The sequence below is a fragment of the Pongo abelii genome, chromosome 23 (genome assembly GCF_028885655.2).
Source record: "Pongo abelii isolate AG06213 chromosome 23, NHGRI_mPonAbe1-v2.0_pri, whole genome shotgun sequence".
Classification (NCBI taxonomy): Eukaryota; Metazoa; Chordata; class Mammalia; order Primates; family Hominidae; genus Pongo; species Pongo abelii.
Window position 1 is genome coordinate 28,543,026 of NC_085929.1, and position 277,817 is coordinate 28,820,842.

General features: G+C 46.3%; 6 protein-coding genes and 1 long non-coding RNA gene across 24 annotated transcripts; 4 read left to right on the forward strand and 3 right to left on the reverse strand.

The window, feature by feature from the left end:
* The first annotated feature begins 33,252 nt into the window (after nt 1-33,252).
* Nucleotides 33,253-35,029, forward strand: CLDN5 (claudin 5). The gene has a single exon (XM_002830850.4). It carries the CDS (start codon nt 33,645-33,647, stop codon nt 34,299-34,301), a length of 657 nt encoding a protein of 218 aa, XP_002830896.1. The 5' UTR covers nt 33,253-33,644; the 3' UTR covers nt 34,302-35,029.
* Nucleotides 35,030-37,259: 2,230 nt separating this feature from the next.
* Nucleotides 37,260-79,340, reverse strand: CDC45 (cell division cycle 45). Of its 6 annotated transcripts, none has more exons than XM_009234106.3 (20): nt 79,219-79,340; nt 78,773-78,962; nt 78,574-78,633; nt 77,748-77,840; nt 75,980-76,117; nt 74,785-74,928; nt 63,500-63,555; nt 61,839-61,887; nt 60,406-60,467; nt 58,714-58,764; nt 52,405-52,524; nt 50,358-50,489; nt 50,011-50,109; nt 49,192-49,353; nt 42,976-43,114; nt 42,815-42,898; nt 41,242-41,360; nt 40,994-41,070; nt 38,988-39,053; nt 37,260-37,384 (listed from the first exon to the last, which is right to left on the reverse strand). In XM_009234106.3, the coding sequence occupies exons 2-19, from the start codon at nt 78,821-78,823 to the stop codon at nt 38,989-38,991; spliced, it is 1,701 nt and encodes a 566-aa protein (XP_009232381.1). In that variant the 5' UTR covers nt 78,824-78,962; nt 79,219-79,340; the 3' UTR covers nt 37,260-37,384; nt 38,988. The 6 variants fall into 6 exon arrangements, with proteins under 6 accessions (XP_009232381.1, XP_054399073.1, XP_054399075.1 ...); XM_054543098.1 differs by having other exon boundaries at nt 40,994-41,073; nt 79,219-79,326; XM_054543100.2 differs by lacking the exon at nt 75,980-76,117 and having other exon boundaries at nt 79,219-79,331.
* A 211-nt stretch (nt 79,341-79,551) lies between these two features.
* Nucleotides 79,552-108,234, forward strand: UFD1 (ubiquitin recognition factor in ER associated degradation 1). Of its 4 annotated transcripts, XM_002830847.6 has the most exons (12): nt 79,552-79,699; nt 83,169-83,301; nt 83,671-83,703; nt 86,926-87,047; nt 90,772-90,902; nt 93,505-93,577; nt 100,681-100,749; nt 101,909-101,974; nt 102,193-102,240; nt 103,064-103,152; nt 104,002-104,083; nt 108,111-108,234. In XM_002830847.6, exons 1-12 carry the CDS (start codon nt 79,697-79,699, stop codon nt 108,183-108,185), a joined length of 924 nt encoding a protein of 307 aa, XP_002830893.4. In that variant the 5' UTR covers nt 79,552-79,696; the 3' UTR covers nt 108,186-108,234. The 4 variants fall into 4 exon arrangements, with proteins under 4 accessions (XP_002830893.4, XP_063578839.1, XP_054399076.1 ...); XM_063722769.1 differs by lacking the exon at nt 108,111-108,234 and having other exon boundaries at nt 104,002-107,310; XM_054543101.2 differs by lacking the exon at nt 79,552-79,699 and having other exon boundaries at nt 83,168-83,275.
* A 511-nt stretch (nt 108,235-108,745) lies between these two features.
* On the reverse strand, nt 108,746-111,274 carry LOC129052541 (uncharacterized). Of its 2 annotated transcripts, XR_008517599.2 has the most exons (3): nt 110,964-111,274; nt 110,544-110,766; nt 108,746-110,427 (listed from the first exon to the last, which is right to left on the reverse strand). It is a non-coding gene; the product is annotated as an uncharacterized LOC129052541 (long non-coding RNA). The 2 variants fall into 2 exon arrangements; XR_010139433.1 differs by having other exon boundaries at nt 110,544-111,004.
* C23H22orf39 (chromosome 23 C22orf39 homolog) lies at nt 111,164-115,694 on the forward strand. The gene is given in 3 exon segments (NM_001131460.2): nt 111,164-111,204; nt 111,324-111,491; nt 114,478-115,694. Coding segments are annotated over 3 exon segments (318 nt in total). The 5' UTR covers nt 111,164-111,180; the 3' UTR covers nt 114,604-115,694.
* A 7,100-nt stretch (nt 115,695-122,794) lies between these two features.
* Nucleotides 122,795-126,479, reverse strand: MRPL40 (mitochondrial ribosomal protein L40). Its single transcript, XM_002830845.4, has 4 exons — nt 126,248-126,479; nt 125,506-125,589; nt 123,973-124,131; nt 122,795-123,232 (listed from the first exon to the last, which is right to left on the reverse strand). The coding sequence occupies exons 1-4, from the start codon at nt 126,298-126,300 to the stop codon at nt 122,908-122,910; spliced, it is 621 nt and encodes a 206-aa protein (XP_002830891.2). The 5' UTR covers nt 126,301-126,479; the 3' UTR covers nt 122,795-122,907.
* Nucleotides 126,480-126,974: 495 nt separating this feature from the next.
* Nucleotides 126,975-234,347, forward strand: LOC100450459 (protein HIRA). Of its 9 annotated transcripts, none has more exons than XM_063722766.1 (25): nt 126,975-127,095; nt 148,015-148,077; nt 150,186-150,296; nt 151,505-151,595; nt 152,891-152,985; nt 160,679-160,774; nt 161,819-161,979; nt 164,261-164,428; nt 166,552-166,665; nt 170,233-170,303; nt 170,954-171,059; nt 173,036-173,251; nt 175,070-175,155; nt 180,649-180,846; nt 182,931-183,092; nt 197,239-197,443; nt 197,830-197,934; nt 199,687-199,835; nt 202,065-202,226; nt 202,827-202,885; nt 203,250-203,355; nt 204,976-205,098; nt 205,575-205,738; nt 207,649-207,737; nt 233,491-234,347. In XM_063722766.1, the coding sequence occupies exons 3-25, from the start codon at nt 150,218-150,220 to the stop codon at nt 233,605-233,607; spliced, it is 2,922 nt and encodes a 973-aa protein (XP_063578836.1). In that variant the 5' UTR covers nt 126,975-127,095; nt 148,015-148,077; nt 150,186-150,217; the 3' UTR covers nt 233,608-234,347. The 9 variants fall into 9 exon arrangements, with proteins under 9 accessions (XP_063578836.1, XP_054399072.1, XP_002830889.1 ...); XM_002830843.6 differs by lacking the exon at nt 126,975-127,095 and adding an exon at nt 127,276-127,410; XM_054543097.1 differs by lacking the exon at nt 207,649-207,737.
* The last annotated feature ends 43,470 nt before the right edge of the window (nt 234,348-277,817 follow it).

Consider the following 277,817-nt stretch of genomic DNA (forward strand, 5'->3'; position numbering starts at 1 on the left):
ATTTTTGTTGGGGTGGGGACAGGTTGAGCGATCACACCTCACTGCAACATCTGCCTCCCAGGCTCAAATGATCTTCCCACCTCAGCCTCCAGAGTAGCTGGGACCACAGGTGCACACCACCACGCCCAGCTAATTTTTGTATTTTTTTTTGGTGGAGATGGGGTCTTGCTATGTTGCCCCCACTGGTCTCGAACTCCTGGGCTCAGGCAACCCTTCTGCCTTGGCCTCCCAAAGTGCTGGAATTACAGGCATGAGCCGCCACACATGGCCCAAATGGATTTTTTTTTTTTTTTTTTTTTTTTTAGTGTTCTGAAGTTTAAAAGTTTATAAATTAAGACTCTCTGGCCAGGCACAGTGGTTCACGCCTGTAATCTTAGCACTTTGGGAGGCCAAGGCGGGTGGATCATCTGAGGTCAGGATTTCAAGACCAGCCTGGCCAACATAGTAAAACCCTGTCTCTATTAAAAATACAAAAATTAGCGCGGTGATGCATGCCTGTAATCCCAGCTACTCAGGAGGCTGAGGCAGGAGAATCGCTTGAACCGGGGAGGCGGAGGTAGCAGTGAGCTGAGATGGCACCATTGCACTCTAGCCTAGGCGACAGAGAGAGACTGTCTCAAAAAAATAAAAACAAAATAACACTCTCCAAATTGTGATTCAATTAAGACCACAAATCTAGAACCTGAGAGCATTGTTTCTTGCCCATAATTTTCTGCACCCTCACCTCTTCTTTACTTTGGATTGCATTCTGCACCCTCCACCTTCATCAGGTCAGTCCCTCAGTGCGTTTTCTACTTTGCCCCAGTTGCGATGGAGCACTCATTGTTTCTGTGATCATATTGACATGGAGGTTTCCCAGGCTCTGCCTTCACACTCTCATCACATGCCCTGCCAGGATCACCCTGCACCTTCCCATTGCTATGAAATGCCACCTTTACCACCAGAACTGGGCTTCGTTGTTGTTGTTGTTAGAGACAGCATCTCTCGCTGTTGCCCAGACTAGAGTGTAGTGGCTTGACCATAGCTCACTGCAGCCTCAAATTGCTGGGCTCAAGTGATCCTCCCACCTTGGCCTCCCAAAGCGCTAGGACGTATTGTTTTAAGTTGCTAAATTTATGGTAATTTGTATGTCAGCAATAGAAAACCAGTACACATACTTTTGAGAAGAAGGAGGTGTGCATTTTTGCCCATTCCTTTGGTGCGTCCACACTGTTCTGGAATGTCCTGCCTCTTCATTTTGACCTCCAGTTACTATGATTTGGAGACTAGTAGGTCATACTGACTTGGGTACTTGTCACTATTTGTTTTGTTGGAACTGCTGAGGACATGTGGGTGTCTATTAATTTCGCTCTGTCTCTTGCAGTTATAATGACAGTCTGTTGTAGATACCTGAGGTATGTGGGTACACATTTTCATTCTCTCATTCAGCAAATATGCACTGGAATTAGGAGTCTCGCACTTTGCTGACCCCTGCAGCTGCAGAGATGACTGGTCACATTCTCATGGATGAAGGTAACGGCAGAGTAGCGAGGGGCCGTGACCCCCACTGGAGCTGACTGCCCGCCTAGATCCTGACTCTGCCACTCTCAAGGCCCGTGATGTGTCTCTGTGCCTTCCTTTCCACAGGGTTGCATGGATGGCTGGGGCTGAGGGGTAGCGTTGTGTGTGTGCGTCCCTTGGAACCATGCCTGGCACTCAGCAGGTGCCAGGTGATGGTACCTATTGCTACCATCATTGTGACTTCATTGGCTGGGAACTAACACCAACAATGACAGGAGTTCTTTTTAAAGAGCACAGTGTTCATCTTGTGGACTGGGACCTGGCATGGCCTCCTTGGTGGGGTCAAATCTGGTGTTGCCTGTGGGGTTCCCTGGGCCTCCTAGAGCTGGTTTCAGAAGGCCTGCAGGGCCAGAGGCAAGATGGGCCCAGGTGGGGCATGTCACATCATTACATTTTCTGCCTGTTACAGCAAGGGATATGCCACCACCCTCCTGTGTCTGAAGCTTGCCCAGCCAGCAGGTCCAGCTCCAGTGCCGCATCATCTGAAAGCCTTCCTCACTATCATGGCCTGCCCTGGATTCTCATGGAATTGTGAGAAAACCTCCAAACACTAACTCCCTACCAAGTCAGCCACTCAGCACATCAGAGTAGTGTCACCTCTGGCTGGGACTGTCCAGAACACTGGAGTCCCACAGCCTCACTTCCCACTAACAGCTGCCTCCCTCCTCATCCCTGCCCACATGGATTCCAGGCACCATGGAGTGGAGAAGAACGTCCCATGCTAATGCAGGACGCCTTGAGAGAGAAACATCTCCACAATGGGAGGGACAATGAGTCTCTGGCACTGGGGCTTCGGCCTGAATGGTCTGGATCACCTTCACTCAGAAAACAGCCCTCCAGAGCCCAGGGTTCGGGGGAGCCACGTTCCCCCACAGTTCAGAGGGCACAGCTGTCACATGCCCATCCCTCCCTCAGAATCAGCCATCCCCACTTGGATGTTCCAGACCTCTGTTCCTGCTGGGCAGCCCTTCTGCCCAGACCTCTGAAACAGTTGGCAGATGAATTCATGGTATAAGCTAAGCCTGAGGCCAGCTTCCAAGCGAAGTGTTTTAGATTTATGCTTACTTATTTTATTTTATTTTTTAAAGACGGAGTCTCGCTCTGTCACCCAGGCTGGAGTGCAGTGGCACGATCTCAGCTCACTGCAACCTCCGCCTCCCTGGCTCAAGCAATTCTCCTGCCTCAGCCTCCCGAGTAGCTGGGACTATAGGCACATGCTGCCACGCTGGCTAATTTCTTTTGTACTTTAGTAGAGACGGCATTTCACCGTGTTCCCCAGGCTGGTCTCGAACTCTTGAGCTCAAGCAATCTGCCCGCCTTGGCCTCCCAAAGTGCTGGGATTACAGGCATGAGCCATCCCACCCGGACTATGCTTATGTTTTTAAGCTCCAAAGACTACTGGTTCTGGGAAGGACTGGGTCACTATGTGACCTTGTGTAGGTCTCTTTTGGCCCTGAGTCCAGGAGGGCTCTGTGACTCCAGGTTGTGGCTGCGGCTGGCAGCTAACAATTGTTTAGTTTACAGTGTCCTTCCTTTTCATCTTGTTTGCATTCAGTTGCCCATGCCTGCCTCTGGGGGGAGGTGGGAAGGAATGTGGCTCCTGGGAGGAGCCCAGCTCCATGTGCGATTCCGAGGAGCCAGGCTGCACGCCCCTGGGCCATAGCTGCTGGTGGATGGATGAGTATACTGGCAGAGGCTCTGGGAAGGGAAGACAGAATTGTTGGCCGATAGTCCCCTTTTACTGATTTTCTTGTCATTTTTGTGTTTGTTTTATTATAAAGATAACAGCTGTATTTGAGAAAGAAAGCTCAAACTATAAAGAAAATTTAAAATTGCCCTGTCTTACTCCAGCTCCACTCCCTGAAGGTGGCCTGTCTTAACTATTTTTGTTTCTAGTTCTTACAGTGGTTGCCTTTGTAATTCTAAAGCATACAACCCACATCTTGATGTCTCAACTGTGTAGTTTCTTTTGGCTCTATTGTATGAAATGAATGTGAAGTTAACATATTTAGACAATCTCTCCTCCTCTCAACCTCTCAATTTGTTCATTACTTTTAGATCTTGTAATCCAGTCTTTTCAAAATGCAGGTTCCCAGGCCACAGACAAATTCATTGGAATTTGTGGTGGGACCTAGGAATAAGTATTTATAATAGTCTCCCCTAGTTAATTGTGTTCACTAAAGTTTGAGGACCATCATCCTTATAACTGAATAAGTGTCAGGAGTTGGGGCATTTTTGTCTGCCCTGTCAGAAACTCAGCTAAGGAAGGACATCAATGAAGATGGAGGATGAAGAAATACAAATTTCACCCCTCCACAAAAACAATGAAAAAAGGGAAAAAACTCAAAAATCAACTTTTTTAAAATAGCTCTGGACATTAAAAGGCTTGCAGCAGGCCAGGCATGGTGGCTCATGCCTGTTATCCCAGCACTTTGGGAGGCCGAGTCAGGTGGATCACTTGAGATCAGGAATTCGAGACCAGCCTTATGGTGAAATCCATTATCTACTAAAAATACAAAAAAACAAAACAATCAAACAAAAAAAAACCAAAAAGCAGGCATGGTGGCGCATGCCTGTAACCCCAGCTACTTGGGAAGCTGAGGTAGGAGAATCGCTTGAACCAGGAGGCAGAGGTTGCAGTGAGCTGAGATCATGCCACTGCACTCCAGCCTGGGCAACACAGCAAGACTCTACCTCAAAAAAAAAAAAAAAAAAAAAAGCAAGCAAACAAACAAACAAAAAAAGGCTTGCAGCAACATGAGGAAAACATTCAAGAGAAATGCCTCATTCTTAGTAAGAAATAAAGGCTGAAATCTTCCCAAATTTGAAGAATTTGGAGTTAGTAGTAAAAAAAAAAAAGTTCTGGCAAGAAAAGCCTAGGGTCAGACGGCTTTACTGGCAAATTCCACCAAATGTTTAAAGAGGGGTTAACACCAGTACTTCTCAGATGTGTCCAAAAAACAGAAGAGGAGGGAACACTTACTGACTTATGCTGTGAAGCCCAACAAAGACATCACAATAAAAAATACAGACCAATATCTCTTATAAATTTGGATTCAAAAATCCTTAACAAACAACTAACAAACCAAATTCAGCAACATGTTAAAGGATTGTACACCATGACCAAGTAGGATCTATCCCAGGAATGCAAAGTTGGTTTAAAACACAGAACCTAATCAATGTAATACATCATATTAATAGAATAAAGGGACAGAACCACAAGGTCATCTAAATAGGCACAAAAGAATTTGACAAAGAAACCTTTAACAGGCAGGGCGTGGTGGCTCACACCTGTAATCCCAGCACTTTGAGAGGCCAAGGCGGGTGGATCACCTGAGGTCACAAGTTTGAGACCAGCCTGACCAACATGGTGAAACCCCATCTCTACTAAAAATACAAAAAATTAGCAGGGCATGGTGGCGGGTGCCTGTAATCCCAGCTACTCAAGAGGCTGAGGCAGGAGAATCACTTGAAACGGGGAGGCAGAGGTTGCAGTGAGCCGAGATCACACCATTGCACTCCAGCCTGGGCAACAAGAGTGAAACTCCATCTAAAAAAAAAAAAAAAAATTTAACAAAGTCAGCATACCCTTCAGTGATAAAAATCATGCAACAAACTAGGAATAGGAGGGAACTCTCACAGTCTGATAAAGGGAATCTATGAAAAACCCACAGCTAACATCATATTTAATGGTAAAAAACTGAAAGCTTTCCCCCTGAGATTAGGAACAAGACAAAGATGGCCACTCTTGCCACTTACTTAACATTGTACTAGAAATTCTAGGCAGGGCAACTATACAAGAAAAAATAACAAAAAGCCATCTAGATTGGAGAGAAAGAAGTAAAACTCCATTTGCAGATGGCATGATCTTGTATAAAGAATACCCTAAAGAAGCTGGGCGTGGTGGCTTATGCCTTTAATACCGGCACTTTGGGAGGTTGAGATGGGTGGATTGCTTGAGCCCAGGAGTTCAAGACCAGCCCAGGCAACCTGGCAAAACCCCATCTCTACAAAAAATTAGCTGGGCATGGTGGCACACACCTGTAGTTCTAGCTACTCAGGAGACTGAGGTGGGAGGATCACCTGAGCCTGGAAGATTAAGGCCACAGTGAGCCATGATCATGCCACTGCACTCCAGCCTGGGTGGCAGAGCGAGACCCTGTCAAAACAAAACAAAACAAAACCCTAAAGAATCTGCCCAAAAACTGGTAGAGCTAATCAGTGAGTTTAGTAAAGTTGCAGGATACAAGATTAATATACAAAACCAGTTGCATTTCTATCTACTGGCAATGAACAATTTGAAAATCAAATTCAGAAAATATAGCATGAAAAGAATACTCTTGAAATACTTAGAAATAAATTTAAAGAAGTGCAAGGCTGCTATACAAAAACTACAAGACATTGTTGAAAGAAAATGGAAAGATATTCATGTACTAGAAAACAACATTAAGATCTTCAGATTTAATGCAATACTTATCAAAGTTTCAACTGCTTTTTTTTTTTTCCAGAAATGGACAAGCTGATTCTAAAATTCATATGGAACGGCAAGGGACACAGAAGAACCAAAGCGGTCTTGGACAAGAACAATGTTAGAAGACTCACTTCTCCATTTCAAAACTTACTACAAAACTATAGTAATCGGCCAGGTGTGGTGGCTGACGCCTGTAATGCCAGCATTTTGGGAGGGCAAGGTGGGCAGATCACTTGAGGTCAGGAGTTTGAGACCAGCCTGGCCAACATGGTAAAACCCCATCTCAACTAAAAAGACAAAAAAATTAGCCGGACATGGTGGTGGACACCTATAATCCCAGCTACTCAGGAGGCTGAGGCAGAAGAATGGTGTGAACCCGGGAGGCAGAGGTTGCAGTGAGCCGAGATCACGCCATTGCACTCCAGCCTGGGCAACAGAGCGAGACTCTGTCTCAAAAAAAAAAAAAAAAAGAGTTCGTAACAGCACTATTCACAATAGCCCAAAAATGGAAACAACACAAATGACCACCAACAGATAAATGGATAAACAGAATAAAGGAATATTATTTAGCATCACAGATAATGAGGTGTTGAATGAAGCTACAGCGCGGATGAACCTGGAAACACTGTGCTAAGGGAAAGACCCCCGACACAAAAGCCCACATACTGTGTGATTCCAGTTCTATGAAATGTCCAGAATAGGCAAATCCACGGAGAGAAAGACACCAGACACAAAAGCCCACGTGCTGTGTGATTCCAGTTCTATGAAATGTCCAGAACAGACAAATCCATGGAGAGAAAGACGCCAGACACAAAGCCCACGTGCTGTGTGATTCCAGTTCTATGAAATGTCCAGAACAGGCAAATCCATGAAGACAGAAAGTAGATTGGTGGATACCTAGGGCATGGGGTGGGGAGAAGTGGGGAATAACTGCCAACAGATTTGCGGTTTCTCTTGGGGAAATGGAAATGTTCTGGAATTACATCGTGGCGATGCATATACAGCATAGTGAATATACTAAAGCCACTGAAGTATAAACTTTAAAATGATTAATTTTATGTTATGTGAATTGTATCTCAATAAAAAATGTTTTAAAAAGGAAAGAAACAGCCGGGCATGGTGGCTCATGCCTATATTCCCAGCACTTTGGGAGGCCGAGGTGGGAGGATCACTTGAGGCCAGGAGTTCTAAACTAGCCTGGGTGACCATAGCACGACCTCGTCTCTGCAAAAGAAAAATTTAAAAATTCACCACGTGTGGTGGCACGTGCTTGTAGTCCAAGCTACTCAGGAGGCTGAGAGAGGAGGATCGCTTGAGCCCAGGAGTTTGAGACTGCGGTGAGCTATGATTACACCACTGCACTGCAGCCTGGGTGACAGAGTGACACCCTGTCTGAAAAAAAAAAAAAAAAGGAAAAAAATCCAACTAGAACGGTCTTAATATAGGAATTTATTGGCCCATGCCAGTGGATGTTCAGAGGTAAGACAGGCTCCAGGGCTGTTCAGCTTACGGGCTCTACAGAACCATCATAGAGACTGGGCGCAGTGGCTCATGCCTGTAATTCCAGCACTTTGGAAGGCTGAGGTAGGCAGATCACCTGAGGTCAGGAGTTCAAGACCAGCCTGGCCAACATGGTGAAACCCCATCTCTACTAAAAATATAAAAATTAGCTGGGGCCAGGCGCAGTAGCTCACACCTGTAATCACAGCACTTTGGGAGCCTGAGGCGGGCAGATCACCTGAGGTCAGGAGTTCGAGACCAGCCTGGCCAACATGGTGAAACCCTGTCTCTACTAAAAATACAAAAAATTTAGCTGGGCGTGGTGGTGGGCGCTTGTAATCCCAGCTACTTGGGAGACTGAGGCAGGAGAATCGCTCGAACCCAAGAGGCGGAGCTTGCAGTGAGCCGAGATCGTACCATTGCACTCCAGCCTGGGCTACAAGAGCAAAACTCTGTCTCAAACAAACAAACAAACAAACAAAAACTGTCATAGAGACCTGAGTACCTTCCATTGCTCCACCCCTCAGCTTTATCCTAAGGCTGTTTCCCTTAGTGATGGAAGGATGGCTGCCAAGCAATAGGAGTGCAGAGTTTCCCTCTTTGTGTGTTGCTAGGAGCCATTTTTTCACATGGCTGTATCTTGAAAATAAGGACCCCGGTCCCAGAAGCCCCAGCAATCTTGCACTGGCCAATTGCTGGCCCACATAGGGTCACATACGCATTCTGAGTCCATCTCCAGCACTAAAGGAAATGCATACCCAGTAGGCTGGGGCCTAACCTCTAAACCTATCATTGTCAGAGCAGTGGAGATGCTGTGATTTCAGGGACTAGTGACACCAGTGACTCGGGTCAGTCCAACAAGCCACCTTACATCCACCTAGTGGAGCCTGGACCTGCCCCAGACCTCTATTGCTGTAGATATTTTATGACGGCCCTCACTGTGCAAGATGAAGAAATCTTCCTGCTCTACCTCCCCGTTTCCATCAGCTTTACTATTATTTCACATCATCAAGGTTGCTTACATTTGCCTTTGTTCTCGCATTGCTATCTCCCATCTGGGACTTCCTGGTTGACAGGGTGGCAAGCTTGGTGTTCCTTTATGGTCATTTTTGCCTGCTGACCCTGGGGTCTCTGGCCCTGTGTTTGGAGGTGGCTGTGGGATGTGGGGGGTCCCATCCCAGGGCAGACTTCTTTGTAGGGTGCATGTAGTGGTTGCACTCCAAACACCCCAAACCTCAGTGGCCTGACACAGCAACAGTCATTTCTGTCATCTCTCACGGCTCTGGGGTTGACTGGGCTCACCTGGGTGGTTCTTGCTCAGATAGTCACAGAGGCTGGGGTTGCTTGGAAAACTCTTTTCCTCTATCTGGTAGTTGACGCTGGCTGCCAGCTGGAACATCTACATGTGGCCTCTAAGTCTGGTCTCAGTTGTTCACAACATGGCGACTTGGCCCCAAGAGTGAGCCACTAAAGAGGACGAGGAGCAAGTCGTATCACCTCTTATGATCTAGCCTTGAAGTCACATAGCATCATTTCTGTCACAAGCTTCCCGGGTGCAAGGAGAGGGAATACAGACCCCAGCTTTTGATGGGGAGCACATCAGCATTGTATCATAAGAGCAGCACACGCTTGTACACCCATGTTCATGGCGCCATCATTTGCAACAGCCAGTACAACTGTATTTTTAAAAACATTTTTTGAGGCAGTCTCACTGTCACCCAGACTCAAGCGCAGTGGTGCGATCACTGCTCACGGCAGCCCTCAACTTCCCAGGCTCAAGCGATCCTCCCACTTCAGCCTCCAAAGTAGCTGGGACTACACGCGTGCATCATCATGCCTGGCCAATTTTTTTTGTAGAGATGGGGTCTTGCTATGTTGCCCAGGCTGGTCTTGAATTCCTGGGCTCAAGTGATCCTCCCACCTTGGCCTCTCAGAGTGTTGAGATTACAGGCGCGAGCTACCATCCCTGGCCCCAAGTGGACTTTTGGTCAATGAACGGATAAACAAATGTAATATAACCATATAGGGGAATTTTACTAAGCCTTAAAAAGGAATGAAGGGGCCAGGCGCGGTGGCTCATGACTGTAATTTGGGAGGTTGAGGCGGGTGGATCACCTGAGGTCAGAAGTTCAAGACCAGCCTGGCCAACATGGCGAAACCCCATCTCTACTAAAAATACAAAAACTAGCAGGGCGTGGTGGCGTGCGCCTGTAATCCCAGCTACTCAGGAGGCTGAGGCAGGAGAATCACTTGAACCTTGGGGGCAGAGGTTGCAGTGAGCAGAGATCATGCCACTTCACTTCAGCCTGGGTGTAAGAGCAAAACTCTGTCTCGGAAAAAAAAATGGAACGAAGGGCCAGGCATGGTGTCTCATGCCTGTAATCCCAGCATTCTGGGAAGCAGAGGCAGGTGGATGCTTGAGCCCAGTAGTTTGAGACCAGCCCAGGCAACATGGAAAAAGTTTCTCTACAAAAAATACAAAAAAATTAGCAAGGCATGGTGGCGTGCACCCATAGTCCCAACTACTCGGGAGGCTGAGGTGGGAGGATTGATTGAACCTGGGAGGTTAAGGCTGCAGTGAGCCATGATGAGGCCACTGCACTGCAGCCTGGGTAACAGAGCCAGATCCTGTCTCAACAACAACAACAACAACAACAAAAAGGCTGAGTGTGGTGTCTCACACCTGTATCATCCCAGCACTTTGGGAGGCCAAGGTGGGTGGATCACTCGAGGTCAGGAGTTTGAGACCTGGCCAACATGGAGAAACCCCATCTCAAAAAAAAAAAAAAAAAAAGCCCAGTGTGGTGGCACACACCTGTAGTCCCAGCTACTCGGGAGGCGGAGGCAGAAGAATTGCTGGAACCTGGGAGGTGGGGGTTGTAGTGAGCTGAGACTGCACCACTGCACTCCAGCCTGGGCAACAGAGTGAGACTCTGTCTCAAAAATAAAAAAAAAAAATGCATGAAGTACTGTTACATGCTTCAAAATATATGAACTTTGAACTTTGAGGCCATTATGCTTAGTGAAACAAGTCAGTCACAAAAGGGCAAATACCTCATGTATAATTCCACTTATGTGAAGTACCTAGAGTAGTCAAATTCATAGAGACAGAGAGTAGATATGGTTGCCAGGGACTGGAACAGGAGGGTACTGGGGAGGTGGTGTTTGGCGGGTGTGGAGTATCAGTTTTACAAGATGAAAAGCGTTCTGGAGATGGGCGGTGGTGATGGCTGCACAACAATGTGAATGTACCTATTGCTACTGAACTGCATACTGAAAATGGTTAAGATGAGGCCGGGCGCGATGGCTCACGCCTGTAATCCCAGCACTTTGGGAGGCTGAGGCAGGTGGATCATTTGAGTTCAGGAGTTCAAGACCAGCCTGGTCAGCATGGTGAAATCCTGTCTCTACTAAAAATACAAAATTAGCTGGGTGTGTTAGTGCGCACCTGTAACGCCAGCTACTAGGGCGGCTGAGGCAGGAGAATTGCTTAAACCCGGGAGGTGGAGGCTGTAGTGAACCAAGATCACGCCACTGCACTGCAGCCTGGGCGACAGAGCAAACTCCGTTAAAAAAAAAAAAGTAAAGTGCATGTCATGTATATTTTACCACATTCTTTTTTTAGACACAGGATCTCACTCAGGAGTGCAATGACGCAATCATAGCTCGCTGCAGCCTTGACCTCGTGGCTCAAGTGATCCTCCTGCCTCGACCTCCTGAATACCTGGAACTACAGACATGTGCCACCACACCTGGCTAATGAAAAAAAATGTTTTTTTGTTGTCGTTTTTTGGTAGAGATAGGGTCTTGCTAAATTGTCCAGGCTAGTCTCAAACTCCTGACCTCAAGTGATCCACCTGCCTTGGCCTCCCAAAGTGCTGGGATTACAGGCATGAGCCAACGCGCCTGGCCTCATCTTAACCATTTTCAGTATGCAGTTCAGTAGCAATAGTATATTCACATTGTTGTACAGCCATCACCACCGCCCACAATTTTTAAAAAAGTAAAATGAGAAAGAGAATGTCCAATGGGTGATATATTTGAATGTCTCTACATTTGGTGGCATCTTTGGAAAATACAATCTGCCACAGCATCATACAATAGACAGTTCAGGGGCTTGTGCCTCTCACCTGCTGTTACCTTTATAAAATTCATACAAGCTGTGTGTTGCTCTACATTGCATGTATTCCACTGTGTGAATATACCACAATGCATTCATCCAGCCTATTGTTGATGGACACTTGTGTGCACTCTAGTTAGCACTATTAAGGGATTAAGGGCAATGCTCCCATGGATATTCTCGTACCACTGCTCTGGCACACATGGGTCCTTGTTTTCTGGCTTATGGGCTAGGCACCCGTTCTGCTTTGTGAGATACTGGAGAACTGTTTTCCAAGTGGTTGTGTCACCTCACACTCCCACCAGGTGTGTGGGAGACCTGTTCGTAACCTCCCCCACAACACTCTAGGACCACCAGGAGACCTCCTTTAACTGACTCCGCTTGGTTTCTTTCCTGGCAGAACCTGCCTTTCCGCCCAAAGCTGCACGGCGGAGCCAGTTTGCTGCTTCCGTGGCGTCTGTGGTGGGCCCTCCTGGGAACTGCTCTGCCTGCCTCACAAAGCTGCTCTCAGGGCTGAAGCTGGCAACTGCAGCCATCCCTGCCCTTGCCGGGGGCTCCTTCAGGGCCGTGCCTTCTGCCTGGGTCCCCTTAACTATGCCCTGATCCCATCAGCTTCCTGTCTTCCAAAAAGTCTTCAAACTCTTCCAAAATTTCTGGTCAACTGATGGCAGTCTCGAGTATTTCCCCTCTTACTGTGGGCTTATTAGTTTTCACTGTCTTCACAGTTAGATTAAGTGGGACTGGGAGGGAGGGGAGTGAGTATGCAGGTTCTGTCTGCTCTCCTGGGCTCCCTCCCTGGCCAGTGCCCCGGCCGTCCCCCTGGAGCCCAGCATGTGGCCAAGGATGCTCCCTGCCCCAGCAAAAATACAGGCCTCATGTTTCACTAGTCGTGGCCACCCAGCTAAAACACATTTCACCTTTCCTCCCAGCTAGATGTGGCCGTGTGACTATTGTTTTTTTTTTTGTTTTTTTGTTTTTTTGGTTTTTTTTTTTTTTGAGACAGAGTCTTGCTCTGTTGCCCAGGCTGGAGTGCGGTGGCGCGATCTCGGCTCACTACAAGCTCCACCTCCCGGGTTCACGCCATTCTCCTGCCTCAGCCTCCCAAGTAGTTGGGACTTCAGGCGCCCGCCACCACGCCCGGCTAATGTTTTTGTATTTTTAGTAGAGATGGGGTTTCACCATGTTGACCAGGATGGTCTCGATCTCCTGACCTCGTGATCTGCCCGCCTCGGCCTCCCAAAGTGCTGGGATTACAGGCGTGAGCCATCACGCCTGGCCGTGACTATTGTTGAACAGCCGCTTCTGGGAAACTTTGCAGCAATCTAGGCTCTAGGCTTCAGTCCTGCAAACTCTCTTCCAGGGCACTGGCTGGCCTCCCGGCGCTGCACCCCAACTGACCCTCCCTGGGGTTCCGCTGTTGCCCCCCTCCCCCACGCTGGTACTTTTTCCTGCTTTTAGCCTGGTCTCCCGTTTCCCTTCACCCTGGTGAACTCCTGCTTGTTTGTCTAAACCCACGTAAGAGGCAGCTACTCTTCCCGACCTCTTAGCTTGCCAGGTAGGTGGCTGTGTCCCCTCTGCCCCCAGCCCTTCTCCATCCCCTGTCACTTCAGTCTGTGGGGCCTGTCCCCACCACCCCAGGCTTGGTCCGCCTGCAGGTGGAATGAGAACGGGTGAGCCCACAGTCTGCAGCAGTGCCTTCTGCACTGTGGACGTTCCTTCCACCAGCGTGTGCTACAGGGGCAAGGCCAGCCAAAGCCAGTCACAGGGCAGGACATCCCCACTTGTGCCTTTTCCGTAAAAGTGTGAAGAGAAAGGAGTGTCTGAAGGGGGCCAATGAGGACAGCCAAGGGCTAGATGTGTATGTGCCTGCATGCCCACACACACTCCAGGTCCTGCCAGCCCCGGAGGGGTGCGGGTGGGTAGAGAGGCACTGCAAGTCCTCCAGGGTGCCTGGGCTGCCAAGAGCAGCCCCGAGAAGGGCTGCAGGCCCTGGGAGAGTGTCCCCATGCCCTCTGTGTGGTATGGTCTGGTCCTGGATGTCCAGCTCTGGCTCACTTCTTGTTTGGACAAACGCCCACCCAGATCAGACCTGGGTGCCAAGTCCTGAGGGCTTGACAAAGGCAGGGTGAGAGCCAGATAGGATCTAAGGACTGGCTCCTGGGAACAGTGTGGGTGCCCGCCCTGTGTTTACACCAGCTTCCTGCTCCTGGGCTCTCCGTCTGGCAAGCTGGGTGTGGCCACAGTCTGAGAGGGCAGGGAGGTCGGGGGCCTTCTCCCAGCCCTCCCGTTGGACTCTGCACACCAGTCACACCCAGCACGTGCGCTGGGCAACAATAGCATGTGAACTGGTAGCAGGTGACACATGCTAAGGCTCTGGTATTGGGAGAATACCCATTGGAATGGGAGGAGGGAAAAACACTAACCTCAGACATTAACTTTGGAGGGCATCCATGAAATAGACACAGTAGTTATAAGTGCCAAACAGGCAGAAGGGAAAGCAGGGAATAAAAGACACACACATGGCTGGGCGCGGTGGCTCATGCCTGTAATCCCAACACTTTGGGAGGCCGAGGCGAGCGGATCACTTGAGGTCAGGAGTTCAAGACCAGCTTGGCCAACATGGTGAAACCCTGTCTCTACTAAAAATACAAAAATTAGCCGGGCATGGTGGCATGCGCCTGTAGTCCCAGCTACTCGGGAGGCTGAGGCAGGAGAATTGCTTGAACCCGGGAGGCAGAGGTTGCGGTGAGCCGAAATTTTGCCACTGAACTCCAGCCTAGTGACACAGCAAGACTCCGTCTCAGAAAAAAAAAAAAAAAAAAAAAAAGACACATTCTCTTCTCTCTCTCTCACCCAAAAGATGCAAGAAAGGAGGAATGAGTGCGAGAGTTGAGCATAAAATGTCACAAATAAAGCCAAATGGGCTGGGTGTGGTGGCTCACGCCTGTAATCCCAGCACTTTGGGAGACCAAGGCAGAAGATTGCTTGAGGCAGGAGTTCAAGACCACCCTGGGCAACATGGTGAGACCCTGTCTCTGCAAAAGAAAAAGAAATTTGGTGTGGTGGTGTGCACCTGTGGTCTCGGCTACTTGGGAGGCTGAGTTGGGAGGATCACTTAAGCCCAGAAGTTGGAGGCTGCAGTGAGCTATGATTGCACCACTGCACTCCAGCCTCCGTGACAGAGACCCTGACTCAAAAAAAAAAAAAAAAAAAAAAAACAAAGAAAAAGAAAAATTGAATGTCAAGGGAAAGAAAGATATACTGTGCAAAGACTAACCAAGAGAAAAATTGTTAATTGGGTCAATATCAGATTAAATAAAATTTAAGGCAGCAAAGTCAAACATTGATTTGTTGGAAATACAAATATAAAGCCAAGCTTCTGGAAGTATTAACAAGAAGAAGAGAGGATGCACAAATAAAAAACACCAGGAAAAAACAGATTTAACATAGATGTGTCAGCAAGTATGTGAAAGTATAAGAGGCTCTTATATCAACTTTATGCCAACAAATTTGAAAACAGATGAACTGGATAATTTCTTGGAAAAACACAGGTTTCTTTTAATGGAATAAAAAAGAAATAAACCTCAATTGTCTTAACAACAATTACAGAAATGTAATCAGTAATTTAAAATATTCCCCTCCTCCCCCAAAAATGTTAAAATAACTTTGCAAGCAAATTCTGCCTTTCAAAAAACAGATAATTCCAACCTTGTACAAATTATTTCAGAGAATAGAAAAGTGAGAAACACTTTTACTTCAGTTTTACAAAACTAACAATCTTGACATACAAACTGAACAAGAACAGGACAAAAAAATAAAATTACTGGTAAATTTCACTCATGAACAGAGATGCAAACTGAATCCAATAACGTATAAAAAAGGTAAATCGACCAGGTGCGGTGGCTTGCGCCTGTAATCCCAGCACTTTGGGAGGCCGAGGCAGGCAGATCACCTGAGGTCAGGAGTTCAAGACCAGCCTGGCCAACATGGTAAAATCCCGTCTCTATTAAAAATACAGAAATTGGCTGGGCGCGGTGGCTCACGCCTGTAACCCCAGCACTTTGGGAGGCCGAGGCAGGCGGATCACCTGAGGTCAGGAGTTCAAGACCAGTCTGGCCAACATGGTAAAACCCTGTCTCTATTAAAAATATAGAAATTAGCCGGGCAGAGTGGTGGCGCGCGCCTATAATCCCAGCTACTCGGAGGCTGAGGCAGGAGAATCTCTTGAACCTGAGAGGTGGAGGTTGCAGTGAACCGAGATGGCTCCAGCCTGGGCGACAGAGCGAGACTCCGTCTCAAAAAAAAAAAAAAAAAAAAAAGATAAATCATCATGACTAAGTTGGGTTTATCACAAAAATACAAGGTTGGTATAAAATTACATAGTGTGAATCACGACATTAACAGAATAAAACAACAACAGCAACAAAATTTCAACAGATACAGAAAAGCCCTATTTTGCACTCTGCCCCGCCCCCACCCCGGCAATCCCCATTCCACTTTCTGTCTCCATGAATTTGACTACTCCAGGCCCCTCCCTCACGTCAGTGGAATCATATGGTATTTGTCCTTTTGCATTTGGTTTATTTCACCTGGTATCATGTCTTTAAGGTTCATCTATGTTGTGGCATGTACTGGACTCTTCTTTCTTCATAAGACTGAATAAAGTTCCATTGTATGGATATGCCACTTTTAGGTTTGGTTATTTGTTTATCTTGTCATTCACTGATGGACATTTGGGTTTTTCCACCTTTGGGGTGTTGTGAATGATGCTGCTATGAACATCGAGGTACAAATGTCTGTTTGAGTTCCTGGTTTCAATTCCTTTGTATCATTGAATTGCTTGTACATGTTTGTCAAAAATCAGCCAGCTATACTTGTGTGGGGCTGTTTCTGGGTTCTCCAGGCTGTTTCATTGAACAAATGTATCTATCCCTTCACCAATGCCAAACAGTCTATACAAATCTTGAAATTTGGTAGAGTGACTCTTCCCACTTTATTCTTCTTTTTTGGAATTGTTTTAGCTGTTTTAATTATTTTGCTTTTTCTTATAAATTTTAGAATAATCTTGCCTATATCTATAAGAAATCTTTCTTTTTTTTTTTTTTTTTTTTTTTGAGACGGAGTCTCGCTCTGTTGCCCAGGCTGGAGTGCAGTGACGTGATCTTGGCTCACTGCAACCTCTGCCTCCCAGGTTCAAGTGATTCTCCTGCCTCAGCCTCCCCAATAGCTGGGATTACAGGCACGCACAACCACACCCAGCTGATTTTTCTATTTTTAGTAGAGACGGGGTTTCACCATGTTGGTCAGGCTGGTCTCAAACTCCTGACCTCATGATCCGCCCTCCTCGGCCTCCCAAAGTGCTGGGATTACAGGCATGAGCCATCGTGCCCGGCCAAGAAATCTTTCTAGAATTTTGAAAGGAATCGAACTATTCACATCTTCACCATGTTGAGTTTTCTGGTCCATTAACAGGCCATGCCTCTCTATTTATTTACATTTTCTTTGATTTCTTTCACCAGGGTTTTGTAGTTTTCAGCATACAAGTCCTTATCCATACAAACCCATATTTGGTTAGATTTACACCTAGTTCATTTTTTGAGTGATTGCAAATGATATTATTTTTTATTTTGGTTTTCATGTGCTCATTGCTAGTACATAGAAATAGCAATTGATTTTTGTATGTTGATCTTGAATCCTTGTATCTTGCTAAACTCATTTGTTAGTTCTAAGGTTTTTTAAAAGATTCCATGGAAATTGATTTATGTCATCTGCAAATAGAAACAGCTTTGGTTTTTCCTTTCTGATCTCTATCTCTTTCCTTTTCTCCCCTTTCTGTGATATCTGGAACTTCCAGCACTATACTGAATAAGAGTAGTGAAGGCAGAATTTTTGCCTTGTCCCTAATTTTCACAGAAAAGTATTCAGCTTTCCACTATTAAGTATAATTTTTAGCTGTAGGTTTTTTGTAGACACTGTTTATCAAGTTGAGGAAGTTTCTATTACTGGTTACCAGCAGCTTTTATCATGAACGGGTGTTGAATTTCATCAAATGCTTCTTTTGTGTCAATTAATATAATCGTGTGATTTTTCTTCTTTAGCTTACATTGGTATACATTGATTGATCTTTGGAAGTTGAACCAAGCTTGTATTCTAGGAATAAATCCCACCTGATCATGGTGGATAATTATTTTTATATATGGCTGAATTTATTTTATAAAATGTTGTTAAGAATGTTTGCATCTATATTCATGTGGGATATTGGTCTGCAGTTTCCTCTTTCTTTTTTCTTTCTTCTTCTTTTTTTTTTTTTTTTTTTTTTGCTTTACTTTTGGTATCAAAGTAATATTGGTTTCATAGAATGGATTGAGTTCCCTCTCTCTTTTTTTTCTTTTTCGTAAGAGAGTTTGAGATGGATTGGTGCTAGTTCTTTTTTAAACATTTGATAGGGCCGGGCGCCATGGGTGACGCCTGTACTCCCACCACTTTGGGAGGCCGAGGCGGGTGGATCACATGAAGTCAGGAGTTCGAGACCAGCCTGGCCAACATGGTGAAACCCTGTCTGTACTAAAGATACAAAAATTAGCCAGGCATGGTTGCGGGCACCTGTAATCCCAGCTAGTTGGGAGGCTGAGGCAGGAGAATGGCGTGAACCCGGAAGGTGGAGGTTGCAGTGAGCTGAGATTGTGCCACTGCACTCCAGCCTGGGCAACAGAGCGAGACTCCATCTGAAAAAAAAAAAAAAAAAATTGGTAGAATTTACCAGTGAAGCCATCTGGTCCTAGACTTTTCTTTGTTGGATTTTTTTTCCTTTTTCCTAACTCAATCTGTTTGTTATATTTGCTTGTGTTTTTTGTTGTTGTTTGTTTGCTTGTTTATTTGTTGTTTTTGAGATGGAGTTTCGCTCTTGTTGCCCAGGCTGGAGTGCAATGGTGCGATCTTGACTCACTGGAACCTCCACCTCCTGGGTTCAAGTGATTCTCCTGCCTCAACCTCCCGAGTAGCTGGGATTACAAGTGTCTGCCACCATGCCCGGCTAATTTTTGTATTATGTTTGCTTGTTATAGATCTATTCAGATTTTCTATTTCTTTTTGAGTCAGGTTTGGTAGTCTATGTTTCTAAGAATTGGTCAATTTCATCTAGGTTAACTAATTTGTTGGCATACAACTATTCATAGTATTCCTCTAAAATCACTATTTCGGTCAGGTGTTGTGGCTCACATCTGTAATCCCAGCACTTTGGGAGGCCAAGGCCAGTGGATCACCTGAGGTCAGGAGTTCGAGATCAGCCTGGCCAACATGGTGACACCCCGTGTCTACTAAAAATACAAAAATTAGCCCAGCGTGGTAGCGGGCACCTGTAATCCCAGCTACTCGGGAGGCTGAGGCAGGAGAGTCACCTGAACCCGGGAGGCGAAGGTTGCAGTGAGCTGAGATCACACCACTGCATTCCAGCCTAGGCGACAGAGCGAGACTCCATCTCAAAAAAATAAAATAAAGTAGAATAAATAAATAAAATCACTATTATTTGTGTAAGCCCACAAGTGATATCTCTTCTTTCATTCCGGATTTAGGTAATTTGGGTTTCCTCCCTCTTTTTAGGTCAATCTAGCTAAAGATTTGTCAATTTTGTTGAACTTTTCAAAGAACCAACTTTTGGTTTCATTGATTTTGAGGTTTCTTTATGGCCCAAGATATGGTTGGTTCTGTGGGCACTAGAAAAAAATGTGTATCCACTGCTGTTAGGTAGTGCTCTGTAAATGTTGAGTAAATCCTGTTAGTTGATGGTGTTAAGATTCTGTCTTCTTGTTGATTTTCTGTCTACTTTTTCTATCAATTGTTGAGAGAGAAATGTTGAAGCTTCAACTACAATTGTTCATTTATCTATTTCTCCATTTAGTTTTATCAGTTTTGCTTCACATATTTTGCAGCTCTGTTGTTTGGTGCCTATATATTTAGAATTGCTGTGTCTTCTTGGTGAATTGACCCTTTTATCATTTTGTAATGTCTTTGTTCTAGTAATTATTCCTTCCTTCCTTCCTTCCTTTGTTCCTTCCTTCCTTCCTTTGTTCCTTCCTTCCTTCCCTCCTTCCTCCCTCCCTCCCCCCTCCACCCTCCCTCCCTCCATCTCTCCTTTTTTTCTTCCTTTCTGTCTGCCTGCCTGCCTACTTGCTTGCTCTGTTGCAGGCTGAAGTGCAGTGGTGTGATCTCAGCTCACTGCAACCTCTGCCTCCTGGTCTCCTGGGTTCAAGCGATTCTCATGCCTCAGGCACCCCAGTAGCTGAGATTACAGGTGTGCACCACCATGCCTGGCTAGTTTTTGTATGTTTAGTAGAGATGGGGTTTTGCCATGTTGGCCAGGCTGGTCTCAAACTCCTGGCCTCAAGTAATCTGCCTGCCTCCACCTCCCAAAGTGCTCAGATTACAGGCGTGAACCACCACGCCTGGCCTAAGAGTGCTATTTTATTTTTATTTTTTTGTTTGTTGTGTCTCTTTTTGTTCATTTCTCTTTACTTTTCCCTGCTTTCCTGTGGCTTACTTGAATATTCCTTAAAATTACATTTTGAGGCCGGCCGCGGTGGCTCACGCCTGTAATCCCAGCACTTTGGGAGGCCGAGGCGGGTGGATCACAAGGTCAGGAGATCGAGACCATCTTGGCTAACACAGTGAAACCCCGTTTCTACTAAAAATACAAAGAATTAGCCGGGCGTGGTGGGGGGCGCCTGTAGTCCCAGCTACTTGGGAGGCTGAGGCAGGAGAATGGCATGAACCTGGGAGGCAGAGGTTGCAGTGAGCCGAGGTTGCACCATTGCACTCCAGCCTGGGCGGCAACAGTGTGAGACTCCATCTCAAAAAAATATAAAAAATTACATTTTTGAGTTATCTACAGTGCTTTCGAGTGTGTCTCTTTGTATAGCTTTTCCCCCATGTTCTTCCTTTCTTTTATTTATTTATTCTGAAGGAATTATATATAAGCTACAACTGTTCATTAAAGAAATAATAATTTTGTAGGTAAGATGTAAATACATTTATGTTGTAAAATTTCAAACAATATAGAAAGTCGTGAAATATAGAAAAAGTACAGAATACAAAAAAAGTAAAAAACCCCTGATATCTCCCCCAGTAAATCCCAGAGTCTCCTACACATAGGCAATAATAGATATCAATTTGGCATCTATGCCTTAGACTTTTATCTGTCCATTTGTATTCATAAAAATAAACATAAAAGTACATAGTTGGGGCTGGGCGCGGTGGCTCACGCCTGTAATCCCAGCACTTTGGGAGGCTGAGGTGGGCGGATCACAAGGTCAGGAGTTTAAGACCAGCCTGGCAAACATGGTGAAACCCCATCTCTACTAAAAATACAAAAGTTATCTGGGTGTGGTGGCACACACCTGTAGTCCCAGCTACTCAGGAGGCTGAGGTAGAATCGCTTGAACCCGGGAGGCGGAGCTTGCAGTGAATTGAGATCCTGCCACTGCACTCCAGCCTGGTGACAGAACGAGACTCTGTCTCAAAAAAAAAAAAAAAAAAAATGCATAGTTTTGGCCAGGTGGCTCACACCTGTAATCCCAGCACTTTAGGAGGCCAAAGCAGAGGATTGCTTGAGCCTTAGAGTTTGAGACCAGCCTAGGCAACATGGCAAAACCCCATCTCTACAGAAAAATACAAAAATTAGGCAGGCGTGGTGGTGCACACTTGTGGTCCCAGCTCCTTGTGAGGCTGAAGTGGGAGGATTGCTTGAACCCGGGAAGTCGAGGCTGCAGTGAGCCATGTTCATGCCACTGCACTCCAGCCTGGGTAACAGAGTGAGACTCTGTCTCACTAAAAAACAACAAAACAAAACAAACAAAACAAAAAAAATTACATAATTTCATTTTTGTGGGAATTTAAGTTTACACAGTATCATTGTATATGTAATGTGATAAACTTGAATGATTTTTTTTGCTAAATAAGATCTGTTAGAAATATGTCCAGGTCAGTGCATATAGATCACCTCTTTTTAAATATACTTTTTAATTTTTAATTTTTATTGTTTTTTATTTTTATTATTTATTTTTATTTTTTATTTATCTTTTTTTTATTTGTTTTTTGAGACGGAGTCTCGCTCTGTCACCCAGGCTGGAGTGCAGTGGTGCAATCTCGGCTCACTGCAAGCTCCGCCTCCCGGGTTCGCACCATTCTCCTGCCTCAGCCTCCCGAGTAGCTGGGACTACAGGTGCCTGCCACCACGCCTGACTAATTTTTTTTTTTCTTTTTGTATTTTTAGTAGAGACGGAGTTTCACCGTGTTAGCCAGGATGGTCTCGATCTCCTGACCTCGTGATACACCTGCCTCAGCCTCCCAAAGTGCTGGGATTACAGGCGTGAGCCACCGTGCCCGGCCAAGATCAACTTTTTTAAGCTGCTACATATGAATAAGAACACGTGGTGTTTAACTTTCTGTCTTAGCTGTGTGTGGTGGCTCCTCCCTGAAATCCCAGCACTTTGGGAGGGTGAGGCAGGAGGATCACTTGAACCCAGAAGTTTGAGACCAGCCTGGGCAACATTGTGAGACCCCATCTCTAAAAAATAAAACATCAGCCGGGCACAGTGGCTCACGCCTGTAATCCCAGCACTTTAGGAGGCTGAGGCAGGCAGATCATGAGGTCAGGAGTTTGAGACCAACTGGCTAACACGGTGACACTCCATCGCTACTAAAAATGCAAAAATTAGCCAGGCATGATGGCATGCTCCTGTAATCCCAGCTTCTTGGGAGGCTGAGGTGGGAGAATTGCTTGAACCCAGGAGGCAGAAGTTGCAGTGAGCCAAGATCATGCCATTGCACTCCAGCCTGGGCAACGGAGCAAGACTCTGTCTCAATAAATAAATAAATAAATACATGAAAAATAAATAAATAAATAAATAATCTTTCTGTTCCTGGCTCATTTCACTTAACATATTGTTCTCCAGTTCCATTTATGTTGCTATGAATGACAGGATTTCTTTCTTTTTTTTAATGGCTGAATAGTATTCTGTTGTGTATATGTACCCACTTTATCCATTCCTCTACTGTTGAACACCTAGGTTGATTCCATGTCTTGGCTAGTGAATAGTGCTGCGGTAAACATAAGGGTGCAGATGTGTCTTTGATAAACGGATTTCCTTCCTTTGGATTAATGCTCAGTCATGGAGTTGCTAGATGGTATGGTATTTCTATGTGCAGTTTTTATGAGGACCCTCCGTGATGTTCTCTATTGTGGTTGGGCTAGTTTATGGTACCAGATGGGTGCACTTTCCCACCAAGAGTGTATAAGAGTTCTCTTTTCTCTGCAACCTCACCAGCAATTGTTATTTTTTTTTCTTCTTGGTACCTTTGTATAGCTTTTTAGCGGTTGCTGTAGGATAAATATATATAAAATGTGTATTACATAATCAAAGTCTCCAGGTGTCAACATTTTCCAGTTGGAATGAAGTGTAAAAAACCTTACCTCCCGGCGGGCGGGTGCGGTGGCTCATGCCTGTAATCCCAGCACTTTGGGAGGCCAAGGCGGGTGGATCACGAGGTCAGGAGATCGAGACCATCCTGGCTAACACGGTGAAACCCCATCTCTACTAAAAATACAAAAAAAAAATTAGCCAGGCATGGTGGCGGCCGCCTGTAGTCCCAGCTACTCAGGAGGCTGAGGCAGGAGAATGGCGTGAACCCAGAGGCGGAGCTTGCAGAGAGCCGAGATTGCGCCACTGCACTCCAGCCTGGACAACAAGCAAGACTCCGTCTCAAACACAAACAAACAAACAAACAAAAACCTTACCTCCTAGCTGGGCACGGTGGCTTATGCCTGTAATCCCAGCACTTTGGGAGGCTGAGGCAGGCGGATCACCTGAGGTCAGGAGTTTGAGACCAGCCTGGCCAATGTGGTGAAATCCTGTCTCTACTAAAAATACAAAAATTAGCCGGGCGTGGTGGCGGGCGCCTGTAGTCCCAGCTACTTGGGAGGCTGAGGCAGGAGAATCATTTGAACCCAGGAGGCAGAGGTTGCAGTAAGCCGAGATCACGCCACTGTACTCCAGCCTGGATGACAGAGTCAGACTCTGTCTCAAAAACAAACAAACAAAAAACCTTACCCCTTAATGTCCTGTTACCCTCCCCCATTTATAATATAATTATATGTCTTAGATATTTCCTCTACATACATTGAGAACCACTTAAGGCAGTGTAATAATTTTTTGCTTCAGCCATCAAACATAATTTAGGAAACTCAAGAGGAGGAAGAAAATCTGTTATATTAATATTTACCAGTATTTTGCTTATCATGTTCTTTCTTCCTTCCTGATGTTCCAAGACTCTTATTTTACCATTTCCTTTCTGTTTAAGGAACATCCTTTATCATTCTTTCAGCATATATTGCTGGCAATAAATTCTCTTCATTTTCCTTCACTTGAAAAAAAACTTTCCCCCTTCATTCTTGAATAATATGCTCACTAGACATAGAATTCTGGATTGAGATTTTTTTTTTCTTTCAGCACTTAAAAAATGTTCTACTTTCTTCTGGTCTCCCTGGTTTCTGAAGAGAAATTCTCTGTCATTTGATTCATTTTCTTCCCCGATAGGTGAGGTGTCATTTTTCTGTCTAGCTGCACTGTCTTTAGGTTTCAGAAGTTCAATTAAGATGTTTTGGGCCTGGCGCGGTGGCTGCGGCCTGTAATCCTAGCACTTTGGGAGGCCGAGGAGGCCAGATCACCTGAGCTCAGGAGTTCGAGATCAGCCTGGGCAATACGGTGAAACCCTGTCTCTACTGAAATACAAAAAAAATTAGCTGGGCATGGCAGCATGTGCTTGTAGTCCCAGCTACTCGGGAGGCTGAGGCAGGAGAATCTCTTGAACCCAGGAGGCAGAGGTTGGAGTGAGCCGAGATCATGCCACTGCACTCCAACCTGGGCAATAGAGCAAGAATCTGTCTCCAAAAAAAAGATGTTTTAGTGTGGATTTCTTTGAGTTTATCATGTTTAAGTTTCAATTCAATTTTTCTCCTCTCTCTCTCTCGACAGGGGTCTCACTATGTTGCCCAGGCTGGTCTTGAACTCCTGGGCTCAAGCGGTCCTCCCATCTTGGCCCCCAAAGGTGTGAACCACCGCACCTGGCCTCACTTAACTTCTTGAATCTGTAGTTTTTTCTCTCTCTTTTTCTTTTTGCTAAATTCAGGAAATTTCCAGCTATTATTTTTTGAGTGCTTTGTTAACCCCACTCCCTTCCTCCTCTCCTTTTGGCACTCTCATGACATGGATGTTAGGCCTTTTGTTATGATCTCACATTTTCTGAGCCTTTGTTTATTCTTATTTTTTCAATGATTTTCTCTCTCTTGTTCAGATGGGATAATTGGATTAAAATTTTGTTTTTAATAGAGACAGGTCTCACTGCGTTGGCCAGCTGGTCTTTAACTCTTGGCCTCAAGCAATCCTCCTGCCTCAGCCTCCCAAAGTACTAGGATTACAGGTGTGAGCCACTGTGGCTGGCCCAGATGGGATAATTACACTGTTCTAGCTTCCAATTCACCAGTAGTTTCCTCTGTCCCTTCCATGTTGCTGTCCAGCTGATATCCAATGACCTTTTTATTATTATTATTTTTTGAGACGGAGTCTTGCTCTGTTGCCCAGGCTGGAGTGCAGTGGAGCAATCTCGGCTCACTGCAGGCTCCACCTCCCAGGTTCACGCCATTCTCCTGCCTCAGCCTCCCAAGTAGCTGGGACTACAGGCGCCCTCCACCACCCCCAGCTATTTTTTTTGTATTTTTAGTAGAGATGGGGTTTCACCATGTTAGCCAGGATCCTGACCTTGTGATCCACCCGCCTCAGCTTCCCAAAGTACTGGGATTACAGGCATGAGCCACCGCGCCTGGCCCCAGTAACCTTTTTAAAATTTTGGTTACTGTATTTTAGTTCTAAAATTTTTTTTTTTTTCAGAGACAGAGTCTCGCTGTGTCACCCAGGCTGGAGTACAGTGGCGCGATCTCAGCTCACTGCAATCTCTGCCTCCTGGGTTCTAGAAATTCTCCTCTCTCAGCCTCCTGAGTAGCTGGGATTACAGGTGCACGCCACCACGCCCAGCTAATTTTTTTGTATTTTAGTAGAGACAGGGATTCACCATGTTGCCCAGGCTGGTCTTGAACTCCTGAGCTCAGGCAATGCATCTACCTCGGCCTCCCAAAGTGCTAGGATTACAGGCATAAGCCACCATGGCTGGCCTAGTTCTAAAATTTCTATGTGATTCTTGTTTCTTTGTAAGACTTTCTATATTTTCATTTGTTTCAAGCATATCTGTAATTGCTCACTGAAGCATTTTTATCATGTCTGCTTTGAAATCTGAATTAATTCTCACATCTGTGACATCGCCATCTTTGCTGATGGTCTTTTTTTTTTTTTTTTGAGGCAAGGTCTTGCTCTATTGCCCAGGAGGAGTGTAGTAGCACGATCTCAGCTCACGGCAACCTCCGCCTCCTGGGCTCAAGCAAATCTCATGCCTCAGCCTCTGGAGTAGCTGGGACTACAGGGGTGCACCACCAAGCCTGGCTAATTTTTTGTAGAGACAGGGTTTCACCATGTTGGCCAGGCTGGTCTCGAACACCTGACCTCAAGCAATCTGCCCACCTCAGCCTCCCAAAGTGCTGGGATTACAGGCATGAGCCACCGTACCTGGCCAATTTAGTTTAATATCTTACTGATACTTGGTATGATGACTTTTTTTTTTTGAGACATGGTCTTGATCTGTCACTCACGCTGGAGTGCAGTGGCATGGTCTCGGCTTACTGCAGCCTCTGCCTCCCAGGTTCAAGCAATTCTCCTGCCTCAGCTTCCTGAGTAGCTGGGACTAGAGGCGTGTGCCACCACGCCTGGCTAATTTTTTTGGATTTTTAGTAGAGATGGGGTTTCACCATGTTGGCCAGGATGGTCTCAATCTCCTGACCTCGTGATCTGCCCGCCTCAGCCTCCCAAAGTACTGGGATTACAGGCGTGAGCCACCCCGCCTGGCCTGATGACTTATTTTCAATCAAAACTTGTATAATTTGGTTATTACAAGACTGTAGATCTTATTTAAATCTTGTATTTTAGAAGGCTTCCTCTGACACCATTCTGGCAATGACAGGGGACACTCTACTGCCAGGCGGAAGTGGAAGTCCAGGTTCTCCACTCTACCTCCATTGACACCTGGGGCCACTGGGATCCTTGTGACTGCTGGGTGGGACTGGGAGTTCCTGCTCCCTACTCGGCCTCTTGTGATACCCCAGGCATGGATGGGAGGAATGCCTGCTGCTGATCCCCACGTGGCCTCCACTGGCACCATGTGTGGGCAGGGAGAGCCTCATCACCTCTGGAAAATGATGAACGTCCTTACCCTCTGCTAGGTTCCTCTGACAGTACCATAGTGAGGACCTGGAGGGGGCCCTTATTACCACATTAGGAGTGGAAGTCCAGGCTCCCCATGTGGCCTCCATTGACACTGTAGTCAGGGAGGGGGACCTATTTCCACCCAAGTCCTCCTTGGCCTCCTCTAACACCCAAGTAGGAGGTTGGAGCATCTCATTGTAGCCTGGCAAGGGTAGGAGTCTAAGCTCCCCACTGGTCTTTGCTATTGAGGTCAGGGTTGGGGCCACAATTTTTTTCTGTAGCAGTTTAGCTTGAGTAGAGTGGTTATTGTCTAAAATATTTTTGTCTTGCTAGTCTGTCTTTGTCCTGATCTTTTGGCTAGACAGAACAGGCTTTGCTTGGGACTTATTTTTTGCCTGTACCCATTGGTGTTTCTGGGTGGCCAGCTCCTCTGTATGCAGTCTGGGATACATGAGTCAAAAAGATAACCCAGGAGGCAGGGCATGGTGGCTCATGCCTGTCATCCCAGTGCTTTGGGAGGCTGAGGCAGGAGGATCCCTTGAGACCAGGAGTTACAAGATCAGCCTGAGCAACATAGCAAGACCGTCTCTACAAAAGTTTTTTTAAAGTATTAGCTGGGTGGTGGTGCATACCTGTAGTATGCTACTTGGGAGGCTGAGGTGGGAGAATCACTTGAGCCTAGGAGTTCAAAGTTGCAGCGAGCTATGGCTGTGTCCCTGCACTCCAGCCTGGGTGACAGAATGAGACCTGTTTCTAAAATAAATAAATAAATAAAATAAGGATAAAAAAACAAAAAGGCAACCAGGAGAAACACCACCATTCCGTCCTTGGCTCTAAGTCTCTAGCTTGTCTGCCTTCTTTGTAACACTTAGAATCTTCTTATGTTTGCTTTATTTATAACATTTAGGGTTTTTATTTGTGGAAGGAATAGGGAAACATATGTTTATCTGTCTTCTAGGAAGCAGAAGTCTATTTTGTCTTTATTTTTAAAAAATTTTTTTGGTTTTGTTTTTTGAGATGGAGTCTCGCTCTGTCATGCCAGCTGGAGTGCAGTGGTGCGATCTCAGCTCACTGCAACCTCCGTCTCCTGGGTTCAAGCGATTCTCCTGCCTCAGTCTCTCAAGTAGCTGGAATTACAGGCGCCTGCCACCATACACAGCTAATTTTTGTATTTTTAGTAGAGACAGGGTTTCACCATGTTGGCCTGGTTGGTCTCAAACTCCTGACCTCAGGTGATCCACCTGCCTCAGCCTCCCAAAGTGCTGGCATTACAGGCGTGAGCCACCATACCCAGCTGCCTTCATTTATTTTTTTCAGGCTCATCCATGGACGTGGTATTGCCTTCATTTTTGGAATACATTTTTGGTGAGTGTAGAATTTAGGTTAAGGCTAGGCGTGGTGGCTCACACTGTAATCCCAGCACTGGGATTGGCGAATGGATCCCTTCAGCTCAGGAGTTTGAGACCAGCCTGCACAACATGGTGAAACCGCATCGCTACAAAAAATTTAAAAAATAAAATAAATTAGCCAGGTGTGGTGGCGCACGCCTGTAGTCCTAGCTATTTGGGTGCTTGGGCGGCTGAAGTGGGAGGATCCCTTGAGCCTGGAGGCTGAGGCTGCAGTGAACCATGTTTGTGCCGCTGCACTGCAGCCTCGGTGACAAAGTGAAACCCCGTCTAAAAAAAAAAAGAAAAAGAATTTTAGGTTACAGGGATTTTTTTCTTGCAGTACTTTAAAGATATTGCTACACTATCTTCTTGCCTGCACTGTTTCCAACAAGAAATCTCCTTCTTGATTCCTCTGCACACAATGTGTCTTTTTCCTCTCCATGCTTTGTTTTGTTTTGTTTTTTTAGACGGAGTCTCACTCTGTCGCCCAGGTTGGAGTGCAGTGACACAATCTTGGCTCACTCCAAGCTCCGCCTCCCGGGTTCACGCCATTCTCCTGCCTCAGCCTCCTGAGTAGCTAGGATTACAGGCGCCCGCCATCAAGCCCCCGACTAATTTTTTGTGTTTTTAGTAGAGACGGGGTTTCTCCATGTTGGTCAGGCTGGTCTCAAACTCCTGACCTGAGGTGATCCGCCCGCCTCGGCCTCCCAAAGTGCTGGGATTACAGGCGTGAGCCACTGTGCCCGGCCTTTCCTCTTCATGCTTTTAAGACTTTCTCTTTAGCACCAGTTTTACGAAATTTGGTTTATGATGTACTTTGGTGGACTTTTTTTTTTGAGACAGAGTCTCGCTGTGTTGCCCAGGGTGGAGTGCAATGGCATGATCTCAGCTCACTGCAACCTCTGCCTCCCAGGTTCAAGGGATTCTCCCACCTCAGCTACCCGAGTAACGGATTACCGGTGCGCGCCACCACGCCCAGCTAATTTTAGTATTTTTAGTAGAGACGGGGTTTCACCGTGTTGGCCAGGCTGGTCTCGAACTCCTGACCTCAAGTGATCCGCCCACCTCGGCCTCCTGAATGGAATTACAGGCGTGAGCCACTGCGCTTGGCCTGGCTTGCCATTCTATAGACCCCTTGACCCTTCGTGGATCACACCAGAGCTCCCTGCCCCCCACTCCCTCACCCGCTGGGGAAGTTAAAGCCACAGTGACCTCCAATTCTGACTAACAGCCAGCGATGACTACCCTGAGGGGTGCGGCTGAGGTTGGATGAGCTGTGAAGGCCCAGGGAGCCTGGGTGGATGGCACTCAGGAATGGCAGAAGAGAACCGGGACTGGCATCGGCCTCCCCTGCAGCCTCGCAGCCTCCACCACTGGGGGGCTTCGTTACCAGTGAGGAACTAAGGCAGAGAGGCCACCTCACTAGTCCAGAAAGTTTCTTGCTTGCGGGAACGAATCTGACTCCATGCCTGTGTTTCACCACAAAGAGTAACAACAATGCTAGCGAAACCACCGAGTCTGGCACTGTCCACTCTGGATGCTGCTCACATCGTCACAGCCGCCCAGGGGCCCCACACAGGGTGCCTCGGGCACCTGGTGCAGTGGTCAGGGACGCAGGAGAACCCCAGCTGCTGCTCTCGGCCTGCAGGAGTACTGGCTTGTGTCAAGAAAGGGCACCAGGCCACACTGTGCTTGGAGGCTCTGCAAACATTTGCGGAAATGGAAGGACACATCCTTAACTGTTTCAAAACTGAAAGATAGAAGAAACGCTGTTCTTCACTTCCCCTGGAATCAAATCTGTTAACTAGGAGTTTCCCAAACCCAAATCCCCAGGAATCTTGAGCCTAAATTTAGCTTATCCTTGGAAGGTCACCGGATTACCCTGGGACAGGGTCAGCCAGCAGCTGCTCAAGATAAACTTGGCTTTTCTGCAGACTCAGGCTTTTCTCACACACAATTAATGAGATCCTGCCATACTTCCCCTGGGAAAGCAGAACAATGGCTGGGGGTGAGCAGGTGGCCTTGGCCAGTGCTCTGCCCCAAGGACCCTTCACCAGAGATCAGGGGTTTTTGTCCCTGCCTAACCAGGACACCTCCGATCTCTACCTGCAGGCCCTGGACCACTGTGGCACTGTGGACACAAGGCCGCTTCTGCCCCTTGGACACTGAGCCCCTTCCCACCTCTGGGATCTTGCACTGGTTATTGCTTCTGCTCTGCCTGGAACTTCTTCCCCGGATCCCTGTGAAATGTCACCTCTTCAGAGAGGCCTTCACCACTGTCTTTCCTGCCCAGTTCTTGGTTGATAGGTTCCTGTCAGCTCCTTCTGGGCAGGAGCTTCTTGTGCTGTGTGCTCTGCCTAGAGACAGTGCTTGCCACAAAGTAGGTGGGCAGACCCTCCATGAGTGGCAGGAAAGGTGGGTGCACCCTCATGCCCCTCCGGAGTCTGGCCTGGGCCACTCAGAGGCCAGCCTCCATCTGAGATGGGTTTGTCTGGGGTAGCGTCAGCCCCTGCAGCCCTCTCTGGGCCTCTCTGCATTGGCGTTGTTCCATTGCAGCCTGGGGCCTCGACCAACATAGTGGGGTCAGTGTAGAAATCAGATTGTGAAAGGTGAAGCCTGAGACTCCTCTGCCACGTCCCTGAGATGCTGTGAGGCTGCCGCCAAAGAAACATGAGCTTGCTGGGGCCACCCTAGGATGCCAGCTAGGAGAGGAGAAAAACAGGCAGCCAGGTGAGAAGCGAGAGCCTTGGGCTGACTGCAGCTCCAAGCTGGCTAGAGGGCGACAGGCAGCCTCCTGTGCAGGACAGACGCATGAAGACAGCCGCCCTGTGGAGGTTATTCCTGGATACTGGGTGGGAAAGTCGGCAAGCAAACGGACAGGTCCAGCTCAAGCTTCTAAAAGCAATGCTGGGGGACAGTGCAGCAAGGTGTTCCTGGAAATGACCTTGGCAACACAACTTAGAAGATGAGCAGGACCCAACCTGACAGACCCACACTGCGGGCAGAAGAGGCCAAGGTAAGAGACGGCCCATGTGTGGCCCATAGGCAGGTAAGTCTGCTGGGGCAGAGTGTGTGCTCAGGGCCACACCAAGCCTGATGGCTGGACCGGCCAGTCCTAGCGCATGCAGGTACACATCAATCCAGCTGCTCCAGGAGTCGGCTCTTTGTCCATGGGCAATGTGAGCCATGGAGGGTCTTAGGTAGGGTGAGGCCCAGGAGAGGGGCCTGGTGGGCAAGGGCAGGTCCCTGATGACCTGAGGAGGCCGCAGCAGTCACCCCAGGAAGATGGTGGCATGGAAGGGCTGGGAGTAGGGGGATCTGGGGAAGGTCCCTGGGCTTGGGTTAGGGGGTAGTAAGAGTGACAGGGTGGGTGGGTCAGCTGTACCCCTGGAGTACACAGAGGAGGAGATGTCCAGGAGGGTCTGTAGAGGAAGGGGTGTGTGGCCCATGGGTCTGCAGCAGGAGGAAGGCAGTGACTAAAGTGATAGCTGGGAGAAGACAGTGGTCCTCAGAGCCATACCTGGTGGGGAGAGGCCACGTGGGGCTGAGCAAAGAGGGTACAATTTCCTTCCAGCCTCAGGGCTGGGCACACTTGCCTTCAGAACCTCCCCACACTAGGTGAGCCAGACGCTGGCCTTATCTCATTTACCATCTCAGAGCCATCTGAAGGGGGAGAAGGGAACCGGGCCCCAAGAGGGAGAAAGTCATCAAAGCTCCCGCATCTGTGACCAGCCTCAGTGCCATACTTTTTCTATGGAGGGCCCTGTCCAATGGAACTGAGCAAAGACCAGATAAAAGAACTGGGCACCCAGTGGCCTCAGTCCAGGGCCTGGAGTTCAAACTTTACTGGAAACAAAGGGGCCGAGAGAGATTGGGGAAAGGACTGCTAGAAAGGAGCTGGTGCCCCCATGGGGCTGTGGGTTTGGGAGCCTGGTGCCCCCACCTGAGCCTCAGGGGGCCCGGAGTGTCCACCCCAGCGGACCTTTCGAGAAATGGCTGGGCCATTGTGCAGAAGAATGCCCGGAAATCCCGCGCCTCCCTCCTCCAGCAAGGATGGGGGCTCTTCCTCCTGGCCAGGAAGCTCCAAGTTGGCTTCCGGAGGGTGGCCTGGGGGCTGGGGTGCCAGGGACACCATCGCCACTGGTGGGAGGGCAGGGCACAGCCCCTCCGTGTCCCTTTGTCTCTCCTGTCTGAAGGCCAGAGCAGGCTGCTAGGCCTGGGGCCACCACTGCCCCTGGGTGTACACCCAGTGTGCTGGGTCACTGGGAACTTCCTGAAGTGGTGTCACCTGAGCTGGACCCCCAAGGATGGGGTGCGGGCAGTACCGCAGGAAGAGGAGCAGCCCCTGTGAAGATTGAGAGGTCTGAGAAGCCCCTGCGGCTTGGGAGAGTGGAGGTCGCCAGGCAGGGGGAAAGCCCCTGTGCCACCGCTTTGTGCCAGAGACTCAGGCTCCAGAGAGGCAGTGAGTGGCATGGGGGGTGAGGCTGGGGCCCTGGGCCTGACCTCCACACACCTGCCTGGCCTCTCCTTTTGCCATGGGATGAGAGAGACAGTGCCGGGACTCAGAGCGGGGCTGGAGAGTGAGATTGCCAGAAAGGGCCTGGGTGGGGCTTGGACTGAGGGGCGGGCTTTCTGGAGAGCCCCCCTACGAGGGCCTCTACGGCTTCTGCAAACCTTGGTCAGAGAAGTGGAGCTGGCTCGGGTGGAAGAGACCACCCGGCTCAGTCGGGGATGTGGGAATGGACGGGGTGGTGCAGGCTGGGGGGTCGAGCGCCTTCTGAAGTGACGGGGCCGGGACACGCAGGGAGGCGGCCCAAGAAGCACGCCCTAGGCCAGCCCAGAATGCGCTCCGCCGCGACTAGGACAACGGCGGGTGGGGCTGGGGGCGGCGGCCGGGCGGGGAGCGGTCCCACGCCCTCAGCTACCCCTCAAGAGCCGTTGTTTCCCTAACTTCAGCTGCCAGAGGCTCTGTGATTGGCTGCGGGACGACGGCCCGCGCACGGATTGGCTGCTTCAGGCCGGGGGGCCGGGCCCGGGGGACAGAATCCGCCCCCGAACCTTCAAAGAGGGTACCCCCCGGCAGGAGCTGGCAGACCTAGGAGGTGCGACAGACCCGCGGGGCAAACGGACTGGGGCCAAGAGCCGGGAGCGCGGGCACAAAGGCACCAGGGCCCACCCAGGGCGCCGCGCAGCACGGCCTTGGGGGTTCTGCGGGCCTTCGGGTGCGCGTCTCGCCTCTAGCCATGGGGTCCGCAGCGCTGGAGATCCTGGGCCTGGTGCTGTGCCTGGTGGGCTGGGGGGGTCTGATCCTGGCGTGCGGGCTGCCCATGTGGCAGGTGACCGCCTTCCTGGACCACAATATCGTGACGGCGCAGACCACCTGGAAGGGGCTGTGGATGTCGTGCGTGGTACAGAGCACGGGGCACATGCAGTGCAAGGTGTACGACTCGGTGCTGGCTCTGAGCACCGAGGTGCAGGCGGCGCGGGCGCTCACTGTGAGCGCCGTGTTGCTGGCGTTCGTTGCGCTCTTCGTGACCCTGGCGGGCGCGCAGTGCACCACCTGCGTAGCCCCGGGCCCGGCCAAGGCGCGCGTGGCCCTCACGGGAGGCGTGCTCTACCTGCTTTGCGGGCTGCTGGCGCTCGTGCCACTCTGCTGGTTCGCCAACATTGTCGTCCGCGAGTTCTACGACCCGTCTGTGCCCGTGTCGCAGAAGTACGAGCTGGGCGCAGCGCTGTACATCGGCTGGGCGGCCACCGCGCTGCTCCTGGTAGGCGGCTGCCTCTTGTGCTGCGGTGCCTGGGTCTGCACCGGCCGTCCCGACCTCAGCTTCCCCGTGAAGTACTCAGCGCCGCGGCGGCCCACGGCCACCGGCGACTACGACAAGAAGAATTACGTCTGAGGGCGCTGGGCACGGCGGGGCCCCTCCTGCCAGCCACGCCTGCGAGGCGTTGGATAAGCCTGGGGGACCCCGCATGGACCGCGGCTTCCGCCGGGTAGCGCGGCGCGCAGGCTCCGCGGAACGTCCGGCTCTGCGCGGCTCCTGCCTGCGCCCGCAGCTGGCTTTCTCCTGCCACCAGCCGGGCCCTGCCCTTAACAGACGGACTGAACAGTTTCCTTTTCTGTGCGCGGCGGTTTCCATAGGCAGAGCGGGTGTCTGACTGAGGATTTCGCTTCCCCTCCAAGACGCTGGGGGTCTTGGCTGCTGCCTTACTTCCCAGAGGCTCCTGCTGACTTCGGAGGGGCGGATGGAGAGCCCAGGGCCCCCACCGGAGAGATGTGTACAGCTGGTCTTTACTCCATCGGCAGGGCCCAAGCCCAGGGACCAGTGACTTGGCCTGGACCTCCCGGTCTCACTCCAGCATCTCCCCAGGCAAGGCTTGTTGGCACCAGAGCTTGAGAGCGGGCGGGAGTGGGAAGGCCAAGAATCTGCTTAGTAAATGGTTTGAACTCTCTCCCACCTGTGTCCTGTTCTCTGTCCAGCCATCTTCCATGTCCAGCAGCCCCATTCATCACCCACCAGCCCCGCCCTCCCAAGGACTCCTGTGGAGATCTCCTTCCAGGGCTGGAGGCTGGGGCCCTTTTCCCCATCCTCCCTGCCACCTTCCCACCAGGTGGGAGACACAGCCACCACTTACTACAGCCCAGAAAGGCGGGATCTGCAGTCAGAAGAGCTGCTGCGTCATGGGGCCCTGGGGCCCGGGATGGGACAGGGGCGGGGACAGCGGCAGACCCCAGCAGAAGATGCGGGGTGAAGCGCCCTCAACACAGGCTGGTGAGTGGGGGTCCTGCGATGTGGGAAGTGCTAGGGGTGAGCAGCCAGGCCGCTGGCTTCTCCCAGAAAGGGCCAAGCCCCACACAGCACAGGGCGAGGTTTTCCACTGCCCTCTCAGGGCTTGCCTAGTCCCAAGTCCCATGAAGTGGCCACAGAGGTTTGTAGAATCCCCGACCAGGCCCTTTCTAATGGTGGGTGGGGCAGGAACAGGGGTGAATGCAGGACGCGCCAGTCAACAGTAGGGTTGCCATGGGAGGAGGTGCTGGCAGCTGGTTGCCCAGAGTACTGCAGCTTGGCTCTAGCCCCTCGTTCTGGCTCCTCTGCCAGTCCCAGCGTAGCTCCCTACAGAGCCTGTGCCCACCCTGCTGGCCTGGCAGCCTGCCCAGAATGGTGCTCACAACCAGCACCTGTGCCAGCCCCTGCTGGGGGCACTCTGGGTAACCTTCCTCCTCCAGGGGCTGTGTGGCCTGGGAGTCAGTGCTGGCCCCTGCCAGGCACCTCAGAATGGAGGGGTTCAGAGCCATCTCACATAGCCACTGAGAGCTCATTGTTTTTAGCCTTGTTCTAGGCACTTTGAATTAACACATTTTTAACTTTTGACATAAAGCTAGAAGCAGAAGAGAGCAGCTGATGAAGGGGGCATGCTGCAGGGAAGAGCTCTAAGCCCAGCCGGAAGGGAGACTTGGCATCTGCCCCAAACTGGCCTTGGGGGCCCTGCCCAGAAATGTCTGGGCCACATCCAGTGACAGGGAGTCTCCTAGGTCTGGCCAGGCTACCATCATGGAGCAGTGGGAGAACCCCAAGAATGCAGGCTCAGAGTGGCTTAGGGCAGCTGCTGGAATGTGTGGCAGCTTCCTGGGAGCTGCTGTGGAACCAGCTGGTGGGATGAGTTACAGGGAGAGGGGTCCCACGGTGCAGAGGTCCTCAGCAGGCCTGACCTGTGCCCCACCTGGGCCTGTACAACAGGGACCAAGAATAGTCCCCAAGCTTGGGAGTGTGTGATCCCAGAGCTGTGGCCCTGGGCACAGCCGAAAACAATGGTCCTTACACTCTTGCACTTGGCCACTGGGGCTGGGTAGTACCAGGTCTGGTGTGTTTGCTCAGAAGCCGAGGCCCACGGCTGCCTGGGAGGGCTTTCCTAAGAAAGGAAAGGCACGGGGCTGGGCACGGTAGCTCACGCCTGTAATCCCAGCACTTTGGGAGGCCGAGGTGGGCGGATCACAAGGTCAAGACATCAAGACCATCCTGGCCAACATGGTGACACCCGTCTCTAATAAAAATACAAAAATTAGCTGGGTGTGGTGGCGCGTGCCTGTAATCCCAGCTACTCGGGAGGCTGAGACAGGAGAACCACTTGAACTCGGGAGGCAGAGGTTGCAGTGTGCCGAGATCACACCAACTGCACTCCAGTCTGGTGACAGAGCGAGACTCTGTCTCAAAAAAAGGAAAGAAAGGGCATGGAAAGGCAGCTGCACAGCCTTTGAACTTTCCCAAATGGCCAGGGTGGGCAGCTCAAGGGCCCCAGGAAGCTGTGCAAACCACCAGAGGTGAGGGGAGGGGCCCAGCCTCCAGTCCAGCTCTTACCCTTTTGTGCACACTGCCCTTTGCCAAGGGCTGCACCAAGACCAGCCCTACCTACCTGTGTGCTCTTTTCCAGGCCACTCTTTCTGAGCTTTTCCCCACTGACTTAAAACCTACCCAAATCACTCCTGCCTTCAAAGACCTGGAAAAGAGTGCTGGATGGTGAAACCCACGGGTGGAGGGATGGCTGAGAGGGTGGACTTGCTATGTGGCTGAGGCCAGGTGGACCGGAGGAAGTGGTAGGTGGACAGAACCAGGTGCTGGCTGGCACCACCAGGCAATGGCCGGTGCAGGTGCTATGAGGAGGTGGGGATGCCGAGGGGTCCTGACCTCTGTCCCCTGCCACCCAGAGGGCCTGGAGGACAGAGTGAGGAGATCTTGTCCTTGGGGCCAATCCCCATGCTAATTTCCTGCCAGGCGCTGAGGGCTCCTGGGGCCCAGGACCCACAGAAGGCTCAGGGCACACTCAAGCACTGGCCTCGAGACCAGAGCCACAATGGGGACGGAGCCTAAAATAAGCATTTTATTTAATAAAAAATGGCTCCTACATCTCAAATCATGTCCATAACTTACAATCTAAATGAAAGCCAGTTACATAAATAAGAAGGTCATTCCGGAAGAATCAAATTCTAGAAAAGAAAACAAGAAAAAACAAGTTTCAAACAATGTTGATGTGCCACCAAATTAAACAAACTGCCCAGGCGTTCCCTCTGGGTAGTGCTGCTGAGTAGCCAGGACTGCTTGTGGGGGTGAGGCCACCCCAGACTCGGAGGCCCCTGCTGTCCTCATAGCACCCCTTGTCTGGGCTGAGCTGTCCTACATCAGAGCTCCTGCCCGCTAGCCCGGGCACCTTCTCATCTCACGGACCCTACCCAGCTGCTCAGCCAGCCCCCTGGCACCCTCCCATGGGGTCTCTCCCTCCATCCCTCGGCACTCGGCTGCTCAGCCCTCCTGGCCCAGGCCACCTGTGCCGCTGCCTCAGTGGAAGGACACACAGCAGCATAACATCATCACCAAGCAGGCTGCAGGGGAGGGGTTTGCCTCTAGCACCCACTCCACTGCCGGAGAGCCCCACCTCTGCCTCCGCCCCACCTCTGCCTCCGCCCCACCTCTGCCTCCGCCCCACCCTATGCAGTCCTGTGATGCTCACACACTCATCATCTAAGGAGAGAGTGGGCCCCATTTTTGGATAGGAAACAGGCTGAGCCTGATTAGGTGGCTGGCCCAAGGTCACTGCTGATGAGCCTACAGAACTTGCCAAAAACCCCAAGGGTCTGACTCAGAGCCCCTCCCCCCAAATGGGCCCCATGTAGCCCAGGCCACCCTGAGAGGAACTGTGGGGTCCCTGAGGCCCCCTATGCTGTTGTCAGCAGAAACCCCCACTCCAGCCCCAACAGGAGAACAGGTGCTTGCCCCTGGAGGGATGGACAGATGGATGGACGGACGGATGGGAGAGTGGGGAGGACCCCAGGCCTGGCCCAAGGGACCTCCTGCAACAGAGTCTTGGCAGGGCCCATCTGCCACAGCCGCAGCCTCCAGGCTAGGGCTCCGGGAGATGCAGGGCTGGATGTGGCATTCCCTGTGGGGAACCTGGGCTGAGAGATAGTCACAAAGATACAAGGCAGGCCTATTTCCTGGGAACCCTTAAGAAAAACGTAGCACATGGGGCAGTGGGAGGTGTCCCGGGACAGTGACCTGCCAGGGAATCCCAATGGGGCCTTCAGGACAGCTGTGTGCTGGTGAAGGCCCCAGCAGAACCGGCGCTTTGGAATTCCCAGCTAAGTGGCTGCCAACAGCTTTGCTTTCTCATGAGCCAAGCACACAAAAGCCCGGATGGCTGCTCTGCAGGCTCTTGCCCAGTGCCTGACACGAAGGCTGTGGGACAGGAGGCTCCAGGTGGCCTTCGAGGGCAGCACCAGGGAGTCTGTGTGTGACATGTTGTCACACGTGATGCCCAGCCCGAGTGTGGTCAGCAGAGGGTGAATACCAGCTCTTTCTGAAGGGATCGCAGGGGCTTAATGAAATTAGCTGCCTCAAAATGCCCCATTGTGGCCCTGCTGGCAGCCTAAGGACAGATGTGTTTGGGAAAAATGTGTTGGCTCCAATCTCAAGAACCCTGCTTCGGTCTGAAACCCAAGTAAAAGCCTCCGTTGAGGGAGGACAGAGCAGGGCATCAGGGTCGGGCTCTGAGGGGGCAGCTGCAGCCGCCCCTGCAGAACCCCTGTAACTCACCCTAGGACAGGAGGGAGATGAGTGCGTCCAGAAACTTGCTCCGATCCTCAGCTTTCAGTTCAATTACTGAAGTAATGAAAGAAAAACAGCCGTGAGAAGGGAGTAGTGGGAACACAAGGCAGGGCACAGAACTCCCCTCCGCTGCCTGCCCTCCACCCGCATTCCAAAGTGCGCGGCTCCTCCCGGCCTGTGGTATTCTGCACTCAGTGGTTGTGTCTGTCTCACTGTACTTCATCTTCACAACTGCTGTCTGCACTGCTAGAGAGGTCAGGGCTGGGGCCTGCAGGGAGAACTCCACCCCGGGAAGACAATAGAGGGGACACAGGGAGGGGCCCTACAGACCTGGACAAAGACGGGCCTGCCCACCCCAGCTGGCATGAACCCCCATCCCCAGAGTGGGTTGTGGAAGTCCTTGGGTGGGGCAGGCCACTTTTGGCCGCACTCTGGCCAATTCCTCGGCTTCAGTGTTCTCTTCTGCACAAGGGGACATGGTGCAAACTGCCCATATCTCACAGGGCCCTCAGGCTCAGCTGAGCACCCAGACCCTCACCATAAAGCAAAACCAGGCCCCAGGATGGGGCTGGCCTGGCCCTGGGAGCCATCTATGCTGCCAGCCACAGCCCCGAGAGCCCCAGACCCAGCCCACGCAGGTGGGCACTAGACATGGCCCACTCTGCACCCTCACCCCTGGCTCTCCACCCTCAGGGAAACCAAGCAGTTCCCAGCCCAAATCCTCCCTGTATATTGAAGGCCAGATATTCTGCAGGCCAGTGGGTGTCCATCCACCTCTCCCACATCACAGGCACGAAAGAGTTAGCAGGGGCTGCTGTGCGGGGTGAACCAATGCCACACAGTGCCACAGCCATGGCTGGGTCTGGCTCAAGGAAGGCAGCTCTGAGATGGCTGAGGCCACTTCAACAAAGTCTGGATCTCCCATGACAGTGTCTATCATTGTTGAGGAATCCGTGGCGATGAGGCAAGAAAATGTCCTTTCTCAGAGGTGCGGGAAGTACTGAGGGCGTTATGAGCTGAACGGTCTCCCCCACATCTCTATGTTGAAGGCCTTACCCCCAGGACCTTAGAATGTGACTGCGGTAATTAAGTTCAAATGGGGTTGTTAGGGTGGGCTCTAATCCAATCTGTCTGGTGTCCTTGGAAGATGAAGCGGTTTGGACACAGACACCAGGAAGGTATGCAGAGGAAAGACCATGTGAGGACACAGTAAGAAGGTGGGCATCTGTGTGAGCCAAGGAGAGAGGCCTGAGGAGAAGCCAGCCCTGCCCCGCCTTGACCTGGGCCTTCTCTCCTCTAGGACTGGGAGGAGACACGTGGTTGAAGCCACCCTGTCTGTGGCACTTTGTTATGGCAGCTTTAGCAAACTAACCCGGGGTGAAATATCAATAAGTCTGTTTTACTTTAAAACCTGTCAACAATAATTAGAATGCCAACACAGCCGAATGTGAACCATGTTCCGTGCTGGTGCTGGGGAAGCAGCGGGCGGGCAGGCCCATCCATTCTGGGCTCATCTGACACACAGGTGGGGCTGGTGTCCCAGCCGTCTCACAGGTAGCACCTATCACGACACACACCCCGGCCTGTGGAGAGGTGGCTGGCGCAGCACGGGTTGGTGTCCTGGGTCATCATGGGCCCTGCTGTTCCCTCACCCCATGAAACAGAAACAACCCAACCCTGACAGGTGAGATCGGGGCCCAGGGGCCCTGGTGGCCAGTCCCCTAGGCTTGCTGGGAAAGTGATCCTTAGCACTAGCTGTAAGGCCACAGCCAGGCCAGTCATTCTCTGGGAAACACTTTTTCCCCCTAAGGGGCCTGAGGTTCACCAGAGCTCCCTAAGCCACCAGGAGTAGCCTGTCCCAGGGCCAGATCTGGAAGGTCAAGAGGGCTGCTGGCCAGGCTCCTCCAGCCATGCCAACTTGCTTAGTTCCAGGGCCTGCAGTAGCCTCAAAGGGTCAGGTGGGAAAGTGTGGCAGAGTGGCAGGAGACTCTCACCTGAGAGGTCAAAATGGTTGTGCAGCATCCGGGAGCTGGTGCTTTCCGCTGCCTTCTCAAACGCCCTCCCAAAAAAGCTGCTGACACACAAGACATGTCGGGGGCCAGGCTGCCTGCAATGGACCCTTCCCACCCCCCACCCCAGGACAGACACTAGAGGCAAATACCACTCTACTCAGCAGGGCTAATAAGCTGACAACCCCAACACCCCCGACCCTCCAGTCCCAGGACAAGTGGAAGCTGCTCACTTCTTCCTGTCCGAGCTGTCGGTCTCCGGGGGGATGCCCACCACGGTCACTGTGCCATGCTCCACGCTCAGGGGGGCAGCCATCACCAGGGGCAGCAGCTTGCAGCGCCGGTTCTTTGTCTATGGAGTCGGAGAGCACCCTACGTCAGGGTATGGTGGGCCCCAGCTCAACACTCAGAGCCCAGAGCCCGACAGCGCCCAGTCGCTCCACTCCCCAAAGCCTCCAGGAACGCTGTCACCAGGAGACGCCTTGGTCCCCACCCAACCACCCCAAGTTAGATGCCCAAGGCCAGCGTCTAACTCCCAGTCCAGGGAGCTCTCCAAGCACCTGCCCTCCCGTACCCACAGCATGGTACTGTGGCTGTGATGCTGTGTCCCCGAGCCTCCTTGTCTACCAGCCTAGCCCCACTGCCCCTTGGCTGTTTGTTGCAGGAGGCCTGCCCCGCTATCCTCTCCCTCACCTCCTTCAGGTCCTGCGGCAGCTGCCACCTTCTCCAGGAGGCCCCAGCCCACCCTGCCTCGTCCTGCTCCATCCCCTGGCAGCACATCCCCTCATCTTAACCACAGCTGCCACTCCTCGTCCCCCCTCGCCAGCACGCTCCTTCAGGATAAAGGTTTAGGGTTTCCTTCTCTGCTGTGTCTGCTGCACCCACACCCTACAGCCCAGGTGACCAGTATTCCTGGTGTGTCTAGGACTGAGGGGTGTCCCAGGATGTGCACCAGGATGGGCAGTCACTCCACAACAGGGCTGGGCAGGTGGTGGATGTTCAATACATGTCTCGTAAACGAATGGATCCTGTAAAGTGGGTATGTGTTCACCCATTTCACGGATGAGGAAACTGAGGCTCAGGTCAGATCATCTACTTCACGTCACACAACTGGCAAATGAGGAGGCTGATCTTTGAACACAGCCTAGAGGACGTCAAGGCCCATGCTCTGTCCCTAGTTTATCTTTGACATTACCTGGTTGATAGAACACATGTCATCTGTCATCATTTTACTGGTTAGTTCAGCAGCAAAAGAAAAGTTCAACTTCCTGTTAGCACATTTTGTTTGAAATAGCCCCCAGCATAAACTCTTAATTATTGAAATGTCACATCTGGGAGGAGCCCCATGTTGGCTAGGTGAGGACCCCTGTCCTAAAGCCAGCCAAGTTAGGAGTGTGTTCCATGCCAACGCAAAGAGGGGTTAGGCCACACAGAAGACAAAGCCAGGCACAGGAAATCAGCCTAGTGGACAAGCTGTTGCTGGGAAGCCAGTCGGTGCTACAACCATCCCGCTTTCCCTGACCTGCAACAATAGGACACAAGCCCCAGCCCTGTTCACTCTGCAAGGGCCCCTCCCTACTTGTCTGAGTGACTTAGACAGCCAGTGATGAATCAGAGCTTGAGAGAACTGGAAGGTTCCTAGGGGTCAGCTGAGAAAAAGACAGCTCAGAAAAAGTAATGGATGTGCCTAGACCTTGCAGCTGGTCAACAGCCACAGGCACGCCAAGGCCAGCATCTAACTCCCTGTCCAGGGAGCTCTCCAAGCACCTGCCCTCCTGTACCCACAGCACCCGCCTGGCCCCTCACCGAACACACAAAGGACTTGAGCAGGTGTTTGCTGAGCAGGCTTAGGGATGCCGGCCTAGAGAACAGCATGACATCTGGAGTGCCCTGCGGAGGCGAGACAGATGGTCAGACGAAGCCACTGGTGCTGTGACCAGGCGCCCGTGCTCTGTGGGAAGCCTGACCTCCATGAGAGAGCAGTACAGGAAAGGCCCCTGGGAGATGACGAGGTTGGTGCAAAGGCAGCTGGCAATGGTCTGCTGGGTGGCTCGCAGCTGCTTCTTGGCGAGTTCCAGGCCATGGTACAGCTTGTCCAGGTTACTCCTGTAACAGGGCAGACACATGGCTTTGGTGGTGCTTGTCAGGAACTCTTGGTAAAATACCAAAGTCACAAATAGATTGCTTGGTTCCTGGTTCAGGAAGAAGTTTGGGGATAAGAATTTATCTTCTCTCCCTCCTGAGTTCTCTTTCACATGAAAGGAAAGAATTTTTTAAAATGTATAAACCCACAGCAATGCAAATGAGAGGTGGAGGGGGTGCAAGTATCAGAAGACAGGAGACTAAAAGCCAACAGAGGGAAGATCCTGAAGGCCCAGGAGGACTCTGACACAGGGGAAGCTTGAGCAAGGGCTGGAGGTTGGACAAGGGATCCCCTCAAACCCAACAGATAGATTTTTACTCTTCCTCACAAAAAGGGAGGCTCCCCTCTGAGTACATGAAACGTGCCGTCTGTGGATAAGTAGAATCCTCAAGCAAAGCCTCTGGGCCCTACAGTGGGGAGTCCCAAAGTGTCACAGTTGGCTCCTGCCTGCTAAGGTGAAACGATGTCTTATGACCAGCAAGCTGTGCCCAGATACCCATGGCTGAGCCAAGGGTCCACGATCCCCTTCTTGAATATGAAAGACATCAGACCATTTGAGAAATGCCTATGGCCTGAAAAAATAACCCTGAAGGAAACAGATAATTTGGAGAACAAAAGAAAGTTAAAATGAACTCTAATTAGTATCTTCAGAGAGATGTGCGCAACTCTTACATTCCTAAACCAAGAACAGGATGCTATGAAAAAGGAAGAGTTAAAAACTAGGAAATGTTGATGGAAATTAAAACAGCTGCAAAAGATAAAACATCCACTCCAAGTCTGGAGGATAAGTCAAGAAAAATTTCCTCAACATAGATAACAAGACAAAGCTATGGAAAATGTAAGGCAAAAAAAATGACAGAGCATCATCATTCCAGGAAGCCTGAAAAGCAAGAATAAAAAACACGGATGTTTTCTGTGGGGGGAATAGTAAAGAAATAGTAAAATAAAGATATTGTCAGATATATAAGAACTCAGAAAGTTTATCTCACATGCGCCCTTTCTTTGAATGTTACTTAAGAACTGTGCTCTAATTTAATGAGGGAGTAAATGAAACAAAGATGAAGATCCCAAGAAACATTGGACCAAACTAAGAGGCACAGCCAAGATTTGGACATCCATGGGGACAGTGGAAAGAAGGCCTAGAGAGCTGTAGGTCCAGGCTGTGGTGGGAAGACAGAACCCCAGACTCTCCAGCAAAAAGGGGCTCAGAGAAAAACAGCTGGAAGGAGTTTGGAGGAGAAAAAAAATGGATGTGATAAAGGAGGCAATTAAAAACAGCAGGAAAAACAAAGAGCTGTGCCAGATAGTCATCTATTACTACACATGACTGTCTCTGGAATAGTTTATTAGCACAATAAAGTAAAACTATTTGTTTACTTTCAACTTTTAAAATCAACCTATAACCAAAGATAAGACAATTTATATCTTTTTCTCTAACCCAAAATTGTTATCAGTCTTGAAAATGTAAAAGCACAAATTTCAGAAAGTACCGAGCAGCGCTGAAGAGCAAAGTAAGGCTGTTTCTACAGCTTGGATATTTGTCCCCTCAAAACCTCATGTTGAAATCTGATCCAAGATCTTAGAGGTGGGGTCTAGTGGGAAGTGTTGGGTCATGGGTGCAGACCCCTCATGAATAGATGAATGCTCTCCCTGGGGCTAGGGGGTGTAAGTGAGTTCTTACTCTATTAGTTCCCGTGACAGCTGGTTGTTAAAAAGAGCCTAGTACCTTCCTCCTCTCTCTTCCTTCCTCCATTACCACATGGTCTCTGCACACACCAGCTCCCCTTCTGCCATGAGTGGAAGCAGTCTGAGGCCCTCACCAGATGCAGATGCCCAATCTTGAGCGTGCCAGCCATCAGAATTATGAGCCAAATAAACCTTTTCTCTTCATAAATTACCCAGCCTCAGGTATTCCTTTATAGCAACACAAAATGGACTAAGAGTGTTTTAAATATCCTTTTCTTACAAAGTAGGGAGACGAGACACTAGTGATGAAAGAAGACATAAATATGTTAAAGTTGCAAAGAAGTTAAAAATAGTGGCAAAACTGTACCAACAGGAGGGAAGGTGGACAAGAGTGGGATAAATCCTCCTGTCATAGCAGGAAGTTGGTAGACAATGTCTAAAGCCTACCCATCAATGCTGGGATGATGGCAGCAACAGTGGTAAAATAGTTTTTGGATTTTCCCAAATTTCTAGATAAAAGTAGAGCAACTAGATTGCAAAACCAAAAACCTAGGACCCACATTTGTAACAAATTAAGAGAACAAGGGAACACTTCAAACTCCAAAGTGTAAGCAGGTAAAAAGAGACCATGAACAGCCAGACAGGTATACTATCTACATCAGTGCGAGAGAAAGCCGAGAGGTAGTGAGACCTAAGAAGACTTAAAACTCCAGGCAACTGGAGAGCAGCGGCCCAAACTGAGAGTTTTGCCCCATGCAAGAGCAGGTGAGTGCAGTGGGCCAAGGGAAAGTTTAAGGAGCCTCCCTAGAGTGCAAGGAGTCCTGGTAATGAGCAAGGGGTCCTGTTAAACAGCAAGGGAGCCTGGTAAAGTATAAGGGGGCATGGTAAAGAGCAAGGGGCCTTGCTGAAGTGTAAGGAGACTATAGTAAAGAGTAAGGGGCCCAGCCTGACCAACATGTCTCTACAAAAAATACAAAAATTAGCCAGGTGCAGTGGCACATGCCTGTAGTCCCAGCTACCTGGGAGGCAGAGGTTGCAGTGAGTGGAAATCGTGCCACTGCACGCCAGCTTAAGTGACAGAGTAAGACCCTGTCTAAAAAAAAAAAAAAAAAAAAAAAACAAACAAAAAAAAAAACTCCAGTGAATCATACTCCTAATGTAAGGGCTAAAACTATAAAAGTGTTAGTAGAAAAAATAATGTGAAATCTTCATGACCTCGGGTTAGGCAATGGTTTCTTAAATATGACACCAAAAGCACAAGAAACAAAGGAAAAAGTAGGTAACTTGTCATCAAAATTAACAAATCTTATACTTCACAGGACACTGCCAAAGTGAAAAGTCAGCCTACAGAATGGGAGAAAATACTTGCAAATTACTTATCTGATAAGGGATTTGTATGTAGAATATATAAAATTTTAGGCTGGGCACGGTGGTTCATACCTATAATCCCAGTGCTTTGGGAGGCCAAGGCTGGAAGACTGCTTGAGCCCAGGAGTTTGAGACCAGCCTGAGCAACATGGTAAGACCTCATCTCTACTAAAAATTTAAAAATTAGCAGGTGTGGTAGCTCATGCCTGTAATCCCACCTACTCAGGAGGCTGAGGTGGGAGGATGGCTTGAGCCAAGGAGTTTGAGGCTGCAGTGAGCCATGACTGCACCACTGCACTCCAGCTTGAGCAACAGAGTGACACCCTGTCTCAAAAAAAAAAAAAAAAAAAAAGACAAAGGACTTGAATAGACAATTCTCCTAACAAGATACACAAATGACTAATAAGCACATGAGAAGATGCTCAACACTATTAGTCATCAGTAAAATGCAAATCAAAACCATAACGAGATACCACTTCATACTCACTAGGATGGCTGTAATCCAAAAGATGGACAATAACAAGTGTCGGTGAGGATGTGAAGAAATTGAAACCCTCCCTCCTCGTGGGAATGTAAAATGGTGCAGCTGCTGTGGAAAAGTCTGGCAGTTCCTCAAAAATCTGGCAGTTCCTCAAAACCTAGTGTTACCATGTCACCCAGCATTTCCACATGTTGGTATATAACCAAAAGAAACAAAGACATGACTACACAAAAACTTGTACATGCAGGTTCACAGCAGCATTAGTCATAATTGTCAACAGGTGGAAACAAACCACATGCCCATCAACTTATGAATGGATAAATGAAATAGAATATATCCATCCAATGGAACATTATTTACAATAAAAAGACATTGGCCGGGCATGGTGGCTGATGCCTGTAATCCCAGCACTTTGGGAGGCTGAGGCAGGCGGATCACGAGGTCAGGAGTTCAAGACCAGCCTGAACAACATGGTGAAACCCCATCTCTATTAAAACTACAAAAATTAGCCGGGCTTGGTGGCATGCGCTTGTAATCCCAGCTACTAGGGAGGCTGAGGCAGGAGAATTGCTTGAACCCAGGAGGCGGAGGTTGCAGTGAGCCGAGAGCGTGCCACTGGACTACAGCCTGGGTGAGAGTGAGACTCTGTCTCAGGTGGCGGACAGGGGAAAAGACATATAATCCCCATATATCCTACAATATAGATGAGCCTTGCAAATATGATGCTAAGTGAAGAACCCAGTCACAAAAAACCATTATCTTATATGATCCCATTTGTATGAAATGCTCAGAACAGCCAATTCATAAAGACAAAAGGGAGATTGGTGGTTGCCAGAGGCTGGGAGGATCTCTCTGGGGCAATGAAAATGCTCTAAAATTAGATAGTGGTGATTACTGCACAACCTTGCAAAACCTAACTGCAACCTACTAAAAGTCATTGCAGGCTGGGCACAGTGGCTCATGCCTGCTCCTCCCAGCACTTTGGGAGGCTGAGGTGAAAGGATTGCTTGAGCCTAGGAATTTGAGACCAGTGTGGTCCACATAGTGATACCACATCTTTACAAAAATTTTAAAAATTAGCAAGGCGTGGTGGCATGCACCTGTCGTCCCAGCTACTCAAGAGGCTGAGGTAGGAAGATTGCTTGAGACTGGGAGGTCAAGGCTGCTGTGAGCTATGATGCCACTGCATTCCAGCCTGGGCAACAGAGCGAGACCCTGTCTCTAAAAAAATAAAAATAAAATAAATAAAAGCCATCACATTGTACACTTTAAATGGGTGATTTGTATGGCATGCAAATTGTATCTCAATAAAGCGGTGGAAAAAAAGTGTGTTTGGGAGCAGAACCAGGAAATCCCAGAAAGCAGGCCCCCATATATACATATGCATCTTTACCACTGCACAAAAGCAACAGAAGTGGCAGCTCTGTGAAGCCAGAAAAGCTGTCCGAATCATGCCTCCTCCTCCTAAAAAGTCAGGGAAATGAAATTTATAAAGAGCACGAGAGAAGTAGCAAAGTCAAATCCCCTCAAAGTCACTATTAGAAAAAAAGAGAATAAGGGACACAATAACACCTCTCTGGACAATGAAAGTACACTAATGTGAAAGTTGCAGATCCCAGGATGAAATCACTTTTTGTCAGGCCCAAACAAATTAAAGCTGGGAAAGCACCAAGGAGAGCTCCTGCTTGCATGTCTGGAATAAAGACTCAAAGACTTTCTAAATAACCCCACAAGAAATCCCTTCTTTAGGACTGCAACAATTCAGATAAGATGCTCTTAAAATATAACACTTGCCCAGTAATGCATCTTCACCAATGAACTGACGCCAACTCTGGCTTTGAGTCTCTGAAACCAATGAATTGTTTCCAAGCTAGCTTACGTGAACTTCTCCTTTTGCCAATAAAAGCTTCCCCTTAGCCTCCTCTCTTTGGATGCATATTTGGCTTGCCATAGCTGTGCATCGCAGACACTATAATCCTCTTTTCTAATTCCCAAATAAATTCAACGCATTTGGAGATATTTTTCTCTGATGTCTTTAGTCTGACACTAGACAGACATGCTAAAAAAAAGACACAAATTGTCACATTCCATTTCAAAACAAGCAAAAAGACATGGAAAAATATAGGACATCTCAGGAAGTGAGATAAGAAAGAATTGGAAAATTAAAAAATTGAGAAATGACAACTATAAGATTAAACACAAGAACGAATATACATAACAAATAATGCCTTTTGTTAACAGATACAAAAGGTAAAAAAAGAGAAAATTTTAAAAATCAAAAAGAAAAAAAAGCCAAAAAAGACTCAAGAGAAAGTGACAAATACTGAAGTGGGGCAGGTAATGTGTCAGGTGCATGCCACACTGGCACTGTGATTCCAGTTCATCCAAGCAGTTTCTGCAGGACACAGTCACTCCCACAGCCCTGGGGTCCCCGTAACTGACCTCCCTGGGCAGTGTGAGAAACAGTGGTGGCCCCATGAGGCAAACCCACAGCCCTCCTGCTACCTGGAGAGGCTGTCCAGAGCCTGGATGAAGTGATCTGTCCCTGAGCCATCCTTCTCAGGGCTCTCCATCAAAGACATGGTGGCAAAGACCACGTCGCTGGCCAGGAACTTGTGCTTGAACCCAAAATGAATGCTGAAAGTCTGCACGCGCATGTCCTTCATCCTGTCATGGGAGCAAACACAACTGTCACCCTCAAATTGTGGGCAAGCTCTCACTGCCAGGCAGGCCAACAGATGTGCTAATGTCCCTCACAGGCCCAAGCCAATGCTTCCAGAACAGCCATGCTGCTCAGAGGATAAGGCAGGTCAGAACGTCCAGACATACCAGCCCTGCAGCCCAGAGTGGCCGGGTGCCTTCTTGTCAACAGCTTTATGGCTGGCTTAGGGGGTGTGTGGGGTCCTCTCCCACACCTTAGCATGCCAGCTGACTGGGGTGGGAGAAGCCAGGGGCCTCCAGGAGTGCCCATGGACTTGGTCGGGCAGAGTTCATCTGAACCTGGCCCTGTGGCCCATTTGCTGTCTCCAGTGAAACAGACTGGGGTCGACCTCACAGGTCCCACAGCAGCCCTAGGATCCAAGGATCCTAGGATCCTCACAAGCTTGAAGAAGTCCTATTTTTAACCCAAAAAGAACTCAAGACTTCAGGAATGGCCAGACTCAGACAACACTCATTTGTACATTCTTGGGTTGTTGTTTTTTTTGCATTATTTTAGGAGCACATTGTTTTTTTTTGCATTATTTTAGGAGCACAGTTAAAGTAGAACCCTTCACTTTAATGAATCTGGATGTAATGAAGCTAAATTCAGAAAAATATGTTTACCCAAATTTATTTGCAGACTCTTCAATCATTTCCCGCAAATTCTCCTTCAAGGAGATGTCCATGGCCTGGAACTTCTGCTTCACCTGCTTCAGGGGAAGACTGGAAAGAGCAAGCCCAAGCTACATGAGTGAGGTCACCACGCACCGACAGGGTGGAAAGAAACCCAAACCAAGGGCAAGCAAGGATGTCCGCGCACCAGCATTCGGAGGATATTCTGGGATCTAGGGCAAGGAGCTTATGGCAGAACAGGCTGCATTTTATAACTAAGTTGGTCACAACAAAGCAGAGGGGCTTTTCCCTTGGGGGTGGCCAGGGCTGGCGCTGCAGAGGCCCAGGCAGTCACTCACCCCATGTCTGCAAGGAACTCCTGGAGCCGCTTCTGTCCGTGCACAGACCACAGCTTGAACCTGGCTGCAGTATAGCTGGTGTTGCACAGGCTGTCATGGAGGGACCAGTGCTGGTAGAGCGCCAGGCGGAGGCTGGGCCTGCAGTCAAGGAGCATGCAAGCACCCACTGGCCGCCCTGAGCACACAGCCCAACTCTCGTAACTCCAGCAGGTGGACCACTCTGATGGCAGGGCCCTTCCTCACCAGGCCTGCCTGCAAAACCAGGTATCCCAAGGGTGACCTGGAGCCCTTTGACCTTCTTAGCTTAAGCTGACCCATACAGAGCCTGTGAAGTGACAGGCATAGACCGCCATCCCTGTCTGACAGGCAGAGAATCTGGAGCATAGGGGTCTGCAGAGTCCAGGTGCTGTGGTCACATGCAGCAGTCATGGCCACACATGACGTAGGACGCTGGGCATCACCAGCTTGTTGTCCTGCACCTCCTGCTCCACCTAGCCCAGCCCTCCCTACAACCCATTCCTCTGGAGAGCCCTCCATTGGGACCCCATCCACAAAGCGCCCCCATCCTCAGCCCTTTTTTTTTGAGACGGAGTCTCGCTCTGTCGCCCAGGCTGGAGTGCAGTGGCGCGATCTTGGCTCGCTGCAAGCTCCACCTTCTGGGTTCACGCCATTCTCCTGCCTCAGCCTGCCGAATAGCTGGGACTATAGGCGCCCGCCACCACACCTGGCTAATTTTTTGTATTTTTCCTAGAGACGAGGTTTCACCGTGTTAGCCAGGCTGGTCTCGATCTCCTGACCTCGTGATCCACTCGCCTTGGCCTCCCACAGTGCTGGGATTACAGGCATGAGCCACTGCGCCCGACCTCCTCAGCCCTTTTCTTAAACATATCCATCACTGCCCCTGGCACCGTGAGCGCAGCTGTGAGTGTGGACTGTCCCCCACGGTGGATTTCCCCTCTACAAGATGAGAGCCTAGTCCTGCCTGCTTCCTCGGCATGCTCAGTTCCCACCACTGCCCCTCCCAACTCCTGGGGACTCCCAGGCCTTCAGACCACCATGCTCCATGCCAACACTCCAGCAGCTTCCTCAAGCCCCGGCGTCCTCAGCTCCCTGACTCCCTCCTTCCTGTCTCAGTCACACACTCCCATGGTCCCTGGGTAAGTGAGCCCACCCTGCCATGCACATGATGGGACCGGCTCCTGTGCACAGCGGCTCCCCTCCCCAGGAGTTCAGCCAGCTCCACCCCGCTCCCCAGGCTCTGATGGCCACCTGACTACTGACGTGTCCACACTCACTCTTCCTCCTTCCCAGCCATCACAGTGCAGAGACAGGGCAGCTCCATCCCTGACATCATGCTATCTGACTGCTCACAGCCACTGCTGCAGTCTGGGCCGAGCCACTATTGTGTGGCCTTGGAAAGCAGTGACCATCTCCTTGCCCCCAACCTACCTCTACTGGGCAGCCAAGGGACGTTTTAAAAACCCTGACTCAAACTCTGGTCACTCCACAGCCTCCCGCTGCCCTTGGCTCACAAGGCTTGCTCTGGCCTCCTGACACCTGACCCCAGCCAGTCCCCCAGCCCCTCCGTGCTCAGTACAGCAGCTGCCACACTGAGTGTGGCTGAGACTGTGTGAGATGTGGTCTCCCCATCATCTTTCCTGAGCACTCCACCAATGTCCCATGTGCTTCTCAAAGACACATCACCCTGTGTGATCACATGGCAGCTCCCTTCTTTCCTGACTGCAAGAACCACTGCCAGCATTGCTACCATGTCCAGAGCCAGGCCCACAATAAGCACTTTACAGGGATGTGCTGGAGAAGCGTGATACTTCCAAACTCAGCTCTGGCATTTAGAAGCCAAAGCCACACAGATGAGCTGGGGTAGCACACCACAGCCCCTTCCCCCAAAACTTCCTGCCCCACCTGCTTTCCCTCCTGGGGATGTGGCCAGAACCCACAGAGGGTGACAAAGCAAACAAGGCCCGCTGAGCAGAACCCTGGAGGTGGGGGTGCTGCCTGTGCCCCTCAGGCTGGGCCACAAGGATACTCATACTCAAAGGAGATCCGTGTGCAGTCCACGGAGAGGGTGTTCTCCTCATCCTCATTCCGGTGGTTGTGGCGGGAAACGTGGCGCTGCAGGACACCAACATCAGTCACGTATTTCATTCTGGAAAAAAAAGCAGCACAAGCCTCGGCTGGTTCCCTCCAGCTCTTACCAGGCAGCCTGAGCCTAGGCTCCATTCCCGCTCAAGGCCTTCCTCAGGGGCCTGCTCACCACAGGAGCTGTTCCCATGCAGGCACTAAGGACATGCAGCCTGCATAGAAACCAAGCGCCCAGGAAAACATGATTGGATGGAGCAGGGGGGTGTGGTCTCTAGCCTTGCCCACCTCCGGTCCTCATGGGTCTCACATCTCCTGAGAATGGGCACCGCAGAGGCCACAGCCCACACAGCCAAGATGAAAGACTCCGTAAGTGACAGGGATCCACAGCAGAGTGGGTGAAATGTTCCCTATAAACTTTACAAAATTAATGAGGGCAGGGGGAGGAAAGAAATGAAAATGAGCCCCGCTCGCAGCACATCAGCATCGGTCACTAGGTCGGTGTGCTCTCTGACTGTTTCCTCATAGCTGCGTGGTGTCTATTGCCTCCGAAACATGTAGACCCTGTCACAAGATTGTAGTTCCCCTAACTGCTCCGTAGATCACAACTTGAACCTTAGGAAATGCTGTTTTCCCTTTGAGATATTCCTTTGGGTCCTGTATACTGATGGAGCTACTGACTCAGATGCTCCGAAGGACCCCACGAGGAGCTGACTAAACCAAGAGTGCAGTTTGTACACCCTGATGATTTCATCCCCCTTGCCCCACCAATCAACTATCCCAATTTTCCAGCCCCTCACCCTCCAGTCCCCTTAAAGGCCCCAGCCCAGGCTGGGCACAGTGGCTCATACCTGTAATCCCAGCACTTTGGGAGGCCGAGGTGGGCAGATCACCTGAGGGCAGGAATTTGAGACCAGCCTGACCAACATGGAGAAACCCCGTCTCTACTACAAATACAAAATTAGCCGGGCGTGGTGGTGCATACTGGTAATCCTAGCTACTTGGGAGGGTGAGGCAGGAGAATCACTTGAATCTGGGAGGCGGAGGTTGCAATGAGCCGAGATAGCGCCATTGCACTGCAGCTTGGGCAACAAGAGCAAAACTCCGTCTCAAAAACAAACAAACAAACAAAACAAAAAAAGCCCAGGCCAGAACTCCTCAAGGAGATGGATTTGAGGGTCTCCTCCCATCTTCTCACTCGGTGCCCTGCAATCATGAAACTCTGCAATCATGAAACTCTGCTGTCTCAGTGTAACAAGTCTGTTACTACACAGCAGGCATACAAACCTGCTGGTCCTATAACACATTATGGTGAGTCTAGCCTCGAGCCTTTTGTGGGCATTTGCTTGCCAGTGGCTTGGTGCGCCTTTGCTGTTCAGTGGGAAGGACCCAGAGACAAGCCCAAAGCCCAAGCGGCCACTGGATTCCATTGAACTATGGGCTGCCCCCCGTGCCCTGCTTGTTGACAGGGCAATGTCAACCTCTGGTGCATAGACTGCTTGCAGCAAAGCAAGTTTCTGGTTTTGAAAGGCATCTTAGGTAAGTTTTCTCCATGCAACCAGCACCCCTTTTTCCTCTGATTTGCTGGCCTCTTTGGAGGTCCTGTGGCCTCTTCTGAGGTCTTGTCGACCCTCCCTAGTAATAGGAAGGGCTTCATTTGAGGGGACTTCCTCTGCATTGGAAGGAGACCAAAGAGCACTGCTTGGGAGAAATCCTCTTGACTTCTGAAATTTGGAACTTGATTTCAGAAGGCCTTTGGTTTGTCTTTGTCTTGTTATGTATGTTTATGTTTGTGAAAGGGATCCCTGAAGGAATTGCTAGCAGCAGCTCAGCAGGCCTAACTCAGGTTGACAATATACTTTTTCATGTTGCCCAGAGACCACCCGCTGAACTCCTGGTTGGAGGTAATTCCTCCCAACTTTGAGTAGATCAAAGGTGCTGGGGGCTGACAGGGGCAAGTGTGAGCCTCGCCACGTCAAATCTGGGCGCGGAGTGGAATGATTAGTGTCTGCATTTTTGTTGTGTGTATATCGTCTCAGCTGGAATAAGAAATATTGATTTGGTTACTCCAAGCTGGGCACTGGGCTGCATCTTGTGAAACTGGGAAGACAAGAGACGTACATCTTCATCAGGTTAGTGCAGTGGGTAACTTACCCACTAAAAGAAGAAATTCCTGTGGAAAAACTATGAGAAAGTTTCTGCCTGCTTTCTTTTTTTAAAACAGGGTCTCACTCTGTTGCCCAGGCTGGAGGATAGTGGCACAATCATAGCTCACTGCAGCTTTGAACTCCCGGGTTCAAGTAATCTTCCCACTTCAGCCTCCCAAGTAGCTGGGACCACAGGCATGCACCACCATGCCCAGCTGATTAGCTGATTTTTTTTTCTTTTTATAGAGAGGGGTTCTATGTTACCTAGGTTGGATTCCTGCAATCCTCCCACACCCTACAAAGTGCTGGGATTACAGGCATGAGCCATCACCCCTGTCTCTTTTCTGTCTGCTTTGAACCTGGTATTATTAAGCTACTGGTATTGAGATAAGACTCATTGTTTATGGTATCACTCATTCAGAGCTACTTGGAGATTTTGTTTTGCTTATACAGCTCAGCCAGTTATAGCTAAAATGTAATCATTGAAAACTTGAAACTGGAGAAAAAAAGAAAGGGTAAGTTTCTAAAATCAAACTGCTATAGAAACTGCTTTATTCAAAATTTTAGTTCACAGCCTTCACTGAATTACCTATTGGGATAAACAAAGTTTATTTATGTGAATGGTTCCAATTTTGTCAGAAATAATTTGGATCCAGCCCTCTTTTATAAACTGGTGAGTTTGTACTGCTGTCTCATGGGTAGAGTTCTGCAGTAAAAGCTGTACCTTTGTATGTGTGTGTATGTGGGTTAGAATAAATTTAGATGTATGTACGTGTTGTGTTATATGTTGTGTCTACATGGTACCAAATTGGCTTATAAATAAATGAGTGCTCATAAACAAAGTAAATAAGTTCAAATATTTTTCAACTTCATGTGACTTAAATGATCTCTAGTAAATAAGCTGGCTTTAAAATTATTGGTAAAATAAAAATAGAAACGTCTTCAAAACAATCAGCATACATCTTTTTTCTGAGTTTACTGACTGAACGATTTTATATTTGTCTCTACTGGATATTTAGGGTGTCAAGACTTTGCATAAAAGGTTTTAAGACTATAAAACTAACCAAAACCAGAATGATCTTTGTATGATTTTTTGACAAATAAGATGAATATTGTTGGTTTAATGATAACAGCTGAATCTTCTGAGTTGTCAGCAAAAATACACATGCATTTAACTCTAAGGTTCTTAGGTGAACATCTGATGGTCCCAGGCTATAAAAATGATTAAGAAGGCCAGGCGTGGCAGTGGCAACTCACATCTGTAATCCCAGCACTTTGGGAAGCTGAGGAGGGAGGACTGCTTGAGCCTAGGAGTTTGAGACCAGCCTGGGCAACAAAGTAAGACCCCATCTCTACAAAAAAATCAAAAAAATTAGCCAGGTATGGTGACACACGCCTGTAGTCCCAGCTACATGGGAGGCTAAGGTGGTAGGATTGCTTGATCCCAGGAGGTCAAAACTGCAGTGAGTTACATTCATGCCAACGCACACCAGCCTGTAAGACAGAGCAAGACCCCATTTCAAAAAAAAAAAGGTTAACAATAAAATAATTTGAAATGATGACTAGTTTTGTCTAATATTTCAGTTTTCATAAGTAATCCAGGCAAACTTAAAAAATGCATGAAATGTAAATTGTATGAATGCTTGTAGGCAAACGTTCTATGTAGCTTAAAATCCTAAAATTATTTTAGATGCTTGTTGGGTGTCTGGGTCATTCCCAGTTAAGAAAGGGTTATAATATGCCACAAGATTCTGAGGAGGCCACAAGACCTCCAAGGAGGCCAGCAAATCAGAAGAGAAAGGGGTGCCGGTTGCATGGAGAAAACTTTCCTAATGCCTTTCAAAACCAGAAACTGTCTTTGCTGCGAGCAGTTCATGCACCGAAGGCTGACACTGCTCCGTCAACAGGCAGGGCACCAGCAACAGCCCATATTTCAATGGAGCCCAGTGGCCACTTGGGCTTGTCTCTGGGTCCTGCCCACCGAACAGCGAAGGGGCACCTAGCCGCAGGCAAATAACCATAAGGGGCTTCAGGTAGGCTCGCCATAATTTTTTGTTTGTTTTGGTTTGGTTTTTTTTGAGACGGAGTCTTGTTCTGTTGCCCAAACTGGAATGCAGTGGCACAATCTCGGCTCGCTGCAGCCTCTGCCTCCTGGGTTCAAGCGATTCTTCTGTCTCACCCTCCCAAGTAGCTGGGACTACAGTACAGGTGTGTGCCATCATGCTTAGCTAATTTTTCTATTTTTAGTAGAGACGGTGTTTCACCATATTGGCCAGGCTGGTCTTGAACTCCTGACCTCAGGTGATCCACTCACCTCTGCCTCCCAAAGTGCTGGGATTACAGGGGTGAGCCATCACGCCCGGCCTCCAAAATGTTATAGGACCAGGAGGTCCATATGTCTGCTGTGCAGTAACAGACTTGTTACACTGAGACAGCAGAGTTTGCAGCAGAGGAAGAGTTTCATGATGGCAGGGCACCGAGTAAGGAGATGGGAGGAGACCTTCAATCCATCTCCCTAAGGAGTTCTGGGCTGGGGCTTTTAGGGAGACTGTGGAGGGCTGGAAAATTGGGATAGTTGACTGGTGGGGCAAGGGGGATGAAGTCATCAGGGTGTACAAACTGCACTCTTGGTTTAGTCAGCTCCTCGTGGGGTCCTTCGGAGCAGCTAAGTCAGTAGCTCCAACAGTATGTGGGACCCAAAGAAATACCTCAAAGGGAAAACAGCGTTTCCTAAGGTTCAAGTTGTGATCTACGGAGCAGTTAGGGGAACTACAATCTTGTGACAGGGTCTACATGTTTCGGAGGCAATAAGACACCAAGCAGCTATGAGGAAGCAGTCAGAGAGCACGCCGACCTAGTGACTGATGCTGATGTGCTGCGAGCTGGGTTCATTTTCATTTCTCCCCTCCCCCTGCCCTCATTAATTTTGTAAAGTTTATAGGGACAGTTTCAGGTACAGATCCTGTACAGGAAGTGCCACTGAGCACAATGAGAGCAGGAAGACCCCACTCTGGGTTCCAAAGGGCCACCAACCAGGACAGTGACCATGGGGGCCTCACCTGAGAGACTGCTACAGACCAGGAACAGTGCCTATCAGTGCATGCACCATGGTGTTTCTAGCCCCCACATTATCTGTGCACAAATTCCATGCTACTCTTAACACAGGAAAGGACTCAGGCCCAACAGGGCAGTGGGCTGTGCCAAGGTGACCTGTCCAGGCAGTAGCTCCAGGCCTGAAACTTGGGCTTCTCCTGCCTTGTGGGCCTTATTGCAGGATCCAGACAGGGGCAGGGCTGGGGAGGCAGGAAATAGTGGCATGGGGCCTATTCAAACTGCATGAGGAGACCAGCACCCAATTGGAGGCTGTGCCTAGGGCTGTGCCAGGTGACAGCTTGGGGACATCTACATGGGTCCCCTAGAAGAGGACCAGCATGTTGGGGTCTAGGTCCATGCCAATCCCTAAGAGATTCTGCCTGATGGCCACTAGAGAAGGATGGGCCACTTCGTGCATTAGCAGGAATGAAAGAAGAAGCCAACCCCTACTTCGCCCTGCAGCATCTGCATTCTGAGGCAGCCTTGCAGCTCACCGTCAGTCTATCAGATGGGGAGCCCACCACTGAGGGCAAAAGGGGTTCTGCTTCACACCAGACCCCTTAAAATCCTCTGGAGCCTTCCCCTTACCTTTGGGGTCAAACCCCTACTGCTTGGTAAGATACTCAGGGTCCTCACTAGGGGCTCTCATCCTGCCCCCAACCTGCTCCTGTGTTGTCTTCCCCCAGCCCCCCACCTACTGCAAGGGCCACACCTCAGCACCTGCCTCTAAGCCTGGCCCTGCCGGTAGCACCCAGCACAAGCAGGGCACTGGGAGAGAACTGGGGAGGCTGGCTCTACCTGCCAGATGAAGAGGCCACACAAGGCCACAGTCACTCGGCGGGTACTCAGTTAGCCCTTCCTCAGTGACAAATGCGTGGGCCCAAGGAGGAGGGCCAGCCCTCATTTCTCAATAGGACCCTACAGGGACCCTGCTAAAAACTTAGTCGCTATGGTCAGGCTGTGCACCTGGCCACAGCACAGGGCTGACCCTGAAAGGCAAGGGAGTGTGTCCTTACTGAGTGATCTTGTCTTGCACCCACTGGTCCGTCAGTCCAACGATGGCCCACCTGGAGGAAGAGAAGGCAGTGAAGCCGGCCTATAGCCCACCTGGGCTCAATGAGGCCTGGGGGATGGAGTGAGATGATGGAACGGGCCCAAGCTCAGCACTCTGGGGAATGTCTTACCAGTGGGGCCAGACCCTGGCTTGCCTCAGTCAGGTGGCCTCTCTTCTTGAGGTGGAGAGGTTAGAAGAGTAACTGGGGCCTCACAGTGCAGTGTCTGCCACTGTGGGAGCTTTAGGTACTCAGAGGAGGAAAACCTCCCAGGACAGCCATGGTAGCTATAACAGGAGCCAGCACTCCTGCCCACTCCCAGGCCACGCTCTGCTCTTGTCCTGCACTCCTGACCCCAACACTCGGAGTGGAGTTGATGCAGTATCATGGCAGAGGCCTGTGCTGAGCTGTTGGTGACCCTGGCATCACTTCGTCTCTCTGAGCCCCTCATGTCACATGCCCCCAGCACAGGGGGCCCTAGTTGTGTTCACATCTACTCATCCTGCAGCTTAAAGTAGCAGGATGTAGAGTAGCAGTGTTTAGGCCTCTGGTGAGCCTTCAAGGCTCCCATCTTCAGGCTCATCTTTTACCTGAAACCCAGGCAAGGCCTGGCTTCCCCAGCATGATGGCCAGCCCACGGCAAGAGTGAGCCCACTATGCTGTCATGCCAGGTGCAGCCCGCACAGCAGACTCAGAGGAGGGATGGTTCTTCCTACACGGATGGTTTTGTCACCGTGTGCCAGGACTGCAAGGATGCCTAGCAAGAGCTGCCTCCTTTTCTGCAGACACATCTCGCTCTGTCACCCAGGCTGGAGTACGATGGCACAATTGTAGCTCATTGCAGCCCTGAACTTCTGGGTTCAGGAAATCTTCCTACCTCAGCCTCCTGAGTAGCTTGGACTACAGGTACACACTACGACACTTGGCTAATTCTTGAGACAGAGTTTCATTCTTGTCGCCCAAGCTGGAGTGGAATGGCGCAGTCTCGGCTCACTATCTCTGCCTTCCGGATTCAAGAGATTCTCCTACCTCAGCCTCCTGAGTAGCTAGGATTATGGGCACCCACCACCACACCCGGCTAATTTTTTTTTTCTATTTTTGGTAGAGACAGGGTTTTACCATGTTGGCCAGGCTGGTCTCGAATTCCTGACCTTCCAAAAGTGCTGGGATTACAGGGGTGAGCCACCATGCCCAGCCAATTTTTTTTTTGAGACCGGGTTTCACTTCATTGCCCAGGCTACTCTCAAACTCCTGCACTCAAGTGATGCTCCTGTCTTGGCCTCCCAAAGTACTGGGATTATGGACGTAGGATTAAGGATGTGAGCCACTGCAAGGGCTGCCTCCTTCAAACCTCACACTCCTCCTGTCACTTGAATTTACTGAGTACAGGCTGAGCAGCAGGAGTGGGGAGGGTGAAGCTGTACTGTATTCTCTTCCTCTGCATTCTCCGACACTCCAAGTCCCATGTTTGTGTGAAGCTCCCAGAGCTTCAGTTAGGAAAAAGACCAAAATCACACACATTCCCAGAAAGGGGCTGCATCTGACACTCCTGGTGGGGACAAGGGAAGCGCCCTCCCTGTGGGAGGACAGAGCTGCTTATGTGGCACTGACCAAGACAACAAACACTCCCACACAGCTGCCGCACGGGCTACGTACCACAGCATGTCATTCAGGTCCTTGGACAGCATCCAAGCCAGCTCAAACATCACCATGGCTGACTGTAAGGAAGCAGAGAAGTCTAAGGCTCATGGGAGGGGCACGTGCTGGGGCTGGGCCATGCAGCCAGACTGGACTTGAGCCAGAAAGGCCCTGGCAAACCCCTGCGGATGGAGGGTCTGCCTGGCCAGGGCATGTGGGTGGATTCCAGCCCGACATGTGGGATGAGTACACGCTGAACTGAGAAGAGGAGGACTGAAAGTAACTCCTTTGCTAGCTAAAATCATTACTGTCTGTATACTTTATCCTGTAGCAAGGGAAGAATTCACTTGGTAGGGGTAGCCCAGGTGCAGCACTGGCTGGGGCCTCTTTGCATCTCCCTGTGTTCCTCAGTGATGCCCAAGGCAGGCACTGAATCCCGAAGGCCAGGAGACCCCATCATTTGCCTGGCTCTGCATCCACACACTCCTCCTGCTTGGCTGGCGTCCTCAAACACATTCCCAGGAAGGCCAGGTGAGGCAGAGCCCTGGGTCCAATTATTTGAATATTAAAGAGGGAGAGGCCTCAGCACCTCTTGTGAGGAGGGTCTTTCCAACAGGGCTGTCCACATCGGAGCATTTAACTCCCGTAAGCAGAGGGTCTCTATTTGGTAAAAGACCTTGAGGAAGACTGGTGTCTGACCAGAAGACCCTAAGATCCCCTTTGCCTTGAGATGCGGGCTTCCTCCAGGGAGAGAATTTCCAAGGGAACTGGCCCCATATATCCGGAGAGAGGTATCTTCTCTAAGCGAGCATCAGCACCCTCCCCACCAACTGCTTAGAATTTTCCATTTGCAAGGACTGAGCAGAGACAGCAAAAGGATGATCCTTCAAAGGACAATGGAACCTTGACAATAAAAGGGACACTGGAAATACAGTGCTTAGAGTTCAAGGTCCCAGTATTAAATTCTAAGACTAAATACAGGATGTTTCATTGAAACTTATTTTCTAGGGCTCCTTAAGGCCTTGAGCTCTGCTCAACACTATCGACATAGTAGGTTTTCTACACTAAATTCTGTTTTGTAAAAGACACACACTGATGGGCCACTGTAAGTCTATAGCGTTTTATCTTCTCGCACAGAGACTGGTACAAACTCATTCTGTATTTTTGATGATGAACAAAAATAAACGCTGCTCTTCTTTGATCACCTATTGGGTGCAAACGACCATCTTAATAATTACCTCTGAAATGAGGATTATTCTCTTTACAGAGGAGGAGGTGTTTGAGGCTCAGAGAGCTTACAATACCTGTCCAAGGTCACACAGGGGGAAGACATGGAGCTCAGATTCAAACCAGGCTTTTGTGGCTCTAAAATCTATGTTTCTTCTTCACATTTGAGGACAGTGACCCCTGGAGTCAGAACTTTATAGTGAGTTCCACCTATTCATACTTACCGATGTCCCATGATATTCATACTGCTCGTAGTCAAAGAGGATGTCTCTTCTGTAATGACATAAAATGCAGGTCTTCAACAGGAAGTAGCAGTACAGGAAGCCAAATATTTTGGAAAAATGCTAAACTTGACAGTATTCAGTGAAATGCAAATTAAATCATGGTACTATTTGTTTTCACATATTGACTCTTGGTTTTTTCTTTTTTGTTGAGACAGGTTCTTGCTCTGTCTCCCAGGCTGAAGTGCAGTGGTGTGATCACAGCTCACAGCAGCCTTGACATCCTGGGCTCAAGTGATCCTCCTAACTCAGCCTCCTAAGTAGATGGGGCTACAGGCATGTGCCACTACACCCAGCTAATTAAAAAAAAAAATTTTAATAGAGACAAAGTCTCACTATGTTGTCCAGGTTGGTCTCAAACTCCTGGGCTCAAGCAATCCTTCCACCTTGGCTTCCCAAAGTATTGGGATTATAGGCATGAGCCACAACACCCAGCCACTTATTGACTCTTTAGCAGAATGTATATGTATAACGTTGGGAAATTAAAACAAACTGCCAGTGGCAATGTATGATGTAAAGTGGTATAGTTCAGAATTCCAATTCAGAGAAATTGTCCCATAATTACAATTCAAAGGAAAAAGCAAGACAAAAGTTGCTGTGTGCACAAAGTAATTCACTGAAGTCTTATTTATAATGGCAAAATACTGGAAGTAACCTACATTTCAAAAAGAAGGGAAATTGCCAATTAAGTACTAGGCTGTTTAGAAAGCCTGTTCAGAACTATTTTAAATGGTTATATTAAGTAGAAAGATGCAAAATCAGATGTATATCATGTAAAATATGCACAAGTATGTATAACCCAGGAATAGAAATCCAAACCCAGAATCTCTTTGAATTAGGCAGTGTGATTATGGATTATCTTCACTTTCCTTTCCTTATGCTTCCTAAAATCGTTTTATATTATCCTTTTTTGGTTTGTTTTTAGAGACAAGGCTGTCTGTCTCTAGGATCTCTGTCACCCAGGCTGGAATGCAATGGCACAATCCTAGTTCACTGCAGCCTTGAACTCTCCTGGATTCTCCTGCCTGAGCCTCCCAAAGTGTTGGGAATACAGGCATGAGCCACCACACCTGTCTTACATTGTCCTTATCCGATGGGGCAGCCTTCCTCCTGTGGCAGTGGCAGGAGTGCATGCCCTCAGCTGAAACAGAGGGAACATCAGCTGGATGGCCTGGGAGACATTCCATGACAGATCCAGCAAGGGCTTCCCCCGGGACCCACCTCAAGGGCACTGCTGCATGCTCACTTCAAGCTAGAATAACCTTTCCAATATTTTCATTTTAGAGCACTTCTTACAAATAATTTGTAAATCAAAGTATCTACATTGGAAAAACTTGATAAAAATAAAGAGCCAGGGCCATGGTCTCTAATGGATGGCATGCACCTGGGAGACCTTGGGGCTGTCCTGTCACTCATGGGACCGGGGAACAACCTGGAGCTCTTCTCCAATGCAGCGGCCACAGGTTCACTCCCAGAGCCACTGGCCCAAAGGTTCTAAACTCAATGAATTATCCTGAGACAAAAAGTCAGAGGTATGGGTGGCACTACAGACCTCCAGGCAAGTGGGCTCCTGGTGCTGGGAGCAGCTGGAAGCACAGACTCACCTCCGGGCCTCCCACTCTCGCCGCTGCCTCCTCCGCATGGTTCGCTCCACTATCTCCTGATACAGGGACAAAGAGAACAAAAGGTGGAGCAAATGCACCAGGAATTTATCCCCACAGCCCAAGAAGGTTCCAGTTTGGCAGAAGTCAGTAGGCCCAGACACCTGACAGAACACGGTCACAGCAGTGCCCCGAGCGCAGTCTGTTCCTATGGAAGAGAAGCATGGAGGCAAGGGATGGCCGCGACCCCTTCTGGCTCCCAGCTCTCCAGACACCATGGGCAGAAAGAGTAGGGGCTTCCCAAGCATCTGCTCCAGGCAAAACTATGTTCATCCACCCTAGTTGCTGTCACCCACAGCACTATGGGATCCAAGGTAAGCTCACGCCCACTTTGTACCAGCTTCCACATCAGGATGGATGAGACCTAACATTTCTTATATTCTACCATGTGTTAGGAAGTATTCTAATGTTACAGGCACAACCTCATTTAATCTTCACAACAAAGACATGGAATAATGTGGTAGGTTTAGAAATCCATGGTCCCGAGACTCCTGCTTCTGGGAAAATGGAGTAGATATGTTTTTCCCCATACATTCATTAAATATACCGAAAACTCTTCAACATCGTAGATCAAATAAACAAAGTAAGGCTGGGCACAGGGGCTCACACCTGTAATCCCAGCACTTTGGGAGACAGAGGCGGGCGGATCACATGAGGTCAGGAGTTAAAGACCAGCCTGGCCAACATGGTAAAACCCCGTCTCTACTTAAAATACAAAAATTAGCCGGGTGTGGTGGCACATGCCTGTAATCCCAGCTAGTTGGGAGGCTGAGGAGGAGAACTGCCTGAACCCAGGAGGTGGAGGTAGTACTGAGCCAAGATTGTGCCACTGCACTCCAGCCTGGGTAACAGAGCAAGACTCTGCCTCAGAAACATACAAACAACAACAAAAAAACACAAAGTAAGACTCTGAAAGGTAGAGGTGAAGGCAGAGCAGTTAGGGACTCTGGGACATGAGGAACAACACAGTGTTCCTTGAGTTTTCCTTCTGGCTCATATACGCCAGACTTGGAGCTGAAAAGCCAGCAACCTAGAAATACCAACAGGTGCAGACGAGAAAACAAAACAAAACAAAAAACCCCACAAAAGCTGCTCTGTCTAGTCAATGGACTGGGAAGGAGCAGCCTCCCAAGACAGAAAGCTTTTAGGCAATAGCCAACACCACCAAGAACATCCATATCCACCCCAGCAAAGGCCCAGTGGGAGCCTAGGTTCCCATCCATGCGAAGCTGTAGCCCTCTGTCTGGTGGTATCAGAGAGGCCAAGGAGAGAACTGAGACTGCAACCCCTGCTGGCTAGTGACAAGTCCATACCCCACCTCTGGGTGGGAGAACCAATGGTGGGAGAACCCAGACTTCCACCCCCACCTTCCAGTAATGAGAAATTCCTCCCCTCCCTGCTAGGAGGGTATCAGAGGCAGCAAAGTGGGAAGCCTGGACCTTCACTGCCCCAGGTGATAGACATCAGGTGGGGAACCTGATCTTTTACCTCTACCTGGCATCACTTACTCTCCTTGCCGGAGCCGTGTCAGAGAAAGCCAACTAAAACAGAGGACTTAAAGAAGACACGAAATCTCATCACATTATACAAAAATCTCCTGGTTTCATTTGAAAATCACTCATCATACCAAGAACTAGGATGATCTCAAAATGAATGAAAAAAGACAACCCATCGATGCCAACACCAACATGACAGAGTTGTTAGAATTATCTGCCCAAGATTTTAAAGCAGCCATCATAAAAATGCTTCAACGAGCAATGACAAACGACTGAAACAAATGAAAGCCAGGAAGCCTCAGCAAAGAAATAAGAGATCTAAAGAGACAAGTGTTCTAAACAAAGTTTAAGAAAGAAAGAAAGAAAGAAAAAATATATATATATATAAAGAAAGTTTAGAACTGAAAAATACAACTGGAATATTAACTCAGCAAATAGGCTCGAGAGCAGAATGAAGGGGACAGAGGGAAGAATTAGTGAACTGGCAGAAAGACAGAAATTACCCAGTCTGAACAACCAAGAAAAAATAGACCAAAAAAACTAGAACCTCTGGGACTTGTGGGGCTACAACAAAAGAGCTAACATTCACGTCATCAGTGCCCTGGAGGAGGAGAAAGAGGGTGCACTGAAAACACACTTGAAGAAATAATGGCTGAAAATTTGGCAAAAGACATAAACCTGCTGGCTGGGTGTAGTGGTTCACACCTGTAATCCCAACACTTTGGGAGGCCGAGGCAGGCAGATTGCTTGAGGCCAGGAGTTTGAGACCAGCCTGGCCAACATGGAAAAACCTCATCTCTACTAAAAATACAAAAAAAGTAGCCAGGCATGGTGGCACATGCCTATAATCCCAACTACTCAGGAGGCTGAGGCAGAATTGCTTGAATCCGGGAGGCAGAGGTTGCAGGTCCTCCAGCCTGGGCGACAGAGTGAGATGCTGCCTCAAAAAAAAAAAAAGACATAAACCTGCAGATTCAAGAAGCTGGGTAATGGGAGGTGGAGGTTACAGTGAGCTGAGATCATGCCACTGCATTCCAGCCTGGGCGACAGGGCAAGACTCTGTCTCAAAAAAATAAGAGAAACAAATAGGATAGACACAAATCCACACCAAGACACATCCTAACATCCTAATTAAACTTCTGAACACTCAAACAAAACCAAAACATCTCAAAAACAGCCAAAGAAAAATGTGACTTTCATGATAGGGAAAAAGCTTGAATGACAGAGGATTTCTCATGAGAAATCACGGCAGCCAGAGTAAGTGGCACAGTATTTTCCAAATGCTGAAAGAAAATAAGTATTAACCCAGAATTCTACATCCAGTAAAAGTATCTTTTAGGAATAAAAAAAAAAAAAATCAAGAAATTCTCAAAGATGGAAAACTAAGGGAATTTATCTCCAGCAGCTCTCCCCCAAAGGAACGGTTAAAGGAGACTCTTAAATAGAAAGGAAATGGAAAAGAAACCTTAGAATACTGGAAAGGAAGAAACAAATACAACAAGCAAAAATGAGGTAAATACAATAGGCTTTCCTTACTTATCCTCTTGAGTTTGTAATTATGCTTAATTACTGAAGCAAAAATTATAACACTGTATATGTGGAGGAAATATTTAAGAAAATTATATTATAAATGGGGCAGAGTAAAAGACATTAAGAGAAGACAAGGCCAGGCACAGTGGCTCATGCTTGTAATTCCAGCACTTTGGGAGGCTGAGGCAGGTGGATCACGTGAGGTCAGGAGTTTGAGACGAACCTGGCCAACATAGTGAAATCCATCTCTACTAAAAATACGAAAATTAGCCAGGCATAGTGGCACACACCTGGGGTCCCAGCTATTCGGGAGGCTGAGGCAGGAGTACTGCTTGAACCCGAGAGGTGGAGGTTGTAGTAAACTGAGATTGTGCCACTGCACACCAGCTTAGGTGACAGAGTGAGACTCCACCTCAAAAAAAAAGAAAAAAAAAAAAAAAGGTAAGGTTTCTACGTGTGACTCAACTGGGGTAAAATGATGATACCAGTAGACTGTGATAATGATAAGTTATGGATATGTAACGTAATCACCTGAAACAACCACTAAAAAATCTGTACAGGGAGATAGACTCACAAATAATAGAGGAAAGAAAAAGAAAGAAAACAGTCTGGACGCAGTGGCTGTAATCCCAGCACTTTGGGAGGCTGAGGTGGGCAGATCACCTGAGGTCAGGAGTTTGAGGCCAGCCTGCCCAACAAGGTGAAACCCCATCTCTACTAAAAATACAAAAAATTAGCCAGGCGTGGTGGCACATGCCTGTAGTCCCAGCTACTTGGGAGGCTGAGGCAGGAGTATCGCTTGAACCTGGGAGGCAGAGGTCGCAGTGAGCCAAGATGGTGCCACTGCATTCCAGCCTGGGCAACAAGAGCGAAACTGCAGCTCAAAATAAAGAAAGAAAGAAAGAAAAAAGAAAAAGAAAGAAAATAGAATTAAAAAAACAAGACACCAGGAAACAGAAAATAAAATGTCAGACTTAAGCCCTAACATGTCAATAACTAAAATAAATGTAAGTGAGCTAAGTTTATCAATTAAGAGATAGAGAATGGCTTTAAAAAATGATTTAAAAATATGACCCAACTGTATGCTGTTTTAAAAAATTTACTGCAAATGTAACAATATAGGCAGAATGAAACTAAAGAATGTGAAAAGATATATCATGCAAACATTAATCAAAGGAAAGCAGGAGTGGCAGTATTAATATCAGATAAAACACACTTCAGAGCAAAGCAAATTACCAGAGACAGAGTGGGACACTACGTGAATACAAGGGTCAATCCACCAAAAGGACACCACAATCCTAAATGTGTGTGCACAAGAGAGCTATAAATACGTGAAGTAAAAAGTGATAGAACTGAAAGGAGAAACAAACAAATCTATAATCAGAGTTGGGGTCTTCAATGTCCCTTTCTGAAGAGTTGAAAGTATTACTAGCCAGAAAAGCAGCAAGCAAACAGAACGCCACCACCAACTCTCAGTATGTAAGTGACATTTCTAAAACACTCTACCCAACAACAGCAGACTATGCATTTTTTTGACTGACTGTAAATGATATTGTATTTTAAATTTTGGTGTCCATGTATTTATGGCTAGGACGCAGAAATAATAAAAATTGTTTGTTTTTATGTAGGTATAAATCTAACAAAAACAGAAAATTTATACACTGAAAACTGCACAATGCTGATGGACGAAAAAAGGAATGAGCTATTGATACAAGCAAACGTGGATGAATCTCCAAGAATTATGCAGAGCGAAAAAAAGCCAATCCCAAAAGGCTAAATACTGTATAATTCCATTTCCATTTCCATAATATTGTTGAAATGAAATTACAGAAATGGAGCTCTCTAGTGGTTATCAGGCAGCAGACAAGTGGGTGTGGCTATAAAAGGGCAACAGAGGGATCCTTACAGCGATGGAAATGTTCTGTATCTTTTTTTTTTTTTTTAAAGCAATACCCATGGGTTATTTTGGCAGTTTCTGAATGCATAAATGGAATAGACATATTCAATTTCTGGCAGAACTTTCACAGTAATTTCTAACCTTTAGAGTGCCAACTGAAAAATCACATGATTTATAAATTTAGAAAGGAGACTTTCTTTTCTTTTTTTTTTTTTTAGCTTGTTTCAACAACAATCTTATATTTTTTAAAGTACAAAAAATTTATTCAGTTTCTACATGTATGGTTTGTATCATCAAACTTACAAACCATACATGTTTTGAGGAAGCTTATAACATAATAGAAAAATAAGGGAATTGTTCAAGAGATTTTAGTTCTGGTTCCTCTCAGCATCAGTTTTCTTATTAATAAAATCAAAATAAGGTCTGTCCCTCACAGTTTCGTGAAATTTAGACAATAATACAGGGTTTTCAAGGATGATCTTTAGAATTACATAGACCTAAATTAGATATTCTGTTTTTTACTTGCAAGGACTTACTTGCTCTCGGGCCCTTAGCATGTAGTTCAGTCTCAGTCTCATTTTCCTCATTTTTTTTTTTTTTTTTTCTGTAATGCTGAATGTTTCCATTATTATTATTATTTTTTTATTATTAAATATTTATTGATCATTCTTGGGTGTTTCTCGGAGAGGGGGATATGGCAGGGTCATAGGACAATAGTGGAGAGAAGTTCAGGAGATAAACACATGAACAAAGGTCTCTGGTTTTCCTAGGCAGAGGTCCCTGAGGCCTTCTGCAGTGTTTGTGTCCCTGGGTACTTGAGATTAGGGAGTGGTGATGACTCTTAAAGAGCATCTGTTTAACAAAGCACATCTTGCACCGCCCTTAATCCATTTAACCCTGAGTTGACACAGCACATGTTTCAGAGAGCAGGGGGCTGGGGGAAAGGCCATAGATCAACAGCATCCCAAGGCAGAAGAATTTCTCCTAGTCAGACCAAGATGGAGTCTCCTATGCCCACCTCTTTCTACACAGACACAGCAACAATCTGATCTCTCCTTCCTTTCCCCACACTTCCCCCGCTTCTCTTCAACAAAACCGCCATCGTCCTCATGGCCCGCTCCCGATGGTCGCTGGGAGACTTTCTTTTCTTTAGAGATAGTCTCACACTGTTGCCCAGGCTGGAATGCAGTTGTGTGCTCACAGCTCACTGCAGCCTCGACTTACTGGGCTCAGGTGATTCTCCCACCTCAGCCTCCCGAGTAGCTGGGACCATAGGTGTAAACCACCACACCTGGCTAATTTTTGTAGTTTTTGTAGAGACAGGGTTTTGCCATGTTTCCCAGACTGGTCTCCAACTCCTGGGCTCAAGCAATCTGCCCGCCTCAGCCTCCCATCCTGACCGTGATATTATACTACAGGATTTTACCATTGGGGGAAGCTGGGCAAAGTATAAAAGTGGTCTCTATATTACTTCTTACAACTACATGTGAATCTACAATTATCTCAAAAGAAAAACTTTAATTTAAAAAAAGCCATGGTCCTGGTGAGGAAACTTTTTGCGGGTAATGGAATTGTTCTCTATCATGGTGGGATGGTGGTTGCATCTTTATACATTTGTTAAATCTCATTGATTGTACCACCTAGTGAATTATGTAGACATTATGCCTCAATAAAGTAACAAAATTCCCACAGCCTGAGATTTATTTGACCCTGCCACAATGCATGGTGGGGTCCTGTCCCCTCCCTTGTGGCTACAGGATGCTGAGGTACTCCAAGGCTGGTTGGGAGAGCCATGCAGTGGCTACGCGGGTGACTGGAATATTCATGCTGGAAGTCTGAGCAGTCATGTTGTAAGGAAGTCACATTCAACGGAGAGACCCTGCAGATGTTTGGCTCAGTAGTCCTGGTTTGGAGCATTCCCAGCAGGTGTCTGAGCCATGCCTCCAATTCTTAGCCATTGAGTCCCCACCTGAGGGCCCAGATATCACAGAGCAAAAAGATGTCATCCTCGCTGGGCTCTGCCCAAATTCCTAACCTACAGAATCCATGAGCATAAGGAAAAGGTTGTTTTAAGCTGCTAGGTTCTGGAGTAATTTGTTAAACATCAGTAGGAACCAAAACAATTAAGTCTAGTTATTCTCCTTATTTTACAATGGCACACAGAAGTTAAGTCACTTGCCTACAGTCACAAAGCTGGTATAGCAGATACAAAATTTGAAACCCATGACCTGAGCCATGATATTATAGCACCTGTAGAACCTGTAGATTAAGTATAATTATGGTTATTTTTATAGCAGAATCTCATCTTTGCTGGGGTCCAGCTCTAACATCCAACCTTTAAAAGACAAGCAAAAATGATTCTTGACCCCATGTCTCCTCTTCTCCTCTTTTCTTTTTCTTTATAGCAGAACTCTTTTTTTTTTTTGTCTTGCTCTGTTGCCCAGGCTGGAGTGCAGTGGTGGATCTCAGCTCACTGCAAGCTCTGCTCCCTGGATTCACACCATCCTCCTGCCTCAGCCTCCTGAGTAGCTGGGACTACAGGCGCCTGCCACCATGCCCGGGAAATTTTTTTTATTTTTAGTAGAGATGGGGTTTCACCGTGTTAGCAGGATGGTCTCAATCTCCTGACCTCGTGATCCACCCGCCTCGGCCTCCCAAAGCACTGGGATTACAGGCATGAGCCACCACGCCCAGCCTATAGCAGAACTCTTTAAAACAATTATTTATAACCTATTGTCTCTAAACCTCTTTGAATGTGCACCCCTATTAATAAAAATATTTCATTCTTTTCTTTTCAAGAGATGAGGTCCTGCTCTGTTGCCCAGGCTGGAGTGCAGTGATGTGATCATGGATCACTGCAGCCTCAACCAACCTCCTGGTCTCAAGGCATCCTCCCACTCTAGCCTCCCAAGTAGCTGGGCCTATGGGACCATGCCACCATGCCTGGCTAATTTTTATTTTATTTTTTTGTAGAGAAAGTGTCTTGCTATGTTGTCCAGTCTGGTATAAATATTTCTTTCTTTTTTTTTTTTGAGACAGAGTATTGCTCTGTCACCCAGGCTGGAGTGCAGTGGCATGATCTTGGCTCACTGCAAACTCCGCCTCCCAGGTTCAAGCAATTCTCCTGCCTCAGCCTCTCGAGTAGCTGGGATTACTGGCATCTGCCATTGCTCCTGGCTAATTTTTGTATTTAGTAGAGACAGGGTTTCTCCATGTTGGTCAGGCTGGTCTCAAACTCCTGACCTCAGGTGATCTGCCCGCCTCGGCCTCCCAAAGTGCTGGGATTACAGGCTTGAGCCACCACACCAGGCTGGTAAAAATATTTCTAAGAATATACCTCTAAAAAGCGGCCAGGTGCGGTGGCTCACGTCTGTAATCACAGCACTTTGGGAGGCCGAGGCGGGAGGATCACGAGGTCAGGAGATCGAGACCATCCTGGCTAACACAGTGAAACCCCGTCTCTACTAAAAATACAAAAAATTAGCCGGGTGTGGTGGCAGGCACCTGTAGTCCCAGCTACTTGGGAGTCTGAGGCAGGAGAATGGCATGAACCCGGGAGCTTGCAGTGAGCCGAGATCGTTACCACTACACTCCAGCCTGGGCGACGGAGCGAGACTCCGTCTCAAAAAATATATATATACCTCTAATATACACATAATTAGTTATAAATCATGCACAGGTTTTACTTATATAAAAAGTATTCTTCTCAAGAATGCTTAATGTTATTAAAATCAACACTCTAGACCTAATTTACAGACCATAGAAAATGCAGGGATAGAGAAGCAAGTTAAAGTACTCCATGAAGAAACAAGTAGAAGTAAATATTAGAAAAGAGGACTGGCCTCCAATGTCATTAAAAACAAAACAAAAGAAAAAAAGAGGTAAGGTATGGTTCTAGGTTAAGACAGTAAAGGGAAATAGCTAAATGTGTTAACCTTGATTGGAGAATAGTTCAGAAATAAAAATAGCTGCAAAATATATTTTGAGGACAGTTAAAGAGACCTGAATATGGGCTGAATATTACATGATATTAGGATATTATTCATTTCTTATGTATGACAATGGCATTGTGTTTATTGGGAAGAATGTCCTTATTCTTAGGAGCTGCTTATGAAAGAATGTGTAGAATATCATGGTTTCTGGCTCGGTGTGGCAGTGCATGTCTGTAATCCTAGCTACTTGGGAGGCTGAGGCAGGAGAATCGCTTGAACCCAGAAGACAGAGGTTGAAGGGAGCTGAGATCGTGCCACTGCACCCCAGCCTCAGTGACAGAGTGAGACTCCATTTTAAGAAAAAATAAAATAAAAAATAAAAAGAATATCACAGTTTCTGCAACCTATTCTCAAATGATACAGAAAAAAGAATACATAGAGAGAAAGCAAATGTGGCAAATGTGAAAAACTGTTTTTGTTTTTTTTGAGACAGGGTCTCTTCATGTTGCCCAGGCTGTTCTCGAATTCCTGGGCTTCATCAATCCTCCTGCCTTGGCCTCCCAAGTAGCTGAGACCACCTACAGTCATGATCCACTGTTGACTCTAGATTGAAGGTATATGGATATTCACTGTACTATCCTTTCAACCACGGTATACATTTCAAAAAATTTCAAAATAAAAAGTTGGTGAGAAATTATGCCTATTATATTCCATGAATATTATGTTAAACATTTACAAACACAAATTCCAAATTGATGTGTTATGTAAAAGGAAATGCTGATATTTTCCTGTATCTCATCAAGACAACCTACCTTCTCTTTGGTGCCAAACCCACTGGTCTTTTCTCATTTGCCTGTTCCTTTGGCACTGCTGGCCAAGCCTTTCTTGAAACTTTCCTTCCCACCTCAGAGCCGCAGTGTCTATGGATGCTCTGCCCAGGAATCCTCCTGGCTCCATTCCCCGCTAACTCATGTTTGGTAACTGAAAGCTTTCCCTAATTGTGCTCATTTACATGATCAGTATCTGTCTCCCCCAATGGAAAGCTTTGCAAAGGCAGGACTTTGCTCTCATCCCCACACCCCAGGGCCTAACTGGTACCTGACACATATTAAGTGCTTAAAAAATATTTGTTTATTAGTCAGAGTGGAAAATTCCAAGACTTATCTGTAGAACATGAATGTTTCCTGGGAAATCCCATTGGATACTGACATTTGGGAACCAATGAAATGCAGCTCATCAATTGTTAAAAGAATGCTATATAAAAAAACATTCAGAGAACAAAAAGGACTCCTCACAAATCAAAGATTAGAAGATAAAGACCAAGCTGAGTGTAGTGGCATGTGCTTAGTCTCAGCTACTAGGGAGGCTGAAGTGGGAAGATCGAGTGAGCCCAGAAGTTTGAGGCCAGCCTGGGAAACAGAGAGAGACCCTGTCTGGGGAAAAAACAAAAAAAACAAAAAACAAAGTCTTCCAAAAAATAGAACAAAGAGCTGGGCAAGAGGTAAGAAAATATAACCAAGAGGTTCCCTATGAGACACCCAAACCTAGTGAAAGGGGTGACAAAGGTGAGAAAGAAGAGTGAAGCATGCCTCAGTTTGAAGGGCATTGCCCCTTCCCCAAATGGAGAATGTCTTGAACATCTCAAATATGGCTCAAAAAGGCTTCCCAAAAGCACATTACTGGGAAATGTCAGGCTGAGGATGAAGGGAAGACCCTAGAACATTTTGGGGGCAAATTCTAGGTCACACACCAAGATCAGGAGCCAGAGGTCATCTTCAAAAGCATCACATGGCCCTCTGTGCTATGGGAACAACCACCTTCTGCCTGTCATTTGACATCTTGCAGAAGCCGTAGTGTTGGGTAGGCCACTGGGCCCAGCCCCAGATCACTAAGCAGCTCAGACCCAAGGTCCACACGGTGAAAACCATTCGTATCTTCACATACAAGATACCTCCCCTGGAGTAACTGTCTGGGACTGGGCCTGGCCAAGGGATGCAGATCCACATTGCTCCTCTGCAGTGACTGCACAGTAAGTGATGCTAGAAGACAGTAGAAAAGGAAGGGGTGGGGGTTGCACTATTTATTGCTTCTCTACATTATTTTTTTGCTATCTAGCCACAGAGCTGAGCTGTCCTAAATTTCATTTCTTCTGACAGGATCCTATTGGACAGATAGCCCACTATTTAGGAAAGTCCAGTAACCTGCCTGAGGCCACATAACCAGGGGACAGCAGAGCCCAGGGTCAGCATCCATGCCTGCTAACTTCTCCACTTCCCACTGTCCTCAGTTACACCTTGGCCTGGCAGGCTTCAGGATGACCGACCTCTGGGAGTGCAAGTTCCTCTGGGATGGCTGTGAGAGACCCAAACTCACCTCTTCTAATCGTGTGCGCTTCTCAGAAGGCTCTGACCCATCGCTGTCATTTCCTAAATGCTCTTCATCCTCCTCTTCATCCCTGAAGATGTCTTCATAGGCGGGAACTTCAAGGTCATCATCTTGTTTAATGAGTAATTTGATCTAAGTTCAAAGAAAAAAGGAATTAAGCCTCTCCTCTTTCTACGGAAAACTATACAATATGTTCTTCTGCAGAATCTTATCATTTCCTAATAAGCTGACTCAGTTTCCTGTTCATACAAATAGCTACCTATTTAACAAGAGTTCCAGGCTTCTAAGGATTTTCTTGTTTTCATTACCAGTGAGGCACCAGAGTTACACCATACGTGGTATGCAGAAATTAGGAAAATCTGAAAACAATTCTTTGAGAACCATCTAGTCTATTTAAGTCTGGAAACACAGCATCCTCTTACGTCATACACCAATAAAATTTACGCCCCACAACTCGGCCTCTGATACAGGACATGAAGATGTGTAATCCCTAAGTGACTAAAACTCCTGTCTAAAAGCATGTCTAAAAGCAACTCCAGGCTGATCTTTCTTTTCTTTTTTTTTTTGGAGATGGAGTCTCGCTCTGTCACCCAGGCTGGAGTGCAGTGGCATGATCTCAGCTCACTGCAAGCTCCGCCTCCCGGGTTCATGCCATTCTCCTGCCTCAGCCTCCTGAGTAGCTGGGTAGCTGGGGACTACAGGCGCCCGCCACTATGCCCGGCTAATTTTTTGTATTTTTAGTAGAGATGGGGTTTCACCATGTTAGCCAGGATGGTCTCAATCTTCTGACCTCGTAATCTGCCCGCCTCGGCCTCCCAAAGTGCTGGGATTACAGGTGTGAGCCACCATGCCCGGCCAAGACTCCATTTCAACAAAAATGAAAACAACTATTTGCTGGGCATGGTGGCATGTGCCTGTAGTCCTACCTACTAAGGAGGCTGAGGCAGGAAGGGTCAGTTGAACCCAGGAGTTTGAGGCTGCAGTGAGCCATGATTGTGCCAGTGTGTACTCCAGCCTATCTCTTAAAAAAAAAAAAAAAAGATGACAAAGACCAAGTTCTCGTGTTCAGGCTGTTCCCAGTCCCACAGGGTAGTCAGACACACACCTTACCAAGAACACCAGGTGAGACATTGTACATGGCATAAAAAGTACAGACAGTTTGAGGGCATAGCACAAAAAGTACCTGGGTATCGTTGTATACATTGACGACATTGACTGGCCTATGGGTGTCACACACAAAGAATATAGTGTCTTCATCAGGTTGAAGAATATCCAATAGGTCTACATTAGCTCCACAGTTTATGAGAATAAAATAATGAAACTGAAAAAAAGGAAGATATTGTAAAGTAGCTATATCGAGGAGGCCCCTTTTCCTTCATCACTAAGCCTCTGAGTTGTTCTGCTTAAACTCACTAAGTCCCTGACATGTGGCGAGGCCCATGTGGCAAGGGACTCCAAAAAATGGCCAGGCTGGCATGCTAAGTGCTTTAGCATGGTGACACAGCAGGGTGGGCCCTGGGGCTCCCAGTTTTCCCCAGGAGCACGCTGAGACTCAGCAAGCCCAAGTCTCATGGACAGGCTCAAGAAACTAATGAGGAGCAGACCAAGACTTCAAGCACGTGATTGTGTCTCTCCAGACCTCACAGTACTATGCTTCGTGCCTCTCCAGGCTAATGGCATCATACAGGTTTAAGTTTTTAGCATATACTTTATGGGTACTTAAATATTAAGTCCTTTATCACACTCTATCACTATAACATGTTATTTCCTTATAAATACCAAACTGGTGTGGGTCCTCGACATAATAACAGGAATACCAGGAGAGGATTTGTCTCTGCCAAAACAATCCTAGATATGGCTGGGGACTCCAGGGACCCTCTTCCATGTCCCATCCCCTCTCTGTGGGGTGTACAATGTCCCACCTCTCATTTGGCCCCATGCAGAGGTGGGAGGAATCCTGGCATCTATTGTTTAAATTTATTCCTGGATTTTAAGTTGGAAACCAGGATGCATTTTCTCAGAGAAATAATATAAAATAGTAGTGTATTCTAAAATAATTTTAACTAATTCCAGCACTTTGGGAGGCTGAGGCAGGCGGATCACTTGAGGTCAGGAGTTCGAGACCAGCCTGGCCAATGTGGAGAAACCCCGTCTCTACTAGAAATACAAAAATTAGCCAGGCGTGGTGGTGGGCACTTGTAATCCCAGCTAGTTAGGAGGCTGAGGCAGGAGAATCGCTTGAACCCAGAAGGCGGAGGTTGCAGTGAGCCAAGATTGCATCATGACACTCCAGCCTGGGTGACAGAGCGAGATTCCGTCTCAAAAATAAATAAATAAAGGCTGCGCATGGCGGCTCATGCCTGTAATCCCAGCACTTTCGGAGGTGGGCAGATCACGAGGTCAGGAGATCGAGACCATCCTGGCTAACATGGTGAAACTTCGTCTCTACTGAAAATACAAAAACATTAGCCGGGTGTGGTGGCGGGCACCTGTAGTCCCAGCTACTCTGGAGGCTGAGGCAGAAGAACGGCATGAACCCAGAAGACGGAGCTTGCAGTGAGCCAAGATCGTGCCACTGCACTCCAGCCTGGGCGACAGAGCGAGACTCCATTTCAAAAAATAATAATAATAATAAATAAACCAAAATAAAATAAAATAATTTTAACTAGACCATATTAAAAACTGCTAGATTCTAAGCACCTTATAATCAAATTTCTGCAAAAAAAGTTCAAAGGTGGGGCTATCCACATTCATTATCTTTTTTTGCTGTCAATTTTGCTTCTACAACTTGGGCGTAAGTCACCAGTATATACAGCATGTTTTTCTCTTCCATATTGCCTAATGTAGCTGATACTTAAATACACACTTAATCTATCGTGGAAATAGAATGCTGTGTCAAGAAATTACAATTGAGTAAAAAGCCATGTTATTCTAAAATGCATCTTCAATACCTGTTCTTTATGCTCAAGAAATGCAGTTTCAAGTTCTTGCCACCCAGAAACTGGAACCAGCGTATATTGCACGTGGTCACATTGGAACAAGGCCTGGAAAGAGAGTGTTTTCAAAGCCTATCTTATTTAGGACGTTAGCAATTTACCTTGAAAAGAAACTGAGGAAGATTAGACGGGTTGAGAGACAAAAGACATGGGATAACATTAAAGTTAGTGAAATGCTTACGGGAAAAGCTAGGTGCTAGGGATATGAGCGTTTACCATACCATTCTGTGAATTTTGCAAATTACCAAAGTAAAACATCGGGGAGAAATGCCGATTTAACTTCCAGGCCTTCTGAAAAGTTCCTGATCCAAGGGCCTGACCAAAACAACGTAAATACTATGCCCTATTCAAAACCAAACTAACGATCTTCCCTAATAGACTAGGGGCTCCCATATTCCCAGCAACACCTATGACACGACTATACCCACAGTTGTCACAGATTCCTCTCTCTCAAATCCCCCATTTGAGAGCCCACTATAGATCCAAAGTTTCCCCCAAATGCAACTGCTTTGTTCACCTATTAATATTAACAGCTTATTGCAAAAATACAAACTAGTCTCTTTATTTTTTACTTAAACCTCTATCCCACCCCACACCGTTGGGACAGGGAGGCAACCTCTCCTCCGAGTCTCTCTCCTCTGACTTGCTGCTCACCTCCTGCCCTGCTCCGTCCCACCCTAAGCCCTTAGCACCCATCCTGACACTCTGCCCGCCCTGCGCCCCCACGCAGCACCCTCACCTCTCGCGCCGGCCCCGCCCTCCTAGGGTCCGCAGAACTCACCTGAAGGATCTTGCACGCACACAGAGCATCCACGTCCGAGGCCACGAAGAGAAGGACCCTCTATCGGGGGAAGAGCAGACCGGCTGAACGCGGCGACCCGAACCCCGGCCCTCCCCTGCCTCCCGGTCACCCACGGCCGCTCCCCCTCATCCCTTCCCCACCAGCAAGGCCTCGGCGGGGGTCCCGGACTGGGCGTCACCTGGCTGTGGACCACCTCGTAGAACTCTTTGCGGAAATCGGACACGAACATAGCCACGGCGGCCGGACGCCCGGCGCTCGCGCTGAGGTACCAAGAGCCCGGCGGCGGTCAAGACTCCCGCCAAATCACTGCTCCTCCGATTGGTCCAGGGATCACCAACCAATAGCTTCTTAGTTCCCAGCCTTCCTTTCTGATTGGGCCACATTGGAGGCGGCCATTAGCGCTCTGCCATTCACGGCCAGAAAATTCCAGCCCGCCCCCAAAGAAGCGTCACCTCTGAGGCCGAACGCAAACACTGTTGCCCCCGCTTCAACGCTGACTCGCTTTTACCCAGAAATGCGACTCTCGGCGGACATCTTTACTTTGGGAAGAGAAGCCTACTGCCTCCCACTGGGAACCCTGAAGGAAAGTATACTTCTAGCCATACATTAAACTCAGTCACATACCCAATGGGGCAGCATTTACGTTTGCAATAGGTTTTTGGTGTGGTTTGAAGAAGGATTTGTAGCTTAGTTCCGCCCGAGTCCTCGATGGCTGAAGCAGAGGCATTCTGGGTAGTGCATTGTGGGTAGTGTAGTCGTAAGGACAATGGGCCCTACTAAATTCGTCTGGAGGGGAATACTATCAACACGTAATTTAAAATAACTTTTAAAATACCTATAAATGGGGAAATAAATCACGAAACGGTATTTTAGTGCTTCTACTGAGGGTGTTTTAGAGCCTAGCGTCTTCGCCTGGCCTTTTCTCTTTTGCAGCCGACGCTTTGTCCCGGGCACCCCCCTCCGGGTCTCGGATTCGGCACTTCCGGTGAGCCTCTGGGGCGTACCGGCTTGGCGCGGCGGCAGCGGCGGCTAGGAGAGCGGTCGACGGGGTTCCTTCGTTGCATTGCCCGAGAGAAGCAGAGTCTGCGAGGTGGTGTCCATCATGGTAAGCGCTGACGGGCAGCGGGCGGGGGCTGGGGCCTTGGCCTGGGGCCTGAGGTAGGGCCCGACGGGGCGGGACGGGGCGGGAAGGCGGCAGAGGTGCCGAGTCACCCGGGCCTGAGTCCGGCCTGCCGGCTCATCGGCCGCACCGGGCACACGCAGGACCCTTGACCACTAACCGCCTGTGGTCGCGTCCGCCGGTCCTGAACGTGGCTCGCATTCCGTCTCAGCCGGACTTGCCCTCCTTGACGAAAGAAAGGAAGGTTTGTGTCCATTCACGGGTTTCCCAAGTGCTGGACGCTCAACAGGTTTCCATAAACCCAAAGTTAGTTGCAAGGTTGCTGGGGATGGGAACAGAATCAGGCGCTCCCCAGAGAGAATCCGTAGCGGGCATCCCCGCTCTTGGGGGACACCCAGCTCTTGCCCCAGTTCCGTGAGCTCCGTGCCTACGGGTTCGTGCCTTCGAATCTGTACAGCGGTGTTGTGTTCGGTAATGATAACGGTGGAAGCTAATACCTGCTGGTACATTTCCTGTTACACAGCTTTTAACACCTGTACTCCCTCATCACACCTTATTTCTTTTAATCCCAACAATCCCTTTGGAAACAAGGATGATGATGATTTTAAACATGAGAAAACTAAGGTTTACAGAGGTACTTTATTCGAGTCACAGAAGTAGGGAGTGGAGAGTTGAAGCCAAGTCTGTCTGGCTGCAAAGCACTCTACGGTATTGTCTTCCTGTCACCTGTTTATTTTAGTAAAGACAAGGAATGATTGTTAGATTTTATCCCAAGTGTGTCACTGTCAAACCCTGGCTTATTTCTATTCTTGAGTTCATCCACTCAAGAATACCTGATATGTTCCAGGCAATGTGCTAGGTCTCGGGATTGAAAAGGAAAGTGAGAGATGGGATCGGGAGCAGCAAAGAAGGGGCAGAAGGTCGGGTTCATGGGTAAACTGCAGGCAGGTTGTTAAGTATGTTGCCTCTTTGTGCGGATTTACCTTTTATATTCAAAGAGAAGAAATGGCTTACATAGGTTGGCTAGTGAGAAGCACTCAAGGGAAGCAAGCCCCTACCCTGTTCTGGCCTTGTTCACCCAGAAATGCTATTTCGTGTGTTATGGTTCTGGCCAAGATTTAGTTGAACAGTTATCCTGCTTAAAAGAAGAAAGACAAAAGATTGGAAATTACTGTGTTAGAGTGCCAGGGAGTAAAGAACCATCCCAGATTTTAGGCGGGAGCATGCTATGTTTGCATTTTGGGAGATGGCTAATTCAGCTTGCTAATTTTGCAGTTGCTAGTAAACTGCTTTGTCAGTAGGTGGCATTCCTTCTACTAAATATATATTTGGAATCAAGTCAAGAAATTTTCTCTAATAGAGATTTTTTTTTTTAGTTGTAGTTAAAAAAACCAAATTTTTATTATCTTAACCGTTTTTAAGTCTATAGTTCAATAGTGTCGAGTACATTCACGAGCAACAGATTTTCAGAACTTTTTCATCTTGCAAAAGTGAAGCTCTACTCACATTAAACAATAGCTCTCCATTTCCTGCTCCTCACAGCCCCTGTCAATCTCTATTCCACTTTGTCTCCATGAATTTGCCTACTCTAGGTACCTCCTAGAAGCGGACTCATAAAATATAAGTCCTTTTATGACTGACTTATTTCACTTGGCATGATATCCTCAAGGTTCATCCATGTGACAGGATTTCTTTCCTTTTAAAAGCTGAATAATATTTCATTGTATGTATATACCATACCACAATTTGTTTATTCACTCATCTGTCATTGGACACTTGAGTTACTTCCACCTTTTAGCTATTATGAATAATTGTGCTATGAATACAGGGTGTACAAAAATCTCTTCTTGATTCTGCCTCCAATTCTTTTGAATATATATCCTACTGTGAGATTTTAGGTGGTTTCAGTTACCTGAGGTCAACCATGGTCCAAAAATGTTAAAATAGAGACCACATTCACATAACTTTTATTACAGTATATTGTTGTAATTGTTTTATTATTAATTGTTAATCTCTTACTGTGCCTAATTTATAAATTAAACTTTTTTTTTTTTGAGACAGAGTCTTGCTCTGTTGCCCAGGCTGGAGTGCAGTGGCACGATCTCGGCTCACTGCAACCTCCGCCTCCTGGGTTCAAGCGATTCTTCTGCCTCAGCCTCCTGAGTAGCTGGGATTACAGGCGTGTAGCACCACGCCCGGCTAATTTTTCTATTTTTAGTAGAGGGGGGGTTTCACTATGTTGGCCAGGCTGGTCTCAAACTCCTGACCTCAGGTAATCCACCTGCCTCTGCCTCCCAAAGTGCTGGGATTATAGGCGTGAGCCACCGCACCCAGCCTATAAATTAAACTTTATTGTAGATCTGTATAAGAAAATTGTAGATATGTATAAGAAAAAAACATAGTATATATAGATTTCGGTATTATCTGTGGTTTCAGGCGTCCACTGGGGATGTTGGAATGTATCCCTTGTGGATATGGGGGGGTGGTGGGAGGAATACTGTACTTTGAGAAAACCTTCAAATTGATACATGTTTGCTAAGCCTCATCTTAGTCTACAGTTTAAGATCTAGGATCTTATCTTTTTAATGGCATCATGTTTTAGCTTTGCTTGTTGCTGTAAGAAAGCATCACAACATAGTGTGACGTGTACCTATTTTGTGCTGTGAGAGCACGCTGGAGAGGCACTAGACCTGACCCTCAGCAGAGCAAGAGAGGCTTCCTGGGGAAAGGAAAGGATGGTAATTGGAACCCAGGGGAAGGGGTGCAACCACTGGGTACCTGTTCTTTCTGCTGCCTGGAATGTCTTTCCCTATTTTTTGCCTGGCTCCCTCTCATAGCATTCAGGTCTTTGTGCAGAGTCCCTTCCTAACCACCTATTTAAAATAGCATTCCCAGGAGCCCTGTGTCTACTTACCCTGCTGCTTGTCTTCAGAACTGCCAGACACACGTGTGTATGTCCCTTGCTTTGAGTGTATATTTCTCTTGCTTTGAGTGTCATTTTCACCAGGACAGGGGTAGTATCTATTTTGTTAGTGGACAGACATCACTGGAGTGGTGCTTCCCTTGTGCTCATGTCAGAGCCTGGCAGACAGTAGGCACTCAATAAAGAGATGTTTCAATTAACAAATATTGTTTAGATTAATGATAATAGGAAGAGTGTTCAAGGTAGAGAACTAGCCCAGGCAGGAGTCTGTGGGGCTGTCAATACAAGTCTCTGAGGTATGCAAGAGGTTGGGCCTTGATCCTGAGGATGAAGATGGGAGCACAGCCCTGAAAAAGGTTCAGGACAGGCTTGGCATGGCCTGTTTTGTATTTAGTAAGATTACATTGAAGATTTCAGTACATTGTGTTCTCTGACAATGTTTAGTAGCATTAATTACTTTGACATGTTTTGGCTTTTGACATGAAGAAATGTACCTTTGTTTTAATACTTGTTTCTCTTTCCTCCTTCTAGTTCTCTTTCAACATGTTCGACCACCCGATTCCCAGGGTCTTCCAAAACCGCTTCTCCACACAGTACCGCTGCTTCTCTGTGTCCATGCTAGCAGGGCCTAATGACAGGTCAGATGTGGAGAAAGGAGGGAAGAGTATGTGCTTGTTTTTATTTGAATAGTAACTTTTCCTGCCCTAAGTCTGCAATGCTGTAGCCTTCAACAGTACTTACTTTGCATGTGGGAGTCAGAAGCTAGTGTTACTGTGAAAATGGTGCTGGGGTTTATTCCCGACTTGCTCTATTGGGGTGGGGTGCTAATTATGGTTAGGTTTATGGCTGATAACCATTCAGTTCCCAAAATAAATTACATCAAGTAAGATTCTTTATGAAAGATCACTGGCACATTCTGGCTACCCTAAAAACAGTTTAAGGCTTTTTGTTAGATATAAAGAAACTGCATCTTGCCTTTGGTCTGTCCTTTTTATTTTTATTTTTTAATATTTCTTAACTGTTCTTTCCACAGTAATTATGCCGCCCTCAGCCCTAGACCAACTCAGTAAGTATCTTCTGAGTGACTTAAGGACTTAGATAATGTAAATATGGACACCAAGAGTCAGCATGGGCTCCTCAGTACATCCAGACACCAGTGCCCTTTGTCAACATCTGGTTGTGAATTGTCCCTGGAGGGCATGCGCTGGGCTGGGAGAACCTGGGTCACAGGTACCTAGGGCGAGGCCACGGCCCCCTGAACCTCAGCTTCATCACTGCCCTGGGTGCTTCAGGTTCCTCCTCTCTGAAGGGGGTTCCCTTCCACTTCCTGATCACCACCTCCACCCATTCCCCAACTTTTCTCAGTGTTCTGTCAGGATTAAATGAAGGTACAAGTATCAAGTGCTTTGCACAGTGCCAGGGCAGCTGATGCCATTGGCTGGGCTCACTAGATTTTTTTCCTAAAGGAAGAATTGGTCAGCTCACAAGAGGGCGCTGTGAGCAGGTTCCTCATCCCCTCACCAAACATCTTTCCTGAGCTCCAGACCCCCATTTCTTTTCTTTTCTTTCTTTCTTTCTTTATTTTTTGAGACAGAGTTTTGCCCTTACCACCCAGGCTGGAGTGCAGTGGCGCAATCTCGGCTCACTGCAACCTCTGCCTCCCAGGTTCGAAGTGATCCTGCTGCCTCAGCCTCCTGAGTAGCTGGGATCACAGGCACCTGCCACCACGCCCGGCTAATTTTTTGTATTTTTAGTAGAGACGGGGTTTCGCCATGTTGGGCAGGCTGGTCTTGAACTCCTGACCTCAGGTAATCTGCCTGCCTCAGCCTCCCAAAGTGCTGGGATTATATGTGTGAACCACCATGCCCGGCCCAGACCCCCATTTCTAATCTCCAGTGCACCAGTGCATCCTCAGCATGTCAAAAACTGAGCTATTGTCTTCCATCCAGAAGCCACTCCTCTTGCTGGGCTCCTGCCTCTTACCAGGAGTGAGATAGGCCCACAGGGGTTGTAAGAGTGGCCACATTCTTCCTCCCTTTTCTCTGACCCCTTATCCCACAAGAGCAACCTGGAAACCCATGCCCTAGCCCCATACTACACAGGCACAGAAAATCCCAATCATGGATAACCCAATCAAGGATGCAGTCATTGCCTTCCAGACTTAAGAGTGTTTCTGGTGTGAATTCTTCCTGTGTGAGGCAGGAGACTGGGGCTGGCCAGGAGCACAGGTTCATGCTTGGTGTTGGGGGCCTCTGGTGGCAGCAAGCAGAGAACAGGTGCTGGCTGTGGTGTGACTCACCTCGGGCTCTTTGCCCAGCCTGACTCCAGAGTAGCAACTTGACCTCTCTGAACCTCAATGTCCTCTTCTTTAACTGGGGATATCTACAGTGTCTGTGCATCAGAAGTACTGTAGTGTCTGTGACAACCTAAGCTATCCGATTCCAACCACAAGGTGGAGGTAGCCCCTGAGCCAGCACCAGCTGTGGCTATACCCAGTGGAGGCCTCAGCTCAACCAGTAGGTCAACAAAGCTATGGAGTTCACAGATCTCATGAAGACCCTGTCATTACAGAGGAGAGAACAGGCTCCCTAAAAAGGTCTTCCTTTCAAGTCATGCTGACCCAGGAGCCAGACACCAGGTGTGACCCTTGGCACAGGTGTCCACAAGAGACTCAGGGGCTGGGTCATTGCAAATCTTTTAAGTGATGGGAGAAACTCTTTCTGTCTAAATCCTATAGGAAGGCCTCTAATTCATAAAATGAGGTTCTCTGCTTTTTTTGGAGGAAGTGAGGGGGTACAGAGGGACTGGGAGCCTCAGGGCACTGGGAGCCTCTAAGTCACAAAATACAGTTTGAGAGTCAGTGGACTGAGGGACATTGGAGTCTTTTTCACTTGCAACAATCTCAGACCCTTGGCTGGGCCCAGTCCAGTTTACTGTGGACCAGCTGTATGTCGGCTCCATGGCTCTGCAGCTGAGAGGTGGACCGGGACAGAGGTCCTGGCCCCTTTACTGCCAGTGTGAGAGTCACCTTTGGTGATAGGAGGGAGTGCCCACCCCTACTGTACCTCCATGCTACTCCCAGAGGTTCTCTGTAGCTTCCTGCCCAAGCTTTTAACTTGATTTGCTTTATTAGAATTTTTAGGGAGATCTCAAATGGAATCTGCGTTACTTCCTAACACTAAGTGTGATTTTTGTTGGAATATTTGCCTAAACAAACAAGCTAAATTCTGCTTTGATGGTTGAATCCCTGGACTTAAGCCAGCAGCCTTGGTTTGAATCCTGGCATCACCACTTGTGTGCTGTGAGGTCTTGGGCGTGTTACTTAACCTGTGGGCCTTAGTTTCCCCATAGATAAAAGGGGATAATGATAGTACCTACCTGACTGTTCTGGGAAGACTGAACAAGGGCCTTACACATGGCAAATACCATCACTACCATCAGTTCCTTCTCGGTCCTCTCCCCCGGGGCCCTGTGTCTCCTGGGTTTTCCTGCCTCTTTTTGCCAGCCCCTCCTTTATGTGCCTGTGCACCTCTTGGGTCAGCACGTCACCAGTCCAGCTTACTTGCCTCTGGCCCTGCTTTCAGCCCATACCTCAAGGTCCACCAGAGAGAAGGGGCGTCCTATGTCATGACCCTGCTGAGAGCCCACACTGCCCGCTGGGCCCAGGCCCTAGGTTCTACCCCATGTGGTGCCCCTCCCCTTCCCAACCACTTGCACACCTATCCCCGGCCTGTCTTGCCTAATTGTCCACCATTTCTGAACTGCCTGGGCTCCTCTTCCCTTCCACGCCTTTGCTCAGGCTGCCACCTCTGCCTGGATTTCCTCCCAGGTCTGCCTGCCCAGTGCCCAGCCTAAAGAACTCGGCCTCCAGGAGCCTAGCCCAGTAGTTCTGCCTCCTCCTGCCAGCTCTTCCCACAGCACCTGCAGCATCTGGTTGTGGTTGTTTTCTTTGTTGGAAGGTTTCTACCTTCAAACTAGAAACCTTTGAAGGTCGGGATTTTGTCCAGGGCATGGTGGGCACTGAAATTATTTATGAATAAATGAATGAACACATCACTTTTTAAAATGTTGACTTCAGAAAATCACAAGTCTATGCCAGTGCTATGTTACCAAGTTGCCAGGTTCCTCCTTGAGCCATGCACTGCGCTCTCACAGAGGGGGATTCATCTACCAGAGGAGTGTGGGGTTGAGGGCAGGGTTGTGGGGAGGCCCCTTCTATGGGAAGGCATGGGCCGAACAGGTGTCCCTTCATAGGAGTTGTGCCTCATAGTCTCTCTCTTATTTTCAGGCCGACTTAACATTACCTATCCCATGCTGTTCAAACTGACCAATAAGAATTCGGACCGCATGACGCATTGTGGCGTGCTGGAGTTTGTGGCTGATGAGGGCATCTGCTACCTCCCACACTGGGTGAGTGGGGCTGCCAGGGTCTCTAGAGAGCAGCCACTTAGGCAGAGACATCCCCTGCACTCGAGAGTCCTGGCCCTGGAGCAGGTGGCCCAGCCTACTCCTCCTGCTCAGCATCTTAGCCTGAGCTGACCCAGCGAGAGAGAAGGGATCCAGCGCAGTGCACTGTGCCTTACGCGGGCTGGTGGGCTCTGGACGCACCTGGTGGGCTCTGGACGTACCTGTGGCCCACTGTGCTGTGGGAGTGGCCTTTTCTTTGATAGCTGCGCAGCTGTTTGTCCAGAAACCACAGCTGAACTGTTCATCTGTGATTTCCTGGGTGAGGCTTTTTTAAAAATAATGGAGCAACAGTATTTTTTAGGTGGTCTAGTAAGTAGGGTGTTTGAGGTTTTTATGCTTTTCCCCTACTTTTAGTAGTCTGTCACAGCATACATGTTTTCAGTTACCTCTGACTTAGTCTCCCAAATCTCTCAACTGAGCTGCCATAGGAGTGACGTCTTTTTCCTTACAAGCAGGCTCTCTTTGGAATGTTGACTTGAAGGATGTCATTGCAGATCTGGGCTGGGATATCCAGGGCGTGTGAGCCACTAGAGCCTGCCCTCGAGGCTGTACCCCTCAGAGAAATGAGCAGAACTGTGCCAGTGCTGTAGGGAGGAGTCTGCAGCAGTGAGAGTTCCACACAGGTAGCTGTGGCCCACTTGGCTCCTCCTTCTCCTCACTCCTCTCCCCAGCTCTGGCACATTAGGGAAGTTCACAAAGGGACCTGCTTGTCCTTCTCTTTGTGCTTGGATTACATCAGGCATACTGAGAGACCCCGCAGTGAGCTGTGGGCTGGAAACTCTCAGGAGTGCTTGCTTGGCTGCCACCAGGGAGGTGGTTTGAAGCACAGCCCACCTCTCCTGCTGATGCCCTATTACGGTGGCCGCCAGACGTTCAGAAGGGATGGCCTTAACAAGTATTTTCTGAGATTAAATATGAATTGAAATTCTGGCCAGGTACGGTGGCTCACGCCTCTAATCCCAGCACTTCGGAAGGCCAAAGTGGGCAGATCACTTGAGGTCAGGAGTTGGAGACTAGCCTGGCCAACATGGTGAAACCCCGTCTCTACTAAAAATACAAAGACTAGCCGGGTGTGGTGGCACATGCCTGTAGTCCTAGCTACTTGGGAGACTGAGGCAAGAGAATGGCTTAAACCCAGGAGGCTTAGGTTGCAGTGAGCCGAGATCACGCCATTGCACTCCAGCCTGGGCGACAGAGCGAGATTCCATCTCAAAAAAAAAAAAAAGAATATGAATCAAAATTCTGAAGGTCCCTTTCCTGCTGTAGTAGGTGACCTTGTCCATGCTGCCATGGTAGTGGCGTCCTCTTCAGCCTGGGTCCCAGGGTCCTTCCCAAGGTCCGGGCCTGGCCAGTGTCTCCCCGACAAGAGCCCTGCACTCCCATTGCACCTCCTAGTGCCTGGCCTTCTCATGCTGCCTCCTCACCTCAGCTGACCAGGCCTGCCCACCCTGGCCTGCGGGGGGCTTTTATGCCTCAAAGCCCAGATTGGCTCACCTGCCCTCCCCAGTATTTGCTGCTCAGCCCCTTGCTATTCTTGTGTTTGTCTGCAGGTGCCCCCAAGGGCCTGAGGCCACGTTCTGCTCATCCGGTAGAACACCTGGTCACTGAAGCCACTCTAGGTAACTGAAGTGTCAGGCAGTGACTACTTCCCCAGTCCCTTCTGTGGCTCACCTATAAGAGGAGGTGGTGATGCTGGGGATACACTGTACCTCGAAGGTTCTCCTTTAACCCATAGACTTGAAGTTTGGGTGGCCTCTTGTCCAAGCTGTTGGACTGCTTTAGACCAGGAAATTAATTGAACCCTTTCTCCCCTGGAAAGCTTCTTTAGGTAGCCTGGAGCTGGTTTGGGGTGTGAAGCCATCAGGCCACCTCTTCCCCTGAACTGGCCTTCCAGCTCCTGGCATGGGCAGGCGGGTGACAGGTATCCTCTCTGTGCTGTCTCGGAGGGCGTGTGAGCCAGTGCTTTTTCTGGGCTGGCCGGTGGACTCCATCCCACCCATGCTCCCAAGCTTCTTCAGGGTGAGCCAGCCTGGAATAGGTACTGGCCTTTTTCCTTGTAGCCAAGGCTTTGTCTGCTGACCTAGATCCGAGCCCTGGACTAGCTGTTTGTGACATGTGGGTACTCAGCTGCCCGTTGTGCTGTATGCTCTAAAATGCTGCATGGGGAGGGCCAGGCATCAGCCCCTCCTGCCTGCTTAGTGCTCTCAGGCCTCTTCCAGCAGCCTATTTCTCACCTCAAGCCCTAGTCTGACCTCTTTGCCTCTCCTCCTCACATCACCTATGGCAGCGTCCTGCCTCTGGCTGAGGAAGCCACCCCCCATCCCTGGCCAGACTTCCCTCAGGCTTGCGATTGCAGCCCAGTATCCTTCCCCTCGCTGACAAATTTCCCACAAAAATCTACCCAGGGACAGTGCGCCTGGCCTGCAGCTGGCTAACTCTGAGCCTTAGAATACGTCCTGTTAGAACATCACTCCTGGGGATGCCAGACCCCAGTTACCAAAGCCAGTCACCTCTGCATCCTTCTGTGCCTGCCTGTGGCGTCTGGTGGAGTGACCACCCTCTATTTCTGCCCTTACTAGCCTGACAAGCAGCTGTCAGCATGAGTGCATGGGATCCTCTGCAAGTCTGTCCATGGGGCCCACCACTCAGGCTTCACTCATGGCCTAGGCACGGCCTCCCAGGCACAGCCTCGGCCTCAGCATGCCTCTCCCTCCTCATGAGCTCCCTCTCATTTGTGACACAGCCCTCAGCCCCCTTTTCCCTTGGCTGTTAAAGTCACCTTCTCACTGCCACTCCCGATGAAACATTTTTGAAGGGATGTGATACCTGGGATTTGCTTCAGGGCATCTAGTGTGGCTTGGGACTGGGTGTGAAGTAGTGCTGATCGATGGACTGAGCCACGACATGAGCACTGTCCAACCGTCAGGGCTGGGTGCGTGGGAGCTCTCTTCTATGGCTCTTTCTATTCGTGTATATGTCTGACACCCCTTTTAAGACGGTTTCAAATAAGACAAGCAAAATTTCATTGCAAGAGACATAGAGCCTCTGACCTGAGTTTGGACTCCCTGCACACCCAGTACTCATGGGCATTGTTTATCTCTTTCCATCTCACTTCTCAGCCGTCGTCTACCTGGCTGGGTTGTTGAATAGAGACATGTGGAGGCTTTGTCAGATTTTTATAACCTCCATAGCAGAGACCTCTGGGGTCTTGTCACCATCTTGCAGCCTCAGCTGTGGTGGGCCATTCCATTGCCAGGTCAGCCTTGCCTTGTGCTGCTTTTGTCCTACCTCAGGTGCAGCCCTACTTGCCACAGGGCCTTATAATTTGCTTGTGGGACAGCTTGGAAGTACGGTGAGTGACCATTCCAGGAAAATGCTCTGCCCCTGGGAAGCCTGGAGCTAGTGAGTAATCCGGGCAGCCCTGCAGAGATGCGTTCACACTGTGCGCTGTACAGCTTCAGTAGCACCCCTTTATTGGCCTTCTTCCTTCCACATCACTTGATTTTTCCCTCCTTCCTGACATAGTATCACGAATTACTTGTCTTGCCTCTTCCATGTTCCTCTTCCAAGGACCCAAGTAAGATGGGCCTGCCCAGTGTATAGGGAGCAGTGGTTGTGGAGGCTACTTCATCTCTAGGAGTCTCATGTAACCTCTTCTTTCTTTCAGATGATGCAGAACTTACTCTTGGAAGAAGGCGGCCTGGTCCAGGTGGAGAGTGTCAACCTTCAAGTGGCCACCTACTCCAAATTCCAACCTCAGAGCCCTGACTTCCTGGACATCACCAACCCCAAAGCCGTGTATCTTTTTCAAATAAGCAGAGTTCTTCTAGACAAAGGAGAGTGTGCTGGCGGTTGTTAAACATCATGTACTGTATTGAATCTGTGCCTGCTTTGGGGATCACACATTTGTGATTCAAGTTGTGATTTGAGAATAATGGGGTTCAGCTAGCACATCTGCATGGCCCTGTCCAAGTGCACTGGCTGCTGTCTGGGCCACCTCTGTCACTTTCTAGACACTTCCTGGAGACCACAATGAAGCCCTTCTTTCAGTTGGTCTGTGTCACCTAGCACAAAGCCAGGATGCACAGTATGTCCAGTGGAAGGAGGGAGCAGCTCATCTGCCTTCAGCTCCAGCCCCTTCTGTGGCTCCCTAGTACCTCCGCCCAGCCGTGCACTGGCCCGTCAACCTCACTGCATGCCAGCCTGAGAGCTGATTCACTCCAGGCCAATAGGTAGCAATGACTGCAGTTTCTGTGTCACCAAGCAGAAGGCAAAGGTGTCAGGTTCTAGTGGATTCCTCATGTTCACCTCTGAACTTAAGCCAGATGTATGTGTTGACAGCATCAGGAAGTAGGCAGTGCAGGTACAGGATGGTGCTGTGTGCAGCAATCAAGATCTCTAGCTCCATGGCCCTGATTTTTCCTGTTAAGATCATGGCATAAGAGTGGCCACTCCATTCTACTTCTTTTTTTTAATTTTTTTTTTTAATGCATACTTGAAAAAAAAAAACAGTTGAACAACACAGACAGAAAATTAAGAAAAGCTGCCTCCCTTCCCAGTAGCCCTCTCTCCACATGTTTTCTTAGGAGCAAGGCACTGCTGGTTGTACTCTGGATGCATATGGGCCATGTATATTCTTTGCTGCCCATGTTCTGGACATGATGGCCTTGTTGAGCCTCCTGTCCCACAGGCAGAGGGATGTCCTATGGGAAGAGCTAGTTAACTTGTCCTTCAGAGCTCTGACCTAGACGTGCTTGTTTGGCTGTCAGTGACCAGGAATGGGCCATGCCCATTTTCTCAGGGTTTTTACATGTGTTGCAATGCAGACTTTTTTTTGAGATGGAGTCTCACTCTGCTGCTCAGGTTGGAGTGCAGTGGCATGGTCTCAGCTCACTGCAAACTCTGCCTCCCAGATTCAAGTGATTCTCCTGCCTCAGCCTCCTGAGTAGCTGGGATTACAGGTGTGCACCACTATGCCCGGCTAATTTTTGTATTTTTAGTAGAGACGGAGTTTCAGCATGTTGCCTAAGCTGGTCTCGAACTCCTGACCTCAGGTGCTCCACCTGCCTCAGCCTCCCAAAGTGCTGGGATTACGTGCATGAGCCACCGCGCCCTGCCCCAGTGCAGACTTACCAGGTTGATCTCAGATGCTGTTTTTGTCAGCACAATTAACTTGTTAGTGTGTGGAGAAAGGGCGTCACTTCCATCAGTTGAGAGCCTGGTGTTTTCTGGTCTGGCTGAGGTCTGGATGAAAGCAGTCTTGGCGCCGAGCAGAGAAAGTGGGAAGCTGGTGCTGCAGCAGGTGCCAGAGTATACAGAGGCCATATGGGGAGCCAGCCCTGCCTGCAGAGGCCTCGTGTTCTCAGCCTGAGGGCTCTGGCTCTTCTCCTCCAGCTGCTGCAGTGGAAGTCAGAGACGATGCCCTGGCAGGGTCACTAGAGGAGTGGAGGGAAGGGCACTCTGTACCGTGGCACTTCATGTTTGGGAGGAAAGAAAGCATCCACCACATAAGGTACTTTTCACAAAGTTGCTCTGGTTCTGGAAAGCTGTTTGACCAAGCAAGGTGAATCTAGATAGCCTCACCCTTTCACCCTCAAGTTAGACTCTCACAGTGGCAGGCTCTGGAGACACATTTCATGTGACCTTTTTATGTAAAGTCCTTCAGCAAATTGATGAGGAAGACATGGTAAAATATTCCACATGAATAGACATTTCCTTGTGTGGGCATTTGGGTTCTACAGTTTTACTGTTATAAAAAGTATTTGCTGGTTTCTTTATTTTAATTTTTATTAACTAAAGTTATCAGCTTAAAAGATAGAAACAACAAAAGTATAAATGAAAGCATCTTTGATTTTGAGGAACTTTTGAGAGGACCTATCTGACTCATTAAATCTTTTTTGTTCTTTTGTACTCCCATAGGATTTTTTTAAATCCCATGGTATAATTTGTATACAATAAAATGCACACAGTTCAGCCAGTTTGAAAATGTATACACCCATGTAACCAGAACATTTCCATGTCCCCAAAAGGTCCTTTCCTGTCAGTCCCTACCTGATCCCCTGGCCCAGAAACCTCTCAGCTACCTCCTATCCTCATAGATCTGTCTTTCTCAGGGTTCTATGTGGATGGAATCTCACTGCCCTTTTGTGGTTGGTTATTTCCCCTTCCCTCAGCTTGGCATTTGTTCCCCCAGCTTGGCATTTCATCCATATTATTGCATATTAGGAGTTCCATCCTTCTTTATTGCCAAGCAGTACTTCATGGTATTAAAAAGCTTCGTGTTTCAAGTACCATCATGGTACAGTCTCTACCTACCAGTAATCATCTAACCCCTCATGGAAACTTGTTTCAGATTAAGGTATCCATCTTGCCATGTTGCCTTGACAGAATGTGTCTGCAGATTAGAAAACGCACTTAGGAACTTTGCCTGTCTGACCACCGGGGATGTGATTGCCATCAACTATAATGAAAAGGTGAGCCCAGTTCATGCAGGTCATGCCTGACAAGAGCCACCTGCAATGTCCATTCTAATGTTTGAATGGGGCTTCTTTTTAAGCAGCATATGCCTGGATCTTATCACCTAATTACTGCCTGCTGGTTGGTTATTAAGTTTTCCCAGGTTCATATTTAGAGCTCTAATTCATTTGGTAACTCTGTTTTGAGGATAGATTGCATTTACAGGGGAACATTGATAGACTTATTAGTCATACCTCTGTGTACCTTGGTGGCAAGGCTGCTGGTTCTGTCTTGGTTTGAAAGGTCCTCACTGCACCTCTAATCTGAGCTAAGCCGTTTGCGGGGCTGTGGAGACACAATAACAACCCTGCTGGGTCCTTGTCCTTGGGATCCTTGCCCCACGGAAGCTGACAGGCCCTTCAGTGGGGCCAAGTGCTGTGTGGCATCTGAGAAGCAGAGCCTGGCTCTGCCTTAGGGCAACACCTCCTAGGCTCACTTCTCCTCCTGGGAGCCCACATCCTCCTCCACCTCCTCCTGTTTTCTTCAACTTCCGTTTTCACTTAGCAGCTTCTCTAGGCTTGACCTTTCTGACACAAGTCTCTCAGGTCTAAATGCCTCTGTTTTCATCCCTGATTTTATGCTGTTTAGGTGTCTGGATCTAGACAATTTAACTATAAAGTGAAATGACAGGACTTAACTCCAAAATTCAAGAAAGCATTCACTTTCCTATTACCTATGGGAATATGCCTGCAGGAGGATGTAATAGTTGGCAATCCTGCCATCAGGCTGTCCCACCACAAGCATGGAGCACAGTAATATGGGTGCCCCTGTTCACTGTGACTGTTGACAATTGACCCTCCTACAGAGCTGTTGCCAGGGCTAGCCTTAGTGTTCAGGAGTGACCACAGCCTGGCTTGGCTGGGCTTTCCCTGAAGCTAGCACTTAGCTCCTTCACAGCACTCTCTGGTCCCCTCAGGGACTGGGCCTTCACAGCTATGTCACAGCTGCCTGTGGTTTAGCCAGTTACTCCCTTGGTGTCAGTGCAGGGATCCAGCTTATTCTCTGGCAGTTTCCTTGTATTTGAGGCATCTGACCTTATTTTTCAGTTTTGTGGGTTTTGAATCACACTTTCTTTTTTCCTTTTAATAAACTAAGAAATAATCTTGTTCCCTTTAGCTTTCTGGAGAACATTTTCGGTATCGTTTACCTTAACTGAGTACTCTAAGCTTTTATAATTAATTACAGGCAGTTTAATGTTATTGTTTTTAATGTTAAGGTAGTGATACTAAATATAACTCCTAAACTGATGATAAAGGATAGTACTGATACTTTGCACTGTAAGGGAGGGTACATTATATAGAGTATATGTAAAATTGAAACACAGGTTTGAACTTCCACTTTTAGAGGTAGGGAAAACTAGATACTCTAATAGGCCCTTCTGATTAATGTACTGTTGTGCTTATAGAGAATTTTAAAGACTCTAAGCTGGGTTTCCCTGAGGGCAGATGGCCATATCAGTGCTCTAGTGGGAGATCTGAATCAGAGATCAAGATTGAACTGGAACCCTTAAAAGCAGTAAAATAGACACAGAGGTAGGTGTTGTCATTGTCTCAGGAGACATAAACACAGATCGTCTCTGGAAAAAGCACTCCAGTTTAGTTAAGTCTTTGGGATTGCTGTCAATTGAACAAGCAAAGAACGCATAATTAAACTACACCAAAGCAGAGACAATAAAAATTAGATCCCTAAGGAAATCAGCATTAGAATTTCTAGATACAAATGTAAAATAATTAGATATAAAATGTTCAAAGATATTTTTAAAAATGGAATTATAATAGCGAGCAACAAAAGGCTATCAAAAATAACCAGAAAGATTTGAAAAACAAAACGTTAAACAACAGCTATAAAAGAGTTAATGAAAGATGAATCTGAAGAAATAACGGAATTTCACACAGAGGAGCAAGGGGATGGAACATACGAGAGCTTGAGATGTTGAAGACACTGAGAAAGTCAAACATGCCCATTGCAATCCCAGTATGAAAGAATGGAGGAATTGAAATAATCTGAAGAGATGGTAACTGAAATTGATTTAGAATTGGTGGTCAGCCCATCACTATAGGAAATTTATAATGTATAACAAACAGAATAAGCTACAGGTAGAAAATACCAAATACAGAGAGGTAAGCAGGGAGAAAACACAGTACCTTCAGAAGAACAGCAAGTAGCAGGTCTTTGAATAGCAACAGTTACAGCCAGTATCAAGTAACTATCATCAAAACCTTCCTTAAAGAATAAGGGCAAAGTGAAAATATTTTCAGATGAACCAAATCTGAGAGAGGTTATTTACCAATGGAATTTTAAAAGCATGTACTTTAGGAATAAGCATTATCCTAGAAGGAAAGCAAGAAGGAATAGGGAATAAATAAATTGGCAAATATGAATCCAGAGTAAATGTTGCCATATAAAGCAGTAATAATGTTTAATGTATGAAGCTTAAAAAATGACATATAAAACGTTGGAAAAGAGTAAGTCTTTAGACTTACTCTCTTTTTTTTTTTTTGAGAGAGTCTCTCTTTGTCTCACCCTGGCTGGAGTGCAGTGGCACAATCTTGGTTCACTGCAGCTACCACCTCCTGGGTTCGAGCAATTCTCTGTCTCATCTCAGCCACCTGAGTAGCTGGGACTATAGGCGTGTGCCACCACTTGCGACTAATTTTGTATTTTTAGTAGAGACGAGGTTTCACCATGTTGGCCAGGCTGGTCTCGAACTCCTGACCTCAGGTGATCCATCAGCCTCAGCCTCCCAAAGTGCTGGGATTACAGGCGGGAGCCACCGCGCCCGGCCTGGACTTAACTCTCTTGAGAGAGTTGTTTAGAATTAAAGTGTTCTCTGTTTACAATTCAATAAAGTTAATAAAAAAGATAGCTGAAGCTGGGTGTGGTAGCTCACACCTGTAATCCCAGCAATTTGGGAGGCTGAGGTGGGCGGATCGCTGAAGTCCAGGAGTTTGAGACCAGACTGGGCAACATGGCAAAACCCCATCTCAACAAAAAATACAAAAATTAGCTGGGCATGGTGGCATGCACCTGTAGTCCCAGCTACCCGGGAGGCTGAAGTGGGAGGATCATTTGAGTCCAGGAGGCAGAAGTTGCAGTGAACAGTGACCATGCCACTGCACTAGGTGATAAAGCGAGACCTTGCCTCAAACAAAAAAAAATGCAAACCCTAAAAAGTCTACATACATATTGAATGTTTAAAAACATATAAAATGACTTAGATAAAGCAAAATATCTTGAAAGATAAAACTGCGAAAAATTTTATACTAAGAAATGAGCCAACTTATTTGACATTGATAAATTATTTCCTAGAGAAAAGTGTAATTGAAGTTTGACTAAAGAAAAAAAACAGCCTAAATAATTGTATAGCCAGTCAAGTAATTCAATCAGAAAAATCTTAATCCAGGAAACCCAGGCCCAGATGGTTATATATGCAGGTTCTTCCTCACACTCAAGCAATGAATTGCTCTTGGATATTCTAAAAATAGAGAAAGAAAATATCCCCCGACTCATTCTCTGAGGTCGGTATAACCTTGATCACCAAAACCACACAAGGATAGGAGAAAGGTAAACTACAGATCATTGTCACTTGATACAGATACATAGATTGTAGATAAAATATTGACAAAAGAATCTGGTCATATATAAGGAAGATTCTATATGGCAGCTGAGTGTACTAAAGCTCCAGTAGTTAAGATGCCATATGGCATTGGTTCTGGAGTAGACAAGTAGGCCAGTGGAACAAAGCTTTATATACAAAGAATCTTGGTCCACCACTCAGGCAGCATTGATGTCACCAGGCAAAGGAGATACTGGGGTTGGGGAATCTGGGATATTGACTATTCCTAAGATCAAAAAACAATTGAGTTCCTAACTCACACCATAGTCAAAAATAAATTGCAGATGAATGGGTAAATAATATGTGGTATACACATACAATGTAATATTATTCAACATTAAAAAGGAAGGGAATTCTGACACATGCTACCACATGGATGAACATTCTGCTCAGTGAAATAAACCAGATGCAGACAGACAAATACTACATTCCGCTTACATGAGTACTTAGAGTAGTGAAATTCATGGGAGACAGAAAGTAGAATCACCTGGACACCGTGGCTCACACCTGGCATCCCAGCACTTTGGGAGACCAAGGTTGGAGGATTGTTTGAGCCTGGGAGTTTGAGAGTAGCCTGGGTAACATAGTGTGATCCTGTCACTACAAAAAATTAATGAAAAACTTTTAAAATTAGCTGGGCGTGGTGGCATGTGCCTAGTTACAGCTATTCAGGAGGCTGAGGCAGGAGGATCAGTTAAGTCTGCAGTGAGCCAGGGTCATGGCACTGCACTCCAGCCTGGGGTACTGAGCAAGACCCTGCCTCAAGGAAAAAAAAAAAAAAAGAAAGAATGGTGGTTGCCAGGGCCTCGAGGAAGCAGGAATCAAAAGTGAATGTTTAGAAATGTATAGTAATTTGGCATTGTCATAACCTCCACACACATGGCCACAGAACCAGTACTTGTCCTGGTGAGCTCTAGGCATCTGGTGTGTGTTGTGTCTTGCTTCTGTGCAGGAGGACCACATGGCAGTCCAGCAGACTGCACATTTTTAAAAACTAGGTCTTCCCAGGTAGTTTGAGGAGCACCAACCTAGAAAATAGGTCCCATAGTTTAAAAAAAAAGTGTTTAATATTATGCCAATACATAAAAGTAAATGGAAAATGTCACAGGAATATTTATCCTTACTAAATGCAATACATTCTGGTACTTCTAGGGTACTGTCTTCCAATTCTTTCCTTTTCAGTTCTGCTTGCAGCCCTGTCGGTTTTATGACCCACTGATTGGTTGTGGCCTGCAATTTGAAAACATGAAAACGGTAGAGAAGCATGAGCCAAGCCCTAGGAGACATGTTTTAATGTTTATAGTAGTGTCATTAACATAGCAAAATGATTGGAAACAGGCCGGATGCTCAGTGGATAAATGGTAGTATATCCACACAATGACAGATCCTTTTTTTTTTTATTCCCTGTCTATTCAATAATTATGACACTTTTAAAAGTAGATTTGGCCCTGCTTAAGTTTTTTTTTTTAAATGGTGGGACTATCCAGACTTTTTAAAATGGTTGTAAAAGCAAGACATACTGGCCGGGCGTGGTGGCTCATGCCTGTAATCCCAGCACTTTGGGAGGCTGAGGCGGGCGGATCACAATGTCAGGAGTTCAAGGCCAGCCTGGCCAACATAGTGAAACCCCATCTCTACTAAAAACACAAAAATTAGCGGGGTGTGGTGGCATGCACCTGTAGTCCCAATTACTTGGGAGGCTGAGGCAAGAGAATCGCTTGAACCCGGGAGGCGGAGGTTGCAGTGAGCCGAGACCATACCATTGCACTCCAGCTTGGGTGCCAGAGCGAGCCTCCATCTCTAAAAAAAAAAAAAAAAAAGCAAGACAGACTTTAGATAAAAAAAAAAGCAAGACAGACTTTAGATAAAAGCAAAGAACCTGAAATGATGCGGGAAAAAGTAGATAGGGCCACTTTTAATTTCTATGCTTCTGGAGTTTGTTTGTTTTTTTGTTTTTTTGGTTTTTTTTGAGACAGAGTCTCGCTCTATTGCCCAGGCTGGAGTGCAGTGGCGCGATCTCGGCTTACTGCAAGCTCCACCTCCTGGGTTCACAGCATTCTCCTGCCTCAGCCTCCCGAATAGCTGGGAATACAGGCACCTGCCACCACTCCCAGCTAATTTTTTGTATTTTTTAGTAGAGACAGGGTTTCACCATGTTAGCCAGGATGGTCTCATTCGCCTGACCTCGTGATCTGCCCTCCTCGGCCTCCCAAAGTGCTGGGATTACAGATGTGAGCCACCACGCACGGCCCTGCTTCTGGACATTTTTTATGTGCCTTTTTTACATACGTGAGGTCATCTTAGACACAAGCAACATGACTGGTTTTAAAATTATTTTCCTGTTGGCTGCATAGCATGCCATTGTATAACTGTAAATTTACATATGAAGAAATATAATTCAGCTGCATTTTGAGTATACAGACAGTCCCTGACCGTGGTTCTACCTAGAACTTTTCAACTTTATTATGATGCAAACATGATACACATTCAGTAAAAACCATACTTTGAATACCTATACAACCATTCTGTTTTTGATCTTCAGTACAGTATTCAATAAATTGCATGAGTTATTCAACATTTTATTATAAAATAAGCTTTATAGTAGATGATTTTGCCCAACTGTAGGCTAATGTATGTGTTCTGAGAATGGTTAAGGCAGGCTGCACTATGATGTTTGGTAGGTTAGGAGTATTAATACATTTTTAACTTATAAGTTTATGGGACTTGGTTCCATCGTAAGTCAAGGAGCATCTGTACAGTGGTATTAGTGACGTTGGTATGAGCATTCTTAGAATTTTCTCACTGGGTATAGCTAGTTATTTACTTAGAATAAATTTCGAAGGCCGAGTGCGGTGGCTTACGTCTGTAATCCCAGTACTTTGTGTGGCCGAGGTGGGCGGATCACCTGAGGTCAGGAGTTCGAGACCAGCCTGGCCAACATGGTGAAACCCCGTCTCTACAACAATACAAAAATTAGCCAGGTGTGGTGGCGCATGCCTATAGTCCCAGCTACTAGGGAGGCTGAGGCAGGAGAAGTGCTTGAACTCTGGAGGCGGAGGTTGCAGTGAGCCGAGATTGCACCACTGCACTCCAGCCTGGGCGATAGAGTGAGATTCTGTCTAAAAATAAATAAATAAAGTAAATAGTAAAGTTCCAGAAGTGAACTTTCTGGGTTAAAGGTTGTTAGTGTCTTTTGCAGTTAGCTGTATAACTACCTTGTCTAATTTGAACCATATCTGGGGAACAGCATCTCTTCAGCGATGGGCACAGGGCAGCCTGTCCCTTATGGCAGTGTTGTCACAGCAAGAAGTGCAGCTGTAGGTTGTGTCATGGGCATGAATGCTGTGTCATTTGCAGGAGCCAGTAGAGCCACAGTAACATGGACAGCGACAGCTCCAGTGCTGCCAGGAAACCATCCAACTGATTTCTGTGTTTGCCCCACAGATCTACGAACTGCGTGTGATGGAGACCAAACCCGACAAGGCAGTGTCCATCATTGAGTGTGACATGAACGTGAGTGGCTCTGTCCAGTTACAGTGAGCCTGGGCCCTGGGAGGATGGGCAGTTGGTGACCACTGCAGGCCAGGGTATCAGGAGGGCATCAAACAGCCCCTGGGACTCTGGGTAAAGAGGAGGAAGATGCTGTCAGAACATCATGAGGAGACTGTGACCTTGTGATCTATCTCAGGGCCAGTTGGGGCAACAGAGTTTGCTGCCAGTGCTGCCATGGTTAGCTCTGAACCGTTGAGGAGTGAATATTGTTTTTTTTTTTTTGAGACTTAGTTTCACTCCTGTTGCCCAGGCTGGAGTGCAGTGGTGCGATCTTGGCTCACTACAACCTCCACCTCCCGGGTTCAAGCGATTCTCCTGCCTCAGCCTCCCAAGTTGCTGGGATTACAGGCATGTGCCACCACGCCCGGCTAGTTTTGTATTTTAGTAGAGACGGGGTTTTACCATGTTGGCCAAGCTGGTCTCAAACTCCTGACCTCAGGTTATCCACCCGCCTCGGCCTCCCAAAGTGCTGAGATTACAGGTGTGGGCCACCGCGCCTGGCCGAGGAGTGAATGTGCTTAAGAGCTAAGGAAGCGTACTGAACCTTCTGAGTAGGAATGAAGTGCTGATGCACACAGCATCCTGGTTGTATTACTAGGGAATACTGCTGAGCAAGAAAAGCCAATCCCAAAAAGTTACTTCATTATATAACATCCTCAAAGTGACAGAACTTTAGACATGGAAGACAGACTAGTGGTTGTCAGGGCTTAGGACTGGTGGAGGGGGCTGGGAGACAGCTGGGTATGGTTATAAAAAGACAACATGGGCAATCCTAGTGGTGGTGAAACTGTTCTGCATCTCAACTGTGGTGGATACATGCCCTACACAGTGATTACATTGTGTAGAACTAAAGATACGCATGAACAAAAACATGTAAAACTGGGGAAATCTGAATAAGAGCAGTGGGTTGTGCCAGTGTTGATATCCTGGCAGCAATACTTTACTGTAATTTTGTAAGATGCTACCGTTGGGAAAACTGGGCAAGTGTACAAGGCATCTTTCGTATTATTTCTTAAAACTGCATGCGAATCTACAGTTGTCTCAATTAAAAACAAAAAAGATAAGGAAGCCAAGGGTGGTCATGTCTCAATATTTTACTTCTAAAATCCTGGAAACACAGGTGGACTTTGATGCTCCCCTGGGCTACAAAGAACCCGAAAGACAAGTCCAGCATGAGGAGTCGACAGTAAGTGTTATCCCCAGTGTCCTTTGCTGTCCTGCTGCATGCTGCTTTTGAGTTCCTGGCAGTGGCTCATGGGTGGCCTCTGCTGGTGTTGGTATAGTCATATCCTCTGCGTCCCTTCCAGCCATGCTTCCGGGGGACATCCTAGCCGGGGGTGGGGGTGAGAGGGAAGCTGGGTGTCCCCGCTGAGGAGCTCACCTGTTTTTCTTTTTCCCTGTCAGGAAGGTGAAGCCGACCACAGTGGCTATGCTGGAGAGCTGGGCTTCCGCGTGAGTACCAGACCACTTGACTTATATTGCTGTGCCCTCTGCTCCTTGAAATTAGAGCACTCACTCAAGGTGTTCTCCATGATGCTCGATGGACATCAGCAGGGGCTAGGCCTCTGGGTACCTGTGCACATGCAAATCTGCCAGTCGCTCAGTTACCAAACCCTTTTGTATCCACTCTCTCCTGGAATCTTCCCAACAGCCCCATAAGGCAGCCCAGATTTTTAAGAATTTCTAACCTACCGAAGAGTTTAAATAGTACAGTAGACATATACTCTTCCCTTAGGTTCACCAAAAGTTACCACATTTGCTTTCTCTCTCTTGTAAATCATGTTTCCTTTTTTCTTTGCCTGTACCATGTAGGTTGCAAACATGACCCTTAGCATAATCACTGGCAAGGCTCCATGGGAAACAGGTGGAGGTGGTTCATGCGTGGGCACTGAGGTGGCAGGAGGTGCCAGGAAGCAGCAGAGAGGGCAGAATGATGGGAAGCTGAGCTATGGGGCAGTCACAACAGTAGCCTTAGCCCACCCATACAGCTTGAACTGGGTGGCCCTGCAAAGGCAGGGATCAGGCCTTTTAACCCAACACCGACTGCTGGCTGCCCTTGGCCAAGTGGCTCTCTTCAGCTCATGGCCACCCCCTGAGGAACTGGGCAGAGTTCTTAGCTGCCAGCACCCCAGCAGTTGAGAAGTCAGGGCTTCAGTCCTGAAGAGGTCCGCACAGCACCCCCAGCTCACATCCCTGCAGTGATCTCCAAGCAAAGGACACTTGCTTACCTCATGACACTTGGGCTTATTATATGACTCACCTACTTCCTGTCTAGGCTTTCTCTGGATCTGGCAATAGACTGGATGGAAAGAAGAAAGGGGTAGAGCCCAGCCCCTCCCCAATCAAGCCTGGAGATATTAAAAGGTAAGTCTGTTCTGGCTCTCCTCCAGGACAGGAGGAGGATCTGTGCCAGCCCACTGGGGTCGGGCAGCCTCACCCCATTTCTGGAGACAAAGCCTGGGTCAGTGGTCTCCCAAGGGACTAAAACCCTTAGCTGCTCTCCTTGGTGGGGTGGAGCACAACATGTCCCTCCTTCCACAGTGCCACCCCCAGTACTACTGTGGCCCAGCCTCTCTCCATACCTCTCCATACCCCCAATTCAGCCTCTTCTTGCCCCCACTGGCTTTCCTAAGATGCGCATCTGATCAGATCTGTCTCTTACTCAAAATCTTTCTGGTCCCTATTTGGTGATCTGCCTATTTTCCTGTTTTGTGACTTTGAATTATTAATCAGGTCACATTATCTCAGTTCCCCTGAAAGTTCCCTGAGGAGCTATCTCAGATGTGCTTCTGTTGCTGGGTCCAGGGACCCACAGCAGACCCTTCCTCTGGTGGCCATCATGGCAGGGGCAGGGCTGAGGTGTGTCAGTTGTCTGTTGTGTGTGTGAAATCAGAATACTGGAGTGAGTCTAGCCACCTCAGGGGGTTCTGTGAAGCTCAGGACAGTGACAGTGAGGACTTTCCAGTCCTTCAGATGACCCCTCTCCATAGACAGGTACAGAGCCTAAAGCCCCTGGCCCTATACCCAATATTGATACCAAACCAAGAAGTCAGTTACTTTCTGCTTCCCTCCTGGGAGGATGCCAGGAAGCACCAAAGGGCCCAGGTGGGGTGCAGCAGCATCTTTTCTGCATTCCTCTTGACTGTCAAAAATGAATTTTAGTCCTTTTTTCCTGGAAATAACATTTCTCTGTCTCTCTGTCTCTTCTTACAGAGGAATTCCCAATTATGAATTTAAACTTGGTAAGATAACTTTCATCAGAAATTCACGTCCCCTTGTCAAAAAGGTTGAAGAGGTGAGTGTATTTCATTGTATTTCCTTGGTTGGTAATGAGGAGATTTATTTGCTAGTGATGACTGAAGTTCTTGGCATTCTGAGTAGGGGTGTGCATTAGTCTGTTTCCAAGCTGCTGGTAAAGACATACCCGAGACTGGGCAATTTACAAAAGAAAGAGGTTTAATGGACTTACAGTTCACATGGCTGGGGAGGCCTCACAATCATGGCAGAAGTTAAGGAGGAGCAAGTCACATCTTATATGAATGGTAGCAGGCAGAGAAAAAGCTGGTGCAGGGAAACACCTCCTTATAAAACCATCAGATCTCATGAGACTTATTCACTATCACAATAACAGCACGGAAAAGACCCGCCCTCATGACTCAGTTACCTCCCACCGACTCAGTTACCTCCCACCTGGTCCCTCCCACAACACATGGGAATTCAAGATGAGATTTGGGTGGGGCGCAGCCAAACCACATCAGGGTGTCTGTCATGTTTTCCCTTTCCTAGGGTCCCTCTGCTCCCTGATATCCTGTTTTTTTTCTGTAGAGCTGGTGTGGGGTGTGTGAAACAGAAGACTTGCAGCATGGGGGTTAGGAGCTCTGTCTTGCTCTAGAGCTGACTCCAGGCTCTGTTATCACGGAACTGTGTGCCCTGGGTGGGCTTCGTCTTCCAACAGAGACCTTGAACTTCAAATATAGGCAGCACCTTCTAGCTGAGCAGGGTGGTGGTGGGACAGAGGAAGGCAAGGGCTGAGCATCCTGTAGACATGGGCACTTTGTGGGAGTGTGGCCAGGCCCGGCAGCAACTGGAACGCAGTCACCTCTGTGTGATGAGGATTTCTACAATACCAGCGCTTCAGACCCATCGCTCTCCTGGTTCCTTTTCTCAAAGGATTGGACCCTTGAGGATCCAGGAGTAGGGCAGAGGGCAGATGTACTGAGCCACCCATTCAGGACCAGCTGCTACATGGGACCCATCCTGATTACTGAACTTTTCTCTCTAGCACTTGGGGTGGTTGGGGACAGAGACCACTGTGAAGTTTGCACACCTGGTCCTACTTACAACCACTTCTGGGCTCAATGTTCAAGTTGAAACAGCATTGGGCATTGGGACCTTTCAGGCTCAGAGGAGCAAACATAGTGGCCAGTCAGACCTCACCCTCCAGCTCCTCCTTCAGGCACCGTCCAGGTTTCACCAGCTACAGGCTGCCTTTCTCACTAAAAGCCAGTGCCTGACTCAGACCTAAGACCTCAGCATGGGATGTCCCCCAGGCTGACTGTGACCTGACTGTTGCAAATTTACAGAAGGCAGGGGAGGCCAGTGGGCACAGCAGGCCTGTTTGACCATAAATATGTATTTAAGAAGTATATGTTTAAAGATGGGATTGAAGACATATTTAGCTCTACTCCATCCTGCAGCCCCACTAAGGCTGTGGCTAAAGGTCATGAGGTAAGAAAGACAGTGGAAGAGGAGGCAACTACAAGGCTTTGGAAGCCCCAGGTATCTTAGTAGACCATAGAAAGCCTAGAAGCAGTTATGTGTAGATTGTAGAATTCTCAAAAGGCACCTCTAGAAATGAGGGACTAAAGACAGAATTCTGTTACTAAGCAGTTAGAGCTGCATTACCCTCCCTCCCCGACCCCAGAAGGCTGGAGGCTCGACTCCAGTAGGTCTCTAGACTACTACCTCTGAAGTGAAGGCCACAGTCAGAAAGCTTCCCATTCCAACATCTAAATAATAGAGGATTTGTGGGAAGAACAGCCACAGAAACCAAAGGAGCAGAAATCATCAGGGAAGTAGTTTCCGCAAAGATGGGCACAAGTTTGCAGATTTGAAGGGCTCACTGAGTTCCAGCAAAATGAATGAAAATAGCCCCACTTTGAGGCAAAGAAAGATCCTAAAGCTTCTGGAGAGAGCACAGAGGTATCATCATGCATCAAGGACATCATCAGCCAAGCGCCATGGCTCACACCTGTAATCCCAACACTTTGGGAGGCTGATGGGGGAAGATCATCTGAGTCCAGGAGTTTGAGACCAGCCTGGGCAATATAGGGAGACCCTGTCTCTACAGAAAATTTTAAAAATTAGCCAAGCATGGCGGCACGCACCTGTAGTCCCAGCTACTTTGATGCTGAGTTGGGAGCATCACTTGAGCCTGGGAGGTGGAGGCTGCTGTGAGCTGACATCACACCACTGCACCCCAGCCTGGGTAACAGTAAGACCCTGTCTCCCAAAAAAAGGGACATCATCTTAGCAGGACACAGAGGAAACTAGAAGATAGTGGAGCAATATACTGAAAATTCTGAGGGGAAATTTTTTCCAATCTAAAATTCTGTACCAACTCTTATAAGCTGGATTGTGTCCCTCCATTGTTTCTATGTTGAAGCCCTAACCCCCAGTAACTCAGATAGGGCCATTTAAAGAAGCAATTAAGTTAAAATAAGACCATTAGAGTTGGCCCTAATTCAATCTGGTGTCCTTTTAAGAAGAGGAAATTTGGACATAGGGCCATGTGAGGACACAGCAAGAAGGCAGCCATCTGCAAGCCAAGGAAAAGGGTGTCAGAGGAAACCAAACTTGCTGACACCTTGATCCTGCACTTCTAGCCTCCAAAACTATGAAGAATAAATTTCTGTTGTTTGAGCCACCCTATCTTTGGCATTTTATATGGCAGCCCTAGCAGACTAATATACCAACCAGCCTATCAATGGAATATGAGAGTAGAAAAAAGGAACTCACAAGAAGATAATCGTCATGCATCTTTTCTCAGGAAGCTCCTAGAAGGTGTCCCATACTAAAATGAAGGAATAAGGTAGAAATAAGAAAGTCATAGAATCCAGGAAATAAGGAGCCCCCACTAACATGTACGGCACCTAGAGAAAGGCCAGTCCAGGTACGGCAAGGCGAAGGCCCAGGAGACACAGGTTTGTCAAAACAGATGAACTCCATGCAATGCAGGCTGTGACTGAATATATAGAGAAAGAAGCCAAACACAGCTATTGACACCAGGATAAATGGAAGGCTGTGTGGCAAAGGAAGACTAAATGCAGCTGTGACTCAAATTTACATGAATGTGACCACATAAATACTAAACGGTGCTCTATTGCAGGTATGACATGCTACAGTTAGTGGGGAGCCAGGTGCAGGGATGTGTGTTGAACATTCCAGAATCCTCTTCTTCCTAGGGAAAAGCTGAGATAATGCCTCAGACTGACTAGCAATAAAAGCATGTGAAAAAAAAATATGTGCAGTTTTCAAAGGCTTGGGAAAAAACAATCCCTCTTTCTGCTGATGGAAGGATAGCTTAGTGGAATGTTTCTGAGGGCTGGTTGGTCTCTATATGTTAAAAGCATTAAAAGTGTGTACACACTTTGACCCAGGAATTTGAGCTCTAAAAAAATATCAGAGCTGTGTGCAAATACATTAAGCTGCTTACCACAGCAATGTCCACTGGTAGAAAACTGGCCTTCCTACATGATGGAATTCTTTTTTACAGAATTCAGTTCTGTAGCCTTGGGAGTATACTAAGTTTATTGGCATGAGACTTCAGAATTAAGTGGGAAAACAGTTCTTTAAGCATGTACAGAAAAGTGACCTGAAATGTTGTTTTTGGGTGCTGAACTTACAGATTTTTTTTTTTTTTTTTTTTTTTTTTTTTTTTTTTTTTGAGGCAGGGTCTTGCTCTATTGCTCTGCCATCCAGGCTGGAGCAGTGGCACAATCATAGCTCACTATGGCCCTGGCTCAAACCATCCTCCCGTCTCAGCCTCCCAAGTAGCTGGGACCATAGGCACATACCACACCGAGCTATTTTTGGTAGAGATGGGATCTCACTATGTTGCCCAGCCTGGTCTTGAACTCCTGGGCTCAAGTGATCCTCCCACCTAGGCCTCCCAAAGTGCTGGGATTACAGGTGTCAGCTATCGTGTCCAGCCTGAGATACTTCTTATGAGTAATGTGGATGGTACGTGAGTCCATAGAGTAAGGCATTTATTGTAAACCTCCAGGGAGTTTCTGAAAATAGTATCTTCTCTTCACACCTAGGATGAAGCTGGAGGCAGATTCGTCGCTTTCTCTGGAGAAGGACAGTCGTTGCGTAAAAAGGGAAGAAAGCCCTAAGTGAGGACTGTTGGCTGATTGGAAAATAATAAAAGAATCATTTGCAACATCTTGGCTTTTAGTTACTGGCACTGACAGGGACGAGCCTCATCAGAGAATACTCTGTTACTTAAGATTTATTTAGAGTTACCTAAGAATTACCAAGTTTGACTTGGAAGTGGACAGCAGGACTTTGTAGTTGTATGCTTGATTTGGGGAAAGACAAAGAGCTGTCCCTGAGGGCCTGTAGGTAGCTGCCTCCTCACCTCTTCACGCTTTCAGCTTGAGGGGGGCTCCCATTGCCTCAGCAGGAGCAATTCTGCATCCCTAATTCTGTCAAAACGTATGAAGGTGACTAAATTGTCTAACATGAAGTGTTCTTTCTTTTTCTTCATTTATCCTTTCTTTTCCTAGGTCAATTGCATAGGTGTCAGTCTTTGACCTAAAAAAAGGGTTTAAATAGACATGTGTTCTATAAATAGTGGCTGTCCCACTACTGTGGCTGCAATTTAAGTATTTGACAAAGAATGTTTCTATTTTTATTTTACATATTTTTTTCAAAAACACCACTCAGAAGAACCTGATCTGAATGAGTTTGCACTTTTATTCTCATTTCATATGGACATAACTGGCTCCTTAGTGAACCTGTTCATAGTAAAACAACTCCATGGAGAAGCAAACATGTGAACATTAGAATGAACAAATGCTAAAGAGATGTTCCTCTCTTTCCTTCTTCCCTACTCCCCCACTCCCAATTTTAATTTATTAAATCATCCAAGCTTCTGCTGGCCTGTATTTTTTATCAGTATTTATTTGGTCTTAGATCTTCACTTTCTATAACGTGAGATCTTTTGACGTGCTAATCTGATTATTTTAAATTTGTTCCCATGAGCCACTGTGCCTGGCCCCATTGGGAATAATTCTAAGCCAAGAATTTCAAGTAAAAACAGGCAATAACTAAAGCCTAAATCTAAATGTTTGATTAGGTACTAACACAGACTGGTGGTTGGGCCTCTGACCATAACTGAAGGAAGGCCTGTTGGCAGGTGCTCCGTGTTCCATCTCACCATTAGAAAAGTGTCCCTCTGGGGCTTCTCCTGGAGAAAGTAGGGAAGAAACAAGGCTGCCTGATCCCTAGGTGGCAATGGCTAAGCCCAGCAGGGTCCCCCATGAGCCAGGGCTAACCCTGCTTCCAGGCATGGGGGTCCTGCCCTGGTCAGGGCCCCTCCAACACTCCAGAGAGGAGAGAATGGTGGCCCCAGGGTCTATCCACATGTCTTCAGTGAAGAGCGTCTATGAGTGTCATGATGTTCAGTACTTGGCCTGTGGCACAAACCATCATCACTGGAAATGGGCATGGTTTTGGAAGGTGTGAGCACTGTGGGGACTTACCTGACCCTCCACTGACAAAGTCTCAGTTTTACTAGCAGAGGGAGAAACCCTCCTTGGTGGGTAGACAGCTTTCATTTGCAGGATCACATCAGCTAACAGATTGTCACTTTATGCATAATGAAGAATGTTACAGTACCTCTGGCTCTGGGTTTTTGTCTTCACTAAGCAACACCTGCTGTGTATGCAGTGAAATGCCTGGTCCTTTGCTGGAGGCACACTCCCCTGCCTGGACCAGGATGGATTCCATTGCAGAGCCTTTTAATGACACAGTGGGGCCAGTTGGAGCACTGATCCTGGTCATTACTCCTGCACCCTGGCCTGCAGCCTTCCTCTCAGTGTTTTATTTGGGCTTGGTCCTTCAGTCAGCTGCCTCAACAGCAAGACCCCTGGTAAAACTGCAGCTTTCTGATCCACCTCCAGGGAGTCTGTCCCAGTGTCATTCCTGGGACTGGCCCAGCAGTCCCAGGATTTGTATCAGTGGATACTGAGGATTTGTTATCAGTGAAGTGGGAGAACCGCAGCATAGGTACTGCAGGGCGTTTCTGCAAGCCCACCAGCCTCCTCTTTACTTGCCTTTGTTGCCTCTTGTGCATTGCTCCTTTTTATAAACGTTCCAGCCAGGCATTGGCGCTCAGCCTATAATCCTAGCACTTTGGGAGGCCAAAGTTGAGAGGGTCGCTTGAGGCCAAACTAGCCTGGGTAACTTAGCAAGACCCCAACTTTACCAAAAAAAAAAAAAAAAATTAAAAATTAGCCTGGTGAGGCGGTGCATGCTTGTGGTCCCAGCTGTTTGGAGTCCAGGAGTTTGAGGCTGCAGTGAGCCATGAACACGCCACGCCACTGCACTAAGCCTGGGTGACACAGCAAGACCCTGTCTCGAAAAATGAATAAGGTAAATGTTACATGTCTCCCGCACCCTTAGAATAGAACTACAGACATCCAAGCCACTCCTACCCCGCTCACCCCTGCTACACACCGCCTCCATACCTTTGACCGGCCTATGGCTGTACTCGGATTGCATTCTCAGCCTCCACTTCAAGCCTGCGTTCCCTGGGGAGGTCATTCAACCCTAGATCCACCACATGTCATGCCCAACCAATCTCAGTTACTTTGCGAGTTCACCTCCATCCTGAGTGGACGCTCAAGCAAGACCGCCGGAGCTGCAGATCTGGGAGGTTCGCTGCACCACCTTGATGCTCAGTATGTACTTCTGAAAATAAACCGGATTGTTGAGATTTGAGAAAATCTCATAAAGCCGCTGAAAAGAACTGGCCAGAGCCGTGTGATTTTAGAGGCGCCTGACGTAAGGTAGCTGCACGGCCCAGGATGCCCGCCTGGCCCGGGGTGAACGGCGCTGTCGTCGCGGTAGCGGCGTAGGCTCCGCGCCAGGCCTCGCCCCGGACTTACCCTGCGACCCCGGCCCTCCGCGCGCGCCGCAGCCGCCCTCGGTTGCTATTGGTTGCTCGTCCTGTTTGTCGGCGCCTCTCGAAGAAGGGGGCGAAGACGTAATTGAATGTATCGGTGCTCATTAGTTCTTCTGTCAGTCGATCACGAGGTGCCGTTTTCTTCATTCTTCATTGGCTGGCGGGCTGAGGGGCGGGCTTAGCGCGCCGGTCGCCCAGACATGGCAGACGGCAGCGGCTGGCAGGTGAGCGTGCTCGGTCGGAGCCGGGAACCACCGGGGTTTTCCGGAGGGAGGGAACGGGACAGGCTCGGGGCGTGGGGCGCGGCCGCCGGGCCCCGCTCAGGCGCCGCCTCTCGCCGCAGCCGCCGCGCCCTTGCGAGTCCTACCGCGCCGAGTGGAAGCTCTGCCGCAGCGCCAGGCACTTCGTACACCACTACTACGTCCACGGCGAGCGGCCGGCCTGCGAACAATGGCAGCGCGACCTGGCCAGCTGCCGCGACTGGGAAGAGCGCCGGAGCGCCGAGGCCCAGGTGCGCCGGGAGGGAACGGGGCGGCGCTTCGGAGCGCCTTGCAGGGCCCAGCTTTCCCCACCCCTCCACGCCCCAGGCCCCGCGACCCAGCCGGGGACTGTCGGGGTCACCACACTCCTCACGCTTGCTTTCTTTTGAGAGATTGTGTAAATTAGCATATCAACAGGACTTTCAGAGGGCGTGAAAGACAACGAAGGAGACCAGCGAGGAGGGTGTAGAGTGGTTTAGAGAGAGAAGAGGGCAGCCGTCCAGTGTTAGGGTCATCAGCTGGCCTACGCAGGAGGTGATGTTGCTGAGTCCTGAGTGACCAGGAGCAAGCCTTCATCCAGCCCCGGTGGACACCGCTGAGAAACAGATAAGGCCTGGGTTCCTGAAGCAGAGGGTAGGTGGATGGTTGGAGAGCGGTATACCAGGGACCTGGCGGGCCTTGATACGGAGTTTAGAGTTTAGTCTAAAGTGTGCTGGGAAGCATAATTCGATTTATATCTTTAAAAGATCAGTCTGTTAGCAAAGTATGGTGGCGTGCACCTGTGGTCCCAGCTACTTGGGAGGGTGAGGCGGGAGGATCGCCTAAGACCAGGAGTTCAAAGCTGCAGTGAGCTATGGTCACACCACTGCACACCAGCCTGGGCAACAGAGGGAGACTTGTCTCAGGAAAAAAAAAAAAAAAAAAGGGTAAAAAAGTTCAATCTGTTTGCTAGGGTGTAGAGAATATATTACAGGAGCAGAGAGACCGATAACGAGGTGGTTCTAGTTGTTTTTTCGTCCAGCAAATATGTACCACATTGGGTGCTCTTGGGGATGCACGAGTGATAAGAAGAGTCTCTGCCCTCCTGGCACCTACACTGTAGTGTAGAATACAGTGCTACGGTGGACCCCTTGTGGGAGAGGAGATGGAGAGAAGCCAGCCGAAAGGTGCGAGGCTCATGGGGAGTGCCAAGGAATGAGAATCAATGGGACTGATCAACACTTCAACATTGTTAAGTGTATACAGTGATCTGAAAGAGATGAACTGATGTGGAAACCAGACTGCTGTATAAAAGAAAATGATGACTATTCCATAATACGTGAAAGTCAAAAAAATGTAAGAAAGCTGACAGCTTATATAGCAAGAGATTGATAACTTTAATGTATATATATGTGCGTGTGTGTGTATAAAGAGCTGTTATATATATATCAATAAGAAATATAGGGATTATTTCAGAATGGAAAAATGGCCAAAGGACACAAAGAAGCAATTCATTAAAAAAGAAAGCCAGCTGGGCATGGTGGTGGGCACCTGTAATCTCAGCACTTTGGGAGGCCAAGGCAAGGGGATCACATGAGCCCAGGAGCTTGAGACCAGCCATGGGCAACATGGTGAGACTCCATCTTTATGAAAATAATAAAAAAGGAAAAAAGCCTGGGCATGGTGGCTCACGCCTGTAATCCTAGCACTTTGGGAGGCCGAGGTGGGCAGATCACCTGAGGTCAGGAGTTCGAGACCAGCCTGGCAACGTGGCGAAACCCCATCTCTACTAAAAATACGAAAATTAGCCACGCATGGTGGCACACACCTGTAATCTCAGCTACTCGGGAGGCTGAAATAGGAGAATTGCTTGAACCTGGGAGGCGGAGGTTGCAATGAGCCGAGGTCGTGTCACTGCACTCCAGCCTGGGCAACAGAGTAAGACTCCCTCTCAAGAAAAAAAAAGAAAAAACCAAATGGCCAGGTGTCAGGTATATAAGTCTAAATGACAGTAACAGCAGAAAGTGGTAAGTGTTGATAGAGGTTTGAAGAATTCTGGGTAGTTGTGCAGTGTTGGTGGGGGTGTCGGGTGTTCTGATTATGTAAATGTCAGATACATACCTTTTGACCTTAAGTTTTACTTCTGGAACTTTATCCTAGGGAAGTAATTGGATAACAGTGTACAGTTAAAAGTTAAGAATGCTAATTATGTTTTTGGTACTGCAAAAGCTGAAAACAACCTAAATTTCACTAATAGACATTTGACCAAATAGCTTTTTCCACAAAGTGAAATACCAGATAGCCTTTGAAAAGAATGGTCAGTCATCTACCTGGGTATGGAAAAGTGCCTACAGTGTATTGTTTAGTGAAAAGAAAGCAGGAAGTAGACTAGCCAGCAGAAGATTATCCCATCTTTAGGGAAACATATGTTAGCTCTAAAATTTGGACCAAAAAAAGGTATCAGGGAAGCTGTTAACTGCCGCACTGGGAATGGACATTTGAGAATCTTTAATATTCTGTACTATGTTTCTGATAGCTTTTTAAACACGATCAAAATATTTTATTTGAGGCAATAGAGCTTGAACAAAGACAGACATGTAGACAGGTTAAATTATCTGTGTAAAGAGGCTCACATAGCACCTGATACCTACCAAGGGCCCACAGCAAAGGTCACCCATGTTGTGATACACTGACTTGTGTCTGTATTGGGAGACAGTAGCCAAGAGAAGCTGATGGGTTAAGTGGCACTTGTGGCACCACTCAGGCGTGTGGTCTGTCCTCTGGACTCTTCCCACCCTTCCAGGATACCCAGGACATGTATTTCTTCCCCGTCTTCCTCCCTTCTCCCTAACACTCCTCCCTGCAGCTCCCCACAGCTGCTCTGCCAGACTCTTCTCTCCTCTCCACTCAGCACCCCCAGGCTCACTCTCAGCAGGTGAATATGTCCCAGACTCAAGGTCAACCAGAGCCATTGAGCCCTGAGGTCCAGGAGAAGATATTTAAAAATTCCTCAAATTATTATGACCTATTCAGTAGTTTTTCACAGTAGCTTGTGAGAAAAAAATGATCTCCATGTCTGTGCGCTAATATGGAAGAATCGCTAAGGTATAGTAGGTGGAAGCAGCTGTGCTGCAGAGTGGTGTGTACCATAGGCCCTGCCTGTCCATCTGTGTTTCAGAGGGTGATGAGAGGGGGGGAGGTACAGGGGTCTTGAGGGTGCTCAGAGCCTGGGGAGTGACTAGAGTCTCATTTGCACAGCAATCCCTCTGTGAGAGTGAGCGGGCACGAGTCCGGGCTGCACGGAAGCACATCCTGGTGTGGGCCCCGAGGCAGAGCCCCCCTCCAGATTGGCATCTCCCTCTGCCGCAGGAGAAGGACGAGTGACAAGCACCCCTGCCATTGGCCTGTGCAGCTTCCTCAGTCTGTTTCAAGTTGCTGTTGCACAGCCCTGGGGACTGTGACCAGCCTACACACTCTCTTGCTCACAGGAACATGGAGCAGGACGTTGCTAGCCCTACTTGCCCATCCCTCAGCTGCATGCAGGACACCCTGACACTGCGATGTTCTGCAGGACAATTGCACCGCTTTAGAGCTTCCAGGAGGCCAAGCATTATGGCAGGTACTTGTGAGCAGCCAGGTCAGGCTGGGCACAGTAGCATAGGAGATGGCAGTCCTGAGATCTAGGCTTCTCAGGTAAACTGAAGGGTAGCCCTGACCTGTGTGGACACACAGGTGGGTCATAATGAGGTAGCTAAACAGTTGTGCCACTGTGAATGTCTTTCCTAGTCCTTGGGAAACTACCTGCCACGTCCCAGGTTTGGTGAACATTGTGAGTGCTCACACTCTGCTCCACTCGCTCAGTTCCACTGCACATGCAGGCAGGTGTGCCGAGCAGGCAGGGCTTGCTGGCCTCTCTGCACCAGCAGGCTTCACTTCTTAGGCTCCCAGGTTGGCCCCTGGAGACTCTGGTTTTTAAGAAATGCACACAGCTACAGAACACACAACCTTGCATAAAGAGGATTTGTGGACTCAGCTGAAGAAATCCAAGTCCAAGACATACAGAATTAAGGACTCCTTCCCTCAAAATTTCCCCTGGTGGTTAATGTATCAAAAGCCATTTCATCTGATTTCAAATAGAAGCTGAAAATTAAGTTCACGTTTGTTAGATTTTGTGTGTAACATTGTTGTACCTGGACAGTTTTAGAAATTTGTATGCTTATTCTCTTGTGTTTTAAAATGTATGAACCACCAAAAACACTATTTCTTGAAGAGGTCTGTTTATTACTAAAGAATGGTTTCTCATCTTCTGGTGGCCCTGTTGTGTGATGCTGAGGGCTAGGCTGGGTCTGTGCCCAGCACCCTCCCTGCTCTCTTCCTGGACACAGGCAGCAAGTTGAATATCTTTTAATTTGTTCTTTGGGGCAGAATAATCTATCACTTCAGAAGGGTGTCCATTAAAGAACAGTATTTCCCTGCTTGAGTGTGTTTTCTCCTGTGCTCCCTAAGAGCCCCTGTCTGTGTCTGTGAACAGTGGGGCTGGGGGTGGGGGTTGTGCTCACGGGATCCCAAGAGCAGGAGCATCTAAAGAGGAGCCAGCGTTCCCGCATCATCAGGGAAGTATTGATGTGTCTAAGGCAACCAGGGTGCCTCCAGCATGGCTGTGGCTGGTTTAATAATGAGCATTTCCACCCAGTGAGGGAAGAGAGGAAGACTGCTAGAGATCTACAAGGTTTTTCTTACTCTTAAACACAGGGATGGGGCATCTGAATTTGCAGCCTGCTATAATCCCAGCACTTTGGGAGGCCAAGGCGGGTGGATCACTTGAGGTCAGGAGTTTGAGACCAGCCTGGCCAGCATGGTGAAACCCCATCTCTATTAAAAATACAAAAATTAGCTGGGCATGGTGGCACATGCCTGTGATCCCAGCTACTTGGGAAGCTGAGACAGGAGAATCGCTTGAACCCCAGAGGCAGAGGTTGCAGTGAGCTGAGATCGTGCCACTGTACTCCAGCCTGGGCGACGGAGTGAGACTGTCTCAAAAATAAAATAATAAAATGAATTTGCAGCCTGCATGTGATACCTGGGATTGCAGCAGCTGCCTTCAGGTTCCTGGGGCGGAGCTGGAGAGTGCAGCAAAAGCCAGGGCATGCCAGCCAGCACCCCAGTCCATGAGGGGCCTCCCCTCAGTGCAGCCACGCTCCCTGCCACCTGCTTGTTTAGCAAGGTATGCAGTGTGCGGCTGCATGCTCTGTTAGGAAGCATTAAGTCCTGCCTCTGTAGTGTGACTATCATATTTTGCCTCCTTCACTACTCAAGTTCCACATCAACAGATAATCTCTCTGGACAGGATGTTCCTGCATTTGTTTCTGTAGTCAGTTCCTTCACAACATCTGAGTGTCCACATGTTGGACAGGGTTTGAGGCTTATAAGACCACAGTTTTGAAACAGACAAGTTGTCTTCAAAGAGTTTCTGTTGTAGTTTGGGTAAAAGACAGACATTAAACATCAATAGATAGGAATTTAAAATGGTGGCTGGATGTGGTGGCTCACAGCTGTTATCCCAGCACTTTGGGAGGCTGAGGTGGGAGGATTGCTTGAGCCCAGGAGTTCGAGACCAGCCTGGGCAATGTAACAAGACCCCATCTCTACAAAAAATAAATGAGCTATGCATGGTGGCGTGCATTTGTAGTTCCAGCTACTTGGGAGGCTGAGATAGGAGGATCGTTTGAGCCCAGGAGTTTGAGGCTGCAGTGAGCCATGATTGTGCCCCAGTGCACTTCAACCCGGGTGACAGCGATATCCTGTCTCAAAATAAATATAAAATGGTGGTAATTTCTGAAGCAGTTTGGTTAATTTTTTTTTATGGTGGTGGTATGAAGAAAACAAATACTGTAATAAGAGCAATATCTTTCAAACTTTTTGGACAGGTGCTAGATGTGGTGGCTCACACCTGTAATCTCAGCTACTTGGGATGCTGAGGCAGAAGAATCACTTGAGGATAGGAGTTGGAGGTTGCAGTCAGCTATGATCGTGCCACTGCACTCCAGCCTGGGCAATAGAGCAAGACCCCGTCTCTAAATACATATTTTAAAAATAAAAATAAATGTTTTGGATAAAACCCCATATTAATAAGTATTTTACATTATTATCTGGCATAGACATATATAGCATATTATTGTTGAAATACAAAACTATGTATCCGTACTGTATGTGATATAGTGCCATTTTCACTAACTGCTGTACACACAGCAACTCAGATGAAACTCGAGGAAATTCTTCAGAGCAAAAACAGCCAATCTTGAAAACATACATGTAGCAGGATTCCATTTATGTAACATTGGTGAAATAATGTAATTATACAGATGGGAAACAGATTAAAGGTTACCAGGGGTTAGGTTAGGGATGGTGAGGGGGTGGTTCATACAAGGGAGTCCTGTGGTGTTGAAAACCATCTGTCAGCCTGACTGGTGGTTACACAGGGCTATACATGAAGATAAAATTGTGTAGAGTTAGGTACACAAAGGAGTACAGATGTAACTGGGGAAACTGAGTATGTTCTGTAGACTGTACCAATGTCAATTTCTGGGTCCTGATGCTGTGTTGTAGTGTATAAGGTGTTAACATTGGGGGAGGCTGGGGCAAGGGTGCCCAGGACCTCCCTAGACAACCTCCTATGCAACCTCCTGTGAATCTATAATTACTTCAAAATAAAAAGTTGAAAATAAACTGTCGGCCATGACCTACTGAACTGATTTTACAACCTAACGGATGAAACCTACTGTTTTAAAAAGGCACTGCTATCAAGCACCTGTGCTGGATACTTACCTTGGGCGGGGAGGTGGGGAAGGCCTCAGTGTCTGAGCCCAGACCTGGATGAAGAGGCTCAACTCCTATCAGGCAGAGAAAGAGACCCACAAAGGCAGAGGGACCTGACACCCTGTGTTGACCGGAGCGGGTGCTGTGAGTGGTGATCAGGAATCTGGGTATGAGATTCTCTGGGTGGCAGGTAGCCAAAGACCTGACCTGACCTGGTTCTAGAGACCTCTGGCTGCTGTACAGAGAAGGGGTGGGGTGGTGAGATCGGTTGGCCACTGCAATAGAACAGGCAAAAACTGACGATGACGTGGACCTCAGAGGCAGCAGTGGAGGCCACGAAAAGTCGTTCCATTCAGCATTTGTATCAGGTGGGGCCAAAGGACTTAGAATCCTTAGGCAACATTTTTATCCAGGACTGATAAGAGTTTTAAAACGAAGTTTTTTTTTTTTTAAAAAAGCAGTAGTCCCAGCTACTTGGAAGGCTGAGGTAAGAGGATCGCCCAGGCTATGGAAAGGACAGTCTTTTCAACAAATGGTTGATGCCTGGAAACTGGATATCCAAGAGTGAAGTTGGACCCTTACCAAACGTCATATACAAAAGTTAACTCAAAATTGACCGAAATTCTAAGAGCTTAAAATTAAATATAGGGAGTATCTTCACAACGTTGGATTTGGTAGTAGTTTCTTGGATATGACACCAAAGTCATCAACATTAAAAAGAAAAAATAGATAAATTGGACTTCATGAAAATTAAAGGCACTAAATTTCACATCAAAAGACTATTGGCCAGGCATGGTGGCTCACTCCTGTACTCCCAGCACTATTGGAGGACGAGGTGGAAGGATCACTTGAGCCCAGGAGTTCAAGACCAGCCTGGGCAACATAGTAAAACCCTGCCTCCATTCCTTCTAGAAAAAAATTTTTTAAAAAACACACTATCAGGCCAGGCACCGTGGATCATGTCTGTAATCCCAGCATTTCGGGAGGCTGACATAAGGGGATTGCTTGAGGCCAGGAGTTCAAGACCAGCTTGGACAATATAGCAAGACCCCATCTCTACAAATTAAAAAAAAAAAAAAAAAGGTAGCTGGGCGTGGTGGTGTCTGTCTGTAGTCCTAGCTACTCAGGAGGCTGAGGTAGGAGAATTGCTTGAGCCCAGGAGTTTGAGGTTACAGTGAGCTATGATTGCACTACTGCACTCTAGCCTGGGTGACAGAGCAAGACCCTATTTCTTAAAAAAAAAAAAAAAAAAAAGACACATTGGCAGAATAAAAAGGCAATCCACAGAATGGGAGGAAATATTTGCAAATCGTATCTCTAATAAGATTAATAGAATTATAGAGAACTCCTAAAACTCAATGAGAAAAAAAGTTCAAAAATGGGCAAGGGGCGGGGCACTGTGGCTTAGGCCTGTAATCCCAGCACTTTGGGAGGCTGAGGCGGGTGGATCACCTGAGGTCAGCAGTTCGAGACCAGCCTGGCCAACATGGTGAAACCCTGTCTCTACTAAAAATATAAAAATTAGCCAGGTGTGGTGGCATGCACCTGTAATCCCAGCTACCTGGGAGACTGAGGCAGGAGATTTGTTTGAACCCGGGAGGCAGAGGTTGCAGTGAGCCAAGATTACGCCACTGTACTCCAGCCTGAGTAACAACAGGGTGAGACTGTTTCAAAAAAAAAAAAAAAAGGCAAGGACTTGAATAGACATACAAATGGCCAAAAAGCACATAAAAAGATGCTCAACATCACTGACCATTAGGGAAATGCAAGTCAAAACCACAGTGAGATACCACCTCACACCCATTAGGATGGCTACTATTTAAAAAAAAAAAAAAGTGTGGTAAGGATGTAGAAAAATTGGAACCTTGGCTGGGTGTGGTAGCTCACATATGTAATCCCAGCACTTTGGGAGGCCAAGGCGGGCAGATCACCTGAGGTGAGGAATTCAAGACCAGCCTGGCCAACATGGTGAAACCCCATCTTTACTAAAAATACAAAAAAAAAAATTAGCTGGGCGTGGTAGCACACGCCTGTAGTCCCAGCTCGGCAGGCTGAGGCAGGAGAATTGCTTGAACTCGGGAGGTGGTGGTTGCAGTGAGCCAAGATCATGCCACTGCATTCCAGCCGAGGTGACAGAGTGAGACTCTGACTCCAAAAAAAAAAAAAAAAAGAAAAGAAAAGAAAAATTGGAATCCTTGGGCACTATTGGTGGGAATATATAATGTTACAGCAGCCATGGAAAGCCATGTGGCACTTCCTCAAAAAATTAAAAATAGAGTCACCATATGATCCAGCAGTTCCACTTCTGGGTGTATATCTAAAAGAAAGCACACTCTTGAGATACTTGTACTCCTGTGTTCATAGCAGCATTATTCACAATAGTAAAGATAGTAAAATGCGGAAGGTAACCCAAGTGTCCATCAACAGATGGATAAGGAAAATGTGGTGTACACATACAATGGAACACTAATTCAGCCATGAAAAGGAAATTTGACACGTGCTATATATAACACGGATGAACCTTGAGGATTATGCTCAGTGAAATAAGCCAGTTACAAAAAGACAAACACTATGATTCCACTTCTGTGAGGTACTTAAGAATAGTTAACATCACAGAAAAGGTTGAATGGTGGTTGCCAGGGGTTGGGGGAAGAGGGGAACAGGGGATTATGGTTTAATGGATAGAGTTGTTTTGCAATGAAGAGCTCTGGAGATGGACGGATGGTGGTAATGTTGTCTGATGGTATGAATGTCCTCAATACCACTGAGCCATACAGTTAGAAATGATGAAGATAGTAAAGTTTATGTGTATTTTACCACAATTTTTTTTTTTTTTTTTTTTTTTGAGGGGGAGTTTCACTCTTCTTGTCCAGGCTGGAGTGCAGTGGCATGATCTCGGCTCACTACCTCCACTTCCCGGATTCAAGCAATTCTCCTTTCTCAGCCTCCCGAGTAGCTGGGATTACAGGCATGTGCCACTACACCTAGCTAATTTTCTATTTTTAGTAGAGACGGGGTTTCACCATGTTGGTCAGGCTGGTCTCGAACTCCTGACCTCAGATGATCTGCCCACCTAGGCCTCCCAAAGTGCTGGGATTACAGGCGTGAGCCACGGTGCCTGGCCACCACAATTTTTTAAAAAGGGAAAAAAGTGAACCACACGCTAGGAAGACAACCTAACTTCTTATTCCAATGAAATGTTTCCCTGGTTTACCTGCACTAAGGTGGTAAAAAAAACACAAAAATCCTTTCTGAGGTTGTGATCCAAGCCACTGGGGAAAATGGCTCTATTCGTACACTGGGCCTGTACTGTGACAGGCTGAATTGTGTCCCCTACAGTTCCTATGTTGAAGTCCTACCCATACGACCCTCCCACTCCCCCCAACCCCATACTTCAGAATGTGACTGTATTTGGAGGTATTTGGAGGTAGCATCGTTAAAGAGATAATTAAAAGTTATAATGAGGTCATTAGGTGGACCCTATTCCAGTATAACTGGTGTCTATAAAAAATTAGGAAACAGATTGGGACGACCATGTGAGGGAAAAGGCGGCCATCTGCAAGCTAAGGAGAAAGACTCAGAAAACAAGCCTGCTGGTACCTTGATCTCAGGAGTTCTAGCCCCCAGAATTGTGAGAAAATAAATTTCTGTTGTTTAAGCCACCCAGTCTATGGTAATTTGTAATGGCAGCCTGAGCAGACTAACACATTCACATTCTAGACTAAGCACTTGAGACAGAGTCCGCTGCCCCAGCCGGGCCTCACACCGTCTTGGGGGCCACAGCATCTTTATTAACTAGTATGTCCCTGGCCTGCTCCACGCTCTTCTGCCTCCCCCTAACCCCAGCTGAAAACACAAAGGTGGCTCCTCGGTCTTTCCCATCAGGAAGGCCCTGCTTCTCCGCATGCCTTTCCAGCTGGCAACTTCCTTTCCCACCACTCCTCTGTTACTTTGACTCCTGTTAGTATTTTCACTATACCCTTGGGATCTTCTTTTTACACATTTTTGTTTTCCCATTTGAGGGCAGCAGTTGATGTCTTTGTCATCTTCTTCCCATTACCTGGAGAAGGGCAGCATCTGTCACCTCCATCCATCTTAGGTGAATAAACTTTTTTTTTTTTTCTTTGAGATGTAGTCTCGCTCTTTCACCCAGGCTGGAGTGCAGTGGTGTGATCTCGGCTCACTGCAAGCTTCACCTCCCAGGTTCACACCTTTCTCCTGCCTCAGCCTCTTGAGTAGCTGGGACTACAGGCGCCCGCCACCATGCCCAGCTAATTTTTTTTGTATTTTTAGTAGAGATGGGGTTTCACTGTGTTAGCTAGGATGGTCTCGATCTCCTGACCTCATTTCGTGATCTGCCCGCCTTGGCCTCCCAAAGTACCAGGATTATAGGCGTGAGCCACTGAGCCCGGCCTGGTGAATTAATTTTAATTCTGGCTGGGCGTGGTGGCTGACGCCTATAATCCCAGTGCTTTGGGAGGCCAAGGTAGGCGGATCACTTGAGGTCAGGAGTTCGAGACCAGCCTGGCCAACATGGCAAAACTCTGTCTCCTAAAAATACAAAAATTAGCCATGCGTGGTGGCGCACACTTGTAATCCCAGATACTCAGGAGGCTGACACAGGAGAATCGCCTGAACCAGAGAGACAGAGTTTGCAGTGAGCTGAGACTGCGTCACTGCACTCCAGCCTGGGCAACAGAGGGAGACTCTGTCTCAAAAAAAAAAAAAAAAAAAAATTCTAACACAAGACAAAGGAGCATTTTGATTAAACCAGTATTTATTAACAGTATGCCTGCTTCTGTGGAAAGCAGACTTGAACCTTGGTCATTCCTACTCTCAGGGGCAGCATGTTAAGGATAGCAGCCTGCAAGTCTATCTCTTAAACTCCACTTGTGTGTACACCTTGGTGATGTCATTGTACCTGCCTTCAGGGGGCTGGTAGTTAGGAATCGGTGGTGTGTAATGTGGCCCTTCCTTCTCAAAGGGGAACAGGTTAGGATCCCGCTTGATGGCCTCAGCATGGAGTTTCGGGGACTCCAGTCGCAGTTCCTCCAGAGCTTCCTGCTGGGCTTCTAGCATAGCCCTGATGGTGTCCCTCTCCATCTTATGCTCTTGCTGCTTGTACAAAGACCACTTCTTCAGAAGCAGAGCTCTCCTCTCAGTCTCCTCAAAGGTGAGCTCCACCTGAGGCCGCTCTCTGCAAAGAAGCTAAGGGTTACCAACCTCACTGGCATGTAAGTCTGTGACTGCAACTGACACAAGTATTCCCATTGCCAGACAGACAGGACTTAGGAGATAAAACAAGTTTGGGACAAATTAAGAAATGGAATGTTGTATGTGGCTGCAGCTGCAACTGATGCTTGGAACCAAGGTCATTTGCTTTCTGTGAGAAGAACAGATGATCTGAGGAGACTGGTAGCACTTCCTCTGCCCAAGCAAATACTCCCTTGGGTGAGAGATGACTTTAACACCTGCCCTTTTATAGATGGTGCACACTGCTCACAAAACGGCAGCAGGAGCTGTTAACACTGCACACAGTAGAATCCCAACAAATACCAACTAAAGGTATCTGCATGATAAAACAGGAGGCCAAGGGTTTTCTACTGTTAGGATGAGGCAAGGGCTTCAGACTCCAGGCCCAAGGGATCAGAAACAGCCAAGAGTCCTCACGCATGACAGCAACAACATGAACTCCAGAGCAGTGATTAAGCATCTGGATTATTAGACGTCTTAGGTTCTTTCCCACCCAGAGCCATTCGAGAGTACCACCAAAGGATGCTTTCTCCTGCTTCCAAAAGGAGCAAGGACTCATTAGGGCCAAGTCAGCTCAAGCCTACTGACCAATGACTATCACAGGTGTGAACTACAGACACAACTACCTGAAGTTGATATTACACCTTTGTCCTGAGGACTTCATCCCTAGAGAAGGATCCTTACCTTGCTTTATCCAAGAACTTTAGAGGGGTAATAAAATCTTCAATAGGAATTAGCTCTTGAGCAGCCTTTTCCAGTTTTCGGATCTTCCTTTTCAAGCGCTCCTTTGCTTCTTGGTCTTTTTTAGGATCTACCTTCTTCTTCTTTCGAAGAGGTTCTGATCTAATAGATAAAGCAAATATTAAACATTTTCCTCTTTGGTCTCATGAACCTACTGAGAGACAAGATGGTAAGTACCCCATATTGACCTCTCCACTGGGGGAAGGAGCTGTGCATGACTTAACTCATGAGCTCAGCGTGGTGAGGAGGTACTCCACCCCACAGTACTTTTGAGAACTGTGTGGGTGCCATCAATTACAAGAAACAGTACAAAAGCAGCCGGGTGCAGTGGCTCAGGCCTGTAATCCCAGCACTTTGGGAGGCAAAGGCGGGCAGATTGCCCAAGGTCAGGAGTTCGAGACCAGCCTGGCCAACGTGGCGAAACCCTGTCTCTACTAAAAATACAAAAATTAGCCGGGTGTGGTGGTGCGCACCTGTAATCCCAGCTTCTCGGGAAGCTGAGGCAGGAGAATCACTTGAGCCTGGGAGGCAGAGGTTGCAGTGGGACGAGATCGCGCCACTGCGCTCCAGCTTGGGTAACAGAGCGAGACTCTGTCTCAAAAAAAAAAAAAAAAAAAAGTACAAAAGCAACAAGAAGCATCAGGGTATAAAATCAGGGGAAGTGATCCTCTTTACTGCTGGGATTCAGGTGTGCCTTGGGATTACACTCAAAAGTGAAAATACCAAACTGTTAGATTAGAAGCTCATTACTATTAAAATTGATTTGTGGACTGGGTGCGGTGGCTCAGGCCTGTAATCCCAGCACTTTGGGGGGCTGAGGTAGGTGGATCACCTGAGATCAGGAGTTCGAGACCAGCCTGACCAACATGGTGAAACCCAGTCTCTACTAAAAATACAAAAATTAGCTGGGCATGGTGGTGGGCGCCTGTAATCCCAGCTACTTGGGAGGCTGAGGCAGGAGAATTATTAGTTGAACCCAGGAGGCAAAGGCTGCAGTGATCCGAGGTCACACCACTGCACTCCAGCCTGGGTGACACAGTGAGACTCCATCTCAAAAAAAAAAAAGAAAAATCAAATCCTTTACCATCAAGATTGACTGAATCAAGTATCTACAAAGAGTCGAGAGTGCCAGATGGAAATACCTTTAATACTTGCATCTTCTCCACACTCTCCAGGGCCTCAGAATGGGCAGGGAAGAGGAAGGCTCATGGACAAACAGAAACTTAAGCTGTGTCCTTTAAAACACACAGGAATCCCTTCAAGGAGAATACTTAAACTGCTCAAATTTTAAAAATTACAAACATCAATCTATGGTTTGGAAAATGTTGGAAAAACAGAAAAGCATCGGCCTAAATTTAACTGAGAAACTTTGTAGGCTGTTCATTTTGCAAACCACACATCCAGGATTCTTGCTTTGTTCTCTCACATCGACTGACACCTATACCCCCAGAGGTCAGGCCCTCGGTTGAGTTTTACCTCATGGGAATGAGTTCCCAGAAAGACAACAATGACGCTCGCTGGTGAGTCTCTCTAATCTGCGTCTGCCAAGTTCCCAGAAGCCTGAAAGATACAAGAGTATGTATAAATATCTGCTTCTCGAGGCCAGGCGCGGTTGCTCACGTCTGTAATCCCAGCACTTTGGGAGGCTGAGGCGGGTGGATCGCGAGGTCAGGAGTTCAAGACCAGCCTGGCCAACATGGTGAAACCCCCGTCTCTACTAAAAATACAAAAATTAGCCGGGCGTGGTGTTGGGCGCCTGTAATCCGAGCTACTCTGGAGGCCGGGGCAGAACTGCTTGAACCCGGGAGGCAGAGGTTGCAGTAAGCCGAAATCGCGGCACTGCACTCCAGCCTGGGCGACAGAGCGAGACTCTGTCTCAAATAAATAAATAAATATCTGATTCTCTCCCACTTCACAGAAAAATAAAAAATTACAATGCTCCCGAACCCGGGGCACTTCTAACTACTTGATGTGACAGCAAGGTCAACGTGGGAGACTTTGCAAAATCTTTCGTTCACACCACAGAAGACTTGAGCAGGACCCCTGCTCGCCAGGGTGCTCAGATTTTCATGCATAAGAGTCACGATCAGATGGCTCATCCCTGAGCTATTCGTGGACTGGGAGGCGAGCAGGGAGGACAGGCGAGTCCTGGCGGACAGGCGCGAAGACCCCGTACGCGCCCTGGGCACTCCGCTATCCCGCCAGGGTCCACACTCACCCGCTAGTCGAGCGCAGGGATAGCGAGATACCTCGCAGCACGGAGGCCGTCATGGCTACCCTCGCCGCTTCCGGGCGTGCGCCCCTCCGCAGTCCGGCCCGCGGTGCCCCCTGCTGAGGTCCGGCCGACCGGCCGCCCAGCGCTCAGGCGTTCCGGCTGCGGGGGCTGGGAAGCGCCTGTCCCCGCCCCCGACGCAGCCCCGCCTCGGGCGTCAGCTGCGCACACAAGCGCCTTGCGCTTCACGCGGCTCGGGGTCCTCCCTTCCGTCCCCGCCCTGGGCTGCGAGCGCGCCTCTGCAGCGGGCACAGTCCCGCCAGCCAGGTCGTAGCCGGTTGGTCGGTCTGCGCCCTCGCGCGGGCCTCGGCCCCGCAGTGCAGCCGGAGCGGCCGAGGGGGCGTCCCTCTGCTCCTCCGAGTCCAAATGTTCATGTCTAGGCAAACGGCCCCGATCTAATAAACGCGTCCGCCCCAGCCTCCCCCACCAGGGTTGGCTCGTCCCCCGCATTTGTTCGAGTCCGAAGTCCGGATCGCATTCCGGCGCCGGCGCGGAGCCCGGCGCTCGCAAGATGCCCAATAGCGCGTGTTGATGAATGACGGAAGCTAGTTAATAAGTCGGACTCAGACTGGCGAGGCAGAGCTGGTGACGGGCGGTCCACGCCACCTGCGCCCCGCCTGCCTCTGCGGGCGGCCCGGGTTGCAACTCCAGGCCCCGCTCGCTGTCCGCCGTCCAGGCGAACCGCCCCTTCTGGGGCGCCCGCGCCCAGGCCCGACCCGAAGCCCCTGCCAGCGGAGGAGCCGGGGCGGCCCAGTCCGCGTGGGGAGCGGTTTCCCGCCGGGGCGATTTGGCAGGTGCGCGCCGTGACTTCCGGCGTTGCCCGGGAGCCGCCTGAGGAGGAGCGGCGCAGGGGATGCGGCTGTGGTGGCGGCGGCGGCGGCCGAGCGCGGGTGGCGGCTGTGGCGGCGGAGGGGGGCGCGGGCCGGCGATGGCGCGGCGGCCCTGAGGGCGCGGGGCGGGCGGCGGCCGGAGGGCGGGCGGCGCGGGAGGAAGCGGCGGCGGTGGCTCCATGGCCCGGGCGCGCTGAGGGACCCGGCGCTTGCCTCAGCCCGGCGGCGGCGGCGGCCGAACAATGAAGCTCCTGAAGCCGACCTGGGTCAACCACAATGGTGAGTGCGCGCAGGGTCGCGGGAGGCCGAGCCCGGAGTCGGGTCGGGGTCTGGAGTCGAGTCGGGGCGCGCGCAAGTCCTGCCTGTCTCGCCCCTGACGCCCACCCGGTGCCCAAGCCAAGAAGCCGCCGGGAGCGGACTTTGTCCTCAGCGCGGAGAGGCCGGTGAGCCCCAGCACGTGCTCCGGGTTGACCGCAGCGAGGGCCATCTTCGCCCTTGGCCCTTGCTCTGAGTCTTCCGCTGCCCACCTGTGGTCCTTGGAGGGGCCGCGGCCTGGCTCCCAGGAGCGGGCCTTGATGCCAGCCAGTGCCTTCCACTGGTCTGCATCGCCCGAAAAGTGCTCAGACGGTCCTGAAGGTGAAACCGGGATGAAATCTCCTTGTGGCCTTTCAGTGGCAGGATGAAGATCCGAAATCTGCAAGAGGGACTGTTACTGCTCCTCTGGATCTGGTGACAGTGCCCCCATTTGGGGAATTGTGGTCCCTGAATAAGAGGGTTTGGGGGCCCAGGGCCCCCGTAAAGGATCCACGATTAATGCTGAGCTGGGACATCAGGGTGAACTAGGGTTGGGCAGATAGGGCACAGGTGTGTTCTAGGAGAGGGGCTTCCTTAGCTCTGTGGTAGTGGCCCCAAAGCACACCCTTGGGGAACGGACTCATCCACCCCGTATCTTGACTCTGATAGAGAGAGGCTAGTGGTAATCAGTTTCGTCATAGTTCTGCCTTGTTGGCAGAACTGCTGCAGGAGTTGGTGTTTGCTCCCCGGGGAGATGAAAAAAGCGCGCCTCCCCCTCCCCCACCCCACTCTGCTGACAGCACTGTAGCACAGAAATTAACCCAAGGAGACTCCTCCAACCCAGGGAGACTCCTCCAGCCCAGGGCCTGATTCTGGCCTGTCTTGACTGTTGACAGGCAAAGGGTCACCCTGATGCTGTCTTGTTCCTATTTCTACTTTTTAATGCGACTAGAGGGTGCTACCGTTTTCTTTAAGAGCGAGAATAGATATTTTAACATGTGGCTTTTTCGTTTTGAATTTGGTCCCAGGATGCTCTCTACTACCACAACTAAACTGAACTGATAATGTGTGTGTTCTCCTGCCACCTCTCTCTCCTTCCATCTTGTGTGACATCTTTCCCATTTTTCAGGGACTAGGTGAGGTCACGTGTTTCTTTTGAAACTGTTCATCCTGAGTTACCCCGGTAGATATGCTGTATCACTGTGTGTTTTGCCTTGCATGGAAGGTGTGAGGGTACTTTCCATATGCTTCCAGGGTAGGGACTGCCTCAATCCCTTCTGTATCCCCTGCTGCATTGAGCAACCTCTTCCACATGATGGGTATGTGATAAATATTGGCTAAAACAGGTAAGAAAGCTGAGGTTTTCATAATTTATCAAGATGAAGTTGGGTTTACTATGCATGAAAGCAGAAGCCTTGAGTTTTAGTTTCATTTCTCCTGTTGATCTCCAAGAGCATTTCCTGATGTATACTGTGCAGATCTTTCCCTGGAGAACTGGACAAATATTGTAATTATGAATTATGATACTTGTGATTAGGAAAGGAAAAGTGTTATTATGAACTAGTTTACTGTGTGAAGGTCTGATGGAATTTTTATTTTAAAATGCTTTACCTAAATCTGTTTTTGTCAATAGCCTACCCTTCTCCAGCCTCTCTTCTACTGTCATATAACTTGTTCCTTTTTGATAAGCTCTTTTGTAGGCCAAAAGTTTTATGCTATGTAAACGTAAGTAAGTCAAGATGCTTAAGTGATGAACTAGGTACAAATGAATAAGAGACTATACCCAGATCAGCAGCCAAGTGCATCAGCCTGGCGGAGCAAACACAACAGTGGCCCTTATTGCTGAGGGCCTCTCTACAGCCCTAGAATGGAGCATGATAATATCTACTCTAACCACTTCATAGTATGCTTGTGATACTCTGTTGGGAGTGTAGATATAAAAATGCTCCCCAAACTGTAAAGTGCTTTAGAAATCTGAGATAATAAGTAATAATAAAAAGAGGCTGGGCACAGTGGTGCACGCCTGTAATCCCAGCACTTTGGGAGGCTGAGGTGGGCGGATCACGAGGTCAAGAGATCGAGACCATCCTGGCCAACATGGTGAAACCCCGTCTCTACTAAAAATACGAAAATTAGCTGGGTGTGGCGGCGCGCACCTGTAGTCCCAGCTACTCGGGAGGCTGAGGCAGGAGAATCACTTGAACCCCGGAAGTAGAGGTTGCAGTGAGCCGAGATCACGCCACTGCACTCCAGCCTGGTGACAGTGAGACTCCATGTCAAAAAAAAAATGGCAACTGTGGCAGGTGGGATTTAACTTCTTTTAAACTTGTTCTTTGTCAAATTTCCTTTCTTTTAAAATCTCATGGAATGTTCAGAAGGACTGTCAAGAAGTAAATTACCACTGCCCTGGAGGAAATGATGCTGGTCTGAATCACTACCGAGCAGGCCTTTAAATACTATAGGAGTATTGGTGGCTGCTGGGAGCAGAGGCTGCTCAGCCAGAAGCCTGAGGGGTGGGTAGTGGCCAGTAAAATTGTGCTTGCTTTTGGAAAGCACATCATTGCACTTTCTGGCTTCCTTATTCTGTATTCATGTCTCCAATTTTGTGAAGCACAAACATAACTTTTTTTTTTTTTTAATAGAAATGGGATCTTGCAATGTTGCCCAGGCTAGACTCAAATACCTGGGCTCAAGGGATCTTCCTGCCTCAGCATCCTGAGTAGCTGGGACTACAGGCGTGAGCCACTGCACCTAGCATGAACATACTTTTTCTGTTTTTCAAGAGTCTAAAGGGGGAAGTAGCAGAGAGCTCAGCATTTTTCTCTGGTGTGGCAGGGGATCCATTCAAAGTGGAGAGGGTAGCTAGAACAGGAGAAGAAGTATTTATTGAAGTGTAGGTATACTTTGGTCTTCATTTTCTTGGCTGATAATAGAGACACCTCTAAGGTAGGGTTTCCCAACTTCAGCAGGTAGACATTTTGGGCCATAAAATTGTGTGATTGTCATCTATGTTATAGAATGTTTCTAGTATCCTTGGCCTCTACCCACCAGATGCCAGTAGCACTTCACAAACACCTTCTTAGAGAGTAGCACTTCACAAACACCTTCTTAGAACTTAAAGTTTCTAGTTCACAAACTTCTTGATGAATAGAAGTTGTATCAACCAGAAATATCTCCAGTCATTGCCAATGTCCATTGGTAGCCAAAATCACCCCCAATTGAGAAGCACTTGTCTAAGGTTATCAATAAGTTAATCTTGAAGTTGTCATGTTGCAGTGAAATGAGCCTTGAATGTGGAATCAGACTGGGTTCAAAACTGCATCATTTACTAGTTGTAAATTCTTGGACTTATAACTCTACTTCTGGGCCTTGGTAAAATAAGACTTACCTCTTCCATTTTATCCTGTGACCAAATATAAAAGATTGTTAAATTTAGATATATAATAATAGCTATCATTTATATAGAAGTTGTGTGTCAGGTATTGTTCATACATACACATTTTACTTTGTGTTCTTGGATATAGTATTCTCTATATATTTTATTTTAGAATTGACCAAAATAAGCTTTATTTCTAAGTTAGGTTAAGGTCAGAAAGTAAAAACAACTAGGTTTCTGGTTTTAAAGTTTGTAGAAATATGGAGTTTGTATGTTTAGAAAATCTCGTTGAGATTCATGGCTCTTCCCAACTCTGGGCCTTTGCTCCTGAGTTTTTTCTGGAATTCTCATGCCCGGGCAGACAGTGCTCATGCTCAGCTCTTTGGCGAAGCCAGTTCTAACCAAGAGGGCCAGGACTGAAAGAGCTCTTGTCCACCTTTGGCCTTTGATTCACACTTTGATGGCAGTGTTATGAAAAGGGATTTGGGAGATTTTCAAGAATAGGGTCATTTGCTGGTAATCACATGGCCTTCTGGTGTGTGTTTTCTCATGTCCTGCGATTGGATTATTTTTACCCCTACCGTGTGTCATTCTGAAAAGGATTTGAAGCTGTCCTACTGAGACATCAGCATGAAAATTAAATAATTCAGCTTGAAGGGAAAATATAGGCAGAAGCATATAATGATAAAGTCAGGAGTGGGTGGGTAAGGTCCAGCCTGCTGCCGGAGGGCACTGCAGACCTATGTCTGAGAACTGGCAGGGAAAGGATCCTAATGGTGAGGTTATATGATTGCAGTGGTTGAGAGATAAACTTGGCAGTTGCTTTAGATCAGTGGTTCTACAGGGCAATGTCTAGAGACATTTGTGGTTGTCACAACAGGGTTGGGCAGGGTAAGTGCTACTGGCATCAAGTGGGTAGGGGACAAATCTGTTAAACATCGTATAGCATGCAGGACAGCCCACACATGGAGAATTATCTAGCCCCAAATATCAATAGTGCTAAGGGTGAGAAACCCCACTCTGAATAAGTTATTTGCCTTTTGGTGTATTTGTCTTATAGTTCCGACTAGACTGTAAGTTTCTTGAGGACAAGAATTTTGTCTTCTGTTTTTGGAATCAGATATCCTGCTCTGGAGTCTCTGTGCCCTGCTGCTTACTAAATATGTGACATAAAAAGTTTTTCCATCTCTTTTCCTAATCTGTTCATGAAGTCAATAATTCTTGCCTCACCTGCTCCATATGGTAGCTCAGAAAATGCAAATTCTCTCAGCAATTTCTCTCCTGACTTATGCCTGAAGACAGTAGGTTGATTTAGGAAAATAACCGGAGTACATCTGAAGAGTCAGAAGAAAACTAGGTGATATTTTGCTGTGGATTTTTCACTAATTTATGCAACAAACATTGAACCTTTCTGGTAAGAGTTCTGTGGGGATCAGAGGTAAATAAGGCTCTCTCTCTGAACGGAAAGCTGTGTGGAAGATAGATGAGAGAGACTGACATACAAACCATATTCTAGAATGCGGGGCAGGGGAAACAGGAGCTAGAGTAATAAGCGTGATAGCCCAAGGAGGAAGGGCACTTCACCAGCAGAGTCGGGTTTGTGGATGTGTCCTTGGACTGAACCTTGACGTGACTAGAATTGTGATGGCAGAGAAGGCGCTACAGCACATGAGACCATCAGGAGAAAAGGCCCAGAGGGTGAAAGCATTTAGGAAAAGACATAGAACATGTTAGGAGGGAGGCTAAACAGGGCAAGAGGGAGAATGGGGCTGGGAGGCAGAGCCTTGCCAGCAGCTTGAGCTTCCTTCTTGGGGTTAGGGGAGAGAGGAGAGCATTGAGGCTTCTGAGGAAGCTGGATAAAACACCCAACCTGTGTCTTAGGCAGGCCCTAGAGGAGTTAGGAGTTTCCAGTCTTGATGAGATGCTCAGGGAGACAGGGAGGTCACAGGTGGTGGAGGTGAGAAATAGAGAGGCACTAAAGACAGGGTAGAGGTAGAATTAATGGGACTTGGCCATATAGGCAGGTGACTGTAGATTTGGGCCACTCTGAATTTATTTATTTACTTATATATTTTATTTATTTATTTTGAGAAAGAGTCTCGCTCTGTCACCCAGGCTGGAGTGCAGTGGCATGATCTCAGCTCACTGCAACCTCCACCTCCCGCGTTCAAGTGATTCTCCTACCTCAGCCTCCTGAGTAGCTGGGATTACAGGCACATGCCACCATGCCTGGCTAATTTTTGTATTTTTAGTATTTGGTATTTATTATTTTTGTATTTTTAATACACATTTTCGCCACGTTGGCCTGGCTGCTCTCGAACTCCTGATCTCAGGTGATCCACCCGCCTCGGCCTCCCAAAGTGCTAGTATTACAGTTGTGAGCCACCGCGCCCAGCCACTCTCTGAATTTATTTCTTTAATATGCTGCAGAAAGATTATGGATGAAGGCCAGGAAATGGGATTTTCTTACACATTTGTTTTACTCTAAGAAGTGGTTGAAAAGTTATTTTCACTTTATGAGCAGAATCATAGTTACACAGCTGGGAGGGACTTCTGAGGAGCGTCTGGCCTTGACCACTGAAGCCAAGGAGGAGACCTGCTTCCACTGTGCTGATCTTGGGTCCTGTCGGTGACCAGGAAGAGGATGCTCTGTGTCTGGCTTGACCTCTCTCTTTCCCCAGAGGTTGCTAGCATGTTCTGTTCATCTGGGGTGTTTGCCTATGGACTGCAGAAGTGTCTAGCACATGACCAGAGGTATGGAATGAGCCCTGGGGACCAAAAATTTATGCAAAGCACATTTTATCATCCTGCCAGAGTCAGCAACAACACCTAGAAGTGAGTGGGATTGTGAATAGTGTGCATATTGTCAAATAGCACAAAGGGAGTGTTGCAAATATTGTAGGGTTGCCTGCCTTGTTCCTTGTTAGCAGAACCCCAATTTTTTTGGCCTGCCTTCTGCAGGCCAAGCTGCTGATAGCCCTAAGCTAGTGTGTGGGTAAATGCCAAGGATTTGTTGAGGAACAGCCATGTGATGCCATTTTGGCCCTTGAGACTAGGAGGGGACGTCTGCTGGGACCTCTTAGGGAATTAAATAAGAGGAGATGCTTGAAAGGCTAGTCTCTTCTGCTGGACTTTACTAGGTCTGCGTGTAAAAGTTAGCTTGGAACAGGGCCGACACTGATGACAGGAGAGGAAGATGGAGGGACATGTCTCTTTAAGTTGCTAAATTAATGCACCCTGAAGCTGACCTATCTCAGGACTTGTTACATACGATAGAAGATTACCCTTGAAATTCTCTGTGACTTGCAGCATTACAGTTCGCAGATGGAAACTGAGGCTGAGTGAGATGAGGTGACCCCCTGGCACCAAGATTCCACTAGATGTGATGGAGATGTGTTGAGAGTCACACTTAGACTCCAGCCCAAGCCCAGACTTACTCTTTCTAATTTGCTAAGCACTGGTCTCTGTGCTGAGGCTGGCCACTCTGTCCTGGAGAGCTTCAGGCCCATTTCCTCCTCAGAAGGACAGCTTTCAGAAACCACGTGGTATGGCATGGGACCAGGAGTCTGGTCCCTGGAGCTTGTCCTCTGACTGCTTCTGTAGCCATTCTGAGTGCCTTGGGGCTTCTAACCTGGTAGGTTTCTCTTGAAGTGTGCTTGGTGAGCCTTCTCTGGCATTTGGTTTTCAGGAGTTCTCTGGTTGTGGGGTATCAAGACTGTTTTCAGTGAGAAGCAGAACGGAGAGGTCTGTGCCCCAGCCTTGGACTTTGGGTCTTCCCCATTGGCCACCATTGGTCCAACTAGGTCACGTGCCCTCTCTTGCATCAATCATCGTTGCCTACTGGCTTACATAACTGGCAGAGTGGATATCTGAATAAAACTGGAGTTCTATTAGACACCTCCCCGGGGGAACATATGCTCCTGGAAAACAGACTTTGTCTTTGCTTATGCCCTTTTCCTAGGGCCAGGAATGGTACTTGGTACACACCATAGTAGTCACTCAGTAAATGTTGAAGGAGTGCTGAGTGCTGGAAGTTGGTGATGGAAAGTGGCTGATGGATGGGCAGCTAACAGTGTCTGTTGTCCTTGGCTGGTAGAGTTGATGTACTGCAAACAAACTTCTTGTTCATCCTGGCTGGCTGTTTCTGGTGGAATCTGCTGGCAATTCCAATGATGAGGGGAAACACTCTGCCCAAGCCTTACCCAAGGAGTTCATTTACATGATTCTGTCTTCTAGAGCCTTCCATTTTAGGAAAGGAAGTGGATGAAACAGATAGCAAATGGTTTTAAAACACTCCTGGCAAAAAGAAAACCCATTTAGATTAACATTTGTTGCTCCTAAAAGCATTATCTGCCTCGATGCATTAACAAACCTAGGGTAGGCCAATTCCCTGGGAGGCTACCCTGGCAAAAGCCACTGTGGTGAAGACCAGACAGAAAGGACAGCAGGCCTTATTTAAGGTCCAGGGATAGACCTTTGTTGGAGCAGACTCCGGGTCTGCTGCATCCTCTAACAGAAGGTCTCACATGGAAAAAACACTTGATAAATTCACTGCTGTTTTAAGAGCTGAAAATGTGTGTGTGTGTCTGTGTGTGTGTGTGTGTGTGTGTATGCCTGTGTGTGAGTCAGTGTGTGTATGTTTTCAGCTCTTAAAACAGCAGTGAACCAAGCAGCATGCCAGGCTCTTGAGGAGCAGCCTGTTACGCATCCTGGCCAGTGAGACTGGGAGGGGATCTGCTGGGGGTTTCCTGTGTAAGTGGAAAAGAGGAGATGTGGGAGGGGAGCTTCCTGGTGAGACACATAGCAGAATCACAAACAAGATCCTGTGCATTGGAGAAACAGCAGACTTAGAGATGAGGAATGCTGAGGCAGAGTGGGCGGATAGATGGGTTTAAGTGGGACACTTTGGCAAAGCCTGAGTGAAAAGGTAGCATTTGAGCAAAGACCTTGTTGCAGGAGTCAAATTCTGAGCTGCAGATTTTTGCATGCAGGATTACTGGGGAGGGCTCTTGGGATCCACACCATTGAAGGAGTAAAGGAAGCAGGACCAGAGAGAGGGAGAAGGCAAGCTGTGATGTAAGCACAGAGAAAGCCGCAGCCAGCCCTGCTGGGAATTCTGGAGCTGGGGAAGCCCTTCAGAGTTGTCCTGGATTGGGGTGGGAGACCAAGGCCCTTTACTCCCGTGTCCACAGCCTGGATATAGGCTCTTTTGGAAAGGAGACCTGACCCTGCCAAAAGAGTTCTTCCACTGAGGGTAGGTCTGACCTGGGGAAAGACTACAGGCAGCTGTTGGGGCTGCCAACACTCCACAGATAGCTGTGGGAGTGTGCTTTAGTCCCTGGAAGGTAGGAACCTGGGCATGATACCACAGCATTCACTGCAGGCCTGATGGAGATGAGGAAGGTGCCATTTGAGGGAAGAGCATTCCAGGCAGAAAGAAGAGCTGGAACTTGCCTGGAGGGTTTGAGCAGTAGCACAGATGTCATTGTGGTTGGAGCAAGGCAAGGGCTGTGAGAGAGGAGGCCAGAGAGTGAACAGCAGACTGATTGGGAGAGCCTAGTAGGCTACTAGAAGGCCTTGATTCTCACTGCAAGGGGAGCAGAGGACTACTGTGATCTGACGTGGGTTTTAGAGCTCTTTCTGACTGCTACATGGAGACTAGATTGGTTGTGGGGGACCAGAGGGAGGGAGGAGCCAGGAGACCAGTTATAATGCCAACTATTGGTAGTAATCCAAGCAAGAGATGGTCTGGATCAGGATGGTGATGGCTGTGATGGCGAGAAATGGTTGGAGCTGGTGGAGGAGAGTCTGTGTGTGTGTGTGTGATTATGTAATACGTTACATGTATATATGTGTTTATATGTATATGTTATATATAACACATTCTTTTCAGATATAAATAAAATGTCCAGACCTTAAATGTATAATGTGTTGACTTTTGACAAGTTACTGTACTTTGTAACCTGTTCCCTGATAAAGATAAGGAACATTTGCATCTCTTCAGAAAGTTTGGGTTATGGGTATGTTGGGAAGGTAGGGTCAAATATGGGGTATGAGATAGAACAGGCTGGACATGGTGGCTCACACCTGTAATCCCAGCACTTTGGGAGGCTGAGGCAGGCGGATCACTTGAGGTTAGGAGTTCAAGACCAGCCTGGCCAACATAGCAAAAATGCGTCTCTACTAAAAATACAAAAATTAGCCAGGTGTGGTGGCATGTACTTGAAGTCCCAGCAACTCGGGAGGCTGAGGCAGGAGAATTGCTTGAAACCCAGAGGGGGAGGTTGCAGTGAGCTGAGGTCGCATCACTGCAGTCCAGCCTGGGTAACAGAGCAAGACTCCATCTCATACACTCACACACACACAAAAGAGATAAGAGAGAACAGAAGGATGAGTTCCAGTCTAAGGGCAGAGTTGCTATCTACTGAGCTTAGTAAGACTGTGAAAGAAGTTAGGAAAAATTAGAAAATGCACAAAGGAAAACACATTGTTAAAACTTTTAATGTGGTCTTTCAAACCATTTGGAAAAAAACAACTGGGTGATTTTGTGATTTTAGAAGACACATTTAGTGTATGCACATTATACAAGTGTCGGAATTTTTTTAAGACTTTAGCCAAATCCCCATCGGTCACCATAGCAAATCAATGTCTTCGGTGTGTAGCTTCCCTTACAGACCTTGCATTGTACAGATAACTGGCATAGCTAAAATGTTGCTGTGCATTTTTTTTTTTTTGAGACGGAGTTTTGCTTTTGTTGCCCAGGCTGGAGTGCAATGGTGCGACCTCGGCTCACTGCAATCTCTGCCTCCAGGGTTCAAGCGATTCTCCTGCCTCAGCCTTCCAATTAGCTGGGATTACAGGCACGTGCCACCACACTCAACTAATTTTTTGTATTTTTAGTAGAGATGGGGTTTCACCATGTTGGCCAGGCTGGTTTTGAACTCCTGACCTCAGGTGATCCACCTGCCTCGACCTCCTAAAGTGCTGGGATTACAGGCGTGAGCCACTGCGCCCAGCCTGCTGTGCATTTTTCACTTAAATAGTATTGTAGGTTTGTTGTCTTCTTAATTGTGGTTATTGTTGAGCTAGCAGATTTTTCCCCCTATGGAAATGTAGCTTTTAATTTTCTAATGGAAGTAGGTGGAAGGGACTAGATTTATAGGAGTACATTTTGCAGATAACTTTTTGTTGTTAAATTTAAGAGATTTAAGTGCAGTTTTGTTACATGGATATATTGCTTAGTGATGAAGTCTGGGCTTTTAGTGCAACCATCACCTGAATAATATACATTGTACCCTTGCAGATAACTTTTTTTTTTTTAAAAGACAAGGTCTTACTTTGTCGCTCAGAGTGGAGTACAGTGGCATGACCATAGTTCACTGCAGCCTTGAGCTCCTGGGCTCGAGCAATCCTCCTGTGCAGATACTTTTTAGGGAATACCTCTGTTCTGCAAAATGAGAGGGGAAAGAAGTATTAAGAAACAGAAATGCCTTTTATCAAAACTTTTTTGTTTTTTGGGGTTTTGTTTGTTTGTTTTTTGTTTTGTTTTGGTTTTTTTTTTTTTTTTTTTTGAGACAGTTTCTTTTTGTTGCCCAGGCTGGAGTGCGGTGGCGTGATCACGGCTCACTGCAGCTTCGACCTCCCGGGCTCAATAGATCCTCCCACCTCAGCCTCCTGAGTAGCTGAGACTACAGGCTTGCACCACCACTACTGGGTAATTTTTGTTTTTTGTTTTTAATTTGTAGAGATGGGGTTCACCATGTTGCCTAAGGTGGTCTCGAATTCCTCAGAGCAAGTGATCTGCCTTCCTTGGCCTCCCAAAGTGCTGGGATTACGGGAGTGAGCCACTGCACTCAATCTCAGAACTTTGTTGATCATATGTTGGCAGATGCTTCAGGAGAAGTGATTAAGGTCTCCTAAATGATATACCTGTGACATTTTTCCACTTTAGTTTGTGGCACGTGCACACACACACACACAATGGTCATATGGTGCAACAGCTTCCTTCCTGTGCTGTGTTTTCAATCTCTTAGGTATCTGACATCTATGAGATGTCATTGTGTCATGCTTACTGAAGAAGATGGGGATAAGTTTTTGTGGTCGAAAGTGGTAGAGATAACAGCAGCAGATGGCTGTGAACCAGCCAAGGGTGTGCTTCCCACCTGCAGGCAGTTGGCGAAATCTGAGTCCCCACAGCAGGAGATCAGGAGCCTGCCTTCCAAAGATTGTTACACCAGTGATACTGAAGGTGTTTGAATGTAGTGCTTCTGTCATGAGCTTTCTCCAGCCATTCAACAGCAACAAGTTTTTATTGTTGTGCCTGTTATGTGCCAAGCCACAGCTCTGGGTCCTGAGGATGAATTAGTGAATAAAACAGACAAAAGAGCTGATCTACTTACTGGAGTTTGCATTCTAGTGGGCAGAGTAGACAGACATACAATAAAGGAAATTAATATGTAAGAAATTCCCGAGGAAACAAATAGATCAGGACTAAGGGGATTTGTTGTGCCACGTTGGGGAAATAATCCTTTAAATTAAAGTTGTTAGAGTAGGCCTCAATGTGAGGGTGACATTGAGCAAAGACCTGAAGGAGGCAAGGAAGAGTCAGTACAAGGCCCAAGATAGGAGCACACCTGGTACAGTCCAAGAAAAGAGGAAGACCAGTGATGGTGGGGGTTAGTAGGAGATGACGTCAGAAAAGTCGTGGGGGCGGGGTGGCCATTGTGCAAGGATTGTTGGCCTCTCCTCTCAAGGTCTGGCCTTAACTGTGTTGGGGCGGACAGTAGGTAGAGCAGGTTTCTTGGAAAGATCAGACCGTTATAGAGAAGATCAGGGTGAGGTGTTTAGAAGGCAGTCAGCCATAGGAGTTACTTGCATATAGGTCACATTAGTGTGTTTGGCTGATGAGTTTCTCCAGAGGGATTGCTTGTTATAGAGTGTGCATATTGTCACCTGCACATGAAAAGAATCATTTTTATTATGACCTAACCTCTGGTGTTTGGATATTTACCTCTACTGCCTTATATATTAGTACACGCACATATATATCGTTTTTTAAAAACAGGCCTTATGTGTGTGTGTGTGTGTGTGTTTATTTCTTATCGAGATGATTATAGATTCACACCCAATTGTATGAAATACTGAGAAGGTACTTCTGGACTTTGTCCAGTTTCTCCCAATGTTAACATTTTGCAAAACTATAGTTGACATTGACATACGCTACCTATTTTTTTAAAATTTATTTCCCCAGTTTTATTTGTACTTATTTGTGCATGTGTATGTTTAGTTCTATACAATTTTGTCACCTGTGCAGGTTCGTGTATCTACCACTGCAGTCGAGATGCTGAACAGTTCCAACAATTTTTATATTTTTTTTGTTTTTATTTTTTTGAGACAGAGTCTCGCTCTGTTGCCCAGGCTGGAGTGCAGTGGCGCGATCTCGGCTCACTGCAAGCTCCGCCTCCCAGGTTCATGCCATTCTCCTGCCTCAGCCTCCCGAGTAGCTGGGACTACAGGCTCCCGCCGCCACCATGCCCGGCAAATTTTTTTTTTTATATTTTTAGTAGAGACGGGGTTTCACCGTGTTAGCCAGGATGGTCTCAATCTCCTGACCTCATGATCCGCCCGCCTCGGCCTCCCAAGGTGTTGGGATTACAGGCGTGAGCCACCGCACCCCACCAACAATTTTTATAATTACACCCACCTCCCTCCTGCAGTCCTCCATTTTATTTATTTTTATTTTTGGTTTTGTTTGGTTTTTATTAGCGTTTTAAAAATTGTGGTCAGATACTCACAATATAAAATTTACTATCTTAATCATTTTTAAGTATGTAATTCAGTACTGTCACAATTCACATTATTGTGCAGCCAATCTCCAGAACATTTTCATCTTGCAAACCTTTATACCAATTAAGCAACAACTCCCTATTTTCCCCTCAACTCAGACGCAGGCAACCACCATTCTACTTTGTGTTTCTATGAATTTGACTATTCATAGATAGCTCATATAAGTGGAATCTTATGATATTTGTCTTTTTTCACTTACCATAATGTCTTTGAGGTTCATCCACGTTGTAGTGTGCATCAGAACTACTTTCCTTTTTAAGGCTAAATAATATTCCATTGTATGGATATATACCACATTTTGTTCATCCATTCATCGGTCAAGGGACACTTGGGTTGCTTCCACCTCTTGGCTGTAGTGAATAGTACTGCTATGAACATGGGTGTACAAATAGCCCTTCAAGACCCTTTCTTTTGGTTATATACCCAGAAGTATAATTGCCAGGTCATATGGTAATTATATTTTTAACAAGGGTTACAATTTCTGTACACCCTCACCAACACTTATTTCCTGAGGTTTTTTGTTAGTAGCCATCTTTTTTTTTTTTTTTTTTTTTTTGAGACGGAGTCTCACTGTGTCTCCAGGCTGGAGTACAGTGGTGGGATCTTGGCCCACTGCAACCTCCACCTCCCAGGTTCAAGTGATTCTCCTGCCTCAGCCTCCCGAGTAGCTGGGACTACAGGCACACGCCACCATGCCCAGCTAATTTTTGTATTTTTAGTAGAGATGGGGTTTCACCATTTTGGCCAGGGTGGTCTTGATCTCTTGACCTCTTGATCCGCCCACCTTAGCCTCCCAAAGTGCTGGGATTACAGGCATGAGCCACCGCACCCGGCCGTTAGTAGCCATCTTAATGGATGTGAGGTGATATGTAATTGTGGTTTTGACTTGCATTTCTCTATTGGTTACTGACATTGACATCTTTTTATGTGCTTGTTGGTCATTTATGTATCTTTTCTTTGCATTTTTTTTTTTTTTTTTTTGAGACAGAGTCTCACACTGTCGCCCAGGCTGGAGTGCAATGGCACGATCTCAGCTCACTGCAACCTCTGCCCCCTGGGTTCAAGCGATTCTCCTGCTTCAGCCTCCAGAGTAGATGGGACTACAGGCACCCACCACCACGCTTGGCTAATTTTTGTAGTTTTAGAAGAGACAGGGTTTCACCATGTTGGCCAGGCTGGTCTTGAATTCCTTACCTCAGGTGATCCACCCACCTCAGCCTCCCAAAGTGCTGGGATTACAGATGTGAGCCATTGCACCATGCCTCATTTGTATATCTTCTTTGGAGAAATGCCTGTTCAAGTTATTTGCCCAATTTTGAGTCATGTTGTTGAGTTTTAGGATTTCTGTATATATTCTGGACATTAATCCCTTATCAGATATGTAATTTGCAGATATTTCTCCCATTCTATGGGTTGCCTTTTTATTCTGTTGATATTTTCCTTTGATGCACAAAAGTTTTTAATTTTGATGAAGTTCAGTTTATTTTTCTTTTATTGTCTGTGCCTTTGGTATCATATCTAAGAAATTGTTGTCAAATCCATGGTCAGATGCAGTGGTGCACACCTATAATCCTAGCACTTTGGGACGTAAAGGTAGCAGATCGCTTGAGCTCAGGAGTTTGAGACCAGTCTGGGCAACATGGTGAAACCCCATCTCTACAAGAAATACAAAAATTAGCCAGGCATGGTGGTGCACTCAGTCCCCAACTACTCAGGAGACTGAGATGGGAGGGTTTCTTGAGCCTGGAAGGTTGAGGCTGCAGTAGGCCAAGATCATACCACGGCACTCCAGCCTGGGCAACAGAATGAGGTGCTGTCTCAAAAAAAAAGAAAAGAAAGAAAAAAGAAAAAGAAATTACTGCCAAATCCAATCTTGTGAAGCTTTTCCCCTGTGTTTCCTTCTAAGATATATATGCAGGTCTTTGATCCATTTTGAGTTAATTGTATATGGTATGAGATAGGGATCCAACTTCATTCTTTTGCATGTGCGGTTTTCGCAGCACCATTTGTAAAAGAGACTGTTCTTTCCCCATTGAATGGTCTTGGCCCCTTGTCAAAATCATTTGACCATATACACAATAGTTTATTTCTGGGCTCTGTATTCTGTTGTTCTAGGTGTCTGTCTATGCCTGTACTTCACTGGTCTGATCACTGTAGCTTTGTAGTAAGTTTTGAAATAAGGAAGTGCGAGATCCTCAACTTTGTACTTTTTGAAGATTCTTTTGACTGTTCAGGGTCCCTTAAAGATTCCATGTGAATTTTGGGATCAATTTTTTTTTTTAAATTTCTGCAGAAAGTACCATTGGGATTTTCATAGGGATTCCATTAAGCCTACAAATCACTTTTAGGAGTTTTGACATCTTTTTTTTTTGAGACAGAGTTTCGCTCTTGTTGCCCAGGCTGGAGTGCAATGGCACAAAATTGGCGCACTGCAACCTCCACCTCCCGGGTTCAAGCAGTTCTCCTGCCTCAGCCTCCCAAGTAGCTGGGATTACAGGCATATGCCACCATGCCCGGCTAATTTTTGTATTTTTAGTAGAGACAGGGTTTCTCCATGTTGGTCAGGCTGGTCTCGGATTCCCAACCTCATGTGATCCACCCGCCTCAGCCTCCCAAAGTGCTGGGATTACAGGCATGAGCCACTGTGCCCAGCCTAACATCTTAAAGTTATTAAATCTTCTAGTCCATGAGCACATACATAATGTTTTTTCATTTATTTGTGTCTTTGATCTCCTTCAACAATGTTTTATAGTTTCAGTGTACAAGTCTTTCGCCTCCTTGGCTAAGTTTATTCCTACAAATTTTATTCATTTTGATTCTGTTGTAAATTGAACTGTTTTCTTAATTTCCCTTTCAGATTGTTCATTGTTGGTGTATAGAAATGCAGATGACTTTTGTTTGTTGATTTTGTATCCTGCAACTTTGCTGAATTCATTATTAGCACTAATAGTTTTTCTGTGGAATCTTTAAGGTTTTCTACATTTAAGATTATGTTGTTTGCGGCTGGGCAGGGTGGCTCAAGCCTGTAATTCCAGCACTTTTTAGCCAGGCATGGTGGCAAACACCTATAGTCCCAGCTACTCGGGAGGCTGAGGCAGGAGAATCGCTTGAACTTGGGAGGTAGAGGTTGCAGTGAGCTGAGATTGCGCTACTGCACTCCAACCTGGGTGACAGAGTAAGATTTTGTCTCAAAATAAATAAATAAATAAATAAATAAGTTTGTGTTGTTTGCACCCACCTTATATATTTTTTGTTTTGTTTTGTTTTTTGAGACGGTGTCACTCTGTCACCCAGGCTGGAGTGCAGTGGTGCGCTATGTTGGTCAGGCTGGTCTCAAACTCCTGACCTCAAGTGATCTACCTGCCTCGGTCTCCCGAAGTGCTGGGATTACAGGCGTGAGCCACCGTGACCGGCCCCATCTTATATTTTAGTATTGTTTTGTAACTGTTTTATTTAATAAATGTTTCAAACATTTTCTTATTTTTAATTCTAAATTTGTCAACATTGGTTAAAACCAAGTTCTAATTGGGCAGTGCAGGAAGTGTTCCCAGGAGCAACATTCACTGGGCAAAGTCCTCAACTTTCCCAAGCTTCATTCCAAAAGGACATAAGCACATGTGTTCCAGTCAGCTCTACCCAATGAACTATCAGAGCATAAAAGCCCAGAGACTTTTTGGAGCCAAACCAAAGGTCTGTGGGACTGCTGAGAGGGAAGGGCCAGCAGCTCTCCATTGTGCCCTCTCTGCTTTGCCTCCGGCCACCTCTCTCTGCTCAGAGTTTAAGTTCCCATGTTTAGTCCTCTTCTAGGAATCTTCCCCCTAGTGTGAAGGAGGGTACGATTCTACCTGAGCATGCCCTGTCATAATCCCAGCTTCCTTAATGTAGTCTTTATTCCCTGCCAGGTGGAAAGCATTTGTGCTGCTCTTGTCAAATCAGCAAATCCCCAGACAGTAGACAGTGGCTGACTATATTGGCTGTATATTGGGTGTGCAGGGACAACGTTCTGATCTGGGGTTGATCTAAGGATAGGTGATTGCTTGGTGTCTCTAGAGTCTAGGGTGTGTTAATTTGTCTTTTCTTTCTGTCTCTATTACAAAGAAAGGCCAGACACTGGAGGTAGTTGGGAACTCATCTTTGTCATCATCATGCTGTGCCACAGGAAGAGTTCTCTAACTAGCTCAGCCAGAAGGTCCCTTTCCTCAGCTCCACTTCAGAGAGCCCTTTAGAAGAGGTTCATTCCTGGCCGGGCGCGGTGGCTCACCCTTGTAGTCCCAGCACTTTGGGAGGCTGAGGTGGTCGGATCATGAGGCCAGGAGATTGAGACCATCCTGGCTAACATGGTAAAACCCCGTTTCTACTAAAAATACAAAAATTAGCCGGACGTAGTGGCAGGCACCTGTAGTCCCAGCTACTCGGGAGGCTGAGGCAGGAGAATGGCGTGAACCCGGGAGGTGGAGCTTGCAGTGTTCGAGATGGCACCACTGCACTCCAGCCTGGGCAACAGAGCAAAACTCTGTCTATAAATAAATAAATAAATGAAGAGTTTCATTCCCACTAATGGAATGTGAGTGACTGCTTTCCTTGGGACGGAAAGGCCTAGTGCTGTAAGGAGATGGGGAGCCAGCACTGTGCTGGTATCTGTGTAGGTCCCCTACCATATTTCATCTAATCTGCACAGCACTAAGAAAGGAAACCTGGTGCCAATGAACCAGGCACGCCTTCTCAAAATAATAAAATAAAAAAAATAAAATAAAATCTCAAGGCTTTGTAGCTGGGTAAGTGGCAGGGCTGAAGATTTAGCCCATGATGTTTAATGCCAAAACCCAAACCTGTTGCCAGCCTCCATCCCTGCCTTCCCCTGGAGCCTTGAGGCCCCCACCCCCATTTTCCACACTGCTATTGTGGAGCCAGAATGTGAATCTGACCTTGGCATTACCCTGCCTTGAAAGTACCTTTAGAGAAATGTCTGAGCTCCTTACTAATGCTTGCTGAGCCATCTCTGTCTCCTCTTCTTTCTCACACTCTCTACCTGCAGTCTGCTCTGCAACATTACATCAGCCTATTTCTTGATTCCATGCTGTGCATCCCCTCAGCCTGAAAACCCTCTCCTTCACCCGATCTTCTGGCTAACTCTTACTCAACCTTTGGGACCCAATCCAGTTATTATTGCTGCAGGAAGCCCGAGGCTGAGTAAGGTGGCTTTCTACTTGTGAAGTGTCCATCAGTGGACATCTTACTAGGGGAGTTTGTATGATTATGTATCTTTACTTTCTCATTGCTTAGCCTAATGCCTGGCTCATAGTGGAAATCTGCAAACAGAGGCTGAGTGAGAAAACATGCAGTCGATGCTGTGAGTGGGCATGATCTAAAGCGCATGGGCTCTAATTGGTTACTTGTGCAGCTAAGCCCTCAGCATGGCCTGGCTCAGCCTGTATGTGCTCTTGGGTAGTCAGGGAAACTGTGACTTGCAGGTAAGGGTTTCTGGTGTGCTTCTTGAGGGAACTGATGTCATACAATGTCTCACAGACTTATGGAACTGAAAAGCACTCCAAGGGGAGGGGAATGTTCCGCCCTGATTGCCTGTCAAGACCAAGGCTGTCAGCTAGAACATTTTTTGTTAAAATGACAAATGCCCAGCTCAAGCTGGCTTAAGCAGAAAAGCAAATGAATTGGCATTTTGGGTTATCTCTTATATGACAAACCCCTAAATTTGCTGGCTTAAAACAATAACAGTTTTATTATTTGCTCATAATTCTGCAGCTTGTCAGGACTTAGCAGGTTCAGCTCATCTTGGCTCTATGGAAGCTGCTGGGGTGGCTCGAATAGCTTGGGGATAGAACACCTCACCAGGCCTGTGTCTGTGGCCTTGATTCTCACTTGTCCGGGCTCTTTGATGCTCTACATGTGGCCAGCTTGGGCCTCTTCAAAACATGGTGGTCTCAGGGTACTTGGACTTCTCACATGACAACTAGATTTCTCCAGAGAGCCAAAGTTGAACTGCTAGACTCTTTAGGCCTACACCTGGAACTGGAGCAACACTGCTTCTGTCATTTCCCTTTGGTTAAAACGGGTCCCAGGTGTTTCAGATAAGGGATACTCAACCTATACTACATAGTGACCAGTAAGAAGGAAAGTGTATTTTCTCTCAAGTTCATGCTTGATTTGACTACATGGCTGCGGCTCTCCACAGCTGGGTGCTGCCTGGGTCCCATGCTGGGCAGTGCCTTTTGGGCACCAGCGTTTAATTTTCAACACTTGCATGGGAGCCCTGGAGGACTTCACAGTTCTCAGGCAGCCACTGCCTGCCCACACACTCCTGACCCCAGTACTTAATGAGTGATTCTACTAGGGCTGGTGACTCTGGTACTGTGTCCACATTGCCTCCTCTTGGGTGACAGAGACAGAACATGTTCAATTAAGAGACTCTTGGCAACAGCCCATCTATATCAGCAACTATTGATGCTCAGATCATTGTCATGTATCTCCTTTGTCAATGAACGAATATTACTGCGCTACCGTGCACTGGGTACTGTGCTAGAGGCTGAAGATGTGGTGATGAACTCAACAGCAACTGACATGCCACTTGTAGCTCTTACACCTTTGTCCTAGAAGCACGGAGCTGAACAAATGCCCACCAGGCGTGAGTGCCTTCTGTGGTCTGCTGGGTTTCAAGCTCCTACAGTGCTTTTGCCAGTCTGATCCACCCACCCAGCCAGCCAGCTAGCTTCATAGGATCCTAGTGCAAGCCTAGGCCCATACTGGGCTCTTTGGGGCTTCTAAGAACTAATAGCCACAGTCCTTTCTCCTGGAGGAATTGAACAGCTAATTTAACATAGAGTACAAACTGTGAAGGAGGTTCAGCCAGAGGAGATGCTGAAATGGCAGACTGTATGGGAACTTCACAGCACAAACAAAAGAGGGCTGTTTGGAAGCAGAAGTATGACAAGTGAAGCAGTGCTCCTTGGTTGCAGCCAGCGCTGGTCCTGCTCAGCTGTCAGCCAGAAAAGACAAATAGTACTCCTTCTGTCCAGGCTGCCAGTCAAGTGCAGATCCATGCAATAGGGAGATGTCTGGAGTTATAGCTGTGTGCCCTTGTGACTAAGTACCTGTGACTCAGAACTTTAATCATGAACAGCTCATAGCTATTACAAACACACATCCCTACAAGATGGCAGACAAATGCCCAGGCATCCTATGGGCTCAGCCATTCTCAGTGATGGAATACTTTCTCCCACTGTTGGACTTTCAGTTGTCTAATGTTTGGAGAATCTTCTAGCAGTTTAGACTTTAACTGAATCTGTTGAGTTTGATACTGTTCAATGAATAAAAGCCAATTTAGATACTGTATTTTTTTTCTTTGTTTCCAGGCAAGCCGATTTTTTCAGTTGATATTCACCCTGACGGGACCAAGTTCGCAACTGGAGGACAAGGTATGTTTATGGAATAAAGAAAGGGAAAACTTAACAGCCCTGCCACCTTGTATTAGCTGTAGAGGGGATACTTGCTATTTTTCAGTATGGATGCAACGCTGTTTAAAATGTACAGTTATAATGTGTTATCTGAATGAATAAAATCAAAATCCTTTTATGGCTTTAGTGTGCGCTCTGTAAATATTTTGGCAGCGAGTGTATCATTCTGATTTCTGTTTATTGAGTTAATATTAAAATCAGTTTGTATCCCCAAACTTGTAGAGCATCGAGAGTGGTAGGTGGTCCAGTGGGCAAAGCCCAGCCCCAGAGGCAAGGGCTCTGTCGGCATTTTTCTCACCTGAAAAAAGGGAATGAGGGTGGTTTAAGCTTCTAAATCAATCATGTAGTTATTAGGCCCATTTTCTCGTCAAAGGAATTCAGTTAGGTTAAAGAGAAAGCACGCTGTGGGCAAGTAAGAAAGCCCACACCGTTTGAAACTGTTATTGGTAGTATTGCCCTTATGCTTCAGCCAGCATCTTTTGCAATGTTGCATGGTTCTATTTGGAAAGACAGAGCTGTTCTTCATGCCAGGATACCAAGATGTATATATAGTGACACAATGTAGCATTCCACAGAGCCCAGCCCCCTGTCATCTTTACCCCAGAGCGGGGCCTCCCTCCAACCAGGCCTCCCCAGGCAGCACGTAGAGAGTGCCTTTGTGAGCTCTAGGTCCTCAGGCCAGGTGCTGCAGGGTGGGTTTCCAGCAGATGCTTCCACCCAGAATCAAGGAGCTGGAAGGGAGTGTAGGGAAGCTGTGGGTAGGGAAGCCTTTCTCTCCTTCCATGCTGTGGACTGCACCCGAGAGGAGGAGGTGCAGCACGTGAGAGAGAACACATGGACTTAGCTGAAGGAATCAGAGGGTTTGCACCTGTACCCAGAAGACACACATTTTGCCACCTTGGTCCAGCAGAGATGTTTTGGAAATACTTTTACATATTGGCCAAGAGGCAGTTTCAAACATGCTTTATGGTAATTTTGGCATGTTCATTGGATTTGGCCCCATTATAATAGGAAATTAAGTGAGGGGCTAAACTTTGTTAGATATCAGTGATGGAAAGCTTAGAAATCATTACTAAGGCTGGGCGCGGTGGCTCACGCCTGTAATTTCAGCACTTTGGGAGGCCAAGGCAGGTGAATCATCTGAGGTCAGGAGTTCGAATCAGCCTGGCCAACATGGTGAAACCCCGTCTCTACTAAAAATACAAAAATTAGCTGGGTGTCATGGTGTTCGCCTGTAATCCCAGCTACTTGGGAGGCTGAGGTAGGAGAATCGCTGGAACCTGGGAGGCGGAGGTTGCAGTGAACCGAGATCGTGCCACTGCACTCCAGCCTGGGAGACAGAGCAAGACTCCATCTCAAAAAAAAGAAAGAAAGAAAAGAAATCATTACTAAAAGGCATGGGTATATTTTTTAGCCGAGCAATACATCAACTCTTGACCACGGGAGCCCTAAATCCCCTCTTTTGGTTGGTCTCTCGTCTGTAGGTAACTGCAAAGGGTGGATAACAAGATAATGAGCCCTTTTTCCTGTGTTCAGGGTACATTTGGGTCTCAAAACAGTCGGCTCTGGAACAGCCTAAATTCCAGGCAGCACCTGGAAGGGGAGGGAAGCCCCACTAGGGTGTGCTTTTCTGTTTGCTTTTTAGGGTATACACAGAATGGAAAAGGTCTTGTGACATTGACTTTCCCTTCTCCTCATTTCACAGATGAGGAGTCAAGGAGTCGGAGTCTAGGTGCTGGGCAGGGATGAAGACCTTTTAGGGACCCCTGGTGGATCCGTGTTAGAGGCCAGATCAGAGCTCAGTTCCCTCCTGATTGCTAGTCTAAAGTTATTTTCGTAAAGTCAGGTTGACTTCTGCTGACTGCTAAGTCCACTCCGTTTGGTCCCCATGAGTACTTATCATCTTTTCTGTAACTTAAATTGGTAATTTAAATTCAGTCTCCTTAGATCTAGTTAATTATTATTTATGGAAGCTAAGCGAGGACTTCCCCTAATTTAATTTGACATTAAATATTAATATCAAATTTCTACTCCTTGCACATTCAGCCATTTCTGCTCCTTCGTTCCAGGGCAGGATTCTGGGAAGGTTGTGATCTGGAATATGTCTCCAGTCCTCCAGGAGGATGACGAGAAGGATGAAAATATTCCCAAGATGCTTTGCCAGATGGACAATCACTTAGGTATTACAGAGTGGCCCTTTGCAGGCTTTGCGTGTTGGCAGAGTGCCCAAGGTTAGCACATGTGTTTGTAATTAGAAAGATAAGGCCCCGTGCGGCGGTAACTCCCCTCGGCCTGCTGTCTGAAGGCACAGATGTTGGCTGCACACCTGGGTGAGTTATTCGGCAGAAGACTCGGCCCGCCCACAGAACCATCTTTGGACAGTCTGCAGGTACCTGTGGTGATTTCCTGCTCATGAGTCGTTACTGCCTGATTCCATGGGGCTTTGGGGCCAGCGACCTGGACACAGTAGGGTTCTGGGGAAGGGTGCACAAGAGACAATTTGCCAAAACATCTCAGGTTGGCACTGTGTCACTCTGAGGCTCTCTGCCAGGACCCTTTTGGCCATCAGACAGTGTCATGGTTTCCTTTCCTGCTGTAGTGCCTTAGTTTCCCACCCCTGAGATGCTTAATGAACAGTCACTGGCCTTTGGACGTCAGCTCCTTCCTTTGCTCTGTGTGTTCTTGTCCTCTCAACGTGCCTCTGAGTGTCTTCAGACCTGGAGCATGTTACTCACGGGCCATGTGGGGGCTGCAACTTTGATAGCCATCTTTCAGGTCTCCCAAAGGCCAAGTTGTGAGTGCTCTTGGAGGCTCTGGCCCATCAGGGGCCTGGGGGAATTTCTGCTGATCCTGGCTTATAAGCGCAGAGTCAATCAATCTGCAGTGCTGACGAGTTTGGAAAATCCGAATGTGAAAGAGCTGGCTCTGACAGATGAGATGAAGTCAGAGTTTTATACTGTAACAGACTGCTCATCTGAAAAATCTAGAAAAAGCATCTGACCCTTTTTAGCACATACTCTTTTTTTGAGAATAATCTCTACTCAGAAATATGTCTCATCAATAGATGACCCTTTTGAAATAATGAGATTTGGTTATCATTTTTTTATTTTCTTGGAAAGAAGCCTTCTATTGACTATGTCATTTAGCACTAACGATTCTCAGATATTGTATATTTTACCCCCTCCAGACTGTTCTGGTAATTTGTTTTTATAGCACAAGTAGGTTAGTGCTTAAACTGAATTGTTTTTCTGGGGCTCTCACACAGTAGATGCCTTAAATAGATTAGATAGATTAGATTTTATAAACCCTTTACATCTTGCCAAACTCTACATAAAGCAAATGGGCATGACTACTGGATTTTCATCACCTTATTTTTTTTTCTTCCCAGCATGTGTGAACTGTGTGCGGTGGTCAAACAGTGGGATGTATTTAGCTTCTGGGGGAGATGACAAACTGATTATGGTGTGGAAGCGGGCTACGTAAGCATCATTTTCCTTTCTTCACATTTTATTTTTAGAAGCTGCTTTGCTGGTCTTTATCAAAGTCACCTTTCCCTACCCTGTCACTGAAGTTCCCATAGCCCTGACCTCATAAGTAGTAGGAAGTGCATGTAGGTCAGGAGCAGGTGGAGCCTGACCAGGGATTCAGGAGACCTGGTCAGCTGCCCCCTCGCAGGACTGCAGGCTCTCACCTGAAAAGTCTGATCTCTTCTAGTGCTGATGTGGGTGGGGCTTCGTTGCTTTTGTTTTTTCAAATGAAGTTTCACATGGAAGCCCAATATACAAAATGGTTAAAAGTCAGGGTGCTCTGGTTCTTGCCCAGGATCTGGGGCAGGGGATCCAGAGTCCAGGCTCTTTGCCATTACTTTATTCTCTGTTGGTCCCCACCTGGGGCAGCCTCTGCTCTACTCTCAAAAGGAGCTAACCATCACCTGGAAAACCATTGCTCCCAGGTCTCTGGGCCAGTCAGGCCGGGGCACCAGACCCTGCACCATTGCTCACCAAGAGTGGCCCTGTGGCTGTGGCTTCAAGAGCAGAGGCAGAGGCTGTCTCTTCAGCCTACTTGGCTATCTCAGCATACTCTCTGTGGATTTGTGATGAGCTCTACAAGAGCAAAAGGTGTTATCAGAGGCTCTGAGCATCGGTGTGTCAGCACTGCCTCTACCAGGCCCAAGGTGACTGATGCTTCTCTGGCTCCTCTGGTGGGGGCTAGTACCTATAGATTGCGTGGTTTCTCTGCCTCAGATGTCAAAGCCATTTGATTCATTGTGAGATGCTTAAAAATAAAATACTGTTGATTTTGCTTCTTTAAATAGCCAACATAAATAACATTTAGTATACAATTTAGAAAACTAAAAATACAAAAGAAAAAATATCCCTCATCACACCACCTAAAGAAAGCTACAGTTAATATTTTGACATTTTGGGATGTGTGTCCTTCTGATCCATTTTCCATGCATAGATGTTATCCATGTCATGTGGTTTTTTTCCTTTACATAAGTGATATCATATTGTATGTGATGTCCTGTGGCCTGCTTCTTTCACTTATTGTGAACGTTTTCCCATGCAAGATTTGCAATGGCTGTGTAGTATTTCATCAAGTGCATGGATCATAATTCACCTAACCAGCCCCTTTTATTCAACAACCCAGTGCTTTCCAGTTCTTGTTTGTTTTTGCTTTGTTCTGTCTGCCCTGATAAGCTGGCTGCAGGGAGCATTTCTATGCAGTGCCCAGAGCACTCCATGAGTGCCTTTTTGGCCCCTTTCTCACACAGGTACATCGGCCCCAGCACCGTGTTCGGCTCCAGTGGTAAGCTTGCCAATGTGGAGCAGTGGCGGTGTGTCTCCATCCTCCGGAATCATTCAGGCGGTGAGTGGGACTGCCTGTTGGGGTGGGTGGGCCCCTGACATCTGGCTCAGATCAGCAGCACCGCCACGTCCCCTGTGGGACTGTTTGGTCCTTAAAGCAGCCCTATGTCTGGGCTGTCCCACCCCATCACAATCAGTCACACCCTGCCTGTCCCTTAAGATCTGTGCAGTCACCGGGTCCACTACCTGTCTCCAGCTGCATTCAGTCTCCCCACTCTTGCCCTCATGGGGTATATGTTTATATCTTTAATGTAGAACTTCCCACGTTCTGCTGTTTGTCCTGCTGAACAGAATCAGTACCTTCATCAGCGGATCACTAAGTCCGTAAGCACACTTTGTTTATTCCCCAGAAATCAGCTCACAGATGCCCATTGAAAAGTTTCTCAACTTGACCTTGAGTATGTTTGCAGTGTTTTAAATAAACTTGGTATGGAAAGAAGCACATTTTATGAATTTAGACTGAGGGGGAAGGTTGCCCACGCACTGTACACTCAGGTGTCAACGATACCAGGTTGAGTGCAATTTAGACTTGACTTAGGAGTCTGAGTCCATTTGGTCCAGGAAGGGACCAAAGGGTTTTCCAGGCAGGGTGGTACAGCATAAGTGAGAAAGTCTTGGTGTGAATGGGGATTTGGAGGCATTTCACCATGGCTGGATCTTTATAGACAAGGCAGGGAGCAGCACAAAGTGAGGCTGGTCAGGTATGCGAGGGTCGGATCATGGAAAGCTTGTGCTCCCTGTTACTGAGGGAGTCCCTTGTCATGGAAGAGATAGGGAGCCATTAAAAGCTTTGAAGCACAACAGAGAGGTCATTGTGACAGCTCAGTGAAGTGGAGGTTCTTCCAGTCGTTCAGATGGACACTGTCAGGGCCTGAGCTAGGCCTGTGATAATTGAGGTAGAGAAGACGAGATCGATTTGGGAATACTTAGGATAGGGCACAGAGAGGTATGAAATAGATTCCTGGCTGGATGCCTAGTCAGAGGTATCACCTCTGCTGAGACCCTAAGGACAACAGGCTTATGGGGACGGATACCAGTTCAGAATGGGGTTGCCCCTGGCTTGAGGGGTAGGGGAAGAAATGTCAAGAAACCTTCAAATTGAGCCTGGAGCTCTGGGCGAGGACAGGGCAAGAGTGAGAGGTGTGGAAGGTGGCGTCAGCTGTAATCCATTGTTAGTGTATGCTTAGCAGATTCTCTGTAGACTGTTTAAAGGAGAACAAACCCATCTTGGTGGCGGCCATAGATTGAGTCCACATTTGTGAAAGCTGAAACGGTTAGTGTTGTGTTATTGTTTGATAATTAAATTGTGTAATTGGCCCTTATTTGTGTCACTTATTAGTACTAACAGTGAAGTCTAGTTGGACTTTTCTGGAACTTGGTGCACATGTCTATGAGGGTGCCCAAGCGTGGGGTAGGCCTCAAGTGAGGACTTTTACAAGGCCCTAACCAGAGCCTTGCATTCTCTTTCCTACGCCACCACCCAGTGGGGCTCCTTTACCAGACAAGTAGAGTTGACCACCTTCAGCTGGGGACCTGACACTCATTACTCACTGGTCCTGGTAGCAGGTGTAGGCAGAACAATTCAAGAAGAAAAATCAATGAAAGGCAGAAGTAAATGAATAAGAAAGAACCGGATCTTTGAAAAGCAAAGTGTGAGAAATATATACTTGGTATATTTAATTGGGGGTTGGGAAGAAAAAACCTAAACAAAATTAGAAGTTAAAGATCTAGAAAAACATTTAACCCAGACAGAAAAAAACATCAAACAGTACAATATAATGTTTGTACTATTAAGCTAAAGAACAAAATACTAAAAATAATTTTCTAGAAAATAGGAACTTTCATAATTGATACCATAGGATTAGGAAAAACTGAACAGAATAATAACCAATGAAGAAATGGAAGGCTATCTTCAGAAATGCTTCTTGGTCCTAAATTACTTGTAGGTGCATTGTTTTGAGCTTTTAAGAAAAATTATACAGAACAATAGCAATATTTATAATTGAAAGGAAGGTATAAGCCAGGGTTATTGTATCTGGAAAATACAAGAAAACCTAAGAAAAATAATGTAACAAAAGCATAGAATAATATGAATAAAGATAGAAAAAATCAGAAACAATACTAGTAAATATAATAACATTTGAAAGCAGTTATTCATTTATTTATTTATTTATTTACTTGAGACAGAGTCCTGCTCTGTTGCCCAGGCTGGACTGCAGTGTTATGATCTCGGCTCACTGCAACCTCCACCTCCCGGGTTCCAGCGATTCTCCTGCCTCAGCCTCCTGAGTAGCTGGGACTACAGGCACGTGCCACCACACCCGGCCAATTTTTTTTTGTATTTTTAGTAGAGACAGGGTTTCACCGTGTTAGCCAGGATAGTCTTGATCTCCTGACCTTGTGATCTGCCTGTCCTGGCCTCCCGAAGTGCTGGGATTACAGGCGTGAGTCACCACGCCCGGCCAGAAACAGTAATTTATTATGATTAAATGTGACTTGTAAGTGTAGTACAAAGGAATCTATTAATATAACTTTACATACTAGGAAGTTAGATAGGAAAAGCTACAGTCATCTTAGGTGTTTTAAAAGGAACATTAGACAATTCAACATCAGTTCCTATTAAAAATGCTTTTTTTAAAATGCCCATGGGAAGATATTTCTTTTCTTTTTCTTTTTTCTTTTTTTTTTTTTTTGAGACTGTGTCTCACTATGTCACCCAGGCAAAATCCAGTGGTGCAATTACAGCTCACTGCAGCCTTGAACTCCTGGGCTTGAACTCTTGCCTCAGCCTCCTGAGTAGCTAGGACTACAGATGTGCATCACCATACCTGGCTGATTTTTTTTATTTTTTGTAGAGATGGGGTTTCACTATGTTACCCAGGCTGGTCTTGAACTCTTGGGCTCAAGCGATCCTCCCACATGCACCTTCCAAAGTGCTGGGATTACAGGCATAAGCCACCATACCTGGCCTGAAGCTATTTCCTTAACATGGTAGAGTCCTTAGTCTTTTTCAAACCGGTGGCAAATATTACAGTTCACAGTTAAGCCTGGTTGCGGTTTATATCAAGAAAAGACAATGATGGGTGCTGTCATTTAATTTGTTGCTCTGGAATTTCTGCAACACAGTTAAATAGAAACTGGCAAATAAGTCAAAAAGGAAATGAAGGTGACATTATTTCGTATTAGGAAAAACCATAGGATAATAAAGCTCTTGGAACAAATAAAGCACTGAAAAATACTTAGAACTAATAAAATGAGTCTTTATATTGGCCTCATAACAGAACAATTTTAAATTATTTGTCTTTTGCTACTAATAGCCAATTAGAATATCTAATGATAAAAAGAGAATTATACAGAGTGGGATCAAAAGTTATAAATATCCAGGAATAAGTAATCTTACCAAGAAATGAATTAGATTTCTAAGATTTAAATCACAAACATTTTAAGATACAAAATGACATTGAGAGATAGAAAATGGCTTCATAAATTGAAAGACGAAATACATTTTTTCCCAAATTAATATTTACTTGTCCACATACCAAACATTTATTGAGTGCCTGCCATGTTCCAGGCACTGTTCTTCTCTCAAGGAGATTTGTTCTTGTAAAAGAGACTGACGAGTGAGTAGTATAGGAGATTTGAAGGTGAGCCTAGAAGGCAGAGTCCTGTAAGGAGTTGGAAGATGAGTGCTGGGGGCCAGTGGGGAGATGACATTTGAGGGAAGACTGGATGGCAGTGAGGGGACAGCCAGTGCAAAGGCCTTGGAGCATGGACATGTGCTTAGTGTGCCCAGTGAGCCCCTGGGAGCTGGGGCCGGGGAGGAGGGTGCGGGAGGGAGTGTGCCTTCGAGACCATGGTAGAGGCTCTTCTCTGAGCAAGAATATGAAGGCTCAGCAGGGATCTAGGCAGAGTAGTTGAGACCTGTGGCAGCAGTGTGGATTCTACCATGGGGGTCTCAGGGCTGCACTGGGAAGACTAGTAAAGGAGCCGCTCCGAAAAACAAGGGAGAGACAATGGTGGTTTGGACTTGGGTCATAACACGGAAGTGGTGAGAAGTGGTCAGAGGCGGATTTCCTGGTGCATTGAATATGGGATGTGAGATAAGCAGAGGAGTCAGGATGGCTTCCCGGACTATGGTCCAAACAGCGGAAAGGATGCAGTGGCTGTAACCTGAAGCAGGAAGTCTGCAGGTGGGACAGAAATGTTTGTTAAGGGAAGTGTTTTTGGAGTTTGGTTTTGGATATGTTAAGTTTGCCAGTGTAAATGGACATCCTGTGTAGACATTTGGAAATATGAATCTTGGAAATATGAGCTTCGGGGTATGAGCAGAGTCCAAGGATGAGCCTAGGGATTGGAGAGCTGAAACCAGCAAAAGAAGCTAGAAGGAGAGGCCAGTTAAGACAGTGAAAAGAAGCGAGGCATGAGGATCACTTGAGGCCAGTAGCTCAACAGCCTGGGCATCATAGCGAGACCCTGTCTCAGCAACAACAAAACGGACAGTGAAGACAGTGTTTGAAGGAGAGGGGAACAGGCAGCATATTGCTTATTGCTGAGGGGCAAAGTGAAGACCAAGGGTAGACTGCTGGGCTTGACAGCATGGAGGGTGCTGGGGGCCTAGGCAAGTGCAGTATTCATGTAGTGTCATTGGGCCAAAGGTGTCATTGGAGGGTACTCAAAAAACACTAGGAGAGGAGCTGAGCTTTGTCAGGCATGTGGGAAGATGGAGGAGAAGAAAAGGGGGAGTGGTGGTGGGCTCTCAGCTGGAGGAGAGAGGTAAGGACCAGGTGGTTGGCAAGTGGTGAGGGGACGGCAGCATCAGTAGATCGGAGTTCCCGGTGGCGTGAAAGTGCTGTTGGAGCTGAGGGTGATCTAGGAGCACAGGGCTGATGGTTGGCCTGTGGGAAGGTTGGAATTGAGACAGATTGCAGTGATTTGTCATGGAAGGCCTCTGGACATGACCGTGGGGTGAAAGTAGTGGAAGCCAAGGTCATCAGAAGGGAAGGAGGAATTTAAGGAACCAAAAGCCTGGAGTGTTAGAAGAATCATCCTCTTGGAGTCACCAAGAATGATGGTGAGAACAGTGGCCAGAAATGTAAATCTACAAGTGAGGGGAGAGTCTCCTGTGTGTGTAGATGCATAACAAAAAGGAGGTGCTATAGTCTGAAGACAGAAACTCCAAACTGGGAGTTTAGGAAAAAATTATGTCATGTATGTGGATTTACTCAGCAGTGATTCTAATGGATCATATCTGGAAGGATAAGAATGTTATAGATGAAAACATTCAAAGTTCCAGTGATAGAAACATCATGGGTTTGAGGGTAAACTCGTAACACTGAAAGAGGCTACAGTGTACCTAAGAAGTTGGTGTGTTGTGAAAGGAGGCATCGCTTATCAAAATGAATTCTTCCTCATATGGGGCGTAGTAACTGTTAAGCAGTTAGTGAGGAGAAATTAATTTCGATCCTCACCAAATACAGCACACACCAAACTGGATACTAAAGAGAGAAACATTCTAAATAACTACACAAGGCAAAAATAGAATTGAATATTTACCAGACCTCTAACAGAGAGAATATTTTTCAAGGTTAACAAGGCAATAGAAGAAATCACAAAGGAGAATAACAGACTTTACTCCATAAAACTCCTATAGTATAAAAAAGTAGAGAGGTGAAATTTGCAGTTAATAGCTGCATTATATGTGTCTGTGGAGATTGCTAAGAAAATCCCTTCTCCTTTCTGGGCTCCCACCTAACCACATATTCTCTGTTCTAGGATGTGGGCACTCCCCTGCTGTCCTGGCGTTTGCATGTGTGCCCCTCCAGGATGTTTAGTTACTAGAGAAAGTTGTTGTTTTCTTCATTTTTGTAGGCACTGCATTTATGTTGTTAGACCCACTGCCCAAAACACTTCCCAGCAAATGGTCACAATAAGGCAGCAAATCAGTCCAAAAAGACATTAGATAAGAGACAAACGCTTTCACTAATAATCTAATTAAAAATTTTAAATATAAAATTGTACTTAATAAATAAGTCGGGAGGGGAAAAAGTCATCATCCTCAATGCTAATAAGGGAGTTTTGAAGCAAACAGTCTGCATGTAGAAATGTAAAACCACAGGGATCTTGGAAAAGCAGTCTACAGTTGTATGAGAATCCAGACCTATGAGGATGCTCAGATATTCTGCCCAGGATTCCCACTCTGGGGTATGCGTCTCAGAGAAATAATCTGGAGTATGGAGAGTGAGACATACACACGGGCCCAAAAAACCAGAATCCAGTTAATCTTCAGTGTTAAATTAGGTTAATTAATAGTAGTGAATACTCTCAACCACTTAGAATGCAGGGCAAAAAAGGAAAGAAGCTGTGAAGATCACACAGGCATTTAGAATACAAAATGTGAACCACAGCATGTGAGACAATTTGAAAAAAAAAAAAAACCTGTTAAGCTGTTACTATAGTTTTTTTTAAACTGGAAAAAATACAATAGATATTTGGAATATTTAACTCTTGTACAAAGAAAGGACTTGATAGCTATTACCTTGCTGCTATGTTTGTTTCTTCAACTCACCAATCATTCTTCTGTATACCTAGCACTGCACCAGGCGCTGAGGTTAGAGAAATAACTAAGACTGCGCCCTTCACCCCTGATGGCAGGATAGGCAAGGTTGGCATCATCGTCACAGCGGACCCTCATCGATGCCTTGGTGTGTGCCTGGCATGGTGTTGCAGCAGTTTATCACATTTAATCCTTACAGTGACCCTATGAGGATAGGTTTTGGGGTTTTTTGTTTCATTGGTTTTTTTGTTTGTTTTTTGAGACAGGGTCTTACTCTGTTGCCCAGCCTGGAGTGCAGTGGTACAATCATGGCTCACTGCAGCCTTAACCTCCCTGGGCTCAAGTGATCCTCCCACCTCAACCCCCTGTGTAGCTGGGGATACAGGCATGTGCTACCACGCCCAGCCAATTTTTTGTAGAGATGGGGTTTTGCCATGTTGCCTAGGCTGGTATTGTACCTCTGGGCTCAAGCGATCTGCCCACCTCAGCCTCCCAAAATGCTGAGATTACAGACGTGAGTCCCTGCACCTGGCCTAGATTTGGTTTTTTAATCTGCACTTGACAAATGATAAAATGGAGTCACAAAGAAGTGAATGTGATTAATTCTGTTTGGAGGCTCCGTAGTGAAGGGGTACTCCTGTCAGGGTCTGGGAGATGAGACCCAGTCCATGAACCAGACGAGGGCCTCAAGATGACTTATGTTCAGTTGTCAGCAGCCCTGGAGTTCTGACTGTGCCAGGCATTCTGCCATGTGCTTTACCCACCGTGTCTCATGCTCAGAAGGCTCTCGGAGGAAGGCCCTGTTACGATTGGCAAAGCAAGTCAGCAGGGCTGAGGAGCATGCTCCAGGCCACAGACCCACGAAGTAGCAGGCTCTCATGCATGGGTGTGGTGCCATGTGGTGCCCAAGCTCTGAACCATGCCCTCAGTTGCTTCGTCTGTAAAAGGAGTGAGGCACTGGGGTCGGTTAGATGCTTTAAATTTATGACCAATTGAAAAATCCTGGGGGGAGTTTTTTCAGGTTGGTTAAAAAATACCAGAGTGGTTATGATGGTCCCAGGTCCCAGGGGCACTGGCCAAGCTAATAGACAAGGGCATCGCCAGGTAAGAGATCTCACCAGAACCCTCTGTCTTCTTTCAGATGTGATGGATGTAGCATGGTCTCCCCATGATGCCTGGCTAGCCTCGTGCAGCGTGGATAACACTGTCGTCATCTGGAATGCTGTAAAGTTCCCAGGTCTGGGGCCTCCTCTGACTGGTTAACAGCAAGCAGTACTGCCTGTCGGTTTCTGGAGCAGGGGTTGGGCTGTCTCCTTAGTCTTGGTGGCAACAGATGTGTCACAGTGTCCTAGGATTTATGTGTCTTGTCAGTTTTTCTTTATCAGTTACATTTGTTTAAGCTTTAAAAAGAGATTCATGCTTAAGAAAAATAGTAACTGAGTGCTAGCATGGCATGCCACAGATCAGGAGGGTAGTGGATGGGCAGCTGTTGTTGGGGACCCTGGTGCTCCTAAACCTGCTGTGTGCACCCCCACCACTGGGCTCTGGGCTCAGCTCAGTCACCATCTCCTCTGTGAAACCCTTGAGCAGATAAGGGCTAACACAAACCCAGTTTTGCAAAAGATTGATTTTTCTTATTCATTGTGTTTAAAGTCACAACAGATGGCATAACCTGGCACAGTGCTGCAGTTTATAACTAGTAAAATTCTTCTCATATTTCAGCTCTGTATTTGAAGTATGCTTTCCTCATGAATCCAGGTCATTTTAACTCTTTGAAAGCCACCAGCATGTGTGGAAACACTCAGTTTGGCTATGGAGAGGGCAGCTTTAGAGACTGGAGTAGCATTTGGATTACAGATCTATATGGGGTACCGTCGTACACACCTTTGTCTTCAGCCATAACTTACAAAAGACTCAGCCACAGTCAGGCCCTTTGAGCTGGTAGGCCTCCTCCTTATCAGGGAGCTACCAGGGAGGCTAACGTCAGAAGTGCTGGTGTCACAGCCCAGGAAGGGCAGCCATAGGCAGGGCCGCTAGATACAGATAAGACCTGGATCAGAACTAGCCCCTTGGTGCCTGCCTCCTTGATGCTGTCATTTCTTCAGTTGGCTTTTGCCTTGGTGGAGATCAAATGAGGAGGCCCTTCTGCTTCTGCCTGGTGTGGGCGCTGTCCATGGCAGACTGCTGAGTCCCCTCTCTTGCATATCCATCCCATGGCCCATGGATTGCAGGTCACGTTTCCCCCAGATGACACCTCTCCACATTCCTTTTTTCTTCACAGAAATTCTGGCTACTCTGAGAGGTCATTCTGGCTTGGTCAAAGGGTTGACATGGGACCCTGTTGGTAAATACATAGCTTCTCAAGCTGATGACCGCAGCTTAAAGGTGTGGAGGACGCTGGACTGGCAGTTGGAGACCAGCATCACCAAGCCTTTTGATGAGGTAAGTGGGGACAGCTCAGGGAGCTGAGCCCCAGCAGCTGCCCCAGCCCCTTCCTGACTTCTGTGTACAGAGAGGGAGCTGGCCGTGGGCCAGGCCACCTGAGGAATGCACAGAGTCCGGGGGACTGAGCGGATTCACCAAGGCTCTCTGGGGTGGGACTCTGGCCCTAAGAATCAGATAATACAAAATCCTTCATTTCTGAGACGCTGTTTAATTTCCAACTTTGAAATGAAAGGGATTTATAGTTTTGTTGTTTTTTGTTTTGTTTTGGCGACAGAGTTTCGCTCTTGTTGCCCAGGCTAGAGTACAGTGGCACAATCTCGGCTCACTGCAAGCTCTGCCTCCTGGGTTCAAGCGATTCTCCTGCCTCAGCCTCCTGAGTAGTTGGGATTACAGGTGCCCACCACCACACCCAGCTAATTTTTGTATTTTTAATAGAGATGGGGTTTCGCCATGTTGGCCAGGCTGGTCTCGAACTCCTGACCTCAGGTGATCTACCCGCCTCAGCTTCCCAAAGTGCTGGGATAACAAGCATGAGTCACTGCGCCTGGCCCGGATTTATAGGTTTAAAGTTGAAGTGAACCTTAGAGATGTCTCCACATCATTCTGTCACCCAGCTCACTCCCACAGACGTGGATAAAACTGCTTCTTATAGTGTGGAGTTTACTCTGAGCCTCCCACAGAGCGGCTTGTTGGGGGCCAGGGCAGGATGGAGGAGACTCTTGTGCTATCCTCGACTGTGCTGTGCTTGTTGATATGCACCCTGCAGTTCAGGGGCCTTTTTTCCTGGCTGGAGTTAGCAGTACAGTTTGCACATGTTTGGAGATCAGACTGCAGTAGCTTCTCTGGTATTTTAATCTCTCTTTGTTTATTTGAGTTCTGATTTCAAATGGAATGAGAGCTCAAGATCACCATTGTTCATTAGACATTTATTAAGTGTCTACTGTGTAGAAGGCAATAACTGGGCACAGGGAAATAAAAGTGGATTGAGATGGAGTCTCTCCTCTTGAAGCTTAAAGCCCCATAGGAAAGACAGGCATTCCCATTAGTTGCATGATGATGGAGTTGTCCAGAGTGCAGAAACAGCCCAGGAGAGGTGAGTGCATCAGGAAAGACTTCACAGAGCGAGGGACACATGAGGGAAGGTTTGCAGGAAGAGCATACATTTGCCTACTGGTCAGGATAGCTGCAAAAGTAAAGTGATAGTCATATGTTCAGTTCTTCCCACACAACACCACCTCCTGGGCTAGGTATATGAGTACTGGTTTTTACCTTAGTCTTGCCCTAAGGAGCTTTTGCTCCTTCTGGAGTTCCTCAGGGCTCTGACTGCCAGGCAGTGGGGTCCCATGAGGTGGACTCCTAGGGACGGCTTTAGGAGTGTCTTGAGTACCAGCAGGAGGTGGTAGTACTCTTCAGCCTCTACTGGGTGGGCCCATCCTTCCAGGTAGGGGGTGGATCTATGGCCTAGGCTGAGAGTTGAGGTGGGTGATTTCACTACACTCAGGCCCTGGTTTGTCATGTCCTGCTCTAGAGCTGTGAGGTCATGATCTTAACCCTTAAGTCTTTAGAACTGCCCTGGGCCCACCTTGAGCTTCAAGGAGCTGGCTCTGGACCCATGTCATCTCTTTTTGCAGGAGGGATAATGTGGAGGGATGCTCTGCCTCAGCCCCCAGTCCAGACTGGGGAAACAGTGCCTTTCTACTGTTCCTTTTACAGTTTATAAGGACGTTACAAACCTCTTCTCCCTTGCAGGTGTCCTCACCACCCTTTGGGTGAGGCAGCAGGCTCAAGAGAGTAGGTGGTGCCTCATGGTCATCAGCTGCATTACAGACACAGGCTTCTGCCAGGCTCCTGGGTTAAAAAGGGCTTTTTCTCCGCCAGAGTATATCTTGAGGATGCTGTGCAGATGCCATGCTGTGGGTTAACAGGTGCTACACAGAAAAATTGGGTCAGTGGCCAGAGAGATTTGGCCCACGCAGAGGCTATGGTTCAAACAGGTAGCCTTCCTGCAGATCTCCTCAGGGCATACACTTCTGTACTATATTTCTTTGTTCAGCTCCTCTGGGGGAGTGTAGGATGCTGCAGTTTCCAAATTCATTTCACAGAGCCCTTTTTGGTTGGGCCATCTGGTGAGACAGAAGCTGTCAGTGTAGCCAGAAGCTTGGGGTGCATGCTCCACCATCACACATTTATAAATTGAAGTTTAACTTTGTCCTTGAGGCCAGAGTTTTGGTCACAAAGGTGGCCTTTAGCTCCTTTCAAGTGCAGATGCTTCTTTCAGTGTGGAGGAACGACCCATGTGTTGCGGCTCAGCTGGTCACCTGATGGGCATTACCTGGTGTCTGCCCATGCCATGAACAACTCAGGCCCCACTGCCCAGATCATCGAACGGGAGGGATGGAAGACAAACATGGACTTTGTTGGGCACCGGAAAGCTGTGACTGTTGTGGTGAGTGCCCAGGGAACTGAAGGGAGATGGGCTCCAAGATTCAGCAAATATTAATTATTGGTTTATTTTGAATAGTTATACTTAAATATTTAAAACCTAATTTTACAAAATAGAGTACGTACTTGGTTGATTTATTGGCAAACTTTACATAGTGAACATCACCAAAATCAGTCTTGGGTTAGGAACATCGTAGCTCCACATCAGCCTTTTACACACTCAGGTATGCTCAGGGTGCCCAAGCACGGTCCCCCCCTCACCTGGCTCCGGTGAATACAGGTACGATTCTGGTATACCCACCAAGCACTGTGCTTGTCCCCACACCTGGCAGCATCAACCACAGGTGCAAGGCCATGCCATGGATCACTGAGTTGGGAGCTGCTGCCAGATCTTGCTGCGGCAGGTGAAGAGCTCAGAGGCATGAACTGCTGTCAGTCCTTAGGCATGAGAGTTGTCTGGCCACTCACCTTATGCTTCTCCATGACTTTAATTAAATAGTGTCCTGACAGAGCCCAAGGCAAGCTGTTAAGTAGTTGCAAATAATCTGTGAGAACCAGGATTTTCTCAACACTGGGCAGCCAAATAAAATAAACAGATTGGTGGCTAAGGTTGATAAAAGTGAAGGATCATCCAAGACCCTGATGAAAATGGACTCATTTTTGCCTGTGTTTAAATAGATAATAAGTATCGGCCGGACACGGTGGCTCATGCCTGTAATGCCAGCACTTTGGGATGCTGAGGTGGGCGGATCATGAGGTCAGGAGTTCGAGACCAGCCTGACCAACATGATGAAACCCCGTCTCTACTGAAAATACAAAAATTAGCTGGGCATGGTGTCATGCGCCTGTAATCCCAGCCACTCAGGAGGCCGAGGCAAGAGAATCACTTGAACCCGGGAGGCGGAGGTTGCAGTGAGCTGAGATTGCACCACCGTACTCCAGCCTGGGCGACAGAGCGAGACTCCGTCTCAAAAAAAAAATAAAGATAATAAGTATCATATATTGTACCTTAAAACACAAATTTTGTATGAATAAAATATTACTTATTAAATTTTTTTGTTTTGGAGTCCATGTAGGGTTTTGTTTGAACCAGAGCTTTGTTGCCAAAGTCTTTGGAAATCAGTGCTTCATGGTTAGTGTTCTACATGATTCTCCCATGCAGTCCTCACAACCACTTTGTTAGCGGCTCTGGGAGATCACGACGCCTGTCTATGGCTCACAGAGCTCCCAAGGCCCTGCAGCCTCATTGGTGTTAGAGACAGTAAGCCCAGGGACACACCTCTGAGTTCCATCTTCTCCAGTCTCTGTGCACCCCGGCCATTCCTGCCTGCCCTCTGGAATTAAAACATCTCTAGGCTACCTGACACCAGGCTTTTAGGAACCCTCCTTCCTCTGCCCTCAGTTGTCCTAGGTTGGGGATTCCCAGAGCGCCCACCCCCTTTAAATCCAGGAAGGTGTCTGGGAGCTCAGTGAGTGCTTTCATCCTTTCCAGAAACAAAGACAAGTTACTCTCGGGGTAGTTCCCTGGACTAAGCAGCCAACCAAGCACCTTTGTGTGATATTGCCATGGTCACTGGCCCAGGGAGATCACAAATGACTCTCTGACTGAGCAGATCTCTGCTAGACGGTTATGACTGAACAACAAATGCAGTGAGGCAAGAAGGAATTCAGAGATTCACACCCCTCCTGCCCATCCCCTTGGCCTCCCTTAGGAGATAGGGAGTGAGTAGGTCTTTGTTTCTGAAGCCCCCTTGCAGGCTCAGCTTTTCCGCAAGTCCTAGGGCTGGCCCTGCCAGGCCAGAGGGAATTGAGAAGGCTAGTTTCAGTAGCTACGCATCCCCTCTACTTGGCATGCTCCAGAAATGGAGAGTTTGGTAGCTCTAGTTTCAAATCTGCATTTCCCAGCTTACTCATTTGGTGCCTCCGCACATACTTTCTGACCTCCCTAAGCTTCCTTTCCATCATCAGCCAGATGCCTCATAGGTGGTCAGGAAGATGAAATGCATGCTCAGTGCCTGGGCTCAGAGAATGTCTGTGGGAGACTCCCTTTAGTGGGCTGGGACTTGGGCACAGGGGACATGCGTGATGCTTGATTAATTATTTTTAACATTTGTTATTTGGCTTTAGAAATTCAACCCAAAAATCTTCAAAAAGAAGCAGAAGAATGGGAGTTCTGCGAAGCCCAGCTGCCCGTACTGCTGCTGTGCTGTTGGCAGCAAGGACCGCTCGCTTTCTGTCTGGGTGAGCCTGCTATCCTGAGCTTTTGTTGCAGGACGGGAGGTGTAGGTTGGTAAAGTAGCAAGTGGAGGAAAGAGACCTGCTTTGGGTGATGCTAAGAGTGTACTTCTACTCTGCACCTGGGGTCAGCCCCTCTTTGGAAGCTCACAGGCTCTCCTGCTCTCCCAGAAGGAAGTGCTGAAGACTGGGTCTGTGCCCAGCCAGGAGAGGCCACCTTGACCCCCAGCTAGACCAGCTCTTGTGTCCAGACTCAGGCAGCACCCTCAGTCGTCAATGCCATGAGCAGCATGTTGGGCTTGCTTCCTATTAGAAAAATCTTTATATGGCTGGGCGCGGTGACTCACGCCTGTAATCCCAGTGCTTTAGGAGGCCGACGCGGGCAGATCACGAGGTTAGGAGATCGAGACCATCCTGGCTAACACAGTGAAACCCCATCTCTACTAAAAATACAAAAAATTAGCCGGGCGTGGTGGTGGGCGTCTGTAGTCCCAGCTACTTGGGAGGCTGAGGCGGGAGAATGGTGTGAACCTGGGAGGCAGAGCTTGCAGTGAGCTGAGACCGCGCCACTGCCCTCCAGCCTGGGCAACAGATCGAGACTCCGTCTCAAAAAAAAGAAAAAGAAAAAGAAAAATCTTTTTATATAGAGTGTATTCACCTGAAAGGTACAGCTTGGTGAGTTGTCATACATGTTTACACACCAGTGTCATCACTGCCTAGAGCACTCCTTTTTGTCCCTTTGTCCCTCCCCAGTCAAGACCTCCCTCACCACCAAAGCAACCACTCTAATGGCCTCTGTTACACTGATGAGTTTTGCCTGTTCTTGAACTTCATATAAATGCAATTGTGTGGTACTTGCTTCTTTGTGTCTTCATTTCTTTTGCTTGGCACCGTGTTTTTGAGATTCGTGTATGTTGCTGCACTTAACAGTATTTTATTCCTTATAATTTTGGTGTAGCGTTCCACTGTATGAATACACCACAATATGTTTATACAGTCTCCTGTTGATGGACATTAAGATTGTTCCAGTTTTGAGATATTATGACTAAAGCTGATATGAACATTCTTGTATGTCTTTATGTGGACATACGTTTTCATTTATGAGTACATACCTATGAGTAGAGTTCTAAAATTAAAAAAACAAAAAAATAGTACCAAGTGTCAGCAAGGACATGATAAGCTGGAACTGATACATTGCTGACAGGTGTTGCTGACAGGTGTTTACGCTGGCATGAGCACTTGGGAAAACTGTCTGGCAGTTTCTACCACAGCTAAGCGTATGACCTAGAGCACTTCCACTCCTCGGCGTATAACCAAGACAGATAAGTGCTTATGTCCACAGAAAAAGACACACAGAAAGCTGACGCCTCCATTAATTAGTCCATATCACCCCTGGGTGATGTTGTGATGGGTAAGGTTGTGAGCCTAGTACTCCTCACTCGCTGGATCCCCTGAAATGAGGCGATGTCTTCAGCTCCTTTTTTTTTTTTTTTTTTTTTTTTGAGACGGAGTCTCCCTCTGTTGCCCAGCAGGCTGGAGTGCAGTGGCACAATCTTGGCTTCTTGGGTCAGTGCAACCTCCGCCTCCCGGGTTCAAGCGAGATTCTCCTGCAACCTCCGCCTCCCGGGTTCAGGGGAGATTCTCCTGCCTCAGCCTCCTGAATAGCTGGGATTACAGGCCACCACACCTGATTAATTTTTTTGTAATTTTAGTAAAGATGGGGTTTCACCATGTTGTCCAGGCTGGTCACAAACTCCTGACCTCAGGTGATCCGCCCGCCTCGGCCTCCCAAAGTGCTGGGATTACAGGTGTGAGCCACACACCCAGCCTGATGTGTCTTCAGTTTCATTGTTCCCCTCACCTTCCTAACTCAGTGCCCTCTACAGAGCAGGTTCTCAGCAGATATACTCAATGGTAGTTGGCGAGCGAGAACCCAAGGGTAAGAACTGTGGCGGTTTCTAAGTGAGGGCTCCTGAAGGGTTAAGTTTCTCACTGCCAGGGGCTGGTGTGCTGTGACCTGACTGTGTGGTGAGAGACACCTCCGCATGCAGTGCAGGAAGCAGTCTTGGTGCTGAGCATCAAGGTACCAATATATTTAAAGTTTGATAAAGCAAAGTGCACACACATTAATTTTTTTTTTTCATTTTGTAATAAAGTGTCCCTATAAGCAGAGCAAGTTTGAAGTTCTGGGTTTCAAGGTTATCCTCTGGCTGCATTTATTAGTTTGTTATAGAGAAATATATTACTGTGTGCGTTGTGATTTTTTTTTTTTTTTTAGGCCAAGTATTCACTTAACACCCATTCTGGAACCTGAACCACAGATTGCCGTTCAGGGGACCTTCCCTGTTTCCTCCCAGCCAGAGGCCCTGTTTGTGGTGCTGCAACCAAAACATCACTGACTATGATGCCCATATTTCTTAGAATGCTCAGGTTAGGCAGTCACACAGCCTGTAGATTTCTGAGGGGTCTGTAGGCACATTTATGAGAGGAGGGACAAGGTAGCTTTTTCTAGAAGTGGAATTAGGGTGAAGGCAAGATTCTTAATGTGGGTTCCAGATAGTTCAGACTTCAGCCCCCTCTCCAACATTAGGGTAGACACAGCTTCTCCTTCCCCACATAGCAGTCTCAGGCTGCACTGGGACGCTCAGCCCCACAGCCTCCCAGAAGCTGCAGCAGCACCTATGGGAGCCCACCATCCCGTGAGGAAGTGTGTTTCTTCCCAGCCCATCATCCTGCAGTTCAGGGCCAGCCAGCAGGGTAGCCGGGCACTTGCGCACAAGAGGAAGAGCCTACCATAGTCGTGGGAACGTGGAGTCAGAGTGTATGCCAGCAATTGAGTGACTCGATAGAGAATATGCACAGTGCATGCTATGCAGTCATCCAAAAGAGACTTTTACAGGATATTTAATGACATACTTATTGTGTGTTAAATGAAAAAGCAGACACAACTATGAAGAATAAAATAAATTCTTACTTTGAAGAATAAAATAAATATTTGCACAAAATAGAAGACAATAACTCATCAAAGTATTAATAGTCAGTAACTGGTCCTAGATTAAGGGCCCAGGTGTGTATTTCTGTACTACCTACACATAGTATAGAATGAGCCTTGGATAAATGTGTACCAGAGTCCCTTGGGCCCAGGGAAGATGTGTTGTGTTCTCTCTCAGGGTGCCTCATCCCCTGTCTAGGCTTTGGCATCATGTCTCCTGCTCCATAGACCCTCTCAGAGGTCCACCCTGGGGCTGTCCCTCTGCTCCGACCATAGCCCTTCAGAAACCCACTCCCACTTTGCCTTCTCCGTTGCTAGTTGTCTGTGTATAAAGCTATTTCCCCTGTCAGACCACAGCAAGCCCTGGAGGCAGGGTCCACTCTAGGTAGCATGCACATTTTTGGCAGGCTTTGGTTCCCACCGTTTGGGATCTCTGCAGCTGCAGTTTGAATAGAGTTGAAGATGCCTTAAATATCAGCAGCCACTTTGACCCAGGCTTCTAGGTTGGTTATGTTGACTGAGCTGAATACAGAAGGGGATTTCAGTAATTTCATTAACCTTAACTGTGTCTTTCCTTCCAGCTCACATGTCTAAAACGGCCGCTGGTGGTCATCCATGAACTGTTCGACAAATCCATCATGGATATTTCCTGGTAAGGTGGATTCTACTTACAGGAATAGGTTAAGAAAGGAGAAGCCACACATTGGAACATGAGGCCTCCTGGATGTGACTAGGGTCAGGTGGCCAGTGGCCCCTCCCCAGGTGTCGTAGTAGCGCAGACCAAGAGTGCTGTTTGCACGCAATTTGGGAACTGGCAGCGGTGTACCTGCTGCTGCGAGAATGTCCTGCCTGTGTAGAATTTGCCACTGGAAAATGCCTTTTCAGGATTTGTCTAAAACGAGGAGAATGACGTAATCCTAGTATGTTCCACTTTACTCCGTCACTGCATGAACCAAAGTCAGAAGCACACTTTCTGCTTCTCAGTGACCTGATTTATATGTATACTTTGTCAAGTTTTTTTTTATTTTAATAGTTTCAAAAGTAAGATAAGTAAAATTGAAAATTCTTACAGAATATATGGTAAAGGATACTTTGTACACCTGCTTAGAGCTAAAGAACGCCAGGGCCCTTTGGGACACAATGTCGCCCCCTGCCCCCTCCCACCCTCAGGCCACAGAAGGGAAGCAGGAGTTTCCAGCATCTCCCTAGAACACTGCCCACCATCCTCACAGGCCAGCTACTGCGGCATGTGTGTCTGCCTGGGGCTCTTGCTACCAGGCTGCTGATGGCCATGTCTTTCAGGACTCTGAATGGGCTGGGCATCTTGGTGTGCTCTATGGACGGCTCTGTGGCATTCCTCGACTTCTCCCAGGATGAGCTTGGCGATCCCCTGAGCGAGGAGGAGAAGGTAGGCTGACAGCGCTTGTGCTGCTGGGTGCTCTGTGGCCATAGCCACAGTAACTCTGAGAGACCCCTTTGACTACACCCTCTTCTTGTGGGATACACAGACAAGTCATTTCTTAACATGTAATGGGGTATTCATCTTTTATATCTTGTAATCCTTCTTTACAAAATAGATTAATTAAAAAATGAGTCCCCATTTCAGAAATAAGTCCTGGAGTTAAGAGTAGAACTATTTTAGGCATCTCTTTTTTGAGCTGATAATAGGCCATCCACTGGGAGGTTTTTGCCCTGGGAAAGAGCTGAAGTGACTCCTCAGGGGCCCCTGCTCATGTCACTTTCCCCTTCATGGTAGTAATATTGGTCATTTCTTAGAACGCATTGTCTGCCAGGCTCTGGGAATGTGTTTTGCACATACGATTTCATTTAAATTGCACAAAACCCTTCAAGGCAAGGCTCATCCATTTCGTGGATATGGAAACTAAGCCTCAGAAAATAGCATGGCTCTTTGCCCAGACTGTATGTGACCCTTAGGTCAGAAGAGTGAACCAGGCCTGCTGCCTCTGGGCCAGGCTGCCTCCCCTCTGTGCTCTGCTGGGGTGATGGGGTCTCTGTGCCCTTCTGCCAGGCTTTGAGAAAAGCCCAGCTTCACCTACCATAGGCTTAGAAACCTGCCCCCACTTGGTGGGATGTGTGTATGTGTCTGAAGGGAGCTCTGTGAAAGCCCAGAGCAGGCTGGCAGCTCTCCCCATGACCTTATTTGCTGGTGGAAGCTTCCTCTTAACCTACAGTGTGACCTCCGCACTAAAATGTGAACCCCTTTGGGGGAGAGGTCTGCCTTAATGACTACACTTAGAATGGATCCTGCCACCCCATCATTTTTCCATGAAGGAATGAGTATCTCAGTGGCCTCAGGTCCTCCTCCAACCTTGTCACTGTCATCAGGTACCTGGGATCACTATGCATTCCCTTGGAGTCACTCTGGGAGCCTAATAACCCATCTGCTTACCATTTCCCAAGTCACAAGCTGGGACTCCATGTTGGAGGAACACTAGGGAAACCCTGGCCAAACACTGAATTCTGCTTCGAGATTCCAGGGGATAGACTCAGGAGAGAAGGGCAGGAGCCAAGATGGCAAGAAGAAGAGGTTCCTGGCCACATTCAAGCCCTGCAGGATCAAGTCCCAAGGCACCTCTCTTGGAACGCTGCCTCTCAACCCATGCTCTGGTGTAAAGCAGATGTCCTGTTAACCAAGTCCCTGTTCTTTAGCAGAATCCCACATTGGACATTTGCACATCCCATGGAAGTCTGTTCCTCATGCACTTTCATGTACAGCAGTCACTACAGTGTGCTGGGGACACCATCTCTGCTCTCATGAGGCTCCTGTCTAGCTTGTTAGGGCACAAGACTATGAGGGCCTAGGAGGAGGGGAGTATGATGACATACTAGGAGGGGTGGGAGTAAAGGAGGCTCCCCAGCTCTGCTGTGCCAGGTCTTCCCATACTCTTAGAGACACTAAGCAGGCCAATGGGGACTTCCAACCACAGGGCTGATGGCTGCAGATGAGCTGTGAAAGTAGACTTTTGTTCTAGGATCTGATTCCCAAAATCATTTGGGTCCTAGGAGTGATTTAAGAGCCTTAAGTTAGCATCTTGAGTATCTTCCTTTCCACTGAAGCACTATGGATTGTCATTTGTTCTGCACCAGACTATGGGGCAGGTGTTGTCTTGTTGGCTGTCTCATTTACTGTCATCCCAGCTACAGATACAAGGGAGCCCATAAACATCAAGGGTGGGCATGAGACATCAACAGAGCTATCGAATGAGGGACAGGCAGAATAGGTTGGGAGGCGATGGGGAGTTGGCCTTGGGTCCCTTCTCCTCTCAGAGCCAGGAGAGCCCTGCTGTAGTTTACCTGCTGGTGGGCAGCACTGGCCACACTGGCACTCATGCTGGTATGTCATGCCTCTCCTTGCTTCCCCAGAGCCGCATTCACCAGTCCACCTATGGCAAGAGCCTAGCCATCATGACCGAGGCCCAGCTCTCCACAGCCGTCATTGAGAACCCTGAGATGCTCAAGTACCAGCGGAGGCAGCAGCAGCAGCAGCTAGACCAGAAGAGTGCCGCAACCAGGGAGATGGGCTCAGCCACCTCAGTCGCAGGCGTCGTCAACGGGGAGAGTCTTGAAGATATCAGGAAGGTGAGAGCCCTGCCTGGTGGCGCTGAAGACATGGACATATGCCCAGGGACAGGGTGAGGGGCAGACACTGGTGGTGGGAAGGAAGGGGTTTGTTTAGTGTGGCACGGAATCTGTGGGTTAGCCATGTGGGTTAGCCAGCCTCGGGCCTGTTGGCCCCTTGCCCACTGCTGCATGATGCAGTAATGGGGCCTGGATCCTCTTTATCAAAGGCCTCCTTATCCCCAGGAGCCCAGAGGAGGTCATCTCTTGTAAGAACTTACGAACTTTATCCTGCTGGTCTTTCTAGGAAATCCTAGATGCTAACAACAGTGGATTTCAGGCTCTGCCCTTAGGAGACTTCTGTGGGCTCCCCTTCTTCATCTGGAAGCCATGTTTGATGAGAAGGGGTTGGAAATGGGACAGGAAAAGGGTAGGGAACGTTATTGCCTGGGGAGTATAAACCATCTCCAGGAGTCTGTGTAGGCTGACAAACCTCCTCCAGGCAATTCAGATATAAAATATGAGAGAAAACATCTAGTTACAAGCTTTCTGTGGAAGGAAGGATTCTATTTTGAAAGTCAGTTTGAAAATCTCTACCTCAGGCCAGGCGCGGTAGCTCACGCCTGTAATCCCAGCACTTTGGGAGGCTGAGGCAGGCGGATCACTTGAGTTCAGGAGTTCCGACTAGCCTGGCCAACATGGTGAAACCCTGTCTCTACTTAAAAAAAAAAAAATTAGCCGGGTGTGGTGGTGCACGCCTGTAATCCCAGCTACATGGGAGGCTGAGCAGGAGAATTGCTTAAACCCGGGAAGCGGAGATTGCAGTGTGCCGAGACTGCGCCACTGCACTCCAGCCTGGGAGACAGAGTGAGATTCTGTCTCAAAAAAAAATAAAAAGAAAAAGAAAATCCCTAGCTTAGTGACAGACGTTTCACGGGTACAGAGCTCAGTCCTTTAGCCCTTTCATTGGTCCCATGGCTGTTGTGCGGGGCGGCCAGTGTGGCATGCACCCACTGCTTATTCTTTGCTTGGGTGTCTTATTTAGTTGTACCAGAAGGGCAATTTAGAATACATTTCCTTAGAAGCCTAATTATTTTTAAACCTACTATGTTGAGGTATAATTGACATATAAAAAGTTATACATACTTAATGGGTACAAATTAATGATAAGCCAGACACAGAAGGACAAATACCGCATGATATCTCTTTTTTTTTTTTTTTGAGATGGAGTCTCACTCTGTCACCAGACTGGAGTGCAGTGACGCAATCTTGGCTCACTGCAACCTCCGACTCCCTGCTTCAGGCAATTCTCTTGCCTCAGCCTCAGCCTCCTGAGTAGCTGGGATTACAGGCACACACCACCACGCCCAGCTAATTTTCATATTTTTAGTAGAGACGGGGTTTCACCATGTTGGCTAGGATGGTCTCGATCTCCTGACCTTGTGATCTGTCCACCTCGGCCTCCCCAAAGTGCTGGGATTGCAGGCGTGAGCCACCGTGCCTGGCCTGCCTGATACCTCTTATATGAGGAATCTAAAATAGTCAGACTCACAGAGACAGAGAATAGAATGATGAATACTGGGGTCAGAGGAAAATGGGAGTTATTAGCCCAAAGGGTATGAGGTTTAAGTTATAGAAGATGAATAAGTCCTAGAGATCTCCCCTACAGCATAGTGCCTACAGTTCACAATATGATATTGCATACTTAAAACTTTGCTAAGAGGGTGGATCTTATGCTTAGTGTTCTTATCACCAGGAAAAAAAGAGACTTTATTTTTTAATATTTGGAAATAGTTGGCCGAAACTTTTGCATTCATTTATGTAACTCTGCTTTGCCAGAATCTTTTGAAGAAACAAGTTGAGACTCGGACGGCAGATGGCCGGAGAAGAATCACGCCTCTCTGCATAGCACAGCTGGACACTGGGTACTGGTTCATTCCTCTTTCATGATCTTATCTGGCGAGATCTTCCTGTCTTCTTTCAGCGGTTAACACTTTCACAGTGAGGATCTTCACGGGCCCTTCACAACCTGACTGGTAGAACGTGGAAGCAAGGAAGTCAAGCTCAGCTTCCCGCAGTCTCAAAGTCCATACTCCTCCTGGAGCCCTTGTGCACACCTGAATCATGTGACGGGTGGGAGTGCTAAGGCGGCCAGCACATCTGCTGCACTTCACTGTTGCCAGGGCACCAGAGGACGCACCGGGAAAGCAGTCAGTCAGGCTGATTTTTTTTTTTTTCTTTTATAAAGTTATTTTTATGATTATGAAAGGTATATTTACACATGGTTAAATTTAGAAAATAGTAAAAGCCCAAAGAAGAAAAAAACATTATCCATAATCAGATACAGTCACTGTTAATGTTTTGATATCTGTATTTCCAGTCTTTTTTTCCCCACTCGTTACTGTTTCATGCCCATTCATCCATTTTAATAACTAGTCCTCTGAGGTGTTTGCTATCTGATTATCCAGATTCCCATCCTAGGATTTGCTTAGCCAGCTCACTGTGGACTTGTATTTGTGTCCAGTTTCTCGTGATTATAAATGAGTCTTTGAGCTCACCTGTGGTTGTTCTGTCAGGATAACTTCTAGAAGTGGAATTACTGGGCAGAGGGTAGGGCTCCCAAACACATTTCCCTGTGGGGGACAGAGAAGGGGGAAGAGACTCATTCACCACTTGCTGTTGTCCCAGTGTATATAGTGAGGATTGTTTTTGAATTGGTTACTCTTCCCAAAATGATGTGTGTTGATTCAAAAAGAAAAATGATAAAGCACTGTGTGAAAGAAATAGACCCCCACTGTCAAGACAGTTCACTCTGGGTTTTATTCTCATTCTGTCTATCTGCTCAGGGCATTTGTAAGCCCTTCATGGAGACCACACACTTTAGGCCTCTGCGTTTTGCAGTTGTCCATCCACGAGCTATTCCAAATCTTCCTTGGTGTCTGAAGAAACCTTCACTTGTACAATGTACAGATCCAGTCTCCTCATGTTAGATGTGCAGGCTCTGAGGTCGCCGCGAGTAGAGCAAGAACCAGGTCTGCTGGCTGCCCACAGAGCACTCATTTTCTTTTGACTAAGTATTTTTCCTATTGTGACCCTGTAGGGGGTAATGTCCCTACCTACCTTTTACTGAGACCAAGTGAGACCCAGTGTGTGGTTGAGCTCTGAACATACTGGGCCTGTGGGATGGGGAGGTGGTGGTGGTGATGGTGGCACTTTGTTCTGTGGATCCTTTCAGGCCTTACCTGGTGAGAAGGTGTAGGTGGCTTCCTAACTGGTCTGGGGCCAACTTTCTGACATAGGATGCATATTTCTGGCATCAGGACCTGATCCTTTTGGTATTAAAAGCTTTTTGCCCTCCTGATTCCCACGTTCTAACAAGTAGCAACAGAATAGGTCCTTATTAGCTTAGCTAATCAAGAAAGAAAAGAAAAAGCATAACTATACAAAGTAGGTATAAGTGAGAAATAATAGACAAATCAAAAAGATGAGAGACTTATTTGCTGAACTCTGTGCAAATAAATTTGCACAGAAAGTGGATGGTTTTTGAAGAAAATAAAATTACTAAAAGTGAAAAATTATTGTGGAAGAAATAGAGGACAGAGTTAACCCCACCAAAGCCACCAGACTAAGATGGCTTCACAGGGAAACTTCAGGAACTTTTAAGGAACAGGTAACTCAGGTAACTGTTAATACCATTTTAAATATTCTAGTGCATGGAGAAGAAACGTGCAGATTTTTATTTTGAAATGAGCATGATATATCAAAATCTTACAAGGATAAAACATAAATTCAAGATCATTCTCATTTCTGAATGTCAGTGCAAAATCCTAAGTAAAATAGTAACGAACAGAACCTTACTGCTTGTTAAGAGGCTAATATACCATGACCAAGTGAGGTTTGTTTTGGGAAAGTAAGGAGGTTCAAATTTTAGGTAACTATTTAATTCTACGTATCAGTAGATCAAAATAAAAAATATTATATGATCTCTCATCGATGCTTAAGAGGCATTTTGGTAAAATTCAACATTGTTTTAAAACTCAGTTAAGTGGGAGTAGGTGGATGCTTCCTTAACTTGATAAATTATCTTATTTCAAATTAAGTTCAAAAACTAAACAAATGCCTACTCTTGCAACTATAATTTAACATTGTTCTATAGGTCCTAGCCCATGTAGTCAGTCAAAGGAAAGAACAAATTGGAAAGGATAATTATTTAAGGATGATATGGTTTACAAGAGAATCAACTGGAAAAGCTGCCATAGGCAATGAAAGAAGACAGTCAGGTGGCTGGATACAATCAACATGAAGTCAGGTAGCACCAACTACCCTCAGAGCACATGAAGAAATAAGTCATATTCACAAATAAAATAACTAGGATGCAACCAGAGATGCATATCTTAATGAAAAAATTAAAAACCCTACTGAGAGGCTTCAAAGAAAACTCAAAGAAATAACTAGAAATTCATACCATTGATTAGCTAGGATGGCATCATAAAGATGTCAGCTCTCCTGTAGCCTATAAATTTAACCAGTACAAATAACCATAGGAATTTTTGGAATCAGACAAGGTAACTATAAAGTTATGTGGAAAAATCGACTGGGCACAGTGGCTGACACCTGTAATCCCAGCACTTTGGGAGGCCGAGGCAGGCAGATGACCTGAGGTCAGGAGTTTGAGACCAGCCTGGCCAACATGGTGAAACCCCGTCCCTACTAAAAATATAAAAATTAGCTGGGAGTGGTGGTGCCCGCCTGTAGTCCCAGCTACTTGGAGGCTGAGGCAGGAGAATTGCTTGAACCTGGGAGGTTGCAGTGAGCCAAGATTGTGCCACTCTCCAGCCTGGGTGACAGAGTGAAACTTTGTATCAAATAAATAAATAAATAAAATAAAGTTATGTGGAAAAATAAATAGGAATGGCTGAAATATTTCTGAAAAAGAAGATTAGCCAGGGAAGACTAGCCCCACCAGAAATTAAGACTTAAAAGCTGTCATACTCAAAACAGTGAGATACTGACACATGAGTAGATAGTGCAGTGGAATATGAGGAAACAGGCCTGAATATTTATGGGAATTTTAAAGGTAGCATTTCACATTAGTGATAAAACATTGGCTAATTCGGTAAATGGAAGAGAGGACTACATGGCACCTCCTAGAAACAATGTTGGGTCCCAACCTCATAACTTATCATTACATACATTCTAAACAGCTTAGAGTTCATTTCTTTTTAAATTGTTGTTTAAAATATTTTTGTTTAAAATTTTAGAAGATTCCCTGGAAGAATATTTTTTATAATCTCAGAGGTCAAAAAAGTGTTTTCTGTAAATGACAATTTAGAGTACACAAAAATTTTAAAATTTTAGTGCATTTAAAAGATAGGCTCTCTGGCCGTGGTGGCTCACACCTATAATCCCAGCACTTTCGGAGGCTGAGGCAGGTGGATACGAGGTCAAGAGATCAAGACCATCCTGGCCAACATGGTGAAACCCCATCTCTACTAAAAAATACAAAAATTAGCTGGGCGTGGTGGCGCGCCCCTGTAGTCCCAGCTACTTGGGAGGCTGAGGCAGGAAAGTCACTTGAACCCAGGAGGCAGAGGTTGCAGTGAGCCGAGATTGCACCACTGCACTCCAGCCTGGCGACACAGCAAGACTTCGTCTCAAAAAAAAAAAGGCCATAAATAGTTGAAACACAACATCCCAGGTAAAATATTTCCTACCATATAAGGAATGTTTTTTTAATATGTAAATGGTTTTTTACAAATCAGTAATAAAGACCAATAACAAAACAGTAGACAAAGCATATGAACAACCAGTTCACAAAAAAAAAGAAATCAAGTATTTCTTTTTTTTTTTTTTTTTAATTGAGGCAAAGTCTCACTCTGTTGCCCAGGCTGGAGTGCAGTGGTGTGATCTCAACTCACTGCAGCCTCTGCCTCCCAGGTTCAAGAGATTCTCCTGCCTCAGCCTCCCAAGTAGCTGGGATTACAGGCACCACCACGCCGGCTAATTTTTGTATTTTTAGTGGAGACGGGGTTTCACCATGTTGGCCAGGCTGGTCTCGAACTCTTGACCTCAAGTGATCCACCCGCCTCAGCCTGCCAAAGTGCTGGGATTACAGGCATGAGCCACTGCGCCTGGCCGGAAATCAAGTATTTCTATTTTGAAAAACTGTCGGCTGGGCACAGTGGTTCACGCCTGTAATCCCGGCACTTTGGGAAGCCAAGGCGGGCGGATCACGAGGTCAGGAGATCGAGACCATCTTGGCTAACACGGTAAAACGCCGTCGCTACTAAAAATACAAAAAATTAGCCAGGCATGGTGGCGGGATACTTGGGAGGCTGAGGCAGGAGAATGGTGTGAACCCGGGAGGCGGAGCTTGCAGTGAGGCGAGATCGTGCCACTGCACTCCAGCCTGGGCGACGGGCGAGACTCTGTCTTAAAAAAAAAAAAAAGAAAAGAAAAAGAAAAAATGTCAACATCACTCATATCAAAATAAGATACCATTTTTCTTCTGTCAGATTGTTAAGTGTCAAGAAATTTGATAAAAGTGTTACTAAGCACCTATGTGGAGAAATAGGCGCTCTCATACATGGATTGTAATTTAAACCTCTGAGGAGGGCACTTTAGAAATATTTATTCCAGATCATCAGTGAACATTTTATTTGCTGCTACAATTCCACTTCTAAGAATTTATCCCATGTATTATGTGAATCTTAGGTGTAATGACAATTATTAGAATTTCATAATTCTTTGAGCAGCTAATGTGTGTTCTAAGAGTGTCCTACACCAACTACTTTAGTCCTGACAGAAACCCCATGGGGAGAGTCCTGGCACTTTGTATTTTGCAGACATGACTGGAGGCACAAGAGTAGTTGGAGCAAGTCACAAGCTTAAACATGGCAGAGGAGTCAGACCTGGCTGTCCCAGAATCCTCGGTTCTGACACTGCAATACCTTGCTTCCTGGTGCAGCAGCATCTGTTATAGAAAAAGCTGGAGACAGTCTTGTGGTCCCTCAGTAGAGGCTGGGTTAGGTATATTATGGCACACCCATCTAGTGGCATGCCCCATGGCCCTTCATGAAAGGGGGGCCCTTTCTGTATTGCTGCATTTCATTCCTCCTAAGACGTGTTTGCAGTTTAACACCTCTGAGATTTGGGTGTGTTGTACAATCAGTGGCATCTGACAATTAGTAGCATTGTTTTCTTTCTTAGTAGTACGTATAGAACCTGTAAATCCTAGATTCAATTAAATATAGTATATTAAGTGGCTTTAATTTCCTTTTTACTTTTCTGTAACTTTGCAGATTTTCTATCATGAAAACATACTGCCTTTGGACCTAGAAAAAAGTTATTTGAATGTATAAAGTACTGGATGTGGCACCTGACTTTCAAGGCTGACTTTTGTTCTTACTTGGTGACAGGGACTTCTCCACGGCATTCTTTAACAGCATCCCCCTCTCGGGCTCCCTGGCGGGCACCATGCTCTCTTCTCATAGCAGTCCACAGCTACTGCCACTGGACTCCAGTACCCCTAACTCCTTCGGCGCCTCGAAGCCTTGCACAGAGCCTGTGGTGGCTGCCAGTGCCAGACCTGCAGGCGATTCTGTCAATAAAGACAGGTTAGTGGGTGCCAAGGCTTGTTCCCGTCCCTGGGGAAAGTTCAGGTTTGCACATAGTTTTGAGGACAGAGAATTTTATTCTGTTTGCACTTTGTGACCCCTTCAATGAAAAAAGAAAGAAAAAAATGCGTGCTTTGAAATGGGGACTTCTCAGAGGGGAGGGCTTATTCAGTGAGTCTCTAATGCACAGGACCGTGAGGATTTCACAAAGAGTGTATCAAGGCTGACCGAGGGTCAGGCTGCTAAGGGTGGGAACTACCAGTGAAATGCTACGTGCTGCAGGGTCAGCCCTACCTGGCAGCTCTACACTTGAGGTACTTCACATTTCTGGGGCCTCAGCCTCCACTTCACTCGCTGAGCACATCACACAGCATTCATCCTAGGCAGGGTGCTCCTGTGGGAGGGCACAGATTCCCCTTGTACTCTCAGAATTATATTCACTCACAGAGCCTGTGTCCTCACCCATTGTTACTTGGAAACCAAATTAGAAATCAGAAAGAACCAGGCAAGCACAAATGAAAGCCAGGAGTGAACGTTTGCTCAGCACCTGCTCTGGGTTACACACCCTGCTAGGCCCCAGGCATCACAGGGGCTTAATTGGTGGGTCCTCATCCTCAGGGAGTGTGTAGGCTGGTCGGGGAGAGGCAGCCACAGGGTTGCAGGTGGCCCCTCAGGTCCCCTGGGTAGAAATGGCTAGCCATCCAAAGAGGGGCTGGTGTCTCAGGGATCAGGGAGGTGCCTCAGAGGGTACCCTCCACAGGGCTCACACAGGCCTACCAGGGGATGAGGCCTGGGGATTAGGGGCAGCAGCCCCCCAATCCCCTGAGGAAGGCCAAGAAGGGGGAGAAGGCCAAGGTGTCTGTGCTGGATCAGGTAGTCTGGGCTTTTCCCCAGAGTGGAGACGTAGAAGGCTTTGAGACCTCCATTTTAGGAAAGTGACTCTTAGGCGGTGGTGCCCCAAATTGGCCACTCCCTGGCACATACAGCTGATACCGTCAGAGCGATTCTCCATTGGTGGAATGGAGTCTTGTGTTACTGCAGCCCCCTGCTTCTGGGGTACAGCTGATACTGTCAGAGCAATTCTCCATTGGTGGAATGGAGTCTTATGTTACTGCAGCCTCCTACTTCTGGGTGCTAGCATCGTGGCTGTGGAGGCATGCCCAAACATTAGGTCACTGCCCTGGGGGGACCCTGAGAGGGTTGGAAGAGAAGACTGAGCAGCAAGACCAGTGAGGAAGCAAAGCATGCCAGGAAGAAGGGAGCCTGGGAAGGACAGACCATGCCAGATCTGAGAACTCTTTGGGGATGGCCCATTCTAGTGGCCACAGATCATGGAGGAGAAGAATGGGGCTGTCCAGGGTGACTACCAGGCATGTGGTGTAGTGTCTGGGCAGATAGGAATGGAAGGTGTTAGCCTGGGTGTGCTCAGGAGGAGGTCCAGTGGCCATGGTCCCAAAGCGTGTGGTGTGGGCTTGGACATGAAGGATGGACCAGGCAGGCTTCTGCCTGGTCTCTCCTTTCTCTGTGGAATAGAAGATGAAAGTTGTGTGATGAGCACTTGGAGCATAATGCTAAGAATGTGACACTGTCACAGGGAGATGTGGGAGGGGCCGCTCAGGATGGAGGATGCCTGACTAAGGGTAAAGGCCAAGAGCAGACCATTGCTTCAGGACCCCAGGTGCAGGCTTATAATCTCATGAGACTCATTGTCAAAGTGGGAAAGGTGAGCGGTTGGAGTGGTTTGGGGTAGAGGTGCTGTATTTAAGTTGTGGAGATAGGGCAGTGTGACTAGAGAAAAGGGTTGTAAGAACCATGTTCTAGGCCTCATTCTACCCCCAAAAGCTCTCAGAACAGTGCAAAGGGGGAAATGTGAATGCATTTGCTCACAGCCTTCCAGGTGTCCCTAATTTTGACACATGAAAATTTTAAAGAAATGGGAGTAGTAGATTGTATCTTGAAATTTTTTGTGTTTATGGAAGTTTGATATTTGTGCCTTTTTTAGTAGGCTCCAAATAATGCAAATACTAGACCTCCAGATCCTTTCAGGATTGCACTTGACATGCCTCCCCTCTTCTTCACCCCAGTATGAATGCTACCTCTACTCCTGCTGCATTGTCACCGTCTGTGTTAACGACCCCGTCCAAGATCGAACCCATGAAAGCGTTTGACTCCCGGTTCACAGAGCGGTCCAAAGCCACACCAGGTGCTCCTGCCCTGACCAGCATGACTCCGACAGCTGTGGAAAGGTAGGTGGTAGCTGCAGGACCCTGAAAGACCAGGGAGGGTGCAGGCATGGGTCAGCAGCACAGTGGCAATGTTCCCACCAAGCAACCTGCCTTCCTGTTGGGGAAAAGACTCTAGCCACTCAATACATGGGAGCAAGACTGCAGAGCCGTTAATGAGCCACCAGGAGAAAGAGGTGGCTCCTTCAAGTGGGAAGGTTGTTGGAAGGAGCCGTGGGGGAGGACACGGCAAAAGAACCACAAGGGCAAAGGCACAAGGATTGGTCAGTGCAGAGGCTGGACTGAGAATAATGGTGTTTGGATGGAGCCCAGAGTTTGCCCGGAAGAGAGCATGAGATTAGTTGGAGAGGTGGAAGACTCTGATATTGATACATCATGGAAGTGACGGCCTTCCACTCAGAAACTGACCAGAGGTAGAGAGCTGCAATAAAAATGATGTAAGTGAGGTCTTTGTCAAGTCAGATTGGCTTCTGAGCTCTTGTGGACGCTATGCTACTTATCTATTCTCTGGGTCTCCCCTCAAACACAGCTGTGACATCACGCAGGCTGTAGTTCTTTATTTCTTGGAGTTTTGCGGTAGTGCATCCTCCTGAGGTGGCCAGAGCGAATGTCTGCAGCCTCTGCCATTGGCACTGAAGTTCTCTGCCTCCTGAGAGGGCCCCTCCCTCCAAGCCTGGCTTGACAAGGAGCTAAGTTCACATCCCAGTGAGTCAGAGCCTAGGAGAGGAGAGGCAGGTGTGGGCTGGACTTTGGGGGCTTAAGAGCTGTCCCTTAAGAGTTGTACCCCCACTGCGAGGTTTATAGGGCTCAGCAGCCCTGGGCAGACACACCCTAGCCTGTGCCACCATCAGCCAAGTACAAGGACACTGGTCAGAAACTTGCAGTAGCCACACAGCCAGCAGGTGCCCAATAAAAGGAGCATTTGTATGTGACTTGTCCTTGCAGTAGATGGTGATTTGGAGCTAAAGCCACAGCATGCTACCTCTGGGGCTTTGCTTATGAAAAGCCCTGTCCAAAACTGCATGTCTGGACAGGATTTATTCTCCTTGGAAAACAGTTCCTGGAAGCTAGCATGGGAGGACCCTTTCTGCAAGTTTGATGCTGTATCTATAAACTTGGTGTGGAATCTTGTAGTCTACTCTGTAATCTAATCATGCTTGTTTCTTAATTAACTCAATGCAGGCCACATGCAATAGCTCATGCCTGTAATCCCAAATGCTTTGGGAGGCCAAGACAGGAGGATCGCTTGAGGCCAGGAGTTTGAGACCAGCCTGGGCAACATAGTGAGACCCCTATCTCTACCAGAAAAATTATCCAGGTGTTGTGGCATGTGTCTATTGTCCTAGCTACTCTGCTCACTGCAACCTCCGCCTCCCAGGTTTGATTGATTCTCCTGCTTCAGCCTCCCAAGTAGCTGGGATTACAGGCACCTGCCACCACACCCGGCTAATTTTTGGTATTTTTAGTAGAGATGGGGTTTCACCATGTTGGCCATGCTGGTCTCGAACTCCTGACCTCAGGTGATCCACCCGCCTCAGCCTCCCAAAGTGCCAGGATTACAGGCGTGAGCCACCATGTGCGGCCTGCATGCTTCTAAATACTTTGAAATGCTGGATTAAATGCAACCCTCGTCCCTAAAATGAATGACTAGTTCACAGGAAAGGGCAGTACCCAGAGTCTAAAATCTACGAGTGAACAAAAAAGCCAGAGCAGCGAGCAGAACTGCACCATGGGTGCGAGGCTAGGGGTCTTGACTGAGGACCTTGAGTTTTAATGACCACATCGACTTGAGACAAAGCCTGGGGTCTAAGCCATGTAGGAGTTGGAATTAAGTCACCAGCATAAAGTCAAGCTGCTTAAAAAAGGACTGAGGCAGACCTGGGAAAACCCAACTGGCAGCACAAGAACTAGCAGAGAAGTTGGAATGTCTCAGCCTGTTTTTGGGTTGGGAGAACAGTCTTCCCTTGAGACTGTGTAACCACAGGCCTGCCCTCATGTGGATTCAGGGCCAGTTTAACACTACCTGTGTTGTCTAGAAATCACCAAGCCGAGAAATGAACACAAAGGAAATCCTGGTCTAATTGACATCCAGAGGCACTTGGCAGAGATGCGTATCCACCATGCAGTGACATTCCTTGGGCCAGGGTGTACAGCATTACCACTGATAAAGCACTGCTTAGATGATCATAAAATCCACAGCTGCAAGAAGAAAGAGCCTGTCATGCACAAATGTCAGGAGACATACTTACTGGGAGACTTAGGTTTCTATAAACCTGTGATCATAGAATTGTCAGATGGCACTATAAAATATGCTTAAGTCTTGAAAGACATGAAAGCTAAAACAAAATGTGAGGAAAGATTAATACTCTATTCCGTAAACAAAAATTAACTCAAAAGGGAACAAAGAACTAAATGTAAGAGCAAAAACTATAAAACTCTTAGAAGAAAATATAGATAGAAATCTGTGTGACCTTGGATTAGGCAACTGTTTCTTAGATATGACACCTAATGCACAAACAACTAAAGGAAGGAATCGATAAATTGGACTTCATCAAAATTTAAAACTTTTGGCTGGACACAATGGCTCATGCTTATAATCTTAGCACTTTGGAAGCCCGAGACAGAAGGCCCAGTAATTCAGACCAGCCTGAGCAATATGGCAAGACCTCATCTTTACAAAACCATTTTAAAAATTAAAAGCTTGGCCAGGCACGGTGGCTCATGCCTGTAATCCTAACACTTTGGGAGGCTGAGGTGGGTGGATCACCTGAGATCAGGAGTTCGAGACCAGCCTGGCCAACATGGTGACACCCCATCTCTACTAAAAATACAAAAATGAGCCAGGCATGGTGGCAGGCGCGTATAATCCCAGCTACTCAGTAGGCTGAGACAAGAGAATCGCATAAACTCGGGGGACAGAGGTTGCAGTGAGCAGAAATCACGCCACTTCACTCCAGCCTGGGCAAAAGAGCAAACCTCCATCTCAAAAAAAAAAAAAAAAAATTAAAAGTTTTTTTGCTTCCAAAGCACTATCAGAATTGAAAGACAACCTACAGAATGGGAGAAAATATTTGCAAATCACATCTAATTAAAGTCCAGAATTTAAATTATATAAAGAACTTTTACAATTCAAAAATAAAAAGATGAATAACACAGCTTAAAAATGAGCAAAAGATCTGAAGAGAAACTGCAGAGAACATATACAAAGCACAGGCACATAAAAAGACAATCAACATCATTAACCATTAGGGAAATACAAAGCAAAACTTCAATGAAATACTTCATACCCATTTGGAGGTCTGTAATTAAAAGATCAGATAGTCAGATAATAAGTGTTGGTCCTATAAACCTGTGATCATAGAATTGTCAGATGGCACTATAAAGTATGCTTAAGTCTTGAAGGACATGAAAGCTAAAACAAAATGTGAGGAAAGATTAATACTCTATTCTGTAAACAAAAATTAGCTCTAAAGGGAACCCTCATATACATGCTGGTAGAAATGTAAAGTCTTTTAGCACCTTTGGAAGATAGTCTGGAAGTTCCTCAAATGGTGAAACATAGAGTTATCATCTGACCTAGCAGTTCCCACACCTAGATACATACCCAAGAGAATTGAAAACATATATCCATGCAATAACTCATACATGAATGTTCACATCTGTACATAATAACCAAAAAGTGGAAACAGCCCAAAAGTCCATCAGGTGATGAATAGATAAACAAAATATGGTCTACCCATACAATAGAATATTATTCAACAATAAAGAGGAATGGAATGCTTACATGTGCTACAATAACAATAAACCTTAAAGACATTATGCTAAGAGAAAGAAGCCAGTCACAAAGGATCATAGGTTGTATGATTCCATTGATATGAAATGTCCAGAATGGAAAATCCATAAAGAAAGTAGAGTAACAGTGGTTGCCAGGGTCTGAGGGAGGGAGGATAAGGAGTGATTACCAATGGGTACAGAGTTTCTTTTTGGAATTATGAAAATGCTCTGGCATTAGACAGTGATGATGGTTGCTTAACCTTATGAATATACTAAAAGCTAATGATTCTATACTTTAAAGTGGCGAAGTTTATGAGATATATATATATATCTCAATAAAAATTAAAAGAATAATACACCATCAAAAAAAACCAGATTTGGAAATGAACCAAAAAAAAATACTTTTAGAAAAGAAAAATAAAGATCATTGCAGTTTAAAAGTCAACAAGCATTTCAGAGAGCAGATCACAACCAGCTGAAAAGAAACATTCAGTCTACAAAATTGGCCAGAGTGGCACAGAGGTGAGGAGGTGGAGCTGAAGACAGGGCAATGGAGAGGAGTCCCCCCAAGGAGGATGTGCTGCAGGATAGTTTTCAAGAGGGAGTTAAGAGGCTTACCAGAAGGTGAAGAAACCTCAGATTTTGAAATGGAGCAAGTTCTGAACAAAATAAATAAAACGAATTCCCCACCTGAGAGAAACTACAGTGTGCCACAGACAGTCCTGCTTATTGAGGAAGACACTCATGTTTGCTTTGTGGCTTTCTGTGGCCCTTATCTCTCATGTAGTGCATACCCTGAATGAGAAGCCAGGATAGCCCTTGGATTGGCTTCTGGAGACAGAATCTTGACTGTATATCCTGGATCCTGGTGCCACAAGGGTTGGTTCCTCAGCAGCTGTGTCCACAGGATCTCACAAGACTGTCCAGGCATAAATACAGCTCTAGCAAGATCTGTATAATAAGGGGCCACCATCACATTTGTCATCCTCAGCTTCTCACTTGAAAGTTGCAGTGAGTGAGCATTCACTTGGGGCTGAGCTTCCTGCTTTCCAGACAGAATGAGTATAGTGAGCTTCTAGGAGCCTGGTGCTGAATTCTCAGGTTGGGTTGGATCCTTATATGAGGAAAATGAAATAAAACAAGTCCCAGTATCTTTAACAAAGGCCTTACAGAAAATGCAGATACTTTCTTGATGTGGCTGTTTTCTTGTATTGATTCTCAATGAAAACCAGGAGCCCTTTAAAACATCCATCACTGGAGGCCTGGTGCAGTGGCTCATGCCTATAGTCAATCCTAGCATTCTGGGAGGCTGAGGCGGGTCAATTACTTGAGTCCGGGAGTTTGAGACCAGCTTGGTCATCATGGCGAAACCCTGTCTCTGCTGAAAATACAAAAATTAGCTGGACGTGGTGGTGCGTGCCTGTAGTCCCAGCTACTCAGGAGGCTGAGGCAGCAGAATTCCTTAAACGCAGGAAGCAGAGGTTGCAGTGAGTAGAAATCACTCCACTGCAGCCTGGGCAACAGAGTGAGACCCTGTCTCAAAACAAGAACAAAAACAAAACAGGCCAGGTGCAGTGGCTCATGCCTGTAATTTGGGAGGCCGAGGTGGGCAGATCACCTGAGGTCAGGAGTTGGAGACCAGCCTGGCCAACATGGTGAAACACCGTCTCTACTATAAAAATACAAAAATTAGCCGAGTATGGTGGTGAGAGTCTGAGGCAGGAGAATCGCTTGAACCCAGGAAGCAGAGATTTTAGTGAGCCGAGATTGTACCATTGCACTCCAGCCTGAACGAGACTTGTCTCAAAAAACAAAAACAAAACGAAACAAAAAAACACCCATCAGTGGAGATTTTCTTTGTTTGTTTGTTTATTTGTTTTTTGAGACAGAGTCTCGCTGTGTTGCCCAGGCTGGAGTGCAGTGGCGCAGTCTTGGCTCACTGCAACCTCTGTCTCCCGGGCTCAAGCAGCTCTGCCTCAGCCTCCCTAGTAGCTGGGATTGCAGGTGTATGCCATGACGCCCGGCTAATTTTTGTATTTTTAGCACAGACGGGGTTTCACCATGTTGGCCAGGCTGGTCTTGAACTCCTGACCTCAAGTGATGCACCCACCTCGGCCTCCCAGTGTTGGGATTACAGGTGTGAGCCACCGCACCTGGCCTTCAGTGGAGATTTTCTTTGAGGCACAGTGTCATGCAGTGGTTAGGGGTGGTACGCAAAGTAATACACCTTGCAGGTTAGGCCCAGGTCCCCCACTTCCTCAGAGAGGGAGGAGGGATAATCTTAAGACACATGGTCTTTCTGAGTCCATCTCCTCTCAGGCAGAATGGACCTCCCAGGAAAACCCTCCTCATAGGAGGTATCCCTTAACCTTAGGCCTGTAAAGCCGTATTTTGGTCCTTAAATCACAGTGAGCAGCACATGTCAGCTCCTGCTGTTGTTCCTTCATTGTGCGTCACAGTAGTTGGGCAGTGAGATCCCTGCAACCTGACTGGCACTTCCTAGCCAAGAGCCTCAGGTGGATTGGGAGCCAAATGCTATCATCCCAGGTACGGGGTAGCAGCCCTGGGCGAAACTGTGGGTCTTCTGCTCCACCCTCCCCTAAGGCCAGGTGTCAGGCAGAAGCACGTAGGGACCTGAGGTAAGTGACTACAGGGCAAGTAGGCCTGAGCAGACAGAACCTAGGATGGAGCCCATTTGTAAGGGGGGCAGCCCTGGCCAGCTGTGCTCTTGCTTCACAGATGTCTAGACCCATTGGGCAACTGCTATAGATCGATTTACTGGTGCTTCCAGGGATACTGTAACAACTGATACAAGCCCACATGCAGGCTGGGGAGGTGCAGTTCCCAGTGGGCCACTGGCCCCACAGTCCCTGAATGGGGCATCTGGCAGAGGCAGGAGGTGGGGAGACTCCTAAGGCCTCTCAGGGGTCCCAACCAGAGAGGGTGGAGCAGCTGGAGCTCGGCAGCGCCAAGCAAGTGAATGTCATGGGCCAGTGCTGCAGTGAGCTGAGGAAGCCACCGCCCGCCTTAGAAACTTAGATGATAGTTGGACATTGCTGTGACATTCTTGCTGTATTTTACAAAACGATAGTTACATAAAAGTCTGACTTTTTTTCCATGTTTCACAATAGGATTCTCCCATTTTAATACATGAAACCCTTTCAGATCAGTCTGAACCAGGAAAATTCATGTTAGAAAAAATTAGAACAAGCTAATATTCTATTTCCATATTCAGAACATCTGAGAGAAAGCATTTTTGACTGTTCCAAAAGCTTATTTAACAAAAAATTTAATATGAAAATGTACATGATCTGATTTTTACAACATAGTAAAACAAGCTCTTTGAAGAGGCAAATGTCTGACATTTAAAAAAAGTAATAATTTAAAAAGGATTTTGAGGAGCACTGACTCAGGACTTTCAGAATATTAAGCTACACCCACAGGTGGATGCTTTGCCCTGTTGTAGGACATTAGAAGAAAGGGGAACAGACTCTTCAGTTTCACAGAGCAGTGTCATGGGCCTCTTGTCTTCCCAGTTTTTCACATGGATACAAATGAAAAGAATACAGGATTCTACACACTGGTGTGTGTATCTGCCCACATTTCTTTGACCCGGGTGACTAGCAGGGAAAACAGCTGAAGACAGTGCCCAGAGGAGGGGCTAACAGGCCAGAGGCTGGTTAGCAGTGGGAAGGCAGGCAGGGATGAGGGCTCTTGGATACTAGGCAGGAGTTCACTCATGGTGAACTCCTTGAGGAAATAACATCAGTGATAGCACCTGTGATCCAGGGAGTCTATCATATTTAGAGATGTTTAACACAGCATTATGAGAAACATTTACCCACTTCTTCAAAAGAGAGGTGTTGAGGAAGTAAGCTATTCATTATGTTACCTCTCTTTAATGTTTATAAGGACCAAAGTACAGGCGCCCCTCTGTATCCATGGGTTCCACATCTATGGATTCAGCCAACTATGGATCAAAAATATTTGCGAAAAGAAATTCCACAGAGTTCGAAAAAGCAAAAACTGAATTTGCTACATGCCAAGTACTACTTTGAATCCATGCAAATGAAGTTATTTTTAGGCATTGTACTATGTATACGTGATCTAGAGATTATTTAAAGTATATAGGAGGCTGGCCGGGCTCAGCTCAGTGGCTCGTACCTGTAATCCCAGCACTTTGGAAAGCGAAGGCAGGAAGATCACCTGAGGTCAGGAATTTGAGACCAGCCTGGCCAACATGGCAAAACTTCGTCTCTAGTAAAAATACAAAAATTAGCGGGACATGGTGGTGCGTGCCTGTAATCTCAGCTACTTGGGAGGCTGAGGCAGGAGAATCACTTGAACCTGGGAGGCAGAGGTTGCAGTGATCCGAGATCACACCACTGCATTCCAGCCTGAGCAACAGAGTGAGACTCTGTCTCAAAAAAAAAACAAAAAATGGTACATTGGAAGCTGTGCCTACATTATATGCAAATACTAAATCATTTTATATAAGGGACTTGAGCATCCTTAGATTTTGATATCTCCTGGGGGTCCTGAATCAATCCCCCTGCAGATACCAAAGAATGGCTGTACTATGGAAAAATAGTTCAGATGGAATGTTATTTGAAAAAAGCTGGACATACAGTTGTATTAAAGTATGATTAGTATGTAAATAAATACAATCAGAAATGAAAGGGGGCATTAATACCAACCTTACAAAAAGGATTTCGATGGCATGATATTTCAATGTATGCCAATAAAGGCCAGGTGCAGTGGCTCACACCTGTAATCCCAACACTTTGGGAGGCCGAGGTGGGTGGTTCACCTGAGGTCAGGAGTTCGAGACCAGCTTGGCCAACATGGTGAAACCCCATCTCTATTAAAAATACAAAAAATTAGCTGGTTGTCACGGTGCACACCTGTAGTCCTAGCTACTCGGGGAGGCTGAGGTATGAGAATCCCTTGAGCCCAGGAGGCGGAGGTTGCAGTGAGCTGATATCGCGCCACTGTACTCCAGCCTGGGCAACAGAATGAGAACCTGTCTCAAAATAAAAATAAATAAATCCTTATTATTTCAACAATATGCACAGCATCTTCACCAGGAGATTCCATCTTAAGAAACTACTTTCTTTGCTCTTCCCTAACTAGCACCTCCTCATTTGTTCAAGTTTTTTATGAGATTGCAGCAATTTAGTCCCATCTTCAGGCTTTACTTCTAGTTCTCTTACTGTTTCTACCACATGTGTAATGACTTTTTCCACTGAAGTCTTGAACCCCTCAAAGTCATTCATGAGGGTTGGAATCCGCTTCTTCCAAACTTTTGTTAAGGTTGATATTTTGACATCCCATGAATCACAGATGTTCTTAATGACATCTAGAATGGTGAATACTTTCCAGAAGGTTTTCAGATTACTTTGCCCAGATCTGCCAGAGGAATCTGATATAGCTTACAAAGTGTTTGTTTTTTTGAGACGGAGTCTCGCTGTGTCGCCCAGGCTGGAGTGCAGTGGCGCGGTCTCAGCTCACCGCAAGCTCCGCCTCCCGGGTTCACGCCATTCTCCTGCCTCAGCCTCTGGAGTAGCTGGGACTACAGGCGCCCCCCACCACACCCGGCTAATTTTTTGTATTTTTAGTAGAGACAGGGTTTCACCGTGTTATCCAGGATGGTCTCAGTCTCCTGACCTTGTGATCTGCCTGCCTCAGCCTCCCAAAGTGCTGGGATTACAGGCATGAACCACCACGCCTGGCCCACAAAATTTTTTTTTAATTATTATTTTTAATTTATTTAAGAGATAGTGTCTTGCTGTGTTGCCCAGGCTGGAGTGCAGTGTTATTCACAGGCACAATACCACTACTTACCAACACAAGAGTTTTGACCTGCTGTGTTTCCAATCTGGGCAGTTCACCTCTCCTTAGGCAACCTGGTGGTCTCTTGCTCTCAGAAGGTCACTATACTGATGCCAAACTTAGTGTGGGCACCCAATTGGCATAGCGCACTATAACTCAGAACTTGTGGACTTAAACAGTCCTCCTGCCTCAGCCTCCAGGTAGCTGGGACCACAGGCAAAAATGTACCTCTTAAATAATGAAACTTGGAAGATAAAAATGCTCCTTGTTCCTGGGCTGCAGAATGTGTGTTGTGTTAGTCGGTATGAAAACAACATTCACCTCTGTCAGAGCTCTTGGTTGACCAAGTGCATTGCCAGTGAGCAGCAATCTTTTGAAAGGAATCTTTTTTTCCGAGCAGTAGGTGTCAACATTGGGCTTCAAATATTCAGTAAACCATGCTCTAAACAGATGTGCTGTCATCTAGGCTTTCTTGTTGCATTTATAGATTTAGAATAATTCTTAAGGGCCCTAGGATTTTTGGAATAGTTAATGAGTATTGGCTTCCACTTAAAATCACCAGCTGCATTCATCCCTAATAAGATAACCAGCCTGTCTTCTGAAACTTTGAAGCCAGGTATTGACTTCCCTTCTCTAGCTAGGAAAGTCCTAGATGACATCTTCTTCTGATAGAAGGCTGTTTTACCTACACTGACAATCTGTTGTTTAGTGTTACCACCTTCATCCATGATCTTAGCTAGATGTTCTAATACCTTGCTGCAACTTCTACATTAGCACTTGCTGCTTCACCTTGCCGTTTTATGTTATAGAGGCAGCTTCTTTCCTTAAACCTCATGAGCCAACCTCTGCTGGCTTCAGACTTTCTTCTGCAGCTTCCTCACCTCTCTCAGCCTTCATAGAATTGAAAATAGTTAGATTTTGGATTAGGATTTCCAATCCTTTGGATTAGGCTGTGGCTTAGGGAGTTTGGATTAGGCTTTGGATTAGGCTGTGGCTTAAGGGAGTGTTGTGCCTGGTTTGATCTTCTATCCAGAGCACTAAAACTTTCTCCATATTAACAATAAGGCTGTTTTGCTTTCTTTTCAAACGTGTGTTCACTGGAGTAGCACTTTTAACTTCCTTTAAGAGCTTTTCCATTGCATTCACACCTTGGCTAACTGGTGCAAAAGGTATAGCTTTTGGCCTGTCTCAGCTTTCAATGTGCCTTCCTCTTTAAGCTTAATCATTTTTAGCTTTTGGTTTAACACTTACTTAGAGGCCATTGTAGGGTTATCGATTGGCCTAATTTCAATATTGTTGTGTCTCAGATAATAGGGAGGCCTGGGGAGAGGAAGGGAGACAGGAGAACAACCAGTTGGTGGAGCAGTCAGAACATAAACGCCATTTATTGATTAAGTTCACCATCTTACATGGGTGTGGTTCACAGTGCCCCAAAACAATTATAATACTAACATGAAAGATCACTAATGGCAGATCACCAAAACAGATACAATAAGAATGAAAATGTTTGAAATATTGTGAGAATTATCAAAATGTGACACAGACACGAAATGAGCACCTGCTGTTGGGGAAATGGCGCCAATAGACTTGCTTGATGCAGGGTTGCCACAAACCTTCAACTTGTAAAAAAAAATAGTCTCTGCGAAGCACAGTGAAGTAAAGCACAATAACACAAGGTATGCCTATGTGCGTATTCAGAATTGTTCTATCTTCTTGAAGAATTGACTCCTTCATCTTTATCACTGTGTAATGTTCCTCTTTATCCTTGATAACTTTACTGGCTCTGATGCCTGCTTTGCTTATGTAACTATACCAGCTTTTTTTGATTAGTGTTATCATGGCATGTCTTTCTCCAGTCCTTGCTTTTTTTTTTTAATAGAGTTTATTTGTTAGAGCAGTTTATGTTCACAGCTAAATTGAACAGGAAATACAGAGTTCCCATATGCCCCCCTCCCCAACATACCCATAGCATCCCCCACTTTCAGCATCCCCCACCAGAGTGAGGCACACCATCACCCAAAGTTTACATTTGGGTCTACTCTTGATGTTGTACGTTTTATGGGTTTAACCAATGTATAATAACATATATTCATCATTATCGTATCTTACAGAGTAGTTTTTTGGGTTTTTTCGAGACAGAGTCTCGCTCTATTGCCCAGGCTGGAGTGCGGTGGCACAGTCGCATCTCGGCTCGCTACAACCTCCGCCTCCCAGATTCAGGCGATTCTCCTACCTCAGCCTCCCGAGTAGCTGGGATTACATGTGTGTGCCACCACGCGTGGCTAATTTTTGTATTTTTAGTAGAGACGGGGGTCTCACCATGTTGGCCAGGCCAGTCTCAAACTCCTGACCTCAAGTGATCTGCCCACCTTGGCCTCCCAAAGTGTAGGAATTACAGGAAAGAGCCACCACACCCAGCCAGAATAGTTTCAATGCCTTAAAAATTCTGTGCTTCATATAGTTACCTTCCTTCCCCCAACCCCTGGAAACCACTGATCTTTTTATTGTCTCCATAGTTTTGCCTGTTCCAGGTTGTCATATAGTTAGAATCACCCCTTTTCTTGTATTTATTTATTTACTTATTTTTTATTCTTAGAGATGGGGTCTCATTATTTTGCCCAGGCTGCTCTCAAGCCTCTGGGCTCGAGCAATCCTCCTGCCTCAGCCTACCAAGTAGCTGGGACTACAGGCATGAGCCACTGTGTCTATCTACTATTAATCTGTCTTTGTCTTTTGTAGTTAAAATTAAATTTTTAAAAACATAAACTCATTTCTTTTTTTTTTTTTTTTTTTTGAGACGGAATCTCACTTTGTCGCCAGGCTGGAGTGCGGTGGCACGATCTTGGCTCACTGCAACCTCTGCCTCCTGGGTTCAAGCAGTTCCCCTGCTTCAGCCTGCCGAGTAGCTGGGACTACAGGCACACGCCACCACACCTGGCTAATTTTTTGTATTTTAGTAGAGGCAGGGTTTCACCGTGTTGGCCAGGACGGTCTCAATCTCCTGACCTCAGGTGATTCACCCACCTCGGCCTCCCAAAGTGCTGGGATTACAGGCGTGAGCCACAGCACTCGACCACATAAACCCATTTCTTAAAAACATTTTGGTTTTTTTATCCTTTTTGTCATTCTTTGTCTTTAATTGGTATATTTAGGGCTTTCACATTTAAAGTTGATTGGTATAGTTGTATTAATAATATCTGCCATATTTTAGCACTTATTCTTTTTCTTTTTTTTTTTTTTTTTCTGAGACGGAGTCTCACTGTTGCCCAAGCTGGAGAGCAATGGCACCATCTCAGCTCACTGCAACCTCTGCCTCCCAGGTTCAAGTGATTCTCCTGCCTCAGCCTCCCCAGTAGCTGGGATTACGGGCGCCTGCCACCATGCCCGGCTAATTTTTGTATTTTTTAGTAGAGATGGGGTTTCGCCATGTTGGCCAGGCTGGTTTTGAACTCCTGACCTCAGGTGATCCACCCACCTCAGCCTCCCAAAGTGCTGGGATTACAGGCGTGAGCCACCATGCCTGGCCTTATTCTTTTTTTTTAATCTTCACTTCCTTTTATCTTCTTTTTCTGCCTTCTCTGGTTTTAATTGAGTATTTTATATGATTCAGTTTTCTCAGCCACGCACGGTGGCTCACACCCATAATCCCAACACTTTGGGAGGCTGAGGCGGGTAGATCACCTGAGGTCAGGAGTTCGAGACCGGCCTGGCCAACATGATGAAACCCTGTCTCTACTAATAATACAAAAATTAACCAGGCGTGGTGGCACACACCTGTAATCCCAGCTACTCAGGAGACTGAGACAGGAGAACCACTTGACCCCGGTAGGCGGATGTTGCAGTGAGCCAAGATCACGCCATTGCATTCCAGGCTGGGCGAGAAGAGTGAAAATCCATCTCCAAAAAAAAAATAATAAAATAAAAATAAATTTTCTCTCCTCTCAGTGTTATTAATTATGCTTTTTAAAATTTTTTTTAGTGATTGCTCTAGAGTTTACAATAAACATTTATAACCTAACTCTACTTTCAAATAATATTATACCACTTCATGGGTAGTAGAAAGAGTTCCCCACTCTTTCCTTCCATGCCCTATGACATTGGTACCACTTATTTCACTCATTCATAAACTATAGTAATTCAGGACATGGTGGCTGTTATTTGTTTGAACAGAAAGTTGTCTCTTAGATCAGTTGGGAATATGAAATATAAAAGATGCTATTTTATGTTCATTGTTTTTTTCTCTTAACATTACTCTTCCTTTCTTCATGCAGATGTGAGTTTCTGGCCTGCATCGTTTATCTTCTCTCTGAAAGACTTTTAACATTTCTTGCAAGGCAGGTCTTCTGGCAACAGATTCTGGTGTCTCTTTGTTTATTTTTGTCTGACAAAGTCATTATTTCTCCTTTACTTTTGAGGCATAATTTCACTGGACACAGAATTCTAGGTTGGCAAGAGGTTTGTTTAAGCACTTTAAATATTTCACTTCACTCTTTCTTGCATGAATGGTTTCTGAAGGGAAGTGTGATGTAATGTTTTTGTGCAGGTTAAAAGAGCAGAACCTTGTGAAAGAGCTGAGGCCCCGAGACCTCCTGGAGAGCAGCAGTGACAGCGATGAGAAAGTCCCTTTGGCTAAGCCTTCCTCACTGTCCAAGCGAAAACTTGAGCTTGAGGTAGAGACAGTAGAGAAGAAGAAGAAAGGGCGGCCTCGGAAGGACTCTCGTCTCATGCCCGTGTCTCTGTCTGTCCAGGTGAGGCCAGTGGGCCCATCCTGCCTTCTTTAGCCCACCTTTCTGCACTTAGAGCTTGAAGGCCCTGTGTGCATGGTAAGCCTCAGCTGGGTGGGGCACCTTGGGAACCAGCTGGCTTAGACATGCAGCCCCTGGAATGTAGCATGGAGGCCACGCTGTCCCTCAGACCTGCCCTTGACTCACCCAGGGTCCTTGAGCAGGTTTCCTGGCATCAACTGGCTTGTCCATAAGGTTAGGATCCTTGTAGCATTCCCCTCTGCTTCCTCCCTCCCAGGGTGGAAATGCCCTTGTCGCAGGCCCAGCCTCACTTCTGGGTGACTTGGCCTTTACGAAATGCTACCCCGTAGTGTTAGAGCAAGGCTCAGGAACATTTCTGGCTCTTCTAGTCTCCAGCTGCCCTAACCGCAGAGAAAGAGGCCATGTGTCTGTCTGCACCAGCACTTGCACTGAAGCTGCCAATTCCAGGCCCCCAGAGAGCATTCACCCTCCAGGTAAGTTCTAGGACCCTGCCAGTTCTCCCTCAGGCACACCCAGACATTCCCTGTCCCCTACCGCATATAAATCCTATCTTGTCACTTCCTTGGAGATTGGTTTCCAGTGGCTCTCCATCACCTTCTGGGGGAAGTCATAGCAGATCGGGGTACCCACCAACTCTTAGCGAAATTGCCAGCCTCCACTCTCACCCACCCATAGCCTCTGTCTGGCTTTGCCCTTGGGGTCCCAGCTGCTGGGGCTGCCATTACCACCACATGTTCTGGTGCTCTTCAGGACTCCTCTCAGGTGTCCCGGCTGGAAGCCACCTCCACCTCCACACACAGCCCTGGGCAGCCTCAGGCTTGGTGTCTGTGGGACTGTGTGGTCATGGTCTATCTCCCAACCATCCTGCTAGCTTTGTCTTCTCAGTGTCTGGCACAGTCAGTCATCAGAGTTGTTTGAGCTCTTGGAATGGAAGCTTGTAAGCATGTGGTTATCCAAAACACAATTCTGGAGTAAATAATCCTTTATACCCAGAGCCCTCCTGGTCACTTGGCCCAGCATAATATCTAGGCCTCTCCTGCCATGGTGCTGTCACACACACTGCTGCCTCTCTGCATACCCTTGTACCTCAGCTCAGGTGCATGTCCTCGAGCAGCCTTCTTGGACCCTGAGTGCGGGTCACTTCCCATTGGCTACACACTGCTCTGAGCCCGAGCTGGTCCTCACAGGGCACCAGAGAGCAGGTGTCAGCCCTTCCTACCATAGGTCCTTCTGGGCCACAGTGCAGAGGAATGAAGCAGGGAAGCCAAAGGGTAGGAACCCATAGGGTTTGTTCTTATTGCTGGTGTGAACGGAGGCAGGGGCCCTCCAGTGGTCAGCAGTGCTCAAACGTGCTCTTGCACTCAGAGGTGTTCTGACTCAGGTTCCCTCCTGGCTGCCCTGCTTCTCAGCACAGAACTCTCCCAAACTCCTCCAGCCCTTCCTCTAGGCATCTTCCCCTCCAAGCACTGCTTGGGACTGTCGTTTCTGGGTCTGTGAAGGGGGCAGTCGGCCCTCGGCCCAGCTCACCCACTTGAGTGGCCACACAAGCACAGACTGTTTGGTGGTTCTGCCTATTTTACCATAGGGAAAATCTGTTGGTCAGCTCCCAACACACGCGTGTGGCTGAGCCCATTTGGTGCCAGACACTGAATTAGGTGGTTCTCATACATGCTGTGCCATAAACACCCCTGCCAGTTTAGTCTCAGTTGAGCAGACCAAGTCTCACCACCACAGAAACTGGAGAGCCCCTTTGGGGGTTTTCTAAACATTCCCTCCAAGCACTGACATGGTCTCTAATCTTGCCAAACACTGCCATCTTTGAAGATTCTTCAAGTAGGAGGCTACAAACCCAAGTCTCACTCCCAGCTCGGTCCTTTGCAGTGTGCTTTTGGGCACGTTACTCCCTTGTGAGATGAAGTGGCAGGGTTGGGAGACTTTGGGGTCTTTAACCCTGGCACTGCTTCTCTTCTCTGGCTGTTCAACTACACAGATGACAGGGTAGAAACCAGCTCCCAGCATTCTCCCTGCCTTGGGGGCTACATGTCTGGCCCTCTGGGCCTCCCGCTCAGCCCCTTTGCCATACCTGCCCTCCCTCTCCTCTCTTGGCCAGCCAGTCTGCCTCTGTATCCTGCTGCTGCCTTGGGGCCCCAGGCTACAGAGCCTTGGAGCATGTCACCTGGGCTGCGGCCCTTGTCTGAGCAGACCCGTGTGTTTACTTCATCCAGGTCAGCTCCGATCCCTCCATGTACATTGAGGTGGAGAATGAAGTGACAGTGGTGGGGGGCGTGAAGCTGAGCCGCCTGAAGTGCAACCGGGAAGGGAAGGAGTGGGAGACGGTACTCACCAGCCGGATCCTCACTGCTGCGGGCAGCTGGTAAGGGTGGGCAGGTCCTTAGCCGGCCCAGGTGACACAGGCACACATGCCATCATTCTGGGCCTGGGCCTGTCCAGGGGAGGTGCACGACCCTGGGAGCACCAGCTCCCACAGAGGCTCACACCAGGCTTCACTCCAGACCAGGCATATGTGCTTGTCATCTCAGTTCCTGCAGCACCCAGCAAGGTCAGCATCAGTATCCCCGTGTTACAGATGGGGAAACTGAGCCCTTGAGGGTTACCCAGGCCCAGCTTTGAACCTGATGGCCTGATTCCCTTGTCCAGCCAGATCCCCAAAGTCTCGAGTTCCATGCTGAGGTGTGCCTGGCTCACTTTGACCTGGGCTGGTTCCTTTTTTGGATCCCAGATTTCCATCCAAGTTGGTCAGGATGGATTTCTGACTGTCCCTGAAGTCCCCATCCCAGCCCATTCCAGATTCTGCGCTGTGAGGGGGACCTTGATTCAGTGATTAGTCACCCAGTATCTTCCCCCTGGGTTCTTGGAACTGTGCGTGAGCCCTGTCCCTACCTGTGTTCAATGTGGAAGGGGAACCAGTGTTTCTCCTCAGGTTCTTGCCTGGTGTAGCATCCCAGTCAGGACCAGATACAGTCATCATAATTACACCCTTAATCATCTGCCATAAGGTCCCATGTAAATGCTTTTACTTGTGTCAAAGCACATGACCTTAGATCTTAGACCACAATTCTTGTGGGCCCTGAGTGAGTTTTGTGTTTTTAGGCCTAGGGGACCCCACTGTTTGTTCTGTTCCTCCCTCAAATTCCCCCTCCGGATGAGCCAGTTAAACTCCCAGTCCCAGGCACTTGTGTGTCAGATGCTGCCACAGGCTCCCACTCTCTGTCCCTCCCGCCAAGGCAGGCGGCTTGCCCAGCTGAGGGCTAAGGGGTGTCAGCACAGCCTCTCCCACAGTGACATGGCAGCTGTGGGGCAAGCCTGCTGGACCACCTGGGACATCTCCTTCTGCCTAGTCCTGCCCAGTTCAGGCCCAGCCTGCGGACCTGCTCCCCAGTGTTACAGCTCAAAAATGATGGCTTTCTTTGCAGTGGGCTGGCTTGAGTCAGGCTCTGACCACCAGAGATGGGCAGATAGAATTCAGTCACAGTACCAGCCTGGCCAACATATTGAAACCCCATCTCTACCCAAAATACAAAAATTAGCCAGCCGTGGTAGCGTGTGCCTGTAATCCCAGCTACTCGGGAGGCTGAGGTAGGAGAATCGCTTGAACTGGGGAGGCGGAGGTTGCAGTGAGCCGAGATCACGCCACTACACTCCAGCCTGGGCGACAGACCGAGACTCTGTCTCAGAAAAAATAAGAATTCAGTCACAGCACTGCAGAGAGCTCCCTGTTGGCCTGTGCTGCTTAGAGTGTTCTCTGATTCATACTCTCCAAGTAAACATTTGTAAACAAAAGCATCTCACTTGCCTCTCCCTTTTTGGAGCCAGTAGCAACAGTGGCTCATTAGGAAGGCAGTTGGCAGAGCTCCTTCCTTAACTGACCTCCTTGAGCCTGCTGGGGTGGCTGGCTCACCAGGATAGAAGTGACACAAAGCGGGGTTCTGGGTGGCCTACTGTGGCCAGGATCTCACTGTACTGGCTGGGCCTTAGGGGGCTCTCTCTGGGAAGGCAGCAGCCTGCTTGTGCAGGGCCCACCCAGGGGCCTGGTGGTCACTCGGGAGAAGCTGGACAATGTCCAGACTGTTCTGTAACGCACTCCTTGTTTAGGAGTGACACACATCTCCCACGCCAGCCAGACAGCCTCCTGGACACAGAGGTGCATGCTGTCATCCCCATACTTCTCTTAGCCTGCCTTGTTAGAGACCTTCTCAGGACTGGTCTGACTAGTTGCAGCCAGGAGACTGTCCTATGGGTACTATGTGGCCTTATCTGATGAACAAGGCATGTTTCCTGGGTGATCATCAGAGGCATTGGCTCTCCAAAGCCCCCACATCCCTTGGTCAGCATCAGCATGAGCTCAGGAAAGCGCGGGCAGCCTGTGGAAATAGGACAGAAGCCTCTTTCATCCAAGATCTCAGGGAGGCTCCAACAGCCCCACCAGCCCCACACTGACCCAATCCACCTTCCCCTCTGGCTGTACCTGCTCAGGGGAGGCCCTTGTTCGGCCCAGGCAGAGGAAAGGCCCACACTTCCAGGGCTACTGTCTTGGCTGCAGCACTCAGCCCCCATGACACCTGCCCCCACTCTGCCTTCTCAGTGACGTGGTGTGTGTCGCCTGTGAAAAAAGGATGCTGTCAGTGTTCTCCACCTGTGGTCGCCGTCTCCTCTCTCCCATCCTCCTGCCATCCCCGATCTCTACTTTGCATTGCACAGGCTCCTACGTCATGGCGCTCACCGCTGCAGCCACACTCTCTGTCTGGTGAGAGGCAGGCACAGGGTGGGGTGGGCTCCAGCCAGGGCAAGACAGGGCTGTGTAGGCCCCACCTCACTGCAGGGGCAGGGAAGGCAGTGGACAACGCTGGCCATCAGGCCCCAGAAGAGGCCCTCAGCAGTTAGTGATATTGCTTGTGTTGGGTGCCCTGGGTAGGCTGAGGGCTGAGGGGTAGTGTGCAAGGGGGATGGAGGCAGCTTGCCTGCTCGATTATTTCCTTACTGGAGCAGCCCATGCGACCAGTTGCACTGCCAGGGTCCTATGCGGGATTCATCAGAAATGGAGTCTTAGCTGGCAGAGTGTGGCCATGTTCCTGATGTGGCTGCTGTGGCCTGGCTTCCCCCAAAGTGGTGTGGGTGCTGAGGGTTCCCCATGGATCTGTTGCCTGGGCTTTGTGCTGCAGCCTTATGCAGAGGGAGTGTAGTGGCACATGGAGAGCAGAAGCCACTCATAGCCCAGAGTCCCTTTCACTAGGAGAGGCCAGGGTTAGGGGCGCATGCAGTAGGGCCAGGGTGTCTGAGTGGCCGAGGCACACTCTGATGTGTTTACCTGGGTTGGTGAGTAAACTGTTCCCTGTCTCCCTTCTAGGGATGTTCACAGACAGGTGGTTGTGGTGAAAGAAGAGTCTCTACACTCCATCCTGGCAGGTAATGCAGGCAGCAGGCTGTCCCTACTCTTTTGGGGGCCCAAGTTCATGTCTGATGCTGCAGAAGGGCCCCACTCAGAGAGCCAGGCTCTGGCCTCAGCCCAGGGCTCTCAGTGAGGCAAGAGGTGCAGTTACGCTGCAGGAGACACACACTTTTTGGGGGCATGTTTGAATGGGTGCCCAAGAGGTGACAAAAGCCTGGTGTGTGGCAAGGAGAATGGCTTGCCCTCCCTATTTGCCAAGGCAGTGTTGATGCATTTGCTGCTGGGACTGTGGGAGCCTAGAGTACAGATTTCTCCTTTGATATGTTTGAAAACACTTGCTGATCAGAACACACCCAGAACTCATTCCCATGCTGTCCTCAGGAAGTGATATGACGGTATCACAGATCTTGCTGACGCAGCATGGAATCCCAGTAATGAACCTGTCCGATGGGAAGGCGTACTGCTTTAATCCGTCACTTTCTACATGGTAAGCAAGCTGATCCCCAGTCCTATTCCCTGGAAGAGTGTCTGTCTGCTCTAGACAGCAGAGCAAAGGGTCGTGGCCTACAGGGCTGCCTAGCCCTGCTTTTCCTGAGAGTCAGGCCCTGGAGTGCAGGCTGCATTGACTATCTGTGCATGCTCCCCTGTCCCAGCAGGACACTGCAGCCTATGGCCTCTGCCCTCAGAGCCTGTGTGCAGGAGCACTGTCCTCCTGCATTATTTTCAGGAGCCACTTTTTGAAAAAGCCCCAAAATTTTTATGGTTTTTGCTGTGGCCCCCTTAGCCATCATGAGCATAGGTGAGTGGGCTTTACAGGAGCCTTACCAGGACTAGTCAATTTCTGTGAGCTTAGTAAGCACTTCAGACTTCCTCAGTGAATTAGTAAGGATGCTCATCCACTTACCCAGGCATGATAGTCTGTACTTTTCCTCTGTCCACTCAGGAATTTGGAGCCCTTTTTTGTACTTGCAAAATAATTTATACATCAGAGCTCTTAACCCAGACACGTGAATTATGTACGTTGTATTCCAGCCACTCCAAGTTCTTTTCTTCTGTCTATACCTTTGGTTCCTTAAGAACCAAAGCTTGCTACCTCCTAGCCCCTTTTCTGTTAAGAACTGCCATGCAGAAGTCTACATTCACACTGAGACTTCTTTCTTGAATTTGGAAAAAAAAAATCTGCTGGGTGTGATGGTTCACACCTGTAATCCCAGCGCTGTAGGAGGCTGAGAGGATTGCTTGATCCCATGAGTTTGAGACCAGCTTGGGCAACATAGTGAGACCCTGTCTCTACCAAAAAAAAAAAAAAAAATTTAAATAAGCCAGGTGCAGTGGCACACATCTATAGTCCCAGCTCCTTGGGAAGCTGAAGCAGGAGATCCCTAGAGCCCAGGAGGTCGAGGCTGCAGTGAGCCGTAATCACACTACTGCACTTCAGCCTGGGCAACCTGTCTCAAAGGAAAAAAAAAATCTCTACCGCCTGCTCCCCCAAATTGCAAAATGTTGTCTATTATATATGATGGCTGTAATAATGAAAATAAGCTGATTATTTAAGAAGAGAAATATTGACTCTCTAAAGGCATCTTTGTATTTTGGACATATTTACAAAGACATCTAGCTGTTTTAAAAGTGTGTGAAGAGTCTTTTCTTCACAAGGATGAGAAGGGTCCAGAGAAGGTGGAAGGACTGCCAATCTGGGATAGTTGTAGAAATACAGGCAGGTAGAGGTCTGGCATTGCTTGCCGGCTACAGGGCCCAGGCCATGTGGGCCCCCGGGCAGACCATGGCAGTGTTTGAGCCGAGCATCAGAGCACACTGCACACAGAGGCCTGCAGTCATCAGGAACCAACATATGGAGCTGAAGTGTTCCCAGCAAGGGCCCTATCCACAGCCTTTGCCTCACTCATTTTTCCTTTGGAACAATGATGTGTCAAACCCATTACCATGAAACCCGTCAGTGATAAGCGCCTGTGCAGAAGTGCAGGGGCGCTCAGCCTCTGCTGGCTTTCTGTGTCGGCAGGGGCTGCTTCTCTGTGGCCTCCTTGCCAGCCTTCTCTGGTAGATCTCTTGGTTTTCCTGAGCTCTGCTCCTGCCTTTGCCTCCCCAGGAACCTGGTTTCTGACAAGCAGGACTCACTGGCTCAGTGTGCAGACTTTAGGAGCAGCCTGCCATCCCAGGACGCCATGCTGTGCTCAGGACCGTTAGCCATAATCCAGGGCCGCACCTCCAAGTACGTGACCTGAGTGCCATGGCCACTGTCCTTAGTCCTGCCCTGGGGAAGTGCCTGGGTCAGTGCACGCACAGTCCCTACCCAGGCCTGGTCTCCACCTGCCCTTCCCCTGTGCCCCAGGTGCTGGTCAGCACAGGCAGGCTGGGCAGGACGGACTAGGGGTGCTGAGGGTAGTGGTCCCGCATCAGGTAATATCTTGGGGTTGGGAGCAGCAGTCACTGGCCCTGTCACTTCAGGGGCCCAGATGGCAGTTGCTGGGTGAGATACCCCAAGGGTGCCAGGAGGCACATGGCTGGGGTGTGGGGATGGGCAGACAACAGATCTGGCATCTGCCAACAGACTGGCTAGTGGACGGGAGGCCTTGGCAGCTCTGGTGCCTGCCTCCTGCCAGCTCCTTGCCTGTTGCACACGGGGGCAGTTCCTGACGCTGTGTAGTGCTTGCTGCCCCATCATGGAAACTCTCCTGGTCTCTGCAGCTCGGGAAGGCAGGCTGCCCGGCTCTTCTCCGTGCCTCATGTGGTGCAGCAAGAGACCACCCTGGCCTACCTAGAGAACCAGGTGGCAGCAGCACTCACCCTGCAGTCCAGCCACGAGTACCGCCATTGGCTCCTCCTCTACGCACGGTACCTCGTAAACGAAGGTGAGGCTCCTGGCAGCCCTGAGCAGCCTTCTCCTTCTGCCCCTCCATCCTCTCAGGCCTGGCTTAGTCCCTGTGAAATCAGGGAAAAGATGTGATGGCCCAGCAGCCTCTACCTCCCAGCCTGAGCTGCAATCAAGGCAGCTCAGCAGGCACCCAGCCCCTTTTAGACTCTGAGGCTCTGAATAGAGTAGCCCTGAGGGCGTTCCCACAGAGAAGCAGCAGGACAGGCAGCAGGATGGAGGAACAGATGCCTGGGTGGAAAGACATGGCCTGAAGGAGCAGATTCTATGTTCTGACCCCTGTCCTGCACCACACCTTGGCAGTGCTGCTAATCAGTGAGGGCATCTTGTAGCAGTGGTTCTCTTCCTCCTCCCAGCCCTTCCTGCCCTGGACAGGCTTGCCTGATGTCCTGCACTTACTGAGGCCCTCCATTTCTGGCACTTCCCGCCAGAGCTCTCACTCTGCTGCCTCCCCTGCAGAAAGCCAGGTGTGCTGGAAGAGGTGGCTGCACTGTCCTCACAGTGACTCCAATAGCCTTACCAACTTTTTCTCCCACTTGAGTGCAGCCTTCAGGGTGCGGCATGGGGCAGGCCCTCCCAGAGCTCTCTCTCTGCAGCTTCCTGGCCTTTTTGCTTTATTTTTGTCATCACCCTCCCCATTTTGATTATAATTTAGAAAAAAAATTAAGTACAGAAAAGACAGAGAAAATCATAATCAGACCTTCATGAATGTAATTCCCAGAACTAACATGTCACACGTGCCTCTGGCTGTGTAAATACGAGTGTATATGTGTGTGTGTGTGTACATACACTTGTAAACGACAGCAAATATTACTGATCAGCTTGAAGCCTCCCCTCCCTCCCTGCAGACCGCGATGATGAATTTGGTGTTTACTCTTCCCACCAGGTCTATGTGGTTGCCATTATGTGTGGTCCCCAGCTTTTCTGAATACTCAGCCTTCCCAGGCCCTCATACCTCTCCTGTGGTGCTCTAGTCACGTCTTCCCTGGGAGCCCCTCCTCTTACTCCACTCTGGTTTGCTTCATCCTGGATGTTGATTGGGACTTGCTCTGATGCCCTGCATCAAGTCCCCACCTCCTCTCGGCCCCGCCACCCATCTTGGGATCACTTCTGCTGCTTGCTTCTCTTTTTCCATCTTCCACATGCCTGTTCCAGTGTCCATACACCAGTTACCCACCCTCCATTCTGTCCCTTGTTTCCTTGGCTGTAAAAGGAGGAATCTAGTGTAAAAGTGGACCCCATTCACTTCCAAAATTCCTCAGATTCTAGTTTCATCTCTCTTACTCCACCCTTTTCTTTGGACAATTTAATCCATTCCCTATTGCTTTAGCTGCCCCAAGTGCTGACAAACCCCGACACTACCTCCAGCCTTTCTAGCAGCCCTACTGGGTGGTGCCCATAACCCTTGAGTTAATGGACCTATGCCCCCTCCACTCAGTTGCCCCTCTTCAGTCATGCCTTTGCCATCTCTTACCTCCTGCGGGCTGGCCATCCCACCCTCCTGACCTCCCCTCAACACCAGCTGCCAGCCCATCTTCTCAAAGACGGATCTCACCAGCCCACAGTTTCCCATATTTTCCCATCACCTTAAGGAGTTTATCACAGAACTGGCCACATCTCGTTTTTCCTCTGGGCCCAACACACAGAGGAGGTACTACAGATGTCAGGGGAGTGAGCAAGTGAGTGAAAATCTGTGATTATGGGTCTCAGTGCCCCACGCTGAGAGACATGCAGGGGCGTCTTGCCCATAGTAGGCAATAAAATACGCATGTGTTTATTCTGATTTGATAGACACAACAACATATTCTTGATTTTTATTTCTTTTTGTAATGTGTTCCTATTTCTGTTTTGTTTTTTTTTGTTGTTGTTTGTTTGTTTTTCTATAATTAGGGTTTGAATACCGACTTCGAGAAATATGCAAGGACTTACTGGGTCCGGTTCACTACTCCACTGGAAGCCAGTGGGAGTCAACAGTAGTGGTAGGTGCTTCTTTCATTGTTGCTGCAAGAATTCTTTCTTGAAACGTGAAGGTGGAGATTTTTTAAATAAGCCAAAGTGCTTTGAAATTGTGTCCCGTTAGACTTCTCCAGCACCCAGCCTCAGGTCCCAGCATCAGTGAGAGGGTGACTTGCCGGCCCTCCACAACCTGGTAGGAGCTGGGCCCTGGACATCAGGAGCCACGGAATGCTCCGCCACGTGCCTGTGCTGAGGGAGGCTGCCTGCCGGGGCTCTGGGCTTGGTTGTGAAGACAAAAGACGGAAGGTACTTCCCTGCCTTCGTGGAGCTTAGTCTGGTAGGGATGCACACATAAGCAGGGAGGCAGTTAGGTTAACAAAATATTTTCAGACTAGATTCAGACTAAGAAGGAAGTAAGCAGGGTCTTCAGATGAGAGTGCCTGGGAAGGAGTGACCAGGAAGGCCTTGCGAGAGGACACTGCGGATGAAACCCAAGGAGAAGAGTGAGACAGCCATACAGAGACCTGGAGAAAGTGTTTCCTAGTAGAAGTGAGAGTAAAAGCAAGGAGTGCTTGATCTGTTTGAAGCCACTGTGGCTGGCACATAGAAGGCAAAAGGAGAGGGTGGTGTGAAATGAGGCAGGAGGTGGACCACAGAGACCTTTACAGGAGCTAGCGTTTTCTTCTTGGCAGAGTTGGCGCAGAGGTGTCATGAACTAAAATAGAAAAACAGTCAGGGAGTATCTTCTGTAACAGTCCCAGGAAGAGATGAAGGTGACTTGGATCAGTGTGGTGGCCATGGAGAGGGGAAAGGAGACAGATTCAAGATGTATTTTGGAGGCAGAACCAATAAGATTTGATGGGTGGTTGGATGTGGAAAGAAAAAGCATAATGAACATGTGGCACCTCCAGGTTCAGCTGCAAAAAATGGATGCCAGAACCATTCATTAAATCAAGAAGGGAAGAAGTTGGTGGGGGATGGGAGAAGGTATGGATCTAAGAGTTAGCTCACAGCTTCATTCAATCATTGAGCAATTACTGATGGGGCATCTCCCCTGGCCAGGCATGTTATAGGCATGGGGCAGGCAGCAGTGAATAAGGCAGACTGAGTCCCTGCATTCGTGGATCTGCTTTCTTATGGAGAGAGACAGACTAAGCAAATGAGAAGAGGTATCTGTAGTGTTTTGAGTGGTGATGGGTGCCATGGGAAAAAAATTAAAAGGGCAGGGAGATATAGAATACTGGCAGGATGCTATTTCATGTTGGGCAATTAAGAAAGGCCAGGCTAAGCTTGCAGTGAGCCGAGATCACGCCACTGCACTCCAGTCTGGGCGACAGAGTGAGACTGTCTCAAAAAAAAAAAAAAAGAAAGGCCAAACTAACAGATAAGCAGAGACCAGAAAAGGTGGGGGATGAAACCATGCATATATTTGGGAGAAGAACATCCAGGCAGAGGGAAAGTGCAAAGGCCTGAGGTGGGAGAGCTTGGAGTTTAAAAGGAACAGCCCAACGGGATGGTAGCAGAAGGGTGAAAGGAGTTGACATCAAAAAGGCCAGAGGGTCAGCCCTCACAGGCCTTGGTGTGTACAGAGGCCTAATTTTTTATTCCCTTCTTAAATTTGACTGTGGTGTACCTTAATTGACTAGGTACTTTGAATCCTGGGTTCAAAGTCAAATCCCCTTAAGTCCCTGAAGGCATTGTTCCATAGACTTTGCATCCAGTGTTATTGCTAAAAAATCTATTGTAAATCTAATTTCCATTGCTTTGTAAGTACTTTGGGATCCTATCCTGGTGTTTTGAAGATTCAGAAAGCTCATTCATTCTGTAGGAACAGAGACAGAGACCAGTGATTTTCTTCGGTTTTCCTATTTGATTATTTCTTCCCTTTCATTTTCCCCATCATCTGAGAGACGTAATATCCTCTCTTTTTAAAATCAGCTGTATCGCTGGGCACAGTGGCTCATGCCTGTAATCCCAACACTTTGGGAAACCGAGATGGGTGGATCACCTGAGGTCAGGAGTTCAAGACCTGCCTGGCCAACATGCTGAAATCCCATCTCTACTAAAAATATAAAAATCAGCTGGGTGTGGTGGCACACGCCTGTAATCCCAGCTACTGGGGAGGCTGAGGCAGGAGAATTACTTGAACCGGGAGGAGGAGGCTGCAGTGAGCCAAGATCACACCACTGCACTCCATCCTGGGAGACAGAGCAAAACTCCGTCTCAAGAAAAGGAAAAATTAAAAAAAAGTAAAATCAACTGTATCGGGCCAGGCGTGGTGGCTCATAGATTGGCGGATCACCTGAGGTCAGGAGTTTGAGACCAACCCAGCCAACATGGTGAAACCCTGACTCTACTAAAAAAAAAAAAATTAGCTGGGCTTGGTGACATGCGCCTGTAATCCCAGCTACTCAGGAGGCTGAGGCAGGAGAATTGCTTGAACCCAGGAGGCAGAGCCGAGATCGCGCCATTGTACTCCAGCCTGGGCGACAAGAGCGAAACTCCATCTCAAAAAATAAAAAATAAAAAGGCCAAGCGTAGTGGCTCACTCCTGTAATTCCAGCACTTTGGGAGGCCAAGGGGGTCGGATCATGAGGTCAGGAGTTTGAGACCAGCCTGGCCAATATAGTGAAACCCCATCTCTACTAAAAATACAAAAAATTAGCCAGGCATGGTGGCGGGCACCTGTAATCCCAGCTACTTGGGAGGCTGAGGCAGGAGAATCACTTGAACCCAGGAGGCAGAGGTTGCAGTGAGCTGAGATCACGCCATTGCACACCAGCCCAGGCGACAGTGTGAGACTCTGTCTCAAAAAAAAAAATCAGCTGTATCATTTTTCATGCTTTCAATTCTTCACCAGATTTTTAATTTAGTCTTTTATTTTATCTACTTTAGCATAATAATCTTAGTTATTTTAAAGTTTTATGTCTGATAATTCTAGTATCGGGAGCCTTTGCAGATCTATTTCTGTTGCCTATAAATATTTCTGCTGTTTCTCATTCAGATTGTCTTATCTCCTTATGTACCTGGTTATTTTTTACTGTCTGGTGGACATAGTATTTGAAAAATTTATTGTAGAAATAGTTTGAGGCCTAAAATGATGTTATCTTCTTCTACAGAACACTTCTATTTGCTTCTGCCAACTTCTTGGCAGTAGCACTGTAGGGACGCCATGATCCCGTTCAGGGACTGAGGTTTTCTAGGCTGCCTGGAACTCAAAGCTGGGTGCTAGCTGGTATAGAGGCTAGTTTAGTTCCAGTTGATGCTTATTCTAGGTTGCGTACCTTTGGAATACCAGGACAAAGGAGGGGTAAGTTAACAGGGCCCTAGCCCCTGCTATGGTCCCCCTAGGCTCTCAAGTTTTTTGTTTGTTTGTTTGTTTTGAGACGGAGTCTCGCTCTGTCACCCGGGCTGGAGTGCAGTGGCACAATATCAGCTCGCTGTAACCTCCGCCTCCTGGGTTCAAGCAATTCTCCTGCCTCAGCCTCCCAGGTAGCTGGGATTACAGGCACACACCACTACGCCCAACTAATTTTTATTTTTTTAGTAGAAGCACGGTTTCGCCATGTTGACCAGGCTGGTCTCAAAACTCCTGACCTCAGGTGATCTACCCACCTCAGCCTCCCAAAGTGCTGGGATTACAGACATGAGCCACTACTCCCAACCCAGGCCTTCAAGTTTGGTAGAAGTTCTGCCTAGCCTCTTCCTCATGGATAAATATTTCCAAAGCAAAGGCATCGCTCTTTGGATTTCTGTCTTCCCCACAACATGGCTCAGTCATTTATCATTAACACATTAGCTCTCAGAAGTTTGCTGCTATTTGTCCACCGTTTTTTCTTTGTTGTCAGTGAGGAAGGCTGTTCTGAATTGCATGGTCTATTAATGGAAGGAAAGGCTTGTGATATCTTCTCAGATATCAGCTGCAGATGCTAACATTTTCTAAAATAATTTGTTCCCTGAATTATCTGGCTTTTCTGGGTTCAATCTTTGATTTGTTCATTGCGGTCTTTACTTTAGGACATTTCACCCTATCTGGAAATCCTTGGTTATCAGATTGTAGTTACAAGTGAAGGACCCAGATTGGTAGTGGCCTCAGGTTTCCTTTTCAAGAGTACAGCTGTTTGTTTAGCACAGCTTAGCACATCTCACCTCCAGAACAGGCTGATGAGCCATCTACTAGAGTGGGAGACAGGCAGACACCTGCCCAATGAGTCCCCCTCATGGGCAGGTTGTGGAGCTTCATTCTGTCAGCCTTAGCCCAAGATGCCAGCCAAAGCTCACCATAGTAGTTCTCTTTCTCAGCCTGAAAGTAAGCACTCTGGGCCATGGTGGTATAGACAGAAGGAGCCACAAACAGGCTACCATTTGGTGGCCATAATTTCTTCTTCTCCCCTTCTTCCTGCCGATTGTTCTTACCAACTCCAAACAGGACACTTCACTGAGGCTCTGTGTAAGAGAATCTGTGGTTCGCCTCCCAGAGTCACCTGTCAGTATGTACTACCCACTTACCACCCTCTGTAAAGGTCTTCTAGCCCTTCCCTCATGGTTACAAGGTGGCGTCCATGTCCAAGATCAGGGAAGGAGAGAGAACAGGAGAAATCTGGCAACAGCAACATTCACCCTCTCATCAGAAAAGAAACGCTCTCCCAGAAACTAGTCTGTGCCTCACAGGCAATCATTAAATCACTTGGGCACCCACCTCTACTGCAAGGGAGGCTGGGAAAATGAGCAGCTTTTCTGCCTCTATACAAAGAATATGTAAGAGAAGAGGATTTAGAGCAGACGTAGACATAGCCAATCCCAGTGTCTTCTGCCAGGTCCTCTCCTGATCTCAACACTATTCTGAATTTGTTCCTTTTTTTCTGTGTGTTTACGGTCTTTTCATCTAGATGTTGGGGCAGAGGAGATGAGTGAGCATGAGCCTTGTGTGCTCTTCTTGGGTTTATTTATCAACACTCTTTTATTTTATTTATTTATTTTTTTGAGACGAAGTCTCTCTCTGTCACCCAGGCTGGAGTGTGGAATGCAGTGACCCACCTCAGCCTCCTAAAGTGCTGGGATTACAGGCGTGAGCCACCGCACCTGGCCTTATTTACCAACACTTATGGTGAGAATTGGTCATTCAAGTGGAACTGATCCTTCACATAACTGGGAAAATATAGCTGTGGTTGGACGGTGGACTTCCAAGCAGCCATGCTGACTCAGCAGCCCTCCCAAGAAGGCTTGTTAGGAGAGCATTATTTCACATGCTTAAGAGCCGCTTGTTTCCCTTTTTTTGAACTATCTGTTGAAATATTTGTTGCCATTTGTTTTTCTCAATGGTTTGTAGGAACTCTGATTTGAGCTGCCAGTGCACCACAGGGACGCCAAAGGTTCAGATTTCTTTCAACTTCAAGGATCCTTTGCATGGTTCAGTGTGCACGGGAGGAAAATGAGAAGCAGAAGGTTGGGGCACTAAGCAACCACCTTTCAGGTTCCTGGGCTTTGTTCTGGCTCCAGCCTCCCCAGCCAGGCCCTGCTCTTAGGAAGCCTCCCTTTGCTGTCGTCTTCAGTGTAAGACAGGGGTCCCCATCCCCTGGGCCACAGACCAGTCAGCAGCAACATTAAGTTCTCATAGGAGCACAAACCCTATTGTGAACTTCACATATGAGAGATCTAGGTTGTGCGCTCCTTATGAGACTCTAATGCCTGATGATCTGAGGTGGAACAGTTTTATCCTGAAACCATCTTCCCCTCCCCCGCTGGTCCATGAAAAAAAACAGTCCTGGGTGCCGAAAAGGTTGGGGACTGCTGCTGTAAGACCTGTGGCAGTGGCCAGAGAGGTGGTGATTAACTTGTGTGTTGCAGGCCGTACAAAGAGCTATATATCGCATCCTGAAAGAGTGAAGAAAACCATCCTTTACTGAGAGCCGAAGGGTGAGGAAATATCAATAATACTTGGCCGCTCTTTATATTGACTTCAGGCCAGAGGGCAAGTCCTCTTGCAGCTTCTTCCTAGTACCACAGGCAGGCAGAATGTTTTGCTTTGTTTATAGCAGTTTTTTGCTGAATCTTTAGGGTTTTCCATATATAAGATCACGTCATCTGTGAACAGAGATAATTTTACTTCTTTTTTCCCAATTTGGTTGCCTTTTGTTTCTTCTTCTTGCCTAATTGATCTGTCTAGGACTTTTAATACTACGTTAAATATTATTGCTGGAAGCAGGCATCCTTCTCTTGTTCCTGATATTAAAGGAAAAGCTTTTAGTCTTTTACCATTAAGTACGATGTTAGCTGTGGTCTTTTTATTTATGGTCTTTACTATGTTGAGGTAGTTTTCTTCCATTCCTAGTTTGTTGAGTGCTTTTATCAAGAAAGAGTGTTGCATTTTCTCAGATGCTTTTTCTGCATTAAGATGATCATGTCATTTTTAAATTTTATTTTATTTCATTAATGTGATGTATTACAGTGATTGGTTTTCATATGTTAAACCATTCTTGCATTCAAGGAATAAATCCCACTTGGTCATGGTGTATAATTCTTTTAATGTACTTTTGAATTCTGTTTGCTAGCATTTTTGTTGAGGATTTTTGGGTCACTGTTTACAAAGGATATTGATCTAATAGTTTTCTTGTAGTATCTTTGTCTGGCTTTGTCAGGGTAATGCTGTCCTCATAGAATGAAATAGGAAGTGTTCCTACCTATTTTGGAAGGAGGATTGGTGTTAATTCTTTAGGCGTTTGGTAGAATACATCAGAGAAGCTATATGATCCTAGGCTTTTCTTTATGAGAGGGTTTGGATTATTGATTCAGTTTTCTTGCTCGTTAGAGATTCGTTCAGATTTTTAATTTCTTTATGAGCCAGTCTTGGTAAGTTGTTTCCATTTTATGTAGGTTATCAGATTTATTGTCATATAGTTGTTCATGCTGTTCTCTTATTTATAATCTTTTTTATTTTTGTGGCATTGGTTGTAATGTCCCTGCTTTCATTTTTGATTTTCATTATTTGGATCTTGTCTCTCTTTTTATTATGTAGTCTAGCTAAAAGTTTGTCAATTTTGTTCATCTTTTCAAAGAATCAACTTTTGGTTTCATTGATTATTATTTTTCCATTTATCTTGTCCCATTATCTTTATTATTTTCTTCTGCTAGCTTTGGGTATAGTTCTTTTTCTAGTTCCTTAAGGTGTAATGTTAGATTATTGATTTGAGATCAGCTTTCACTGCATACTGTAAGTTTTGGTATGTTGTATTTTCATTTTCATTTGTCTCACTTTGTTTAATAGTGTGTTTTTTCAGCCAGGCGTGGTGGCTCACACCTGTAATCCCAGCACTTTGGGAAGCTGACGTGGGAAGATCACTTGACGTCAGGAGTTCGAGACCAGCCTGAGCAACATAGCAAGACTCTCTCTTTTTTTTTCCCCCCTCACTGTGGCCTCAACCTTCTGGCTCAATCAATCCTCCTGCGTCTGCCTCCCTAGTAGCTGGGATTACAGGCGTGCACCGCCACACCCAGCTAATTGTTGTATCTTTTGTAGAGATGGGGTTTTCTCCATGTTGCCCAGGCTGGTCTCAAATTCCTAGGCTCAATCAATCCACCCGTCTCAGGCTCCCAAAGTGTTGGGATTACAGGTGTAAGCCACCACACCCAACCAACTCCATCTCTTTTTATAAAAATACGTGAAATTTAAAATAACAGTGTGTTTTCCAACTTCCAAGATGTTGTAGATTTTTGGAGACAGAGTCTGACTCTGCCACCCAGGCTGGAGTACATTGGTGTAATCTCGACTTACTTCAACCTCCACCTCCCAGCTCAAGTGATCTTCCCACCTCAGCCTCCCGAGTAGCTGGGACCACAGATGTGCGCCACCATGCCTGGCTAATTTTTTTGTTGTTGTTGGTAGAGGTGGGATTTTGCTGTGTTGCCCAGGCTGGTCCCGAACTCCTGAGCTCAAGCACTCCACCTACCTCGGCCTCCCAAAGTGCTGGGATTACAGGTGTGAGCCACTGCACCTGGCCTCTTTCTTTCCTTTAAATATGTCATCCCACTGACTATGCTGATAATCTTATTGAATATCCTATTTACATGAGTTGCTTTTCTTTTTTTTTTTTTTTTGACATTTTAGTGCACCCATCAGCTGAGCAGTGTACACTGTACCCAATGTGTAGTCTTTTATCCCTCACCCTCTTCACCCTTCCCCCTGAGTCCTGAAAGTCCATTACATCATTGTTATACCTTTGCATCCTCATAGGTTAGCTCTTACTTATAAGTGAGAACATATAATGTTTGGTTTTCCATTCCTGAGTTACTTCACTTAGAATAATGGTCTCCAACTCCATCCAGGTTGCTGTGAATGCCATTATTTCATTCCTTTTTAAGGCTGAGTAGTATTCCATGGTGTATATATACCACATTTTCTTTATCCACTCATTGGTTGATGGGCATTTAGACTGGTTCCATATTTTTGCAGTTGCAAATGGTGCTGCTGTAAACGTGTGTGCAAGTGTATTGTTCACATAATGACTTCTTTTCCTCTGGGTAGATACACAGTAGTGGGATTGCTGGATCAAATGGTAGTTCTACTTTTAGTTCTTTAAGGAATCTCTGGCCAGGTGCAGTGGCTCATGCCTGTAATCCCAGCACTTTGGGAGGCTGAGGCGGGAAGATCACCTGAGGTGAGGAGTTCGAGACCAGCGCAGCCAACATGGTGAAACCCGGTCTCTACTAAAAATACAAAAAATTAGCCAACCGTGGTGGCGCGTGCCTGTCGTCCCAGCTACTCAGGAGGCTGAAGCAGGAGAATCACTTGAACCCAGGAGGCAGAGGTTCCAGTGAGCCGAGATCACGCCACTGCATTCCAGCCTGGGTGACAGAGTGAGACTCCGTCTCCAGAACGAGTCCCCATACTGTTTTCCACAGTGGTTGTACTAGTTTACATTCCCACCAGCAGTGTAAAAGTGTTCCCTATTCACCACCTCCATGCTAATATCTATTTTTTTTATTTTTTAATTATGGCCATTCTTGCAGGAGTAAGGTGGTATGTCATTGTGGTTTTGATTTGCATTTCCCTGATAATTAGTGATGTTGAGCATTTTTTTTCATATGTTTGTTGGCCATTTGTATATCTTCTTTTGAGAATTGTCTATTCATGTTCTTTGCCCACTTTTTAATGGGGTTATTTGTTTTTATCTTGCTGATTTGTTTGAGTTACTTGTAGATTCCAGATATTAGTCCTTTGTCAGATGCATAGTTTGCAAATATTTTCTCCCACTCTGTGGGTTGTCTGTTTACTCTGCTGATTATTTCTTTTGCTGTGCAGAAGCTTTTAAGTTTAGTTAGGTGCCATCTCTTTATCCTTGTTTTTGTTGCATTTGCTTTTGGGTTCGTAGTCATGAACTATTTGCCTAAGCCAATGTCTAGAAGAATTTTTCCGATGTTATCTTCTAGAATTGTTGTGGTTTCAGATCGTAGATTTAAGTCTTTGATACATCTTGGGTTGATATTTGTATAAGGTGAGAGATGAGGATCCAGCTTCATTCTTCTGTATGTGGCTTGCCAGTTATCCCAGCACCATTTGTTGAATAGAGTGTTTGTTCCCCACTCTATATTTTTGTTTGCTTTGTTGAAGATCTGTTGGCTGTAAGTATTTGGCTTTATTTCTGGGTTCTCTATTCTGTTCCGTTGGTCTATTTGCCTATTTTTATGCCAGTACCATGCTGTTTTGGTGGTAACTATATCCTTGTAGTATAGTTTGATGTCGGGTAATGTGATGCCTCCAGCTTTATCTTGCTTTGGCTATCTGGGCTCTTTTTTGTTCCATATGATTTTTTTTTTTTTTTTTGAAACAGGGTCCCACTCTGTCACCCAGGTTGGAGTGCAGTGGCGCAATCTCAGCTCATGGCAAACTCTGCCTCCAAGGCTCAAGTGATCCTGCACCTTAGCCTCCTGAGTAGCTGGGACTACAGCACGTGCCAGCACACCCGGCTAGTTTTTGTATGTTTTGTAAAGACAGGGTTTCGCCATGTTGTCTAGGCTGGTCTTGAACTCCTGGGCTCAAGTGATCTACCCAGCTTAGCCTCCCAAAGTGCTGGCATTACAGACGTGAGCCACCACGCCCAGCTGATTTTTGTATATTTTTTAGAGACAGAGTTTCGCCATGTTGCCCAGGCTGGTCTCAAACTCCTGGGCTCAAGTGATCTGCCTACCTTAGCCTCCCAAAGTGCTGGAATTACAGGCATGAGCCACCACACCCTGCTGTGGTTTCATGTGAATTTTAGGGTGGTTTTTTCTAATTCTGTGAAGAATAATCATGGTAGTTTGATGGGAATTGCATTGAATCTGTAGATTGCTCTTAGCAGTATGGTCATTTTTTATTTTACCTATCCGTGAGCATTGGATGTGTTTCCATTTGTTTGTGTTGTCTATGATTTCTTTCAGCAATCAGTTTTTCAGTTTTTCTTGTAGAGGTCTTTCACATCCTTGGTTAGGTATATTCTTAAGTATTTTATTTTATTTTATTTGCAGCTATTGTAACAAGAGGTTTTTGATTTGATTCTCAGCTTGGTCGTTGTGGTATACAGCAGTGCTACTGATTTGTGTACGTTGATTTTATACCCTGAAAGTTTACTGAATTCATTTATTAGATCTAGGAGCTTTTTGGATGAGTCTTTAGGGTTTTCTAGGTATACGATCATATCATTGGCAAACAGCGATATTTTGACTTCCCCTTTACATATTTGGATGCCCTTTATTTCTTTCTCTTGTCTGTTTGCTCTGGCTAGGACTTCCAGTACAATGTTGAATAGCAGTGGTGACAGTGGGCATCCTTGTCTGTTCGAGTTCTCAGGGGGAACCCTTTTATCTTTTCCCTGTTCAGTATAAAGTCGGCTGTGAGTTTGTCATAGATGGCTTTTATTACCTTGAGGTATTTCCATTCTATGACGGTTTTGCTGAGGGCTTTAATCGAAGGCATGCTAGATTTTGTCAGATGCTTTTTCTGCATCTATTGAGATGATCATATGATTTTGTTTTTAATTCTGTTTATGTGATGTATCACATTTATTGACTTGCATACGTTAAGCCTTCCCTGTATCCGTGGTATGAAACCCACTTGATCATGGTGTATTATCTTTTTGTTACACCATTGGATTCGATTAGCTAGTATTTTGTTGAGGATTTTTGCATCTATGTTCACCAGGGATATTGGTCTGTAGATTTCATTTTTTGTTATGTCCTTTCCTGGTTTTGGTATTAGGGTGATGCTGGCTTCATAGAGTGATTTAGAGAGATTCCCTCTTTCTCTATCTTTTGTAATAGCTTCAGTAAGATTGGTACAAATTCTTCTTTGAATGTTCAATAGAATTCAGCTGTGAATCCATCTAGTCCCGGACTGTTTTTTTGTTGGCAATTTTTAAGTTACTGTTTCAGTCTTGCTATTTATTATTGGTCTGTTCAAAGTTTCTATTTTTTCCTGATTGAATCTTGGAGGGTTATATATTTCCAGGAATTTATCCATTTCCTCTAGATTTTCTAGTTTGTGTGCATAAAGGAGTTCATAATAGTCTTGAATGATCTTTTCTATTTCTGTGGTATCAGTTGTAATATCTTTCATTTTGTTTCTAATTTAGCTTAATTGGATCTTTTTTTTTTTTTTTTTTTTTTGAGACGGAGTCTCGCTCTGTTGCCCAGGCTGGAGTGCAGTGGTGCATCTCAGCTCACTACAACCTCTGCCTCCCAGGTTCAAGCAATTCTCAGGCCTCAGCCTCCCAAGTAGCTGGGACTACAGGCGTGCGTCACCACACCCAGCTAATTTTTTTGTATTTTTATTTTTATTTATTTATTTATTTTTTATTATTATTATTATTATTATACTTTAGGTTTTATGGTACATGTGCGCAATGTGCAGGTAAGTTACATATGTATACATGTGCCATGCTGGTGCGCTGCACCCACTAACTCGTCATCTAGCATTAGGTATATCTCCCAATGCTATCCCTCCCCCCTCCCCCCACCCCACAACAGTCCCCGAAGTGTGATGTTCCCCTTCCTGTGTCCATGTGTTCTCATTGTTCAGTTCCCACCTATGAGTGAGAATATGCGGTGTTTGGTTTTTTGTTCTTGCGATAGTTTACTGAGAATGATGATTTCCAATTTCATCCATGTCCCTACAAAGGACATGAACTCATCATTTTTGATGGCTGCATAGTATTCCATGGTATATATGTGCCACATTTTCTTAATCCAGTCTATGATTGTTGGACATTTGGGTTGGTTCCAAGTCTTTGCTATTGTGAATAATGCCGCAATAAACATACGTGTGCATGTGTCCTTATAGCAGCATGATTTATAGTCCTTTGGGTATATACCCAGTAATGGGATGGCTGGGTCGAATGGAATTTCTAGTTCTAGATCCCTGAGGAATCGCCACACTGACTTCCACAAGGGTTGAACTAGTTTACAGTCCCACCAACAGTGTAAAAGCATTCCTATTTCTCCACATCCTCTCCAGCACCTGTTGTTTCCTGACTTTTTAATGATTGCCATTCTAACTGGTGTGAGATGGTATCTCATTGTGGTTTTGATTTGCATTTCTCTGATGGCCAGTGATGGTGAGCATTTTTTCATGTGTTTTTTGGCTGCATAAATGTCTTCTTTTGAGAAGTGTCTGTTCATGTCCTTCGCCCACTTTTTGATGGGGTTGTTTGTTTTTTTCTTGTAAATTTGTTGGAGTTCATTGTAGATTCTGGATATTAGCCCTTTGTCAGATGAGTAGGTTGTGAAAATTTTCTCCCATTTTGTAGGTTGCCTGTTCACTCTGATGGTAGTTTCCTTTGCTGTGCAGAAGCTCTTTAGTTTAATTAGATCCCATTTGTCAATTTTGGCTTTTGTTGCCGTTGCTTTTGGTGTTTTAGACATGAAGTCCTTGCCCATGCCTATGTCCTGAATGGTAATGCTTAGGTTTTCTTCTAGGTTTTTTATGGTTTTAGGTCTAACATTTAAGTCTTTAATCCATCTTGAATTGATTTTTGTATAAGGTGTAAGGAAGGGATCCAGTTTCAGCTTTCTACGTATGGCTAGCCAGTTTTCCCAGCACCATTTATTAAATAGGGAATCCTTTCCCCATTTCTTGTTTTTGTCAGGTTTGTCAAAGATCAGATAGTTGTAGATATGTGGCATTATTTCTGACGGCTCTGTTCTGTTCCATTGATCTATATCTCTGTTTTGGTACCAGTACCATGCTGTTTTGGTTACTGTAGCCTTGTAGTATAGTTTGAAGTCAGGTAGGGTGATGCCTCCGTCTTTGTTCTTTTGGCTTAGGATTGACTTGGCGATGCGGGCTCTTTTTTGGTTCCATATGAACTTTAAAGTAGTTTTTTCCAATTCTGTGAAGAAAGTCATTGGTAGCTTGATGGGGAGGGCATTGAATCTGTAAATTACCTTGGGAAGGATGGCCATTTTCACGATATTGATTCTTCCTACCCATGAGCATGGAATGTTCTTCCATTTGTTTATATCCTCTTTTATTTCCTTGAGCAGTGGTTTGTAGTTCTCCTTGAAGAGGTCCTTCACATCCCTTGTAAGTTGGATTCCTAGGTATTTTATTCTCTTTGAAGCAATTGTGAATGGGAGTTCACTCACGATTTGGCTCTCTGTTTGTCTGTTATTGATGTATAAGAATGCTTGTGATTTTTGTACATTGATTTTGTATCCCGAGACTTTGCTGAAGTTGCTTATCAGCTTAAGGAGATTTTGGGCTGAGACAATGGGGTTTTCTAGATATACTATCATGTCATCTGCAAACAGGGACAATTTGACTTCCTCTTTTCCTAATTGAATACCCTTGATTTCCTTCTCCTGCCTAATTGCCCTGGCCAGAACTTCCAACACTATGTTGAATGGAAGTGGTGAGAGAGGGCATCCCTGTCTTGTGCCAGTTTTCAAAGGGAATGCTTCCAGTTTTTGCCCATTCAGTATGATATTGGCTGTGGGTTTGTCATAGATAGCTGTTATTATTTTGAGATACGTCCCATCAATACCTAATTTATTGAGAGTTTTTAGCATGAAGGGTTGTTGAATTTTGTCAAAGGCCTTTTCTGCATCTATTGAGATAATCATGTGGTTTTTGTCTTTGGTTCTGTTTATATGCTGGATTACATTTATTGATTTGCATATATTGGAACCAGCCTTGCATCCCAGGGATGAAGCCCACTTGATCATGGTGGATAAGCTTTTTGATGTGCTGCTGGATTCTGTTTGCCAGTATTTTATTGAGGATTTTTGCATCAATGTTCATCAAGGATATTGGTCTAAAATTCTCTTTTTTTGTTGTGTCTCTGCCAGGCTTTGGTATCAGGATGATACTGGCCTCATAAAATGAGTTAGGGAGGATTCCCTCTTTTTCTATTGATTGGAATAGTTTCAGAAGGAATGGTACCAGCTCCTCCTTGTACCTCTGGTAGAATTCGGCTGTGAACCCATCTGGTCCTGGACTTTTTTTGGTTGGTAAGCTATTGATTATTGCCACAATTTCAGCTCCTGTTATTGGTCTATTCAGAGATTCAACTTCTTCCTGGTTTAGTCTTGGGAGGGTGTATGTGTTGAGGAATTTATCCATTTCTTCTAGATTTTCTAGTTTATTTGCGTAGAGGTGTTTGTAATATTCTCTGATGGTAGTTTGTATTTCTGTGGGATCGGTGGTGATATCCCCTTTATCATTTTTTATTGCATCTATTTGATTCTTCTCTCTTTTTTTCTTTATTAATCTTGCTAGCGGTCTATCAATTTTGTTGATCCTTTCAAAAAACCAGCTCTTGGATTCATTAATTTTTTGAAGGGTTTTTTGTGTCTCTATTTCCTTCAGTTCTGCTCTGATTTTAGTTATTTCTTGCCTTCTGCTAGCTTTTGAATGTGTTTGCTCTTGCTTTTCTAGTTCTTTTAATTGTGATGTTAGGGTGTCAATTTTGGATCTTTCCTGCTTTCTCTTGTGGGCATTTAGTGCTATAAATTTCCCTCTACACACTGCTTTGAATGCATCCCAGAGATTCTGGTATGTTGTGTCTTGGTTCTCGTTGGTTTCAAAGAACATCTTTATTTCTTCCTTCATTTCGTTATGTACCCAGTAGTCATTCAGGAGCAGGTTGTTCAGTTTCCACGTAGTTGAGCGGTTTTGAGTGAGATTCTTAATCCTGAGTTCTAGCTTGATTGCACTGTGATCTGAGAGATAGTTTGTTATAATTTCTGTTCTTTTACATTTATTGAGGAGAGCTTTACTTCCAAGTATGTGGTCAATTTTGGAATAGGTGTGGTGTGGTGCTGAAAAAAATGTATATTCTGTTGATTTGGGGTGGAGAGTTCTGTAGATGTCTATTAGGTCCGCTTGGTGCAGAGCTGAGTTCAATTCCTGGGTATCCTTGTTGACTTTCTGTCTCGTTGATCTGTCTAATATTGACAGTGGGGTGTTAAAGTCTCCCATTATTAATGTGTGGGGGTCTAAGTCTCTTTGTAGGTCACTCAGGACTTGCTTTATGAATCTGGGTGCTCCTGTATTGGGTGCATATATATTTAGGATAGTTAGCTCTTCTTGTTGAATTAATCCCTTTACCATTATGTAATGGCCTTCTTTGTCTCTTTTGATCTTTGTTGGTTTAAAGTCTGTTTTATCAGAGACTAGGATTGCAACCCCTGCCTTTTTTTGTTTTCCATTTGCTTGGTAGATCTTCCTCCATCCTTTTATTTTGAGCCTATGTGTGTCTCTGCACGTGAGATGGGTTTCCTGAATACAGCACACTGATGGGTCTTGAATCTTTATCCAATTTGCCAGTCTGTGTCTTTTAATTGGAGCATTTAGTCCATTTACATTTAAAGTTAATATTGTTATGTGTGAACGTGATCCTGTCATTATGATGTTAGCTGGTTATTTTGCTCGTTAGTTGATGCAGTCTCTTCCTAGTCTCGATGGTCTTTACATTTTGGCATGATTTTGCAGTGGCTGGTACCGGTTGTGCCTTTCCATGTTTAGCGCTTCCTTCAGGAGCTCTTTTAGGGCAGGCCTGGTGGTGACAAAATCTCTCAGCATTTGCTTGTCTGTAAAGTATTTTATTTCTCCTTCACTTATGAAGCTTAGTTTGGCTGGATATGAAATTCTGGGTTGAAAATTCTTTTCTTTAAGAATGTTGAATATTGGCCCCCACTCTCTTCTGGCTTGTAGGGTTTCTGCCGAGAGATCCGCTGTTAGTCTGATGGGCTTCCCTTTGATGGTAACCCGACCTTTCTCTCTGGCTGCCCTTAACATTTTTTCCTTCATTTCAACTTTGGTGAATCTGACAATTATGTGTCTTGGAGTTGCTCTTCTCGAGGAGTATCTTTGTGGCGTTCTCTGTATTTCCTGAATCTGAATGTTGGCCTGCCTTGCTAGATTGGGGAAGTTCTCCTGGATAATATCCTGCAGAGTGTTTTCCAACTTGTTTCCATTCTCCCCGTCACTTTCAGGTACACCAATCAGACGTAGATTTGGTCTTTTCACATAGTCCCACATTTCTTGGAGGCTTTGCTTGTTTCTTTTTATTCTTTTTTCTCTAAACTTCCCTTCTCGCTTCATTTCATTCATTTCATCATCCAGGGCTGATACCCTTTCTTCCATTTGATCGCATCGGTTCCTGAGGCTTCTGCATTCTTCACGTAGTTCTCGAGCCTTGGTTTTCAGCTCCATCAGCTCCTTTAAGCACTTCTCTGTATTGGTTATTCTAGTTATACATTCTTCTAAATTTTTTTCAAAGTTTTCAACTTCTTTGCCTTTGGTTTGAATATCTTCCCGTAGCTCGGAGTAATTTGATCGTCTGAAGCCTTCTTCTCTCAGCTCGTCAAAGTCATTCTCCATCCAGCTTTGTTCCGTTGCTGGTGTGGAACTGCGTTCCTTTGGAGGAGGAGAGGTACTCTGCTTTTTAGAGTTTCCAGTTTTTCTGCTCTGTTTTTTCCCCATCTTTGTGGTTTTATCTACTTTTGGTCTTTGATGATGGTGATGTACAGATGGGTTTTTGGTGTGGTTGTCCTTTCTGTTAGTTTTCCTTCTAACAGACAGGACCCTCAGCTGCAGGTCTGTTGGAGTACCTGGCCGGCCCTGTGAGGTGTCAGTCTGCCCCTGCTGGGGGGTGCCTCCCAGTTAGGCTGCTCGGGGGTCAGGGGTCAGGGACCCACTTGAGGAGGCAGTCTGCCCGTTCTCAGATCTCCAGCTGCGTGCTGGGAGAACCACTGCTCTCCTCAAAGCTGTCAGACAGGGACATTTAAGTCTGCAGAGGTTACTGCTGTCTTTTTGTTTGTCTGTGCCCTGCCCCCAGAGGTGGAGCCTACAGAGGCAGGCAGGCCTCCTTGAGCTGTGGTGGGCTCCACCCAGTTCAAGCTTCCCGGCTGCTTTGTTTACCTAAGCGAGCCTGGGCAATGGCGGGCGCCCCTCCCCCAGCCTCGCTGCCGACTTCCTGTTTGATCTTAGACTGCTGTGCTAGCAATCAGCGAGACTCCGTGGGCGTAGGACCCTCTGAGCCAGGTGCGGGCTATACTCTCCTGGGGCACCGTTTCCTAAGCCCGTCGGAAAAGCACAGTATTCGGGTGGGAGTGGCCCGATTTTCCAGGTGCCATCTGTCACCCCTGGAAAGGGAACTCCCTGACCCCTTGCGCTTCCCGAGTGAGGCAATGCCTCGCCCCTGCTTCGGCTGGCGCACGGTGCACTCACCCACTGACCTGCGCCCACTGTCTGGCACTCCCTAGTGAGATGAACACGGTACCTCAGATGGAAATGCAGAAATCACCCATCTTTCTGCGTCGCTCACGCTGGGAGCTGTAGACGGGAGCTGTTCCTATTCAGCCATCTTGGCTCCCCCCCAATTTTTTTGTATTTTTAATAGAGACGGGGTTTCGGCATATTTGCCAGGTTGGTCTTGAACTCCTGACCTCAAGTGATCCTCCTGCCTTGGCCTCCAAAATTGCTGGGATTACAGACACGAGCCACCGTGCTTGGCCTCTTTCATACTTTTTGATGTACGCATTTAATGCTATGAACTTTCCTCTTAGCACCACTTTTGCTGTGTCCCAGAGGTTTTGATAAGCTGTGTCATTATTCAGTTCATAAAACTTTTTAATTTCCATCTTGATTTCATTGTTTACCCAAAGATCATTCAGGAGCAGATTATTTAATTTCCATGTATTTGTATAGTTTTGAGGGTTCCTTTTGGAGTTAATTTCCAATTTTATTTTACTGTGGTCTGAGAGGGTACTTGATATAATTTCGATTTTCTTAAGTTTATTGAGAGTTGTTTTGTGGCCTATCATATGGTCTTTCTTGGAGAATGTTCCATGTGCTGATGAAAAGAATGTATATTCTGCAGTTGTTGGGTAGAATGTTCTGTAAATATCTGTTAAGTCCATTTGTTCTAGGGTATAGTGTAAGTCCATTGTTTCTTTGTTGACTTTCTGTCTTGATGACCTGTCTAGTGTTGAAGTCCCCTGCTGTTATTGTGTTGCTGTGTATCTCATTTCTTATGTTGAGTACTAATTGTTTTATAAATTTGGGAGCTCGCATGTTAGGTGCATGTATATTTAGGATTCTGATATTTTCCTGTTGGACTGATCCTTTTATCATTATGTAATGTCCCTTTTTGTCTTTTTCAACTAGTGTTGCTTTAAAGTCTGTTTTGTCTGATATAAGAATAGCTATTTCTGCTCACTTTTGGTTTGTATTTGCATGGAATATCTTTTTTCACCCCTTTACCCTCAATTTATGTGAGTCCATATGTGTTAGCAGATATTTGGTTGGTGGATTTGTATCCATTCTGCCATTCTGCATCTTTTAAGTGGAGCATTTAGGCTATTTACATTCAACGTTAGTATCGAGATGTGAGGTACTGTTTTACTTACCATGCTTGTTTTTACCTGAATACCTTCTTTTTTGTTGTTTTTTTTTCATTTTGTTATTGTTTTATAGGCCCTGTGAGTTTTATGCTTTAAGGAAGTCCTATTTTGGTGTATTTCAAGGTTTTGTTTCAAGATTTAGAACTCCTTTTAGCATTTCTTGTAGTGCTGGCTTGGTAGTGGCAAATTCGCTCAGCATTTGTTTATCTGAAAAAGACTTTATGCCTCCTTCATATAGGACACTTAATTTTGCTGGATACTAAATTCTTGGCTGGCAGTTAGTTTGTTTGAGGAAGCTAAAAATAGGAACCCAAACCCTTCTGGCTTGCAGGGTATCTGCTGAGAAATCTGCTGTTAATCTGATAGGTATTCTGGCCAGGCGCAGTGGCTCATTCCTGTAATCCCAACACTTAGGGAGGCCAGGGTGGGTGGATCATTTAAGGTCAGGAGTTCAAGACCAGCCTGGCCAACACGGTGAAACCCCACCTCTAATAATAATACAAAAATTATCCAGGCCTGGTGGCAGGGGCCTGTAGTCCCAGCTACTTGGGAGGCTGAGGCAGGAGAATTGCGTGAACCCAGGAGGCAGAGATTGCAGTGAGCCAAGATTGCACCACTGCACTCCAGCCTGGATGACAGAGCAAGACTCTGTCTCAAAAAAAAAATCTGATAGGCTTTCGTGTATAGGTTACCTGATGCTTTTGCCTTACAGCTCTTAAGATTCTTTCCTTTGTCTTGACTTTAGATAACCTGATGACTATGTACCTGGGAGATGATCTTTTTGTGATAAATTTCCCGGGTGTTCTTTGAGCTTCTTGTATTTGGATGTCTAGATCTCTAGCAAGGTCAGGGAAGCTTTCCTCAACTATCCCCTCAAATACGTTTTTCAAACTTTTAGATTTCTCTTCTTAGGAACACCATTTATTCTTATTCTTAGGTTTGGCCATTTAACATAATCCCAAATTTCTTGGAGGCTTTGTTCATTTTTTGAAAAAATTATTTTTTCTTTTTTTTTGTCTGATTCAAAGTCTTGTCTTTGAATTCTGAAGTTCTCTCTTCTACTTCTTCAATTCTATTGTTGAAACTTTCTAGTGCATTTTATATTTCTCTAAGTGTGTCTTTCATTTCCAGAAGTTTTTATTTTTGATTTTTTGATTTTTTCTTTATGATACCGATTTCTCTGGAGCATTTTTCATCCATATCCTATATATTTTTTAAAATTTCTTTAAGTTGATTTTCACCTTTGGTATCTCCTTGAGTAGCTTAATAATCAGCCTTCTGAATTCTTGGGCAATTCAAAGATCACGCCACTGCACTCCAGCCTGGGCAACAGAGTGAGACCTTGTCTCAAAAAGAAAAAGAAAAAGCCAAAAAGTTCTGCCTTTTTAAGCCAAATAATGAAAATGTACTTTGTAATTATTCTTGGTTTGGATCCATTGCTGGGGAGCTAGTGTGGTCTTTTGGAGGTATTATAGAACCTTGTTTTGTCATTATTACCAAAATTACTTTTCTGATTACTTCTAATTTGGGTAGACTACTTCAGTGGAAAAATCTGGAACTCAGAGGCTGCTGTTCAGATTATTTTGTCCCACAGGGTGATCCCTTGATTTGGTGCACTTCCCCTTCCCCTAGGGATGGAGATTCCTATGAGCCAGACTGTGGTGATTATTATTGCCCTTCTGGGTCTAGCCACCCAGCGGGGCTACCAGGCTCTGGGCCGATGCTGGGGAACGTCTGCAAAGAACCCGGTGATATGATCCATCTTCAGATCTCCCAGCTGTGGATACCAGCACCTGCTGTGGTGGTGGTGCCAGGGGAATGGAGTAGACTCTGTGAGAGTCCTTGTTTGTAGATATGTTTAGTGTGCAGGCTTTCTCAAATGCTGGTTATGCTACCAGTGAAGTCATCACGTGGACACACTCAGGACCACTGGTTAGAAAGGATGTTGCAGGCAGTGGAATTAGCTGTTGTTTTTCTCCTTCCTTGGAGCAGGGTTGTTCTGTTATGAATTGCTGTAATGTCCTGAGTTAGTTGGCCTCCAGCCAGGAGGTGGCACTTTTGAGAGCACCAGAGTTTTTCACCTGTCTTGTGGAATTTGCAGCAGCCTGCCACTTCTTTCAAAGATCTGTGATTTCTTTCGGTCTTTCTGGTGTGCTTTTGCAGTGGTTCCTGAATTCTCTACTCAAATTACTGGCCAGATGAGATCACCTACGGTTCAAGGTCCTCTTCCAAGCTCAGTCGTTATTGGAATAGCAGAATTCATTTCCTTGTTAGCTTTCCACCTGCCTCCTCCATCTTTAAGCCAGCAATTGTGTGTGTAGTTCTTCACAAACTTCAAATCCCTCTCATGAGTCACTTTTCTTTTGCCACTTTCAAGATTGTCTCTTTTGAGAATTATAAAGTATCTAAGAATAAATCTAACAAAGGATGTACATAGCCTATATGCTAAGAATTATAAACGTTTACTTAAAGTCATTAAAGAAAACCTGGACAAATGATGAGAAAGTGCAGTACAGTAAAAGACGCCAACCATTTCTAAATAGACCTACTGACTCAATGCATCTCTAATCAAATGCCCACTAGAGGTTTCAATGAAACTTGACAAGCTAATTCTACAATTTATATGGAGCAGTAAAAAGCCAAGAATAGTTAAGACATTCACTATGCTACCAGATATTTGGGTTTATTATGAAGCAGGAGTAATTTAGACACTTTCCTATATGAGAGAGAAGACAAAACAGATACGGTGGGGAAAATAGGGGGGCTATTCAATAAATGGAGTTTGGGAAACTGGTTATTTATATGTAACTAAGTAAAAGTAGATCTTCAGTTCATAAAAATATACCTCCAAAGGGTTAAGAATTAAATGTCAAAAGTGTTCATCTAAATGTCAAAATGTAAAAAAGTTCTGGTTGGGCGCGGTGGCTCATGCCTGTAATCCCAGCACTTTGGGAGGCCTAGGTGGACAGATCACTTGAGGCCAGGAGTTCGAGACCAGCCTGGCCAATGTGGCGAAACCCCATCTCTACTAGAAATACGAAAATTAGCCGGGTGTGGTGGCACATGCCTGTAATCCCAGCTACTCAGGAAGCTAAGACACAAGAATTGCTTGAACCTGAGAGGCAGAGGTTGCGGTGAGCCAAGATCACGCCATGGCACTCCAGCCTGGGCAACAGAGCGCAAGACCCTGTCTCAAACAAACAAACAAAAAAGTCAAAAAGTTCTGCCTTTTTAAGCCAAATAATGAAAATATAGTTTGTAATTATAACATATGTAGAAGTGAAGCGGCATGACAGCAGTATCACAGAGGCCAGGAGTGGGGATATGAAAGTATACCATTAAAAGATTTTTATACATTATGCAAAGTGATATCATAATACTTGAAGACAGACTATGATAAGTAAAGGCATATACTGTATGTTATATGCCCTAGAGCAACCACCAAAACCAAAAAAATAAAACTCATGCACATACACATACAAATCCCAAAGCAGTAAAAAGAATCATAGCTAAAAAACTAACAAATAGATAAAATGGAATGATAGAAAATAATAAATTCATTCAAAAGAAGGCAGAAAAACATACGATGGTAGATTTAAACCCTAATATATCAATAATCATTAAATATAAGTCTAAAAGGCGTAGATTATCAGATTAGAATTAAAAACAGCCAGCTGTATGCTGCTTATAAGAAACCCAGCTTACATGTAATAACATAATGGCTTAAAAGTAAAAGGACTGCCGGATGCATTGGTTCATGCCTTAATCCCAGCACTTTGGGAGGCCAAGGCAGGTGGATCACCTGAGGTCAGGCCTGGCTAATTTTTGTATTTTTGGTGGAGATGGGGTTCCACCATGTTGGCCAGACTGGTCGCAAACTCCTGACCTCAAGTGATCCAGCCACCTCGGCCTCCCAAAGTGCTGGGATTATAGGCGTGAGCCACCGCACCTGGCCTAATTTTTGTATTTTTAGTGGAGATGGGGTTTCACCATGTTGGCTAGGCTGGTTTCAAACTCTTGGCCTCAAGCGATCTGCCCACCTTGGCCTCCCAAAGTGCTGAGATTACAGGCATGAGCCACCGTGCCCGTCAGACATAAGACTTTAAAATAAATGTCTTAAAAAATGCTCAAGGAGAATACAGACAACTAAACAAAATCAGGAAAACTATATATGAAGAAAATGAGGGCCAGGTGCAGTGGCTCATGCCTGTAATCCCAGCACTTTGGGAGGCCAAGGCGGGCGGATCACAAGGTCAGGAGATCGAGACCATACTGGCTAACATGGTGGAACCCTGTCTCTACTAAAAATACAAAAAAATTAATCGGGCGTGGTGGCTGGCACCTGTAGTCCCAGCTACTCGGGAGGCTGAGGCAGGAGAATGGTGTGAACCCGGGAGGCGGAGCTTGCAGTGAGCCGAGATCACGCCACTGCACTCCAGCCTGGGCGACAGAGCGAGGCTCCATCTCAAGAAAAAAAAAAAGAAAATGAGAGTATCAACAAGGAGACAGAAATTCCAAAAAAAGAGCTAAACAGAAATCTGGAGTTTAAAAATACAATAACTGAATTGAAAATTTCACTAGAAGAGTTCAACAGCAGACTCGAATAGGCAAAAGGGAAAATCAGCAAACTTGAAAATAGGTCATTTGAAATTATCAAGTATGAGGAGCAAAAAGAAAATAGAATGAAGAAAAGCAAACAGAGTCTAAGAGACTTATCAGACACCATCCAAGTATACCCATGAATCCATAATGGGAGTTCTGGAAGTGTGAAAGAGAGAAAGGAGTAGAGAGCTTATTTGAAGAAATACTGGCTGAAATTTTCCAAATTTGAGGAAAGACGGGGGTCTACTAATACAAGAGCCTCAATGAACTCTAAGTAGGAAAATCCCAAAGGCACCTGCACTGAGACGCATTAGTCAAACTGTGGGAAAGGAAAGACAAAGAGAAAATCTCATCCTTGATGTCAGTTTTAAAATAGTATTCCTGATGTTTTCTTTATGGTAATAATTAACTCTTCCTTTCTATTTCTTTTTGAGCTAGTTTTGATAAATTATATTTTTCTAGGAATTTCTCCATTTTCTCTAAATGTTCAAATTTCTTAGCATAAAGTTGATAGTAATCATATCTTTTTCTTTCTTCTGTATCTGTAGTTATGTCTCTTTTTATTTCTAATATTATTTCTTTAAGCTTTCTCTTTCTTGATTAATCCTGCCAGACGTTTGTCCGTTAGTCTTTTCAAGAAATGACTTTTGCCAGGCACTGTAGCTCACACTTTTAATCCCAGCACTTGGGAGAACAAGGCAGGAAGATCACTTGAGCTCAGGAGTTTGAGACCAGCCTGGCTAACAAGGTGAAATCCCACTCTACTAAATATATAAAAATTAGCCAGACATGGTGGCACACACCTATAGTCCCAACTACTCAGGTAGCTGAGGCAGGAGGATCACTTGAGCCTGGGAGGTTGAGGCTGCAGCAAGCTATGATTGCACCACTACGCTCCAGCCTGGGCAACAGAGCTAGACCCTGTCTCAAAAAAATAAATAAAATAAAATTGTTTTTATAAATCTTTTCTATTAAATCTTTGTTTTCTATTTTATTTCAATTTTTATTATCTCCTTTTTTTAAAAAAAAATGGTTTTTTCTCATGTCCTTTTTTTCTTTAGTCTTTTTTTTCCTTTCCCCGATAGCTTTAGGTTGGAGTCTTGGCTTGTCATTCTTTCATGTTCTCTAATACAGTATAAGCTGTTGTTTCTAAATGCCTCTCAAGTGCCCACTTTTGCTGAATCTCACCACTTTTGGAGTATTTTGTGTTTTGTTTTGTTTTGTTACCATTCTCTTGTAAGTCATTTTTAATTTCACTTAATTAGAATTCTGCTTTGACCCATGAATTTTACTCAATTATTTTAGTTAGAAAACATGATCTATTTTAGGAGTTGGCAAACTTTTCTGTAAAGGACCAGATAGTAAACATTTCAGGCTTTGCAAATCCATACAATCTCTGTTCTGACTACGGCACTCTGGTGTCAGAGCCTCCCTCTTGGAGCGTGGGCTGCTCCTCCATCAAACTTGGTCGTCAACAGCAGCCATTCTCCTGCTTATCCCATCTCTAACAACTTCTGTGTTACTCAAACCTAATATTTACACTTGTTCTTTACTGTCACTTCTAGACTTATTACAGGTGTATCTGTCACCGTTAATTCAAGATCTTAGGCCTTCTCGTCCAGTGTTAAAGTTGTCTGGCTGGTAGTTTTCCCTTTGGAGCAGCCGTACTGCTCAGGAGTCTGCTCTTTTGGTCTGTGCAGCAGAGACCCCAACTGGCAATTCTTGTTTCAGACTGTGGTGCCAATATGCCCTGACGTGGAGGATGTTTGGGCAACTAAGCATAGTCTGGTCAGCATCCGAACATCCTCCACATCAGGGGATACTGGCACCTCATTTGTGTTGCTGGAAAACTAAAGCCAGTCACTGCCCCCCAGGTGCGTCCTTGCCCTGGGGCTTGACCTCAAACCCCTGGCAAACATCAGCATGAGGGAACAGCCCCTCCTGAATGGCCAGCCACCTGCCCCTCAGCCTTGATGTTCTACTCTCATCCTGCCCTGGATGGTCAGGGAACTGCTCAGTCACTATAAGGTCAGCAGTGGCTGTGCCCACAGATGGAGGAGCAGACCCTGCACTGGCCTCATCCTCCTTTATCCCCACACTGTGTTGCTCCCACTCCACCTGCCACATCATCCTGCACATTTGCCCCACAGCTCTCTCACAATTTCTCACCTGCAGAGGAATTGTTCTTTGCTTCTCCCGTGAGCAGACACAAGGTTCTCTGCCAGGCCAGGAAAGTCCCCACAATCTAGGTCTCTTCACTGACACTTGCACTCAGCTGTCATTCTGTGTCCACAGGGTCTGCGGAAGAGGGAGCTGCTGAAGGAGCTGCTACCAGTTATCGGGCAGAACCTCCGATTCCAGCGCCTCTTCACCGAGTGTCAGGAACAGCTCGACATCCTGAGGGACAAGTAGCCTGCCCCAGCCTGCCCTGGCTGCAGCAAGGGCAGGGCCACACTCTCGCCGCTGATGACATGCAGGACCACCTCTCACCTGACCAGGCTGTAAGGGGAGGAGACACTGGCAGGAGATGTGCTGTCCTGCACCAGCGCCAGCCCAGCTCCCTGGGCAGATGTGCCCTGTGTCCTGGGCCTGACATTGCCTCAGGAGGGGGAAGCTCGTCCCTCCCTCCAAGCCCCCGATGTGGAGCTAGGGCTGGAGCTCTGCCCAGGTGCCCTGGGGCCAGCAAGGCAGTCCCAGGCCTGCCGTCTCCAGCACGGCCCCAAGGTGGACACTAGCCCCTGCTGCTGCAGGTGCTATGCTGCTTCAGCAGTGACGATTGAGCCATGTGTGAGAGAATCCGGAAGCGTTAGGTATTACAGCAGACTGACCTGAGACCTATGTAAAAGGAAAGCTGTTCCAACACACGGACTATTTTTGTACTAGAATTTGCTAACTTGTAATATTGAATTTCCTTTGGCCGATAATCAGGATTTCCCTATAAGTCAGTTGGACATTGGTCACTTGTAGGAAATTTAAACTCTAATTATGACAGCTACACTGAAAAATAATTGTACTGAAATTAACTTGTCTATCTTCATTTGGTTTTAATTTTTAAATGTTTGTAAAAAGAGACTGTTTTGGGGGAATGGGGCAAAGGGGTGGGCAATTTCTTTTGTAAGTGTAAAATAAATGAACACACATTGAATACCAAACCCTCCTGATTTCTCTTGCCTTTTCCTTCTAACTTTCATCCTCCCCACACTGTGCATCTCTCTCCTGAAGTAGATGGTGACAGAACATGAGAGCCAGAAGGGATCCTTTGTGTCATCTCATTCCCCCGTCATGGTTAATACTGAGTGTCAACTTGATTGGATTGAAGGATGCAGTATTGATCCTGGATGTGTCTGTGAGGGTGTTGCCAAAGGAGATTAACATTTGAGTCAGTAGGCTGGGGAAGGCAGACCCACTCTTAATCAGGTGGGCACCATCTAATCAGCTGCCAACGAATATAAAGCAGGCAGAAAAACGTGAAGATATGAGACTTGCTTAGCCTCCCAGCCTACATCTTTCTCCCATGCTGGATGCTTCCTGCCCTCGAACGGACTCCCAAGTTCTTCAATTTTGGGACTCAGACTGGCTCTCCTTGCTCCTCAGCTTGCAGACGGCCTATTGTGGGACCTTGTGATTGTGTAAGTTAATACTTAATAAACTTTCATATATATCCTATTAGTTCTGTCCCTGTAGAGAACCCTAATATACCCCCCATGCAGAAATTCATTTCACAGTGTAGAGTGGTCACTTCTGTGGTCATGAAGCACCATAGGTCACCTTGCACACGTCATCTCCCAAGTGAGGAGTCATGGTTCATGGTGGTTCATGGTTCTGGTCTTGCTATGCCCCAGGTCCAGATCATACTGTGCACCAAGGGCTGCAGCTGTTTGGACAATTTCATGAAAGGAAATCAGTATTTACAGTCTTGGGTATATTAGAGAATTATCAGCAAAGTTGGAATTTTATTAGGAAGTGATCCAGGCTGGGCGCAGTGACTCACACCTGTAATCCCAGCACTTTGGGAGGCCAAGGCGGGCAGATCACGAGGTCAGGAGATCGAGACCATCCTGGCTAACATGGTGAAACCCCGTCTCTACTAAAATTAAAAAAAAATTAGCCAGGCGTGGTGGCGGGCACCTGTAGTCCCAGCTACTCGGGAGGCTGAGGCAGGAGAATGGCGTGAACCCGGGAGGCGGAGCTTTCAGTGAGCCGAGATCGTGCCACTGCACTCCAGGCTGGGTGACAGAGCGAGACTCTGTCTCAAAAAAAAAAGAAAGTGATCCAGACGTTGATCTACAGGAGAAGAAATAGAATCACAGAATCTTTAAGCACAGTGAGGGCTGAGTACCACCCACTCCTGGGTCCTGATCTTTGTCACCACCACCCAGTATGTGGGTCTGAGTCTGGGGAAGGAGGCTTGGACTTGGAGTCAGAGGCCGGGGTAACTGACCACTGATCTCTGGCCTAGCAGCCATTCCACTCCATGTCTCACTCGGATGTCAAGTGGCTGGATGAGACCCAGGCATGTGTGCATGCCAAATAAAGCCAGCATAGTTTGTGTGAGTGTGTGTGTGTGTACACATAAAAAGCCAGGCTGCAAGCGGGACTTTTCCTTAAGGAATGAACAGCCAGAGACTTGCTGTGCAGGTCAGGCAGCTCCCTTAGCAACTATGCAGCAAGACATTGAGAGCTTTGTGGAGCTCCAGGAAGCAATACATGCCAACAGGCCTGTCTGGGCTCCAAACCAGCAAACATCTGGGCCTCAGTTTTTTAGCTGTCAAATAGAGATTGAGACTAAAAAAATCTGCACTGGGGTCGGGCACAGTGGCTCACACCTATAATCCCAGCACTTTGGGAGGCTGAGGCGGGCAGATCATGAGGTCAGGAGTTCGAGCCAGCCTGGCCAACATGGTGAAACCCCTGTCTCTACTAAAAATAGAAAAATTAGCTGGGTGTGGTGGCACACACCTGTAATCCCAGCTACTCGGGAGGCTGAGGCGGGAGAATTGCTTGAACCTGGGAGGCAGAGGTTGCAGTAAGCCGAGATCGCTCCACTGCACTCCAGCCTCAGCAACAGAGCAAGACTCCGTCTCAAAAAAAAAAAAAAAAAAAAAAAATCTGCATCATTATGAGGACAAAATGGGATTGTGTGGGCAAAGTCTTAGCACGTTTCCTCCCTTGAAGGAAACGGCAGTCGTGAGTGACTTTACCACCACTGTTTGGAGATGATGAAGAGATAAGCGGAAAAACATCAAGGCCTTCAACTTACAGACAAGATGGAGTAACAGGGACCAGGTTGACCCTTCTACCTGAAACAACCAAAAGAGCCCATCAAAAATACATGCAATGGTGGTTTCAAGACACTGGATACCATGCTGGGCACAGTAGCATGCGCTTGGAGACCTAGCTACATGGGAGGGTGAGGTGGGAGGACCACTTGAGGCCAGGAGTTCAAGGCTGCAATTAGCTATGATCACGGCACTGCACTCCAGCCTGGGCAACACAGGAAGATCCCATCTTGAAGAAAAAAAAGAAAAAGAAAAAAACAGAAAAAGACACTCCAGGTAGTACGCTTGGGCAATTGTGGGGCTCACCTTGTTTGTATCCCATCTTGGCAGGGATTACTGTCCTTTGTTTTCTGATATCCAGAGAGAATTTCTAGGCCACAGCAAGAGGAGGCAGAACTGAGGTAGAGCCCAGTGGACTACTTGAGCTGAGGAAATGGAGCTGAGAGTCCAAGGAGACTAAGGCAGCACTGCTCTAGATCCACCTAACAAAAAATAAGAGCAAGACCCAAAATGATCACACTGTTTCCGAGTGACTTAATTACTTTGCAAAGTTTGACATGATGTATAAGAATACAAAAATGCCTAGGCAAAGAATTTATTACTACAGCTGGGCACAGTGGCTCATGCTTGCAATCCCAGCACTTTGGGAGGCCAAGGCAGGTGGACCAGCCTGACCAACATAGTAAAACTTCCTCTCTACTAAAATACAAAATTAGCCAGGCGTGGTGGCGCATGCCTGTCATCCCAGATACTTGGGAGGCTGAGGCAGGAGAATCACTTGAACCTGGGAGGCGGAGGTTGCAGTGAGCCGAGATTGCACCACTGCATTCCAGCCTGGGCAACAAGAGTGAAACTCTGCCTCAAAAAAAAAAAAATTAGCCAGTCATGGTGGCACACACCTGTAATTCCAGCTACTCAGGAGGCTGAGGCATGAGAATCGCTTGAGCCCAGGAGACAGGTTGCAGTGAGCCGCGATCACGTCACTGCACTTCAGCCTGGGTGACAGTAAGGGACTGTCTCAAAAAAAAAATTTTAAAAGCTGGGCGCGGTGGCTCACACTTGTAATCCCAGCACTTTGGGAGGCCGAGACGGGCGGATCATGAGGTCAGGAGATCGAGACCATCCTGGCTAACACGGTGAAACCCCGTCTCCACTAAAAATACAAAAAATTAGCCCAGTGCAGTGGCGGGCGCCTGTAGTCCTAGCTACTCGGGAGGCTGAGGAAGGAGAATGGCGTGAACCAGGGAGGCGGAGCTTGCAGTGAGCCGAGATAGCGCCACTGCACTCCGGCCTGGGCAAAAGAGCGAGACTCTTTCTCAAAAAAAATAAAAAAATAAAAAGAAAGAAAGAATTTATGACTAAGAACTCAAAAGCAAATACAACAAAAAAGTAGACAAATTAGACAAACTAAAAAGCTTCTGTACAGCAAAAGAAATAACAGTAACAACACATATCTATTAGAATGGCCTACATTTTTTAAAAAGACAATAATGAGTATTAGTGAGGATGTGGAGCAACTGGAACTCTCATGCATTGCTGGTAGGAAGAATAGTTACTTTGATAAACAGTGTGATCGTTCCTCATAGAATTAAACATATACTTGCTCTATAACCTAGGTACTCTATTCCTACATCTGTTGGTTTTTCTCAAGATAGAGTACATTTTCCTCAGGAGGAGGATGGCTCAGGACAGGTGCAATGGCTCACGCCTGTAATCCCAACACTTTTAGGAGGCCAAGGCAGGTGGACCACTTGAGGCCAGGAGTTCGAGACCAGCCTGGCCAACATGGTGAAACCCTGCCTCTACTAAAACTACAAAAAATAAAAATAAAAATAACCAGGTGTGGTGGCAGGTGCCTGTAGTCTTAGCTACTCAGGTGGCTGAGGCAGGAGAATCGCTTGAACCTGGGAGACGAAGGTTGCAGTGAGCTGAGATTGTGCCACTGGACTCCAGCCTGGGTGACAGAGCAAGATTCCATCTCAAAAAAAAAAAAAAAAGATTATGGCCAGGCACAGTGGCTCACGCCTGTAATCCCAGCACTTTGGGAGGCCAAGACAGGCGGATTACTTGAGGTCAGGAGTTCGAGACCAGCCTGGCCAAAATGGTGAAACCCTGTCTGTACTAAAAATACAAAAAATTAGCCAGGCATGGCGGCACGCACCTGCAATGCCAGCTACTTGGGAGGCTGAGGCAGGAGAATCACTTGAACCCAGGAGGCGGAGGTTGCAGTGCACCGAGACCATGCCATTGCACTCCAGCCTGGGCAACAGAGCGAGACTCTTTCTCAAAAAAAAAAAAAAAAAGGATGGCTCATGTTTTGCTTAAAAAAAAACAAAACAAAACAGCTTTACTGAAATAGTTAACAGCATGCGATTTACAATCTAATGATTTTCAGCGCAGTCACATCATATGTGCAGCCATCACCACAGCCATTATTAGAATCTTTTCATCACCTCAGTAAGAAACCCCATACACTTTATTATGCCCTATCCCCCGATCCCCATCATTCTGAGGCAACCATCAACCTGCTTTCCGTCTCTATAGATTTGCTTATTCAGAACATTTCATATAAATTGAATCACAGAATATTGCTCTTGTCTGGCTGCTTTCACTTAGCATAATATTTTCAAGGTTCATCCATGTTGTAGCACGTGTCACTATTCCACTTCTTTTTATGACCAAATAATATTCCATTGTATGCATCATTTTGCTTACCTGTTTTCTGTTGATGGACATTTGGATTGTTTCCACCTTTTGGCAATTATGCATAATGGTACTATAAACATCTGTGTACAAGTTTTTATGTGGAAATGTGTTTTCATTTCTCTTGGATATATAATATATAGACCTAGGAGTGGAATTGCTGAGTCGTATGATCACTCTATAACTAACTATTTAACAAACTACCATTCTGCCTTCCAGTGTGGCTGCTCCATTTTATATTCATATCAGCAGTGTATGAGATTTCCAATTTTTCCACATCTTTGCCAACATTTCCTATTACCAAGTATGTATGTATGTATACTTATACTTTTTTATGGAGACAGGGGTCTCACTGTTGCCCAGGCTGATCTTGAACTCCTGGGCTCAAGCAGTCCTCCTGCTTTGGCCTACCAAAGTGCTAGGATTACAGGCGTGAGCCACCACATTCAGCCTATCAGGTTGTTTTAAGTAAAGGCATCCTAGTGGGTATAACATGATATCTCAGAGTGGTTTTGATTTGTATTTCCCTAGTGACTGATACGTTGATCAACCTCTCATGCACTTATTAATCACTTGTGTGTCTTATTTTTCAGATCCTTTGCCAACTTTTCAATTAGATTGTCTTTATCATTGAGTTTGTGAGAGTTTTTATCTATTCTGGATAAAAAATATTCCTTATCAGCTGGGTGCCATGGCTCGTGCCTGTAATCCTGACACTTTGGGAGGCTGTTGCACGTGGATCACTTGAGCCCAGGAGTTTGAGACCAGCCTGGACAACATAGTGGGACCCCATCTCTACAAAAAATAAAAGAATTAGCCAGAATGGTGGTACACATGTGTGGTTTCAGCTACTAGGGAGGCTGAGCTGGGAGGATCACTTGAGCCCTGGAAGTTGAGGCTGCAGTGAACTGTGATGGCACCACTGTACTCCATCCTGGGTGACAGACTAAGGCCCTATCTCAGATGTTTTCTTTTGTTGCTCACCCTGTTGATCTCATATTTAAGAAACCACTACCACATCCAAGTTCATACAAATTCACCCTTATGTTTCTATTAAGAGTTTCATAATGTTAGCTTTTACATTGAATACTCTGATCCATTTTGAGTAAAGTTTTGTGTGTTATGTGAAGAGTTCAATGTCATTATTTTGCGTGTGTCCATCCAGATGTCCCAGCATCATTTGTTGAAAGACTATTTTTACCCCATTGAATGGTCTTGGCACCCTTGTTGAAAATCAGGAGACCACAGACACCTGGGTTGTTTCTGGACTTTCAGTTGTATTGTGTTGAAATATATGTCTATGCTACACTGTCTTGATTACTGTTGCTTTATAGAAAGTTTTGAAATAAGGAAGTGTGAGTCCTCCAATCTAATTGTTCTTTTCAAGGTTGTTTTTGCTATTCTGGGGCCCCTGAGTCTCCTTATAAATTTTAGGATCAATTTGTCAATTTCTAGAAAGAAATCAGCTGCAGTTCTAGGGGTTGTGATGATCTATAGATTAATCTGAGGAGATTGCTATCTTAACAATATCAGGTCTTCCAATCAATGAACATAAACATCTATCCATTTAGTTAGGTTTTCTTTCATTTCTTTCAACAATGTTTTGAAGTTTCTAGAATATAAGTTTGATAGTTCTTTTGTAAAATTCATTCCCAAGTATTTTATTATTGTTGAGGCTATTGTAAGTGGAGCTGTTTGGTTTTTTCAAAAGATGGAATCTTGCTATGTTCTCCAGGCTGGTCTAGAACTCCTGAGCTCCAGCAATCCTCCTACCTCAGCCTCCCAAGTAGCTGGGACTACCAAGTCCACACATCATACCTGGCTAACGAAGTGTTTTTAAAATTTCACTTCCATTTCATTACAAGTGTATAAAAAATACATTGATTTTTGTATATTGATCTTATATCCTGCAATCTTGCTGAACTCATTTATTAGTTCTAATAGTTTTTTCTGGACTCTTTAGAATTTTCTTTACATAAGATCATGTCATCTGTGAATAGAGATAGTATTACTTCTTTTCCTACCTGGATGCCTTTTTTTTTTCTTGCCTAATCGCTGTGGCCAAAACCTTTAGTACAATGTTGAATAGAAGTGCCAAGAGTGGGCATCCTTGTCTTAATACTGATTTCAGGAGGAAAGCATCCAGTCTTTCAGCATTAAGTATTATATTTAATTGTGTGCTTTTCACAGATGTCCTTTATTAGGTTGAAGAAGTTCCCTTCTAATTCTACTTAATTGATTTTTTTTTTGAGATGTTGTCTTGCTCTGTCACTCAGGCTGGAGTACAGTGATGCTATCTCAGCTCACTGCATCCTCTGCCTCCTGGGTTCAAGCAATTCTCCTGTCTCAGCCTCCCAAGTAGCTGAACTACAGGTACTCACCACCATGCCCGGCTGAATTTTGTATTTATTTTAGTAGAGACAGGGTTTCACCATGTTGACCAGGCTGGTCTCAAACTCCTGACCTCAGGTGATCCACCCACCTCAGCCTCCCAAAGTGTTGGGAATACAGGCATGAGCCACCATGGCTGGCTGATTTTTTTTTTTTTTTTTTTTAAAGACAGGGTCTTGCTCTGTCACCTGGGCTGGAGTGCAATGGTGCAACCATGGCTCAGTTGCCGCCTCGAACTCCTGGGCTCAAATGATCCTCCTGCTCAGTCTCTCAAGCAGCAGGGACTACAGGCTTGTGCCAGCACGCCAAGCTAATGTGATTTTTTTTGTAGAGATGAGGTCTCACCATGTTGCCCAGGCTGGTCTCGAACTCCTGGGCTCAAGTGATCCTCCTGCCACAGCCTCCCAAAGGGCTGGGATTACAGGTGTGACCACTGCACCCAGGCTAATTGACTTTTTATGCTGAACCATCTGTTCCTTCCTGAGATAAATCCCACTTGGCTATGGTATACAATAATACTTTTACATGTCATTGTATTTTTCAGGGTTTTCGGAGGTCCACATTTATAAAATATATTGTCTAAAGAATTCTTTTCTTGTTAGGTCTTTGGTTTTGGTGTCAGGGTGATGTTGCCTTATAGAATCCATGAATGAGTTGGGAAGTATTCCCTCCTTTTCTATTTTTCTTTGAGGAGTTTGTGAAGAATTGGTATTTAAAAAAAATATTTGGTGGAATTCAATAGTAAAGCCATTTGGGCCCCCAATTTTTTGTGGGTAGTTTTTGGATTACTAAAGCAATCTCATTATTTGTTATTATAGGCATATTTGGATTGTCTGTTTCTTCTGAGTCAGTTATGGAAGCTTGTGTCTGTCTAGAAATTTGTTCATTCATTTCTTTCTTTCTTTCTTTTTTTTTAAACAGAGTTTCATTCTTCTTGCCTAGGCTGGAGTACAGTGGTGTGATATCGGCTCACTGCAACCTCTGCCTCCCGGTTTCAAGGGATTCTCCTGCCTCAGCCTCTCAAGTAGCTACGATTACAGGCGCCTGCCACCACGACCAGCTAATTTTTTGTTTTTTTTTTTTTAGTAGAGACGGGGTTTCATCATGTTGGCCAGGCTGGTCTTGAACTCCCGACCTCAGGTAATCAACCCACCTTAGCCTCCCAAAGTGCTGGGATTATAGGCGTGAGCCACCACATCTGGCCTTGTTCATTTCATCTAAGCTACAATTGTTTATAGTATTTCTTCTTCTTTTTTTTTTAACCCTCATTCTCTACATGTAATAGTATTTCTTTAATTTTTTAATTAAAAAGTTTTTTCATAAAATTTTTTTTTTTTTTTTTTTTTTTGAGATGGAGTCTCGCTCTGTCACCCAGGCTGGAGTGCAGTGGTGCAATCTTGGCTCACTGCAAGCTCTGCCTCCCGGGTTCACGCCATTCTCCTGCCTCAGCCTCCTGAGTAGCTGGGACTACAGGTGCCTGCCACCATCCCCGGCTAATTTTTTGTATTTTTAGTAGAGACGGAGTTTCACCATGTTAGCCAAGATGGTCTTGATCTCCTGACCTCGTGATCTGCCCACCTTGGCCTCCCAAAGTGCTGGGATTACAGACGTGAGCCACTGCACCCGGCCCACAAAGTATTTTCTCATTTCCCTCTTGATTTCTTCTTTGACCCATTGGTCATTTAGAGTGTGCTGTTAAATTTCCACACCTTTGTGGGTTTCCCAACTTCTCGACTTTCTTTCTGTTATTGATCTAATTGTATTCCATTGTGTTTTTAAAAATACTTTGTATTATTTCTATCCTTTACATTTACTGAGGTTTGATTTACAACCTAGCATATGCTGTACCCTGGAGAATGTTCCTTGTCTACTTGAGAAGATGTGTATTCTACCTAAGTGGGGTTGTGCTGCTCACGTATGGCCACACCACTTCCCTTTCACCATTCCACTTTCTTAACCCATGCTAACCACCATTCTGTTTTCCACTTCTGTAATTTCCTGATTTCAACAATGTTATGTCAATGTCATGTCTACCTAACCTACTGGAGTTTTTTTTTTTTCACTCAGGATAATTATCTGGAGTTAATTCAAGTTGTTGTATATATTATTACTTCATTAGTTTTTATTTATTGCTAATGAGTATTTCATGGTTTTGCTGCACTGTTAATTTAACCATTCATCTGCTCAGGACATCAGGGCTAATTTCAGTTTTTGGTGATTACAGTTAAACCCTGATATTAAATTTTTTGTGTGAACATAAGCATTTGATTTTGTGGAATAAATTCCCAAGAGGGCAACTACTGGGTCTCACGGTAGCTCAAGTGCAGTTTTTTTCAAGATAACAAAGTATTTTCCACAAAGCTGTACCATTTTACATTCCAACAATGGATGAGTGATCAAGTTTTTCCACATGCTCACCAGCATTTGTTGTCACTATTAATTTTAGCCATGTTGACATGTGTAATTTTAGTTTGCATTTCCGTAATACCTAATGATGTTCAACATCTTTTCATGTGCTTATTTGCAATTCATAAATCTTCAGTGAAATATAGTAATTTTCATGTCTTTTCCCCCTTTTTTTGAGACAATCTTACTCTGTCACCCAGGCTGGAGTGCAGTGGTACGACCACAGCTCACTGCAGCCTTGACCCTCCAAGCTCAAGTGATCCTCCCAGCTCAGCCTCTTAAGTACTGGGACTACAGGCAGGTACAACCATGCCTGGCCAATTTAAATTTTTTTTGTAGACGGGATCTCACTACATTGCCTAGGCTGGTCTCGAACCCCCGAGCTCAAGTGATCCTCCTGCCTTGGCCTCCGCAAATGTTGGGATTACAGGTATGAGCCACCATGCCCAGCCTGTTATGTCTTCTCGAAGAATGGATCCCTTTGTCATAGGGATCATGCCCCCTTTGAGCATAGAGTAGTTCATAATATTCCTTTACTATCGCACTTTCCACTGTGATGTAATGTGTTGCGGGAAGTCAGGGACCCCGAATGGAGGGACCGGCTGAAGCCATGGCAGAAGAACATAAATTGTGAAGATTTCATGGACATTTATTGGTTCCCCAAATTAATACTTTTGTAATTTCTTATGCCTGTCTTTACTGCAGTCTCTGAACATAAATTATGAAGATTTCATGGACACTTATCACTTCCCCAGTCAATACCCTTGTGATTTCTTATGCCTGTCTTTACTTTAATCTCTTAATCCCGTCATCTTCGTAAGCTGAGGATGAATGTCACCTCAGGACCCTGTGATGATTGCGTTAACTGCACAAATTGTTTAAACAATATGAAATCTGGGCAACTTGAAAAAAGAACAGGATAACAGCAATGTTCAGGGAACAAGGGAGATAACCTTAAAGTCTGGCTGCCTGTGGGCCGGGTGGAACCGAGCCATATTTCTCTTCTTTCAAAAGCAAATAGGAGAAATATCACTGAATTCTTTTTCTCAGCAAGAAACATCCCTGAGAAAGAGAATGCATCCCTAAGGGGAGGCCTCTAAAATGGCCGCTTTGGGGACGTCTGTCTTTTATGGTGGTGGATAAGGGATGAAATAAGCCCTGGTCTCCCGTAGCGCTCCCAGGCTTATTAGGATGAGGAAATTCCCGCCTAATAAATTTTGGTCAGACTGGTTGTCTTTTCTCAAACCCTGTCTCCTGATAAATGTTATCAATGACAATGCGTGCCCGAAACTTCATTAGCAATTTTAATTTTGCATTGGTCCTGTGATCTGGCCCTGCCTCCATTTGCCTTGTGATATTCTATTACCTTGTGAAGCAGGTGGTCTCTGTGACCCACATCCTATTCGTGCACTCCCTCCCCTTTGAAAATCACTAATCAAAACTTGCTGGTTTTGCGGCTTGGGGGGCATCATGGAACCTGCCAACATGTGATGTCTCCCCCAGACACCCAGCTTTAAAATTTCTCTTTTCTACTCTTTCCCTTTATTTCTCAGACCAGCCGACACTTAGGGAAAATAGAAAAGGACCCAGGTGAAATATCGGGGGCTGAATTTCACCCGATAGTAATGCCCCTTTTATCCATGATAAAAATATTAGCAAATCAAATCCAACATTGTATGAAAAAAATACAACATGACCAAATGGGATTTATTACAGATATGCATACTTGTTTAATGGTTGAATATAAGTTATTGTAATCAATCACATCAATTAAGTTAAAAAAGAAAATCATGATTATATCAATACATTTAGAAGAAGCATTTGACAAATCTAACACCTATTCATGATAAAAACTCTCAGAAAACTAGGAATAGAAGGGAATTTTCTCAACTGATGAAGAAAGAACATCTACAATAATTCCACTATGTATGTATGTATGGCTAACATCATACACTACTTAATGGCAAAAAATTATATGTTTTTCCCCTAATATCAGGGAAAAGGCAAGGATGTCTCTTGTCACCACTCCTATTCAATATTGTACTAGAAGTCTTAGCTAATACGATAAGACAAAAGAAGGAAATAAAAGTATAAAAATTAGGAAGAAGGAAATAAAGTATAAAAAATTGCAGATAACATGACTATCTATGTACAAAATCCCAAAGAATTCAACAAAAAACTCTGAGAACTAGTAAGTTATTATAGTTACGTTGCAGGATATAAGGTTAACATACAAAAGTTGATTGCTTTTCTATAAACCAACACTGAACAATTGGAATTTGAAATTGAAAATTTAATACCTCTTACATAAACACCAAATAATCAAAATACTTAGGTATAAATCTAACAAGATACATACAAGCTTTATATGAGGGAAACTACAAAACTCTGATGAAATAAATCAAAAATCTAAATTAATAAATGGAGATAAGTTCCATGTTCATGGGTAGGAAGACTCAACATTAATGTGTTATCTCTTCCCAATCTATAGATTCAATTTAATTCCAATAACAATTCCAGCAAGTCATTTTGCAGATATTGACAAGCAAATTCTAAAGTTTGTATGGAAAGTCAAAAGATGCAGAATAGCCAACTCAATATTGAAGACAAGCAGGACCAGAGTACTCACACTACTCAACTTTGAGACTTACTATGAAGCTACAGTAATCAAGACAGTGTGACATTGGTGAAGGAATGGAGTAGAGAACCCATAAATAAACCCAAGCAAATGAAATCAACTGATCTTTGACAAAGGAACAAAGGCAATTCAATAGAAAAATATTAGTCTTTTCAATAAATACTGCTCTAATAAATGCACCTGTAGTCCCTGCTATTCAGGAAGTTTTGCATTTTACACATGCAAAAATTAAAAAAAAGAATCTAGACAGAAATTTTTAACTGCTGCTCTGAGAACATCATTGCTAAGAGAATGAAAACCCACGGACTTGGAGAAAATATTTGCAAATAACTTTTCTGATAAAGGATTTGTATCCAGTATATACGAATAACTCTTAAATGCAAAAATAAGAAAATAAGCACCCCAGTTTAAAAATGGACAAAATATCTGAACAGAGCTCACCAAAGAAGATATACATATGGCTATAACCATATGGAAAGATGCTCTAATCATATGTCATTAGGGAATTACAAATTCAGAACACAATGAGAATTAGCTGGGCATGGTGTCATGTGCCTGTAGTCCAGCTACTTAGGAGGCAGAAACAGGAGGACCTCTTGAACCCAGCAGTTTGAGGCTGCAGTGAGCCATGATCATACCACTGTACTCTAGCCTGGGCAACAGAGTAAAACCCCGTCTCTAAAATAAATAAATAAATAAATAAATAAATAAATAACAAAAACAACAATGAGAAACCACTATACACCTATTAGATAGGCTAAAATCCAAAAACCTGACAGTATCAAATGCTGACAAGGATGTGGATGTAGAAAAACAGGAATTCTAATTCATTGCTCTTGAGAATACAGCCACTTTAGAAGATGATCTGGTAGTGCCTTCCAAGCTAAACATAGCCTAACCATATGGCCCAGCAATTTCGCTCCTAGGTATGTACTAAAATTAGTTGAAAACTTATATACACACAAAAACCTACACATGAATGTTTATAGCAGCTTTATTTAAAACTGCAAAAACTGGAAGCAATCAAGATATCCCCTCAATAGGGGAATGAACAAACTGACACATTCACACATTGGAATATGATTCAATGATAAGAAATGAGCTGGCCAGGGGCAGTGGCTCAGGCCAGGCACAGTGGCTCATGCCTGTAATCCCAGCACTGTGGGAGGTTGAGACAGGCAGATCACCTGAAGTCAGGAGTTCAAGACCAGCCTGGCCAACATGGCAAAACCCCTTCTCTACTAAAAATACAAAAATCAGCTGGGCGTGGTGGTGCGCACCTGCAATCCCAGCTACATGGGAGGCTGAGGTAAGTGAATTGCCTGAACCCGGGAGGTTGAGGTTGCAGTGAGCTGAGATCGCACCACTACACTCCAGCCTGGGAGACAGACTGAGACTCCATCTCAAAGAAAAAGAAAAAAGAAAAGAAATGAGCTACCAAGCCATGAAAATACATGGAAGACCTTAGATGGATATTGCTAAGTAAAAGAAGCCAATGTGAAAAGGCTACATACTATACGATTCCAATTAAGTGACTTTTATTCTTTTTTTTCTTTTGAGACAGGGTCTCACTCTGTCACCCAGACTGGAGTGCAGTGGCATGATCTTTGCTCATCGCAAACTCCGCCTCCCAGGCTCAAACGATTCTCCTGCCTCAGCCTCCTAAATAGCTGGGATTACAGGTGCATACCACCACGCCTGGCTAATTTTTGTATTTTTAGTAGAGACAGGGTTTCACCATGTTGGCCAGGATGGTCTCAAACTCCTGACCTCAAATGATCCACCCACCTCAGCCTCCCAAAGTGCTGTGATTACAGGCATGAGCCACCACGCCCCACCTAAGTGACATTCTATAAAAGGTAAAACTGCAAAGACAGTGAAAGATCCAGTGGAACTGTTGCGGGAATCAGGAGACTGTAGAAACCAATAGGTGGAACAGGGGGATTTTATTGAGTGCACTCAGGCCTAGTAACCAATAGGTGGAACAGGGGGATTTTATTGAGTGCACTCAGGCCTAGTGAATTAACATCCAAAGACCAGGCGTAGAACAAAGACAACTTGACTTTTATACACACTTCTGAAAAGGGGTTGGCTAGTTGAAACAAGCTTACAGTGGTGCGAAGTGTAGTGGTGTGAAAGCAAGTGTATGGAAGCAGAACAAAGGCAGTTAATCAAACTATGACAGTTTGATTTTGCCTGCTCAGGCATGTCTCATGACCTTCGCTGTGCTGCTTGGATAAAAAACAGAATACTTGAGGTTACTAGTTACAGAAAACAGGAACCTGGCTGGGCACAGTGGCTCACGCCTGTAATCCCAACACTTTGGGAGGCCGAGGCGGGTGGATCACGAGGTCAGGAGATCGAGACCATCCTAGCTAACACGGTGAAACTCCGTCTCTACTAAAAATACAAAAAATTAGCCAGGCATGGTGGCAGGTGCCTGTAGTCCCAGCTACTCAGGAGGCTGAGGCAGGAGAATGGCATGAACCCAGGAGGCAGAGCTTGCAGTGAGTGGAGATTGCACCACTGCACTCCAGCCTGGGCGACAGAGCAAGACTCCGTCTCAGAAAAAAAAAAAGAAAAGAAAAGAAGATGGGAATCTATAAACTCATAAATGTACTCAGACCATAGGGAAAGGAAAATAAGGAAAATTTGTTTTTCTTCTCCTTATGTGGAGGGAGTGCTGGGAGAGTCTCCAGAGCACTTTCCTTTGAGCCCTGGCTTCTTAGATAATATTATTGAGACTTTGCCTGGGTCCGGGCTTTGCCTTGGGATGAACCAGCCTAATACAGAAAGCTTGTTTTTTTGAACGTATTTTTCTCTTTTTAATTTTATTTTTCTTTCTTTCTTTAATTCCCACCTCAGAACTGTTTCAAAACTTTTTAGCTATTCTAGGGCCTATATGTTTCCAAACAAATTTTAGTATAAGTTTGTCTGCATCTACAACAACAACAACAAAGCTGCTTGGATTTTGATAGTAATTGTGTTAAAACTGTGTACCATTTGGGGTAAACTGATGTCCTTACAATTGAGTCTTTTAGTCCATGAAAATCCTATGCCTCTCCATTTATTTAGATCTTGTTTGATTTCTTTCATCAGCATTGTCTAGTTTTCATCATATAAGTTCTGCACCTGTATTGTCAGATTCACACCAAAGTATTTTTGTGGAGCAATTATAAATAGTATTATATTTTAATTTCAGTGTCCACGTGTTCCTTGCTCGTATATAGAAATACAATTAATTTTTATATGTTGATATATCCTGCAACCTTGCTAAATTCACTTATTAGTTTTAGGAGTTTTTTGTTTGTTTTTGTTGTTTTATTCCTTTGGGCTTTCCATATTGTTAAATCATGTCATCTCAAAATAGAGACAATTTCTTCTTCTTTTTTGATTGGTATGCCTTTTAATTATTATTATTATTATTACTTTTTGAGACGGAGTCTTGCTTTTGTTGCCCAGACTGGAGTGCAATGGCATAATCTCAGCTCACTGCAGCTTCCGCCTCCCAGGTTCAAGTGATTCTCCTGCCTCAGCCTCCTGAGTAGCTGGGATTACAGGCGCCTGCCACCATGCCCAGCTAATTTTGGTATTTTTAGTAGAGACAGGATTTTGCCATGTTGGCCAGGCTGGTCTTGAACTCCTGACCTTGTCATCCACCAGCCTCAGCCTCCCAAGGTGCTGGGATTACAGGCATGAGCCACTGCGCCTAGCCTAATTCTTTTTTAAACTTAATTATTTTTAATTTTTATGAAGACATAGAAAGTGTATATATTTATGGGGTCCATACATTTATGTTGATACAGGCATTCAATGTGTAATAATTACGTCAGAGTAAATGGGATATCCATCATCACCTCAAGCATTTATCATTTCTATGTGTCACAAATATTTCAGTTATACTCTTTTTTTTTTTTTTTTTGAGACAAAGTCTCGCTCTGTCGCCCAGGCTGGAGTGCAGTGGCACAATCTTGGCGACAGAGTGAGACTCTGTCTAGAACTTGCAGTGTTTTGTTGAATAGTAGTGATGAGTGCCTTGTTGTTGATCTTAGAGAAAAAGCATTCAGTCTTTATTAAATATGATAGCCACAGGATTTTTCTTTAAATATTTTTTATTCAGTTGAAGAAATTCCTAAGTTTTCTGATAGTTTTTATCATGAATGGGTGTTGGACTTTGTCAAATGCCTTTTCTGCAGAATTCAATTGATAATCTCATGTGATTTTTCTTACTTAGCTTGTTAATATGGTGGATCACATTGACTGGTATTTGAACATTGAACCAGCCTTACATTTCTGGGATAAACTCCACTTGGTAATGCTGTATAATTCTTTTTATATATTTCTGAATTCCATTTATGATATCTTGTTAAGAATTTTTGCACATATATTCATGACTCATGTTGGTCTATAGTTTTCTTTCTTTGTATTATTTTCCTTTTCCTTTTTCTTCTTTTTTTTTTTTTTTTTTAAGACAGAGTCTCACTCTGTCACCCAGTCTGGAGAGCAGTGGTGTGATCTCAGCTCACTGAAGCCTCTGTCTCCCAGGTCTAAGCAATCTTCCCACATTAACCTCCCAAGTAGCTGGGACTACAGGTGCATGCCACCATGCCTGGACAATTTTCGTTTTTTGTACAGACATTGTTTCACCATGTTGCCTATGCTGGTCTCAAATTCCTCAGCTCAAGTGATCTGCCTACATCAGCCTCCCAAACTGCTGGGATTACAGGTGTGAGCCACCAGGCCCAGCATGTACTATTTTTCTTAACTTTAAAATAAATTTGGAAGTGATTTGCTTTCTGTTTTCTGGAAGAGATTATATAGAATTGGTGTTAATTATCTAAGCATTTGATAGGATTATCCAGTGAAACCATCTGGGGATGTGGATTTCTATTTCAAGAATTATTTAACTACAAATTCAATGTCTTTAATAGTTATATGATTAATTGGATTATCTATTTCATTATAGGTGGTTAGTGGGAGTTTGTTTTGTCTTGCTTTGCCTTGAAGAATTGGTCCATTTCATCTCACTTGTCAAATTATGTTTGTACAGGTGTTTGTAGTATTTCTTATCTTTTTGATGTCTGTACGCTCTGTACTGATAACTCCTATTAATTTTTTCTTCACTCTTTTTCCCTTTGTCAGTCATGCTAGAAGCTTGTCAATTTTATTGATCTTTTAGAACTAGCTTTTGGTTTAATTTTCTAAATCTTTTCTGCTTTCAATTTTCTTCTTCTTTTTTTTTTTTTTTTTTTTTTGAGATGGAGTCTCACTCTGTCCTCCAGGCTGGAGTACAGTGGCATGATCTCTGCTCACTGCAACCTCCGCCTCTTGGGTTCAAGTCATTCTCCTGCCTCAGCCTCCCAAGTAGCTGGGACTACACGCACCACCATGGCCGGCTAATTTTTGTATTTTTAGTAGAGACAGGCTTTGACCATGTTGGCCAGGCTGGTCTCGAACTCCTGACCTCAAGTGATCCATCCACCTTGGCCTCCCAAAGTGCTGGGATTACAGGCATGAACCACTGCGCTCGGCCTCTGTTTTTATTGATTTATGTTCTTATATTTATTTCCATCCTTCTGCTTGCTTTGAACCAGAATTGCTAAGTAAGAAGGTTAACTTTTTTTTTTTTTTTTTTTTTTTTTTTGAGACGGAGGAGTCTCGCTGTGTCGCCCAGGCTGGAGTGCAGTGGCAGGATCTCGGCTCAATGCAACCTCCGCTCCTGTGTTCAAGCAATTCTCCTGCCTCATCCTCCCAAGTAGCTGGGACTATAGGCGCACATTTCCACGCCCGGCTAATATTCATATTTTTAGTAGAGACGGGGTATCACCATATTGCTCAAGCTGGTCTCAAACTCATGACCTTAGGTGACCCACCAGCCTCGGCCTCCCAAAGTGCTGGGATTACAAGCGTTACCCACCATACCCGGCCTTTTTTTTTTTTTAGACGGAGTCTCGCTCTGTTCCCCAGGCTGGAGTGTAGTGGCGCAATCTCGGCTCACTGCAAGCTCCGCCTCCCAGGTTCAAGCGATTCTCCTGCCTCAGCCTCCCGAGTAGCTGGGACTACAGGCACCCGCCACCACGCCCAGCTAATTTTTGTATTTTTAGTAGAGACGGGGTTTCACCATGTTGGCCAGGGTTGTCTTAATCTCTTGATTTCGTGATCCACCCGCCTCGGCCTCACAAAGTACTGGGATTATAGGTGTGAGCCACCGTGCCCAACCTTTTTTTTTTTTTTTTTTTTGAGATGGAGTTTCACTCTTGTCCAGGCTGGAGTAAAATGGCACGATCTCGGCTCACTGCAACCTCCACCTCCCAGGCTCAAGCGATTTTCCTGCCTCAGCCTCACAAGTAGCTGGAATTATAAGCGCCCGCCACCACACCTGGATAATTTTTTGTATTTTCGGTATAGATGGGGTTCCACTATGTTGGCCAGGCTAGTCTCCAACTCCTGACCTTGTGATCTGCCCACTTCGGGCTCCCAAAGTGATGGGATTACAGGCATAAGCCACCGTGCCTGGCCAACTTTTTTTTTTTTTTGAGACGGAGTCTCTGTCGCCCAGGCTGGAGTGCGGTGGCACCATATCAGCTCACTGCAAGCTCCACCTTCCAGGTTCACGCCATTCTCCTGCCTCAGCCTCCCGAGTAGCTGGGACTACAGGCGCCCGCCACCATGCCCGGCGCATTAGCCAGGATGGTCTGGATCTCCTGACCTCGCCATCCGCCCCCTCGGCCTCCCAAAGTGCTGAGATTACAGGCATGAAGCCACTGCGCCCGGCCTTTTTTTTTTTTTTTTTTTTTTTTTTGAGACAAGAGTCTCACTCTGTCACCCAGGCTGGAGTTTAGTGGCATGATCTCGGTTCACTGCAACCTCTGCCTTCCATTTCAAACAGTTCTCCTGCCTCAGCCTCCCAAGTACCTGGGACTACAGTCCCACGCCACCACACCCAGCTAACTTTAGTATTTTTAGTAGAGAGGGGGTTTCACCATGTTGGCCAGGCTGGTTTTGAACTCCTGACTTCAAGTGATCCAGAAATTGAGATATTCCCAGATAACTAAAAGCTGAGTGAATTTATTAACACCAGAGCTGTCCTGCAAGAAATGACAGAGGAAGTCCATATAGAAATGAAAGAATACTACACAGCAACTCAAAGCTGTAAACAGGGAAGACATGGTGGCTCATGCCTGTAATCCCAGCACTTCGAGTGGCCTAGGTGGGTGGACTGCTTGAGCTCAGGAGATTGAGACCAGCCTGAGCAACATGGCAAAACCTTGTCTCTACAAAATATACAAAAAAATGAGCTGGGTGTGGTTCCCATGCACCTGTAGTCCCAGCTACTCAGGAGGCTGAGGTGGGAGGATCACTTGAACCTGGGAGGTTGAGGCTGCAGTGAGCTATGATGGTGCCACTGTACTCTGGCCTGGGTGACAGAGAGAGACCCTGTCTCAAAAATAAATAAATAAATAAATAAAAATTAAAAAGAAATAAATATCTCTGGTAAAGGTAAATACATGGGTAATTATTATAATTATGGTTAATAACTCCACTTTTTATTTTCTACATGATTTCTGAGACAAATGCATAAATACAATTATTAGTCAATGTTACTGAGCACACAATATGTAAAGATGTAATTTGTAACATCAATAAAAGAAAGTAGGAGGAATGAGCCATATAGAAGCAGAGTTTTTTTGTTTTGTTTTGTTTTTTGTTTTTTGCTTTTTGAGACGAAGTCTCGCTCTGTCTCCCAGGCTGGAGTGCAGTGGCACAATCTCGGCTCACTGCAACCTCCGTCTCCTGGGTTCAAGCGATTCTCCTGCCTCAGCCTCCCGAGTAGCTGGGACTACAGGCGCGTGTCACCATGCCCAGCAAATTTTTGTATTTTTTAGTAGAGACGGGGTTTCACCATGTTGGCCAGGATGGTCTTAATCTCTTGACCTCAGGATCCACCCGCCTCGGCCTCCCAAAGTGCTGAGATTACAGGTGTGAGCCACCACGCCCTGCCAGAAACAGAGTTTTATACAGTATTGAAGTTAAAATTGTATTCAAATTTAGGATGTTAAAATAAATTCCCATGGTAATCTAAAAAAATCTATAAATTGTAGACAAAAGGAAATGAAGGCCAGACACAGTCATTCATGCCTGTAATCTCAACACTTTGGGAGACCAAAACAGGCAGATTCCTTGAGCCCAGGAGTCTGAGAACAGCCTGGGCAACATGGTGAAACCCTGTCTCTACAAGAAGTACAAAAATTAATCAGGCGTAGTGGTGCATGTCTGTAGTCCTAGCTACTCAGGAGGCTGAGGTAGGAGGATCACCTCAAGGAGACTGAGGAAGACTGAGGCTGCAGTGAGCCATGATCATGCCACTGCACTCCAGCCTGGGTGACAGAAACTGTCTCAAAAAAAGGAAAAAAAGCCCAGGCGTCGTGGCTCACACCTGTAATCCCAGCACTTTGGTAGGCCGAGGCAGGCGGATTGCCTGAGCTCAGGAGTTCGAGACCAGCCTGGGCAACATGGCAAAACCCCGTCTCTACTAAAATACAAAAAATCAGCCGGACGTGGCGGTGGGTGCCTATAGTCCCAGCTACTCAGGAGGCTGAGGCAGGAGAATCGCTTGAACCCTGGAGGTGGAAGTTGCAGAGAGCCAAGAGCATGCCACTGCACTCCAGCCTGGGTGACAGTACAAGACTCCGTCTCCAAAAAAAGGGGGGAAAAAAGCCAGCACGGTGGCTCACGCCTGCAATCCCAGCACTTTGGAGGCCGAGGCGCGCGGATCACTTGAGGCCAGGAGTTTGAGACCAGCCTGGCCAACATGGCAAAACCCTGTCTCTACTAAAAAATATATAAATTAGCTGGGTGTGGTGGCACACGCCTGTAATCCCAGCTACTCAGGGGGCTGAGGCATGAGAATCACTTGAACCCGGGAGGTGGAGGTTGCAATAAGCCAAGATTGTGCCATTGCACTCCAGCCTGGGCTACGGAGTGAGACTCTGTCTCAAAAAAGCAAAAAAAGGAAATGAGAAGGGAACCAAAATGGTTCACTATTTAAAATAAACTAAACAAAGAAGATAGTAATGAAGGAAATGAGGTACAAAAAAAAAAAAAAACACAAAACTGTAGGGCATATAGAAAACAAATAGCAAAATACCAAGAATTAAAATCCCCAATTAAATGACAGATTAGCAGAAGAATCAAAACACATGATTTTTATTTTATTTTATTTATTTATTTATTTATTTTTTGAGACAGAGTCTAGCTCTGTTGCCCAGGCTGGATTGCAGTGGCATGATTTCCACTCACTGCAAACTCTGCCTTCCAGATTCAAGTGATTCTCATGCCTCAGCCTCCTGAGTAGCTCAGACTGAAGGTGCGTGTCACCACGCCCAGCTAATTTTTATATTTTTAGTACCAATATGCTTTTGCCATGTTGGCCACGCTGGTCTCAAACTCTTGGCCTCAAGTGATCCACCCGCCTAGGCCTCCCAAAGTGCTGGGATTACAGGCGTGAGCCACCATGCCTGGCTAGAAACACATGATTTAAATACAGGCTGCCTACAAGAGATGTTCACTTTCCATTAAAGATGCAAATAGGTTGAAAGTAAAAGGATTGAAAAAGATATCCTATACAAATACTAAATACAGGACAGCTGGACTGGCTATGCTAGTATCAGATATAATAAACTTTAAATTAAAAAGATTACAAAAGATAAGAATATTATATATTAACAAACGGTTCAATATATCAATAAGATATAAGAATCATATAGATTTACACACCTAATAACAAACCCTCAATATATATGAAGCAAAAGTAGACAGAAATGAAGGGAAAAAGACAGTTCTGCAATAATTGTTAGAGACTTCAATTGCCAACTTTCTTTTCTTTTTTTTTGAGACGGAGTCTCACTCTGTCGCCCAGGCTGGAGTGCAGTGGCACGATCTCGGCTCACTGCAAGCTCCGCCTCCCGGGTTCACGCCATTCTCCTGCCTCAGCCTCCACAGTAGCTGGGACTACAGGCACACACCGCCACGCCTGGCTAATTTTTTGTATTTTTAGTAGAGATGGGGTTTCACCATGTTAGCTAGGATGGTCTCGATCTTCTGGCCTCGAGATCCGCCCACTTCAGCCTCCCAAAGTGCTAGGATTACAGGCATGAGCCACCACGCCAGGCCTTCAATTGCCAACTTTCAATGATAGATATAGAGAAATCAGAGAGACGGTAACTAAAGAAACAGAGGACTTAACACAATAAACCCCAATTAAACCTAACAGGCATAAACAGATTACTTCACCCAAAACATAACATTAACAGAATGAATGGGAAAAACTACATGATTATCTCAATGATGCAGAAAAAGTATTTGATAAAATTCAACAGTCTTTTATGATAAAACACTCAACAAACTAGTAATAGAAGAAAATTGCCTCAACATAATAATGGCAAGCTTTTCCACTAAAATCCGGAACAAGACAAGGATGGCTACTCTTGCCACTTCTATTCTACATAGGAAGGAATTTCTAGCCAGAGCAGTTAGACAAGAAAAAGAAATATAAAGCATGCAAATTGGAAAGGAAAAAAAAAAGATCTCTGTTCACAGATGACATGATCTTAAATCAAGGATTACACACATACACACACACACACACATGCATACACAGTGGTTATAACTAAGAAGTGAATCCAGCAAAGTAGCAGGATACCAAATCAATAAACAGGCATGAACCACCATGTCTGGCTCGTTGGGTCATTTCTTACGGTTAACTGTTCCATGAAGATATTTTCTAGTCTCTCTTATTAAAATACTTTGGAGGCTGAGTGTAGTGGCTCATGGCTGTAATTGCAGCACATTGGGAGGCTGTGGCAGGTAGGTCGCTTGAGCCCAGGAGCTCGAAACCAGCCTGGGCAACATGGCAAAACCCTGTCTCTACAAAAAATTAAAAAATTAGTCAGGTGTAGTGGTGCATGCCTATTGTCTCTGCTACTTGGGAGGCCGAGGTGAGATGATCACCTGAGCCTGGGAAGTTGAGGCTGCAGTTAGCCATGATCATGCCACTACACTCCAGCCTGGGTAATGTGAGTGAGATCCTGTCTTAAAAAAATCACGTTTTAGTAAATACAGATGTATATATTTATAAGTATATATTTTGTAAATATAAATATATCACAAGGAAATCTATACACATGTTGTAGCAGTGTTGGGTTTTTTTGGGACAGAGTCTCACTGTCGCCCAGGATGGAGTGCAGTGGCGCGATCTCACCTCACTGCAACATCCGCCTTCCAGGTTCAAGCGATTCTTGTGCCTCAACCTTCTGAGTAGCTGGGACTACAGGCGTGCACTACCATGGCTGGCTAATTTTCTTTTTGTATTTTTAGTCGAGATGGGGTTTCACCATGTTGGCTATGCTGGTCTTGAACTTCTGACCTCAGGTGATCCTCCTGCCTTGGCCTCCCAAAGTGCTGGAATTACAGGTGTGAGCCACCACACCAGGCCAATATACATGTTGTAGCAGTTTTTAAAATATTTCCACAAATACTTTGATATTTGTGATGGTTATGTGTCGACAGACTTGCTTGACTGGGTCACACAGTGCCCAGATATTTGATTAAACATTATTCTGGTTGTGTATGTAAGGGCATTTCTAGATGAGATTAATGTGAGGAGTGGGGCGCTGCTGTAATAAATACCTAAGAAAAGTGGAAATGGCAGGGCCCAGTGGCTCATGCCTGTAATCCCAGCATTTTGGGAGACCGAGGCGGGTGGATCACCTGAGGTCAGGATTTCGAGATCAGCCTGGCCAACATGATGAAAACCCTGTCTCTGCTAAAAATACATAAAAATTAGCCAGGTGTGGTGGCTGAGGCGGTAGAATTGCTTGAACCTGAGAGGTGGAGGTTGCAGTGAGCCAAGACTGTGCCACTGCACTCCAGCCTGGGCAACAAGAGCAAAACTCCATCTCAAAAAAAAAAAAAAAAAAGTGGAAATTGTGCTGGAACTGACTAATGTATAGAGGCTGAAAGAACGTTGAAGTACATGCTAGAAAAAGCCAGGCTTGCTGTGAAGGAACTGTTAAAGGTAATTCTGATGAAGGCTCCAAAAGAAAAGAGCAGAGCTTTAGAGAAAACTTCTGTTTTCTTAGAGGATACACAAATAATCATGAACAAAATGTTGGTAGAAATACGGATGGTAAAGGTCATTCTGGTGAGACCTCAGACAGAAATGAGTAACAGGTTATGAAGTGGCAAAGAATATGGCTGAATTGTGTTCATGTTCTAGCATTTTTGTGGAAAGTAGGACTTGCAAGTAATGAAATTGGATATTTAGCTGAGGAGATTTCCAAGCAAAGTGTTGAAGGCTTGGTACCTCCTGACTGCTTATATTAACTGTAAAATGCTACAAGGGAGATAAATTGGAAAGATGGAATTGGTGAGCAAAAAGGAACAAGATCTTAGAGATTTGGAAAATTCTCAGCCTATCCATACTGCAAAAAATAGGAAAGTTCCTTCTGAACAGAACACTAAGGGTTTAGCTGAGCAACCATGTGATAAAGAAATCATGGGTGTGACTCATGAACTTAGCCATTTTAGCAAAGGCCAGGAAGAGATATGGGATTATACCAGTAAAGACATTTCCAGCATGAACCAAAGGGGAGAGAGAAAGTGGGACTGAATGAAGGAAAGCTGTTGGACTTCCTAGGTTCTCCAAGATGGGACTGTAGAGCTATTTGGCTGTGAATGTGCTATCCTTCAAGAAAAGGGAAGGAGGACCCTAAGGAGCTTTAGAGATCATCTGGGCTACCACTCTCACACAGGCCCAGAGTGCAGAGTGCCAAGCTGCCTCCACCTCAGTTTCAAAAGGCAGAACCACAGCCCCTATAGACAGTCATGACATGGGGGTGCTCACCAAGCTGAAGGGGAAAGACCATCCTACTGAGGCAAGGGGCCTTTCCGCCATTTCTCTGTTGAATTCATTTTGCTGTTTTTGTTGTTGTTGTTGTTGAGAGAGAAAGAGGGTCTCACTTGATCACCCAGGCTGGAGTGCAGTGGGCAATTGTGGCTCACTGCAGCCTCGAATTCCTGGGCTCAAGCCATCCTCCCACCTCAGCCTCCCAAGTAGCTGGGATTACAGGTGGGCACCACCATGCCCGGCTAATTGTTTTATTTTTTGTAGAGATGGGGTCTCACTATGTTGCCCAGGCTGGGCTTAAACTCCTGGGCTCAACTTATCCACTCAGTCTTGGAAAAGCTGTCCACCTCTGATGTTGTCTTCTTATTGTCCCAGCTTCAGCTTATTTTAGGTCAGAGATCACCTTCTGGAGAAGCTGTCCATTAAGGACGTTCAGCTTGCTTTATGAGAGATGAGAATCCAGGAGTCTATGGCTTCTAGTTTAGCAGCACAAGGATAAGTAGGGAGTACCTGTAAGGTCGATTCCATCTTTGTTGGAGAGAATCCTTTAAAATATGTAATTTCCAGTAGACAAAATACCCAGGTCTGGCTGAGCACAGTGGCTCTCGCCTGTAATCCCAGCACTTTGGAAGGCTGAGGTGGGCAGATCACTTGAGGTCAAGAGTTCAAGACCAGCCTCGTCAACATGGTGAAAACCCATTTCTACTAAAAATGCAACAAAATTAGCAAGGCATGGTGGCACCCACCTGTAATCCCAGCTACTTGGAAAGCTGAGTTAGGAGAATCATTTGAACCTGGGAGGTGGAGGTTGCAGTCAGCCAACATTGTACCACTGCACTCCAGCCTGGGCAACAAAGCAAGACTCCATCTCAAAAAAAAAAGAAAGAAAAAGAAAAAAGAAAAATTATCTGGGCATGGTGGTACCTGTCTGTAATCCTAGCTACTCGGGAAGCTGAGGCACGAGAATTGCTTAAACCTGGGAGACAGGGGTTACAGCAAGCCGAAATCACTGCACGCCAACCTGGGCGACAGAGTGAGACTGTCTCCAAAAAAAAAAAGCCCAAGTTGAAGTCTATGGTTCTTGAGATTTTTGTCTCCTGGGAGCTCACTGTAAAAATATTCTTTTACCAATTCATACTTTGTAATTGTTTCATAAGACCATTACAGTAGGTGACTAGATTCCCTTTTACTATTAAGGAGGCGCAATTTCCAGGAAATAATTTCATACATCTGCCTGTTATAATTTCAAATGGAGATAACTGCTATTTACCAAAAAGGGTCAATCATAGGTTCAGCACGACCAATGGAAGAGCTTCTGGCCAAGGAATTTTAAAAGCCTCTGTTAATTTTGCCAACTGAGTTTTGATTATTGTTGGTGCAGTCTACTAATCCAGATGACAGGGTGATAGGCACAATGGAAATGTTAAAGAATAGGCTAGGCTGGGTGCGGTGGCTCACCTCTGTAATCCTAGCACTTTGAGTGGCTGAGGCAGGTGGATCACAAGGTCAGGAGTTCGAGACCAGCCTGACCAACATAGTGAAACCCCTTCTCTACTAAAAATACAAAAATGGCCGGGTGTGGTGGCTCACACCTGTAATCCCAACACTTTGGGAGGCCGAGGCGGGCGGATCATGAGGTCAGGAGATTGAGACCATTCTGGCTAACATGGTGAAACTCCGTCTCTACTAAAAATACAAAAAATTAGCCGGGCGTGGTGGCAGGCGCCTGTAGTCCCAGCTACTTGGGAGGCTGAGGCGGGAGAATGGCGTGAACCGGGGAGGTGGAGCCTGCAGTGAGCCGAGAGGGTGCCACTGCACGACAGAGCGAGACTCCGTCTCAAAAAATAAAAATAAAAAAAAATTAGCCAGGTGTGGTGGTGCGCGCCTGTAATCCCAGCTACTCAGGAGACTGAGACAGGAGAATAGGTCGAACTCGAGGCCGAGGTGGAGGTTGCAGTGAGCCAGGATTGCAACACTGCACTCTAGCCTGGGCGACAGAGTGAGACTCCATCTCAAAAAAAAAAAAAGAATAGGCAAGATTCTACATACTGATGGAATTGTTTGTCCAGTGAAGTGGGTGCCTCTGTCACTATAAAGTTCCAGAGGAACTTCCCAGATTGGAATAATTTTTCTAAAATAATTTAATGACTGCTAAAGCCATTGCTCTTTTGCATGGAAATGCCTCTATCCAATGAGAAAATACGCAAATAATTACCAGAACATGTTTGTAGCCTTGTGAGAGTGGTGGCTGGATAAACTCCAGTTGCCATATTTCAAAGGGGGCCCCAAGTAAAGGAAAGTGTCCTTGAGAACCATGTAATGGTTTTCCTGGATTACACTCTCAGAAAATATGACGGTGGTTGTATATCTTATGAGCTATTGTTGGAGAAGATTTCCAGTAATATTTTTCGGCCGGCCGCAGTGGCTCACGCCTGTAATCCCAACACTTTGTGAGGCCGAGGTGGGCGGATCACTTGAGATCGGGAATTCAAGACCAGCCTGGTCAACATGGTGAAACCCCATCTCTACTCAAAATACAAAAATTAGCCAGGTGTGCTGGCATGTGCCTGTAATCCCAGCTAGTCGGGAAGCTGAGACATGAGAACCGCTTGAACCTGGGAGGCAGAGGTTGCAGTGAGCAAAGATTGTGCCAGTGCACTCCAGCCTGGGCAACACAGCAAGACTCCATCTCAAAAAATAAAAATAAAAATAAATAAATAAATAATAAATAAATAAACAAAACTATTTTAAAAAAAAGTTCAGGCACGGTGGCTCATGCCTGTATTACTGCCTGTAATCCCAGCACTTTGGGAAGTCGAGGAGGGTGGATCACCTGAGGTCAGGAATTTGAGACTAGCCTGGCCAACATGGTGAAGCCCCATCTCCACTAAAAATACAAAAATTAGCTGGGCGTGGTGGTGTGCACCCATAGTCCCAGCTACTCAGGAGGCTGAGGCAGGAGAATCACTTGAACCTGGGAGGTGGAGGTTGCAGTGAGCCGAGATTGCACCACCGCACCCCAGCCTAGGTGACAAAGCAAGACTCTGTCTTGAAAAAAAAAATAATAATAATAATATTTTTCCCCAAGCAAACATTTTGTCAGGACTCCAGTGAGTGAGATCACACACATAAGAATGACAACTATAGGCCGGGTACGGTGGCTCACGCCTGTAATCCCAGAACTTTGGGAGGCTGCGGTCAGGAGTTCAAGACCAGCCTGGCCAACATGGTGAAACTCCGTCTCTACTAAAAATACCAAAAAATTGGCCAGATGTGGTGGCGTGTACCTGTAATCCCAGCTACTTGGGAGGCTGAAGCATGAGAATTGCTTAAGCCTGGGAAGGAGAGGTTGTAGTAAGCCGAGATCGCATCATTGCACTCCAGCCTGGGCAAAAAGAGTGAAACTCTGTCTCAAAAAAAAAAGAATGACAACTAAAATTCAGCAGAAAGTATGCGCAACTTGTTTGGCCCATACCATACCTCATCTTTTGGGGAATCTATCCCCCCCTTTTGTTTCCCAATCTTTTTGTTCTGATTTTAGGGCTCTGAATTGAGCTAATTTTATGTCAAATTCAGGTCTTTCCTTAAAAGTTAACACAGGTTGGTTTTCTTGTTTAGATGTGTTTAGAGCAGCTCTATTTGCTACTTATCAGCTAGCTGATATCCTCTGCTTTCTGGAGTATCTGATTTGGAATGACCCAAAATTTAAATAATGGCCAGGGATTTTTTCTAGTAGTTATGAAATAAGAAGTTTGTTTTTTATGGATTGGCCTCAAGAGGTTACGAACACTCTTTGCTTCTATAACATTTCCAAATCATGGGCTACTCCAAAAGTCTTTCTACTGTCTGTATAAATATTAGCACATATTCTTTTTGCCAATTGACAGGCCTATTCAATGCTATTAATTCCTTTTGTTGAGCTGAGATGGCTTTCAGAAAATAGGCACTTTCTATTTCTTCACTTAAAGACACTATAGTGCAACCTGTGTGGTAGAGTCAAGATTCATCCTTCAAGTAACATCCATCTGTGAGCCAAATAGCATCAGTATTCATAAAGGGAGTCTCTTGGAGGTCTGACCTAGAAGAAAAATGTTGATCACTTAGAGCTATGCAGTTGTGTGGCATTTCATGTAAAAATAAAGGCGAAAGAATGCAGGGCTTACATCATTACACTAGAGATGATGATATGAGAAGCTAAAATAAGCAAGATCTCATAAGAAGCCAGTCTACTAACTGACTAATGTTAAGTATAGCGTGAGTATAGCAATACCTCCACAGAATAAGGGATGACGATAGTAAGGGGTGTTCCCATGACAATTTCTTCAGTTGCCCTAATGAACAAATGGTGGCTGTTATGGCTCTCATACAAGGTGGGAGTCCTTTTGCTACAGTGTCTAATTGTTGGCTCTAATACCCTATAGGTCTATTTTGAGCTCTTTTTTTGAGTTAGGACCCCTAAAGTGTTGTTTCCACCACTTTCATACACAAATAATGAAACATTATAATTTGGACGCCCCAAAGCTGGAGTGTTAGCAAGGTCATTTTTGATCATTTCTCCTTTCTTAACTTTTCTTTTCTTTTCTTTTCTTTTGAGACAGAGTCTCACTCTGTTGCCCAGGCTGGAGTACAGTGGCATGATCTTGGCTCACTACAACCTCCACCTTCGAGGTTCAAGTGATTCTTGTGCCTCAGCCTCCTGAGTAGTTGGGACTACAGGAGTGTGCCACCACACCCCACTAATTTTTGTACTTTTTAGTAGAGACAGAGTTTCATCACATTGGCCAGACTGGTCTCAAACTCCTGACCTCAAGCGATCTGCCCACCTCAGCCTCCCAAAGTGCTGGGATTACAGGAGTGAACAACCATGCCCAGCCTATTTTTGATCATTTCTAATATTAGCTGAATTTCTTCTGTCCAATCTAGAGAGTCTGGCATGTCTTATTTTAAGAGAGCATATAACGGCAGAGCTTTTAAAGAAAAGTTTAGAATATAATTTCTACAAAATTCTGCTAGTCCCTAAAACCTTAACTGTTTCTTGGTTCTCAGTGTCAGAACAGCTACAATTGCATTCAATCTATCGGGATTAATAGAAAGTCCTTCCTTGGATATTAGGTGGCCTAAATAGTTGTTTTGGTTTTTTTGTTTTGTTTTTACAGAATTGAAGTTTTTCTTTAGACATTTTATGATCCATTAGGGCCAATTGTAACAGGTGTATTCTCTCTACTGTGGAAGCCTATTTGTTATCTAAGCAAAGATGTAAATCATCTATGTATTGTATTAAGACAGCCTTCTCAGCCAGGCATGGTGGCTCATGCCTGTATGTCCAACACTTTGACTTTGGGAGGCCAAGGCGGGAGGATCACTCAGGATCAGTCAGGAGTTCAAGACCAGCCTGGGCAACATAGTGAGAGCGCATCTCTACAAAAAGTTAAAAAAAGTAGCCATGCATGGGGGTGCATGTCTCTGGCCGCAGCTGCTTTGGAGCCTGAGTGGGAGGATCACTTGAGCCCAGGAGGCCGAGGCTACAGTGGTACGTGATAGTGCCACTGCACTCCAGTCTAGGCGACAGAGTGAGACCCTGTCTCCAAAAAAAAAAAAAAAAAAAAAAAAAGCTGTGGTATGCCTATAATCCCAGAACTTTGGGAGGCCAAGGCAGGCAGATTACTTGAGCCCAGGAGTTTACTTGAGACCAGCCTGGGCAACATGGCAAACCCTGTCTCTCCAAAAAAAAAAAAAGACAACCAGAAATTAGCCAGGCATGTGGCTTGTATTGTAGTCCCAGGTACTCTGGAGGCTGAGGTGGGAGGATCACTTGAGCCTGGGAGTTCAAGGCTACAGTGAGCTATGATTGTGACACTGTAATCCAGCCTGGGTAACAGAGCAAGACTGTCTCAAAAAAAAAAAAAAAAAAAAAAAGGACAGGCTTCTCAATGAAGTTATCATCTGAGAGGTCTTTTATTAATGTTTATGAAAAGTAAGCAAGTGAGGCTTTCAGTGTATCCTGGAGCATGAATGTCCAAGTATATTGTCTGTCTTTGCAAGTAAAGGCAAAGAGAAATTGGCCAGTTTTATCTATAGGAATGCTAAAGAATGCACTGCATAAATCTATGACTGTAAAAAGTTCTGCATTCACGGTGGCTGACACCTGTAATCCCAGCACTTTAGGAGGCTGAGGCAGGCAGATCACGAGGTCAAGAGATCAAGACCTTCCTGGCCAACATGCTGAAACCGTCTCTACTAAAAATACAAAAATTAGCTGGGCGTGATGGCGCATGTCTGTAGTCCCAGCTACTCAGGAGGCTGAGGCAGGAGAATCGCTTGAACCCGGGAAGCAGAGGTTGCAGTGAGCCGAGATCACACCACTGCACTCCAGCCTGGCAAGAGAGCGAGACTCCGACACACACACACACACAAAATAATAAATTCTGCATTCAATGGAACAGATGTGAGCAATGTGTGAGGATTAGGCACTACCGGATGCTGTGGAATTATGTTGTTTATTGCTATCAAATTCTGTACAAACCTCCATCCTCTACCATTTGGTTTTCTTACCAGGGGAGGGCTTGTATAGAGAATGATCGGTCCTTTTTTGTCTTTCTTTATTTCTTTCTTTTTCTTTTTCTTTTTCTTTCTTTTTTTTTTTTAGGTGGAGTCTCACTCTGTCATTAGGCTGGAGTGCAGTGGCGCAATCTCAGCTCACTGCAACCTCTGCATCCCAGGTTCAAGTGATTCTCCTGCCTTAGCCTCCCGAGTAGCTGGGACTACAGGTGTATGCCACCACACCTGGCTAATTTTTTTTTTTTTTTTGTATTTTTAGTAGAGATAGGGTTTTGCCACATTGGCCAGGCTGGTCTCAAACTCCTGACCTCAGACTATCTGCCCGCCTCAGCCTCCCAAAGTGCTGGGATTACAGGTGTGAGCCACCGTGCCCAGTCTGATCAGTCCTCTTTATATAATCTGAAATTATAGGTTTTATCCCTTCTAAGGTTATCGTGGGATAGTATCTGATATTTGGAAGGGGTTTTGATGAATTTTTTGAGATGTTATTGAAGTAGCTGAAACAATAGTTTCTGTATCAGTGAAGGACTTTGACCACAATCAATCAAGTACTACCTTTAGTAGGTTTTCTAATTCTTCATTGCTTAATAATTCAGTGTCCTCAATGGCAAGATGCATAGTAACTGGATTAAATTTTGAAAAATTTTTTGCTTGTGTCTGTTAATTCTGTCATGTCATCCATACCATCTAATTCTAAATGTATTTCCCACTTCTGGGAGAAAGAAATATAGGTATTATATAGTTCTAAGAAGTCTCTTCCTATCAGATGGATGGGGGCTGATGGAACCAAAAGGAAAACATGAGTCCCTTGTAAGATACCTAGTTGAGAAGTTGCAGGGCGAGACTTGTGTGCTGATATGGAAGTATTTGTGACACCTACCATTTGGATTGAGTGTTCACCCTGAGAAATGGGACTTTGTGATAAGGTGAGATTTATTACAGATAATGTTGCTCAGTATCAACAAGGACTTGGTATTGTTCTTTACTTAAAATAATTTCTATTGAGGCCGGGCATGGTGGCTCACACCTGTAATCACAGCACTTTGAGAGGCTAAGGCAAACAGATCATGAGGCCAGGAGTTTGAGATCAGCCTGACCAACATGGTGAAACCCCATCTCTACGAAAAATACAAAAATTAGCTGGACATGGTGTCACACGCTTGTAATCCCAGCTACTCAGGAGGCTGAGTCAGTAGAATTGCTTGAACCCAGGAAGTGGAGGTTGCAGTGAGCCGAGATTGCACCACTGCACTCCAGCCTGGGAGACAGAGCGAGACCCTGTCTCAAATAAATAAATAAATAAATAAATTAATTAATTAATTCTGTTTTTCCCAGAATATTAGTAAGCAGAAAAGGAAAGCTCCCTTTAAATTTCTTGGAGCACCCCTATTCCACATTTTCCTCCTTCATCTGTTGTCATTCCTTCTGTTTTAGTTTCAGTAATCTTTTTTGTAAAGTGGCCAGTTTTATTGCGGTTATTACAAATTGAAGGGTTAGACCTGTTCAAAGGTTTATTGGGGTATTTTGACTGTCTACACTTGGTGGATACTTGTTTTAGTTGCAAATTCATAACTTTACTCACTTTATTCTTTGGTATGGCCTCTTTATCTTTTTCTTCTTTAAAGTACACAACGACCGGTCAGCAAGATTAGCCAAATCATGGGTTTGAGAAGTGGCCCAACTAAGGCACTGTCTCTTTACTATTAGAGTGAATTCTTCATCTAGAACATTCATAAAGTTGGAGTTGAGGAAAGTATCTTTTTTTTTTTTTCTTTTTTTGAGATAGAGTCTCCCTCTGTCGCCTAGGCTGGAGGCAATGGTGCAACTTGGCTCACTGCAACCTCCACCTCCTGGGTTCAAGTGATTCTTCTGCCTCAGCCTCCTAAGTAGCTGAGATTACAGGTGCATGCCACCACGCCCGGCTAATTTTCATATTTTTGGTAGAGATGAGGTTTTACCATATTGGTCAGTCTGGTCTCGAACTCCTGACCTCAGGTGATCCACCCACCTCGGCCTCCCAAAGTGGTGGGATTACAGGTGTGAGCCACAGCGCCCAGCCCAGGAAAGTATCATTTTTATGATTAGCATAACTCACCTCAGATAAGCCTGAATATTGCCTAAAAGTCTTTTCACATCTTTCAAAGTATAACATAACTGACTCTGGATTTTGTATATATGGTTATATTTTATGCCAGTTGACTACCTTTTTTTTTTGAGACGGAGTCTAGCTCTGTTACCCAGGCTGGAGTGCAGTGGTGCAATCTCAGCTCACTGCAAGCTCTGCCTCCCGGGTTCACGCCATTCTCCTGCCTCAGCCTCCCGAGTAGCTGGGACTATAGGCACCCGACACCACGCTCGGCTAATTTTTTTTTTTTTTTGTATTTTTTTAGTAGAGACAGGGGTTTCACCATGTTAGCCAGGATGGTCTCGATCTCCCGACCTTGTGATCTGCCCGCCTTGGCCTCCCAAAGTGCTGGGATTACAGGCGTGAGCCACTGCACCCGGTGCCAGTTGACTAACTTTTGGAAGACTAAAGAAATGACTGTAAACAGAGCCTTTGTAGTTTCATGGGCATTCCTGTGGTCTTCTCCTGAACATTTATGGAAATCTTCCAGGGGGCTTACCCATTGGACTTTACCCACTCATCTTTAGCTTTACTTTCTGACACTAACATGTGAACTAGTTGATGTAAATCAGAAAAGCCAGGGTCATAAGTTTGAATATTTAGTTCAAATTCCCTGGAAAAGCAAATAGGGTCCTGATGGGGGTAGGACAATCCTTATGCCTGTAAGTTCTACCTTTGACCATGGTTGATAAACCAAGGCAGGTCCCCCGCTACCAGACACTGGCTGTTTGTGAAACAGAGCCAGAACAGCAGGGGTGGGAAGTGGAGGAAGAGAAGGCAGATGAGGGCAGATCAGTAAGAATAAAAAGGAGCTGAGGGAGAAAGAGAAGCTTTGGCAGCCTTTTAAATTCAGCAATTGTTTTAGGCAATCTTTTTTTTTTTGAGACGGAGTCTTGCACTCTTGCCCAGGCTGGAGTGCAGTGGCACCATCTCAGCTCACTGCAAGCTCCGCCTCCCAGGTTCACGCCATTCTCCTGCCTCAGCCTCCTGAGTAGCTGGGACCACAGGGGCCCGCCACCACGCCCGGCTAATTTTTTTTTTTTTTTTGTATTTTTTTAGTAGAGACAGGGGTTTCTCCATGCTGGTTATGCTGGTCTCGAACTCCTGACCTCAGGTGATCCACCCGTCTTGGCCTCCCAAAGTGCTGGGATTATAGGCGTGAGCCACCGTGCCCAGCCAGAACCAGATTTTTCTAATTGAGCACACAAATAATTTAGTTTAGGCATTTCAAAGTACCCTACTTTGGCCATTGCAATTTTGGTTCTTCGTGAGTTCTTCAAGAGACAATTTTTCTAAATAACGACAAGAAGGGAAACCGTAAGTATTGTACATGTATCCAGCTGGAATCTCTAAAGATGGACCTCTCAGCAAGGAGGACTCTGTTTCAGATAGCTGATCGCCTATAATTTGTATTCTCAAGTGAAAGGGAAAGATGTTTTGGATCAAATATATTATTTATGGGAATAGCTCCCCAGTATGTTACCCTTGGATCAGTTCTTTCCTCTTATGTGTCTCAGTGAAAGCCAGAAATTCTGGGAGCTTAAGGCACTGGGACATCAGTACCTTATATATATTTACTGAATTTAAGCAAATTTCCCTGTATGTTCTTCTTTGGGGATCCCCTGTGTGACCATTTCTCATCACAAGTGATACCTACAAGACCTCAGTCACCTAAGGTGCCTTTTGGCCAGGATGAACAGTGTCTGTTGCCTTCAGGACTTATCACATTCTCATAAAGATTTTTTTTAATTAATTATTATTATTATTTTTTTAATTTTTATTTTTTGCAGAGACAGGGTCTCACTATGTTGCCCATGCTGGTCTCAAACTCCTGGTCTCAAGTGATCCTCCAGCGTTGGCCTCCCAAAGTGCTAAGATTACAGGAGTGAGCCACTGTGCCCAGCCAATAAAGGTCTTTTATAAGTTTTTGGTCACTCAAAAGAGGAATTTAAATGTGCCAAATTGAACTGAGCTTCAAAACCTGGCTAGTTTAAGGTCACAATTTTGCTTAAGCCACAGAAATTCACATCTTCTTATTAAAGGGAAACTGCTTTTCCTTTAACCAGATTTTGCATGAGAGAAAAGATTGCAAACTTTAGCAAGTAAGGCAAACAAAACCTTAACCTTAAAAAAGAATGAAACCATAAACCTGCAAAAAACAGAATCTCTAGAGAGATAAGAAATGAAACTCCTACCTTAAAGCTTTAAAGTAGAACTTTAATTCCAGCCCCATTGAGTATGGAATCAGGTCATTTGAACGATATACGAATCTCATCTAAGCCAGGGAGATTCAAAATGCAAGGGGGGTCTCACTTAGGGCTCCCATAAACTCCAGCAACAGTCTGTACTTGTACCACCTATCTGTTAGCAAAACAGCAGGAGTCAGTGGCAGAAGCTAACTTCAGGTCCCATCTGGGTCACTCGTATGTCAACCTGAAATAATTTAAAGCATCAGAATCTAGTTTAAGAGTTTATTCAAGCACAAAGTTGAAGATGAATATCCAGAAATACAGACCTCAAAGGAATGGGGTCAGTGATCCAAAGCTGAAAGGTTATCGTCTTACTTATATAGGCAGCAAAGAAAGAAATTTAACAGAATTATATTTTTCATACAAGGGTAGTTTATGAGTTACTGCAATTTTATTAGTTATAGCTTGTTTTCTTTCCCAATTTAAAGGAGTATAAGAGTATATTTAACATTTTATTTTAGACAATGTGATAGTTGTGAGGTCATTGTGTAAGAGAAGAAAGAAGGAAGCTAATCTATAATGAAGATCAACAGTTAAGAGGGAAAGGGTCTTCTCTGGCATCCTTTAGTCTTTTACAACATTTTATAAAACAATGTAGGTAAAGAAAAAGCTAATCCATAATTAGAGGAACAAAGGTTACAGCTGCCTGTCATATGACTTGGGCCTCATAACCACATTTCTTTAAGGTTCAAAATAATTAAAAGTTCCAACCACTTTGATTTTGAATTTCTGATTTTCATATAACAAACAACCTCAACATCTCTGTAGTTTATAATCTCATTTACTTATTTTTTCTCACTCACAGGTCAGTGGTTCAGTTGGAGTTTGGCCAATCTTAGCTAATCTTGATCCAAGATGCAGACTGGGCTGAGATCTACTTTATACATGCCATCCTGAGCTCCAAGCTCAAAAGGCAATGGCTGGGGGGACAAAATGTACTCACGGACACAACAGAAGTGCAAGAGTGCAATCCAAACAATGTGGGACAGTTAAATTTCTGCTCATATCACACTTCTGACATCCACTGAGCTGAAGCAAGGCACAGGGTGAAACCTGGAACCAAGGGGTGAAGAAGCACCCTCAATCCACCACAAAGCCACGGCAAGAGTGTAGAGGAATAGAACTCTTACAAGGCCTTAAGACTTGGGACCAATTATTCAACCAACTACAAATCTACCCCTTTTTATATCCCTTTCTCAGATGATGCCTGGATTACCCCAGTTCTGACTTACTATAGATTTTATATATTTAAATTCTGACTTTTTTTTTTTTTTGAGACAGAGTTTTGCTCTGTTGCCCAGACTAGAGTGCAGTGGCACGATCTTGGCTCACTGCAAGCTCTGCCTCCGGGATTCACGCCATTCTCCTGCCTCAGCCTCCCGAGTAGCTGGGACTACAGGTGCGTGCCACCACGCCCGGCTAATTTTTTGTATTTTTAGTAGAGATGGAGTTTCACCGTGTTAGCCAGGATGGTCTCGATCTCCTGACCTCGTGATCCACCCGCCTCGGCCTCCCAAAGTGCTGGGATTACAGGCGTGAGCCACCGCGCCCGGCCTAAATTCTGACATATTTTTAATCCCAGAAGGCTTTATTATTTTTGTGTCATGCAGTTAACTTTCATTTAGATTTACCAATATATACTTTTTGTTGAATTTTGTCCATTCTATATCTCTGAGCTTCCACTTGAGAACATTTTATTTTTACCTGATAAAAACCCATTAGTATTTCCTTTAGTTTAGATCTTTTGGTAACAAATTTTCTCAGATCTTGTTTGTCTGCCAATGTCATTATTTTCTTTATTTTCCCTTCCCTTCCCTTCTTTTCTTCTTCCTTTCCTTTCCCTTCTTCCCTTCCCTTCTCCTTTCCTTTCCCTTCCCTTTTCTTTTCTGAGACAGAATCTCACTCTGTGTTGCCCAGGCTGGAGTGAAGTAGTGCCATCTCAGCTCACTGCAACCTCCGCCTCCCGGGCTCAAGCAATTCTCCTGCCTCAGCCTCCTGAGTAGTTGGGGCTACAGGCATGCGCCACCATGCCCAGGTAATTTTTGTATTTTTAGTAGAGACAGGGTTTTAGCAGAGATGGGGTTTCGCCATGCTGGCCAGGCTGGTCTCGAACTCCTGACCTCAAGTGATCTGCCCACCTTGGCCTCCCAGAGTGCTGGGATTATAGGCGTTAGTCACCGCGCCCAGCCTAACGTTGACGTGGAAGTGCTGGGGAGAGAAGGATGTGGTCCCTTTAAATGCTATGGAAAAGGGGAAGGGAAGTGCTGGATAGAGGAGGGCGTGGCCCCCGGCTAGGGCTCCACCCCCCACGGACCTAGGTGAGTACAGGCATTTTCTGCCCAAATGTTGTATTTCTCAAGACCACCCTGGCCTGCCATGCCCCCATCCTGTGCCTATAAAAACCCCCAGAGACCCTAGCTGGCAGACACAGGTGGCTGGATGTTGAGGGGAGGGGAGCGACACACAGGTAGCTGGACATCCGGAGGAAGGCACTGACAGGAACCAGCAGGCTGGTGAAGCTGAACAACGTGGAGTTTGGCTGGGGCAGTCAGAGGAGAGTCCAGGGCTGGTGAGCAGCGCAACTCCAGGGAAATCCTTCCCACTCCATCCCCTTCTGACTGCCCTTTCAGCGTCCGCTAAGAGCTACTTCCACTCAATAAAACCTTGCACTCATTCTCCAAGCCCAGGTGTGATCTGATTCTTCTGGTACACCAAGGCAAGAACCCGGGATACAGAAAGCCCTCTGTCCACGCGACAAGTAGAGGGACAAATTGAGCTGGTTAACACAAGTGGCCTATAGACGGCAAAACTAAAAGAGCACCACCCTGTAACACATGCCCACTGGGGCTTCAGGAGCTGTAAACATTCACCCCTAGACACTGTTGTGGGGTTGGAGCCCTACAGCCTGTTCGTCCATATGCTCCCCTCGAGGTTTGAACAGTGGGGCTCTGAAGAAGCGAGCTACACCCCCATCGCATGCCCTGCAAGGGGGACAAGGGAACTTTTCCAGTTTCAACCTCATTATTTTATTTGACCACTTTGAAGATACAATTATTCTGTGTTCTGCTTCATTGTTTGAGAAGTCAGTAGTTAAGCTTAATTATCTCTCCCTAAAAAGTAATCCATTGTTTTCCCTCTGGCTTCTTTTAAGTTTTTTTCCCCTGGTTTTGAGCTATTTCATTATGATATGCCTAAGTGTATTTTGCCTTAATTTACACATTCCAATTAAAATCTGTAATGCTTCTGGAAACTGAAGATTGATATCCTTGATCAATTTTCAAACCCTAAGCCATTATCTCTTCAGATATTGCTTCTGTCTCTTTCTCTATATTTCTAGGACTTCAGTTACCTGTATGTTAGACCTCTAAATGTGTCCTCCATATCTAATTTATTCATATGCTTTATTTTCTGTCCTTTTATCTCTGTGCTTTAATTTAGATATACTCTTCTGACTTAACTCTACCATCACCAGCTTTCTCTTTTCAGAGGTGTATAATATGCTAACACTATCTGTTGAATTTTCACAATTTCAGTTATTTCAGTTCTAGAATTTCCATTTGGTTCTTTATAATTTACAGGCTTGTGATAAAATTCTTAACCTTGTCTTTTATCCTCTTAATCATATTAAGCATAATTATTTAAAAGTCTTTGTGAAAACTCCATTTTTTGATCCCCTAGAGCTCACTTGTCTGTTATTGTTCTTGTTTTTGTTTCAGATACAGGGCCTCATTCTGTCAACCGAGGCTCGAGTGCAGCGGTGTAATCTTGGCTCACTGCAGCCTTGACTTCCTGGGCTCAAGCCATCCTCCTGCCTCAGACCCTGGAGGTGCATGCTCAGCTAATTATTATTATTATTGTTAGTTTTTTAGAAACAGGGTGTCACTATGTTGTCCAGGCTTGCTCTTGTTTTTTGCAATCATTTTGTCTTTTCTCCTTGGATGCATACTTATTTTTGATTCAGTGTTGAACACTGCATGTGAACAACTGTAGAAGTAATTTGAGACCATGGATGAGGTTATCATTCCCAGAAGAAATTTACATTTGCTGCTGGCAAGGACTGACATGATTTGAATGGAGTCCCATACAACTTGTGGTCCCAAAACAGTACAGTGGGATACCTCCTTGGTGGTACCAAGCCTCCAAATTTTGTCGTCCTAGGGCAATGAGAGTGTTAAAAGTGCTGCTCAGAGTCTTAGTGTCTCAAACATTCATCTGGAATTGGCAGATGCCTTTCAAGAAAAAGCCCCCACAAACCACTCACCTCTCTCATGTCCTTTCTCTCTGATATTGGCCTCATAATTATTCACTGCCTTTTTAGTTCTCTGAAGCTGTCTGAAAACTAAAGTCCTCCATTGACTTTTTCTTTTTTAAAGACAGGGTCTTTCTCTGTTGCCCAGGCTGGAGTATAGTGGTACGATCATAGCTTACTGTAACCTTGAGCTCATGGGCTCAAGTGATCCTCCTGTTGCAGCCTCCCAACTAGGCCTATAGACATGCATCACCATGCCCTGTTAATTTTTAAATTTTTTTGAAGAGATGAGGTTGACCAGGCTTGAACTCCTGGGCTCAAGCAATCCTCTTACCTCAGCCTCCCAAAGCGCTGCGATTATAGGCCTCCATAGACTTTTCAATTCCACCTATAGGAAAGTCCCATGGGAATTGGAATTTAGCTATAACATGTTGTTTCTTGTACCAGTTATTAAATAATGTCTTTCAGCTCTATTCTCCCTTCCCACCTCTAGAAACTGCTTCTGATGCCAGGGCTGAGACTCTAAAAAACATATTTCTTATTGGCAAACAATGAAGATCTGATCTAATATTCCCTATTAGACTAAGCTGATAGGTTGATAGAGGGAGACCACAGGGCCACTTCCTGTGAGCATCACCCCAGCTAGGCTTCTTCAACAAGGCAGCAGCACATTCTTCCCACAGAAGAAGCTGAATCCAGTTTGAAGTTTTTCCAAGACTTGCAGAACCAGCCTCAGTATGCGTCCTCCTTAGAGATGGGTGAGAGTCTCCCAGTGCCCTCTTTAGAGGGCTTACTCCCAGCTCCACAGCCACCCCTCATCCATAGTGTGTGTCTAAGTCCCATAGGGACCTTCCTCAGAGGTCTGGGTCCCATCCCCATGGGATCTCTCCTCTGGGCTCAATGACCCCAGCCCCAGCTGGTCAACACACCTCCTCAGAGATCTGAATTCCAGCTCTGCAAGCCCTTCCTTTAAGCTGTAATAATTCCAGCTTCTCTTTCATCTTTGAGCTCTAGGGGTGGTAGGTGTGTCCTATGTTTATACCTCCATTTCTTGGGATTTTCCTTTTATTAAGTTAAATTTACTTCCTGTTAACTATTGTTTATATTCAGTTCCCTCTGTTTAAATAACTGATGCAATTTCTCTCTCTTCTGTGGTTTGAAGGTTTGTGTCCCCTTCAAAATTAATGTTGAAACTTAATCCCGGGCCGGGTGTGGTGGCTCATGCCTGTAATCCCAGCACTTTGGGAGGCCGAGGTGGATGGATCATCTGAGGCCAGGAGTTTGAGACCAGCCTGGTCAACATGGTGAGACCCTGTCTCTACTAAAAATGAAAAATTAGCCAGGTGTGGTGGCGTGCGCCTGTAGTCCCAGCTACTTGGGAGGCTGAGGCAGGAGAATGACTTGAACCTGAGCGGCAGAGGTTGCAGTGAGCAGAGATCGTGCCACTGCACACCAGCCTGGGCGACAGAGCAAGATTCTGTCTCAAAAAAAAAAAAAAAAAAAAGAATTGAAAGGTTTTTTTTAGGGTTACTTAGCAAGTTACCTACAAGTGGTGAGAATATTAAAGTCCCTTTCAAGTCAGAACATTCAATTTTTTTACAAGTATATTAACAACTTTATTTCCTGTTAACTACAACTATCACTTATATTCACTTCTGTCTATTCAAATAACTGTTGTGCTTTCTTTCTCTTCTATGGTTTGAAGAAACAGAAAGATTTGTGTCTCCTCTAAAATTAATGTTAAAACTTAATCCCCACTTGAGGTCCCGACTTATTAACAATCCTGTCACTTTGCTAAACTACAATTTTCTTAAATTCTTTCTTTTAGGGTATAAAATTTTAGTTTTAATCCCCAAAAAGCCCTGGGGAAGGTGATTTAGGGAGTGATGGTATTAATTACTAAAAGATTTATATAATGTTTGGGGTAAAGGGTACTTGGAGTCACAGGCATCACTGCCAAAATAAAGAGATTTGGGAAATGTAGTACTAACCACAGCAAAACCCAGCTCTATATTTAGCGGATGAGGCCGCATGGATTTTAGAAAGGGCAGGCTGCAGAGGTCTTGGCTAATACTGGAAAAGAGATTTAATTTGAAAGTGAACGGTCTGTTCTATTCCTTAACATATTTTTGGCTACTAGATGGTCAAGCCGTTGTGCAAATAATTGCACCATCCTTGTCTTATTCAAGGTGGGCCGTTCATTTCTTAAAATTACCAGTGAGCAACATGGGAAGCAGCAGAGATGGCTATCGATTACACCGTAGGGTGTGCCTGTGCTGAATGCCAAGGGCTTCCCTTTCCTGACAGACATCTTTTATGCAGCTGAATCATCTGTATGCAAAACATCAGCCAACGGTGCCTCGGAAAAACAACTGGCTGCTGGACAAACCAGGTGTGGGCTCCAGCTTCCACCTGCTACTACTGTCGTGTAGCCACGGGCACTCTGGGTGATCCTCACTGGCCCGGGGCTGGTCATCGGCTGCTAGATGACCTTCGCTGACTCTCAACATTGATATTCCGACACTGTTCTCTAGAAACCGCATGAGCCAGAAAAGATGTTTCCTAAAGGAGCAGGGGCTGAGCCTCACACCGAAACACGTCTGTAACACGCACAGTCACGCGTCCCATGCATCCATGCATTTTGAGATACGCGTCTCGGTTGTGGGATCATCACAAGGTAACTTACACAAACTCAGATGGCACAGCCACTACACAACTAGGCAGCTGATGCGGTCCGCTGCTGCTAGGCCGCAACCCGCACCGCGTGTGAGGTGCATTATTCCGCTGGCACCGTAATGACACACCTGTACGGGTATCTCCAAATACAGGAAAGGAAATGTCCTTAGCTAAGCCCTCACCAGAGGACAGGAAGTTTCCAGCTCCGTTATCATGTTATGGGACCACCGTCATATACACGGTCCTCTTCAGACCAAAAGGTCGTTCCTTATACGGCACATGTGGTTCTTCCAAGACCCTTTTCCATGTTTCTGTCACATCCGTGCCTGAGTAAAAAGTGGCCCTGAACTCAACCGTTCAGAGTTGGCGGCAGAACTAGCACCACTGGCCCACTCCACATGTGGAAGGCGCTGGGCAAGGGCCACCGCAGAACCCGTCAGG

Bases quoted from the DNA above. Each gene is read 5' to 3' on its own strand.
- CLDN5 (XM_002830850.4), top strand. From the start codon at position 33,645: ATGGGGTCCGCAGCGCTGGAGATCCTGGGCCTGGTGCTGTGCCTGGTG.
- CDC45 (XM_054543098.1), bottom strand. From the start codon at position 78,823: ATGTTCGTGTCCGATTTCCGCAAAGAGTTCTACGAGGTGGTCCACAGC. The intron at 78,634-78,772 runs GTGACGCCCAGT...TTCCCCCGATAG, and splicing joins ACGAGGTGGTCCACAGCCAG to AGGGTCCTTCTCTTCGTGGC. The intron at 41,361-42,814 runs GTGAGGGGCCAG...CCGACTCCATAG, and splicing joins TCAAGTCCTTTGTGTGTTCG to ACAAAGAACCGGCGCTGCAA.
- UFD1 (XM_063722769.1), top strand. The intron at 87,048-90,771 runs GTGAGTGGGGCT...TCTTTCTTTCAG, and splicing joins TCTGCTACCTCCCACACTGG to ATGATGCAGAACTTACTCTT. The intron at 93,578-100,680 runs GTGAGCCCAGTT...TTTGCCCCACAG, and splicing joins CCATCAACTATAATGAAAAG to ATCTACGAACTGCGTGTGAT.
- MRPL40 (XM_002830845.4), bottom strand. From the start codon at position 126,300: ATGACGGCCTCCGTGCTGCGAGGTATCTCGCTATCCCTGCGCTCGACT. The intron at 125,590-126,247 runs GTGAGTGTGGAC...TGTATCTTTCAG, and splicing joins TCCCTGCGCTCGACTAGCGG to GCTTCTGGGAACTTGGCAGA. The intron at 124,132-125,505 runs GTAAAACTCAAC...TTTATCTATTAG, and splicing joins TGGGAACTCATTCCCATGAG to ATCAGAACCTCTTCGAAAGA.
- LOC100450459 (XM_054543092.2), top strand. From the start codon at position 127,374: ATGAAGCTCCTGAAGCCGACCTGGGTCAACCACAATG. The intron at 166,666-170,232 runs GTGAGCCTGCTA...CTTTCCTTCCAG, and splicing joins ACCGCTCGCTTTCTGTCTGG to CTCACATGTCTAAAACGGCC. The intron at 197,444-197,829 runs GTGAGGCCAGTG...TGGCTCTTCTAG, and splicing joins CCGTGTCTCTGTCTGTCCAG to TCTCCAGCTGCCCTAACCGC.